Source organism: Pelecanus crispus, chromosome Z, assembly GCF_030463565.1.
Source record: "Pelecanus crispus isolate bPelCri1 chromosome Z, bPelCri1.pri, whole genome shotgun sequence".
In the NCBI taxonomy this organism is placed as follows: domain Eukaryota; kingdom Metazoa; phylum Chordata; class Aves; order Pelecaniformes; family Pelecanidae; genus Pelecanus; species Pelecanus crispus.
In genome coordinates, this window is record NC_134676.1 from 49,896,480 (window position 1) to 50,184,837 (window position 288,358).

At 39.3% G+C, this 288,358-nt stretch overlaps 2 protein-coding genes across 2 annotated transcripts; both read right to left on the reverse strand.

Moving 5' to 3' along the window:
- Window positions 1–44,002: 44,002 nt before the first annotated feature.
- AUH (AU RNA binding methylglutaconyl-CoA hydratase) lies at window positions 44,003–159,737 on the reverse strand. Its single transcript, XM_075726626.1, has 10 exons — window positions 159,488–159,737; window positions 151,674–151,741; window positions 151,490–151,577; window positions 121,566–121,652; window positions 104,124–104,216; window positions 103,132–103,188; window positions 49,225–49,412; window positions 47,491–47,541; window positions 44,935–44,982; window positions 44,003–44,080 (listed from the first exon to the last, which is right to left on the reverse strand). The coding sequence occupies exons 1-10, from the start codon at window positions 159,729–159,731 to the stop codon at window positions 44,003–44,005; spliced, it is 1,002 nt and encodes a 333-aa protein (XP_075582741.1). The 5' UTR covers window positions 159,732–159,737.
- Window positions 159,738–190,400: 30,663 nt separating this feature from the next.
- Window positions 190,401–205,245, reverse strand: NFIL3 (nuclear factor, interleukin 3 regulated). Its single transcript, XM_075726274.1, has 2 exons — window positions 205,221–205,245; window positions 190,401–194,373 (listed from the first exon to the last, which is right to left on the reverse strand). Exon 2 carries the CDS (start codon window positions 194,182–194,184, stop codon window positions 192,808–192,810), a length of 1,377 nt encoding a protein of 458 aa, XP_075582389.1. The 5' UTR covers window positions 194,185–194,373; window positions 205,221–205,245; the 3' UTR covers window positions 190,401–192,807.
- Window positions 205,246–288,358: the final 83,113 nt, after the last annotated feature.

The window sequence follows — 288,358 nt, forward strand, 5'->3', positions numbered from 1 at the left end:
ATGGATGAAGTAGAATTTAGCCTCAGGTTTTCTATTTAAAGATCTGTTACAGCATCTTTTCCTGCAGCTACGATGAGAACACAACAAAGTATAATGCTTCTGATTAAATGTTTAATCATTACTCTTTACTCTTCTGATTGTTTCTGCCATGGCACAGATTTACTGAGCACACTATTTGCAGCTTTCCTAGCCCCTTTTAAACTGACATTAAAATAGTCAAGATTTTTAATTCCTAAGTTGTAAAACCTAAGAGGTGGTTTTTAAAAAACATGGATAAAAATCTTGCAGAGCTGTTTACTTACCATACTTAGAGAGACAGACTGTCACTTACTGGAACTGGAAATTAATCTCTATGCAATTATCCTACTACTGTGTCCACTGGAAGAATCACTGCATCACTGGGAACTATATGAATACCAAGTATATATCCATGCATAAGCACATGTGGGTCTATAGGAACTTTTATGTATTTATGATTTTATTTGTGGCTACTTTTTGGGAAATTATCTAATTAACCTAATTAACACATACTTTTAAAGGTACTCATTAGTGCACTAGGCTATCTTAGGTCATTAGCGACTGGCATTATGATTGCTAGACAGAGTACAATATAAGCCCTACCAAGACATGCTTGTGATATCAGGGTAATACAAATGGTGCCATTATTAGCAGTTTTAGAAGAGAGCTCAAAAGGAAATAAAGACAAAACTCCTAATTTGGGGGGTTTCATATGCATAGAACTTGCCCTTGACCTGTTCAGAATATGACCAAGGTCTGCTGGCTGCAGCCTGTGTACAACACTGTTGTGTCATCATCTGCATAAATGAAACTAACGCAGGACTTTGCTGTCGGGGTTTTCAATATGATATCTCTCATGTCTGTTAAAATCGATAAAGTCTAATTTAAATAACCTTGAGAAATATGGGAGGGGAAAAGAAAGAGCATCTGCCCAATGGAAAAGATGAAGTCGACAGTCTTCTGCCTTTTCAAGTGAAAAAATGATGGGGGAGAAAGACTGAAAAATATAGTACATGACAATGTCACATAAGACACATAACTTCCTACAAATGATGGACACGTGAATGCCACCCTATAGCAGTCATATTCTGTGCTTCCTTGTGCCAGCCTAGTAAGTGGGTTGTTGCTGGGTAAGTTTTGTAAGGGGTGGAAACTCCCTGTGCATTTCCGTTCCAAATTGGTGTGCCCAGTCTTTATTACTTGAGAAAGCATCATTATACACTGTAGTTCAAAGTCTACATCTAGCTTTTTCCAGCTATGTACCTCTTTTTCAATTAAAAACCTAGGCTGGGGCAGGGTGGAGAGTATGTAATACGTCTGGAATAGACAACACATCTGAAACTTCTTCTTTTCAAGGAAGAATCTTTATGAGCAGAATGTAAATGAGTTTAATTTATCAGTGGTGCTTAGTACTGCAGTCTGCTTGGATCTCAAGCTAATCAGCTTTCTCTTTTGCTCAGGGCCTCAGAGAAAAAGCCAGCCAGGGAGCCAGCTTGTAGGTGCCTATCTGGCTCATGGAGTTGGACATCTGGCGAGATGGGGATGCTTTGATGCCACATAAATTTCTGACCACCTCAGCTGAAGGCTGTCTGTCATAACATCTGCTGTCTTACTGTGCTATGACCGTGCTTTTTTCCTATGCATTGAGCATATCTGATACTACACAATGTAAATCTTGGGATTTCAGTTTTGACTGGCCTAACAAGGAGTGGGAGAAAAGCACCTTTTCTGCCCTCTAGCTGTCCTCCTTGGCTCATCTTAGCATTAACATCCATTCTGTTCATTTGTTTACTAACAGAGTTACCTCATAATCTACTAATAACTATGTGCTCAAGGCAAAACTGGCCAAAGATGCCAGAATGTAACAAGAGTTTGCTTACTTTGTGACATTGCATCTCTATATCCATCTAAGGAAATAAACACAACGCCCTCTATTGTTAAACAGAATACCTGAACCCTTTTCAATGGAGTAAGGCCACATATTTTCCCTAGGTCCAAAAAGTTCGTTTAACTCAGAACAGAAAAGAAGAATAACATTTGCAGGAGAAATTGTGTTATCCTGGTCACTTTTTCTGGCAGTAGCTCTGATTTAAAGTTAGACCTATTACTGAATATTTCTTTCTTTACAGCTATGCTTTTGTTACTAAATAAAGTGAGGAATAATTGGAAAGAGATCAAATAACATTTTTATGAGCTCTAGTCCTATTCACCAGGTACCAAAGCAACTAGTAGTTGTATATCATCTTGCTTGCCCACACATGGTTGCTATACATTATGTTCCAAAACACAAACGCACAAACCTACTGACAAGAATCAGTAAGAAGAGGAAAATTGTGGTTACTCATCTTCTTAGATGAGAGGACCTGCTTCTTTTAGGCCTCCTTGTCTATGTCAGAAGAGTTGTACCATCCTATCTGTGTCTTCTTGGAAGGGCAACGTGTCCTATTTCCACGTAAAGGTTGAGGGTTTGGCAAAGAATGTTCTGATCTTCCAAGAGTGAACAAATGTTGTGCAAGATCTCATTACAGAGATCCCGGTTTGCTAGCCTAAAAATCTTCACCAGGCAATAACTGTTTCTTGGGTATGCTTATGAACCGAGAGGAGCTTTTTACTTATGCAGCATGCAGTACACTTTCCAGATATAAAAATTAGCTACAAGAGGGGAAAACTGTTTATAGAAGAAAGGGTCATTATACACTGCCACATTTTGATGGGTCACTAATCTAAGCAAGCCATAGCGAAGACTAACATAGGCTGACAGTACGAGGTTTGGTTTGTGGTCATGTGCTCTGAGGAATCGGCTGTGCCAGCTGTCTTTCAGAAAGCGCTGTCGTTGTTCTCCATACCCATGAACTGCACTGGAGAAGAAAACTGTGAAAAGAATAATAAGACTCACAAAATCGAGCCCTTGAACATGAGCAAATTAAGCAGCAGGATTAAGGTTTTCCACTGCCTCTTAATTGAGCCCCCGCCATGCTCCCCAAGCTCAGTTCCTGTGGCTGTGTTCAGTTACACATCTCATACCCACAGGCGGGTACATAATATAAAACATGGTCAGACATTCTTCTACTGGAACCTTGCCTTATTCCAGTGAATGGGCAGTTACTCGATACTTATGTTTATCCTACTCATTCAGCATGGGATCTCAGGTGTCATTTACTGCATGCCTTTCAAACCCTACAAGCAAAAGAGAATTTTCTTTTTCTTGGGCTTTTATCTGGCTTTTAAACCATAATATGTTCACATTGTTTGGTTTTTTTCTTTAAATAAACCTGAATACATTTACTAAAAGTGAGATGTCATTATTACCATTTTTAGATGCACAAGAAGCCACGTTTCAGCAAAAAAAAAGCAAAATTTGTCCACACTGTAAGCTAACTTGGGGGGCCAGTTGAGACACCAACTACAATTCTCAGTACTTGATAGCACTCTGTATTTGCTGAATATGGTTCTCACTGCCACCAGTTTCTGCTGTGAGGGTTTAGCATTTCTGCAAATCAGATCAACACCTCTAAACATGGATATTCCTAAATCAAGAACCTACTGTGCTTCCCCACCCATCCAGGATCCTTCTCTTCACCTGCTATTTCTCACCCTTGGCTGTATCACACCAAAGCTGCCATCTTCCTCCTCCTATGAGGGCAGTAAGATTTGGCTTGCGGGAGGGATAGCATCTCTACTTTTGGGCCTACTTTTCAGCTCCAGACAGCTGCTGAGGCCAGCAATTTCAGAGGAAATACGCAATGAAAAGTGTCTCCTTTGCTGTTTGTGTATGTGCATGCAAGTGTGTGTAGCAGAGGTGACTGAAGTAGAAAAGTATCATTTTCCCTTGCCTTTACCTAGTATCTTGTTTATAACCCTCTGATCCCATCTTCTTTTCTATCCTGCAACTTATTGCTGAAGGTATAGAAACCATTTTGGTGTGCTCCAACCTCTTTAACTTTTCTGCGGAGGTTTGGGCTGGGGTTGCCCAGCTAGGGTCAAGACCCATAACTGTGAGTGGTTTAGAAAGGTATAGTGAGACTAATGTGAATGAAACCAAGAAAAAAGAAAAATGGTCACTAAATAAAAAGGAAAAAAATATCACTGTCAGGAATTTATTAAAATCTGAACCAGACATGCAAGTGCGATGGTGGAACACCTACATTTGAGACCTTTGAAACTCAAGTGGACAAAACATCCCTTTTGCGTGTGCTCCCATGGCATGATTTGAACACATCGTACCAGACCTTTTCCAGCTAAGATTTCTAGGATTAAAACTTACTCTTGTAATGCTGCCAGCAGCCTGCATATGCTTTGCCAACTGCAGTGGTCAAGAAAGGTACATTCACAGCTATATCAAGGCCTTTCCCATTTACTTGCAATAGCAGTAATGAGTATATGAAATATTTTACATCCCTTTTCCTTCCCATATATAGCAATTATTCTGTCATTCATCAAATGTACACAAATTCCTTTTCATATGTAAATACACCATTTGCTTCACAGCTCTAGCCAAACAGTTGTGCAGTTCTTTGTCAAGAAGATAATATATTTAATCATGGAGTGACTTGTTTCCATTGTGTTGAACAGGTGTTGTTTAATGGCACAGCCATTGTAACATTATATTCATTTATTACTGTGAGTGTAACGAACATATTGTAGAGACATGAATGTGCTCGTCTCATGGTTAGGGTTAGTGGTTTCTTATGATGTGGTATGTGCAGGATAGTGGCTTAGATTCAGACTGCAGAGAAGCAGGAGTTCATTATAGCAAGTCCAAGTGATGTGGCTGGTTTTGGCCCTTGTTCACTTTTCAAAAGCAGAGAATACATGAAAGACTTCATTGAAAATGTGCAAGTTATTCAGTGTGGTTAATTCTACATTGGCTTCACTCCCACCTTCTTTCAAGACTGTGTATGTGACCATGCTTTCTGAAACAGCAAAACTAATCTGCAATAGATTCATGTTGCTTTTGGATATATACGCAATCCCTAGTATCCTATTTCATTAAGTGACCTGTCTTCAAATATGATGGAGGAAGTCAGCAGGTGATCAGCTAAAACTATGAACCAATGCTTGCTTGGTTAGTGTAGCTATGGAAGCTCTGTCCCTTCACTTACTCATTTTTACACGCGCTGTCACATTTTTAAGAGTTACTGCTGGGGGTGTTCCCTACCTAGAATTGCAGCTCAGCCAGCTGGCAAGGTAGCTACAGTTGCACAGGCAAATCAGGTGAGTAAGTGGAATAACTTAAGCACCTGATTTCTCTTATTGCATGAAATCACCCATTTAGCATCAGCCCTCAGGGGGCCAGAATTCAGAAATGCAGGTAAATGCCTGCAGTGCCCATTTGCTTTATAGAACTCAAGTGCCTACTTCAGTTTGTTTGGACACATGTCTAATCTTTTTTTTTTTTAAGTGCTTTATGCTAACTGTGATGCCCTACATTATCATTATGCAGTGCATTAGAAACTTTTTTTTTCCCTCCCTTTTGGAAACATTGCCTTTAAATTTCAAGATATGTACTTAAGTGATTGTATTAGAGAAAAAATTAGTAAATGCAACTAAATCTTCACCTCTGTACTGTACCTTCTGTTATATGACATATCTTAGCTTTTCTATTGTCTGGCAATTAAATAATCTTAATCTTGTTAATCGTTATTTCACTTCCATCCATAATGCTAACTGGCCCTTTCACAGCACTTTCTACCAGTCAACCAGAAGCACTTTGCTAGTAACGCAAATGACAGCATCCCATTCGCATTGCTGCTTTCTGGCTCTGTCAGTTCCCAGTGTTTTACTTTTAGTGGAGGACCAAGAACAGAACAAGGTAGCTAGGAAATAAAATAAAGTGTGAATATTACTAAAACATTTTCTGCACTCTTCTCTTGGCTCTTCTTTAAATTTTTACAAGAGATTGAGCAAATGCCCTCATGAAGTTGCCCAGCTTTTCTTCTTGCTTAGACTGAAAAACATATTGGCCTCATTTTCTTCTCACTAACACCAGCTTTGCAATCTTCCAACTCCAGTTTCAGCTGAATTACTTCACAGTTACAACTGGGTAAAAAATTAGGAGAAGTTGGTTCATTATCTGCTTTCCAATTTTCTCCCTTGCGGCTTGGGATCAAGGCAGGGAGCGTTCAATTCCAGTAGGAGGGGAAATCACTTCTGTGTTCATGGTCAGTCACAACTTGGGCAGAGCACAAAGGCCCCATGCACGACGATCCCTCAGCCCTGCAAGCTCAGCCTGGGTAATTGTGCTTTGACCTGCCATGGCTATAGAGGACAGGTGAAAAATCTGGACCCTTACTCGAGCCACTTCACTGATTTGCCATCTCCTGTTATGTCAGCTTCAACCATCGTGCCTTTGCTCTCAAAGCAGGCTCTATACTACACCCCAAGCCTCTTGCTGTGTTTTATCCTCTTAACTTAAGCAACAGTGTCAGTCTTCTTGTCCCTCTCACTTCACTCTCTCTTCCTTGGAGACCTGATTTCTTCTATGAAAATTGGTTTTACTGAGCTGCCTCCCAAACTTACTGCAGGTTAGAGAGAGAGCAGGGGACTCGCCATCCAAGGACACACTGGTTCATTTTGTGCTGTAACAGTGACGTCTAGCACAGATGCTCATACAGTGTTAGAGGTTCCCATCTCAGCAGAGGCCTGTGTGGACACCATACAAGCATATCCTGAAATGCAGCCTCTTCCCAAAGCAATTTGTCTGTCTAACAAGCAGGACTGACAATGGATTTGTTTTGAGTGGGGGTGGGGGCAATTTGCCTGCTGTTACAAAACAAGACTGAGAAAACTGGGAGCAAAAGCATCTTTTGGCTTCCCAGCATGATACTGTGTCTGACAAGCCACGTCAGGCTGTGTTATTTAGCTAGTTTTTAACTGAATTTATTATTAACCAGAATGAATTTTATAACCAGATGGGAACAGTAGCCAGCAGCCAGCTGTGGCAGACCACACACCCTAGCAGCCTGGCAGCTGCTCGTCCCTCGGAGGACGCAGACCACAGCTCTGAGGATCAGATGATCGATTACACAGGTTCTATCATCACCTCTTCTCTTTGTTAATACCCTGGCTTTATTACCCGCCACTGGAGACCTCAGGACAGGTTTTGAAGTATGTCTGTCAGGTAAATCAGATTAAAAAAATCACCCTCTCCAGGGTGAAACTGACAGCACAGCCAGGTTTACCTACGGGATCAGTCTGCAACCTGGACTTCAAAAGGAGCAACACCAGGGATGCCTAAATCCATGCATGGCCCTGGCTGGACTTTGCTCAGGCATCTTTGCTACACAGACTTGAAGGCTAAAATATGACAGGTTTATACCTGTGGGGAAAAGTATTTCTTCCATCTCTCCCATGGTAAAGGTAGTGTAAAACTGTTGATAGAATCCTTTAAACTAGCTTTCCTGTGAAATACAAACATAAGACATAGCAGGGCAGCTTTTTATTACATGCCAGTTAGAGATACATATGAGACATCACATTCAATATTCATTTTTTACAGATTGCCCTTCCACCCACATCAGGAGATTACACCATCATCTGCAACAAAAGCTTTTCTTTCTTGATGGAAAAATATTGGCTATGAGAAACACTACTTCACTACATATGGAAATGAAAAGAATGTATTCTTTAATGAACAAGAAGAAATTCCTGATGGATAGAAAAAGGGAAATTCTGTTCTCAGCTCTGCATCTGTCAATGGTAGTAGCCAACTTACCCTGAATTGTCAGCAATGTAGCTTAGAGCAAACTTTGGCCAGTAACTATGGTGCATTTTATCTTACTATAAACAGAATTTCTAACATGCAAACTGATACCCAATCACAGCTGCATGAAAATAGCAGAGCAGCTAGGTAGGGAAGACAGGTGATAGGAGGTTTTCCAGAAATAATTGTCCCTAAACAATAGAGGTTGTCTATGCAAAAGCTTTCTAACAGGAAGATCAATATCTTTCAACTCTTATTTCAACAACACTATTCTTCATTAGTAGAAAAAAACTATTAATATGCCCTGCATCTCTTAAGTGATAATAAAGGCAATACACCATTTTAAGAAAAAATCCTCTGTCTCCAAATTCATGTTGTTCATCCTGAAAGGAATAATGTTATTAAAAAGAATCACTACAGCGTATCCTTCAAGAAACTTTTAACTTTTTTTCTTTTTACCAAAGATTTATGAAGGCTAAAAAAGGCTCGAGCATCTCTGTAGTGAAACTAGAGCCTATACAGCTGAGGAAGATGCAGTGATCCATGACAGTATAATTCCCTTTTATAAAAATTTGACTGTGCCCGAAGTGAAGGGACATATATGGGTACAACGCAGCTGTTGTATGGTCTCAGGCAAAGTGCAAGGGAGAATTAAGTCATATGGGTGCTAAAATGATGTCACTAAACATAGCTATCATTAAATTATTTTTAAAGTTTTAACACGGAAACATGATCATACTAGTCAACAGTTACTGGACAGACCAGCTGGGAGGATCCACTAGCAGCATAATTCAGGACATAGACATTCAAGACATTGCATATGAACCTTAAAATAAGCAGAAAGAGGGGCAGGATTCCAGAATTATTTTTAAAAGCAATTTCATAACAACCCTCTCTACCATGCCAGCTACTCAGTGCTCCAGGACACTCCCTGATAACTGCTGTGGTCTTGCTATCATGATCTCATCTTGAATTATCATTATATAATGAGCTAAAGAAAAAAAAAATCTTGTCATCAGGGTGGAAAAAAACTTACATTCTAGACAGAAAGGGCGCTCACAATTTATAGATATTAGCTGCTGTGTTTTCCTCCATCAACTTCCTAAAAAACTACTTGCTATGAAAACCATGGGATTTATTCTTTCTGCTTATTTCATCTGCCTGTTGACAGCTGCCAGATGGCATACAGGTTAGAATGGGCCAGAATGGAGCAAACGGCACAGCAAGATTTTCTATGGCAGCACCATACCTGGCACATTTAGCAAGGAAACTCGGAGTGGAGGGTGTGCTGTGCCAACATGTAGGGTGAGTGTTGGTAAGTGTCAGGACTCCAGAAACAGGTCTCCAGAGCAGAAGTGTTTGTTTGCAACATCTACCATTACCTGGAGCTATTAGGATGTTGTATTGTGAGAAGGGTACTTAAGAATTAAAGCTCGCTCTTTTTTTTTTTTAAAGTGATACTAATCAGGTTTTGTTTACCCATCCTTATTCTACAGAATTCTAGCTAATGAGCTATTATGTTCCTCAAGTTATGCAACACTCCCATAAGATCTTTCAGATTACAAATGGATTTTTTCCAGGCATCATATTGCCATGTGGCCCCAAATTATCAACTGACCTGCATTAATCCAGAACTTCTGAAAAGTCATTACGCAACGTAGCAACAGAGCTACAGGAGCAGAGGTTAGTCATTACCATGGCCCTAACTGAAGTGACAGCACTAAAATCACATTAGGGAAGAATTTCAAAGGGCTACACCTACTGTGTCTAAGTAAAGAACATAGATGAAGTGTTAATTGAAAGTCAGAGAAGTAGCAAGTTACGAAAATAAGATTAGAAGAAGAGTTACAGAGGAAAGAGAGACTCAGCTGATTAGAGAGAAATTATTCATAAGACCAACTGCTGTAATTTGGAAAAAAATCTAGAAGCAGCCAATTTGATATTACCAGATTTATGTTAAATTCAACACTGTGAGAGACAATTACTGAAGATGCTAAATCCATACACTGGAGAACTCACCAGGGGATGCTGACCATGCCTGACATTTAGGGTAAAATGCCATGAGGTTGCACTGGTCCTTTTACTTGCCCTCTGTACTCCTCCATTATTGCCTGCTGTCGATATGCTCAGAAGGAAACCTGAGCTGCTCTGAACAGTAATGAAGTGCCATTGTGTTATAATGGCATGCCTAACTTATATGCTTCAGTGTTATCTTTGGCAGCCATGTGATAAAAATCAAAAACTCTGTGTGTGTGCGCACAAGCATATTACATTCAAGTCACATGAGCAGCAGGCATAATTCTGTCCCAGAAATAAATGTACTATCAAGGCTTAAGTTTTCTAAAAGTGTTTTTCCCCATCTGATGCTCATTTGGGCAAAGAGAAATCAGTTTGTCTTAGTGGAAGATGCAGCAGCAATTTGCTGTAGTACGGCTTCCCCCCCTCGCAACCTTTAGCACTTTCCCAGTGCTGCTGTATATATTCCTATATACAAACTAACCATGGTACGGGGAGCAATTCTTACTCCTTGCCTCCCCCCTCCTCAACCGCAGCACCCAGATTAGTCTATGATACAGCATCTGGCCTCAACATAGCACTTCAGTGGTGCAGCAGGGCTGAAGCAGTGCTTTCTACTGTAAGGGCAATGCCATTCCTAATGCAAATACAAGGTGTTTGTAAACCCATCTGCACCAATGCTGAGAAGCCCAAACCACCAATAAGCTTTCTCCCACGCAGTGTAGCATCTGAAGAGAAGACATGGAATGCCTCCCAGGACGACTCCTCCCCATAGTCTCCAAGCGTGCTTCACGTGATGGACAGGGCAGGAAAGAAGAGCAGTATGAAACAGCAATGACTACCAGCTGCCAAATCTAAGCCAGGTGAGCAGGTCAGGATACTATGGAAAAACCCAAGTTCACTTCAAAGAAGCTAATTCAGGTACCAGGAGTACTTTTGTCTGCACCGCCTGGAGCTCTCTGCAGGCTACTTTGTTGCTTCACAATCCTCCTTCAGAAACATCCCCTCATTTCTGGCAGAAAAGCAAAACGACCAGTGGCATTTGGAAGCTGTTTTCCTTGTCATGGCAACACATACAACAACCTTTGTGGATGTCAAGAAATTGCTGGGCTTGAACAGACAATGCTGTCCTCTTGCAATACTAGCAGATGCAGACTTAAAGAACCCAAAGAGAAACCCAAAAAGCAGGAGAGGGGAGCACTGCTGAGCTCCAGGGCCTTGAGGAAGGAGAATATTTGGGGTGGCTAGGACATGTGGTGGGTGAAGGTTTATGCAGAAAGAAGCTGTGTAAGCTGCTGGCCACACTTGGCCAGCAGGACTAGGGAAGTGATCATTCCTTTGCACTTGGCACTGGTGAGACCACACCTTGAATACTGTGTTCAGTTTTGGGCCCATTGGGCACACTGAGGTGCTGAAGCGCGTCCAAAGAAGGGCAATGAAGCTGGTGAAGGGTCTAGAGAACAAGTCTTATGAGGAGCGGCTGAGGGAACTAGGATGGTTTTGCCTGGAGAAAAGGAGGCTCAAGGGCAGAGCTTATTGCTCTCTACAACTACCTGAAAGGAGGTTGCAGTGAGGTGGTTGTCAGTCTCTTCCACCAATAACAAGCCATAGGGCAAGAGGAAATGGCCTCAAGTGGTGCCAGGGAGGTTTAGATTGGGTATTAGGAAAAATTTTTTCACTGAAAGGGTTACCAAACATTGTAACAGGCTGCACAGGGAAATGGTTGAGTCCCCATCCCTGGAGGTATTTAAAAGATGTGTAGATGTGGTGCTTAGGGACATGGCTTAGTGGTGGACTTGGCAGTGTTAGGCTTAAGGTTGTACTCGATCATTTTAGGGGTCTTTTCCAACCTAAATGTTTCCATGATTCTATGATTCTAAGCTACCTAAACATGTCTGTATGCTGTACCTGGTTGCTGCTGAGTCAGCTGGTGCCTTTGAGCAAGTCAAATCTCTGTGAAGAAAGTGTCTTGGTTTCTTCCCTTTGAAAGCAGAATAATATTTACTTAGCGGAGTAAACCTCAGAAACACCAAGAGCCTGCCCTGCACTTTGAAGCTCACACATATCGTTTTACCACACAGAGTCATTCCCTTTTCTGCTGCTGCTGTTTTCCATATGAAATGATCCCATGAACACTGAAATGAAACCTGGTTACTTATGGGGGTCAAGTCTTTGTCCCATCAGCTTTCTTTCCCCAGTTACCTCTGCCCAAACCTGCCTCCTCAGTCCCCACTGTATCCCTGGTGCATGCATGTTTTGTATGCACAAAACCATGTGCGCTGTGCTAAGGATGCCTGTGCTGACCGCTTAGCTGACACCTCTGCTTTACCTGCCTTCCCCTCCGCAGAGGCACTGCCTCTGCCTCTTTTCCTCTAGCCAGAAAGCAGTTTTCACAAATCTAGTCAAAATGTAATTATCTGTAATACCTCTTCAAATCCAGTTGAAGGCTGAACAAGCTCAGAAGCTGCTCGTGAGGGGGACTAGCAGACAGACAGATTGATGACAAAGAAAGATTGCATAAGCCTTGTTTTCTTATGAAACCAGGCTAGAGTAGAATTAGGAGATTCAACATGATGTTCTGCAAAGATTACAATTCATCCACCTTATACAACTTATTATAGAGCAACTATTCATTTTACACAGCAACACAAAATATTACACAGGAAAAAGAAGGGGTGATCCCTCATTATTGTTGGTCCAGGGGTCACGAACCTCATTAAGGGTTTTGCAAGCAAATAAAAAATTTTAACAATAGCATTGCAGAATTTTGTTTAGAGTTAAAACCTACAGAAAGTTGAATAAACAGACTCAGGATTTCTATTTATTGTCAAATCACTATAAAGCTAAGCTCCTTCTAACTAACTAAAGTACCAATTAATCACAGACACCTACTTTTATGTTACAGGAATACTAGTCACCCTTCTAAATTTCAGCAGATATAGCACAGTCTTCCTCACAAACAGTCATGTCTATACACTTAAATGTAGGTTCCACAGCTGAGCTCCATTCCGCAGCTGTTTTGCAGTGGTGTACACGCTTTACATTTCAGTAGTATGCACACTTCAGTTTATACATGTGTAAGCTTTCTGTTTAATGTAAGTTGCTCATTCCATTTGTGGTTGCCATCAAAGTACTTAACCTCATTTAAAACCCCAATTTTACATAGAACTGAAGAGTTACCTCAACAATATTGAAGCTTATGCCTTTCTGATGACCTGCATCCAGCCATTTTAAGTCAACAAACATGTCTTTTCCCTGACCCTTTTGAGCTTTTGTTCAAAAGTTTGAAGGCTGCTTACTGACAAGTGATTTGTTTCCATTAGAACATGCCTCATTCCAGCCATCCGTGACCATTTTGTACTTAGGGCTTTATAACCAGCACGTCTCAACATTCCTAAAATCCCAGAGAGGATCTGAAAATAGAATAAGAAATGAGCATTTAAATTAAAAGCAACAGCCCTTGCATGAAGCTGCCAGGTTTTTATGGTAGATAGTGTCTTTTTGCCCACCCCCACTCTCTCTACTCCCCCTTCTTCACAGGGTTGTAAGCCGCATTTTCCATAATATTTTGCAATGCCACCTAGGGTTACATTCACTCTATTTATAGGGGCCTGTTTTAAAGTGAAACAGGTGTCAGATTGAATGAGGCTGTTGTCAGCATACATGTCCTCTTGGGGAGGGGATGGGAGGTTTACTACTTTCTGTACTTGGGGGATTTACAGTTTGATCACTAATCTCTCTCTGCAGGGCTCAGTGGGAGGAGGGGGAAGAGCAGAAGAACAGTGGAAGGAAAGGTTAGCTTTCTGCTGCAGCTATGCAATGCTGCCTCTCCCCCAGCTCCATGCAACCAGACCTTTTCTTTTTCCATGTGCTGAAACTGATCTGAGTGTTTGTGAAAGGGCCCAGACAGCCTGTCCTGAGGAACGAAACCCTTCAAGTGGCCATGAAACAGGCAGAGCTCAGCTGAGGTGGGGGGAACTGAATACTCCCATCCCACCTGCATCCCACCCACCCCTTTCCATCCATCACACCAGAGACCACTTCCAGGGAACAAAGATCAGTGTAATGCCTCCATGCCTCTCCATCTTATGCCACCTTTGCTGTTATTATCTCCAAAATAGCAAAGCATTAACATCGTGTTCAGGAACTCTGGGAGGACGCAAGATATGGACCACTGTGCTATGTGATGTAGCAATAAGCAGCAGCATAAAAAGTCCCCAACCCACTAGGCTCAGAGTCAGACCAAGAAGGCACCAAGTATGTGAACAGATGAAAGGTGTGGAGGTGGCATGGGAAGATGAGGTAACACTTAAAGAGAATTTAGTGAAAAGCAGAAGTTACTGCTTGTTGCTTGCCTTCACTTTGACTTACAGGTTAGCCATGCTTATTGCCTAGGTAGTGATTCATAAGAATGAAATAGAGGTTACTAAGACATTTGACATAGACGAGTAAGAGTTCATGAATTGTTGCGATCATTAATCACTACCTATGTCAAAATAAACTTCTTAATACACTGAACTAACACTCCAGTATGTGCCAGACATGCTGCAGTGGCAAGCATAAGAGTTGCTGCTTGTCCAGGAACACATCCAAACTACAGAAGCTGACTTGAGAAAGAGAGGGAGGACAAAGGTAATGTGATAAAACTCAGACAGCTGATGAGAGGAAGGAGAATGGAACAAAAGAAATCGTGACTGAAGCTGGCTTTTCTTGCTGAGGACATTGAATGCAGAGATGAGTGCCTTTTTGGCACAGTAGAGAAAGCAGGTCTTTGGGAACCACTGGAATGAGAAGCTCACAAATGGCATCAACATGGGAGCAGTTGGGAGAGATGCACAGGGTCAATGCCAAAGGCATGGAGTGCACCACGAAGACTGGAGGCCTAGCTGTCAGGGCAAAGATAGAGTTTTGGGGAAAGACAATAACAGAGACAGTTTGATAAGTAAGGTGTTCCTAGGAAGGAAAAAAGTTTGCATGCGACATTGGCAACAATGATTTAAAGGTGTCTTGGACTAATCTGGCATCATCAGAATACCACCCTGGCTATGTGATGTATATTTTTTTAAGTATTCACAGGTACCCATCAGGGATTAGAACCTAGCAACTTCCACAATACCTGAAAGTGGGAGGGTCTTTCAAGAGATAAAATCATAATTAAAGAATAATCTGGAAGAGAGCAATATTTAAAGTGGGTTAGGCCACCATACTGATTTCCTTGGGAAGAAAGTAATCTGTAGTTCTTGGAAAGATATAAGCCACATAAAACTGTTATACTTATCCAAGGAACAAGGCGTTAAGGCAAATGGATTTACATGAGGAAAAATCCCAGTTCACCATGTGTTTGTGGATTTACTGTGATTCATCAGACATTCATGTTAATTGGCTATACAAATAACAACTTACACTTTAAATTTAGTGTTTGTACTTGGAGTTATCACTACTATATAACTCATAATGGTATTTGTGGTTTCATTTGTGCACATATTTGTGAACACTTGGGTTTTAAATATCATGAAAATCACAAAAATATGAAAAAATAATCACAAAAATATGAAAATCCCACTACACAGAAATGCAGTGGAAGTCTTGCAGAACTATTTAGTTTTGTTTTATTAAGCAAGGAAACAAACTCTGAAAATAACAATGAAAAAATATCACATAACTTCATGGAAAATGGGTTTGGGAGAAGACACACAAATATTTAAGTACAAAAGGTTACATTTTCAGAAGTGCTCACCAGTTCCCATTCCTGAAAATGAACACCAGACCCACTGGATGCTGAGTGCTGTCAAAAATCTAACCACTTCACTGAAGAGCCTAACTGGGAGCTGAACTGTCTTTGTAATCTGACCCCATTTGGGAGATGTGGCATACCAAATTCTTTGGAAAGAACTAGATCTTATCATTGCTGTTCCTGAATTAATAAAACACAGTTGAAAGAGCACTTTGTGCAATACAAATAATTTTGATAACAAATTTACATGCTGCAAAAAAAACCCCAAGCAAACAAAACCCCTGAAGACATGAAGGTTTTTTAGCAGGTTGTTCTTGCATTTGGTAGGGCACTTCAAAATAGGCAGCTGGGTAAACCCCCACCTGCTTAGAAACCTGGGGCACAACCTCACTGGACTTTGCCCTCCCCTAACCTCCAGGGTTTCTGTTTCCCCTTAGGCACAAGAGCACAGAGAGAGAGCTGGAGGCTATTACAACAGACATGGCTCTGTTGGCTGCTGCACTGTCTTCCAAAGGATGGTGTAGCCATCTCTTCCATTTTGCCACGCCTGAAGTTGTTGTGCCTAACTTCTTCGTCATGGCAGGATTCAGGTGTGTACAATATATATATGCATGTATGTATATATACATATGCATACACAAAAGTTCAGAGTTTGCAGACAGGTTACCTGCAGGAGATTGCAAAGCAGTTGCTTCCAGTGGGGAAGCCTGCATTAGACCGCTCTCTGGAAAGCGCTTGGGTCTTGAATTGAGCTGTAACTACGAAAATGCTTTCCAGGCAAGGTCTTCTACCAGTCCCCTGCAACATTTGTCAGATCTCATGCCTCTAAGCAAATGTCCGTAGCTTGGATTACAGGAAATAGAGACGACAATAGCTGTAGTCTTTCTTGCCATTTTTAGGTCCCTAACCCTAATATTCTTGGCAACTGGTCACCCACTCCAAAACGATCACTATCTCTATCAATCTAATCAAATCTGCTACCTGCTAGCTATAGTTCTTTGTTTCATTCTACTCTCCTACAGATTCAGTTAATTTTGCATTTTTTCTCAGATCACAGTTCTTAGAATTATTTCTGCAAAATGTCCTTCCTGTTTTCAGCATCCCACAAATCTGCATTATATTTTCAGTGTGTGACAGGCCTTGATTCTTGAGGGTCACCAAACTACATTTGCAACGCCCTTGCTGGCTACAGCAAGAAGACTGTACACCACTCTTTGTGCTGTACAAATAACAAAATAATAAAAGCATCCACTGTGCAGCAGGAACTTCATGTTCACCTTTCAAAGGATTTGCCACCCTTATGGAGTTAATTTACATTAACATAAATATTCCATTAGTAGAAATGTTTATAACATACTTCTCTCTCAAGAGGCATTCTGCAACATGATTCTTCAACCACTTATGTTTGACTAATGTGTATCACATTTGAATAATATAAAAAGACAACTGAGTTAAGTGATTGAATGCCTGGAGAAAACCAATGTTAATTTCCACTAAAAGCAAAGCACATTCCCTTAATTTTGCAGCTTAATTACTGCAGTATTTGGCTCACAAATAAAAAATGGTTCAAGAAAAAGTCTCCAATAATAGGTTGCTGAAGCTTATTTTTCCCCTCCCTTGTACCTCTAAAAACAATTTTTCATACGGATAATTTCAAGCCTGTTCCTGTGACCCAGTCCAAGGCTGGTAATGTTGAATACTTACTTCCCGATATGTTGTTAATGTAATCTGATACCCTTGCAGGAGCTTGGCGTGGGGTGGCTTCTACATCGCAGGCTAAATTAGTGCCAAAAACCCATGCAAAGTATATGCCTGGGGTAAACCAATGCTCTTCTCAAGTCCTTCTGATAGGAAATTCTCCACTGCACTTGGGAATTTTTCAGGAGACACTTTATAAGTAAACTTCAGAAATGAGCTGATACCCATGCTATCTATTCTGCTGCTGAGCTAACTTGTTGGCCACACGCTTCTAGTAATAGTAGTGGTGACTTGCTGAAGCTACTTGGTTAAGAAGAAGGGTATACCGTGTTTCATATGAATTTCAGCTCACTGATATCCAAAACAGATTGAGTCAGGTTTCCTACCATACAGAAGGCAATCTTTAAAAAATTCCATTAAAATGAACAGGAGGCAAAGGCAAGTCTGTAAGTAAAGAATATATTAAAATGTAAAGTTGAACAAGCCTTCTAGTTTATGCATAGAAAACATATCACTGACATAGCTCAGAACAAACTTGTGGCCATGAGCAGGATCATTCCTTTGACTTTAGTAGGAAGGGGGCAATTTACTTTATCTGGAATACAGCAGTGTCTTGATGTCTTACATTATTGCTCAGTGGAGTTGTGACCCAGATTTCTACTCCAGGCAGCTGGAAATGTCTCATAAGGGTCACTTAAAGTGTAATTATTCCTACCTTAACATGCTTATAGAAAGTTAACTTGCTTTGTGCTGAATTCCTGTGAAATTTCTAAAACCCAATTGCTAAAAATTTAGCTCTAGCGAGTGGCGCTCAAGCAGTCAGATGAGGATGCAACAGAAAACCAGAGAAAGATTAATTTGAGCCTTGTGAAGCTTTTGTTCTTTTCCTTTAATGCCCTGCCTGTTAGTTACTTTTTTTTTTCTTTCTGTAAGTCATAAAATCTTTGACTCTGCACTAAATTATGTGAAAAAATCTGCAAAATGGCAATATCAGGAAGATAACCTTTCATTTCAACTTAAGCTTAAATGACTTTTAAGAACAGAGGGTATATTTCCCTGAATAAACCATATGATCTCTTATGTGCTCAGTCCATCCCATTTCTCTAGACTCTTATCTTTGTGTCTGGAGTGCACACAAGTGTACCATTACAGGGCTATCCTTTTATGCAAGTGGACATTCACCTTCTAGTGAGACTTTTTTAATTCCTGATACACTTACAGTATGTGGTACATTGAGGTGGATGGCTTGTATTATTGACTTCTATGGACACTATATGTAATACACTTGTGCAGTGTGGACATAAAAATGGGCACAAGGATAATGTCCATTAGGGACAGAAGACTGATTAGAAATAGAGGACTTCAAGGGCTATCTCGAGGATCAGCAAATTTCAGTCATTGTATTTGAAGCACAAGAATAAATGCTAAAAAATTTGCTGTGTGATTTTATTGTCAAGAGGCTCCCATTTCTCACATCCCACATTTAAGGTCATGATTAATACAAAGGTATAGGCAACTTAGTTATTCGCCCACTCATAGAAGTGGCCATTTGACACAATCAAACCGTGGTGAGAATAACTACTATGCCCAAGCAGATATCATCCACCATCTGCAAAGGGAAAATACCTCTTTAAGGGGATTAAATATGAAGTTACTCACCTTTGTAGTTTTTTTGTGTGTGAGTAGGAAATTTTTCTTATTTGTACAGAGTTCCATAAATTCAGAGATCTTTCTTATCTCCAGATGTCACGCCAATTATTATCTGCTGAGTGAATGAGGTGCCTTATTGTCATCAGTTGCTGAATATCTATGTGCTTCCTACTCAGTATTTTTGTCTCTGGGTATGTTAATTGCCTTTACAGCCCAAATCAGTAGAGCTGCTCTTCTGAACATCAATCCAGCAAGGAATGTAAGTGTACGCCTCATTTTACACATCCAAGTACATTCATGAAAATTGCTTACATTTTTGAAGCTAGACATGTACTACAATTCCTTATGTGAATCCAATTTCTTAATAATGAATTGAAGTCTTATTCTCCTGTCTACCGTCCATTTCAGTACACTACCACAGACAATTAAAAACAGTACCTGAATGTTTGTAACCAGTTTCATGGCACTTCTGCAGACCCCAGATACTGCTAATCTGCTAATTAGGCAGTAGATGAACAGTGCCTTATCATATGACTGCAAACATCTGCACTGCATCAGACAGAAAACACAGTATCTCTATTTTAGTGATTACCGCAGTCATGAAAATGTTGCCACAAGAATGAACAAGGAAGAGGATGGACAATGCTACTTGCATAAAACATAGGATACCACTGAAATCAAATGAAAACTGTGATGTACTTTAATGGAAATCAAAATTGGGATATAGAAAAGAAGAGGCCCTGAATTTGATTTGGTAAAACACAGGGCTGTAGAGCAGAGTGGAGGGATTTCTGAGTGTGCACGGAAATAACTGGTATGAAACTGTTGCGGGGAACTTTCCATGCTGCAAGGGATTTGTAGCATGGCCAGAGAGGATGTACATCAGACCAGAAAACATGATGATACAGCAGTAACCTGGAGAGAAATGAAGTGGCAAGCCTCAGAACAGCCACAGGGGCAAGAAGAAGACCTGTGCGCACACCTCTGCACCATGAACCACACTCCTGCTTTCTGGGAAAACCAACAGTGATTCCCTGCCACAGTTACATAGCACCATCCACCAGATGTCAAGGAAAACACATCTGAAACATATAAACATAAAACAAAACAGCAAATCTAGCACATAAACCATACTGACACTTAATACCTGTAATTGCTTTCAAAACAATAAACTCCAAGCAGCCGGATGTTCACATACACACAGAGTTACGAATTAGTGTCAAAAAAGATGAGGCCTTCCAGAGGACTTCTTTGTAAGCGTGCCTGATGGAGGATGCTTGCCACCTGTGTCTGATAGCTATGTGAACAATTTAAGCCCCAATTTCTTCCAACAATGCACAGAGGTACTGTCCTGGTGTTGGTTGGGATAGAGTTAATTTTCTTACTAGTAGCTGCTCTAAAAGCTCCACTCTTCCCTAGATGGTAGGAAGCAATGCGATAAAGCAGAAGCTACAGTATGCTGAAAGGACCACACACATTTGAAACCCCTGTATAAATATATACATATATATAATCAACATTATCACGTGGAGTTACCCACAGCTCTGCCCATGAAGGGGAAACGATAGAGCTACCTGGCCTTCCCCTTACACCTCCATATACCAGCATTAACTTTGCCACTGGAGAAACAGAGCCTTAAGAGGAATCACCAAAATGTCTTCCTGGAGAACAGCATCTATAAGGAGACATCACCAAGAATCAGCTACCTGCCTAATAGGCAGATTTCTTTTTTGTTTTACAGGGAAACTATATTCTTAGCATTCACAGTAGTACTTTTTCAAAGAAAGGTTACATAAAGTGATACAACACACACACAGAGACACAGGCAAAAAAGAAATGTGAATGACTCACTGCACTTATGCAAACTAGGTTGCGTAAGCCTGTTTTTCTCAGCTCTTAAAAAAAACCAAAACAGCACATACACAACCCTAAAAAATGAGCTGAAATTCTCAGTTATGAAAGTTAAAATTGTTGAATAAAAGCAGAACTCCCTCAGCTTCTCAGGGTCCTTCACACCCACATCTGGTGTAGTGTTTACCAATGGATAAAAATAGAAAGTTGAAACTTAATAGACCCTAACATTTATCACAGTATTTAAGAATCAAAACAGAAAACATCAGAGAAGTGGAATTCATTTCAGACAAAATAACCCTGAAAACAGAGAGATCAACAGCTATGTTTTGAAGGGAATTTAGTTAATCCTCACTGAAATACTACCCTCTAGGTACTTAGCAAGGGCAGGCTAGAAAGAAAATAATCAACTGTACTTCTTCAATTCAGTAGGTAGGTAATTATAATAATGCAACCTGAAAAGAATTTAATCTTTTTAAAAAATCTGGCAGAATTTCCTCTAAACAATTACATTCATGACATATTAATTGTTGACAGATGACATCATAGGAGTTGGTTTCTTTAGACATGCACAAAATCCATCTTTCTTGCTAAAGGGCAGGGGTATTTCCTTATCCGCCAGAGCCAGCAGTTGCCAGCATGCATGCTAGAGGTGGGACATGAGCAGATGGGGAACTCCATACGTCACCATTCAGGGGGTCAAGAACTATCATCTGTCCCAGGAGCAAGGCATCACCCATCAGCCCACCAACAATACCTGTTCAACTTTGGATTTGGAAAAGACGTCAACAGTTTGGCGCACCAATCTTGAGAGCTGCCAAACCATGCCTTTGAACAGATAGGCCACAAAATTTAGATAAATTAAGCCCTGAATTAAGGAAGGTGTAACATGAAATGAACCTTCTAATGTATTCTCAGAAGCGTGATCCGCAATAATTTAAGAGAGCGTTTGCAAATAATCCTTCTTTTAATTGCAGTAGTAGCATTACTTTGGTGAATTATTCAAATCTACTGCTGATGAGATAATATCAGGCCAGAGAATTATGAGTCAGCTAACCTACTCTCACAGGATCCTCTCTCGTTCACAGCACACAGGCACACAGCACGCAAGTAGCATGCAATTGATTAGCAACTGGATCCTACGACAGCCTGAATGTCAAGTCCAGAGGGCTGGTCACAGGCTGAAGCACTACTCACCAAGAGCAAAGGAGGCGGACCTGAGTGTATCATTGCCCATGCCTGTGTCTCTGACACCAAGCAGAGCGGTAATGCCAGGGCAGCCAGGAGGACCATGGCCATGATGGGGTGGAGCAGAACAGCAGAGAAAGCTGCACTGGTAAAGGACAGCAAAGAGGGGAACAGAGGAGGGAGGCTGGGGAATGGCTCAGAAGGAACCTGAAGCAGGGTAACAAAAAATTTGAAGGATGAGGCTGTTTTACAGACGACACCAAATAGGAACTAGAATAGCACATACTATATGCAAGAAGAAAACACTGAGCATATTTTGAGTCAGAGGCTGCAACTCTATCTTGGGATTCTGGCACCTTCATTCCAGTTTTGTGACTGCAGAAGCAGCCCCTGATGGCATTCTAGCCTCACAATTCAAAGAGCTGCCTCTTTTGTTTTACATGATACATGGGACATGAGTCCTGGTCCTGTGCCCGCTGCCTGTTACTTATTCAACATGACAGACACACAGAAAACAGAAGAGAGTATATTTAGAGGAAATAAAAGCCTAGACTTTAAGACCACAAGCCACAGCTCAATGGCTCTGTAAGATATCTGTAGAAAAATACCGTTTTCTGTGTTGTGGTAAATAAATGTTTTCTATTTGAATAAAATACAAATATTTTGAGCTACAGAGTTGGTGCTACAGATGATAAAAAACAAATTATTGCTCTCTCGTCACCAGAGCAATCAAAGCGGCACTCATTTTCAGAGAGCTCATGGATAACCAGACTCCAGTTTTAAACTGTTGCCAGTACATCAGCTTTGAAATACAGGTTTAGAGCACACTGGCAACCCAACAATCTGCCTGCAGTCCTGTCTCAGACACAGAGATGGACATTCAGGCATTCAGGAACCAGTTCTGCTCTGGTAGACAGCCCAAGGCAGAATCAGCAGTCCCACCGCCTTCAAGCTAATGTCAGTTAACACTAACAACGCTAATAAAAGCTACATTCACGGACTCCAAGAAACAGTCTCCACCTTTACCTAAGCTGCTTCTGGTATTAGGGTGAAAAGTCCTTCAAAACTGAAAACTGGCCTAGGTTTGGTTTGAGAAAAGACCTCCAGCTATCACACAGTCTGCTGCTGCATGGCTCTCCCCTCCACTTCAGGACACTTTGGGTCAGTGCAGGAGACAGGGTTGAGCTGGAGGAAAGTACACCACAGCAGCAATACCGAGACGGTATCTTTGCTAAAGATCTATCAGGAAAACACTGATGAAACAGAAATTTCAGTAACAAAAACGCTGCAAAATGTTCCATTCTGGGAAACCAAATGAAGTACAGTTCATACTGCTGACTGCTTTAACATGCTTTAGAAGCAAGTTGCTGCAGGTACTAGAAACATCTAGCACTGCAACACAGAGCTTTGCGTGGGTCCTTTGTACTGTAGTGTGCCACACAGACCAGATCCAGAAATGATATAACCTTGTCAGCTAAAACAAACAGAAAACGTCTCTGTATTAATGAAACTTAAGTGCATAATCGCAGATAAATTCAGTTTGACTGGTATGAACAATATTGTGGTTGAGAAGGACACAGGAGGAGCTGAAAGAAACCATGTGACACAAATCTAAGACCTATCCTTTAATCTTAACTTTATCAACTCTGTTCTGTTAGAGGTCATATAAATTAACTTCAAGATCTGAAGATGTTTTTTATTCTGAAGAATAAAATAAAGCAGAAGAAAGTCCCAGTCCTACCAAGTTTTATGTGGGTAGTTAACTTTATTTCCACAGTTAGTCAAGTCACATAAAGTCAAACCATGTATAAGTCTTTGCATAATGCGAACTTTTCTTTGCCAGCCTTTTCAGAGGAGGAATCATTGTGAACAACTAATACAAGCCAGTATATTGTGCATGTACAATTAATACTATTTCAGTATATCTGGATTTCCATTTGACTTTTGTCATTCAATAGAGCCCCAAACACACAGACCAGTTTATTTCCTGCATTCTGGCCTTCAAACAACATGACAGAGGACAAAGACAAAATGCCTTCTTAGACGGGGCAAAACTCAGTTTTACAAGAATTCAATTTACTGAAAGCTGCCAAAAATATCTACTTGAGTTTCACAGCCTCATCCTGACCAATGTTAAGGAGCTTTGAATTCCACTGGAGATGGAGAAGATTACATGCTGGTACTCCATAGTGCTTACGCTGATAAATTAACTTTATTTTTAGGAAGTACAGACTCTACTTTCAGAAAGTACCATCACCACACCCAGCTTCTATTTTAAGGGACAGGCAAGAATCTACAAATTCAAGCCAGATTAGTTACACTGCTGATTCAAGGCTAAGGTAAGGATTTTTTCTCTGTGTTCTTCACCAATTCTCCACGACTTCCTGATCCTCCTTCCTTCCGAGCAGGAGGATAAAGAGTATCACTTAATTCATTGTGAGACTGGATGAGTGCAATGAAGCAATGATGACTGAAAAAGGAAACTGACGATGACTCTGAAATTTTGTGTTATGTATTTCCAGTGGACAAAAGCGTGCTTTCTCTAAAAATGACAGTCCAGCTGCCAGATTATGCACTGGGGTTTTGCTGAGGCTGTAATTTATAGACTTGCATCGTAGTTACAAGTGCTAAAGGTTGACTGGTTGGCTGAATTCAGAAGACAGATGTCCTAGCCCTGTGAAATGATGGTCTGAGTGAAGCCGGATAGCTGCAACTTGGTAACTCACACACACAAGCTTTCTGACCAAGAACCTGTGTGCTGAGCATATGAAACACAACTGCTGCTCTAATCCAGCCAGATCGGGTAAATCAGTTCCTGACCAAAAAGCATCACTGCTGGGCACTCTTCTCCAGCAGACAAGCCCAAGAGGATAATGATGGGAAACAAACCATTCTTCAGCCCCAAAGGCAGGGCTATGCCACCCTGGCAGAGGTGCCCAGGAAAGCTGGAATGACTGCTATGCTGCCAGCCTTGCCATTGATGGAAGGTGCTAGGCTCAGCAATTACACTAGACAAGTCACACATGACGTCCAAATTCACTTCCTGGTCCTGAGGAGATAGCTGAAAAGCCAGATACAGAGGCTGTTTTCTTTCCATAAAGACTGTTTAAAATATGCTTCATGTATGAGGGTACAATGAGCTTACTGTTATATATGTGACTGTAATAATTACATATTAATGAATATATTAATGTCTATATTTAATAGAGACATATTACAGATACATAAATATATGTAGCACATTCATGTGTATTTCACCAAATTACACATCATTCCTTCCTGGAATCATCACTTCAGCTACGCACACCGTTACTGCTCACCTGAAGAGTGCTTGTGTCAGTTCTTCTAAATTTACTTTGAAAATATTAGTGCTAAATTTAAGGTATACTGCATTTTTAATGTTAATTATGCCATTCCAGACATTAAAGCCAACAATATCTGATAAAACTACCAAACACTGTGCCCACACAATATTTACTGTTTAAACAGACCCTTTATCTAATGGGGAAGAGGTATAAACAAGGCCCAAGTGCTCTCCACAGGATACTCTTCTTCAGAGTATTGCTAACAGCTCAAGCAATGCTATGCCACCTGGAGTTGCTTCTGGTGAGGAGAGAATGCGTGCTGACTAGAGCACTGATGACAACAGAGAACCTATCTGTAGTTCAATAAAACTTTTCCATGAAACAGTGTTTGCTCTGCTTGGACTCCCAGCAATGAGCATTTGTTAATTTTAGCATACAACATGAGCACAGATGGGTCTACTTTTTGCTGTGCTAGCCTAAACCAGTAATAGAAATCTATCAGCATATAGCTACAAACTGGCACATGAACAATTTGACCCTCTTCATAATCTTTGGATTCAACTTTAGCTGTGAGTTCATTATAATTCCAATATAAAATGACTTGGAGAACAAGAGAACAGCAACAGTCTGTGCAATTTTCTCCTTTACATACTTGTTAAATAGACATAGGCATATGTGCATTGCCCTTGCAGATAGCTGGTATATGCAATTACATGACAATTTTTAGTATATACACCTCTTTTATTCTCATTTTCAAGGATGAAAACTCTGATAGTTGGCAGCAGAAGGTGTCGTCTATTTAACTATTGAAATAATTGACAAGTGCAGCCCTACAAGTCAGTTCAAAGAATACTCCAAGAGAAGCCTACTCAGAGAAATGGTAATGAAGGGGGGATGTGCTGGCACATCATATGTGCTGTAAAAGCAAGACCTCTCTCAGCTGCTGCATCTCTAACTCCCTTCAGTCACTCACAAATTAAGTCCAGCTGATTGTCAGCTGCAATTGCAAGCAAGTTCTTTATAAGAACTTCTCTATTAGTAGCTATAGGTAACCTGAACAACCTTGGAGCTCTACCTTCCTTCCTACCTCCAGAGGTACGCGTGTTTAGAGGAAGAGAAGAAAGAAAGAAAGATGCAGTACACCAGGCCTGAAAAACAAAACAGGTCAGGCATGATATACCAAGTTACCATTTTGATCCACCACTGCCAAATGAAAATACGCCTTGCATGGTCAGACAGCTGGAAGCCCCTGTCTTCTGAGTGGTCAGTCATATATTGTCTTACAGGTAGCTGAGATATGGAGGTGCCTGGAAGGGACTGCAAGAAGAAGAAGAGAGCGTGGGGACACACAAGCTAGCAATGGCTGCAGGAGATGGATCAGAGACATGGGAAATACTTGCATGGTGTTAGCTGCCACACAGTTTAAGTCTGTCAGAATCATGGAGAAATTTCAGTTGTGTGCTTCCATAACACCCCATCTTCTGATGTATTTCACAAGAAGCCTGTATGATGTGGAAACAGGTGAATGAGCACAAGCACAAACTATTTCCCAGCACTGGCCTGCAAAAGCAGTATTTACTGCCTTGCTTTGAATTAGAAAGCCCTAATATGACATACAAGAATTAAGTCTTGTCATCCCCCTGGGGTGAAGTATCAGCCTCCTTTGTATATGCAACAGAACAGCAAGCTCAGAAGCACCTTGTGTATGCTGATTGATAGTGTCACTTGCTAAGCTCTAGGACACATCTGTGTACCATAAAGACCCCTTTCTCAACAGACATAGTTCAGCTGGAGGAGAAAGATGGCAGCAGAGCACACGTTTGCTCCCAAGACCCCTTACTACACCTGCCAAGAAGGGATTTCCTGTCCTGTGAGGGGAATTCCTGCAACTAATACCGAAGTTTCCACTCCACCAAGCTAACAACCCCGTTCCAGCTCAGCAGGTAAGAACTTAGGACAGTGGAACCGTGAGAAAAAGATTGTGGACAGTCTCCCCTTGTCCATCACCCAGAGCCCGCTTTGCCCTCTGAGAACACTCCCTCCTGGTGGTGTTCCATGAGAGGGAGAGAAGGTGCTGTGGTGCCAGGTACCGCTGGTAGGGATTTTTTTTTTTTTTTTAGTTTCACTGTATTAATCTTGAATTCTGGAGAGATGAATAAAAAGCCCTAGAATGCACTTTGCAAAATTGCATTTCACACCAGATGGATGTTTTAACTTAAAAGTCTTGAGGGCCTATTGCCACAATGTGCTACATCTCCCACTGTTACACCAGACATCATCACCATCTTCTAGCGGAGTTCCGTGCACTTTGCTGACAGCCTTTTGTATCTTGTATTTCACCACCCATTAGGATACTGAGAAATAAGCCCTATTCTATAAAAGAACTAGGCTTAAGTACGTAACAAACCCAGTATTTTGCAATTCAAGCAAATTCTGATTCTTAGAGACAAATAAAGAACTATGCACCACATTACAATCCTCAGAACAAAAAACCACTCAGCTCTTGCCTGTCCATGAAGGCACCTGAACCTTACAGGATTGCATTGAATGTTGCACACCAGAATAATAAAAACTTTCTTGGTCTAGCTGGTTAGACACCTCATTCAGGCCCAGGCCCCAGTCTTAAAACATAGAAACCAGGTGTTTCTCCTATCTACCCTTGAAGGGGCTAAGTCTAACACATGTATGTCAGTGTACAGCTACTCCACTCATTGGGTCAGGCTAATACAAAAAAATAATAGCCACCACTTTCTTTTTCAGCACAGCTGGAGCTGATACGGGTTTTACTCAATGTGGGACGATCAGAAGTCACCATCTCTTTTCCTGAAGACATGTTAACTCTTCATTTCACAGGAAAACATCCTTGGTACCTCAGCCTAGAGGGGTGAATCCTCAAAATTGCTGTAATTGCACTACTGACCAGCAAATTACTGATAAGGACATGGGGCATGCATGAACACATTTCATGTGTGAAATGGCCTGTAGAGTGAGCCTCTACAGGCAGGAAACTGGGGCACCCACCTGACGGTGGGGACACCTCCATTTTCATCACCAGATGAAGTACAGAGGCAGTCATATGAGCAGGAACAAGAACCCAGGTCTTTTTCTTACCAGGCATGAAAAACAAAAGAAAACAAAACCTTACACACTGAAAAAAATCTCTAACGCAGAAGGGTGTAAACAGTAGCCCAGAAATGGTACTATTGCCTTACAAGAAGAAACAAATGTGGATTTGAACAGAGGAGACAGATAACTGAATTAATTTGTTTCAGAAGTCAGCAATCTACTTGCTGTCTAGAGAATGCAGAAGTTTAGCACCAGTGTCTGGGTTTGACTTGGAGACCCAACAATCAGCTGTCTAACAAAGCCGTCTTCTGGATGTGACCTATTCTCTGACCAGGCATATGACAGGCTTTCACACAGCCACTTCCCCTTCAAAAGAGCTGCCTTCCCCTCAAGTTAAGTGGTCCACATCACCCCAATAAGCTCATTATAATCAACTGTGCTGGTATTTTCTGCTTAGCTTCTGACATTCTTGTCTGTTGAAACTCCTCTGACCTTGGGGCTGTATCCCACGGATCCTGCTTTAATCCACCCCTACATTTTTCCATAATGAGGCTCATATACCCCTATACACCATATACAAACACACACAGAGGCAATGTTTTAAATAATTAGTAATTTTCCCTTAAGGGTAAAAGTGTTCTGTAATAGTATTTCTTTTTGTTATGAAATAATGTAAACGATCTTGGTGTGGTAATATTTTGTAATACGGCTGTGTTATGCAATTAAGGCTGTAGGGTTCAGACAGCTTACATGCACCTGGAGATACTGACACATGCTGCAGACTTGGAGGGGTTGAAAAGCACTTACATGTCCCTATGCATGTATATACACACATGCATAAATACACAAAGAAAATCACATGCCTATCATCTGCCTACATCCTTTTAGAAAAAAATACTAGGTGCAGTAAAGTCTGTGTAGTTTAATTTCTGCTTGTTTCCTGTTCTCTTCAAATGAAGATCCCTTTGTAAACCTTAAAAAAGAAAATTTGTGCCTCTTTTTAGGGAGGTAGATCTGATCTCCTGCCTTCTCTTCTGCTAACCCTGTTGACTTCAGCTAGTGTGTGTTTGGGTCAGTGCAACTCAATATCCTCAACTTTGATTTTGATTCTTTTCCTCAGCTTCCAATTTAGTTTTGATGAGGAAAATGTAGAAACTTGCCAAATGTTCGTGTTTGCAAACCAAATCATACTGCCAAGAACGTAAGAATTTATTTGTTCAGTGACTTTTCCTTCTTCTCCTTTAAGGTCATCATGGGGTTAAGGTGATGTGAATGACATAACATTCGCATGAAGAACAGTTTCTCACTTAATCTTCCTCTTTCTTTAATTCCAACAAAGACAGTGGCTGGCTTTGCATAACCAAAAGTTTATCTCAAAATCACCATGGACCATGTGGTTATGCCTAGAGAAGTTAACCATCAGTGGAGTTAAACATCAGACTGCTGGCTGCCTCAGCACAAGCATCACAGTAAATCACATGCCTGTCCTGGCAGGAGCAGGCATTTTTTCACGCTTTCCATCGTCCCACAGATTCTTTCATGTCAGGATTGTGGGATAGCAAAACTGTGTAGGAAAGGTAGGCTTTTAATACTCACCAAAAAGTTGGTCTGAGAAGGGAAGTAATCTGTTATTGCAGGGAAAAGACAACAGAAAGAACAATGTTTGGGCTATAAGGAAGATGACAAGAAGGTTAGGATCAGCCTTACTTAGAAGATAATACTGGGATAATGGGAATTGTGGTCAAAAAAAGTCAAGCCTACGCAAGGCTAGAAGGCAGAGGAAAAGGGTTTTCTTGAAACAAAAATTTATTAGTTCACCACTCTAAAAACTAAATTGTTTCAGAAATTAGACTGTTTCCATGTGGTTTCCTTTTTTCCCTCCAAATCACAGTCTGTCCCGCCTAGTCCTGGGGTTCTGTACAGGGCCAGACACGGGACAACCCACAGTGCAGTTCCACTGCATCAACAAACACACAGACGTGGTTGGCACTGACCAGTGCACAGTTATACATCTGAAACAAGGAACGACAAATTGACTGCAAAGTATCTATACGTATACCACACCAGATACGACCATTCCTTGAAATGGTCTGTAATCTACAACACTTCATGACCCTGGCACGCTTTATCCATCTCACATGCATAAAATCTACCTGTCCTTGTAGCAAGCAACATCAAGCTCCTGTAGGAGGGATCTCACACTACATTGTACACCCAGTGCTGGTCATCATGAGGTGGATCTGACAGCTAAAGCTGCAGGTCTAGGCACAGAGTTCAGGTTCTTGGGCGCACAGGAAGTACGTGCACTCTTCAGTACACTACAACAGTAGATGTATCTGAGTTTCTCCCATCTTTCCTTTACATGACAGCTTGCATGCTCTAGACCTCATCTCCAGGCATACTTCAGTCAATTTGGTTTCAAGCCCAACTGACTCTACCTCGCAGCACAACAGCTGCCAACATTACTGACAGTGTATATATAGAGAGACAGTTTTTCAAACTGAGCATTGCAAGTGAAGTTCAGGGTGTTTGAAGGAAGGTCTGCTGAGCATATACTGAACTCTCTGATAAGAAGCACCACACTGCTTTTGTTAGCATGTAACTTATGTGTGAACTGAAAGACCAAACAGCGGACTAAGTTACCTCTAGAGTCAATGCAAAGGGGTTGATGCTGCCAGCAGGCATGATTTAGCACGCTTAAATCTATGTGGGCACCTCCAGTTAGGAAGTAAGTACTCACTCCACTTAATTAGTAAAATAAAGTCTTGATTTGGGGAATTATTGATCTTGCCAATCTCAAACAAACAATGAGGATTCTTCATACTTCACAGGATTTGACCCTAAGGACCTGTACCTCAGATACACAAATGCTGCCAGACAAAATATTTTGCACTGAGATCATTAAAATGAAATCCCTACCTTAGAGATCTGTTTTTGGTTCAGCTTTCTGCATCCATCATTCTAGGATATGTCCACATGCTACAGAGATAACAAATACCATCTTCTTTTACCTGAACCATAACATTTAGTCCTTATGCTAACAGTTATGCCAAAATGATCTAATACTGAAAATACTTCTGAAAATACTGTACTGTCAGTCTGTTGTTATGTCAATCACTTGTAGGTGCACAGGGAAGCCAAAAGACTTTTTCCTTTCTCATTCAGTAACTCTGTCAAACCACACTTTTAATCCAAGAAATTATTTTAAAGCAAACATAAGAACCCTATTTGACTAAGATGCATTACTAGTGCTTTTTTTCCCGCATGAATAACTCTCACTCTCATTTTCTTTTTCATAATTACAGAAAATGGGCTGGTTTTTAATGTCTGTTCCAGCAGAGCTGAAGATGTTGATTTCAGACTCATTCAGACTTTAAAGTCTAATTCATGCAGTTGATTCACAACATTAACCGGAGTGCAGGTCTCATCAATTTGATAAAGTGTCTTTATAACAACAGATGGTAATTTGTTGATACTTAAAGCTTTAAATGGACTCTGTTACAAAACCACTTAAAATGCTTTCTTAAAAAAAAAAAAAAAAACCCAACAAAAAACCCCCACACACAAGTGTTCAGATACTTTAACCCAAAGAAATTGCTGACAGATTTGTTTTCAGCCCAGCAGAGGAAAGAGCTGACAACATATTTTTGCTGGATATGGTAACTTTGGTCTATTTTTAGGACTTTTTTTTTTTTTTAAAGTACACCAAAATAGCAGTGGGCTTAAAAATCACCATCTGCTTCTAGCAATGAAATAATTCTCTGAAGAATAGATAATAGGCATAAAAAGCCCACCCCCAACTCTTACATTCTCCACAGCAAGACTGAAAGTCACAATTATGTATTTCTTATAAGCACTGTTTATTTCATAAAATACTGCAGGGTCATAACACCCCTGTAAGTGCTCAATATACTTATCTCTCAGTTATTAATTCACCAGCGTAAGCTGTTTAGATCTCAGTCAGGAATGACTGACTGGCAAGTGCTATTGCTTTTATGACTTAGAATAGCGTAAAGCTGCTGATGTTTAGAGCACGATGCAGACTCTTCCCCTTTCTTACTTTAACTTGGATTTATTTAAGATGGGAAAGAATTCTGATTTGTAGGGATTTTTTTTTTTTTTTTTTTTTAATGCCCATTACAGCTATTCTGCAATTAGGATTTGCAAATGCATGTAAAGAAATCTGAGCTGGTTTGCATCCAGCTAGTTTGGATACTGATAACAATGAATCACTATGTCAGTTCAAGATGGCCCAGGACCTGGATGCTTGCTTGTTGGCTGAAGCCTGCCACCACAGTTTCTCAATCCTCAGCAGAGTTTATGCCTCTGACAGCTAGAATGACTGACTGCACAACAAGATAAAACCTGGCCCCAGATATCCCCTATGCTCTACCCATGCATCAATAGCCTTAGGAAACAAAGTGGTATTAGTACTATCAGTCAGTCCTCACCCTTGTATCTTTTGAACCCTTACACAATGTAAATTGTGCTTGAAAGAGGTAGGAGGATGATCCATTAGTTTTCTGTAAGTGGCTTGATGGAAGACAAAGGCTCAAACTAGTGTCCCCTTCCCACCTCCCTCCTAGAGAAAAACAATGTGTAACTTGGTCATCACAATTTCTCTTCTATGGCTCCAGCCACAAACAGCAGGCACACGTGGTTACATGGCACACACCCCCTCCCCTCAGCAGGGGATGCCATAGGCAGTAGGAGCAGGGATTGTATGGAAGGATGGGCAGAAAGTGGCAAAGGCCAAAGACGGGGAGAAAAGAGGTTTCACTAGTATGAACGCTGGTGGGACTGTGTTCGCTAGTTCTGTGATTTCAGTAAAGATGACAAATTTTGAATCGTAGTAATTTCGGTTTAAAACATTTAAAGGTTTTGAACAACAGGACAGCAGTCATCTTTTCATGTAATTTTCAAGAAAGGCACTGTGGGTTTTCTTCCTTCCTCATGATACTCCACGAAAAAAGAATTTCTTTTTCAGACATTAAGATCAAATCTTCTAAAGATAGCAAATAAGGTAAAACACAGCAAGATGCTTTAAACAACACATAAGATCTCTTATAAAAACCCCCAATTTTACAAAATGAAGACGCTTTGGAAGTAGTAGTATTTAACAAGTACCGTTTCTAACAAATTTGTCATCATGGTATTTATTTAAAATCAAAGCTCACACAGCAGCAGTTCAAAAAAGGAGATGCCCATAATTCATATTTATACTTGGTAGATCAGGATTTTTGTGAAAATTAATTGTCTAACATTTAAAAGACCTGCTAGTGGCCACTGCCGGAACAGTATTTAGCCTGACTTTCACATTTTGACAAAAAGTGAGAAAAAAAAATCACGGAGAAACATAGGTTTGTTGGTCTATCCTGTTCTGGGAAGGACAGGACTTCTTCATAGTAATGTGCAAGAATCATCTACCTCTAGTAAACGGTTATGAAATAATTTATTCATGAGGGAAATTTGTTCGTATTTTTTTCTGAGTCAGTAGTAAAGAAGTTGCCAAAGAACGGGTTAAAAAAAAAGTACTTAAAGGAAGTGATGGGTTTGACAACTTTAGTGTTCCTCTGGACCTTTTCAAATGGGACCCTTTCACTGAAGAACAGTTGCAGAAAAAAAGAAAGAACAGACTATGAATAGCCAAGATTCCTAGTGATCTCACTGGGAATTACACATTTATTTGGAAGGCATTAAAGGAATAAGGTTACAGACTTAAGACCTGATCCAAATTCCATTATGTAAATGGAAAAGAAAATTTTGTCTTAAAAGGAAATTGAATTTAGCTTTTAGTCCCCTGTTAATGAGATACTAGTAAATGTAGAGAACTGCAGGGGAAGTGATCAAGGAGAGATGCCATTTTGGGTTGGTAATTTTTTCATATTAAATACTTATCTAGGCTGCGATTTACTCAGATTTATCGTCATAAGACTCTCCATCCTACTGACTACATCTATCTAAAGTGGCATGCAGATCCAATGGAGAGGCAAGTTGCAACTGACTTAATGTCATCGTTAATGAATGAATGGAAATGGGGCATATCACAGATTCTAAATGTGTAATTAGTGTCTAAGGGTGAGCAAAGAGAGCTATGTAACCTGCACGTAATCCATTGGTTATTCCAAGCAATATATTCCTTTCTTCACAATAATGTACGGTTAATGCTGTTACTAAGGATATTGCTTGGTTTGAAACAAACACTTCATAGAGTCCTCTTTCTTTTACAGTCTGGACGCTTTTGTGATTTGTTTGATCCCACTGAAGTTGCTTTTGTTAGCGCATGGAATCACCTAAACAGGCCCCAAATCTGCAAAATTATCTCACAAGCAGGTCCTCCCACTGCTGCTAAGCAATACTTAGGTCAGCTGGGCTCGTACTGTGCACACATGTCCTAGAACCTGAATGCAACCCCAGGATAAAGGATTAACCTTTTGTGCTACAAGGTTCTGAAAACTCTCAGCTTTTGCTGGACCCAGAATGAGTTCGAGTCACTCAGCAACTGAGTTTGCACAGCAGGACCTTTCTAGCAGCCTATCACAGACATGAGATTTTTGTTTCTTCTCTCAAGTTATAGGTACACATAGGGGACTACAAATAATATGAATTTGAAGAGAGGAGTCTATTTTGATCTGCTAGTTTTATTTCAAATTAATAAATTCAGGCCATGTATAAACTACCCAGTCATATCCTGTAAAGGTTTAAACAGTGAAACCACAAGGGAAAATAAACTAACATCTCTTCCCTTTTTATCTTAAAAGTGTCTGAAATGAATTGGTTGCTAAAGAAACCTGATATAATTGTGACAGAGTGTTTTGAAACCCTTAGTGGAGTTCATCTGAAACCTCAGCATAACAAGTGGCCTCTTATCTGCGTACTATTCCAGGAAGAAATGCATGGCATTTCGTCATCACAGCTGAAAGACTAGCTGGCTCTGCACGTAGGCTAAGCGAGAATAAGAGCCCTCAGCTATAATGAGGGCACGCTGGTAGCTAATGCTTAGTCAGAGGCCATTTCCTTTAGCCTTTGCTACTGCTTGTAGGAGTTGGAATGCAAGAAAAGGGAAAAATTAAAGAGAACATACCGAAGGTCAATGTTTACGTTCTCTAGTTGCTGTCAATGAAGATTATTTCTGAAGAAATGGCACATATGCATTAACATGGTGACATCCTAAACCATTCCCCCTATTATAAGGACTTTAAGCAGCTTTATTTAATGTGACTGTTTGTTCGTGAGCAGGATTACTTACAGGAGAGAGAATCATAAAAAGCAGATGTCTTTTTTTTTTTTTAGTCTGACATTTAAAGGCAAATTAGTAAGCGGAAGTTTAATGTAGTTATTTCCTTGTGAAAACTGATCTTGAATTTCCAAACAGGCAAACCAACTTTCTCCTTAACAAAACTGTTGAAAAACAGATAACTGGTAGCAATTGACATTACTTCAAAACCAAGGATGAATCTTCATATGTGGAGGAATATGGTGAGGAACATTTCTTTTTATAGGCTTTTCCTCTTTTGTACATCCTTAAGATGGTAACATCTGTGATGCACTGTCATCATGCTTTTTAACATAAGAATCTGCAAAATGTGAACATGGAATGATCAATCAATAGAATACGAAAATGTTAAATGTGAATGTGTAGCAATGTTCAGACAGTAAGTTTGCAAGCCGCTTCATTCGGGACCACATTTTGCTTTCTTACTCTGCCTGCAGAAAAACTGTCAATTATTGGGAATTTACTCTGCTATAACCACGCTGATTTAAGCACACAACTGTTATGCACTATAATACTGAACGCACTGGACTGAGTCATTTTACACACATGCAGTTGCTGGTCTAAATAAGGGCTAGATTTGACTTGTTCTGTTTAACTCACTGGCTGAACACTGAAAATAGTTGGCACAGATTTTTCTCAGGAAATTCAAACTTACACAAGCAGAGGAAAAACACTGCAAATGAGATGCTGCTGTGTGCAAAAATTCATCTTGGGTAAAACTTTAAACCCTAAAAATAAATCTTGTTTTCAGTTCTCACAAATAGGCTTTTCTATTCAACTCCAAAGGTTTAAAACAGTTGTTAATCATGTACTGCACACAGTACTAAGCAGGAAAGTGTTCAGTTATTTCTGAAACACGTTATTTTGAGGCTATATTTGAATCTTCCATATTTATGTGATGAGAGTTATGTCACAAAGTTAATCATTCCCAGGATGCTAGCATTCAGGGTAATGAAAAACTTCTTGTGCAAGCAGCCATTAATCAGTGAGTATAACATTGCATAATGCTTTCTGAAGCATGTGTTATGTGATCAGAGTACAAGGCTGCATAATACAGCAAAGTGTTTATGCCATATGCTGACCTTTTCTAAAGCAGAAATGGAGCCATGTGATGCGCTGCTCCTGCCAGCAGTTGCTTATTGCCAATAATTAAGTTTGATGATATGAAGAAACACAAACTTGTATTGCTTTAGAGTTCTAAAAGGAAGAAGCTTTGAAGTTTTTGGCACTGTACAGCACAAAGATGGCCAACTTGGCTTGGATACACTACCGTTGTCCATTATAGGCACCGCCCATCAAAACTGGAATCAAGTGCCCTGCTCAAGTGGTTACTGGCATTTGTGTAAAGGAAAACATGTGCATCGTTACAGGACTGCTATATTATCCAGAGGAGCATAAAGGTCACAGGAACGAAGCAGCCAAAAGCATGCTTGGTACCTCAAATCTCAGAACATCACAATAACATTTGATGTTCTTGTGCAATAGTGCTAGTAAGCAGCTATTACTTAATCTCCTACCAGTATTACACAAAAGTATACTTGCGAAATACTTCAGATAAATATGCTGTAATTATACGAAATATAAAAACATGTATAGGACAAAATGTTTTTGTAACTCTAAACACACATACCTGTGGAGATGTGGTTTTAATGAGCTATTTTAACAATGGAAACAATGCTTTAAAAGCTTCTATGAACAACCTAAAAACTATGTGCTGGAAGCAGAGTGGACATACGGACATACATTTTATATATTATGCATATACACACACAGAGCGTGATCAAAAGTTCATCAAAGTGTACGCAGATGCTTTGTGCTTTTCTGTTGGCAGAATCAGGCTGCAGAGCTGGAATAACCAGCTTCATACAACTGCTTTAGCACAGCCAGCGATCCTGGTAGCATAGCTATGCCACTGCTGCTTCTACACCACCTCCTCCCTGACTTGCTAGGGTTTCCTTCTGCCTCACTGATGAAAGCCTGACTACTTTGGGGAGCCGGTACAGAATGGGTAGCCAGGCTCCATAACTATTACCACCTGTTAACAGCAACTAGGTTCCGTCATGGGATCTATGATATGTTACCAGTGGCTGAAGTGATTTCTGATATCCTTCACTTACTTCAAGGAAGTATTTCGAAGCTTAACTAATAATCCTAAACAGTAAAGCAGCCTAGAAGCACAATCACAAACACACACAACTAAGACTGTATCTATGCAGGCACTTAGGTGCACAAGTCCAAAATTTAGATTCTCAAAATTCCTGCTGAGATTTTGCTTCACGTAACAGTCCTGATGATATTAGGCAATGGCAATTAAACAGTGCTGTATCTAAGGCCTTTCAGGATTTATGAATTAAACCTTCCACACCTAAGGAATCTGACTCAGTAGGCATCTTCACACTTGGCAGACAGGACTCCATACAGTACAAAGGAGATGCTGGGGATGAGAGGAAAGTGAGCAGGATTCTTGTCCTTGCTACAGCATCTATTAAAAAAACCAGTGTGATACTTGCTGCATGAGGGACTGCAAGACAGGTCTTCCCTCTCTAAACTAATGTAACAGGCAAATGGTCATTATCTCTACATCTCAATAAATTAACTTGAAGAGTAAGTAATAAAAGCAGAAAAGTTTCATCAGGAGTGACTGAGAGCATCCAGTGACCAGGTCACTCCTGTAGGAGGGTTCAGTTCAGGTCAATTAAGTGAAAGGGGAGAGCAGAAACTGAGCTGCTCTGGTGTTTCATGAGTCCTTCAACTACTGAGCAATTAGATAGATCGAGGGGCTGCAGAATATACTCTTTTTCAAAAAAGGACTGATTTCAGCTAAGATTTGGAAAAAAGGGTGAGAATCCAAAATGAAGAAAAGAATTCTGCTCTGCACAAACTGGAAAAACCCCATGTCCACGTGTTCATTTACAAACTGATAACTTAGGCAGAACCCTTCTCATTATGCCATTTTTGGGTCTCCTAACCTCCTTTTGTATGTTATATGGATGGTCTAGGAATCATGTTTGGATGTTATGATCTCTACTAGTCATTAGGGTATAGAACTCAGGTGCTGTAACCAACCAATATAGAAAAATCCACTTTGTGGAGCTGCTCATTGAAGGTATTAGAAATGACTGTGCTGAAGTAGACTGTGACTTAAACATGCAGCCTGAACACACCCTACAAACCATCCCTCCTACTCACCCTCCCTACACCCACTGCTTCTTAGAAGCGTGCTCCCTGGTGCTCTCCTCCTTTCACCACTACTTGGAAGAGGAGGCTGTCCAAAAGATGACAACTACAGGACAACATGAACCACAGACTAAACCCTGAGTGGTCACTCGCTGGGGATACTTACATATATTTACAGTTCAGCTACAGACCAGCTTTGAAGACAATAGTCCCAGCAGTATAGACTTACTACACAAAAGATGCAGAGTCAAACTCTTTCCACACAAGCATACAGACATATAATTAACATTTATATATAATGAAAACACAACCTTCGCAACTCTATCCTCACACACAAAATTTTAAACTTTGCCTTTCTAAGCTGCATGAAAGAGACACATTTTTTAAGAATTTGTACAACTGGCATCAGATTTTTTTTAACATGCTAGAAAGAATTGAGCCAAAGATGATATCACAAAATCCCTTATGCTTAAGGGAAAATGTTAAATCAATTAGCAGTTGCTAGAATAAAGAAGCAACAATTTGATGTGTAAGTTCCTTAAAAAAATAACAAACTTTTCATGTTCTTCTGAAAGTGGTTATATTATGCAACAAGAGAACTGCAACATATTCTCATCTCTTTAATGTTACAAAAACTTTATTAGCATATGCTTCAGAAATTATAATCAGAGTAGTAGTCACTAGCCAGAACTTTGAAGAGTTTATAAACGTACATGTACAGACTATGCCTCAGAGGGTTAATGTACTATTTTGAACTCAAGTATTGCAATAGGACTTAGCTTTGACAGAGAACGTTCACACCCTCTGTAATAAATTCTTTTAACATACTTCATATTTCTTCCCATGTGAATGAGTGTCCTTGGAAGAATTATCTACTAGATAAAATTTGAAGATGAAATCTAAGTCTAGACGTATTTAAGGGGGGTGGAGACTGATCTTATAATCTATGACAGTTGTTGATTAATGAGCTGCTCATGATTGCTGTAGGCCTGTCCAAACTGCAGAAGCAAACGATACTATAGGACTGGGAGGAATGTGCTATCTGGATGCCACACCTTTATTGAAACTCAGAACTCACTTTGACTTCTGCTACGTTTATTCTAGCCTTGAACTACCAGATGTGCACGACCAGATACATGGTAACATGTGTCCCCCCCGCCCACTACTTGACTGCTGCTTCTGCCACAGAATTTCTGTTACCGAACTTCCACCCTGTAAGCATGGCCACTTGTAGCAGTCACGGTACATGCTGTGTGGGGTTCAAGGGTTTTGCTGGTAGTGCTCTTGCACAAATAAATTCAAAACTTCCTGGAGTAGAATAGTACTATCACACCCTGAGGGGATTTGGTCTCGTCTGACGGTCTGAAGAATTTTATTTATATGTACACATATGCATATGCACATACACATACATATGCATGCATATGACATGTCAGTATACACACACATATATTATAATGCATAATGAATACACTGCATAAACACTGTACATTCTGCATAACTAAGGAAACTTCTATTCAACTCTGTTCCAAGGTTGATACTGAACATGAATTAAATCTATAATAAAAAAGGTATGTTATCTAATCTTCAGTGATAACATGATCATTTCTGATTACAACTTTCAAAAACCTTTTAGGAAATCTTAAAACTTTCCTAACTTTGCTTATAATATATCCATGTTCTTAAGGTGGAAACAACCCATACAAATTCTTAAGTGTTCCCTGCACCCTTGTGTCCAAGCTCCAGAGTCAGAGAAAACAAAAGCCAACAAAAAAAAAGGCACAAACAGAAAAACTAGTCTTTGTAATCCCTCAAAATAAACAAGAGGAATTTCATTACCTTTAGCTGAACATATCTCTCCTTTTGGTTTATCTGTTTGTAATTATTCTCCTTTTTCTCACTTTTGGAGACAGTTGTCTTTCTAAAAGTGTATAGAAAAAGAACGTCTTAAAATAACCACATCATCATGATCCTCATCACACCTTGAGGACACTGACTGTATCAGCCTTACTAGACAATGAAGCCCTATGGCTTTTCAGCAGTGTCTTTGGATGCAAGAACAAGGCTAAAATCCCACAAAGGAGACATGAAAGCACATCTTGTTCAGTGTACACCACACAAAATACCAATGGTTTTAAATTTTATTTTTTTTAATTGTAAATAAATCTTTTCTCTAATCTCAGTAGACACCTTTTCAGGGATTTGCTTGCATGGAAAAGCAACAAAACAAAATCTAAGTTGGTGATAAATTAAGATGTTTCAATTACTCTTTTCACTTTGCATCTGTGACTTGGTTTTGGTATGTGAAGTGATACTAGTACCAAACCCCTTATTTTACACCCTAACTCTCCCCAAACCAGATTCCAAGTAGCATGATATTCTGCCCTCTCCTGTGTTGGAAAGACCTGTTATTTTTTGTTCTGTTCAACAAATCTGATTATGGTTAAATGCATCAAAGAGCAATGACTGAGGAAAATATGAAACAGCTGCAAATGATACATCCTGATGTTTGCTATTGTGAATGCAGCTGGTTAAAAGAGGTTCTAGAAAGGCATTGATATGAACCTTGGTGTAGGACTATGAGTAATTGCCATATAGACTGACAGAATTTCAACAATTTGGCACAAATGGCTCTGCAAATCTCATGGAAATGTTCCATAGAACAACATCCTCCAATTGCTCTTAACTGTATCATTACACAACCTTAGAATAAATAAAACACCACATTTCTTCATAGCAGGTGAAATACTCAAAAGCACTGAACTGACTGAAGTCATTCAGACAATCTGAAAACTTTATCCAGAAATTTAGTAAAACTAGTAAAAATGTGAGTTACTTCAATAATGTTGAAAACACAAATGCTTTCATAGATTAAAGGCTAAAATGATGTGCGTTATATAAAGTCACACAGTCATTTCTGCATGAAACTTAAAATATCAAGGCAATTTAGGAAGTTGAACTTGCACTTACACCGTTGAGCGGTAATCAGCTGAAGGTAAAGACCTACCTGTATTATAACTTTTCAATATCCAACTCAGTGGAGAAATGCAGAAGAACTCACTATCCACTTGAGCTCAGCAGGAGCCGGAGAAAAAGCTGCTTATGCCTAGGGACCATGAGATAACCTTTCAGGAAATCAGTGGGGACCAGGGCTCACTCACTCATGAGGTATTGTGAAGAAAAGCATGCCTTTACCAGGAACTGAACGAGCTAAGCCTAAGCACTTGAAGGAGATCATAACTTTCATAAGGAAAAGTCAGCCTTTATACAAGCATTTCTGTTACAAATCACCCTCTTGTGGAAGCAGAATTCTAATATTGCTATTAATCACAAGCACTGCAGCCATCATAACACGTCACTTAATAACAGAGACTGACTTAATAGCAGAGATAGTAAGTGATTAACACATCTTTTGCTAAAATATTGTTCCTTTAGAACTATTTCAACATGACTAGAAAGTACCTTTAAAAATTGACCTAGTGGTACTCACTTTGTAATAATATTCAAACTGTTGACTTCAAAGAAGGGACTCAAAATTGCTAAGATATGACAGGATCTTCTCCTGAGAAAAGGAACGGAGAGACCACTGTGACAGCAAAATTATTTTCTGAGATCAAAACTACTAGTTAAAGGCACAAATCTACACAGTCTTATGCCACAGTATTTAGTATTGTTAGATTTTTTAAAACAGACATTCACAGAAGCTACTTAATCAGTACTTGTTAGAAAAACAGAGGCAGCTCAATAACCAGACTGTATATCAAAGTTATGAAACAGAAACCCATCAGCATAGACTTAATATTTTTTCCTCCTATTAACATAATTATTTCCTACTCAGTAAAAATGAAAATGACATGTTAGCATTTCAAAAACACGAGAAAATGACCCTCTAGGCTTTATATGACTATCAAAACAAGCACTGGTACTTTATTTGCAAATTATCGTGCAAGAAATGATCAACTCAGCAAGTTTACCAGTCAACAAAGTGTGTGCTCTACCAATTATAAACAATTTATATGTAATGATATGTCTAAATATGAATTTCAATGCATTCTTGTCATTTCATGTTTATCAGCTGCTTTATCATCATAGATATGGACAGTGACCATAGTTAATGTTGCAGAAACAGCAGAGCATACACAAGTTCGTGAGGCAATGGTAACCAAACACAAAGAAATTTGTTTTCAAATAAAAAGACAGCCTCTGACTGCTAAGCCATGTTTATTTTCCAGTCAAGTTAACAAAAATACTAAGAGGTTATTTCCAGGCATTTTCTGTATACGCCATGTCCACAGCAAATATACAGTATGAATCACAACAGTTTTCTCACCTCATAACCTACTGGATTTCTCTTTCAATGTATGAAAAGAACCCTGAGGCTGCCACAGAATAAAGAACATTTCATTATCATCCCCATTGTATATAAATATACATTATTAGGACCTGAAAAAGGAATATTGTGGAGATTAAGAGAATTCTAGTTTCTTTAACAGCGCATTAGTCACATCCCTGCATAGCAATCTTTAATACAATCGTCAAAAATTCAAAATAACTGGGGCAAGTGAAAGAAAGTTTCTTCACAGCAGACAGTGCTGATCAGATGGTATGTTGGAAGAACGCAAGACAAAGCCAGGTTTAACATACAAGAATGCATAATTAAAGGCTGGCCTCGAAAATGTCTTCATTTAATACAATTAAATGAATATAACGGTAATGACTTCATCAAAAGGATGCCATTATGTACTAAAGTTAATTTCATTTTACTGAGAATAGTGTAAGTCACATAAATAAAGCTTAACATTTTCCAAACAATAATCCTTTTCGTTTCCCTTAGCTTTATTAATAATGTACATTATTCAGGTAGAATACTGAAATACAATTTTACTGAAATACAGAATCATTTTAATGCATATTTGGTACAGTTTCTTATTTTTGGTGTTTAGTAGTCACTTTTGTTTTGATAAAATGATAAAGCAGATTTATACGTAACATCACATATAGGTTTTGTCTATATAAAGGATTTACAGAACTTTTTCAATTGTGGAATGGTACATTTTATACATATGAAATTTTAAAAATGCTGCATGAACCTGTGATCTTGCCAGTACACAGATCAGCCTTCAGAAACTGTAATGAGCATGAGTTGACACACATTTCTACCTGGGCCCAGTAACAAGTATGGTCACATTCAAAATGTAACATCAGTATGATTTGCTTTTACTTTGGTGGTTGTGATATTCCAGGTGCGGATGCAAAGTGCACCTTAATGGTCCTCATAGGAGTACTTTTACCCCACTGTATTTTAAAGGCATCAGCTTCTTTTATTCTCCCTTATAGCGAGGAGGTCTCTTCTCCTTAAATGCAAGAAGACCTTCAATTCTATCTTTTGTTGGAATAGTCTGCAATGAGCAGAGTAACAATTCATTATTCACACCAAAAACAATACCAATAAAAATATTTTCATACAAATCCTAGTTCTTCAATGCATCCAACATGCAACATACAACAGAAAAATGAAAACTAAAATGTCTAGTCAGATACAGGAAAGTACCAGACACTTCAAAGGCACAATACAAAGGCACAATATAAAGGTGAGAAACAATTTGGGAGAAGAAGAAGTATCTTTTCTCCAAACAGATGATTGTGATAAACTCTTCAGGGTTTATCTTTTGAGTTTTTGGTGGGGTTTTTTTGGGGGGTGGGGAGGGTGGGTAGGTTATTAATCAGATCACCATATGTTTTAAATAAGCATCTAATGCTGATGCTTCTATTTCCATGATCAAAAACTTGTCTCAAAGTCCAAGAACATACAAACTCAAATATATCATTTACACGTTTCTCTGACAAAGAGGTTTGTCTTGATTTTCTGTTGGTTAGCACATATGCCATTAGTGGCACATGTTAGCGAAGTGCCCTTCATGTTATTTCATGTTAAACCAAAGCAAAGCAAAAGCAAGGCAGTTCTTGGACTACATGCACGGCAGTGTATGACTAGCTAGGTATATGGCTGGTAGTGCTTTGCTACCTTCACCCTAACAGTCTTGGCAGGGAGATGTTTTTGTCCTAAACTACACCTCCTTCCTTAAATTCCTTACAAAAACAGAGTAAGCAGAAGGACAGTCTAAATACAATGCCAAAATATTTGTAGAAGAAATCATAGAGCTATTTCTAGTTGAATTTCTGCATGCTTCATAACAGGCACCAACAAAGCCTGTTTTCTGTTCTTTTTCCTGTAATAATCATAGTTACATACCTGAGCGTAACAAGCTTCTTCAATTGCTAAACCTGTTACTAAGTCGACCTGAGGAAAAGAATACAATGTTTTTTAAAAGCATATTTTTGTATATTTATTAGATATTATTTCCTGACAGCTAATTTAAATACTGTGTTTCTATATGCCACATGCTAAAACACTTCTGCAAAGTTCTTCTACACTACTTTATCATAGAAAGGCTACACTGCCATGTGGTGAGAGTGGTTAGTATTTCTGTAAACAGTTTCCTTATTTGGCGACACAATTTTTATGTAATACACTGTCAAAACAATGTATGTTTTTTACTACAAATCATCTCTGGACTAAAAACCATTAGCTACTTGAACATTTGTAATTGCTTCATTTAGTACAGGGGAAAAGATTTAACGTACTGCATGATTATTTAAAAATGGTTCTGAAACAAGTTATCTTCAAAATGTCATATAAGAACATGATGCCATACCACAAAATAAACATAAATTCAAGTTTAAAGGGATCTAAAATAAAAAAAAGAGGCCAAAGGCCATCCTGTGTCATCACCTAGTTTTAATAACATTTTTTTCTTTGTGAACTGGTCTGAACAACTGAAAAAGGTGAATTTTCCCCTCACTACTACTCTGCCTGTCTTAAGTATCAGCTGCTGCAGAACTTACCAGCTCTCCACATGGCCACTGAAAGGACTGTGGTTATGCAGCACAAGTGATTTGTCAAGGGGAGATAAGCTATAGGATAGATTACCAAAGGAAGCTGTGAAATCTCTGTCATGGAAGGTTTGTAACAGCTTGAATGAACATTTGGCTTTATTGGTTTTGATATGGTAGATCTTGTCTTGGGGCCTCAAGACTGAACTAGATGATCAGAGTCCTTCTAACCATATTGTCCCTAATACTGCCCCTGTACTCGGAACTGGTAAGGCTGCACCTGGAATACTGAGTCCAGTTTTGGGCCCCTCCATACAAGAAAGACATTGAGGTGCTGGAGCGTGTCCAGAGAAGGGCAACAAGGCTGGTGAAGGGCCTGGAGCACAGGCCTTATGAGGAGCAGCTGAGGGAACTGGGACTGTTTAGCCTGGGGAAGAGAAGGCTGAGGGGAGACCTTATCGCTCTCTACAACTACCTGAAAGGAGGTTGTAGTGAGGTGGGTGTTGGTCTCTTCTCCCAAGTAGTTAGTGATAGCACAAGGAAATGGGCTCAAGCTGTGTCAGGGGAGGTTTAGATTGGATAGTAGGAAAAATTTCTTCAGGGAAAGGGTGGTCAAGCATTGGAACAGGCTGCCCAGAGAGGTGGTGGAGTCACCATCCCTGGAAGTGTTCAAAAAACGGGTAGACGTGGCACTCTGGGACATGGTTTAGTGGGCATGGTGGTGATGATCTTAGAGATCCTTTCCGACCTTAATGATTCCTAGTTTTTACTTTCATTAAAAAATAATGCAGCCACCAAGCCAGGAAATATGAAATTATTACTCTGCCCTTAATCGGTTTAGTGGTGGACTTGGTAGTGTCAGGTTAATGGTTGGACTGGATGGTCTCAAAGGTCTTTTCCAACCTAAACAATTCTATGATTCTATGATTCTAATTCTATAAACATCATGATTTTGACCTTTCAGTCCACTATACCTGGTAGCTAGATAATTTACCTTGTAGCATTTTGAACCTTAGGTACCACTGAAATAAATCTTGAATTCCATCATTACTTGCTGTGGAAACCTAACAAACATAGTCTTTGCACAACAGCATCTGAGTTTGGTTCTCAGGCCAAAACTTACTGGTGGTACACTTTGCTGAACACAATTATATCAGTGGTTGCTTTTGAGACTTTAATTAAAAAAAGGACCATTCTTAAATTCATCTTCTTGGATTCAGGTGTTGTGTGTGGTGTGATCCCCTTTCCCTTGTCCCAGGTTGAGCTATAAGGTGTCCTGGTGCAGAACTTACAGATGTGCTTAACTTTAAATATGAACAGTCCTGCTGAGCTCAGCAAGATGATTCACAAGCCTAAAGTAAAACACATGTCCAGATGTGTTCAGGACTGGATTTTAATGAGCTTTAGAGCTAGATCAATAGTGTTCAAGAACGAGTGGCAATCAGAATCAAATATGGAATCAAACTCCAGATATAATTTTAACAATAACCATTATTAAACTATTAAAAATAAATAACATGCCTTTTAGCCTTTAACTTTATTAGTTACTAAACACTGAGAGCATTGACAGACTTGACAGAGTACGACTTTGAGATTTTGTTCCGCCCAGTGTTTGAAATACAACTTGTTCATAGTAGTTTATGTTTACTTTCTAGTATTAATAATTAGCAGAGTGCATTACTCCTGGACTGACATGAGGTTACTAAGCCTCGTTACAGAAATCAGCATCAAGTCTAGTCTCAGGAGTCTGAGACATAAAAAAAATTGCATTTCATCTTTTAAAAAGTTTTGACCAAATACATTTTGAAAGACTATACAGTGAGAAACTAAAAACAGTTCTAGAAAAAAAATTACCACGGTAGACCTGTCGCCAGCCTGACTTCTGCATAATCTTCTGGAAAGTACAGAACCTTACCTCCATTCCCTGATTGATGGCCAGTTTGGCAACTCTCATTGCTACTGGTCCCTAAAATAAAAGAAAAAGCTTATTACATATCATAAAAATCTACTAGATCATGCAGTGAAGAGTCTGCATAACAATGTTCTTATATTGGGACCTTTTAGACTTTGGACTTTTATTAAATTTATAGTAAATAGGTCAACTATCCTAAATTACATCACTTTTGCCTCCTAACTGATAGTTTTAATACTGAGAAAAGGTGAAAGTATACTGTTTTCAAAAGAACTTAATGAAAGCAGTGTGTTTGGTTTACATTTCAAAGATGCTGAGCATATTCACTTTTGTCAAGCTTGCTCAATTCCCTTCAAAACAAGGCTCAGAATGGCCACCTTACGAGACATTATTATAGGCCTTCATAAGGTCAATCTTACATCCCTATTATCACACAACGGAAACACATGAAAAGATGTGATAATGAAATAACATGAACTGATGCAGCTCTAAACCTTAAATACACTACTGCAAAGCCTGCACTGGTCAAGTGATGACACTCTTCCATGAGCGACTGAGGTCCCACACAAGAAAAGCGATTTTCACTCTCCTCCAATGTGCCACAGAACAGCGAGACATCTTTGGGAATTGTCTCGGTTCTGTACCTATCCATCAGCACCAGTTTCTAGATGTTCAGATTTTGCTTAAGAGAAGTGGCCTGCTGCTTTGGGAAAAATCAAATGCTTTTGAGCTGGTTCCAATGCAAAGTTGTAACTAGGAATCAACCTTCCAGAATCACTGTATGTTAAAATTTTTACTGTATTTTTCATGTTTGTCTTTCTATGAGGATGTTCAAGACATAAAAATCCCATGTTAAATGCCATATCTAATCTGTAACATTTTCCATTTTCAATGAGAAATTTTAGCTGTGACACTTGTGATCCAATAAAATGGTTTACTAATTATTTTCTTCTTCTGCCTCCTATGAATTTGCTACGTGGGACCCTTCACTTGAAAAGCAGGTTTATCAAAAGCTTCAAACTCACACTCCTACTCTGAACAAACAGCTTGCAGTCTATGGCAACAGGGGAACAGGTAGCAATCAGCTAACACAAAGACTCCTGTAAGGGTCATACTTAAACTTATTAAAACCTTCAAGTTCTAAAGCACAGGAATTCAGCAAATCCCATTTCAATTCCTTTATGAGACAGAGATAGGATGTCACTTAGAATGAATGATAATAAGAGCATGATTCTTTCATCAAGCTTATACACAAAGGACAGAAAACAAACTTTCCACTAGTAAATGGGTTTTGTTTTTATACTGAAATTAGATTTAGCTTTATGTTTTCAAAATAGGAGTTACACTGAGATAAGCCCACTTTCATATTGACCTTTCTGCCTCTCTTCTGAAGTGTTCAACAGCAACAGAATAACCTATTGAGATAACCGCCTTACTGAAAAAAAAAACCCAAAACAAAACCTTACACTATTTTTTTGGTTTAAAACTTGAAAACCAAAATACGCAATACACAGACCATATCATGATAATATGAGGATTGAGAGAGTTTTTTGCTTCACTATGAAATAATTACCAAATAACAGCACTCAATACATGAGAGAGAAAACTTCTGATTGCTCTCCACATAACTAGAATGGCTTTTTAATGCATAACTTCGTGACAGTTTTTCTTAATACAGCTGGTTCTTTCTCAGTTTTAATGTTTGGTAAAAACTAAAATCAAAATAATTTGTTTTACCTGAGGTAAAAATTCTCTTGCCAGAGCTAATGCTCTTCTGTATGCAGCATCCCCTGCTTCATTTTGTTCTACCACATGGCTAATCAATCCTATTGATTTTGCTTCCTCACCATCTACAATACGTGCAGAGAAGATTAGTTCTTTTGCCAAAGACACTCCAATTGTGCGAGGTAATCTCTGTGTCCCCCCTAAAGTTTGGAAAAAGAGAAAACGCAACTATCAGTTTCCCATCCATTTATACCACAAATGTATATTTTCATTTCATTTTCATTTTTAATTCCATAAACAATTACATGAACATACAGAAATTAAGCTATCATACATATTCATAGTTTTGAAACTACATCTAAAATGAAATCAATTGCTCTGCTTCTTAGAAAGACATGTAAATAACTGAAAAGAGGTAATATTAATAGAGATTCAGTTCTATTACAAGTTACCTTATTCTTATCAGCCAAAAGCTGAAGGAAAACTACCTGCCAGTAATTACAATACCCAAAAACTCTGCTTCTTTTAAACAACCTGTTTATTTTTATAATATTAATCACCACAATATGAACACTTTTCAAGAACTATACTCAAAACCAATATATACTCTAACAAGACTGTAGTCCATGCTGGAATTTGCATATGTTAGGGACAATAAGATTTATACATAAACTAAACTAAAACCACTAGGCCAGGTCTTTAAAAAGACATGGTTTTGTGTCTTCTTGCTTCTGTATTACTGTTGAAATCTTAAAGCTTGATTACAAAAACCAGGGAAGGACAACAGCAAGTGTGGATCGGCACAGAAAGGCACCTAACTTCAGTTAGCTTTTCTTACTATGTTAAAAACTTCTTTGGCAGATCAGCATTTTCAGATGGTCACTATGCAGTAACTACATTAACCAGACATGTGAAGATTGCTTAGTTGGACTAACAGTTAACTTTCCAGAACTGACAAATGATGAGGATGTGGGAATAATCATTATCAAAACTGAAGAACTAGACTCGAATCACAGAAGCAGATGTTTGTATGAATTAAAACAGTGGAAATGGCCTTTATCCAGGAGAAAGGACTTTGAAACTATACAAAGTCTACCGTTTTGACATGGATCTGAAACAAATATTCAATTTATGTAGACAGCCTGTAAGTAAAAATTTATTTCCAAAGAGCTATTTCTGCAAGAGCTAATATATTCAAATATAAACATACATATATATGCAAGAGGAGTATTTATAGGAGGTGTTCAAAGGGAGGTGGTACAACACTGGATAAATGTGTGTTCAACTAATACAGAATAGATTAATTTCTACTAGATAATGGTGGGCTAAGCCAGTATTTTACTGAAACCATTCAGTTCTCTTACTGATGTTTCCTGAAAATACTTTAAATACATCTCTGAGACAAATAAACTGACTGGAAACAAAAAAAAGTTTTTGTGATTCAATGATTCAGCTTTCAACCATTGTTTTTTATGAATCACAAGCTTCAGTACTACTGTATTCCTTTCCATAAAAACAGACCTGCCTTTGAACACATTACATCATACAAAAATGCAGAAAGTTTGGGAGATTTCTGCCTTATGCCTTTCTAGAATATTACAAAATCATGATCTATAACAAAACCTGAGATATTTTCTGGGCTGAAACTGGAGGAATTAAAAAAATGCTTATACTCATAACAATTAAAATAAAATTTCTAGAACAACAACATCAGTAAATACAAATAATGTGATATTCTTTACGGTCCTACCATTCTGAGAGGATTTTTACAGGACTGTGCTAATGGTCAAGGGCAGCAGGCAACAGCAAGAGGAACTCCTGTTCAATAAATTCTGCTAGTTGTACAGCTAAGTCAGTGATAGTGTTAGCAGGATTTGCTAACAGCATAATTTAGAGAAAGCCCCTACTCCAGGGCATTTTTATGAAAGGGGCAGGGGAGACAAAAACTAAACCCCTTGTAAAATTCTACAAACCCTGAAGCCTGTCTTCCTATTAGCCTTGGCTGTCTCACTGGCGAGATTCACAGAGAATTACTACAGCTGTAGCTATCAACCTTTATACTGGGACTACATGCCATAAAAATGTGAGCTGTGTTTTCATGAAGCTTGCTGCTTCTGATGCTGAGCTGTACCACCACCACCACAAACACCTACTGGCTTTTTTGTTTTAAATAATGAACATGTCTTTTAATTTCTCACCCAAAAAAGCTGCCACACCCTAATCAACTTCTATCCTTATACATATTTTAAGTGTATATCAAAACATAGCAAATGTGTACCCTTCTCTTTAAGAACAGTTTAGTCATAAATGATGCTTTTCACCATTGTAATGGAATTTAGAAAAGCATCAGGTTTGCCTTTTGATTTAAGAAAACTATTTGTCTAAATCATAAGAGCTGAAACCATATGAGGCTGAATTTACCAACTCCACATCTTCTGCTTCTTCCTTGCTTGCTATGCCCAGTACTTTTTTCTGCTTAATTATCTCCCCTTCCTCTACTGTTTTATCTCTTCTATTACTGCTTTTACCAGGAAATGTTGAAAACAAAATTTAATTGAGCAACAAAATTTCATAACTTTGACCAAACAATGGATATGTTTAAGCATGAAATAGTGTTTATAGATGAAAAAAAATGTTCTTGCCAGTGTCTTACACAATAATGATTAAAGAGCAAAAAAAGCACGCTATAGTCTATGTTGTTCGGCTGCCTCCTACACTGCAGAGCCATCAAGCAGAGGAACATATTCTTTGATTAATATTCACGGAACAGGAGCCAACAGTTCCGTGCATCAATCATATCTATTCAGTAGTAGGAATAAGATATATGCACACACAAAAGCAGTAAGACCCAATTAATCAAATGCAAACAACACAACAAAATATGTTGAACACACCAAAGTTACATCCATTTATGAAGAAAAGACAGAGTATGCTGCAGATAGATGTTCTGTTTTGGTAATACACAAAGAACATATAATGCCTGCCAACTACAATCAGAGCTAAAGGAAGTAACACCCAGTCTTCAAAGACATTACTTAACCAAGGCATTTCATCTAAATGTAGAGCAGAATTTGATGGAAGAATAGTTGTTTCATCTTCACAAATTTAATGACATGTTATTTCAAGGACTAGTGATCTGGTATTACTCACTGTGTTGACAAAAGTATTTGACATACAGTTGTAATGTAAATGCATTCTTATCTGAGATGGTATATATTCAGTGTTGTAATAATTGTAAACAGCAGTTTTAGATGACACTAGTTCATGTGAAAAGACACAGTAAATACAAGACAGCTAAGTTCTGGTAAGAAAATTGTTAAACAGTATTTTTTTTTCTTTAACAAATAGTTGATTTTGTATGAATATTTATTTACTGTCAGTAATTCATCAATTACAAAATATGTACACAACTGGTTTGGATTAAGGGAATTACGTGATAAATTCCCAAGAGTATATCCAACAAGATGAAGCAACTAGCTTACTGGAAATAGATTCATCATTCTGGCAGAGAATATCTACAGTCAGTAGTTTCTCATAGCTGAAGGCTCTGTCAAAACATATTGGAAAAAAATCCTGTTCTGACAAAAATTCCAAACTTTAATTCAGTAATAATCCTGTTTATTAAGTCAAGTAAAAATGAGTCTTTCTATCCTATCCTTTCTATCACAAGCTTTGCTTGATTCTCATTAGATTGATTTAACTGACAGGTTTCTAGCTTTCTTTTTTTAAAGACTACTGTGCATTTCTAATGTTTTATTAATAATCAATGGTGAAACCAAAGTCTGTCGGCCACAAACTTTCTAATTATTCAAGTCAGTCAAGAAATGCCTCAAATGTATCCTTGTCATTCTTTTGCAGAAAGCTGTAAGGGGTAGATTTTTCTCCTTTCTATTGAAACTCATAGAAATATGGAATGCAGAAATATGCTGTTTGTAATACCAAATCCTTAACAATATGAACCCATAAACTAACATGGATAAAATTATTTTAATATAATACTTTTCAGTCACGTAAGTCATATTTTAGAAGTCTGTGTAACAAACATTACCTTCCACTTTTAAAGTACCTGCCATCCATTGCTAAGTTAAGCAATTTTCAAAATATGAAACACTCTAAAAGCCTAAACACTCCACCAAGACAATATTTAACACCAAGTTTCCAACAGATTATTTCCCAGATTAGGTCTTGATCCTGCAGCGTTGTAGATGTTTTAGCTAACTTAAATCCAGGTATAAATCTTTATGGGCTCAGACACCCCAAACTCTTTCACAGAAGAAAACATGAAGAGCCCTTCACCGGGACAAACTGGATAACTGACTAACAACCAAAACCATCTTAGACCAGGAAAGTCATCAACAAAGATGCAAGTGACAGGGTGAAAATGGGATGGAGAAGAAAAGAAACAAAACATTATCTCTGCAAGGGGAAAAAAAAAAAACACTGAGCTGACAAGGAGCAGGAGTTAGGCAAGGCTGCTCTCATGTCTGGCCATATAAGTAGTTGTTTGGAAGAGCACTGGAGACCTAAGCAAAGCCTGAGACAGTGGCCTGAGGCTGACTCAGGGGTTGCCACGGGGCCTGTGATGACTGATAAGAGAAGTTGTTTGAGTGAGATTTCACAGTAGGCTGCCAAAAGGGCTCACAGAAGTCTGGCTTGCCAGTCAAGCCAAAGGAAGCCCTGCACGAATGTGAGACACAACCCTACTCGAGGTCAGAGGCAGGACGACCTGATACCTATGCCAGCCTGTCAGTGGCAAACCCCAGCTCCAAAAATGTCAACTTAATTTGCAAATCAGTCCTTAATTTTCACAATCTGTTTTATTCATCTGCATCTGTGGATTGGTTTATTTAAAAACCTATCTGAAAAACACCTAGAACATACCAAACCACCACGTGTGGGTAGCTTGAAGGTGGCAGCCTGAATCAGAAGAATGTTGTATTTGGCCTGAAGATGTACAAACACTTATGATCCATGAGAGGAAGTGTAAATACACTTTCAGAATTCACTAGCAGTTAAATAATCACAGCTTTTATACAGAAAGATGAAATCGTCAGGTAATTTAGAAAAACTAATTTATTTTCAAAATAAGTAATCCTCTTGTAGATTGAGAAAGATAGAAGATGGTTTCCCAGCAGACAACTGCATACGTGAAACGAATGGAAGCAAAAAAATGCATCTGGAAGCTGATTTTTATAAAATGGACTCCACTTCAAAAGGGATTCTGCATCTGTGTAAGGAGCTTACTCCACATTTCCCTCACAAGCATGGTACAACCAACTGCATGGACTCCACTGTCAGACAACACCACTTGACAAGCACAGATCTGCAACTACCACCCGTGGATTCCCAGGACTCATGGTATTAGCAATGCACACACTGACAATCTGCCTTATTTTTTTTAAACTGCAATTATTTGAGGAAGAAAAGAGAAATGCCTAAGGCCATTAATCTACTTATTAACTTTTACTTAAATGTAAACAAATGCAACAAGCACGAGCACACAAAGATATTCCATAAGGCCACATGCCTTCTTATTACTCCAGATAGGAACTTGACCTTACTGTCATTTGGGAATGCAATGACAGAAAGTGAACTTAAACAAAATTCAAAAGTACATACACATTAAAATGTAACTCATCATGCTGCAGATAGAAATTAATGGCCCAAGAGAAGGCATTTTCCAGTTTCAAGATTACACCCACACATTTATGAAGTCATTACTCAGCTGTAACAACAGGTAGGAGGTTTAGACAAGTGTTGCTCCGTATGACCATACTTTACAAATCATGTATGCTTTATGAGTAATATTAGGTAAAAACTTTTATTTAACTTGTATATAATAAATAAATAATTATATTTATTTTTAATATATCTAAAAAGAAATAATTTTATAGGCCATGTTCTTACAGTTTTGGATTGACAATGACAGTTAAAGTTCGATTCATGTGAAAATCAGGATCAAAAAGACACACATGAGAAAACCTATCATCATTACTTAGGGTGAGAGAAATACAGAAGAATTATTTGCCACAGTAGTATCCTATTTTTATTTACATTTTGAATGAGATCAGAGTCCCAAATTTGGGCAATTACTTCAGTTTTTAATAATTGAAATTGAATTGGAATACAGAAACAGCAAGCAAAGCAAAGACCAGAGTATTAAATCTGAAGTCTTCACTGCTTATGAGCAAGTGACTTGAATGTTTTCCTCACTTCAGTGCTCTCCTTATGGAAATCTACCATTTTATTCTTCCACACAGCAAAGAAATCCATCACTCTGCTAACCCCTGAAACCAATTCCTACTCCTAACCTTATTCTTTCTCCCAGCCTCAGTACTATCAAATTAATCTGCTTTCAACTGTTCCAAAGTAATGGGTTTTTAAGAATTTACGTCTGAAATTATTCATCCCTGAAATTCTCTGACTTGAGCAGCACTAAAGAAGGGAGAATCGGTGGCTAACAGAATTGGGAGCTCAGGGAAAACAGCAAAGCCAACAAGATTGTAGGAGGACGCAACCCCACCTGTTTCAGCTGTTAAATCCCAAAAAGGCAGAGCACTCTCTCTACTGTTTAATATATCTACAATGAATGCGTATATATGAAGCATATTTTTCATCTTGAGTAGGATGTCCTCCCAGATGAGGCAGCCATAGACTACAGCTACACTGCACTTAGCCTAGTACCTAGGCCATAGCATAATGAAACGTTTTACAGTGCTTTGAAAACAGACTCTACCAAAATCCTGGCCAAATCATTCAAAGCTGGCATACATTATTCTAACAAACTGCAATGCAAAATTGGAACTTAATTTTGAGATAGCAAGTCTGATACTCAGAAATATTCCTAACTTCTTCAGCTTGATCTGTTACATTTTGTAGCATTATCCAGGAATGCCAGAATGGCATTCTGTTCTTTTTACTTCCCAGACTGATCCTTCTATTTGTTATTTTACAGTAACAGTTGATACGTGAAGAAATAATCACTGCTGTTATTAACAATTCTGTAAGTAAAATGAATAATTGAAATGTTATTTTTATTTGTGCATGTTAATTTGTATTCTGAATTTTATATTATCTGCTATTCCTTTTAAGTATATTACCTATCTGCAAGAATAAATAAAACTTATATTAGAAATTAACCATTAAAATAAATTCATCACAACTGTAAATATAAACATGCATTCAGCCTTATTTACAGGATATTCTGCATGTGCTAATTTTGATCACATGGGTATTTGCATGCCTAGCTTGAAACAATGAAAGACTCGTTTTTTTCAGATACGCAAGCAGGCTTAGTGACTTCAGCTTCAGGTTTTCATGCTCAATACCTCCAGACTGGCTATCAAAATACTAAAATCACTGAACTGACACCTAAGAAACTGCAGCTTAAGTGATCTGAACATATCAGGTTAGAAGCCTATGACATGGGCTGTGAGACAAGGTACTTTCCCAAAGACAGAATCATCCTTTACAGGCTCCACAGAAATCTTTATTCACTATACAAATACAATTCAGTCACTACTCAGCTATACTGAAAGCAGCAGACACCCTCCAGACTATACAAAAGACCAGGTATTCAAAGACTGAAAGGTTACAAATTCAACATAAACAAAAGCAATAGGAAGAAGATCCAAATTGCTTATTTGTTCATGTCCTTATCAGGAAATCACACCTCTTTACTGCTTTCAACTGACCCTTGGTTCCATATATGGCTGTTCAGGAACAACTGAGAGAGGTTAGGTAGGACTAGCACACTGTTTTGAGTTACGCTACTATTAAAAGGCCAGACAACAGATGGTATATTTAAAACGACCCTTCCTCGCTGATAAAGACTATTTAGTTTAATTCACATTGTTAACATTTTGAGAACCAAAGTTTTCAAAGACATTACAGTCCAAATGCATTAAAAAATTTCACTATAATATGCATATAATTTTGAGTAAAGATATGTAACAACTTTAAATGTATATGAGATAGATTTTCTACTAGGGCAGTTCCTGTGCCACAGTGGACCTACCCCAACAGGTGGAAAACAGTATTTTAACATTTTATTGTTTGGGATAACTCAGATGTTTTTCCTTAACAGAAAACTATGGTTCCTCCATCACCTTCTAGTCAATTCATAATTCCTCAAAAACCCAAAAGCCAATAACTGACAGGAAATCAACAAAGAAAGAGATTAAATAAGTGATTATTCCCAGGCTGTAGCTATCAGACTGTTACAACACTAAGGAAAGGAATTACATTAAGAAAAAAACCTTTTATATTCCTCTCACCTGCTGCTGTGACATAGCAATACAGAAGAGAAGCCATTGTTTACAGCATGCAATGCAAAACGGCTGTACGCAATGGCAAGTCTTTATAGATGGTGAAGCTAGTGCTAATTAGATTCTTCTGTCACCTAATCATGCACAGATGAGTTGGCTTTCACGGACCTTTATAGTTTTTAAGGATCAAAGAAATTAGATACTAATTTTATTTTCCTTACAGCCTACATCCAAATTCCAGGAAGAGAGACATTTGGGGCTATATATGCAGGAGGTAATGAAGAAATGAATCTATATCAGCAGCAAGAGCTAGGATAGTAACTTACTAAAAAGTTTATTAAAAATCTTTTAATTAACATAAGTCATTAAGAATAGTTTGTAACAAACCCTAAGGATCAACAAGATAGGGAGCACCACATACTTCTCACTAGCTGGCCTCATCCTGCTCTCCAGGCAGGACCATTCTGATGTAAGCAGACCTAGCTGCAGAACCCTTTGTGCTTCTAGGTGTGGCTAGAGCTTGGTTGCTGCTCCTGGTTCTGGATCTCTCAAGGCACACCTACATGCAGATCTTTTGACCCTTCTCTGGCAGCAATCCACCTGCTTGATTAAAGAGACAGTGCTAGAGCTCTCCCAAATCTACAGCAGCTTAGGAACATTTTACTGGGGCCCGGAGACCAAAAGCTCTATTTTTGCTTAAGTCCTTCAGAGAATACATAGCATATGAGTAAGAAACTAAAAGAAAATAATTTCTTTAATAAAGGACCTTTTATCCTTGAAATCTAAATACAATCAAGGAATCTTTAGAAAAAGAGTTGATATGCTGAATGAAACCCCTTGTGGACTCCATTTGCCTGCAAGGCTAGGAATTTGATGAGCAAGCATAAACCCACGTCACCCTCTTGGCCTCAGTCTCTTTTTTCTTTCTCAGAAAAATGCTATTTTTTAACAGAACCCCCATCTCTCTCTCATTTTAAGCCTGAGATGTGTTTCATCCTAAGAACTGGCAGCACTACTCCCCAACCAGCCTCTGTTGTAGCATTTGTTCTTGCAAGTGGACCACTGAAACAGCTCCAAAATTGAAAGCCTTTATCACACCTCCATTGTTAACCCTAACCAAACAGGGCTGTATCTTACCATGCACATATAATTTAAGGCCACACAGCAAGCTGTGGGTGTTCTGTGGAGATATCCAATGGAATACCAAAAGCAGGATAAGCTTGCAAGTGTTAGCATGGCCTTTATGGTTTTTATGTTATAAAACCTAAATATGATTTGAGACAGTCTACACTGCTGTCTCAGTCTGTCTCATGTGGTTGCTTGTTCAGGCATCTCCATTTCCTTGGGGGGGTTTTAAGAGCCTAAAACATCATTCCTGGTGAAACAGAATATTGTATTTAATCTGAAACAAAACATTTGGTTTTTACTACTTGATTTTGATTGATAATTTAGTTCAGCTACTGAACTGAACCTTCAATTTTTTTAATATTGCTACCTACACCTAAAAATGTCTTATTAAAGAAAATAATTTATCTTTCTTCCAGCAGTCTGCTGCTTGTACTCAAGCCATGTACTATTTCATACCAGTGAGAATTCGTTGCAAAGAAACACCTGCTTGTTTGAACTGATAAAAATAAAATACAATCAATAAAAATGAGACCATTAATGTGATGATGATCTTATATGCTACTTGCACTGTACATGTGCAGTATCGTTAAGCAGCAGCAAGTTTAATTGTTTTGCACTGATAAACCCCCAGCCCCAGTAATTCGTACATCCTCTCCTTACTGGTTCATAATGGGACAGAGGGCTAGATGCACACCTGTGAGCTCAAGCTGGTAGATTCAAATCCCACAGACAACCTCCGTCTGCTGATTAGACTAAACACAGTCATGATTCCCCACAATATGCTGTGTTAGATCATTTTAGCTCCCTAAATATGAGAGCAATGGTGGTTTCATGCAAACATACTGGATGGGAAAGGGACAACTACTTCCTCCCCAAAGAATAAAGAAATATTTTCTCCAAGTGTAAACTACATATACCTGATGCTCAAGGCACACATAAAGGAAGACTGGGTATGGGGAGAAAGAACTCTTTTAAGGAAAAATCACTGGGAAATCGAGTATAGGGAATAAGCCTACAGTTGCAGGGAGCTGTAACAGATGACTGTAATTGGAAGCAGAGTTTCCAGTGCCCCTGTGCAAAGCTCCTGAATTTCTTCTCTTTGTGGCAAGATCATCACTGTATTTCCTAGAAACAGGGCAAATGAGGGCTTTCTTTAGCTTGGTTCTTTTCTAGAAGCACCACGAAAAAATTCTGAGGACCATCCAAATTCTGTCAAGCCAATAAATATGTTTTATCGTTCTGCGCCATCATGAAAGCCAAGAAGCTTATTATGAGGACCTCATAGTCCCAAGCTAAAAGGAGAATTTCACTCTATTCATAATGAACTAACAAATAGCCATTCTTTTTGGCAGGCATTAATCATATTAGCATATTGAGCTAAAAGGTCAAAATTAAGTGAACTTCATTCATCCTCTCTTAGTTTGGATAATTTGAATTTCAGCATAGTCACTCATATTTCTTGATGCCCAGATGCAAATTAATGCTTAAAAAATGCATCAGGGTAGGCCTCTGAGAGACTGAATTCTGTGTTTTTTTGCTTAAAACACTCATGTCTATATCAAGTACATTGCACCCCGTCTTCCTATTTTCTTTACAATTTCACAAAACTTCTACAGTAAGAATTAGCTGTCAAGAGAAAACTCAGATTAATTCAGTCATCTGATTAACACTGGTTTCTCAGATCTCAAATTCATATTAAAATACAAGGACAAGTAATATAGAGTTGTTAGTATAAAGCTACAAAGGATTAATAGCTTTTGGGGCAATTTTTCCTATAAGCTTGTTTTCAGTTGTGTCTGAGAATCAGGGCAAAAAAAGTATTCTTGGTCATAAACTGAAAATACATGATGAAAAATGGAGGTAAAGAAGGAAGGACAGGAATCTACTATTTCTGAAATTCAGAGATTTGTAATAGTTGGCTCAAATAAGTCTCCAGAGCCAGAGAGGTTCTGTGAAATAATTAAGGAAACAGTACTTCATAAATCATTTTGTCCAACTTGTTTTGTGGTGAACTAACTTGTGCAGCTGTTCTTTTAAGGCAGACTACACAATTGCCATTTCATTTCTTGAAGTTTCTGGAAACTGAAGAAAAACACCAGACATAGAGTGAATTCATTATGAGTTTGGAAGCTGTTTTTCTTTCTTACATAATACAGCCATAAATGAATACAAAATAGAAATAATTAGACGCTGTACTACTATTTAGTAATGATGGACCCCAAAATAGGTAAACTATTCAATCAAAAACTGAGTTACACTATTCATACCCATATGAAGGATTTATGTTTTGTTTCCTTCAAATTTAATGTTGACCGTAAGGAGAATGGATTTGGCTTTTTGTATTGCGTTGGCCTGATACATAGATCCTACTTACTTCAAGGTCCTCAAGCCTGCGGCAGCAGTAAATTAGAAACTGTGCTTCAGTTTCAGAGGTGTGTCAGATGTTTCATTCATCCTTTACACTATCCTTATTGAGAGTTCAGGAGTTGGGTTAGTTGTGTTTTCCAAGAAACCCATCAGTGTTCTATAGTGCCATTATGGCAACCATACAATGTAATGCAGATATTAAACTTTGCCTTTTATACATTACAGTATAAATGATCCATGGCTTTATATTACATGAGTATCCAAAATTCAGTTACTGAACCTCTGGAAGAAATAAGTTTGATTATATTTTTGTCATAATCAATTGGTTTTGCTTATTCTTTTTAGTAGAAACAAAAGACTAATATTTTTGATCTTATGTGCCTCAAAACCCTTGAGTAATTACATTTAATTATTTAGTAGAAACAAAAGCCAAGTCTAATATTTTTGATCTCCTACGCCTCAAAATGCTTGAGTAACAATACTTCTTAAACACAGAAAGTGTCCGTTTGTAATATTCATAACTAAGTAGTTGGGGAGTTTGCTGTTTTAATTTACTTACTGACACAAAAAAAGCAAAAATTTGTATGCGCTAACAAAAGCATTCCTTCTACTCGTTTCCTCCCCCTTAATAACAGCTAATGCTCTTACAGCTTCCCACATGCAAAGACAGGGATTTCTTTTGATCAAACATTAACATTATCGAATTCAAACCAACAGCTCTAGCAGTACGAAATAGGTTTAAGATTTTCAGTTAGCTCTAACAGATTATATGCACATCTGAGAACAAGGGAAGTGAGATACATTAGAAACTGTTTTGCAACTTCTGTGGTCATTACTAGTCCAAGTCTGGCAACCACTATGTAACAGGCTAAATTGGCTTTTCTAATAGCAGCGGGGTGGAACCTAAGATGATGTGTTACAGCAGATGTGGAAGTTTCTAAATTTATAAACCTGATTACACCTGTTACAATTTACAAACTACACAGGAAAAGTATCTCAGTGTATCACAACCAGACCAATGTGATTTTGTTTAAAAAAGGAAAAAAGGGAAAGGTAGAGATTAATATTTTTGTTAACCACTTAAGATTTTCTCAAAAAATGAAGGACAATCAGGAGATGAAGGAAGCTACTGTTTGCTGGATTTTTAGCTTGTTGATAAAACAAAGCTATTTATACTCTTTCACTTCACAGGAGGTTTGGAAAAAAAATTTAACAACACCAGAGCATGGGTGTCTTACAGATACTACTGAAATTTATTTCTGTAACACTCCTGCAAGATGAAGTATTATCACCTTCATGTACTTTTATATGGAAAAATGAATAATCATGTCCCCAGAACAAGACTGAAAAATGTAAAGAAAATATGGAATGATGTTCATTTTACACAATGGGGAAACAAAATATACAAAATGTTGAGTACCAGTTAATTAAAGAAGAACCATCAATTCTATGGAGGAGGGTATCCATGAAAAAATGTGATTATGCAATTTATTATGTTTCATAAGACATATGTACAGAGGAGACAATTTCAGTCATGGGGCATTATAGTAACAGGCTTATTACAGTTTGTCTGATAATCATTGGAAAATGTGAATTCATCAGTAAGTGAAGTATTCAGTATAAACATACTTGTTTTCACTGAGTGGAACACAGGTGGGTTTCCTCTGAAAGCAGCTCTGTTTCCTGTTGGTTAACATGCGTAACTCATTTAAGTCCACCAGACTCTTCAGTCTGAGGAAGCTTAGCCATAAGGACTGTCCAGTCCCACAGACTGCAGGATTGGCAAGCTTATAGCTCTGTGGTAGACTGACCAAGCAAAATATGTTAGGTCTAGGGCTTAAGGCTACCTGGCCAGTTGGCTGAAGTATACCAAGCTCTGGCCAAAGTGGATGCCCAAGGCCAGCAGCCAGAGGAAAAAGCTGACCAAGGAGCCTGGCAGCTCTTCAAGGTTCTCCCAACAGACGCCCCAGGATTGCTGACTGCTAGATCAGAAGCTCCAAGGCCCCATTTAAGATGACTCCTAGGCTTTAGATGTGGAGTGGGAAACTTAGGTAAGAGGTAGGCAGGTTGGGTAAACAGCTGGCCAAGAGTCTAGAAACTCACAGACTTTATACAATAGATTTATTTTCATTTTTCTTCATTTGTGTCTTACTAATTTCTGCCTTGGCTTTATGTGTCAAAAAACTTCCTATTCTTTTCAGCCATACCAGCTACCATTAAGCTCTTCGGTTTTTCAGTTGCCTTTATCGATCACCACAAAACAAAATGGGTTCAGTATATTACATACAGCTTTGTTTCCCTCCTGAAATTATTGTCCATTTTGTCTCCCCAATCTGATTTCATTATGAGATTAAGCTTCCCTTGTAGGTTCAGCAGTTTAAGTTGAAGGTTAATAACTTTCCTGAGTTCTGGTGATTTCTTAGGAACGGGCTGAGGCAGCATTTCACACCATACCGCTCAAACTCTAGGAGTCAATACGAAACCTGTATATGGGGATCAGGTAACACTAAGAGAGTCTGCAAAAGAGTAGATGTTAATTATCTCATGGCAGGAGGAGAAATAGCTAAATGCTACTTGGTTCTATTTTCTAGTACCCCCTGCAGGTTAATACAAAGGAGTAGCATTTGGCTTCAAAGTGAATGGCATATATATCCTGCCTAATTAAAATGAAAATAAGACCAAAGGTCTTTTATGTTGTTATTAATATTCAATAAAATATTTCTAAGCTTCTGTGTGAAGAGAATACCAAAGGGAGTTCTGACTTTATTTCACCCATCTCCTCAATTTCAGGAAATGATAATATCTTGTTCACATTACTATAGTACCTATTATTATTGTTGGGATTATATTTAATAGTCTTCGTTGTTTTCATGCTTCCTCACATCCACATCAGGTTATCCTGACCACTCACACTCCTCTGGTTAAGAAGATAAAATGGACTGTTCATCTAATTTAGCTACTTCAAGTACAAAGTAATCTTTTTAATGTAAATTAAGGATTCAAAAACAAATAAAACAAAAAAAAAGTTAAAGGATTCAAAAACAAAAAAAGTTAAAATCCATCTAAAAATTAATCCTTAATTTAAAGGATCTTAGCAATATGATGCATTTATATTTCTATTTATAGGAAGTGCTTGTAGTATCACCTGTATTAATATCACATAAAATTTCCCAATATAAAGTGTTACTTTTAATTTAGTACAATCACTCAAATTTTTTAATTGCTCTTCCCTGTATAAGTATTGCCCGGCAATTAGTTCATATTACTAGGCTATTCGTATGGTGTTTTTTTAAGTCAGCCAAAACAGTTCAGCTGTACCTAAGAATGAAACTCATAGAAAAATGTGGTTTGCTCATATTAAAAAGAAAAAAAAAGGCCTTATTTTGAGCCTGTCTAATATCTCTGCTTTGGAATACAGAGTTAAATTTGGCTTGACATTTGTAGCAATGTCTGTGGAACATGTCATTTACAATCCACACAACATATTTGGGCAAGCTTCAGTCTTTAAAAAAATCTCATTATGAACAGCACCAGTTACATGCCCATGAAATGAAAGAATATATGGAATAATATATAAAGAGCTGGCTTAAAACTTTGCAAGCTATACTGTGCATTTTTGTGCAAGATTGCATATGACAGTAGCTAATTTTTGAGTGCTTCACTTTTCAATCACGTTCTTCCAAAATACATTTTACGTACATCTGCATAACCTCCCAGGTGTTGCCCCTGCTCCTTTTTTTTGAGGGTCCATATAAGGAACCATATAAGGTATATTAACTTCAGCTGCAAGGTACTGGATTTCTGTGCTGCTGAAAGATAACAGTAGAATTTTCCTACAGTAACATTGAATACCATGTATAGTGAAGTGCATGCTGCAGCTGGGACTGCTGATGACAGAACAGTAATGCGACTTGCAGGATGCCTGTACGGGAGCATTCTGAAATATTAGACCGATTTATATTGAAGTAAGAAAGTTCAATTTCAAACGGAATTAAAATAAATCAAGTTAAGTCCATTTTAACTTAGAACTATTTGTGTCCACACTGGAATTAACACAGCTTAAGTAATACTTTAAACGAATAAATTTTAAAATTACCCCCTCTTCCACCATAGATAGGCCTTTAAAAAACATTGGCTCAGTTCCCAACTCTGTAAAACACAACTGTGTTTTACTGAGCACAGTCATTTCTGGTATGTCCCCGTCCAAACATAATTTTTTATGCACCATCTGTCCATTTGGACACTCAAACTGTGCCCTGCCCTTTTTCCCATTTGCTCATTGACTGGTCAGCCCCAGTCCCCTCCCCAGCGTTATGGCTCTTCAGCAGGCTTTTCTCACTTCCTCCTTAGCTACTGGCTCCTTAACACCTTGTCCTCTCAGTTCCAGGATCACCTACCAATTTTTTCCACCTAAAAAACTAATGCAGCTCCTCCCAAATCCCCATTTCTTCTCCAGTTCTGCTTCCTTCTGAAGTCCAGTGTCCTGCTAAACAAGTCCAGAGCTGTGTCTTCCTCCTCATGTTCCATACGAGCTGTATCCACAAGGTGCTGGGGTGCTCTGCAGCCAGCCATACGCTGTGATGTGGTGGGCACTGCAGCAGGGTCGCTGAAAGCACAGGAAAAGGCCTAAGATTTCTGCCCTGGAGCCTGACTTCAGCCTCTCAATACAGGAAAATACTGCTCAGGCCTGAACAGAAACAAACAAATGTCATTAGGAAGCTCCAGAAAAGTCTACAAACAGCTCGTGGAAGACTCAACAACTTTTTTGCCTCCGTCTTCACTGGCAACCTCTCTTCCCACACCTCTCCAGTGGATGGACCTCAAGACAGGGAGTGGGGGAGCAAAGTCCCTCCCACTGTAAGGGACGATCAGGTTCGTGACCACCTGAGGAACCTGAACACACATAAGTCCATGGGACCTGACAAGATGCACCCCAGAGTCCTGAAGGAATTGCCTGATATAGTTGCCAGGCCACTCTCCATGACATTTGAAAAGCCATGGCAGTCAGGTGAAGTCCCTGCTGACTGGAAAAAGGGAAACATTGCACCCATTTTAAAAAGGGTAGAAAGGAGGATCCTGGGAACTATCAGCCTGCCAGCCTCACCTCTGTGCCTGGGAAGATCACAGAACAGATCCTCCTAGAAGCTATGCTCAAGCACATGGAGGACAGGGGTGTGATTCAAGACAGCCAGCACGGCTTCATCAAGGGCAAGTCTTGCCTCACCAACCTAGTAGCCTTCTATGATGGAGCAACTACATCAGTGGACAAGGGAAGAGCTATGGATGTCATCTATCTAGACTTCTGTAAGGCTTTGGCACGGTCCCCCAAAACATCCTTCTCTCTAAATTGGAGAGATACGGATTTGATGGATGGACAGTTTAGTGGATGAGAAATTGGTTGGATGGTCACACCCAGAGGGTAGTGGTCAATGGCTCAATATCCAGATGGACACTGGTGACAAGTGGTGTCCCTCAGGGGTCCATAGTGGGACCAGTACTGTTTAATATCTTCATCAATGACACAGACAGCGGGATCGAGTACACCCTCAGCCAGTTTGCAGATGTCACCAAGCTGACTGGTGTGCTTAACACGCCTGAGGGACACGATGGCATCCAGAGGGACCTGGACAAACTCAAGAAGTAGGCCATGTGAACCTCATGAGGTTCAACAAGGCCAAGTGCAAGGTCCTACACCTGGGATGGGGCAACCTCTGGTATCAATACAGGCTGCAGGATGAAGGGATTGAGAGCAGCCCTGTGGAGAAGGACTTGGGGGTACTGGTGGATGAAAAGCTGGACACGAAAAGCTGGACATAAGCTGACAACGTGTGCTTACAGCCCAGAAGGCCAAATGTATCCTGGGCTGCATCAAAAGAAGCGTGGCCAGCAGGTCGAGGGAGGTGATTCTGCCCCCCTGTTCTGCTCTGGTGAGACCTCACCTGCAGTACTGCATGAAGCTCTGGAGTCCTCACGGCAGGAAAGACATGGACCTGTTGGAGTGGGTCCAGAGGAAGGCCACAAAAATAATCAGACAGATGGAACACCTCTCCTGTGAGGACAGGCTGAGGGACTTGGGATTGTTCAGCCTGGAGAAGAGAAGGCTCTGGGGAGACCCTATAGTGGCCTTTCAGTACTTAAAGGGGGCTTATAAGAAAGACGGGGACAAACGTTTTAGTAGGGCCTGTTGTGACAGGACAAGGGGTAATGGTTTTAAACTGAAAGAGGGTAGATTTAGGCTAGATTTAGTTCAAGGTCAGGTTGGATGGGGCTCTGAGCAACGTGATCTAGTTGAAGATGTCCCTGCTCTTTGCAGGGGTTTGGGCTAGATGACCTTTAAGGGTCCCTTCCAACCCAAACTATTCTATAATTCTATGATTCCAAGGATAATGCTTAGTCAAATTTTGGATACCAAAAAATACCTCCTTAAACATAGGGTCCTCTGTAAGTCCTGCAACCTTCCCAGACCAGAAAGTTGGTAGGTTGTTTGTTTGTTGTTTTGTTTGTTTTTTTTTTTTTAAAAATAGCTTACATTTCCACTCAAATTGCTAGTAATATTATCCTGAGAAAATCACTTAGCATTAAAAATTTCAGCCCAAGTGACTGGAACTTGTCAGTTGTACAAATGCATCCTGAGACCCTTGACTAAGGAATTCTTACACAATGTGCATCTTCTTGGGAAGCCTCAGAGAAACAAGAGCTTTCACAAGCAGATACTAGCACTATGTGCTGCATGGAGATAGTCATAAATATATATGTATGCATAGAGATGTGTAAGTATGTATAGACACTCACAGCACCGGATCTTTGCGTTTACTAAACAGAAATACTAATCATCATGGGTTTTCCTTTACTGTTATTTACAACCTTCCAGGCCTAAACACGTAACAACCTGCACAACATACACTACTTAGGAATACCACTTCATGTTTTTAAAAGTGTTAAAGTGATTGAAGACAAGATGACTAATTCAGTACCATTTTTTTCTTTAATACTATTCACTAGATGTTATAAACACAGCAAACAGGTACAACTTTCAGATGAACAGAAGGGGTAGAAACAGACAGAGATCTAAGAGCACATCTTTCATTAAGAATAAAAAGCAGTCACCTAGCAGTTCAGTAGGCAACATGAAATCTGCCTCACTGCAGAGGACCTGCTGCAGGGATTCTTTACCCATTAAACTGCACTTAAGCCCTTAAGCCATTTTTAAGCACCATATTAAATGAAGCCCCAGATACATGTAGCCCTGGCAGATTTTAAGTGCTGAAATCTATGATAATCCTGGTCAGATGAATCATACATGTACAGTTTTGCACATGTGCAGCAAAGCCAGTGCCTCAGAATCAGTGCACTTTCACAGCAGAGTTAGTTTGGTCATGTCCAATGAATCCAGCACACCTGTTGCTGGACCAAATATTCATGTACAATTTAGCCACATGTACTCAGTAGCCACTTTTCTAGAAGTTGAACAACCTGTGTTATCAAGCTTCTGAAAACTATTCAGATGCCAGAAAGCCACAGGAAAAGTCATGCTCCATACGCTTTTGTGTAAGGTCAGGTTCTACATCCTGTAATACACAACATTATGTAGAGAAAATACCTGTTAACCCTATCTGTACTACAATAAAAGCCACTCCAGAGCTTCAAGCAATGCCAAAACACACACACCATCACTTGTGCTGAAGTGAAGCTCACTCCAGCTGAATTTCACTGTACATGTTAGTCAAAGAGGTATTCTGAACAGCCCACTGTCTCACCTGGACTCTGGGTGTTTTTCCCTCAAATCAGCTTACACATGCTAACTTGTAAGGACACAGAAACACAAAACACAACACAAAAGAAATTTGACATAAACAAATTCAGAAGAGGATGTTTAAAAGTTAAGATCTTTACACTTACATCATTGATTACTGCACCATATGAACTGCAATGCAAGTTTACCTTGAAAACCACATTTTCTGCTGGAGTTTAATTTTATTTAACTAAAACGCATTTGAAATGATAGAACATAAACCCGAAACTGCATAGGAGAAATATAATGTTTACATTAAATGGTGTGTGAAATATGATCATATAGTTTTCCTTCTAACTCAGAATAGCTCCCAAATGTTTTTATTCCTAAACAGATAGTAATCACCTAACTTTTTTAAACAATAACCAGTAAAACAATGCCCTCATCTCTTGTATCTTGCATCTCAAGACAGACAGCAAAAACCAGACTTTATTTCAATGAAACCACAACAATGAAATCTGGATGAAATGAACTGAGAGCTTATTAACTCAGAGTGCTCTGCTAAAACTTAGCAATTCTTCTCAGCAATTTATTCTGGTTTGTTGGTTATTGCTTTTTTTACATTATTATTTCTTTTTTTTCTGTGGGTTTTTTTTTACCTTTGTATTTGCTGCATGTTATGATGTGGCATGATATGATTGTGAACAAGTCCTGCCTGAAGACTTTTTTTTAGGCTTACTACCCAAATTCTTAAAACACTCTATCAGATTGCTGCTTTCTTCTGGAACTTTTTAATTAAAATGCTAAGTTTTATTTGTATTGATCACAGAGTTATAATAAGATTATTTCATATTTATTTTTAGTAAAAAAAAAAAAGTGCTTAGGCAGAGACCCTAACCTACAAATGCTTAGTTCTGAATGGAAGCTATATTAAATATTTAAAAGAACGGCATTGATTCCCAGTAGATGGGCTTACACTGATTAAAAGTCTCTACAGTGATGTTATCAGCCTCATTACCTGGAATAAATTTTGTCATCATTTCCGTTACAATCTGGTACTTTCAAGGGTATAGGAAATAAGCTGTAAATACTTACACTACGTTCTGATGTAACACCTTAAACCAGTTTCTAAATCTGCTGCAGATTTTTTAAATAACATAGCTAATTTTCTCAATATACATTGGAATAAAATACATCCCACCTTATTTCTCAAAAATGACATCTGACAAGTAATCATAACATGCTTGATCACTTTTAAGATTTTTTGGGGAAAAACTAACTGAGGCCTCTTCTCCTTTAGGAACAGAAATTGCAGGATGGGAAAATTCTGGAGGATAGAAAGTGACACAGAAGGCTCTGAATGACATTAACGTGTAGTTGAAGACAAGCAAGTGCAAAGCTTCCCAAGCAATCTCATGTCCTCCTCTGAAGATCTTAAAACATCCAGAGAGAGGCAAAGTCCACTCAAACTGCTCTTTGTGTTTTTCCTTCCTTATACAGTGGTCCCCTGTCATGCTGTTACCCACAGTATTGCTTTGTGCAATAATCTACCTTCCTTTTCATAGGGGAGAAACTGAACCACACCATTCTGTCTTCATCACACACAGTATTGCAACCAGAATCAGTGTCATGGCTTATTCTGTGAAACACCTCAACTCAAACATAATCATTTCATTATATTAATGATTTCATATAAAGTTAAAAGAGTGAATAACAACTATTTCTTTAATTGATTAAAAGTTAAACAGAAGATTATTTCACTTGCAGTGTACTTTTCAAAATGTATTTTGAAACAACAGTGCAATCTAAACATTAGAAAATCTACTTTGTTTTCTAACTATATGAAGTTGTATTACCGAACTTAGAAAACCACAGCTGCAACAAATATATAATATATACACACATTATGCATATACACATTTGAGTAAACTTAACATAGCATTAATGACTAGGTTTGTACAGAGCTCTTTCTGGCTTTCTGAAGTTCTTTGTGCCAAGAGGAAATTACCATTTTTGTTGTTACTCATACACAAACAATAGCTTGTGTTTAAAGCAAATTAGTGAACATTACACAGAGAAATGTAACATCATGTTTGGACTTGTTAAGGGCTACTACCCCTTGAATAGGCAAAGTACATCAGTGTATGACATGCGATGTAAGAGATGTATGGGTCTACATCTCAAGGAAATCAGTTGGTACCTTATATTCAAAACAATTACTGGCCTTAGCAACTTGCTGAATTGAAGCTTTACATTACAACAATAAAGACCAACTTTTCATCATGCCCTCTCCTTGACAGCACCATGTGTCTTATTCAAAGAATACTGACAGTTGCTTCAAAATGTGAACTTTATACATCACAAATAAAAAGTCCTCAAATGGAAAATAAGGAAATTCCAACTAAAAACATGTCAACAAATCCTGACTGTAATAGGCTACCCCTTCTCCTGAGCAGAGTAGTCCCTTAGAGAGTCTCCTCAAAAACTTTAACGTAGAAAGGTTTGCACTTTAACATATATAGATTTGTGTCCATCTAAGCGTTTCACTTTCACTTCTGAAGCTGAGATGTAACAATACACTCCAAAACTTTGCACTCTGATTCAAGACAAAAATAACATATGCTAATGTTACACTTAAATATATCAAGCCACTAGTACAATCTTGCCATATATTTATGTTAAAAACACATATCTACTGGTTATGATGACCTTTCATGCTTAAATTCTGTATTGTGTCATAGAATTTGTCAGCACTGGGGGCTTTCCAGTTATTTTATTATTAAAGTGAATGGAAACGGAAACTTAAAAGGGCAAGCTCAAGATAACTTTGGGCATAGTGATACATGATAGCAGGAGATACTAAATAACTTCCAGAACAAGTTATACGAAGCGCGTTTTCCTATTCAGTACAATCTGCAGTAGCACAGTTTGATGATAAAATGTCATCCATCTGCATGCTTCTAAACGCTCCAATACCCTCCTGCATGTCAAACACCTTCTCTTCAAACTTTTAGCTTTGGTTGACACTTCATTAGAGAACATTTTGAAAATTCCTCTGTTTTGAAATATATGCATTTTGAAACACAGAGTCTCTGGAACGCTTTTTGCAATTCTCTCATGGTTTTGGATATGAAGTTTCTCTTACATCTTCTAAGTCTAGTTTCATACACTCAAGTAACACAAAAGCCCCCAACGACAATTCAGTGAGTGCCCTGGAGCCTTCCTAGTCTCCTATCAAGTCATATAACGATGACAGGGCTGAACTAAGAACTTTAGGGTCTCCAAAATCCATTCCTCTGCAAAGCCTTGGCATACGATTTTTAGGCTTGTCATGGCTGAGGTGCCAAATTCATCCAAACACCCTGCTGCAGAGCTAAGAAATCTCACAGGCTCTACTATGAATTTCAGAAGCATGTGGTCTTTAGAAGGAAAAGTCTTAGTCAAGCAGCTAGGGCACCTAAACAAATAATAGTGGGTATTAGCTCTCATCAGGAAAAAAAAAAAAGAAGAAATAAAAAAGGAAAATAAGAAAGGAAAAAAAAAATCTCTGGACGAGCATCTTTGACGGTATGATACATTTCTATCCAATTCCGCTTAGGACTTCATTACTTTTACTCGCAGCAGCCTTCTATGTTATTGCTTATCTCAGAGGTCAGTGCTGGTTGCACAGGAGGGAGTCGCTCAGAGGCACAGCATAGGTCAGGATGCTCAAGCCGCACAACTGAGAGCCTGTTTGGGCTGATGTGTGGGTCAGGAGCCTTGAGAATCCAGAAGTCAAGAGTCGTGCCGAGAAGTCTAAAAGCTTGATGCATCTGACCCAGTACCAGTTTTCAATTCTCTGATAAACTTGCTTTTTCCATTCCCATAGGTAACTTCTGAAATCCTAATTTTAATTCTGAAACATGGTGACTTTCCCCACAATCATCCCACTTTGAGAGTCTTTCACTGAAGAAATACTCTTTTGACTTGTGCTACTTAAGAAATCAGTTCTCCTAGTAGCTGGTTATACAGCACCTTCTACTCTTCATAATGCTATCTCACAGTATATTGAATTAGGTAATTTTGATTAAAATATGTCAAACTCATTTAAGAACTTGCAAAAATTTTTATAATGTAACTGCAATGACTTCTTTTAAATACCAACAATACCAATTTCATCAGAGATACTACACATATCTGTAAGATTTATGATAGACATACTGCATACATTCATCTACTACATATGTAAAAGTAGTTTCTACAGAAAATAAAAAAAAACTAAGAGGATGTTTTAGATATCTGTATCCTATTTGTACCCTCTACCTGTCCAAGATTTTTCCCCTTGTCATTACAATCCTTGCTGCAGTATATTTTATATCTCTGATTGTGAATTCTAAAATTATTCTTATAACTCACATGAAAATGAATTAAAAATTGATAGGTTTTCAAAAGTGTCAGGACTGCTAATGCTGAAATACCAACTGGAATTTCATAGAGGCACATGTCAGTATTTTATTATTCATTTACCTCCTAATTCAGAAGTCACCAACAGGAGAACTGAATGGTACAATTTTGGCCACCAGTTTTTGTTATTTCATCTCTAAAGTTAACTTGCCAAAAAGAGATTGTTGTAGTACTTCAATAAAATCTACTAAAAGAGGCTTTTGACTGGCTTACGAATAATTACATTTTAGGTTCAATCAGAAGCTGCAGAATGACAATAGTACACTGAGGTTGTTCTTTTTTTCTTGTTACATGTCAAATGCAATTTGCTATAATAATTATACTGTGACTATGTTTCATTCCTTTACTACCTAAAGACCATCAGGAAGGGATTTCAATAATTAGTCTAACATACATATGCTTTAACTAGATTACAGAAAGAATGTATATTTTAAAAGCCTCAAAACATAATGCAGTTGCTTTTAATAAAAATTATAGTATTTGTCAATTTGGGCTGATTATAAGGGTAAGGATAGTAATGAAAACATGAATTACCTGAACTGCAGCTACAACACAAAAGTTGTTTCACTTATTCCTACAGACTTCACAACATGTAGCACTATCCAACAACAAGTTACTAAAACCGTCATACTCTGAACCACAACTGAGTCATCACACGTCTTAAGTTCCGTCCCTGAAGATCAAAGCTAAAATTTCACTTTGTTCAACATGAAGTCATCACAGTTTAAAACTCATTTTACTTCATCACATAAAGCCTGAAACTGTCACTGAACGTCCTACGTGTCTGTAAACTATCATATAAAATCGTTTGAAAGCTAATATCTGTGCCTTCTAAACTACTTTACACCAAGAAGCTATTTGTCTTTTCAGACACGTCATCATCTCAGAAGACAATATTAGGAAAAGAGTTCTTTTTAGGAATGGTATGATTAAATGGCTTTGGATGCACTTAAACTCCTCATTTAAAAATCACTGGAGTTGCCTAATTTAAGACACTGGCAAAAAAAAAAAAAAAAAAGCTCTGTACTTTTTCATACACCATATAAAATGAAAAATACAGAATTATTGTATATGATAAGTGATGCAAACACAATAACATTATGAGAGAATTTTGATCAGCCCATTAAACTGGTTAGTGAGGCCTGAACTGTGTTAAACACATATCCATTACATCTACAGACTGCTGTAATTAAGCTTTCTGCATTTTATTGCCATAAAATAACTCTTCATGAACACTGCAACATTTTATAAATTTCTTTCAATGAAATAAAATTAAATATACATTTGCTAATAAAGGCACTATAACAAGGATATTAACTGCAACCTTCATAATTCTCTGAATTGCTGTTAAAAATAAATTTACTCATCACAGAAAGATTGACTGATTGAAAAAAAAAAGTTAGCTATAAGCCAGGTATTCAGAGCTGCCTATTTTTAATGGAATGTCTCAAATCCCCCCCTAAAAAAAGAGAAGGAAAACTGCTTAAATACACACTTGAATGCCACTCATTCTACTTGAACAATGAGACTTGTCTTAACAATTGCCTTTGTGCATTTTATGAACAGACTAAACAGGAACAATCACTCTAAAACCTGAAAAAGGTTAATCTCATTTACTGTACACTCTTCTATATAAACTGATAATTATTATAAGGTTTTGGATTGCACTCTAACTCTAGTATTTTAAAATATAAGAGGTAAAATACATTTCTAGTACCACATTCCCATTTGAGATAGTGGGAGCTGCAATTATGGAACACATTCAATTACTCATGAGCAGAGACTTGAGGTTATTGAATTATTCGCTTAAAGCCAGGTATTTCTCCAACTAAAAGCAGATGAAATTCTGGCAGCAGTCATTGAGGAAAAAAACTGGGCATGCAGAAAGCCTCATGATAAATTCCCTCTGCAAATATGAAGGCAGTAAATTCAACACCTCAATGGAAAATGAGAAAAAAACCAGAATGTTAGAAAGTATATGTAAGGTGGAAGTAGGGAGAGGTTACTTAAGAGGAATGCATAAACATCACCTGCATGAGCACAAATGGAAGTAGGAGCTGGAGTTGCAGGGGAACAAGAGCTTCTGTAAGACTATTAGCATCAAAAATCGACCAAGGTAAGTGTGTGGGTCCCTGGTGAATAAGCCATGAGACCAAGCAACAAATGACATTGAATAGGTATGACAAAGGACATAGGAAAGGCTGAAATAGCATTCAATGCCTACTTTGCCTTGCTCTGTATTGTCAAGGTCGGCTCTCAGGCCCACCAGGGTTCCTGAGCTTTATGGTAGTGTCTGCAGGACTGAAATACTGCCCACAGTAACGAATGACTGGGTCAGGGACCAAATTAGCAAACTGGACATTGGCAAGTCTCAAGGGACAAGATGGGATGTATCTGAGGGTGCTAAGGAAGCTGGTTAATGCCACTGTGATACAGGTCTCTTCTTTGGAAGGTCACAGCAATCAAGTAAATTACCTGATGTGAAGACTAGAAAAAGGCAAATGTCATACCTTTCTTGAAGAAAGAGGATCCAGGGAACTACAAGTCATCCAGCCTAACCTAAGTCTACGGGAAGACTACTGTGCAAATCTCCCTAGAAGTCATTTGTATTTACATGAGAGACAGTGCCTGACCAACCTGATGGCAAGATGGTTGACTCAATAGATGAGGGTAGAGCAAAGACTGTACTTTACCACAAATGTAGTTGGTTTTGACAGTCTACCACAATGTTCTTATTGTTATTCTCAACTAGTTAAAGGGTAGTTACAGAAAAGATAGAGACCAACTCATCACAGAGATGCACAGCAGAAGACTCAGAAGCAAAAGGTGCAAGTTGCAGCAAATGAAATTCTAATAAAATACAAGGAAACAGTCTTCACAAAGAGGGTGGTCAAACCACAGAACAGGTTGGTCAGAGAGTCTGAGGAATAACTAACCTTGAAGGCATACAAAACTTGGCAGGACAAAGCCCTGAGCAACCTGATCTAACATCAACAGGAGATTGAAGCATTTGACCTCAAAAGTGCCTGTCCGACCTAAAGTTATTCTATCATTCTAGAATACAAAAGGGAAGTTCATCTTGTATGATATTAGCTTTAGTCAGTTCCAGTAAAAGATGTTATTGCTTCACTTTAAACACCAGTGAGTTTGCTTCTACAACTGATCCCTGAACTCAGAATCAGATTCCCTGAGTCTGCTTTTGTCAAAAAATCAACCTGGATGGCTTAAATTGTAGGTCTTTGCTAGCCCTTTTATTTTGACTAAAGTAAAGAAGAGTTTGCACAAGCTGTTCTGCAAGCAGATCTAAATGAGTGATGACTTCTGGCAGGAGGGCAGGACAGGCACTAAGCAGTAATCTCTTCTCTCAGCACAGCTGCTTGTAATATGCTGACACCCTTCCAAGTAACTATTTAAATTGTTTAACCAACCACATCAGGAAAAAGTGCATCATGGCTAGGTCACTAGAACTTGCATTCAATGAATCAACTGTTCTTTGTCAGGTAACACAGAGACTCAAATTAGCTAGTGTGAGTGAGGTAAGGAGCAAGGACTGAGGGAGCAGAAAATCAAGAAAATACATGAGTTTTGTCAGCACTTCCACTTCCCCTACTGCTCAGAGAATCCACAGTTGCAGACACTGGTAATGATGTAATGGTCATTTTTTAAAAATGGTACTTCGATCATGCAAACATCACTTACCTATCAGGGCACTGTTACATTAGAATCTACAGATCCCTCTGTGCAAAATCAACTCAGTGGTACAAGTACTGAACAAAGCTTGTAACAAAGCAGGGGCTTAAGGGGAGGAAAGATCAGACAAATTCATGGAAGGAAAATCCACTGAGAGTTATTAAAAATATATAAACTACATTCAGCTCAGAAAAATCCCTAATCAAAAAAACAGAGACTGGGAAAGTAATACAGTGAGGTATCATTTATATACATTTGACCTGTAGGAGACAAGACACGGGCCTAGACAGACCTTTGGGGTAGGCAATACAAGCTCTTTGGTTCTAAAGCCTCACTTGCTCAAATAAGCCCCACCTGTAAGGTGGAGAATCATACATGGAAAACTATAGCCTCTATTCACCCTTGTACTTGAAAGTTTAAATTTGAGCTTATAGACTTCAACCAATTCTTAAACTTGTCTGTGGTCCAATCAACTGTTTAAGATTTTTAGGCTGTGTGAACATTGGGAGATGAAATAATTAACAAACTCACAAAAGTTTAGCCTATTTTTGTTCAATAACAATGCATTTTTTATTTTGTTTGGTGTAAAATTTTCTTCTTGTTTCAATATGGAGAAAACAAGACCAGCCTATAAAATTGTGAACCTAAGACTGGTGTCAGGAACAAAAGAGTTCTAATAACACCTCTGCCTGTGGCTTAAGGGAATCATTAAGGGATCAGAGAGAAAAACAAGGAGGCCAGGAAATGGTTTGTACAATCACCTCAACCAGTGGAAAGTATACATGAGAGATCCACAGTTCAAGCTGTATTTACTCAGTCAAGTGTACTCTTATTTCCTCTACAAGCTTCCTATAATTCCTTTGTCAGTTCAAAACCTTGTTTATTTCCACAGTGCATCCCCACTCAGCTTCATTTGCAGCTTCAATCAACTATTCTTCAAATCAAACCATGTTTGTCACAAGATCAGAAGCAAAGTGTGAGAGTACTGAAGAAACTTTATTTTTTCTCCATCTAGAATATGTTGGGAATGCCAACAGCAGTCTTTGTTACTCCTGCTGAAAGATACAACAGGTATAGATTATGGTGTATACGATTAGCCTTCACACATTTGTTGATCAGAGTACAAGGATGAAACTCCAGCAAAGACTTTATTCCCTAAACGTCAAAGACCGTGTCTCTACTCTGCGATTCTGATCTTGCCACCTCTCTCTCTGCATCCTTCCTTGACTCCACTCTGCTTCTACTGAGTTAACAGTATCAGTGTAATGCTTTTAGTTTTTCGTTTCATCCTACCCATGAAGTCTCATTCACTACTGAAAGACTGAATCTGGTTTTTGAATTATAGCAGTAATGCCAGCCTCCACCATTCACTTCTCATGTTGTGAAATAAGCACCTTTGAACCTTCTTCCCTGATATACCCTCATGCTAGAAAGCAGTCTTCTGGAGACATGAAGACACTTGTATCCTCTTCAAATCCAGTTTTAAATTCTCCTTTATTCTGATGCCTAACAAAAACTGGAAAGACTACATCATGAGTATACTAAAACCTTTACCTATCACACCAAATAACATGGTCTCACGGCTTCCTTTTATTTTGAAACCATATATTCCATCTTTTCTACATTTATACTTACACTTATATTGTAAGTATTTTCTATCAGGGACAATCACTTTGCTTGTATTTGCACCTTGCCTTAAACAAGAGGCTTCTCATCTGCAACTAAAGTATTTACATGTTACAACAGTACAAATGAATGATATCAAATATTTGTAAAAAGACCTTTTTCTTATTGCAGATTCTAGCAAATCCTCTCAATTACTTAGTTCTGTACTTAGTGTGTTAGCTTTGCAGTTATCAGAAGAAAGCCTCTCTTTTTTTAAAAATGTAAAAACTATTGGAAACTTCCTTTAAATCACTTTGTTAAATATTATAAAGTAGGACATACAAATAATTTGGGTTTGGAGTGGTTTGGGGGTTTTTTGAAAAATCACATTAAAAATTGGAGTAAGTTAACGAACTTTCAAGTAAATGGCAACTTAACAGAGTGCCTTCCATTACATCATTGCAGACCAATTGTCCAGGTACAAATACATAATTTTTTTCCAACATTTAACATAACAGCCTAATTCTACCGCACTAGCTTCATGGTATGAATAATATAATACCCAAACACTGATTCATATGACTATAAAACAAGAGGCTGATGTGGACCACAGTTCAACCAGTTTTATTCCACTGAGACAATGTGATTCATATAATAGACATTTTCTAAATGTCTGAGAAACTATTCCACATGAACTCCTCCATAAAAGGAGGATTAAACTATGATATAAACCCTTAACTGGCCAGAAGGCTTGACATACAGAGGAATGTTAGGGTCAAAGAAGAAGTGCTCTAACACAGAAGATATTTAGTAGAAATCTAAACAGAAGTCCAGAAATGACCACCTTATTTGTACACTTAAGTGCTGAAGTAGTTTCCTAAAAGATATTTGATAAATTATATTGGTATGATACATTGTCATTTCACAGTTTATTAATTCAGCTGTTTTCTAGCCACAGAGCATTTTGCGTCTGTATTTCTGTTTAAATTCAACGTTTCATGGTGCAAAACAAAACCAGTTTGGCTATTTGTACCCTACTCCAGCTTTCATAAAAAGCTTCCAGTCATCCTGGATTGTCAGATGTTCGAAAATAACACATCGTCCCATTACAACCTAAAAATTGCTCATTGCTTTGTGTAACCCCCACAGTGGATGCAAGACTGCCAGAATGGCTGGATCCTCCATGGAGACACCAAACTCAAAAGAAGAAAGGTTACTTTCACATTCCTCTCTTCACATTTGTGTACACATGGCTTCTGATAATATAGTCTGGCCTTCTCTGCAGATAAAACTCATGCTACAGTTGAGTAATGTTGTGCATAAGTGAATGCAAAACTAATTGCAACATTTAAAATATTTTAATATATATATTCTCTTTCTGATTTATACTATTCTTAATTATTTATATTATAGTAACAGTTAATCCTTCTCAATTTTCTAAAGATTAACAATTGCAAACAACCCAACACAATCTATGCCCATGGTGGTTTTCTTCCCTGATCTCTCCTACAGCTCTTTACTTCTGGGTTAATAAACATATATATGCAAAATTAAATGTACCCAGAAGGATATCCCAGCATGGTAATTAATCACATCTTCATACTGCTTTAGTACATACAATACTGAAGACCATCTCACTATCATACAAGTTTCTCTCACCAACTACAGTCTGTGTTTTCACTTCTCATTCTGCCACAGTTATTAAAAGACCTTTGCCTTTTTTTGAATGTGAAGATAAAAAGAAATTGGGCTTAAAGTAAGAGCTATTCAGGTTACCCAAGCACATTGGCTGTGTTCCACTGATGACCACGACGCTGACGTTTCATTTTTCAGAAGCTTTACAGTAATTTTTCAGCTTCTCCACTCCATTTCAAAAAAGGTTTTACCTGTTAGATCTTCTGGAATGTGAGAAAACACTTTCTGTTGTTTCCAAGATAGCTATAAATCCCTTTGAGCTTCTTCACTGATGCTCTTCAAAGTTCGTATTTTACCATTTCAATGTGATAACTGTTGTGAGCTAACTGGTGCTACCTGTTGAGACCAGTCAACTGTTTCTCCCTCATATCCTCAGACACTGAATAAAACTTCTCAATCCTGAAGTTAGTGTGAAATAGTAACATCACCAGCTTAGAGTAGTGATCAGCAGCATGAACATTTATTACAGCTCAAATGAAAACTAACAACCTGCGTGCCACACCAATGGGAAATACCACTATTAACACCCTGCATGCAATGAGAGCAAATACTTTTATTATAATTGGTAGTCCTAAACAAAGGAAAAGGAAAAAAGATATAGAATTATGTTTAACAAACATCAGTAACACTTTTGCATCTATTTTTGTCCGCATCTATATTGTTTTGAAATTTTAACAGGTAAACATTTAAAGAAATACAAATACCACTCAGCACCAGTCAAAATATAGACACTTCGCTAATCTTTTAGAATGGCTAATTGTCAAGAATTGAAAAAAAAAATCATTATTTCAACTTCTTCATAGTCAAACAGAAGCTGGCTCTGGTGGCTACAGGTCTTTGTTCACTAAATTCTACTTTCTTTCTTAGCAACCAGATACTTCATGTAACTTACTGTTTTCCAAAACACTTTATAAGAATTTTGGTGTCATCATCTTTCAGTTTTTTCAAAACACAGTTTCACAAACTGTTTCTAAAATAAAAAATTCAAGTCAGAATTATGTTAAATTCATCCAGAAAAATACAAGTTAAAAAATAAAATAGAAAAACAAAATTGCTCTTAAAGCACCTAGTGAATTACCATTCACATAAAAACATGAGTGTATGCATGCATGCACATGTATACAACACTCTGCACAAGCTGAAAATAAGAGTTATTGTAAAGCATTAATTCTTACAATTAATAAAAATGTTTTGGGTATAGTACCAATTCCTTCAACCCCATCCTTTTTTCACACTTAGAATATTAGATGAGCTGTTGCAGAATACCAAGTACAAGGGAGTAGCAAGACCTAATTTTGTCCAGAGGCATTGCAAATTTAAACTTTTACATACCAAAGAAAAATATCCAGATATCTGTCCTTAAAAGAGAGTAGCATCTCTAACTAAATCACAATCTATTATATTTTATTTTCTACACAAAACACCTGTATACAGTTCAAGTAATTTTCTCTCTCCTATGCTTTCACTAAGCATTTACTGAACTACTGTTTCATCATCTCTACTTAAAGTAATTCAAAAGAGCAAGTACAGTAAGCAACAGTCTGTAGAAAGAGCCATGCATCTTAGGGCATGACCCTAAGTTAGGGGACAGTTGAAGTTGGTATCAAACCATTAAAATTATTTAGATTCACCATAATACGTTTTCTAAATTATCTCATGTGTCTAAATTTGGTTGTATTCATGAAAATATTCAAAACAACTATGGTATCACCTTCTACAAATTTAATCTAGGTTACATAGGTCATTAAAATCTCAGTTCCACGTAAATGGTAGAGTTCTTAGCTGTGTGAAATGCCATTCTAATTATTTGGAATCATTCATACTTGCCTACCGTCACAGGGCAAGTTTAAGCAATCAAAATTTCAGTGATACCAAGCACAGATAAACAATATGGACTTTATATTAGGGATATTTATCCTTGATTATCCTATCTGTAAAGTTCTATTGACAAATTATAATGAAGCTTAAGATGTCTGCTTTCTAAGAAGACTGAAAGTAGAAGACTAAAAGTTCATTTCTCTGTTTCTTAATACTGTGAACACGAACTTGAGCTACAATAATTAAATAAGCAGAGGGCTTCTAACAAGCTTGTGCATTTTCCCCAAGGTGCAGGATTTTCAAACTGATGTAGTATTTCATTGGTTACTTTCTGCTTCTATACTGATAAACTACAGGTACATTGGCAGAGCATTATGAAATAGCCTTTGCAACAACACTACATGAAGTTTACCAACTGTATCAAGCCAGATTCCACCTAGTTTTGTATTCAACATCCGATTTCCCCGCAAAAGATACACAGAGGAGAGTGTGATGCATTATTGAATCAATCTGGATTTTCCTTAACCACACGTTGCAAAAGATCGACTTTACTTAAGTAGAGAGGTTTGTATATTTTTCAAATTATTCTGAGTCTTTAATACAATAAATCAGTCATTTAAAAAAAAAAAAACTTCCTAACACCTTAAGAAAATTATTTTGTAGAAATGGATACCTTGGTCTGATCTGTGTTTAAAAGTAGTAATTTTAAGGTTTTCCTTTTGATTTAGTTTTCATATTAAATCAGCCACATACTTGATAAGGATGCAAAGAAATGTGCAAACCAGCCCTTTCCACCATTTAAAGAGCTTAGTAAATCACAGTGAAAGATAATGTAGAGAAAAGTGCCAGATTGACCATGAAAATAACTGACAATCAAGTGCTGAAAATACTTGACCTATCATAGGATATCATGAAAAGCAGAATAAGGCATATTATTTTTAATTTTTTGTGTTAGAAATAAAACTTAGCAGGCCAATGTTCAAAAGACAGAATCACAAGCAGCTTCTGACAAAGAATGTCAATGACTACTAAAAATGAAAATATCAGTCATATGGAGGTGTGTTCTATTTAGATGAAATGATATTCAAATATAGTTAGTTCTTGGAAAACATTTTCTTCCTACACACATTCTTAAAGTTGACTTTTTCATTATGGAAATTATTACTACTATTACACCACTTCCATATTTCTACATTGCCACCCAGTGATTGATGTAATTTACTTTAATCAGATACTCAAAAATCAATGAGCTACACTGCAGATAGTTTATGTCTCAACATCCCACTTCTGCAGTAGTGCAGATTAGTCTGGAGTTATTTTATATTTGCAAAATAGGCAAAAATAGCCCTACTCATACTGTACTTCATGCATATCTGAAGACTGAAAAATAAATCAATAACACCTTCTATGCAAGATAAATTTTCAAATTCTTTAACAGTACAACTCACTTTTCATAACCTATAATTATTTCAGAAAATAACTATGTCACTATACTTCGCTAAAGCTGACTTCTCATGGCTGAAATCCTTCAAAGATACAATGTTTGCTTACTTAAATCTCTAAATATCAGGAAAGTACCAGGAAGTAAAATCAACATTATCTCAACTTTTCCCCAGAAATTACTTCAATTTTAGTGGGCATCACTATTTTGCAGCTGAAAAGGACAGTAAAGGCCATGTATACAACCAAGGAAACTGCCAGACCTCTCTTCCAATAAAAGTCAAGTCATGTTTCGTCATGTAAAGTCAGCCAACCAAACTCTACACTTGGTCTGTCCTTGATGATTCTATTATCTAATCTGCTAAAAATATATCATTAGTGTCAAACTTTACCATCTATTGGCTGTGCACTAAAGATTCCCTGTAAAATATTATCTACATTTACCCTTTCAGAAACCTGTAATCTGATGAAGATGCCATAGGAATACTAGAAATGCTTATTATAGTAATAAGCATTCATTTCTCTCTGAGAAAAATCCACATAACCAAACAGAGAAACGATGATCTATGATTTCGCAAATGCACTTCCCCTAAGCTAAGTGCTTATTGATGTGTTTATATAAATCCCTAACAGTAACACTGTCCCTGACAGAATTAGACTATGTGCATATAAATAAGAGAACACAATTCCTTTACGCAAAGAAAATTTGACACTTGCATTAGGGTTTTTTGGTATCTGTTTACTTAGGCATTCTGAATGGACTTCAGTTAGAATTGTTCAGCAAACGCAGAACCTTACCTCTGTCAACAGCTGCTTCAGAGAATGATGAAAACTGCAACACGTAAACTACACCCTCTACAAGAATGAACAAATAAAACCAAAAGAGCCTCCAAATTTTTGTGTGAATCTCCAAACAAAGCAATTGTCTCAATATTATTTTCAAAAGATAACCTTTTAGTCAAGATCATTCCATATATTCTTTGCATCTGTAGAGACACTAGCCATATGCATAAGACTGCTGAAAGCAAGATTTCTACTCAGTGTTTGGTCTTATTTAGGAACAAAACCTAGAATAAACAACCCAATGTGACCAAGCAAAACCTGGAACAAGGACCCTAATGCAACCCAGTCACTGACATCAGACATGCTAGAGTATACTAATGCTCAGCTCAGATAAACGCTTCCTCAGCCACATACAAAAGCTATGACTCTAGAAATACACCACCAATCTCAGAATGCTTTTTAGCATTTAGTCTCTCTAAAGTTTGGTGATACACTTCGAAACTAACTACTGGAACAACCCGATCCTTAAATATATATCCTCACACACCCACAAATCAGAACTGGATATGGTACTAGGGCATCTCACCATTCCTTTTATATCTTCTGCCCTGCCACCCTCTGGGTCAAGAATCACTGTACCTTGAGAAATCTTGCTCCCTAAATGTGACTGTTCACAATAATCCCATTTTGAATAAGAAACAGCCACTTTTAAGATAATCTCAGAACACATTTTGCTTTTAGAGCATGGAAAAAAACTGCAACTGAACAGGCGAATTCACCTCAACCTTAACCACAGTAGTACTATCATTTCACTATTATTCTACACTTATTTGTAAGGATAATGCAACTTTCCTTTTCTGTTAGTCAGGTTGGCTTCCTGATGTGACAACCTAAGGCAAACTCCCTTTGGCACCAACCTGGTAACTACACACTTACCTTACATACCTTATCCTTGGTTAAGCAGGAGTACAACTGAAGTTCTGAACTAAGCCCATTACCATCAATAAAAGAATATGAAAGTGAGTTTACCATCCACACCACACAAAGTAAGAAGAAAGAAGGTAAAAATCATAAAACACCCTTGTTTAAAAGGCTAAACCACCTTTCTTTAAAAGACTAAACTACAATTCATACATGTAATGAAACTTGTGAAGCAGAGGTTTTGTCAGAGGTGGTAATCTGAAGTCCTATAACATCAGGAAACAAGAGAATAAAAAAGGTAACAAATTAGAAAAACAGCATGAGACTACAATAATATTTTGTTCTACAAACAGTGCTTTCAGGAAAGTCAATGATTTTTCCATTGACCCATCATACTTCACCAGCTGTCATTTTGCTGGTGTACTTTGAAAGTACTACTTCCTTTTTCTACACAGGGGGCAGGGGGGAAGGAAAAAAAAACCCCACCAAACCAGATTTAGACTCACACACATTTAACATGTTTCTTTATGTTGTGTTAGTGTTTGTGCTTACAACATGCAAGCTCATTTTACCCTGATTCTAAGAAGTAAAAAACCCCATGATTTTCACTGTATGACTGAGGTTGGAAGGGACTTCTGGAATTCATCTTGTCCAACATGCCTGCTCAAGAAGCACCACCTAGAAAAGGTTGTCCAGGACCATGTCCAGATCAAGGAATTCTGAAGAACAGATTTTTCTTATACAGTAGCTGGCTCCTGGATGACAGGATGAGCGTATGGACTTCTACACAAACCTCCTAAAATATATGTCACCTTACAAACTTGAAACAGATAAAAGCCTAACAATTATTTTATTCTGCCCACCAGAAAGAGAAATGTCTCTTCCACTGCAAAACATAGCTTTCACTGATTTTCCTTTCTCTCTTCTTGTTTTTAAACAAATATGTATTGTCCTGGGGGAAGATATTTTTGGTTTGCGTTTTGGGTTGGTTTTTTTTCTTTTTTTTTTTTTTTTTGGGGGGGGGGGGGGGGGGGGGGAGGGGCGGGGGAGATTAAAAGGACACAATAGAGAATTTTTGTGACTATCATTGGTTCCACTATCTATAATCACCTCTTCTCTAGGAGCAGAAAAGCATATAAAACATTGCCTTTGCAGACATTGAAGCATACCAAACTAAATTTAGGTTTCCAACAAGAAAGGCATTGTAAAGATAAACTTATAGTAAAGGCTAAAGAAAATAGTAGAGTTATCTCACCAGGAACAAAAGAAAACAGTCTTGCCTAGAGACACTATATATGTATTGCAGGGAATTCAAGAGAAACAGAAAATCCGTAGTTACAGTATGTTACACTCTATTCTCGAATTTAGGACACATCTTTTACAGAACATAGAAAGAATTTACTTGGGTTTTAACTCATTTTAAAATGGCGAAGTGTGATGAGCTCAGAACAGACAACTTACCAGCCTTTTCTACTGTTTGGACCTTCAACACTTTCAAGACTACAGTAAGTGCTTCTTAATTCACAGGGGCTTCTTTTTTCCATATGATCAATGAGTAAGGACAATAGTTGCTTCCTATGCTGCATGTACTATTATTTTTGTACTCCCACTGTTACTTTCTTCCTCTCTCTTTCTCACTTCAAGATTTAAGAAAGTAAAGTTTTTTATGGTCACAGTGCTATGCTCTGAGTGACCTCCTATTCTGTTGAAGAGATGATATCGAGAAAGCTGGCATTTCTGTGTTCAGCATGAAGACTTTTGATCACCTCCAGTAGTTATAAAGCTGGCTAGGCATGAAATCCTTATGAACAACTAAAATATCAAAATTCAGTCACTCTATTTCTGCCTCTAATAGCAAATCTTGAAGAAGCAGTGAGAAATCTTTCACTACTATGGGTCCAGTCCCATAGGAAATGACAGCCCAATATATGTGCATTAAAACAGTCTATTAATTCCCTCAGTTGAAAGAAATTTAACATACAAGCTATATATTGCCTTGCTCATTGTCAAATTCATGGCAATTAGTACCTGAATTTAGTGCCAAACCAGGAATTTCAATAAAAGATCAATAGCTACCAGCTACTTTTCAAGCAGAATTATTACAGCAAAGAGCATTTAGTCTTCAAATTACCACATTGCTGTTCCATACTGACAGCAGTCAACTCTAGATGAACTTTTTTTCTTTTAACTTTTTTTAATTTCATGTAAAATGAAGACTGAGCTGGAAAGCAAAGTTTATACTAAAAAAATAAGAATAAAAATATGGACATTTATTCTGATTTTGTGACTTATGACTTATAGAAGAGTTGCTCTTTTATGTGAGCTTTTATATCTCAAAATTTAATGGAAATTACTGGGCTTTGCCCATACAACTTACACTTACTAAATTTTATTTCTGAAGCGTACTTTCTTCTCTCAGATTTTCTTTGCCATATTTATGATGGCTCTGTACAGAGCTATGTTGTACCTCTGTACATTTCTGTCACATTATAGTGTTTCATATTGTTAGAAGTCTGTGAAGTTTTGGTATTGTCTACACAAACAGCCACATAATCATTTGCTATATTTGTTCACAGTTGTTACATTTGCATGATTTTGTTACCAGCACAAATTACATGTATATAATTGTAAATTGCCTGTCCCTTCTAAGTAAAAAAAAAAAAAAAAAAGATAAGTTCTGGTTCAAAACAAAAAAACCAGCCAAACAAAAAAGCAGACAGACCCATCTGAAAGAACATAAAATCAGCAACCTCTACTATGCTCTTACTTTCTGTACTTTACAAAAAATCGCCCTTAAAACTTCCCATGCCTGAAGCCTCGTAACACTCACATTATGCATAGGATTCAACTTAGTACACCTAGGCATCAAAAGCATTTTGGACATCACAGTGTATCTACAATTCCTGCACTGAGAGCGAGAACACAGAAGTAACCAGAGCCCTGGCCAGACACTCCAGGGCACAGGACACCATGTTTAAGGAACTGAATCCCACATGCTGCCTTCTGCTTGCAAGAATAGCCTTCTAGGAACTGTCTGAAGAGAAAGGCTGGCTCCTGCTTCAAGATACGACAACTCAGAAATACTTGTGTCCTTGTGCTACTGTGTGCCTCCATTTTGACAACTGAAGATGAATACCTACTGCCTGGATACCTGTATTCAGAATTGTCCTACCAGTTCACAGGGTAGACAGAAGAAGTGCTATGCTAGAAGAAGTGACTTGACAGATGCTTCAATTTTTCCTTCTGTTTAACAGACATGTGAATTCACTGAAATTTTAGCTGTATTTGAGATTAAGGCACTTGACAATGGCTTGATGATTTTGGAGGCAAGACTTATAAAAACAAAGTCCTACAGTGTACAGTGAAAATTCCACACATAAAACATTCAAAGCTATGAACACTTTCAAGATTTTTAATTGGTTATCGTTCACCTACTTTCTACAAGACCTACTTTTATTCCAGCTCTGCTGGGAGGAGTATCACCTGCTGACCCTTTACAAGAAAACATAGAGCCAAGAGAGATATTTTCCAAAGAACTTTCCTGAGTAAAAATGGGAAAAAAGTGACTTAATGACAGAAGAGGAAAATTGCACTTAGCTTATGTTCTTGCTAAGTGCAAACCTTTGGCAGAAGTGTCATAGAAATTCATTTGAAACAGTCAATAAAGCAGATGTTAGGCTCAGCAAAATGAAAAAAAAACCTGCCACAGTAATGCCAAAAACCAGTGAACCCCTAAAACACTGAAATTTTTAAGAACAACATTCATATGAATGTTTAGATTATTAAACTGGTCTATTTTATGCTTCCTACAACATAGGTGAACTAGTGATTCAGGCTGAGGGATTTTCCACACATGTCAGTTTCAACGTCCCAAAACAACTATGAGTTTAGAAAGCCAACATTAACACAATTCTTTATTTCATGCTGAAACATAAAAACAGGACAAAAAAAAACCCCACCAAGAAAACAACTATCTGAATAATGATCACACTATGTACTAATAATAGAATAGCATAAGAACACTATAAAATATTAATGGGATTTCCTTATAAGTAATTTAGAAATAAATACAACTAAAAAGTCTTCACTAGTATGTTTTAAATAAAAACACTCTTGTGTCTGAAACACTGGAAGATGTATCCAAATCATTTTCATTTGGTTTGCCTGGCTTGAAAAACCAAGTAAGTCTGTTCTGCTTCTATGTAATTTACTAGATCAGAATGTTGTTCTACACTGTTTATCCCCAGTTTTGGTCTTCTGTTCTATCACATATTAGAAAATTACTCACCAGGAATTGCTTTGTTTTTATTCTCTTTTTTATTACAAAGACTTTGGGGGACAGTCAGCAAGATGTAGTGAACAGACAACAGCTTCATTTACTGTGTCACTTGGAAGAATTTGAAAACAAAGGAGACATCAAAAGATGGAATGGGCCAGGTCATCAAAATTTGCTAGTATTCCATATGCTGAAAGACTGGATATTCTACAAAGCAGCCAGACCTTTTCTTGTTCCATAGAGGGGAATCATATAGCTGTCAGTCTGATAAGATAAATATCACCAAACAGAAGAGTATGCAGTAGCAACTGCCCTTTATACAAATCTCCATTAGAAAAATACCAGTTTTAGCAAGAGTCAATGAGAAAGCTGCTATTTTCTGTCCTATTTTGTCTTTCTTTGATTCAGAAAATGCACTTTCCTATTACATTTTAAACCAAGAAAACCCAACAAGCCTTAGAATTGATGCTAGCACTGAAGATGTGTAGGATCATACTTCTATGGACACCACAGCTTCACCCCAAAATAGTGTTTGGCCCCTCTAAAGAATTCAGACACACCGTATAAAGCTGGAATTTTCAAAAATACTCAGTCTCAACCTACAAGTTACCACTAAAAAGATTTCTAGTGTTTTTCCACCCTCAAATACTGGAAAACATCTAAGCAAGACTCCCAAAAAATCAGATTAGAAATAAATGTAGCCATTCACTTACACTGACTTCCCAAACCATTATGAAGAAGAGACATGTTTTCAACTGCCATTGCTCAGCCATGGAAGTCCAGGCCACAAGTTGACTTCTGAAGCTAAAGTTTCAAGAAAAACACTACTGATCATGAAACCTGAGACCAAAAAAAGTGGCAATTCTTTCCATGATTGCAATGGCAATGATAGTAGATCAGCACTGAGATCTGCTGAAAGTTCCATCAGAAATTTTAATATCTTTAATATCATATGAAGTACCCTAAGTCAGAAGCTCCTGAACTGTATTAAATTAGACCCCAAAACCCCCCTAAACCACCAAACAAAAAACCCCCCCTTCCTCATTATTAAGCTTTAATCTGTGCCCAAAGATCAGTTTTGTACAAGCCTAGAAAAGCCTTTTCCCCTATATACCCAAGAGTAGGGTTTACTACATGCAGTGATGGTGCCTGATGCTTTAATCAGAGCAAGCTTACTGCTATAGGCAAAATTTAATTTTTCTAGACAGTGGATTAAGATCCAGGGTGCTGTGCAGCTTGTACCATGAGGAATGGTAAACAAGGAAAAGAAAAAACATTCAGGTCTGAAGTAAGGTAAAAGGCTCAAAGCTAGGATGGAGAACAGGGGAGGGATCGCTTTAGAGCTAGGTTTGCTGCTTTTTCTACAGCAGAAACATTGAAAAATAAGCAGCATTGCTAGGAACAGCCAGTTGTGACACTGCGCAGCAAGAACTGTTTTCTGACCCCTGAACCCTTCCCCCTCAATGGCAGCAGCAAGCTTGACTCTCCAGGGCTCCGGCACATGTGAAGTAGAAAACGGCTAACAGCTATTTTGCTATCCAGAGCAATCTACTGCCCCGAGCGACTGCCTGCCATGCCTGTAGCAAAAGACAATCCTGATTTTAACAAAAACATTGGGGTGAGGGAGAGGGTGAGGGAGGTGGGGAGAGGGAGAGACAAACCTGGAATACCAGTAACTTTGAATTACTAGTTTTCCTTTTATGTAACAGTAATAACATAATATGCTTTTTCAAACAGTTATGTATCATCTACACATGCTGAATTCCTATACTTTTTCAAAGGTAAACAGAATGTTTCTCAGATATATTACAGTATAATGTGGTGCAAAACAACCACTTCAAATCAGTTATCTCTCTCCAATATTTACTAATTACAAGTATTTTCCTTTTGATTAAGTTGCTGGTTTGTTTTCATTAACAGTCAGACTATTCTACATGATCAAAACCAAAATATGTTACATTGAACAGAAATCCTGTAACTAATCACCTGGTAGGGTGACCATGACTATTTCCAGACACTTCCTCTGCCTCTGTAAGCCAGTGACAGATTGCAGTTATTAACAGGTCAGTGAATAAATTAATTCCAGGGCACTGGAAATTATGTTCATGAAATGAAAAGTGGCCTTGCTGACATTGCATCACTATTTCTAGACAGTGTGCTTGAACACCAAATAAATCTTACAACTTGGATGAGTGCCAAAAACTAGTGACCTAGTTTCATTAGGGTGGGAAAAGACTAGCAATTGGTCCTATGAGAGCAGATTACCAAAATAACTTCACGCAAAAACATACCATAGAGAATTCTCTTTAAATCAGACATTTTCCAATCTAACACGTCACTGAAAATCCTCTCTCCCCCAAAAACGCCCGTCTGAGATCCATTAAAGTTAAAATGCACTTACATTACTCACGCTGACATTCCCATAGAACATTCCGATTAAACGGAATAAATATTATCTTCTTTCCATCTCATTATCTCTTTCCATCTCATTCATAATAATTTAATACTGTTTTAAATCAAAACAGCTTTTGCATTTTCAGTGAAAAATGTAACACTTCAGGCTTAAACAAAAGAGTTTTTACTAATAAAAGTAAGTCTATTTTTAAATATTCAGCACACAGTAATCTGCTCAGTAATCTTCCTTGATTAAAAATTCCTTGGCTCCTGTTCAAAAAACACACTGAGTATGGATGAGCTTAACATCTGTCGACATAATTTTTAGGAACTTACTAAGCATTGTTGCGTCTATACTAGCCCCCATTTATACACTCCAGCTGGTACTCCAGAGCCCCACTCCCAATTCTTCGCCCCCAGTAACATCTATATTGAGATGGAGACGTATTGAAGAGGGGAATCTTAATAACAATACACAGTAGAAGATACTTCGCCGTCTTCTTTCCATCTTTCCAAAGCCTCTTGCTTCCCGTAAATTGCTTTCCATTCACTAACCAAGCAAAGTGCAGAAGGTAAACTGAAATACTATAAGAAAACTATTCTTGCACTGATAAAAGAACGTTGTGGGATTTTTAGAAGCCAGACTTGAATATGACAAAAGTAATGTAATGCGTTAATTTCACCCAGTTCACCCAGACTTGCTTACACAAGTCCTTACTAACACATGCCAATGACTAAACTCCAACTTTTCTCTGTGTGCTATGCGCAGAAAGGGTCACTTGCGCAATGACTTACACAAAAGGTCTAGAATTTAAAAGACAGAAACATACTGCTCATTTAATCCCCTCAAAGTTTTGGGTTTTCTTTTTTCCTCCAGATTCCCTCTGGATTCATTACTACTGAAACAAATCCTAAAGGATGATCGCAGTTTTTGTACTCTTTACTGTGGCAAACACTGATGTCAATGGAAATTTTGACCAAATAATGACATAAAGACTTGTAACTAAGTTTTGGAAGGACATACCCATCATTTAAATTTCAAAAATGCTGTGGGAATATCTGGGAAAAAACAAACAGAACAAAAAAATAGATACATGGATATGTTTCTAAACCCCATAGTAATTATTTTCTTCTTAATAAACCATTTCTTGAAGCGAATCAATAAGGAAGTTTTAGCATCTTATTTCTCTCTTGTCATTTATTAAAAACTTCTTAAGTCCTCAGGTTTATACTTCCAACCTGTCTTGTTTCTCTGTCAGTAAGCTCCTGAACAGCATATATATGTTTTCTCCCCTTTCTCTCTTGCACCTTCTGTCTCTGCTTCTTTGCACAATCTCTTTGTACAGATATAAGGTTTCTTGCAGACTCCATCCCAAATATATGTACAGACTGTGGCAGTATCATAGCTAGGTTCTGTCAAACCGTAGACTTAAAAAAAGTAAGGGCAAGGGCAGACAGGGGAGATACACCACAGAAACTGAGTCACTTAAAACCACTTAAAAAATGGTTTATGACTTGTTTAATTCCTATGTATGAATCTTGCTTTTCTCACCTGTGAGTATCATGCAGATCTTCTACACATACTTTTTATCTCAGCTTCTGCAACTGAAAAACACATTTGGTCATCACTTCTAAAGAAGTACTGAAAACTACCAAGTGATACGTAATATGATCAGCTACACACGTTAGTGACCAATGTCTCATCTTCATCATCTTGTATTAAACTGTGTCTATCACCATACAGATTAACAAGCTTCTTAACACTACAAAGAGTATTTTCATTACCCTTTTACACATCTTATTTAGGGACAAACCAAGAACTAAAATAAGGAGTTTATGTTTCCTGGGCTGTCCATGCAGAGAGACAGGAGTGATGTACAGCAATTAAGACTTCCAAAATTGCCTCTATGGTATGAATAATCTTCACTCCTTTTATTTTTCTGTCTTCCACTGCCCTGGTACGTTTTTCATATACACATACTGATAGTTGGTAATGATACATTTCTGCTTGATTCTGTCACTAAAAGATAAAATTTTATTTTTCCCTCACCACTTCAAGAAATTAGAAAATAAATTCCCAACCCAGACTGACTGGCTCATGCATTTTCATCTTCATTTTCCACTGATTCTTTAAGGTTAATAATTTTCTGTACTAAACTCTTAACTTTCACCTGCCTATTTTCTCTGCCTTTCCTAACACTCCCTAAGGAGTTCGTTCTCCTTACCACTTGTGTTACCATAGAGATAGGAAGAGTAGAGAAAAAGTTGTATTAGTTTACCAAATAGAGAGCATAAGTGAAGCTACAGGAAGAAAGGACACTACTGAGACAATACCTAATCTCTGACAATAGAGAAAAAGTAGCAAAGAGTCTCCTCAACAGAGGAATGTGGAAAGGTAATCAGGCAAGAAGATGGAGAACCTTAAAATTCAGAGATGCTGACTATGGAAGAAACTGAGCCTAGAGCTTTGAAGCTCAGGATTTTTGTTTTAGCTCCTAGTACACCAGAATAGGTAAGACAAGTCAGCAGATACTGAGTTTAATTTGTCTAATACTTTTTTCCAAAATGCAATTTTTTTTAATTTAAAAAAAAAACCAACAGAACTTCAGTAAGCCAATTTTTAGAAGAAAATTTTATGTAACTATATTTTCCATATCCAGCAAATTTTTATTTTCCTCATGCCCCATCTTTCCCCAGAAATATCAGTTATTATTACTTAGTCTTCTTTTTGGTTTTGCCTAAGCTTAAAAATGATAACTTGAAGTAAAATAAAATAAGATAAACCTTTACACCAAAGTGTGCAATTGGAAATTTTTATAATGATTTTGAGTGGACAAGAGAGCTTGAGACAGACACCAGGTTCTGGTTTCAGGACACGTTTGGGGATGAACAGGGTGGTCTTTAACAAAGTAAAAAAGGGTGGTCTTGTACAAAATACATTAGGCTTCATTCAACTTTTAAAATAAATTCCGAACTTTGTGCAAGGGGAACATAATTTCATCAAAGGCATTCATGAACTCTGATGGATCCTTATGAGTGAATACAAAAGTCATTTACCTGATCAGTTGCAAGTGTGTATACAGAGAACTTTAAATTTTAACTGGCTTTGGAAAAATAAAGGGTTCTTTATCTAGCAGCATTTTAGATTCATTCTTTTCTCCATTTACTTGATTCTCTCCATGCCCTTTTCACCTGAGAACCCCAAGTGAATATATCCTATTTTGCACCTATGCTATGAAACCTACTGTGAATTCCATTCATATTGTTATAGTCTGCCTAAACTGTAGTTTCTGTTCAGTGTCATACTATTCTATATATGGTGAGAAAATCAAATCGCAAAAGCAAAGTTCAGGTTTGCTTTCTTTTCAAAGCTTTGCTCCTTAGTTACCAACAGCACAGAAATGGTCTGGAAAAGATACCAATATGACAGTACAATCCACACTCACTGGAACAGTACCTGAAAGGGGCTTAAATCCACATGATTTAACATACCGTGTCCAGTTTTGGGCCCCTCAATACAAGAAAGACATTGAGGTGCTGGAGCGTGTCCAGAGAAGGGCAACAAAGCTGGTGAAGGGTCTGGAGCACAGGCCTTATGAGGAGCGGCTGAGGGAACTGGGGTTGTTTAGCCTGGAGAAGAGGAGGCTGAGGGGAGACCTTATCGCTCTCTACAACTACCTGAGAGGAGGTTGTAGTGAGGTGGGTGTTGGGCTCTTCTCCCAAGTAGTTAGCGACAGCACAAGGAAATGGGCTCAAGCTGCACCAGGGGACGTTTAGATTGGATAGTAGGAAAAATTTCTTCACAGAAAGGGTAGTCAAGCATTGGAACAGGCTGCCCAGAGAGGTGGTGGAGTCACCATCCCTGGAAGCGTTCAAAAAACGGGTAGACGTGGCACTTGAGGACATGGTTTAGTGGGCATGCTAGTGTTGGGTTGATGATAGGACTGATGATCTTAGAGGTCCTTTCCAACCTTAATGATTCCTAGTTTTTATTTTCATTAAAAAATAATGCAGCCACCAAGCCAGGAAACATGAAATTATTACTCTACCCTTAATTGGTTTAGTGGTGGACTTCGTAGTGTTAGGTTAATGGTTGGACTGGACGATCTTAAAGGTCTTTTCCAACTTAAACAATTCTATGATTCTATGATTTAAGGAGGATGGAAGAAACCAAACCATTTGTTACATTTTTTCATTTTTCTGGCCATCATTCAAAAATGAGCAATCCATCAATCTCACAAAACAATTTTCAAACTGATGAAAGCAAATGTACTTATATACCCATGAGAATGAGGAAAACAATTGATAACATTGCTTAGGTTGTAAGAATGAATTTTAATAAAAACAGTACTCCAAAATTCAATCTGGATATAAAGAACAATGTTTATATACCCCCCCAGAGATGACAAAGGTCTAAAGAACATTCAATCATTGTTTGTTGCTAAGGTTTGATTTCTCTATAGGGATATTATACTAATCTGAGACCTTCCATACTTTGCTTTCCAAGATCAAGAAAACTCCTGTTCTCTCCTTTTACACTTCCTCTAATGCTCAACTCAGCTTCTGAGGCTTTCTTTTGTCCTTGTTTTATTTCCTCCTTCCTCTGCAGCATCGAAGGACTGACTTTAACTAGACACAGTATGTTGGGGATGCAGTGCTGCTCCTTATGATACTGAAATTTCTCAAACGTTTCATTGTTAATTCTGATTTGTAAGCACAACATCTCCAAATTTAGGTCAGGAAGAAATGTTCTGCAATCTCTGCTAGCAGAAACAACTAGAATGTCAGAAGTGGCCAATTTCTTAGACTGAGCTTCACATTTCAAATAACATTCTATACAACTGCAGTCACTTGGGACACTGATGATAGCCCTGGATACCTCCTTTTTCTGTAGCAAGTACTGGTTGTGGTCTTAATATGGTTTTGGAAAGTGTTTTATGGCTAGCATGCAAAGGGAAAAACACACATTGTTCTGTGGATCACTCTGCAAAGGTAAGTACTGTATGCTTCATGCAGATATAGGGAATAGTCTCCTATCATCTTCTCTTCTGCTGTATGTTGCCACTACTTGCAAAGTATTCTTTTTATATGGCAAGACTGTAAATAAAATTTGCAAAACATTAGTTTTTTGCATGGAGCTTTTGCAGTGTTAGTATCGCATGACATTTTGAAGTTTTGCCTCAACATCATCACCATTACAACTAATCATAAAGCCAGGGAGAAAATGAGTCATTTGATGAAAATCAGCTCATTTTTATTTAAGAAAAGGAAAATGTACGAACTACAATTCTCCCTAACTTACAGAAGCAGAACCAATTTACCTCCCTCTAGTAACATTCTATATATTCTGTTTAATTACTTTGAGAAAAGAGTGGATGTTCAAACATCTGTTTTCTACACTATTAGCAATTTTTTACTTCAGGCCATTTATTTAACATGACGCATAAAATAAACATTACAAAATACGAAAATGCAAATAAAGCTATATAGACTACAGATGATTGAAGAAAAAGTAGATAAATGTTCTTAGAGTAACTAATCTAGGGTTTTTACTGTATCAAATCATGATATGGTTATAAATGCTCACCAGTCACTGTTAGACCTCAGTAAAAAAAAAAAAAAAATTCAGAAGTTTTTCTTAATTGTACGGGAAGAAGAAGAAAGTGCTGCTTCTTGATTATTCCATAGTAAATAAATTTTTTAAGAACAATATTGATGAAATGCTGAAGATGTTGATTCAGGTGCTTATCTGAAACTGTCTTCTACCAGTATTTAATTTGGGAACTTTACAATATTAAAATCTGACATGACACTGGGATAAGGAAACAAGACGAAGGGGGGGGGGGGGGGGGGGGGAAATGCGGGTGAAGGAAAAAACCTCAAAGCTAACTGTTTCACTTTGGGGTTTTTTCCCAATCAGTTGTCACAGGACTAAGAGCTGAACTTTAAAAAGAGGACTCAATTGGTGTCCTTATGTAATGAGGAAAAAAATTGTGTATGTAAGAACTAGGGAAACCTTAGGGAAAAAGTAAAGGAGAAGACAAGAGTAGGCTAGTGAGGGCAGGAATAAAGATGGGATGGAGAGGTATAATGACATACTATCAAGTAGCACCTACATACAGAAAAATTACACTAAATGTGCAGAACCCTTTAAGTCCTATATCAGACACCGATGGTGACAGTTCAATTTTTTCAGTATTTGACAAATGCAGCTATTCCTATTATTGTTGAAACTAGCTAACAACGTATTGTAAGGTACACCAGATTTCAACTTGAAATGTCTGACGTTTTATTTAACCTTTACACTTGGCTGAATTGTGCAACTACTGCTGCTAGCAAGATCACATTCTGTATGAGTTTTTCACATCTGGAAATTCCCTTTACATCTTTCTTATCCAAAATAGAACATTTTTTTCAGCTTTAAAATAAATTCTGTTACAGAGACCTTCATGTCATTTTTAAAAAGCGAACAACGAATACTTTAAGAGATAAGGAAAATACACAATGATCACCTAAATCTGGTTTTCATTCTTATGCTTCTTTTTTTCCTATGCAAAGAAAACTAATTTTTCAGTGTGTTCCTCTGTCATCTTTTATAATCTTAAAATCTAGAAGTACCATAACTTCCCCAAACACATTTTAAAGTTTAGAAAAAGTCAAAACGATACTGTTACCAAAGTGGAAAGAGAAGAACACAGAAATGCTGCCATTAAATCCCTCCCTTGCTATTTATTTTAAAGACAAAAAATAGTCCAGCCTGCTAAGTAACAAAGCTGCAGCTTCACCTTTGGGAAAAAGGGTTCAAAGTAACTTTAAGATGCAGAAAGAAGATATAGCTTATTTACAAAGACTTTTTAAAAAATTTAACAGAGTTTGATTTGGGGTTTTGGGGGTTTTTTTTGGTTAAAACCTTCTTGGTAAAATATGCTTTTAAACTGAATGCTACCGAGGAAAGCATGATCCCAGAGATTATGTGCTGGGTTTTTATTTTACCTTCAAACAGTGGAAGACAGCTCTGTAATGAAGTAGTGGGGTTTTTGGGAGGAACAGGGAAGAACAAAGGCAAAATTCATTTTTTGATGAGTTGAATGAACCCTTGCTAATTAAAATATCTTCATAATCAAAACAAAAAAAAAAGGAGTGACAGCTGTAAGTATGCAGGCCAGTAGCTCCAGTTTTAATCTAGCTGGGTCAAATTATCTGCTGACACAAGTGTATTAATTTCAATGAAGTGGGTTTTTTTTTTGGTCTTTTTTGTGGAAGCATAATTGCTGATGTGTATCAATACCTCAGCTTTACACATGAAACTTTCATAGAAAATAACTGCAAACCCAAATTATTTTTTTTATATATACACCTGTCTTCCTGCTTTTTGTTATCACAGAATATTTTCCCTTGTCCAACCAATCATATCTCATTCTATTAACAAAGTAAGAAAGTTTATGTAATGTATGTTGTTTACAAGCATTTTTATCTTCCCATAACAGATCTATTACTGAGTGATATACAAATAAGATACTAACAAACAAAAGCAGATCTGCCAGCAAGGCATCACCTGTCAACTGCAGGCCCAGTATGACATTGTGAAAGTCTAGAGATAAACGACAGAAACTCAACATGGATGGAGATAGCTTTAAAAGAAGTTACAAAGCAGAAAAACAAAGGACTTAAGATACTAATGCTCCAAAAGACAATTTTCAGTTAAGGAGAAACTTGTCACTGTGAAACAGTTCCTTTGCAAGTTGAGAGACACCAGAAACTACATTCAATTAATGAAAGAGGTTTGCTTTCTTTTTACTTCAGTTTGGGAAATAACAAAGACAAGGAACATGATTTTTGTGTGAAAAAGACACTTCCTACATTATGTTGAGTTCTGTACAGACTACAGCGTTACACAGAAAATAAGCTGTTTAAACAGCTTTTTGACTAAGAGATCCAAAAAATCAACTCATTTTAGCAATGAACAGCTTTGAGAAAAGCCACAATGGCTGATAACAAGCATCTCCTTAAACCGCAGAGCTAATAAACTCTGGTTTCCCATCAAATCCTGTCTCATACGAGCTCACTGCTGTCCAGTGAGAAGAGTATTCTGACTGAAGCATTTTCCACAGCTAGGATATCCCTAACGCCTCCTCCTGTGCCCATTCTTTCATGCCCAAAGTTAGTCATGCTGAAACTTTTCATCTGAGGACAATAAAATTTTCCCTTCATCTGGCCACCTACTTTTAATAAAATTCTAGAAACTATCTTTTTTTGCAACCACTGCCCTGTAGTCAAATTAGACCACAACTGGCCAAGAGACCCCAAGTTCATAGGGAAGAAAAGTGAGGAAGAGAGGGGATGAACAAACAGTCTGATATATACGCCTGTTGTGGTGGCATAAGACCACTTGCGCAATAAACAGTGATTGGCAGGCTTTCTTTAGAAAACAAAAATCATCAATATTCATTCTAGGTAACTTTCCCTGCACCAAGTTACCAAGCCATTTCCTCTAGTTCTCTGAATTTTGACTTACTTACTAGACAGTGGGATGTACTGAACAGGAGAAATGGAAATTATTCCTGCTTCCCCTAGCTCACAGTCTGGCAGCTAAAGATTTTTTTAATAGTAGAGAGAACCAGATTTATATTTCCAGAGGCAGAAGCAGCAGTCCTTCTCCCTCAGAACCTGAGCAGCTGGTCTGTGCACAAAGCTACTGTATAAAAGGAGGCACTGCTGTCACCCCACTAGGTCTTGCACTGTTGTCTGCCATGGATGAATTGTCTGAGGAGACTCAACCTGCTACCACAGGTAATGCATGCTCTACAAATGCCTACTTGGTTGAGACCCTCAGCAGACTTAGAAGGAACTATTCATTTTGGTATATTAACCAGGATTCAGCTAACTGCTGCTCAACCTTAGCTTTTAGAAGGTTGCAGTACTTCCGTGCATATTCAAAAGCAAAATTTCTTTCACCTGGGAAATTTATATTAGAACTGGTTGGTCACTAGGCAGCAGCTGACTCTGATAACCACATTTCAAAATAGGATGGAATAAAATATAACATACAACAAAATCCAAAATGTCATAGCTGATTTGCCCTGAATCTGTATTTTAATACTATTAAATTCTAGTAGCATTCTTCTAACATAGCTTTTTCAGTGTAACTTCCTGGGGTTTTTAAAAAAGCAAACATAAAATAAAGTTTTTCATACAGCCTCAAAACACCCACATTAATTATAACCCAAGTTAAAATCTTTACATCTATCACATACTCATGGCAGCTGATGGAGCATAATAAAAACGGTAATAGCTTGCCATGCTGTAGGGACCTACTTCAAAGCAGCAACACAATTTTTCAGCATGTTTCAGATGTACTAGATGGCAGCAGAAACCTATTGAGGCCTCTTAATGGCTACATCTCTCTCTTCAGCTCCACTGCGCAGTCCTGCTTTGGCTCAGAGCAGGTTGAAGTAAGCACCATAAGAAAATACTCCATTAATCCATGAAGCCTATGGTTCAAGTGGGCATATCTGGCTTCTCTACCTAAATCATACATGCAAAAATCCTTTACTCATTCTTCACTTTCTGATGACACAAAGCATGATCAGTTACTATTTGGATGACAAGAGCCAAGAAGGGCTGAAACATTGTTTGTCATTGCTCAACAGGATTGGTGCAAGTACAGGTTGATCAGGAAAAAGTTGTGATAAGCTTGAATACACTCAGCAAAAATAGCCTTCAGAAAGGCTGATAGGAATAGGGAAAAAATTCATCACTGAACATACCCCAAAAAGTTTTAAGTTTAAAAGGCATTGTAACATGGTGAAATCTGCCATATTTTCAAGGAGCTGAAGACATATGCCCAAGTCATTATTTTAGGATGAGGGAAAAAAAAAGATTTTTCAAGTGTCATTCTTTGCATAGCAATAAAACACTCTGAATGAAATTCATGAGTCAGTCACCTAGCATTTTAAGGTGAAAGTGTTAGAAGTCTGAAACATCTATAATTAACTGAAGACAAGGAAACATGAGACAACCTAGGTTAGTTGAATACTGAGAATACATGGAGAACTTGACCTGAATTTGAACTGGAGAGTATGTCTCCAATACTGTCCTGCAGAATTCCTTAGGAGAGAGTGGAGTGGAAGGACAAAGGGGAAAAAACTGCCAACAAAGATAAACATAACTTTCTGTCTTTTTCTTCACTACGACTTATCGTCAAGGCACATTATTTCACGACAATACCACCAGAAGGAAATATGTCCTTAAAATCATTTACATTATTATCTTAATCTACCGCTAAAAAGAGCCTGGTCATCATAACTCAGTTTTCCTTATGTAAAATGTAGCTCTGACCACAGAGGAAAAGAGACGGGGAGAAAGTATTGACTGAAATCACAACTGAACAATAACCATAATAATAGAGCATTTAAATGGTACAATAATTGTCTCGATTAGTGATAGGATGGGATAGTTTCTTACACAAAGTTCATACCAGAGCTCCCATTATGGTAGTTTTTACTGCCCTCTCTAAATGAGCTGCAATGGTAGCCATTGAAACTGGATACAAAATAGGTTCCACCCATTAGAAAGAAAATAGGGGCAAAGAAAGGGTTTAAAGTTCCTCAGAACTTCCAGAAATGAAGGCCAAAGCTAGGTGGGGGTCACAGGCATGCAAGTGTTTTCAAGTTATTGCCCTTTCCCCAGAAAGGCAGATATCTTAATTCAAGTGACAATGATTTATCCACAAAATAAAAACAAAAGGTTTCATAACACAAAGACCTCCTCGAACATTGTTCATTATATAGCTTTCATTCACCTTGAATCCAGGAAAAGCCAGCCAACTGGCTTTCCAAATAGAAAAGAGGTTTTTGACTTGAAAAATCTCAAAAAACGTAGGTAGGACAAACGATCTATTCACAGCTATACTTTCAATTTCTAAACTCTTTACAACCAATTTACAAGCAGCACAAAACCAGAATTTGAACACTAAAGCACAAGACATTATGTAAAAGTGGGTCATTATTTAAATTACAATTTTTGTACACTGATAGTTAACTTTTTTCCTAGTCTGATCCTCAGCAAAATTATTCAGCCTTCAGATCAAGATACCAAGTGTCATTTACAGAATCACTCAATACTGACTCAGTTAATGAAGACTTTGATTAAAAACCACAATATACAAGTGCCACTCCCCCAAAATGAGAAACACACTTTTTTATTAATTGTTGGTCATTTGCGCAATAAGCTTTAAAACATGTCATGATCCTTAATAGAATATAAAAATAAGCAGAGATTCATAAACAACAATCCAAAATCAAATATCAAGAGCACGTATTATTTAGTTAACCACGGCAACAAAAGCAAAACATTCATACCTGCACCTGGAATGATGGCCAACTTTGTTTCAACTAGGCCCATTTTAGCAGAAGCAGCTAAAAAACAGAATGTAAATGAGTTCTTACTATAATCTATAGGAAAAAAAACTTTGCAAAATATGTAATAATGACCTACAAGATTGTTAATTTATTACATTTCCATTATAAAGAACAATAAATCACTTAAAAAGCATTTGTTTACGAAAATCTTTAAATAGACTCAACTGATCTGCCTTTAGTAAAGGATGCAACTACTCCCATCAAGGCAAGTTCTGTACCTTATTAATTTTCACATAGCAAGTAAGCAATTACAGTGAGTAACAGAGACTTATTTGCAAAATGTAAAATACTAAAAGAAAAAGACTGTTATTACTTAGTATCTTAAAATGGGGTAGAATTCTGTATCTGATTATTATGAATACTCTAAGGGTCAAACAGCTTTATATACCCTAAGTTACAGGCAACTGTTCAGGACCAAGTTTCCATTTACTTTCCAACAAATGGCTTTACAGCTCTGACAGCTGGATAGGTCAAGGTTCCTCTTTTCAAGTGCTGCTGTCACTTTTTTTTTTTTAATAACAGCTTAATTGCTTGTGTAATAATACTCTCACTAACAAGTTTTGCTTTTTCCCTGCGAACTGTTTAGATAAAAAATGAATCTCCATCTACAACATTTCAAATACAGAAGAGAATACTTGAACTACTAAATAAAATATTAAAACAACTACATAACCCTTCTGGCAATACTGATAAAATGAAGGTCATAAGAATAAAACATGTAACAAAAACAATCCAGCTATCAATGGTAAGTTATTTGAAATTAAACATTAGCAAGTACTTAACCAGGTTTCTGCTAAATCCCTTCAAAATAATTGGTTATAAACAACATCAAATACAAAACAAGTTTTGTAAGATTGTTGCCAAAACAAGGATTAGTCAAGCCATCTGCAACACTTATAATCCTATGTTCTATAAACAGGATTCAGACCTACCTGCCACTCTTATATCACAGGCTAACGCAAGTTCTAGGCCACCCCCTAACGCAGTTCCATCTATTGCAGCAATAGTAGGTACAGGAAGATTGGCTGAAAAAGAAAGTACCAGTTAACACTGGCCTCATAAAGAACATCTCTGGAACACCATTTCATTACATTTTGTTCAAAGTACAGTCATACTATGGGAAAAAAGTTTCATAAAACAAAGTGGGTCTAAAAATTGATTGCTCAGCATCACTTTGGCAAAAAAATTGACCCTCCTTCTAGTCACTCTGTGGCTGTTCTTATCAAGATTCATATTATGGCTAACGAGGGGAATGAGAACAAACAGCTACCCCTGACAGCCTTGAAACAGGGTGGTGTCATCGCTGCTGGAATTCCAACAAGGCAATCCGAATTGTGGCTCGGATGGTAATTTACTGGTGATTAAAGTCAATCATCTCACAATCCTATAAACAGCAGTCCTAAGTGAGGCCCTTTGAGCTCTCCTGGACTGCCACGGGCCGCACCAGCATCTCCCTCTGATCGAAATGTCTCTCAGAGTCAGTGAAAACTAGCAGATTCTGAAAGTCTGCTGCCACCAGAACTCCACTGCCGGACATCGACAACGGAGCCTGGGCTGCTGATATTCTTCACTCCTCGAGACTCTGCTCTCGCCTGTTGACAAGTGCCAAGGCATTAGACGTATTTCACTGAACTCGAGGGGAATTTTCATATACGCATTTATATTTGTGAGTGTGCATGCATGAATCAATTTAAGTAGTTTTTAGATGTATGATTTAATTTTAAAGGGAGTTTTATATTGCTGTACTATTCTTATAGCATTACTCTCATAAACCGTTGACCAAGTCTGAGACTAAGAGTGGGCCCAGCCGCACCTTGGCTCCTCTCTGAGAAGGAGTTTAGAAAGCAAGGGGGTCCATTCTGAACCTCGTGACTCAACAGGAGGGTTTCCGTATCCCCTACATACGATTTCTCTCTCTCTCTCATATAATCCAATTTCCTTTATATACTTTTCCTATGTACTAGATATACATATATGCATATATATACATTATTCCTTATCCATATAAACCGTTGACCAAGTCTGAGACTAAGACTAGACCTAGCTGCACCTAGACTCCTTTCTGAGAAGGAGTTTAGAAAGCAAGGGGGTCCATTCTGAACCTCATAACTCAACAGGAGGGTCCACCTTATTCCATATATACGCAATCCCTTTATGACTCATTCTAACTCAGTGTGATTTAATTTTCTTTTATGCGCTTCCATGTAGTAATAGAGTGAACCTTGCCATCTTCGAATCTGTAACTAAGTCACTGTTTTGATCAATTTTGTCTAATCACTTTATTAATCACTGATGATTGAGTGCTATTAAAAATATTATAATCAAATTATGCGATTTGCTACAAGTAAATTCTAACTGTTACTAAATCAAACTGTGTAAAGTCACTCATTCATAGTGAATTGACATAATCAGCAGGATTCACAAACCTACATTTGTGACAGGTTTGTATTCAATTTATCATCAGTGTTCTGAGACAGGGAAGTCATTTAAGCATTCAGCTTAAAGTACACCTCTTCATCTCCAACAAGTTTAACTTCTCTTCTTCTTTAACTTCTCTTCACCACGAACTCAAAGAAGTTTGATGAAAAATTTATTTTTTACTTGAATAATAAATTCCTATATTACAGCTTTAATTATATTTAACATAACATTTACCACAAGCTATCAATAATTTTAAACTATACTCAAACAATATTTGAGTAGTACATTTCTGCTACTAAAGTTTCAAAGATAGTCAAAAGCAATTCATTAGCTGAATACTTGGGTCCATAGCTTGTTGAAATGTTAAACCAACTCTTGACAGCAATAGTTTTTTCTGCAGATGTTAAAAAAATATTTTCTTTCTTTTAATGTTTTAGCTACTTGAATTCAATGACCAGTTCATTCAGTCTCAGGTGGAAATTGAAAAAGAAAAAAAGCTGCTGCCAAAATATAAATGAAAATGAGGTGTGAAAGAATGTTCTCCCCTTTTAAAAACTAGAAGGGTAATGTGACCAAAAATTATTAATTTAATGTATTAATTACAAATAATGCTTCCTTTCTTTAGTGAACTAGTTAGTTCTAAGTTTAGAAGTTGTGCTACCTAGCTCACCTTTTTCCTTTCTGACAGATACACTTCAGATAATTAAAAAAAAAACAACCTCAATTAAATGTTAATGGATATCAGCATGAATAAATCTGTATACAAACAAGTAGTCTCTCACTGGGTAACAAAGCAAAATATCAAATTAAATGAAAGTCTATTTTTAGCTGAAAATCAACATCCCTTTATGATTAACAACTAACAAAAATCCAACTGTCTTTAAGTAAAGAACAAAAATTTATGAATGCTTTTCAAGAATATAACAGATGCTTTAAATCAAAGTCTCTTGGTTGCTGGTTTAGATCATCATTAAAAGTGGTTATCTGAATCAATTCCAATGTCAAAAGAGACTACTGATTACTGTCTGCAATATCAAGCACTTGCAGTCACTTAAAAGAGACCAAGATATCCATTACATTTGCCATCTACTACAGAAGGCACAGGAGACAGAGGAACAGGAGTAAAATCTGCTCATTTACTATTTACTTTTTCTTAAGCTATATGGGAAGGCAAGAAGAGAAGGCAACTCTCATTTCCAGCAGGGCCAGGTTGCTGACCCAAACTCATGACCCCGTCACCATAACCAATTTGCCAAACACTCCTGCAATCCAAGGTCAAGGCTGATACAGCTAGCATTCCTCTTAAAGGAATCTGCCTTTGCCATAGGTAAATGAGAAATAATTTGCCTGAACATGAAGACATGGTCATTATTAACCATGGCTGCGAGCAGTTACTGCCTGCATGTATGTTCCATCTCTCAGAGAGTAGCAAGCGGTATCTAGAGCACTCTTTACTCAACTTTCGCACTAGTCCAAGGCAGACTACTTTCTCTATGATAAGTAACTTCCAGATTTAGCTATGGTACAATTCAAGTAGACTATTACACACAGAAATGAAACTTATAGAAGGAGTATTATAGAACAGCTTGGTTTCAAGAATTACAGACAGCATTCCTATCAATAAATACTAAACCTGATAATTCAAAGCAAGAAAAAGTAGTTTGATACCATATGTTAGAAACATCCCAAGGATATTCATTTTAAAGGATCACCTGACATGGAAGCTGACAATGAATGAGAGGCAAAATACAAATTCTTTACAATAGCTCTGTGCATACCTATCAAAAGAATTGGAGAAATTAATCCTTTTAACTTGTTCTTGTGAAGCATCAGAAATAAATTAGCAATTGTTCTGGATTGTAAACTGAGTTTTAAAGTTACTAGAACTAATTACCAAGGGTAAAGCTTCTTGGAATGTTCATATTTTGTAGCACAAGAGGCACTTGTTCATGTTTATCTGCATAATTTTAATACACAACTGCCAAAACTGTTCAGAGATGATGTTGACAAATCAGGCCTTGTAGACTTAACTGAGTTCTATGCACTCAAATTTTAAGAACAATAAATTATGTAAATAAGGCAGGTCAACCTCCACAATGATTGTAGATGGCAAGGCTCATTTGCTCTGAGTGATAGAAAAAAAACTATTCAAAGCTTTGCCAAGAAGCCCAGTGGTTTTATTCTCTAACATTCCAAATTTTTGTCATGCTGTAAATAACAGATATAAACTTCAGGCAATTGTTGTACTACTAATCATTAGTGCTAGTCTTGAGATCTGATACAGGTTTATCAATGTGCATTCATGAGCTGCATAGTAAAGTCCACAAAAGGAATTAGAAATATATATGAAAGAAACAAAGTAATTAAACTAAATTAGAGTGTACAACACACAGACAAGAGTAGACCATGTATATACACAGATTAATGTTGTTAGAAGTAGTTAAAAGAAGACTAAGTAATAAGCAGCATTAAACTGTAGTCAGAGAATTGCACTGAACTACTTTAGTACATCAAAGTGTGGAATATGAAGGACAGTAAATAATAAGCCAGTTCGTACAATTAATTCAGAAAGGATTACTTCACACATCTATTGTATTGTAATTCATGCTGCATATTCTGTATATACACTTCCATTCCGCATATAAAACAAGTGTCCCAAGCAAAAGCCAATACTTATGTCCTAACATAACATCAATGCTTAATGATATTACAGAAAAGGAAAGTCCTAAGTACAGTAAAGAAAAAGAAGGGCCCATTTCAGTATATGTTAATGCTAAGTCAGCAACATTGCCAGATACAAGACAAAAACACATTTCTATATTGGAGCTCCCAGGAGTAGAAACAGAGTTTGGACTAGCTGAAAAGGAGACAAACATGAACAAGCAGATCAAAACAAATTTTACATATTAAGTTACTTGAGGAATAATCTGTATAATAATATATAATAATAACCTGTATAAAAGGGTGTTTATTAGCTATTCAAGACATGATACAGGTGGAGTGACCAACAGGTAAACTGAAGAGCTAAGAAATTAATGGCATGCAAAAAAAACTTCAATAAGAGAAACTAAACATAATAATGTGATACAGCTAGTTAAGTCCAATAAACCATAAAAAGCTCAAATCAAAAGTTACAAAAGATCATATAGCGCAATATAAAGAAATGGGCCTGTTTCCTACTCTGTAGTAACTGTGGATCTTCAGCTCAACTTCAGGAATGCATTCCTGGTAAATATATATGTTACATGTAGTTTTAGATTAGGCTGACCAGCAGTATCTTGTAGTCTTGGGATGCCTCCTGCTTTCTTATGACTCTCCATTATTGAAAGACACAAAGAGTAGAGAGTAAGCTAAACTCTCACACAATTTTGTCACCAGTACAGAATGTCACAGGAGGAGGACTTTGCTTCTCACACATTAGATGTGTTTCTATGTGCTTAAAAGCAATCTCGAAGAATCACAACTGTTTTGCAGCAGGTAATTGTTACTTCATCTTTAAGTGACTTTCCACATGATGTCCGCTGCTGGTGACTAAGAGGGGGTTTCCTTTCTGCTTAGAGATGATTATATGAGGAATGAAAGACCAGCACATGAATACAGGCAGGTCCAGAGTAGTTAACCAAGAAAGTTTCTCCGATGTGTGTCACAAAGCCCACACAGCTGATTCATATGTTGCGGACACTGACATTCCCCAAATGGAAAGTAGAAGTTGCCTGGATTCTACTGACCTGAATCATATGTGACTATTTAGTCCTCTGAATAATTCATTAAAAAATTTCTTATAAAATTACAGATATCTAAAATAGTATCTGAGAGAAAACTGAATTACACTTGATACTTTCTTAGTAACTATCAAGCAGCCTTTTTCTATTCTTGCACAACCTCCCTTTCTCACTATCAACAGACAATGAAATGGTCTGATCAACTAGAAGAAAATCTGCTTTCGAGGGAGGGAGGGAAGGGAGGAAAGGAAGGGAGGAAAGGGAAGGAAGGAGGGGGGGAGGGAGGGAGGGAGGGAGGGAGGGAGGGAGGGAGGGAGGACAAATAAATGCAGTAAAAACAAAATTATAACAATTTATACATGAAAGTAGTCTTGCCTTTATGAAACATTACATACAGTAGATTTTACAAAACAGGCAATAAACATATTCTTTAGACAGTGTCCAAGGGCTCAAAGGAAGACTTATCACTATTACTAGTCCCATATTGATGACTTCCTGAAATGGGCAGGGAAAGAATAATATGGTTATCCAGAATTCCAGAGTTTGTGATTTGTGTTCCTGGTCAACCTATATCAACTTGTCCAGACTGATTAACTTAAAATACATGATGCCCAGAAAAAAGTTACTGATTTAGAATGTATCAAATTCAAAGAGACTGACCTCCTAAAAGTGGTTTCCTTGCTTGCTAAGTAAATTTATACCTGTAGTATTTTCTGATAGCAACTGTACCACATATTGATACAGAAAAAAAGAAACATTCTCAAGCTAGGCACAGACTTGTGAGATCTAGGCTGTTCACATGCCAATGAGCTATGAGAACCATACATTTGCAGCTTGGCAGCAGTTTCAATCAACCTTAAGAACACCTGTAGTATTCCTTCCTACAGCTAGCATCTGGGAGCCATCATTAAAGAACTGGAAGTCCAGCAGACTTAGAATTCAGTTTCTCTTAAGGTAAAAGGTCTGCACTGTTACCACAGCAACAGTTGCAGTTCATGATTTCCATGAATCAGAAAAGAAAACTCCATGGAAGCCCATTCAATCCCTAACAATGCATAAATTATATATGGTCCCTTAGATATAATTAACTTCCATTTTTCAAGTACTTTTTTACAGATTAGGACAAGTATTTTCAATTCAATAATCACAGCAGTCAGAATTTGGTATTTAGGAACATTCAAATGGAGTCCCACTTTGAAGCATACCTTTTCAAGCATTTCATATGAAACACAAAAATGAAAGACAGTCACTGTAACTCCCCTCACTATTTCTCTGTTGTCCTCCTGTGTCTGGACAATGTTGAAAAAAGTCCTTACTGTTCACCTCTCTTCTTAATTCAGTGACCTTACTTCAGTGAGGAAAGAACAGTTATTCAGATGTAAATCAGAAGCTGGTAGCTAACTCTATCACCTACTGAACCAGATTCATAAGCCTGACTTGTCTTTAATTATCAACAGACAGCCAATGGTCTAAGAAGAATTCTTGTTTGCCAGTACTGACTGATAAGAAAGTAGTGGGAGTACTCTATTTCCCTCAGAAACTGTGAGTCTCCAGCTAAGAATTAGCAAGAGAATTTACATGACAGCACAACTGAGTTCTCACAGAATGGAGAAATAGATTGTCCAAGCTACTCATTCCGCATGCGCATTTCTGATTATTCAACAAATAATGTTGATTAGTGCACCGCTTACTAGGACAAGCAACTTCAGGGGGCATTTCTGGCAGGTCATTTTTCCTTTTGAATAATGGATTTCATAAAACATGAAGCAAAGAAGACAAATTGTCTAAAAATATCCCACATACTGTGAGTATTACAAGGATTACTGGAGGAAACTATGCTATAAATTGAAGGATACATAAAAAGTTCCACAATTCAGTATCTAACTCAAGCAGATTAAGAAAGTGTGGCAAGTATCTGCCTACATACACCTGCAGCACGTGAGAAACCTCTAAAATCACAGAATGGTTGAGGTTCCAAGAGATCTCTGGAGGTCACCTTGTCCAACCCCCCTGTGCTCCATGTCACCTGGAGCTCAAGTTCACGTCCAGATGGCTTTTGAAGATCTCGAAGGAGGGAGACTCCACAACCTCCTTGGGTAACTTGTGCCAGTGCTTGGTCACCCTCACAGTAAATGTGTTTCCTGATGTTCAGGAGGAACCTTCTGTGTTCCAGTTTGTGCCCACTGCCTCTGGTCCTGTCACTGGACACCACTGGAGATAGCCTAGCTTCATCTTCTTAACACCCTCCCCTTTAGATATTTATATATATTGATGAGATCACCTCCAGAGCCTTCTCTTCTCCAAGCTGAACAGTCCTAGCTTGCTCAGCCTTTCCTCATAGCTGAGATGCTCCAGTCCATTTACCATCTTCATGGCCCTTCACTGGACTCTTCCCAGTAGCTCCATCTCTCTCTTGTACTGAGGAGCCCGGAACTGGGCACAGTACTCCAGCAGTAGTCTCACCAATGCTGAGGAGAGGGGAAGGATCACCTCCCTGTACCTACTGGCAACACTCCTCCTAATGCAGACCAGGATACCATTAGCATTCATTGCCACAACGGCACAGTGCTGTCTCATGTCCAACTTGGTGTCTACCAGGACCCACAAGGCCTTTTCTGCAAAACTGCTTTCCAGACCGTTAGCCCCCAGCACGTACTGGTGCATGGGGTTATTTCTCCCCAGGTGCAGGACTTTGCACTTTCCCTTGTTGAACTTAATGAGGTTCCTGTCAGCCCATTTCTCCAGCTTGCTGAGGTCCCTCTGAATGATGACACAACCCTCTGATGCATCGGTCACTCTTTCCACTTTTATATCATCAGCAAATTTGCTGAGGGTACACTCTGTCCCATCCTCCAGGTCATTCACATTGTAGAACAAGACTGAACCCAGTATTGCACCTGGGGTACAGACCACTGGCGAGTGTCCTCCAAGTAGACTTCATGCTGCTGATGACCAGCCTCTCGGCCCATCTGTTCAGACAATTTTCAATCCACTTCACTGTCTACTCATCCAGTCCATACTCATCAGTTACTCTATGAGACTCTCAAAGACAGTGTCAAAAGCCTTACTGATGTCAAGGTAGACAATATCCACTTCTGTTCCCTCACCTACCAAACCAGTCATTTCATCATAGGTTATAAGGCTGGTCAAGCATGACTCCCCTCTTGTGAATCCATGCTGCCTACACCTGATGACTTTCTTGTCCTTCATGTGCCCAGAAGTCATTTCCAGGATTAGTTGTTCAGCACCTTCCGAAGGACAAATTTTAATTTACAGATAAGGAAGCCCCCTCTCTGTTTCTTAGTATATTTATTTAAAAGTAGTAACAATAATGGAGCCTTCAAATTGATAAAAAGAATGGTCACATGCCCCCAAAATGTCTAAATACAACTAAACACATATTTGTAGATCCACAATTGACGGGTCAGCCATTAGGAAAGCAAGAAAGAAGAAAAAGAAGTCACATCATATAGTGAAAATGTCAAATAAAGAATTATAAATTTGGGGTTTATTATTACAAAACACTTGCATCCTATTTCTCTTCAGTGAATATTTCAACTAACAATAACTTAAAACCACATAATACTGCAAGTCTATGGGCTGATTCCTACACCAAAAAAGTTGAAAGAAAAGTTTGAGATCTATTACAGAGTTTCTTTACCAACCCAAAATCTGCAAGTTTTCTGGTTAGAAGTTAGGAAAGAGTTTTCAAAAGGCCACAGATGTAAATAGGAATTCTGAATCATCATTAGTGATTATTTAAAACTACATACTAGCTTGCAACAGTAACTGGGAAAAGATTTTTAATTTGGTTTTGAAATAATTAAGTTTATACCTAAATATTCATAACTTCTAACACAGAATAGACTTCTCTTCCACCTGTTCACTACCCAGATTTTTTATTTCTCTTGGGGATGTTGCTCTTGAGCATAAAATTAAGATTTTTCCTTTCAAAAAATGAAAGGGCATAAACTATGCACCTTGAGTGGCAAGTAGAGGCAGTCCCTGGGCAACTACGATAACTGAAATATTCTTTATATTAGGAACATTTTAATCACACAATTACACTTTCACATAAGTTAATTTATGTCATAGGAAATGAGAAAAATAATTGCAACACAATACTATATCTTGATATCATCTTTTGGGATCTTTTCCTGAAGAACAATAATGACATTAAGATGGCATACCAGCTTTGCACTTAAGAGAGCCATGTCAGTTGTGTTTCAGGCATTTACCTTGCCTTGTAAAATCTGTTATCAAGTCAGTGACCACAACAGTTTGCTTGCATTTTCAATTGTAAGCACCACCATCAAGCAGAAAACCACACACTTCAGCAAGCACTTTCATCCATTCTATAACACTATGAAAATCAACCAATGTATGTAGCTAAGAGAGACTGTCAAATCTTCCTATATGAACTTGAAGGCAAACAAGATTGGTCAAACCATTTTTGTGCAAGGCAAGTAATGCTACAAAGCTTTACCTGTCATAATTGCAAAAAGAATGAAGAAGTGGTTACTCAAAGCAACTTACATATGTAAATATGTTTTAAAAATATCTCCATCTGCAAAAACATGATCACACTTTTAAGTCTGAACAGTCTACATGTGCATTTGGATACAGACAATTCTCTTCCATACATTTGCTAGTACAACTGCAAAAGGCTTTTAGCTACCCTCTAATTCCTGTGCTTCAGATAAGAAGCTTAATAGACTGCTACTGTTAATAAATTTATTTGAACATTATTATCTTTAATACCTTCAAAGTTCAGGCAGACAATCAGTAGCAAGAAAGAGATGCATAAAAAAAATACTATTTTTTAGTACTTGTAAAGAAATTTTGCTTTTTCATGAAAATGGTTACTGAACATTGCTTACAGTTGATTATTAAGCAAAAGATACTGGTAAAGTTCATCTTCCCTTTATTATGACAGTAGCTGAAGGGTTTTCTTAAGGCATCTCCCTCAATCCCATTAATTCCCCGGTTTCCTCCAGTGATCACTCAGTCTTAATAAATGACCTAGAAAAAAAATTTTTGAATTGCCAAAAAAATACTTAATATAAGAATATTATATTCTTAATTTTAAATTTTTCTATTCAGTACTTCATTATTGACAGGTAATAGGGACAGTGTGTTTGATATTCTTGATAATGGGAGCAAAAGCCGGGAAACTAATGGGAATGAAAGAGGTGCCTTAATCAAACTCTTTAGCTGCAGTCTTCTGTAGCCACCTCTCCCATAATTCTCTTTTTGTACTATATAAAATAGTTTGGATATTTCATTCATCTTCAGTGATACAATTCAGTTTGATGATCGGTTTCTTCATACTTACTAATGTTTCTTCTTGCAGTCTTATTCTGCCCTCAGTAAAACAATAAAGAAGTAAACCCTAGATGACAGAATCTACTTTCTGTTCAAATGAAGAAAAGCTTTGGATATAAGAAAAATGAAAATTATTTACTATATCTCTGATCCTTACTAAGTACATTTAAGAACTTATTACTTACTCAAATAGCATAGCACTTTCAAGCACTGAATTTACAAAATACAAGGATAATGCCAAGGATAAATTATTTCAGTTACATTTCTACATTCTACTTCTATGTAAGTTTTTTTCTTTCTTAGAGAGCACACAAAATAAAATTCAAACAACAGCACAACTATAATCTCTAATAGTTACAAGAATCCAATGGGACAAGTTTTTCATTTTTTTTATTGTCTACTTGTTTGATTTACGTGACGATAACACATACTCTAGTACCAGTAGCATTCTTGTTTGACACAATACAAAGAAAATCCCAGACTGTGACCATTTTAGCTGAACATTTCTAGAATTCTTTTCCTGTATCTGTTTTCAGCAGTATTCCATATAGCTACATTCCCCAGCCTAGTGCTAAAATATCTATTTCTAAATTAGCTTAATATATTAAGTAATGGTTTCAGTGAGCTCATTCACTGAACACTACAGAGGAAACACTCCCTAATATTTCACAGTAATTTTTTTTTTATAAACTAGCTTGGTAATATCATCAAAGGAACACATGCCTAGGCAAAAGCTGTGTTCAATACAAGACTTTGGCCATGCTATTCTGAAGTCAAAGCCTAATGCTGGGGCCAAGCAATGAACTTAGGATTTCTCGATAGAAGAGCAGCATAACACTTTCGGTACCATGCCAGGTTGCTGCCCTTTGAATACCAACTGGTTCTAGGAACAGAGCCAGAGACTGAGACAGAAAAAGCAAAAAGAGCTAACAAACTATTCCTTCTCATTCAGGGATTGAAACATGCCATTTCAAACCTGAATAGGGCGAGGAAAGGGTAGAGTTTCCCAATACACCAAACATACACAATGTGGCTCCCTAGAGAGGGAACAGAAGCCTTGGACAGCAAATCATACTGGAGGCCTGTTTTACCAGTCAGTGTGCAAACTGACTCTGTTGATCTCAATAAACCATTTGAGCAAGTAGCACCCTTCTTTTGGTACAGTTACTTTTTGTGGGAGGAAAATTAAAGAGCCATGTGCAGAGCACAGTCTCTTTCCTCACAGAACAGCATTTGGAATTACTACCAGAAGGAGAACCAAACTACAGCTGAGGCAATGTTAATTTTTCTCAAGGCTGCACAGCAGTGCCAGGGATCAAAGCAATGAATAAGCAATGCAAAGCTACCTCCTTCCCTAATCTTCAGATCTAGAAGGAAGAACGATCAGCTCATCCTAATATTCAGGTCCTCCATTTGTGCATCTTTTTTATAACAGTTTTTAGAAATGTATTATTATGGGGGAAAAAAGTGTATTAGCAATTGTAGAAGCAATGCTGTCATATAAATAGCTAATAAACTTCTTGGTAGAGAAGTTTAATGCTGCATTCATTGCCTCTATAATGGTACAGAGTTTAGCATTGTGTTTTTTAATTAAAAACAATCCGATGCTATTGGACAAAGCCCATGATTTCAGCTCTGCAAGGACTGTACTGTCTATTTAGGAAACAGACAATACTTAGTCAAAGGGTATCTTAAATTAATTCAATGTTAAGAGAAGCAGTAAATCTACTACTGGAAAACAACCAAGAGCTCAGCAATGCGTTCAGAATGCTAGCAGTCTTGGACTGTATTAGCTATGCTCTACACTTAACTGAACAGGCAACAACATAACACAAGAGAAATACTGTGCCAAAATCTCTTTCACAGTGTCAGCAACACAGGGAGACCATGAGGCCTAAGGATGGCTGCTAAGCATGGGACTGGTAGCTGTAAATTTCACGTTTTTCAAATTTGATGGCTACCTGCAATCTTTCATTCAGCTTCCCAATGAATGCTTTTTCAAGTTACAGCCTGTATCTGCTCTTCCCTAAGAGAGAAACCCACAGTTGTTCTCACTGGATTTCCAAACTAGAGCACTCCATCTTTGCTGCCCAGATAGACCTCCAGCAAACACTTACGGATTTGGTCAATGTTACATAAGCAGTGACTTCTCGGAGTCATAATCAGGTCTGGAGTGTTCATTACTAAACCAGGATTTTTAATGTTAATCAAAGCTCCACAGAAGCCCCAGAAATTCAAAGAGTAAAATCAGGCACTGCACTGACCTGTTCAATGATCATTCTTGCCTATTTTTGAGACTTGACAATGGCAAGAGGGGGTGGCAGTTAGCAGACCAGAAGTCAAGTGGATCTTACATAATCCTGATCCCACTCTTGGGATCTCTGAGACCAAGTGTTGACAGCTTGCATCCAAACCCAAAATGTAGCATATAATGTGGCACAACCTAAGAATTTCCAAGGATGTATGATCTTCAATCATCAAAAAAGGAACTTTTTGGAGAAGAGACTGTTCTCCTGAAGGATGAACAAGAGCACTCTTTTAGGTAAATTAAAAGTTTGGTGATGACTGAGAGAAGGCAGAATAACAGAAAATTGCTAGGGAGGAAAAAAAAATAAATCTGTAAATTTAGAGTTGTATCTGCTTTGAATAAAACAAAAAGCACCCAAAAAAACCCAAATGCAAGCAACTGACAGCAAGGTGCTTTCATTCAGGATGATCTCATTCAAATTGGACAATGTCAAAACTAATCACGTCTGTCAAAATTATGTCTAAACAAAGATACTAAATATCACTACTTATTAAAGTTATATCACAACTTATGCATCAAAACTAATCAGATGTTTTAAACAAAGCACTGTAAGGTTTGTTAGAATGGAACATGTCCAACAAAAAACAAGTAAAATTAGTATTTTATTAAAAATTTCTTCCTTAGCTTAGTTCAGATCTAGCTTCCAGCAGGCCACAAGTAAAGGTGTTTTGCCTCCAAATGTGACATAAAAATCAAGCCTGACTACACTTTAATTTTGACTTTAAAAAGTAACCAAGAAAGTCAGTCTCCAATTTCCACCCCCCCACCCCCCCCCCCCCCCCCATTTGTGGGATTTATGTACTTAGACCTACATTCTTTGGAAGAGCTTTGCTAACCAATGGTGTTTATCACTTATTAGAGGTTGGGGCCAAACATCACTCTAAGCAATTACAAGTATTTGCCAAGTTCAAATTCTTTCTGCAGCTTCACTTTTTCTTTCTGTTAAACAAGGTGTTTTTCTGGAGGAAAGTGGTTATTGTGTTCAGCTCCATATGCAGCTTCAGTTTGTTTTGCAACTGAAATCCCAACAGATAACATATATACAATGGTAATATCACAGCCCAGACTTCATAGATAGTATAAAGAACAACACAGACTTAATGGGAGTCATACCATAAAATACATGCTGAAGATCTGTCCCACAATGATGGCTTTTTTTTTTCCCCCCAAACCGTCAAAAAACAAGGTTTCTGGGAGCCAGTAACATTTGATTTCATTTAGTCAGGCCTGTTTTGTTGTGCATGGCTGCAAGAGATCTATTAATGCTTTTCTCTGCTAGTTTTTTGAGGGTAAATCCAGCCTTACGTCAGTAACAAAGAGCCTCAAGGCAGAATATAGTAATGGACAAGTAGTCTTATAATTCCTACTATTAAAAAAAACCAACCAAACAAACAAAAAAACCACCCAAACAAACAAAAAAAACCTCAAATAAATCCCCACAATTCTCGTGTAATTTTAGCAAAAGCAACCACTGCTAAAAATAGAGGCTGTTTTGATTTTTCTCCCCCCTCAACTTAAAGCTCTAAGAACTGCAACAAACGGCTCAGTACAATTTTTTCAGCTCTTTTTTTAAGTGCTTATTTTTATACCAAGTGATATTTACTGCAGTCTTAATACTTCACCCAAATTTAGCAAGAAGTTATAAATTAATCCCATAAAAACAAGTGCAGTATGCTTTTAATTTCCAGAAAATTCTCTTCTGTAGCTGTATTCCAAAATGATACTACAGCTTTTTACAAAACCACTAGCGTAAGGATTTTAAATGCAATTAAATTGACAGGCACTAAAGAAAGCCAAAGCATGTCAATTCGAAAAAGCAAAGTTTATCCAGTTGTTCAAGAGGTAATTAACCTTTTGTGTATTTTGTCTACAAAGATAACTTAATGGTTTTCTTTCTGGAAATATTGTTAAAAAGAAGCATCTCCTTACTAGGTCACAGATCTGAACACAAACGCAATTATCAAAACATGACCTATTTCTGAAAAGCAAAAAGTAGAACACATTTTAAATGAGATTACAGCATTAAACTTGGATAGAAAAAGAACAAAGTGGGAGACTGGAAATATTGTTCCCTGACTATATAGCATTCTGCAGTGGCAAATAATAATTTGAAAATTGTTTCCCCTTTTTAACCATCTCAAAACATTCTGGTTGTTGCTGGGCAGGAAAAATACCATTATTATTTTCAATATACAAATTCATTGCAGTAATCAAATGCAAATACAATGTCCCACTAGTTCTACAAAAATTACATTCTATAATGCCAGATCATTTCTTCAGAAGAAAAAAAAGAAGAACTGAGAACCTCTGACTTGTTACAAAATCAACGTTCACTTCTATTCATAAAGGCACCCCACAACATGATGCCTTGTGCACCCATCTAACCTAATCTCATTTATAAAATCCACTTTTTTATATTCTGTACCAGTTCCTGATGCAGGCAACCACATTTTAAATTGCTCTGCAAAGACCCTTCAGAAAATGTTAGATCCATCCTATAAATACATCTACTGTTGGCATAATGTGTTCAAAACCAATAGTGCCTCAAATATGTATATAGTGGGAATACATCATGTGACTGAAAAATAAAAACTAATTGTATAGTATGCATCTCCAAACATATATGATATGAAAATCGACCAATAACATTAGAAGCGTTATCTCAATATTCTTCTCTAATCCTGTAAAAAAGCCTTCCAAAAAATGAACTGGGAGATGGCCAAATATCACGTAACCATTAAAGAACCTTCTAGTGACTGTTTTGTTTAGTGTTTTAAAGCAGAAATGGCAGAATGGAGGGAAGGAGTAATGAGTGAGGGAGAAGGGGAAGAAAGAGGGTAAGAAGGGGGAGGAGAGACAGACAACCAACCAACCTAAGCAAAAGTTTTGCTACAATATCAGGTAAGGGCTATGTTCAAATTCTTTCTCTTTTCCAACCTGCAGCTTGTCTAATTGCTGTTACTACATATCCTCACAAACTTTCCTATCTAGGTACTTCAGTGACCTAGATTCTCAAATATTAATTTCACTTACTCATAACTTCATGCTTCTTTCTTGAGAAAGAGACTAGAGATCAATGAATGAAAGCACTCATACTGGTTTCCTAAACTTCAAATAATTCACTGTTAGCATAATGATCCACTGTAAACCTTTTAGATAACACTGAAAATTTGCTTACATATTCAGTAGTTAAACACTCTCACAGGAACCTTAATGAAGTCGAAGACAATCAAACATTTGTCTTAAAGTCTTTTCAACTCTGAAGCAAAACAAAGAATCAAATCACTGTGTATATTTTCCAGTCATTCAGTGCAGAATGCCTAATCCAAATATTTTTTTAGACTTTAGGAATTTTCTCACTTAAAAAATTAAAAATAAACAAATTTTAAAAAGTATTTCCTGATCACAGGAAAATCTTAAAGCCAGTTGCCCCTATTTAAACATTAATAGCAAATCAGAAAATACTTCCAGCAACTTCAGTCCAAGAAAGGCTGAAAAATTATTACTTGGAGCTAAGGAAGCCTCCCAAAAATCTTACACAGTAACTAAATGGAACAACTTGTTGCCTCTTTCTTGGCATTCCAATAAAAGGACAAACGCCAGCATGAAATAAAGGATCAGCTCATAGATCAGTGATCTATTCACTTCTAGACATTTTACTGGTTTTATTTATTTAAAGAGCCTTGAGGATCTGCTTCACTTCAAAGACAAGACATTAATTCAAGGACACAAGTATCTCCATGAAACACCTAATCAAAGACTCATTCTTCAGTAGTCTGTCATTTACCTGCAAAAACATACTGGTTTCCATTCATAACGTTCTGCCAAACCAAGATCTGACCCTATGTTATTAAGGAAATGCATCTAAAACCATTCTCTGAGAAAGGATTTATTCATCAGAGTTTTGTGCCAAAATAGGTTGCACATATAAATCAAATGTATAAAATTAATTGCTTCAAACTTGGTGCGCTTGACTTCTCTTTGACAAAACGTATCGGCAATGAGCTGTTGAAAAACAAGTATATTAAAACTGATCAGCAGAGATGTAGAAACATAACAATTTGGTGGTGAATTCATAATGCAAAATTTACAGAGAATTTACTATCCTTAAAAACTAGTACAAGTCCATTAAAACCCTCAACGATTAACAGGTTTTACTACACCAGAACAAGTGCATATCAAACAAAATTTTAGAAGGCCTTGGTAGCTAACTTTCTATCAACAGCTGATGCTTAACATGTTTCTAAAAGGTATTAAAGACTATATTAATTATACCAACCACAATAATACAATAGTAATAATTGAATTGTAAAGTACTTGGATGTCACAGAACAATCCACCCTTTATGAAGACAGCAGGGCAAATCACCTTTATTTCAGCTGAGATTTAGCTTTTTCTAGCATTCTAAAAAAGACGTCCAACTTGATTAGGAACATTTTAAAAGAAATAATGCACCATGATTTGTACCTATCAATATAAATAGTTGTGGATATCCTACTACCTGTTAAGAATTAACCATGCACATTTATGCCATTCCTCTGATCTAACCCTTCTCAGGTTACAGTTAAAATAATATTGTTCAAGGAAAGGTTACATACCCATTTCATTAACAGTTGCTCTTGCTTTTGAGACAAAAGAACTAACTTCACTTGAGTGCATTTTTGCTCTTTCTTTAAGGTCAGCACCTGTAAGTGACATTTCACACACATGTTAGCAAGCTGTATACAGTACTGTAAATAGAATTTCAAAAGTAAAATATTCCTGTATTCCAAGAAAATTTAAATTTACTTTGAGACAAGGATAGTTCAAATTGGTCACATTCAATTTCCACAGATTTCAAGGAAAACACGGACTGTTTATCAAGGAAAAACAAACCAACCAACAAACAAAAAAAAACCCCAACCAAACCAAAAAAATCAAATTACCCACCACCAGATTTTTCACTAAGTATATTCTTCTCAGTGATGTTTCTTCTTCTCATATTAAAATAGTTTATGAACAATAGCATTTATGCTAGTATTTCATCTGACATACACTTTTATTTTCCCAACTGTGTCACAAAGTCTGATAAATATGTGTTTTTCATATTGTGCTTTTGTCATTCTTTTATTAGTAGGTCATGAAATACCTAGGGTACATGCTTTTGCATTAACAGACTACATTTATCTAAATAAAAAATGCTACAGTGGACCTAGTACCATTTTTCAACTCACTTTACTGAAATGTATTTTTGAACAAGTTACATACCATTTTTTTTGTTGTTCCAAAAAATGGTAAAACTTGAAATTTTTAATCTATTTCTTAATGAATAAATGAAAATAATTCTGTTTAAAAAGCACTCTGTAACTAAGGATGTTTACAAAAAATGTGTTTTTAAAAATTCACTGATATGCAAACCCAACATTTTCTCTCATGAATGTGTAAAGAAAAAGAGAAACAGACAGTAATAATAATACCTAAATACAGAGTAGGACACGAAGTCCATCTTATAGAGGAAGAATACATGAAAAAGACAAAATCTGCATATACACATATAGTCTCCAAACAAGCACAACATTCCCACTGCAATTTAGTGTGTATTTTTTTTCCATTTGGTGAAAATGAACCTATTAAGTTAGTCTCTCGACATAAGTCTGAAAAGACTAAACAAGGCATATAACCAATGCAAAACCAGTTTTATGTTTCTCTGCCCTAAGAATCAAAACACTGTCCATTCAGGAAAACGCATAGGACTCAGATTAAACTAAGACTGCAATTCTGAATTTTAAATTAAGCAGTCATAGGCTCCCCCTTTTAACTTTCTGGACTTAACTCATGCTAGCTCCTCTTGACCCTCTTCATCAAACACAGTTTTACGTATGCTTTTGTTGTTCACAACTGGAGTCTAGCTCTGTGAAAATCAGTATCCCAATTTCCTGATAGACATCCAGCTGCTGTTTTAAGGTAACATGCCCAATAAAGCAGCTCTACATCTCCCCTTCTACTTCCATCATAGCAAAGCTCCTCACTTCACTAAGACTTTTATTCTGCTTCTACGCATGTCAATACAAAAACAATGAAGCGTCAGTCCTGACTGCATTTGCATGTTTCCTGCTAAATAATGTAAAGTTTAATTTACACTGTCAGACACCTTGCCAAAAGCTTCCAAACAACCTTCGAGCATATGCCCCAACTGAAGACAGTATGACAGGCCAGTTGAGCAGGCAGTATAAAACAGGAATTATTGTGGCCAAGTCTGCACTGCAGCAAAATTGCAATTGCTACCTTAGTAATTCACAAACAATGCTTACAGAAATCTTGCCAGGAATCTGAAAGGCAAACAAAATTTGCATCTGTAAATCTGGATAGAACTCTAAATCATATAAAACTGCAAACAACTTTCACAATGCATTTATGCATAGGGTTCTCTAGCTAAAAGGAGCTTTATAAAACGTGATGACAAAATCTGCTTTAAAAGTCGTATCAGCAAGTGTGCAAATGAAAAAATATCACTTCTGTGATATCAGTTAATGTCTTGGTCTAGCTTCTACAACTCTGTCCAAATCACTGCCTATATAAGAACAAGAAACTGTGTGCTTTAGGAACAAGAAAACTGCATAGCTGTGCAATCTGACCCAAAACTTCCACACATTGAAATCCCGCTCACTGGGCAAACCCTTGAAAAGCACATAAAGAAAACTTCAAAAACAGGCACTGAACCTAAAAAATACCTCTAGTATTACTGTTTAGAAAATCTACTGTCAAGATAAGACTAAGGAAATTTTTAGGTTTTGACTTATTCAGACTCATTAAAAAAATGGACTCAACCCAAAAAAACCCAACCCTTCTAAAACAAAACATACACAAACTGCAGACTTCTTCCTTCATTTAGAATATACATTTCCTTTAAGATATTTACAGAAATCTATTAAATTTTCAACAACAACTTTTGTAGGAATGGATTAAAAGGTAGCTACCAATTTAAAATTAATTGAGTACTGTAAAAAAAGTTCTAGTATAATAGCTAGTCTTAGTGCCTTAACCAACTTCTATAATCTTACATTTCCCTTTTTAAGTATTTCTCCCTCATAACTGTCAAGCAAATGGAAAAAGTTCTTTTCCTAACCCTTTCCTATTTTAGCCCTCCAAAGCACAATAATAGTAACTGAAGCTTTTTCAGAGAGAGAGGACTTTTAGGCAGAAACCATTCACTGCACTCCAACAGAACACGTGCCTTGGCATCCTCTGTTTCACAGGAGATGGAACTGCCACTGACTTAGTACTTTTGTTCCTGTTATAAGATTCAACCATTGATCAAAGAATTCTTGAAGAATTCCTTGACCCATATGGCAGAGAACTATTCACATGTTTCTTCGAAATCTTTTCTCAAGTCAGAAGTAGGAAAGGTTAAGTTTCTGTAGACAGCCATCAAAGAGACTGCAGGTTCAACCAGAGACAACTTCTCTCTCAGCTACTGAAATCAAAGATCCCTCCTCTCACCCCAAGTTTACTACTTTAAAGTATCTGAAAATAGTATTTGCTCAACTGCTGAGAGCAACAAAGTAGCTAAGCTTTTCAAACCACAAAAACTCTCTCAAAACGAACCTCTGCAACTTTCCCATGGGCCACAGCTGAAATCTGCGGACACGTTTGGCCTATCTGTTTCCCCACATCCACTCCCAACAGACTCCAGGGGCTGCACTGTGGGTCCATGACTCTACACCACACTGAACACAGGGCCCTCTAAGCCCTTCTACCCAGACATGTAAGAAAGGGGGAACCTGAGCTACCAGTGAGCTGAGGCAAGCTAACTGTTGCAGATTTGATTGTACACTGTAATTACGTCCCCACATCCATCCGGTTTGTACTGAAGCATGAATCATTGTTTTCTCTGTATTACACTTTCTGGCATCTCAATGCTTTGTCCCACTGACTGAATCTCATCCGCTCAGGAACGTAGCAAAAGCTAGTCAAAAGTAACTGTGATACTAGGGGTCATGCTCCCCAGTTCTCACCTCTCTGCTCCCAGCACTTCATGAGTTCCCTTTTAAAGACACTGCAGTGCAGTTTTCATATTAGTAGCTGTTAGTATAGGACAAAAGAGAAGTGCAACAGTGAAAGATTACATTGACTGCAAATCAGCCCCTCCCTCCTACAGCTACATTACGATTCAGACAGGTACTCTCCACTTGTTAGGAAACTCTTCTTGAAACAACTTAATTCACAGAAGCATCACTTCCAAATTTATGAAGCAAACCAGTAGAAGAGAACTCCCCTGCAGACTTCCAATGAACAGTCCTGTTTGCAAAATACTAGCACAAACAGCAGTCTTTTGGAGGTCTGCTGAGCAGCAAGTACTTAAACTGGCATTCGCAGATGAACTCTTGAAACTATTGAGGAAGAGGTATGCTGTTTTAAATACTACCTACACTTCTACTGAGCTTTGTCAATCCAGAAGAAAATCTCTGTTTGATTTTGATTCATCACTTTCTTATTTCCCTCCTCCAATACCAAAATAACATAGAAAGGTTAGTTATTTTTTACCTTACTTCCCATAGGTATAAAAACCCTCAGGTAATCAATTAACTCTGTATGTTTTTAAACATTTTGCTACGCAACGGTTGCCTGGTTTACACCATCAGTCTAGAGAGTTTTAGCAGCATGTGCCTGACTTGCATTTCACGATGCCAGAGAAAATGTTTACTTGAGAAAGCCAACAGCAGTCCAGCAAGATAGGCATATTGCTGTCATTCACCAGAATTTTTCCGCCTACACTTCTATATGACAAGGATGGCTATTTAACTTAGAGAATACACCAAAAGAAACCAAGTTTTACAGTGATTACTCTGACCCCATGCCTCTTGCCTTATTTGGATATTTTCACACACTTTCTAAACAGAATTTATATACTGTTGAAAAGGTAAGTGTTGCGTTTGAAAAATCTGTTCCAACATCTTTGTATAAGCACACCAGAATTTCAATAAGGAAGTGACATCCGAGGGTATCAGAAGATACTCTTTTGCATGCTCTATCCAATTCCTCTGTACCTTGTTGGCAAGAACTAGGAACACTGAAAACTGCAAAGCACAGAAGCACCACCTGTAATGTGTTTAATAACCCAAGGGAACAGGTTAAGGAATTTATGAAGAAAACTTACAATGATTTCAACTAGGAATACAAAAAATGCACTGCCTCACCAGTTAAAAGGTTAAGAACAGCTATGTACCCAGAGCTTGTTTCCACACAAAGCACAAGAAGGACATGGACCCGTTGGAGCGCATCCAGAAGAGGGCCACAAAAATGATCCGAGGGCTGGAGCACCTCTCCTATGAGGCCAGGCTGAGAGAGTTGGGGTTGTTCAGCCTGGAGAAGAGAAGGCTGCGAGGAGACCTTAGTGCAGCCTTTCAGTACTTAAAGGGGGCCTACAGGAAGGATGGGGACAATCTTTTTAGCAAGGCCTGTTGTGACAGGACAAGGAATAATGGATTTAAGCTAAAGAAGAGTAGATTTAGACTAGACATAAGGAAGAAATGTTTTACAATGAGGGTGGTGAAACACTGGAACAGGTTGCCCAGAGAGGTAGGGGAGGCTCCATGCCTGGCAACATTCAAGGCAGGTTGGCTGGGGCTCTGAGCAACCCGATGTAGTTAAAGCTGTCCCTGCTCACTACAGGGGGGTTAGATGACCTCTAAAGGTCCCTTCCAACCCAAAGCATTCTATGATTCTATGATAATTAAGCAGAGTGTGAATTAATACGCCTCCTTCTCCACACAGAAAAATATATACTTAAGATACTGAACTAAAATACTGAGGCAAATGGCCAACTTTGACATACCTTATAGATTAACTTATAACTACAGCAAAAAAAAAAAAACCCCACCCATTAGGGTACATGTGAATATCTTTCCTCAAAGGCAGATGTGTGCATCTCCTAGAGAAGCCACAGCAAGAAATGAAAGTGCAGCTGAAACCATTAGCAGAACCCAAATCAGCTTTTATGCAGTTAGCAATACCCCAAGAGGGAGCTGTACATACATATTTGAGGAGAACACTATAGACAACTTACATTCAAACTTAGAAAGGTTTACCAACAATTTTTTCTCCAAATTTCCAATACTTTCAGCAATAAAGCTTTTACATCCTGAAATCTATTCAGGACAACTTAATTCCCAATTTTGAACAGAAACTGCAATACCTCATGAAACAAATATATTTATTTAGAGACAGAGTTAAGTCTAAGGTGAGCAAAACTTTATTTAAATAGAATTACTGTTTGTTAAATATATACACCACAGTAATAAATCAGTTATGAATATTATTCTGCCAATGGATACACACTAATATCCTTAAAAATCCTTTTAAAAAACCCACAAAAGCATAATTTAAATTTGATGTCCCACGTAGATTAATAATTTTTATTTTGCTTTCAACTACCATTTTTCTGTGTGTAAAGCTATACACTCGACAAATCACAGTACAAAACACAGTCAACCACTACTGAAATCTCTTGCCTGTGTGAAAGAAAAAACATTTTATGCTTTGCAGACGAAATACACATACATTCCAGTAAGAATTTTTATGCTTTGCAGACGAAATACACATACATTCCAGTAAGAATTCCATTGCACCTCCCAGCCCAGGCAGACCCAATACTCAGCCAATCAATCACTACCCATTAGAGCTACTACTGATTGTATTCTTGAATAAAAATTAGTCCAGTCTGATCAATTAAGAACAGACAGAATGCTTCATAAATATTAATTAACTATTCTGGACCATCTTTTGTAAAGTAACAAAAAAGATTATCACCTATTTGGTAGAATAACAGAAAAATCTAGACTGGAAGAAATCTGTGGAGATTACCAGTCCAACCTTCCATCAAAGGCACAGCCCTAGATTATGTTATCCAGGGTCCTTTCAAGTCTTTAATACTGCTGGCAAGGGAGATTCCACCACTTCTCTGGGAAAACCATTCCCATGTTTAACTCTTAATTAATCTTCTCACAATGAAGAATTTATTTATTTTATCTGGATGGAATTCTCCTAAAGCAACTTGTGCCCACTGCCTCTTCTGTCACCGTATACATCCTCACAAATAGGGTACTTTTCTCTGTATCTACCAGGCACAGGAAGACCAGTTATCTCCCCCGCTCAGCAAAATCTCCAACCTGCTAATCACCTTCGGCTGGCCTACTAAGTGCCAAATAGAATAAGCACGTATTGACTCCAGAATAATGCCTTGATCTGCTGATGGTTCTCTTCCTGATGCAGTCCAGGACACCATTTGCCGCCTTTACTGCCATGGTACACTGCTAGCTCATGTTAAGCTTGCTGTCCCCCAGAACCCCTGGGTCCTTTGCAGCAGAGCTACAGCCCAGCCCAGCCTGTTATATCACTTAAGATTATTCCATTCCAGGTGCAGGACTACGTATTTATTTTTGTTAAACGTCATGCAATTCTTGTTGGCCCAATTTTCCAGCCTGTTGAAATGTCTTTGAATGGTGGTTCCCCCTTCCCACATACCTACCTCTCCTTCCACCCTGAAGTCAGCTGCAAACTCAGTGCGGTTTCAATCCTACCATTAGAACATTTACAAAGATATTGAATAGTACTAGCAGAGCCAGGATCGACCCTCAAGGAACTCCACTTGTGCCAGCTGGCAGTTTGACTTTAAGCAATTAACGTTACATCATCCTTTGATCTTGGCAGTTGAGCCACCTTTCACAGTCTCTGTGTCCAGACTGTATCTTACCAACTTGTCTACAGGGATGCTAGCAGAAAACATGTCAAATGCCTTGTTAAAGTCAAGGTAGATAGCATCCATAACTCTTCTCTCATCCACAGAGCAAGTGGTTTCAGCACAGAAGGCAATCAGGTTGGTCAAGCACAATTTACCCTTACTAAATCTGAGTTGGGTTTTCCCAGCCACTTTCCTGTCTTTCAGGAAACAACTTCCACAAACACTTCTTCCATAATTTTCCCAGAGACTGAAGTGAGACTGACTTGTCCGTAGTTTCCCAAATTTTCGTTTTTGCAGATGGGTGTAATATTTGCCCTTTTCCAATCACTTAGGTCTTCAACAACCTTTCAAATATGATAGATGGTGGCTCTGCAACTTCCACAAACACTTGTTCCATAATTTTCCCAGAGACTGAAGTGAGACTGACTTGTCCGTAGTTTCCCAAATTTTTGTTTTTGCAGATGGGTCTAATATTTGCCCTTTTCCAATCACTTAGGTCTTCAATGACCTTTCAAATATGATAGATGGTGGCTCTGCAGTGCACCAACTCAGATGCATCCCATCAGATCCTGTTCATATGTACATGTCCAACTGGTAGAGATAGACCTTAACTCAGTCCTCCTCTACTGTCAGTGGTTTGTTGTTTACTTCATTGTCACTTCTTGGCACAGAGACTTGGGAGCTGACCTTTCCCACTGCAGACCAAGGCAAAGAGAAAATGGAGTACTTCCACCTCTTCTGTGTCATGCATTATCAAGCTGCCAGTCCCATGCAGCAGTGGACCTCCATTTTCCTTGAACTTCTGCTTGGTACTAACTTACCTACAGGAGTTTTTCTTGTTTTTCTCGATGCATTTTGCTAATTCGAGCTCCAGCTGAGCTTCTTCCATCCTAGACATATCTCAGCAATATTTCTGTACTACTCTTTGGGAGTCTGTCTCATTTTCCAAGGGTAAGACGAATACACATCTCATCCAAAAATATATAATGGATATTTGAGAGATTAAAAGACAGGAAGAAAGCTTTTTTTCCTTTCTTTTTATAAGAATAAAAAGGAATATTCAAATCTAAATGTTTAAAAGCTACAGAACACAGAAAATAAAATATGCTGAATATGCTCCAGTGTATTCATAAATATTTTCAAGATTTTATATTCAAATTGACTCTATCAATACTCGTAACTCAGTTACTAATTCAGAACATTAAGAAATGACACATCATTTCATCAAGAATCATGGGTTTTAGTTGTGAGGTATGAGAGATCTGAAAGTTAAGGATAAAGAGAAAGGGAAAAAATATTACTGAAATACCTACTAAACAAAGAACTGCTAGCTATTTGCTTCTGAGGATCAGCTTCCTTTATCACTACTACTGAAAAGATAGATCTTACTCACAGAGCAATACAACTTACCCTCTGCCTTTTCTGTCCTCTGAGATTTCGTATTTTAAAGTTTAAATCAAATATGTGCATGTAACAGGTAAAATTTAAATTAAAAGATCATTTCCTCAAAGATTAATCTCTAAGAGAACAAGGTATTATTGGCAAAACATAGCTTTTCATAACCCTTTTGTTTTGTTTTCTTATTCCTTAAGGATAGATAAAAATCTATGATTCACATTAACTTAACCTATGCTATAGAGTACCTCAAAACTTTTCAATGACGAAGGAATCCCATGACATTTAGCCTCAGTCTCCACACAGTTTTATCCAAACTCTTATATCTTCTCACACTTAAATGCTTCCTTTATATTTATTTTTTAATTTAAAATTAAACTGACAGGATCACCACTTTTACGTGGCAAGTATGACTTGGATCTTTGCATTTTACTGCATTTCATACTGGGATTAAAAAAAAAAAACAACCCTGCACTTTAGCGATTTAAACAAATTAGGTAGGAAACAAAAACCACAATGGTAAAGAAGTCAGTAACATAGCACAAAATATTAAGCAAGTGCCAAATATCCTCTCATATGAAAGGGAATAGAGAACTCCAAAAGTTATATGCAAGTATTCAGAACTGAATTTTTCAGATGCAGAAAATTCTTAGAAAATCAGCACACTATAAAGATCTAGAACGATGTGAAATGAATATAAGTAAGGGTACATATGCTCATGATCATTAGGAAGAAATTTTAATACATAATGTATAAAGAACCAAAAAAATAAAACCAGTACATTACCATGGGACCCAGCCTTAAGAGTGAATTAATATACTTAAGAGCTGGCTCTGAAGCCCCAAAGAGCTATAAACAGTCACTGGCTAAAAACACAGTTTGGCATGAAGGATGCTATGTATGTTTCCTATGTAGGAAAGTAATTGAAATGAATAAAATTATTTTTATGCAGGACTTAATACTGCTGAAGTTCTCTAAATGTGGATATATGATTTTTAAGTCAAAACTGATATTGATGTTCTTCTATATAAGATTTGTTGTCATAATTTATTAGCGTGACTTGGATATCTGCACTTTTTGCATATATCCCCTCTGTGTCACAGAAAAAGTTCCTGAGAATCATCAAACTGTGAAGAACAAACAAAATGTCTGCAATTCCTGTATATTTGAGCTTTTGGCAGGATGCCAGTCCTGCGCATTCCCTCTGCTAAGATGGCAGTCTTGTAGCTCCACTGCTATAGGTTATCTCATATCTTGCAATAATTTACACTCAGATCAGCATATTTAAAGCACTAGCTGCTAAATCAGTTCCCATAAATGGGATATTTCAGAAAGTACAACTTCGGGGGTTTTTTTTTACTTTTTTTTTTTCTTTTCCTTTTAAGCTTTTGAATCCCAAGCCTTTCTTAAACGTCAAGGTGCTAATTCAGACAGGTTTCCTCCTCAAATCCAGGAATCCTGAATATAAACGACCCTAACTTTATATACAAAAGTTCTACAATCCCTTTTCAATGCCTATGCAAATTCAGACCAGATATAGATTGAAGTCAGCTGGCTCTTTTTCCATCCCGTCTGTCCAGCTCTAAATTTAGAAGCACCCAGTAATATTCCTCCTGTTAACCTTTTCTGCCATGAAAAAGGCAACTTATATCTCACATGCCTTTCCTAAATTCATCTTCACTTGCAGAAGGTGAAAAATAAATAATAATAATAAAAAAAATTATAAGGACCCTAATCTCACCTCTTAAAAACAAAGCCAATTTTTTCCCAAACACCAGCCAGTTTTCTTTGTGACACTTCCATGACCAAAGAACTGCCTCAGACACTCCCTAGTATCCTTGTATGGAGCCAAAATATTGCCTAACTATCACAACAGGGCTTCCTGCAGTTTCCTCCACAGCGCATGAAAGAGACCAGTACTGGTGGAAAGGGTCAAGAACAGGACAGTTACCTATTTCCAAACAGTAAGTTAAGACACTATTAACTGATTCTGTCCTATGCCTCACTTCTAGTGACCTCTGTCAGCCTAACAAATCAGGACTAGCAGAAGACAGGCAGGGAGGCTGCACCATCCTTGACTCTCAGATATAGAATCAGTGGAGAAGATCCAGGAGGAGAAGACAGTGGTGGCAGCAGTGAAGGTCACCTAATAAGTGGCTAGGAACCACAAATACAGCCCTCTAGAGCGATCAAATCACAACAAACCTGTTTGTCCCAATCTTCAAATAATCCCTTATACAACAGGCTGGGTACTTAAACACAGCAAGACCATGAGCCTACACCTCACATCACAGTCATGATAAATATCAGCATTTAATAAAAAGCAATGTATGTTACAATTACTATTCAACACAGAACTACTTTTTTTTACAACAATAAATAAAAGTAAAGCTCCTTCCTACAGTACTTGTATTTCTATGTTATTTCCACAATAAGCATTACAGAAGTACTTCTTTAACCCAGTCATTCTGGTAGTCTGAACACCCAACTTCCTCAAACCACTTTTCATTTTCAAATTCAACCTTCAGTAAGAGAACTTCTACATCATGCCTATAACATGATGTGCACTTACTTTCTGGTAATGAAACACAACTGAATTTTTAGACAGAATAACATAGTTCAAATTAGACAACCATGAAAGCTGCATTTTTTCCCCTACTATTTAGCTTCAAACTAATGGTGAAATCATTAATTGTGATTTCTACTTATTCTACAACTTCCATAAGAAAAACCTCTGAAGAGATCAGCATCAGAGTTCTTGGGTTTTAAGCAAGGAACTAAAAGTAATTAACTCAATAGAATAAGAATGTATGGATATTTTAACACCACTATTACCAAAAAAAATAGCATTAATGTAGCACTGCACCTCATTTGTATCAATTGCAATAGCTTTACAGTGAGTCTGCTAATATCTAATCTCTATAATGACAAGTGACACACAGTTTTCTATCTTCTGATTAATAAGCACGCATTCCTAAAACTTGCTAGGGGTGAGATTCTTCATCTTTCTTCTTTAAGCTTAAATGAATAGTGATATTCAGACAATACTATATGCTAAGTATGTTCAAAGCCTTTCAACTCAAAGAAATATGAACATACACAAATTTTGAGCAACCTGCTGTTTGTTCCACTTTGATTTCTAGTAAATTAAGTAATCGGAAAAAAAAAAAAAAGACATCTTTCATTGCAGTATTACAGATGACTGACTCAAATCTTTTGCATATACCATATATCTGACCACTGCACACATGTTTTTTTTATATGTTAAAAGGAATTGATACTGCTGGGTTTATCTATTTTGATTAGCAATAATTACAAAAATAGTTAACTAACAGCACACCCAGTTTTATAAGCTGTAAATAGAAAAGGAGGAAGTGTGTTATGTGGTAAAAAAGAGAAAGTCAGAATCTCTTCTAAAGAAGTACTGAAGTCAGTATTCGCGCATAAATCCTATTAAAGAAAGGAGGAGTTCTTCCTGAGAAAAACCACAATTTGAACTGTTATATCACCTGAATGTGGATGAAGGTATGGGTGAAAGCTTTTTTCTTCTTTTTCATTACCCTGCATCCCAACCGTTGATTTTAAAGGCATCACTCAGTGCCTCTTTAGCTGCCTTTCCCCCCAGCCCCGCAATGATCAGTAGTAGTCATATTGGTATATTAGCTGGAAACTTCCAGCAGGTCAAGACTGAGTGACACTGGATTCTGTGCTGCTACGCAGCAAGCGATACTTTTAGTGGAACAGTTAAAGAGGAAGGCAAATACTACATGTAGTATATGAAAATAAACACACTTTGAGAAGAATATCTGTAACAATAATCATGACTTGTTGCCTCCCAATTACAAGATCATTCTCTACGTACAGCAGACCACAAACAAACTTGAGGAAAGATTTGAAGTAATGGCCTTAGAAAGATTAGGTGAGGTGACTACTGAGTTGGACTGGGAATCTTTTCAAGCTATAGCAGGTGAGAAGAACAAGGACGTTTGTGGGAAAACTCAAACAGGAGAAGAAAAGCCTTCAAGGTTAAAGATACGGAGCTCAGCTTTGGCCACTTAAGTCTATTCAGAAAGCTTAAATCTTGAACTCCAAAAAAAAAAAAAAAAAAAGCATTAAAATGGCTGGCATTCCTGCACAAACATCTCTGGCTCATGTTAATACTGGGCCAGCACTCAAGGCCAAAGTCTTGCCATTCCACACAGTACTGTGTGAAAGTAAGGACTAGTAAGCATTTGAGCCATGAGCAGGAACATCTCTTAATTATGCTTTGTTCACACAAAAGTAGACAGGAAAACAGCAGCTGCAATTCTATTTCTCATAAGCACCAAGTTCATAAGCAGCTCACAAACAGTACTTCCCCTTACTCCCAGTGTTCCCAAAGGCTTCAAACTGACTCAGAAAAATAAATGAAAATGCTTGCAAATTGCAAAATTTCCCATCCATTGAAGGTATTTTCAGCACCAGTGTTGCAAACTCAATTCTATTTTCTAAGGACTTGTTATTTTAAAATACTTCAGAGATATTTGATCTCTTCTATTTTTAAAAGACCATCCAATAGTCTTGTCAGCAAATTACTTCAGAGAAAGAAAGTAAAGGAAAGGAGATCCAACACTGGAATATTACCTGCCATCTGGAGGAGCTTAACAAATTATACAGATTGGTGGTATTTGAGCCCAGAGCTCCATCACTTAAAAACCGTGTCCATCCACATGTAGTCAGTAAGTTCCAGCTGGTCACAGGAACACCACAAAGAAATGTTAAAATATCAACAAGAGACTATTTTAGACCTAAGTTTCTTATATCCTACAGAACCCTACTGTTTCACTATTAACATAAAGTACTAACATTAAGGTGGAAAATACTGAGGGACATTGTAGATAACTATATATCTGCACCTTTTTATCATTAAATAGCTGTTTGGGGACTGTATTTTGTCTAAAACAGGCAGGATCTGACAAAGTCACAGCATTTCTTTCATTTATCTTTTTAATTTCTTTCTGTGTAAGACAATAAAAGAGTTGCCTGATCTGTATAAATAGAAGCACATGTATATTTCTTCTTACTAAAACATACATATGGGATTGGCACTTAAATACGAAAAAAGTAAAAATTTTACAAGAAGAAAATGATCTACAAATTTCAGAATTTATTCATTTTCATATTACCTATATTACTTTTAAAAAGGAAAACATTTTGAAAGGTACCAAAAAATTGTCCACCGATTGCATATAAAAAAATTAAACTACATACAAGACTCCTACCATTTTCACTATGGCCAGGTCTCCACCTTTTCCTACGTCACTGCATGAACATAGTATAACTGTGAATATATAAGCAACTCCATGCTACATTTCAGTGGCTTCAGTTCGTTCTCCTCTAGCTTTCAAGAGCTGCACATTCAATCTAGATGCTGAAAAAAAAAAATCTTTTACTGCAGTAAACCTACAACAAAGGTGTCCTTAAAGGAAAATAGTGTAAGCGGCAGGCAAAGACAAGAGAAGAGAAAGTAAAATTTTTTAATTATTGGAAGGTTTTTTTCATACTTGTGGCAATTAGCACATATAAACATAGCTGCACTGTGTGTTATTCTATGCCATTTATGGAAGGAAGCAGATATGAAGCTAACTGTTGTAAATGTCTTAAGATGAAAATGCCATAGATTCAGATATGCCTAAATACCTCTGCTACATGATCATTTTATTCTTTTCAAGAGCAAGTGAAAAATAATTCTTTACCATGCAATAACTATTTTTGCCATGTGTTGCGCACATGTATTCTATTTCCAGCACACATTACCACCAAGCACATGAGATCAGATTATTTTTGCCAGTAGGTTTTCTCAGCTAAGGATATAAATGGCAAAGCAGGCTCAGTTCCCTCACCAAGAAAGAAACCAGGTGCCACAGGCACATAGTACACCAGTGTAAGGGGTTAGTTAGCTCATACTGTGCACTGTGACAACCTGCCTCAGAGAACTGTGAAGAAAACCACTGGTCTTTCTTCACAAATCAAGATACCAAATACCCACAGACATGACAGGAGTATTTCAAATGGAGGTGACTACTCAATTTGACTTAATACTTATGGAAGAGATCTGGACCTTAGACACCACAGGGAAAGTCAAAAGTTCAAAAGTATGTAATAGAAGTTAAAAGAATTAAGTTCCTGTCATAGTTTAGCCCCAGCCAGCAACTAAGCACCACGCAGCCACTTGCTCACTCCCCCTACCCCAATGGGATAGGGGAGAGAATCGGAGGAGTAAGAGTGAGAAACACCCCTGGGTTGAGATAAAGAACAGTTTAATAATTGAAATAAAGTTAAATAGTAATGATAATAATAACAATATAGTAATGATAATAACAATAATAATATACAAAGCAAGTGATGCACAATGCAATCGCTCACCACCCATCGACCGATACCCAGACAGTTCCCAAGCAGCGATCGCTGCTCCCCGGCCAAGCCCCCCCCCAGTTTATATACTGAGCATGACGTCATATGGTATGGAATAGCCCTTTGGTCAGTTTGGATCAACTATTCTGGCTGTGCCCCCTCCCAATTTCTTGTGTACCTGGCAGAGCATGGGAAGTCCTTGACTAGCATAAGCAGTACTTAGCAACAACTAAAAACATGAGCGTGTTATCAACATTCTTCCCATACTAAATCCAAAGCACAGCACTATGCCTGCTACTAGGAAGAAAATTAACTCTATCCCAGCCGAAACCAGGACAGTTCCTCATCTAAGCATAAATGCATTTGCCAGCAGTGTCCTGGGTAATAGAGGCCTAGCCAAAAATTATCCTTATCAATTTAGTATTAACAGGCCTAATCGATAATCTGTATCTTTCCATTAAAGTGATCTTCACCTGGTGTTAGCCACTTTAAAACCACAGAGTGTTTAACCATTTTATATAGAGCTTAGATGAGTGACTGTAACTTCTGACAAAAAATTGATCCATACGTATGCCCGGAAACTGTAGCAAAAGCTCTAGCCAACATCTGAAACTAAGCTTGCAGCTTTTGAGAAGATGTAGGAGAGTCTATGACAGACATGAAATTTACACATAATAAAGATTTGATTGCTTTCTTTTAACCAGGATTTGAAGAATGTGAAAAGAGTGAGAATTACGTGAACTAAAATAGCCACCCTCCTGCATAATCATGTTAAAATGGGTCTGGTATCATGTTGGAGTCAACCAAACTGCTCAACACCCCTACTGGCCTGTTATCATCACCAAAACACGAACAACTTGATATTACTAAAAGACAGAATTCTGTCTAATAAAGTCCTCTGTGTTTTCTGTGCAGAAAGTAAAATTCCATTTCAAAATATGTAAAGCTGTTTTGGGAATCTAAAATGTATTTATTACAGAGATGTACAAGCAGCTTGGAAAGACAGTTGAAGTTCCTGAATTGTCTTTATGCAGGTTAGGTACTAATGCAACTTTCAAGAGATTTGAAAAAAAGAAATTAAATATCTTCACTCTTACATACAGAGAACTTTTTCTCCATCTGAAGCTTTGAAATATAAGACTTATAGCAAAAGCACATTGCTGACACAGACCTATAAAGGCTGCCAGCCAAACAACACTTTGTAATTTAGGAATGTATCTCAAACTGGTAACCTAATACCTATTACTCTAAGGTGCTGCAATTCCAGACTCCAGTAAAAAACAGCAACTGTCCACAAGTAAAGCAGTGAGAATAACAATCCCCATAAGGCATCTCTCAAAGTTTGCACAAACTGCCAACCATGAAGGGCTAGAAGTACAGAAAGAATCTTTCTCCAAAACCTGTATTTCTACCTAAATAGCACTAAAAATACTTTTGGATTAAAAATAGCTAAAGAGCACCTCACTAAGTACTGAGTTCTTAGTTAGAGTTCACCACTGCACTCTGAAAATAGAATGGGAAAAAAAGAATAACCCTCCAGGGCTGCAACACCTGTTGGAACAGGCTTAACATGACTTCAAGCATCCCACTAGCAAAGTCAAAAAAGAGTACAGTAATATTATAGTAATGTTGGTATTCATTACTATAGAGGACATTTTTGGAGCTATCCCAGCTAACAACTCAAGATTTAATTGCTGTTGTCATACAAAACCATAGCTTTGTACTAGGTTTGACACTGGCTGGCAGGTCAGCCCCCACCTCAGTTCCTTGCTCACTCCCCACCAGCAGGATGGAGAAGAGAAATGGAACAGCAAAAGTGAGGGGTGGGGTGGGGCAAGAAAAACCTCATGGGCTGAGGTAAAGGCATTTTAATAAGTACAGGGGAGGGGGGCAGGGAAAGAAGAAAACAAATGATGCAAAAGCAGTCATCCACCACCAGCAGACTGATGCCTCGTCAGTCCCAAGCAAGGTCTACTTCGGAAAAACTCCCCAGTTTTACTACTGAGCACAACATCATATGTTATGGAGTATTCCCTTGCTCAATTCAAGTCAGCTGTGCCAGCGGTGTCCCCTCCCAGCATTTTGCCCACCCTCAGCTGACTCACTGGCAGAGTGAGAAGCAGAGGGCACCTGGATGCTGTACAAGCACTGTTCAGTGACATCCAAAACACTGGTATCTTTATCAACACTGGTTTGGTCACCATTCTAACACACAGCACCATAAAGGCTGCCTTCAAGAAAATCAACTCCATCCCAGCCATACCCAGCACAAGTTGTTAAAGTAAGACCACTTGTACTCAAAGCATTTGTTAGCACATAGGTCAACCACAGGTGAAACAATCCAAATACTTCAAAATATGTACAATGAGCTACAGAAAACTGATACACACAAGGATATCAGAGAACTGACCTGCCCTGTGACTTCAAAGAGCCTAAAGATACCAGTGAAGACTGCACAGATATTCCTGTAGCTTTAGATATTAAACCAACAGTTACCTAGCTCTAGTACACCTGCAGGAATCTACACAGACTATAGTTTGCTTAAAGATGACAAATTATGCCATATTAAGGATTTTCCTGCACAGGAGAATCTCAAGCATACCGAGACGACTTTGGTCACTTCCATGGAAACAAAGACTTTAGATACAGCATCCTCTCCACGAGTCTACCCTACCAAATCAAAGATTTCAGCAGCACTGAATCTTGCAGTCCTCAGATTTCAATACACACACAGAGACACCAGAACTGGTCCCGTGATGGTTATGCAAGTTTCCAGCTAAGTCTTTTTTACCATAGTGAAGTTCATCTGCACATCTCTGTATTACACACGTCGGTAATTATAAAAATTTCTTACATGGTGTCATGTATACCGACAGTCATCTAATTACAAGCTTCAATGATACAAGATACAAAATGGGAAAAAAAAAAAGGCTGATGCATTTAAGCAAGTAGCTGTACACGAAGTTCAGCACAACTCCTAAGCAATCCTAAGCAGTACCACAAGGACTATATTCCAAAAGTCAAATCCAACTGTAACAAGCATATGAAATGTGGGAATTCATCTACACAGGTAACCCAGAAAAAGTGGTTTTGTATAAACCTGATAGAAATACATAGAATATATTGTTAAAACCACAATTAACTGCATTGCAGTTGTAGTAGATACATAATATAGCTATTGAAGATGTATTTCCAAACCATACAAGCTCCAATAAGCCAGTTACATCACCAAAGATATTTGTGGATGAAACCTTAAAGAAGTGTATTAAAAAAGATGACAAATACAGAGCAAAACTATTTCTGATTATTCTCTAAATATTGAAATAAAAATTTGGATATGTTTTATATCCAGAAAGCAGAATCTCTTTATAAGAGGAACTAGGAAAACAAATTGTCTGACTACCTAAGCATATCCACTGCAGAACACAGTTTTCCCAATATAAATGTTTGGCATCCATCTGGTATCCTTTCCATTTTAATTTAGCCTGTTCTGGTAAAATCCACTCCAGGAAAGACTCCACTATTTGAAAATTCATTATAGCACTTTAAGTAAGGTCTGCATGCACATTTCACTATTCTAGGTCTTCAAGCAAGGTGTCTTTCACTGCTTCACAATCATCTTGACAAGATGTCACTTTCATTAAAAATTCTGGGACACACCTGAAGACATTTCTCCACAGCTCCTGCTTGTGTCAAGTTTGCATACCATGTCACTACAAATTTCTACTCAGGAGACTTCTGGATCATTTCTGTAACCATCCAAAAGATCTTGAGCATTGTGTCAGTTTCAAATATCTCACAAAACTGCAGAACTTCTCCAGCTGCTCAGGATCCTATTTAATTTGCTTATGTGCAAGCTATATGGTTATATTTACACTCATTAACGAATTGACATTCAGTCATTTGGTTATAAAAGTCTTAGCTCTAAAGTTAGGCTCAAGCCCTCTATTTTCCATTAAAAAAAAGCAAGCTGCACTTCCAAAATTTTCACTCAACTTAATATAAACTAGAAGTAGGTAGGGAACTCGAAAAGGCCAAGTGTATCCCTCAGACATTTGTCTCCCTAGGTTTTCTGCACAGCTACTCAAAAGAGAGCACACCCTGGAGAACAACTCTGACTCCCATGCATGGAATCCAAAGAAATAAATTTCTCTTTTCACCAGCATATTTACGCTTTGTGACTACTTCTCCAGAATGTAATAACAAATCATTTTGTACCTAATATTTCAACTTAATAATTTTAGACATTCAATTTGATCAATTTTCCCCATGCTTTTATGATAAATTTTTTTAAGAGCTTTGGGAAAGTCATTGTTGTTTCCTCCTCTGGTTATACTAAAGAACTAACCAAATTCCACTCTCTCAGAAATATATCTTTTACCTACAATTTAATATTTTAGGTGGTTTTCACTGAAAAAATAATTTCCAGAAAATATCACATTCATTGTGCGCATTTGTTCTAACAGATTAAAAGCCAAAGACAATTCTTTAAACTGTGTAAATAGAATAATTTTAAAAATTAGATTTTTTAATCAGTAATTAAAACTTACTGTGTTCTCCAATAGCCAAAAATACACACTTTGATTCTGCTTTTATACTTCCCACACACATAAGCCAGCTGAATGACATCAAGTATTGTATAGCCCTCTGTTGCTCAAAATTAGTTCGAAAGACAGATATCCACCACGTAAAGCAATTCCATACTTCAAGTAACTGAAGTAGGTGTTGGTTTGTAGTTCCATGTGATTGTATTACAGAGTCCAGCCTTAGCTAAGAGCTCTGTCTTACACTAGTAAAGCACCAGATTGATCATTCCTGTTAAGTCACTGTCCACAAAAACATTGATTCTGCTTGGCAGGAATCACCACATAACTACAGGAGGAGGACTAATTCAGACAGATTTGGGGTTTTAGGTAAATCTTAAGTAATAGCATGGATCTCAAGTCCAAGATTACTTCAGTTCTAATGGGGAAGGAGAAAGATGAATGCTTTTATTATTGGGATAAATGAACCTTTTACATTTCCATTTTTGAATCAGATGTCACAAGCCACACTAGAAGGAATGGTCAGACGTTCTGTTTCATGAGCTTTAAAAGGCAAATCTGAAAATTACATCGATCAAGGAAAAATACTGCTAAAGAGATGGCTCTCTAGCTGGCTTTCATAATTTATCTTCCACTAATGGCCTGATCTTAAATTGGTTATTTACCAGCTTTATGCTCACAAATCACAGTGAGCTATGGTCTACAGCTCCTTCAAGACCAAAAAAGGAAGAAAAATTGCATGGAAATATCCACTACTAGCATCACAGCTGAATACAACTAATTACCGGAAACTTTTTTTAAGTTTTATGCTGTAGCAATATTAGCTATGAATAAAGTTGTCTCTACTTCCACTACAGTGTATGAAAAGCTTCAATACAGGAGAAAATACACTGTGGTTGAAAGTACTGTCAATTCAAATAGTGTTCAATCAATGGAAGAATGGAGTCTCTCTTAGAAATATACTGTTTTTATAAATTGCTCCTGGCACTAAAGGAGTTACTAAATGAAAGTTGTCATTAGAAAACTTAAAAACTAGAGGAGAGGTACACACAATAGTTCATAGACAAGTGTTTAGAGCACACGATGTAGGAATGCTTGCCAATGTGACGTCCATCTACAAGAAGGGCTGGAAGGAGGACCCGGCAAACTACAGGCCTGTCAGCCTGACCTCAGTGCCAGGAAACATTATGGAGCGGTTCATATTGAGTGAACTCAACAGGCAAGTGCAGATCAGCCAGGGGATCAGGACCAGCCAGCATGGGTTCATGAAAGGCAGGTCCTGCTTGACCAACCTCATCTCCTTTTATGACCTGGTGACCCGCTTGGTAGATGATGGAAAGGCTGTGGATGTCATTTACCTGGACTTCAGCAAAGCTTTTGACACCGTCTCCCATAATATTCTCCTTGGGAAGCTGGCAGCTCATGGCTTGGATGGGCGTAGTCTTCACTGGTTAAAAAAATGGTTGGGTGGCCGAGCCCAGAGGATTGTGGTAAATGGAGTTAAGTCCAGTTGGCAGCTGGTCATGAGCAGTGTTCCCCAGGGCTCTGTTTTGGGGCCAGCCTTGTTTAATATCTTTATCAATGATCTAGATGAGGGGATTGAGTGCACCCTCAGTAAGTTTGCAGATAACACCAAGTTGGGTGGGAGTGTCGATCTGCTGGAGGGTAGGAAGGTCCTGCAGAGGGACCTGGACAGGCTGGACTGATGGGCTGAGGCCAACTGTATGAGGTTTAACAAGGCCAAGTGTCGGGTCCTACACTTCGGTCACAACAACCCCTGCAATGCTACAGGCTTGGGGAAGAGTGGCTGGAAAGCTGCCTGGTGGAAAAGGACCTGGGGGTGTTGGTTGACAGCTGGCTGAACATCAGCCAGCAGTGTGCCCAGGTGGCCAAGAAGGCCAACAGCATCCTGGCTTGTATCACAAAGAGTGTGGCCAGCAGGAGCAAGGAGGTGATTGTCCCCCTGTACTCGGCGCTGGCGAGGCCACACCTGCAATACTGAGTCCAGTTTTGGGCCCCTCCATACAGGAAAGACACTGAGGTGCTGGAGCGTGTTCAGAGAAGGGCAACAAGGCTGGTGAAGGGTCTGGAGCACAGGCCTTATGAGGAGCAGCTGAGGGAACTGGGGTTGTTTAGCCTGGAGAAGAGGAGGCTGAGGGGAGACCTTATCACTCTCTACAACTCCCTGAAAGGAGGTTGTAGTGAGGTGGGTGTTGGGCTCTTCTCCCAAGTAGTTAGCGATAGCACAAGAGGAAATGGGCTCAAGCTGCACCAGGGGACGTTTAGATTGGATATTAGGAAAAATTTCTTCAGTGAAAGGGTAGTCAAGCATTGGAACAGACTGCCCAGAGAGGTGGTGGAGTCACCATTCCTTGAAGTGTTCAAAAAACGGGCAGACGTCACACTTCAGGACATGGTTTAGTTTAGTCTACCCTTGACTGGTTTAGTGTGGACTTGGTAGTGTAGGTTAATGGTTGGACTGGATGATCTTAAAGGTCTTTTCCAACCTAAATGATTCTATGATTTTATGATTCTAAGAGAGAGACATCTGAACAGATGTCCTGCACAAGTCTGATGAAAAGAATCTTGCATCTCAAGTAAGGCATGGAAGAAAGAACCAAGCAGCTACAGATTTAGTTTCTTCTGTTGAAGTTAATCAACTTTAGCTTCTGCACAGTACTAATTACACAGTACTGGTCACTACTCACTCAACTGGAGAGTAAGCTCCTGACTACTTTTATTTGAATTATTTATTTTGATTATATGCAAGTTCCTCTGACAGTTTAGATAAGTACATCCTCAATTTCATAGTTCCTCAAGAATAAAGGTCTTGCCTCAGTGTTATTTTGGGAAATCCATGGTAACTGGATGTGATGGGTTAACTTTGGCTGGCTGTCAGGTACCCACCAAGCCCCTCTCTCACTTCCCCTGCTCAGTAAGATGGGGGAAAAAATACAATGAAAAGCTTGTGGACCAAGATAAGGACAGGGATATCACTCACTAGTTACCATCATGGGCAGAAGAGACTCGACTTAGGAAAGATAAGATTTGGCAATTAAAAATAAGAGTTGGATAGTGAGAAACAAAAACAAAACTAAAAACATCTTCCCCCATGCTCCCTTCTTTTCTGGCTCAACTTCACTACTAACTCTTCTACCTCTTTCCTTGCTGCTGAGCAGCACAGGGAGGATGGGGAATGGGGGCTGCAGTAAGACCATAACACTTCGTCTCTGCCACTCCTTCCTCCTCACACTTTTCCCCTGCTCCAGCACAGGGTCCCTCCCATGGGATACAGTCCTTCACAAACTGCTCTAACGTGGGTCCCTCCCATGGGCAGCAGTTCTTCAAGAACTGTTTCAGCATGGGTCCCTTCTATGGGGTACAGTCCTTCAGAAACAGACTGCTCTAGTGCAGGTCCCCCATGAGCCTCACCTGCCAGAAAACCTGCTCCTGCATAGGCTACTCTCCATAGGCCACAACCCTTGCCAGGAACCCGCTCCTGAGAGGGCTCTTCATGGGCTGCACCCTCCTTCAGAGCATGTCCATCTGCTCCAGCGTGGGCTTCTCCATGAGCTGCAGTGTAGATAACTGCTCCAGAGTAGTCTTCCATGGGCTGCAGGGGGACAATCTGCTTCACCATGGTCTTCTCCATGGGCTGCAGGGGAATCTCTGCTCTGGCACTTGGAGCACCTATTCCCCTTTCTTCTTACTTGCCTTAGTGTCTACAGGGCTGTTTCTCTCACATTTTTTCTCACTCCTCTCTCTCACAGCTGCTGTACATGGTTTTTTACCCTTTCTAAAATATGCTATCACAGAGATGCCCACCAGCATCACTGACAGGTTCAGCTTTGAGCAGCCATGGGTCCATTTTGGAGCTGGCTGGAGGTTGCTGTGTCCAACACACAGACAGCTCCTGGTCTCTTCTCACAGAGGCCAGCCCCTGCTACCAAAACCTTGCCAAGTAAACCAAATACACTGGTTTAAAAACTCTATTCCCAACTACAGAATAACTTTAAGAAAGCTGAATCCATAAAAATAATTTAAAAAAAAACAACCCTTTCCTAGAATTTTCTCAAGTCAGGCATTGTAATCACCAATAAGAAGGCAGACAAGTGACTGTTAGCTGAAAGTTTCATAGCTGATTAGAGCTGATTTAAAGACTGCACTGCTGTTGACAGTCCCACCTAACTTTCTACCCCATTTGTTGTGCCTGCCTCCTCAACAGGAATGGATCACTCTTTTGGAGAAAAAGAAAATTAACATGGTTATATTCTCATATTCTTATTGAAAAACTTCCTGGAAACCTCCCATTTGTATTTTTTCTGCAGCTAAAAGTTGTATGTATATGTATCTATTTTTGCTGCATAAACTAAGCATGCAGCTATTTACTGTGCCACCACATGTGCTGCATTAACTGCAAGTAATTTTATTTGCTAATTTCCCAGTACCTTGTTCTACAATTAGCCACAAGGTTAAAGTAAACATGGGCAGAATAATATGCATCAAATAACATGCTGAATTCATCTGAACTGCATTCCAATACTAGAATCATGTAAGTGATCAATTAGGAACACAGCAGCTCTGCCGTACTTAAGTCCAAGAACAAACTTTTGTTTAAGATCTCAAAAATCCACGGTCATTCTAATTTATTCTGAAATTCAGTAAGCCTCCTCAGGGTAGAAGACAGAGGAACATCTGGAGCTATCTGACTGAGGTACCTCCAAAAGAAAGACATTTAAACCAGTTTTTCTTATTGGGATTTTTTTTCTGTATAGGCTAGGGGATCAAACCACAATCCTAACTACACTCTTTATTGGCTCAGTCGTTCAACATGTGCTCTAGAAAATCATGACAGCTATTAGTTCTTCCACAGAAACAACATCAGAAACAAAATTAAGAAGTAAAATAACCAATGTCAGACAAATGCAAGCTGTAGACTCCAAACTCAGATTACTATGCACACACTCACAAGACATAGCTGTCACATGGCTGACCAACCTGCCGGTTTTCACATAGCTCATGTTGCTTTAGGGGAAATGCAACTGTCATTGAGCCTAGTAGTCTACAAGCAGCTGGCATCAGTTTGAATCTGAACCTTGGTGAAAGCCTGGAATGAAAAGAGAGGAAAGAAGCTGGCTACAGTCTATCTCTGAAGGCATTTATTTTGGGGAATGAAATGTGTGTACAGCAACAAAAATATTCAGAAGACACTAAAATGTTTTCATGTATGACCTAAATCCTCAGAAGGGAACTCAGAAGTAGAGTAATACATGAACTCTTTTCTCAGTGCCTGTGGAAGAGCTGGAATCTGGAGGACAAAAATATGCTCTGGGAAAATAAACCCTCTCTCCTTGCTTGTTTAACAGAGACTGGAGGGAAAAAGGAGACTGTATCCACCATCCACAGTAATACTTCCCTAATACTCTTCCTAGTTCTACAAAAATAAGAGTAGGTCAAGTATTTGAGAGCTATTATGGAACTCTTTTCCTCCTTTTTTCAATTCAATCCACATCAAAACCTCATAAATGAAGAAGTCATCAAGGATCTGCTCTACCAGGTTTGTCTGCTTCATAAACTTCTGCCAGAAAAAACTACACCAGCTGGAAATGGCAGCCGGGAACCACACAACATACAGCCAATTCAGCTGTGCTGGAAACAAAACTCTGATGTAGACAAGTTATGCCAACAGGAAAAGCATTTGTGTTGGCTTTACTCACACCACAGACCCAAATGATGAATTTTTGCTTGCAGAAAGATTACTTCTGCTTTTCCAAGAGGGGGCTTTATTGGCCAAGCTACAGTGACTTTTAGGTCAAAGTGGTTTGAAGAGCTCCAATACCCAAATTTTTCCGATTGTCTTGAAAGCCGGTTACAACAAAATATAAGTATCCATATTCTACTATGTCTCAAAGACTTCTGAAATAAGGTCTCCAAAGAACAACATTTTTTCAAATCTGTCAACTGAAAATTGCCCCAAAGTGCTCTTTCTTTGTGTGCACACATACACAAAGCAAATAACTCATCGATCTCACAACCTCTATTTCAATTAGTGCAGTCCACTTTGGCGAAGCAATACTGAAAAGCCTGTTCGTAACAATTGTACTTGAAACACGGTCGCCAAAAAAATCTCAAGAAGTTAGAGGTTCTTGACCCTGGAAGCTCTCCTTCTAACTCTCCCATGCAAACAGAAATCCAAAAGCGGTCTGCTCCTCTAGGGAATCATAGAATTTCATTCTCCTCCCATATGAGATGGCAGAATTTTTTCTGCTCATCAACAGAGGGTGGATGGATGCAGGGAAACTGACAACAACTCATTTGTGGACTTTCAGGAAAAAAACAATCTCTGATTGGACTGGGACAGTCAGAGTTAAGCAACTGACCTGGCTGGCCAGGCACCAGAGGAAGGAAAATAAAACAGTGACTACTCTCAACTATAAAACAGTAGCATGGGGTTTTATTTATTAGTGTGAGCTGTAAACTGAACCAACGGACTATGGGATAATAAGTTACTGCCCGAGACAAACACATGAGGAATAACTTTTTTTTTTAAAATACATACAAGTGCCTTTTTGACAGGACATGAGAAGAGGGTTGGAGGAACATGACAGTCCTAAGGGAAACAACAGTACAAGGAACAGCAGGTGGAAAGAAGGAAAGAAAAGAATATAAAAGGAGTCTGTTTAATTACTGTTACCATCAACAAATAAAACTGTTTAAAAAGAAAAGAATATTACCTGATCTCAAATACCAATGGTTTGTAATTGCAAAACATAACATAATCCCCATTTCACAAAACACATAGACAAGGGGGCGGTGGGAGGGCAGGAAAAAAAGGAAAGGAGAAGACTTGGAATCATGCAGCAAGCTTCAACTTGCCAAAACAACATTTCCAAATGCAAAATTCTGTAATAACTGAAAGTTCTATAAATATTATTTTGCCTTTTATTCAAAGCCTTAGGAAACTGAACAACAAAAGCTTTAAGGTGCAGTATTAGGTTGTTCAACTCTTCAAACCACAAACATTATCAAACACCATCTGAAAACCAAAAAAAAATAGCTCTCGGGGAATGGATTTTATTTTAACTTCTTTCAGACCTCACGTAGTTTTAAGATCAGAAGAAGCTGTAAGATTGTCTGCCAGAATACAGTGCCACTCCAAAATAAGGTTTTGCAACGACTTGCGGACAGTCCTTCCTCCCTTCCTCACAATACTGCATCTCCCAACAGTACTATGCACACACACTTCCAGAAATTTTTTGAAGATGAAAAATCCTGAAAATCTGCTCACAAAACTACCTGAGCAATATCACCAATATACATGTTAAAATTACATTAATAATGAAAAATTAAGCTATTCAAACTGCCTATGTAAATGTAATTCAGCCCCTTGTGTGAACACAGCATAGCTCTCAATTACTTGATCACAGACTTTTTACCCATGGGACACCTGCCTTATCCCAAGCACAGACTGTGCCTTCCTCCAGGATGGAACGCTGCCAGGAAATAAAGATTCCTGCACACTCACCTGCCCTGGTTGCAGAACTGGGCAGGCACACAGTGTAGGCTTACATACCTTACATACCAAGGACTGGTCATACATGTTCCCTCCAGAAAGGCCAATATTTTATTTATTTGGTTTTAGACAGAAAGAAAGGGCCCAAGAAGTGACTCAGAGCCAGAGCACTTCTGATGGAAGCACAGCAAGGCCTCACAGACATAATGCATCCTTAACCCCAGCCAAGCTCTTCTTTGACATCTAGGTGCCCTTTTGATCAGCGCTAGAGCATTAGAGAAGAACTTTCCATACCCATGGATGTATAGAGCATAAGAAGGAAGACAAAAAGAAAACAGTAGTAAAAGATTCAAAGCGAATCTTTATGCAGATATGAAAGGAGATGATTGCTTGCACATCTCTATATTTTTTTGTACAATTCCTTTTTTTATTTTCCCCTCCCATTTCACCATGTGAATATTCCATAATTTGGAATCATACTCAAATCCACATCAGTCATCAACAGACTTTAAATCCTTCAATCACCCACACTGTCATTTTGTGAAAAAAAGTCATGTTTTGTGGACTAGCCCTTAGAAGGAAATAAGACACTTGACTTGTGGCTTTCACAGATTTTTGTTGATAGCTGAGGAATGTCAAGATTTAAGGATCTTGGATTTCATTCCACACATAAAAGGGAATTACATTCTAGGACAAAGTTTCTCAATCTGCGGTCAGTAAAACATCAGATGTCCAAAAAATCATCATAAAAGTGTATTTTTAAAAACATACATTCCCACACATGCAAGTAAGAAAACATAACTGAGGAAATACAAAAAGTAAAACAAATGTTCAAAGTTTAGCCTAACTGAATTGCACTGTAACGCATAAGAAAATGTGACAACGTTTCACAAGATGATCCTTGCATTTTTTAAGGAAACTAAGTGTTCTTGAAACAACACACTGCCCTTTACGATTTAAGTTTGAAACCACTTTCTTCTGTTCTACTGAGTTTCCTGAGTAAGTCCTCTCCAGAAAATGCCTTGTTACATGCAGTATGTTCCTCCCTTCATCCTACTTCCCTAAGCCATTACCTGTTTTCTCCATATCCTGCTATGCTTTCTCTAGTTTCATACCCCTCAAAGTCATCTATAGAAGCAACCCATCCAGCCACTGAGCTCTTTCTGCCTATTTTCGTTGACAAACTCTGCCTCAAGTCTTCTGGTTATCCTGAATTTCAGTTACCACCCTTGGAACATCCTGTATTTCACTGGGTCAGCTGCAGGAGTTTCCTTTCTTGGGACCCTTCTCTTACCTGTCACTTTCTTTAAAAATTACAGACACCTGGTCCACACCCTATCTCTCTCTGCTCCCTGGTTTGAGATCTGGATATAGCTATCTGGCCCTAGCCCTTCACACTCCTCTCTTCAATGCTAGTTTCCCTTCCTAATGTCCACACATAAACATCCCTGCAGCTTGTCTACAGTCAGCTGTCTGTACAAACTCTAAGTTGCCTTTCTTTAGCCAGACAAACAGGCAACAATGCCTACTTTAAATCTTAATACCAAAACAGCTCTGCAAAGTCAGCCAACAAAGAATACTGGAGAAGTACCTGGAGGATCATAAATACAATACTAATAGCACACCCGAGATCCTCTCCCCCCAGATCAGTATTTCTGCTCTCATATTTCCTATGTAACACTACCATAAAATTCATGAACATTAAATAAAAAAATTAGTTTAAAAAAAAGTTGATAACAAATCTCAAGTAACGGCCACCTTTTTACATGAAATACATAACATTTAACTTGAAAACCCATTTGCATGTGTTGCTCTGATGTTGCATTCTTCATCAGTTTAAAAGCCACTTTTTTCCTCTGAAGATTATTAGTTACTGATCTTTAAAACTTGTTGGTTTAGAACAAGATACAACCTTTAAATTAAATATGCAGATTAACACACACATATTTAACCTATTGATACATATTAGTAAATGATGACTTGATTACTCCCTTTTTTCAAGGCAATTCTTTTCCCAAGTCTTATAAGTGACAAACTGTATCTACGTGAAAAGATTTATTTAAAATTCTTTTTTGTTGCTTTTAACTCAACTAAAAGTACTTAGCTATGTCACATGTAAAAATTGGAAAAAATAATTTTCTTTTAACACTGAATTAATTATGTTACATGTGGCTAGAAAGCTTAATGACTACACAAATGATCAGAAAAGAAAGATTTTAGAACTGATCTCCTCTTTGCCGACAGTTTAATTCATATACCAGAAAGAAACTGACTGACTTCTGTTTTCAAACAGATTTAAATTAAATTTGAACAAAGTAAGAACTGGATGTGACATCTGAAAATGAGGAGACTATTCACTTGATATCACAAAAGACATGGTTGCTTCAGTTGATTTTGACATGTTGACAAATTCTGTTTCCCAGTGTTCAGTAGTTGAGAGCTTTTGTTTTCCTGAGCACTTCAGCAGGACACATGTACTGCTTAATATGTGGGTTGGAGAGTGTGCTTTTTGTTTTGGTTTGTTTTAATTTGAGAATACATTCAGTCCGCAGTAACAGTCACGTTCATAACAAATTTTAAGTATGCTTCTTTAATTAAAAGTTAATTTTAATGCGTTTAAAATATGGTTTTGATACAGCTTTCTACACAGCCTCCTTATATGGCCTTTAGTATCATTTGGTCCTCATTCAGAAGCACATACAAGACTTTCTAGGAGCTCAATTAAATAATTTTCCACCACCATGAATAAACTATTATATACTTTGAAATACTTTATGACACAGAAAGAATAAAACTGATATTTCGTTCTTGTTAGCAATTGAGGGAAATCATACAAAAATATTTTGTTTGCTACTGAGATGAATATATGCAAAAGACATGTTTCCTTGGAATCTGGGCTTTTTTTGTGCAATATTAGATACAGATTTCCAGCTTCTCAGGAAAATTAAGTTTGCATACCAGCACAGAATATCCCTGGAACTTCACTCCGGAATATAACAGTTCGTACTTTCTTATCAGATTTCAAAGCATCCACAGCTTTTGCAATCTACAGAGAAAAGGAGGAAGGGGAATAACCAAATACTTTTTTAACGTACTTAATTCCAATACTTCATCTTTATACTAAAAACTACTTTTCACTCACCATTTTTAAAAGATTTTTGTTAAGTGCATTCTTGGCATGAGATCTGTTTAATCCAAGCACCACAATTCCTGGAGGGGAAGAAAAATTGTGTCATTGTTACAATGCAGTAAAATATATATGCTCTATGTAGATTACTATTTTGAAATTATAGAAAAAGCATCATTGAGGACTGGAAAAAAAATGCTAGTGTAATCACTTAACTACTGAATTTTTGAAAGAAAATAAATTGACTTACATTTTCCAATGTTAAACATTTAAATGTTCAACAGAAATTACATTTATTTTAAGAATAAAAATATGGCCCTAACACCTTCACATGGAAACAGTGCTTAACAAAGGCTGAATGTATAATTACACAATTGCATGCACAAATGTCATGTTTGTGTGTGAAGTGTTGACATGCAATCAGGGAAGATACTTAATTGTAAAGCATATGTTTCCGTATTTAGACAGCCTGCCTTCAGAGACTTCTTGAAGCAAGCAACACTGATACAGGTAAAAGGAAGTCACAAACACAGAAAGAATGCTACCAACGGGAAATGCGAACTTTTGTTTACAAAGAAAGAAATCATATAAAAATTCTCTGCCAAGACACAAAAACTGTGCCCACTGCTTGGTACACAGCTCCAATCACACATTCACAGCTGCCTTAAGTCCAGTTAGAGATCAGTCAGTTGTCTGACTGACTGATGACGTGCATTCGTTTGAATGTTGCAGCAGAAACACCATTTGTTTGTCCTTATTCGTCCCCCTCAGTTTGACAGGCATGATTATCAAACAGGAAAATTCTGAAAAGTTTATCTTGGTAATGTCTAAGTTTACCAAGCCTACAGCAATCTTTTAGACAATTACTTCCTGAACACACTAGAACTCCCTGAATTCTAAACACCAGCACACAGTCCTATTAAATTGATCCAGCCCTGGTAAGGTCTTATCAATCAGGACTTTTTTTTTTTTTTTTTTTTTTTTTTTACTTGGAGAATGCAGGGGTAAGGGGAGAAAGACAAAGGACTAGGAAAGGGACCAGAAATGAAAGCCAAAAAGGGAGCTCTCCTGATCTCAAACAAAAATGCCCACAGTATTGCCATCAGGCTACAAGACGAAAAAAGAAATTCCAGAAACTCAGTATTTGCCTGAGTATTTACTACTTCACCATTCAGCTCTGCATGTATAATCTATGTGCAATCTATATATAATCTGGCGCTCATACCTGCCACAGGGTGCCTGTCTTGTCATCTCAGCTTCATACTTCTTTTACTTCAGGGAAACCTGTCCTCCCAAAGGACTGACCTATCAGTGCCTGAGCCCACTCCCCTTCATCTTCCTCCTCCTGCATGTATGTGCACATGCATGTACACAAGCCAAGATTAAAGAGAGCTCCTGCTCCTTCTGCAGCTACTGATTTGAAACCAAAGTCCTCCATTCACCAGCTACCACTCTCAAGACTCAAATAAAAATGGTTAAACCCAAGTAGGAGGGCATACATGCCTCTTGCTCGTTCCCAAGGTACAATCCATTGCCATGTATAGATACCCCCTAAAAGGGGAGAGGAGCCTGGCTAACCCAAACGACCTTCAATCCCTTGCTCTGTAAGCCTAAATTCCCACCTGCTCATCCCCTTGGTTGGAGGTATTTGTCTAGGACCTCCTGCAAGGGTCCTTATTTAGCACTTACACAAGAATCTGTTTATGTTCTGTTAAGCAAATGGGACAACGGTCAAATAGTGCTTCTGACTGTAGCACTTTTCTTCTACTGTCACAACTTATTCTTCAGGATTACTCCAAATTCAAATACTCCACACGTTCAATTAGGCAAAAGCAGCACCACACGTTAAAGCAACAAAAAGACACTTGACCTGGCTTTGATTTTAAACTCTAAGGCACACTGCAAATCCAATGTTTGAATAAACTAGAGATGCCATCATCCCAAAGTGTTCTTCAGTTAGGAAATAAAGTCCTTTCCAGAAGCATGTTTTTTTCAACAGCAATAATGCTTTTTTTTATTACACTTGTAGTTTTCTTCTTCTTCTCAGAGCCCAAAAACTGATGCTCCATCACCAGTACTAGCATATTCAGAAAGAAGTTCCAATTAACATTAAAGCACATTTAATATTTTTTCCTACAAAGGGATGATCCTTGAAGACAAATCACACAAGTTGATTCTTCTTAGCAGTGTGGTATCAAGTCACAAATCTACCACTTCTGCCTCCCTCTCCAGAAAAATAAACAAGTAAATACAGATTGACACCCACACAGCCATTCTATTTCTTAAATAGGAAAAAAGTATGAAGCAAGAACTGCAACACCAAAAGCATAAAAGGTTTACAAGAGAAAACTATATACTGGAGTGATGCATACAAAAAGACATTCCCTGAATTCCCATTTGAGTCAGTTTTGTTCTAATATGCCATTACTATATTACCTGGGCATCCTTAAAACAAATTCTTAGGTATTTTTAATACTTCAGTAAGATTTGGGAATTATTGCCAATGTATTAATCAGTGACCCAACTACTTAAGTACTCACTCAAAGTCACAAAACAGAAATTGAAAAATAGACTTCTTGCTTTCCAGTTGAGAATTTAAATATTTCTCCCTTCCCCAGCCCACCCCACCCCAAGAATCTCCTAGTAAAAACTGTTTAAGGTAAGTCTTCCCTGTTTTGTACATTCAACAAGATTTAAATCGCTGGTTACATGAGTGTATCAATTTTAGACGGGACAAACTTCCCTTGCCAGGGCAAAAAAGAATAACCAGGCTCCAGATAATACTGCAGAGCCCCACCAACACAATCATAAAGAAAAGAAAAAGACAAAAAAACCAGCAAAATGTTCAGACAATACTGCCACACAGGCAACCTTTCTGACAAATATTGTTAGCCATACAGAAAACCTGATTATTTTTATGCATTTTAAAATACCTTTTACACCATCATCTGAAGCATTTAATCATGGTTCATTCTTCCTAAAGCACCTTCATATAGGTGTGCTTTCCAAAATCTTTAAAAAAAAAATTGTTTGAAAAATCTATTTGTAAAAGAAAAAACAATTAAAAACTCGTCATCACATCCATCATCAAATATCAGTAGAAATAACAATAATAAAAAAATTTCAGTATCTGTATGGTATCAAAGAAGTGGCAGATATACTGAGAAGGAATAAGCATTCACATAATGCTAAACTCAGTATTAATTTCATAGTTTTTCCCAGAGTCATCTCCACATTATTTCAGAACACTCTTCAGCGAATAATGTGCATCTATTAAAAATTACATCCACATATTAAAAACTAACTTTCACCCCATTAGCTAGGCTCTCCAAGGGACTAGGATGACTCCCAGTGCTGTCTAACACAAGCAGTCATATCCCTGTGTACTGCTTGCCTAGCCAACCATCACAGGAAAAGCATATGCAAACGTACAATATGTTCTCTGCTTAGAAGTTACCTTTGTCAAAAGAGAAAGCTGCCTGTGACATAATTCTTAGCGTTTAAGAGAAAACTATATGAAAGTCATATATCATAAAAACTAAAAATGTCTTTTAGTGAGATAAAGATACATACATATATGAAAGATAGCTTAAAAATACCTGTAAATTCCCAGAAACGTCCTCATTTCACTGTGTACATTAAATTTGGGATTTGCATATAAGTAGTTCATATTGAAAGGTTCTTGTATTTTAAGAGTGATAGCAAAAATATATGATGTTATCATTATTAAAACTGCTGAGAAAGAAGATCGCAATTTTTTCTATACTGTACAAAACAGGGTGGACCAATTTAAGTGAAGTGATTAGATCACGGTTTAACAACACTTTGTATAAGCACACACGAAATCTTACTTTAAATAATTATTTTAATCTGTTTTATCTTGTACTTTTTAGTTTTCAAAAAATATTAATCCTCAATGTTTGGTAGAAGCACATTTAAACAGTTACTTACAAATAAATCCTGTCACATTAGTAATTTTGTCTGAGTTAGAACGATTCACTACATCTATATAGAAAGCACTTATGGAAATACATTCATTTCTATTAAGTATACACACTCACACAAATCATCTACCCAAATGTACTTTTTCATAACCAAAAAATCCGAATTATGCACTGAAAAATGGGGGGAGGATCAAAGAGAGCTAAGTTATTTTTAAGCTTGTCTCATTTAACTACTCAGATAAACCAAGGTAGGCAAGTTGACTTAGATATTCATTATTCTAGAATAGTTTCTTAACCAAAACAAGAATCTATGGTGAGCGTATCATGCACAATTCTGGTAGTTTCCATTGACTGCCTTACCAAAAAGTATTTATGTGCAAAATCATGCGGATGTATCCTAGGCAGTATTTTTACAAAAACAGCAATAACACTTTTCAAAATCCCTTATCTGCACCTTTTTTATCTCTAAACACCACCTAAAAATCCTTCCTACACTTCTTAAATTAGTAGATCTCATCTGCTCAGCCCTGCTTTATTTAAAGAGAGCAAACGACGGGAAAGCTTTTCCAATTTATCAGCTAGCTATCAGTTTCCAACCTCTGAACAAACAACTTCAACTGAGACCGTATTTGTGCTGCCCATGCTACATATGTTAAAATTCTAACTGATGAGGACAAAAAGCTGTCTTACATACCCTAACTGAACTAAAACCAGCTGAAAAATATAAGCACGAAGAGTCGTTCTAGTGTAAAATCTAAATTTCACAAATATTTTCATCCCATTCCAGCAAGTGACACTGCAGCACCTGAGTCAAGACTACAGAGGTATTTCTCCTAATTACATCTACAGCCTAAAAAGCAAAAGCCCTAAGTTCATTAAAATTTGTAATGAGATCACTAATGCAACTTGGCTAAACGTTCTGAAATGCCAACAGTTGTAATATATTTCAGCCCTAGTGATAATAAAATAGAATCTCACATAAAGTAAAAGGTATGTATTTAATTAAAAAATACTAATGCACTGACATTCACCTATACCCATAGAAAACCAATACTAAAAGCTTCACAAGTTGCAACATGTTGTTCAGAATACCCAGGCATTTTACAGTCACATTCTTCAAAAATCTCACATCTTCTGTATTCTAGTTCAGTTCAAATTTGGAAGGTGGAAAGTCTTGAATTAAAATTTCAATAACTAGCCCTTTCAAATACACTGTCATTTCAGTTTATGTTTAACAACTTCCCAAAAACTGTGGTATACAGAGTCACATGAAAGTGTTAGGAAGCAGGACAATTTGCTGCTTTGCCCACAGGAACAGATTTGTCCAGAGCTACAAGATACATGCCTCTACATGAGGCAGTTTCTGTCAGTTTTCCTGCCTCCCCAGCATCCTCAGCTGTAAAAGCCCCTGGACAATACATCCTTCTCCAAGTAGCACTGAATGACTAGGCGTGGACAAGAGCGTAACAACAGCATAAACGAGCACGTGTGCTATAAAAGGTAGTCCGAGGGACAGGGTCTGTCCCTGTGTGTAGTCAAGAAGCACGTAATGGAAGAATATGATGCGGCAATGGCACCAGGGTCCCACTTGGGAAGGTCTAGAACACGAACTAGTGGAAGACGGAATAGTAGGTTAGAGAGGAGCAAGAAAGACCACAGGGGCTTATATGGAGTTAGTGTCCTAACACAGCAGGGGTGTTACGTGCTGTAAGCAGATAAAGATAGATGAACTTGACACACAAGGTGAGGAGGAGGGTGTGCAGTAGCAGCACAAGGAGGAAGCAGAGACATCTTTCTTTCACAGAAACATGGTCTGCACTTCATGCTGCTGAAGGAGGCACATGAAACTTATGACTCCTTCTGGCTTACTTCCAGACCCTTGTTCTTATCCTTTATTAACAAACAGTATTTGTTTCTATGTCCTTCCAAAAGGCAAAGCCAAAGAAAATCTCTTCTCCTGAAGTGAATTCATGAATTAGAAATACATTGATTGAATCGTCCCTTATGGTAGCCACAGTTGATTTAACACTCCAAATGCTATCTCCATGTTTCGGGGGCATTTTTAATGCCACATTTAACAAAGATGTATATTCTGAGAAGGAAAGAAAAAACAACTTCAAAAAGATTTTTTTCAACAGAAAAAATAAAAACAGGTGGGCTACTGACATGCAAAACTTTAGCTATCTTTGCACCTTTTCTTCAAAAGCCTCCTTTGATTCTCTGCACAATCAAACTTACAGTATCTGCATCAAAAACATTCAGCAACAAACCTAGGATAGATACAGAGTACAAAACACCTTCATAACATCACAAAAGCAATGATTCCTAGCTCATTCAACAGCCGGAACACCATACCTAATTCTATTGCTCATTGTGTAATAGAAGAAATAAAAATCATGATCTTCAGTAGTACTAAAGTGTTTTCTACCACTCGTTGGAAAAGCACAAAACAAACAAGCAGAAACACTCCTCCAACATTTCACAAACTCTTCTTTGCTCCTGCCTTGCCTCTTTCTCAATTTAAAATAACCTTAAAAAAAAAATCAAAATAGATGTTTAAAACTAATTCCGAGTTCCACAGTTGGTTGAGAAAACAGAACTAAAGAAGTGCATCTTAAAGGAACCACAAAGAGTTGGGAACAGAACCATCGCTAAAACAAAAGTGGATTTCAGGATAAGATTACATCATCAGCTTTACTGACCCTTAACAGTGACAGAAAAACCTGCCCTCAGATGAAAGCAGAGCCTGTTTTCCTTTGAACAAGAATCATCTTCTAAGCCTCATGATAAAATATGAAGTTTTAAAGTTACCTCTCTGTATATGTATACAAATCTGTATATATGCATACTCAACTCATAGGCGTTTGCCTGAATTTGCAGCAAGTCTGAAATAACTGAGTTAACACGCTGAAAGACATAACCTGAACTGTGCATCTCAACATATGGTTATTCCAAGACACACTATCCACATAAAGAGATTCATGTGCTGCAGATGAATAGAGCTCCACTCTACGGCCCTCCCCATAAAAGTAGGTATAACAACATGGCTGTAAAAGTAAATCCTCAGGAACAGAGCTTGCCCTTACTGTTTCTCCACCATTCCTAGCCCTGGTGCACCCGAATGGGAAGGCAATGAGAAATACCAAAGGAGGTGAAAGACCTCCAAAGGAAGAACACCCCCAAAATCTGCTCAGCCCAAACCACAAGAGGAAGTACAGAGTGTCCATGCAGTGGTGCATTGGCTCCAGATCACTCTGGATCACGGATTCTCTTTATTTGTCTAACCAGGTGGATTAAAACAAGACTCTTGGTATAGTTGAATAGAACAAGGTCAGCAACAGCCGACAGCACTAAAAGCAAGGAGGAGGGTGAGATGGTTACTTAGGAAAGCAGCATGAGGGGAGCAACAGCGCTGAAGCCACACTTTCCAGAACAGCAAACGTCCATACAATTTCAGTGTCCTTGTCTGCCCCTGCACACAAGCACAGAACAGGTGTGGGAAGCAGCACAAGTGTAGCAGTTTGCTGCTAAACTTCATTTTCTCCCGTTAAAGCGGCCAACAGATGTCAACTAAGAAAGGCGTGCCTCGCACACATGGTACGTACGGCGTAATATTCTGAAAAAGAAAAGCCAAGGGAGACCCAGCCGACGCAGCCCTGCAGCTGCCATGTTCCCGGCACCCTGCGACGAGGCCGCCGGTGAGGTGCTGAGGAGGAGGAGCCGCCGCTCTCTTCCCGCCCCTCGCCGCCGGGTCGCTCCCCCCGGGACTCCCCCGCCCTGCCCGGCCCGGCCGTGGCGGCGGCGCCCAGGGTCACCCCGGCCCGGGCGCTGCCGGAGCCGGGGCAGCGGGGGAGGGCCGCCCGGCCGCTGCCTTCCCCTCGTTACCTTTGTGCTCGTCATCCAGGTACCGGACCCGCAGCTCCTCCTCTTCCTTCGCCTCGGAACCGTAGCTCCTCCCGGCCAAGGGGAGAGCAGCAGCAGCAGCAGCAGCAGCGGCGGCGGCGGCGGCGGCGCCTCCCCGCACCGGCGCTCGGCGGCCGGGCCGGCTGAGGGAGGAGGTCGCGGCGGCCGCCGCTGCCAGCCTGACTCGGCCTTGCAGGAGGCCCAGGCCGCCCAGCGCCGCCGCCATGCTGCTGCCTGCGCCGCCTCAGCCTCTGGCGGCCCCGCTCCCGCCGCCCACGTGACCGGCTGCGGCACGCACGGGGCGCCGCCGGCCCCCCCGCCCCCCTCCCGCGCCGCCGCCGCCGCCGGGGCGCGAGGACCTGCACGCTGCCGGCGCGCCCCAACGGCTGCCCGGGAACCGTTGGGGCGTCGCCGGCCGCAGGCTGAGCCGTGGGAGCCCGTGGGGAGGGGGCGGCCGGGGCAGCGCCGCGCCGCGACGGGACGGGACGGGACGGGCCGGGACGGGACGGGACGGGCCTGGCAGCGGCGGCGGCAAGCCGGCCGGCCCCAGCTCTGGCTGATGCCGGTGGTGAGAGGGGGGCTTATGAGCCGGAAGAGGGCCTGAGATTTTCCACACGCAGCAGCTTGAAACAGGGTGGTACATGGAAAAGTTTCTCGTCGGTGAAAACCGCTCTTTACTTTTATACTGAGAGTTCTTGGTAGCGGTGGAAGTTACGCGGCACGTTTATTTGTGGTGAACTCGTCTAGATCCCATCTTAAAGGCAACACGCTCAGGCTTGGTTGCGCTGTATCAGGTGGTACCAGAATGAATGCACATGAACTCTTCTCCTCTTGCTTCTTTTCCGGTATCACAGCCGTGCCCAGGCCCGATGGTGGCGTCAGCGCTGACCAAATCAACTACTCTCAATAACGTAAACCAGGTAGCGCCTGGTTCTGCGTGCTGAGATAAAAGCCTGCTTGCATTGGTTTCACCTCTCGTTCTTCACCCACCCTCTTTTTGGGCACTCTGAATTACTGTTGCTTTGCAAAAGTAAGGATCAAATTAATACGACTTGGTATTCAGAGCCAGGTTTAGTTGTGTAAGCAACACTGCTGTGTCGTCTGCCTGCCCTCCAGGCACACTGACAGGCCCACCAGCATGAAGCGAGTCAAAGGATATAAGCCATAAGGGTGGAGGTAGGAGATAGTTGCCATCTTTACTTGCAAATTCACATGTTACAAGACCAGTATGACCTGTTTCAAAAAGACGGTAGAATTTCACTCATCCATGTGTCAATACCATACCATTTACTTGGGCCAGAGTATATGTACGTATTAGATACAAGTAAGGAGGTTCACTCCTTACACAGGACTTGGGAAAGGTTGCTCTAGCTGCAATTAATCCAGGACAGTAATGAGGCTCCTAAAGCTGTGAAGTTTGTCTTCTTCACGTTTATTTACTTCAAAGAATTAGGCCTTAAGAATTGAAAACATACCTTTGAGCCACCCCCTGTCATTTTCAAAACTCAGTGTTACTTAATCAGAGCGTTAAAGCTGTGCCGCTTCTGGGCAGTGGCTCAGCTGCAGCCATTTTGGTTGTCGTTTGGGAAAACTAGCTACTGCATTCCTCTCCTTCATGCGGTTGCTCAGCAGCTCCTCCACTGCCTTCCTTCTGGAGAAATGAAAGTCTAAAAATAATGTCCTGTTTGTTCTTGTAGAGCACCATGAAGGGCAAATGTGGGGGGGAGGAACAAGCAGACTATCGCCTTGCATTTATTATGTTTTACTATTTAAACAGGACTATAGCTTGTGATTAACAGCCTGTTCCAGTAGTGCCCACAGTATGCTAAAGACTTTTCCAGCAGAAGGGAATAAAGAATGCCTATCCTGGAAATTTTGTTCCCAGTTGAAGGACATTTTATTTTATGAGAACAAATTTTGAAAGATCATACCCAGTTATGTCAATAGAAACAGAGAGACTGCAGTATTCTAAAAGACAGAGGATAAGGTAGCAGGACATTAAAAACAGAACTAGATTCACTACAGTACCATAATGTTGCCTTGAAGCTGAAGGCAGACCTGTTGTCCCTGTACAGCTGTCATCTGCAATAGTTCCCAGACTCAAGGACTAGCAAACACTTTCCCGAGCAGAGGTCAGTGTATGGAGTCAAGCCCAATAGCCTTGTATCTGTTGTACAAACACCCACAATCATGGTTAAAGCTAGAAGAATTTTAGGAGTACAATTTTCTTTTACACCATCACTGTTTGATTTTACTCTCTTAGCATAAGAAGTGAAAACAAAATTTGATTTCTGTTCACTTTTTCTGCAGTTTCCCACATCTACATTGCCAAGGTGTGTTTACACCTAGATAAAAAGTTTTATTTCCCATGACCACTTTAGTGGTTTTTTTTGAAAACAGAATGGTGGTGAAGAGTGGTCATATAGTTATCATTGTAACATAACAAAGTTAAGCTCTTGAAGATTTTTTGCAGTCTACAGAGTAAATGTTTTTTAAAAAATTAAATTTTAAATTTTAAATTAAAGAGACATAAAGATGCCTGCTATAGTGGGTCATTCTGTTCTTTGAACTGTGTCTCTCTGTATTAATGCTTAAAACTGCATGATACTCATATAAGTGTCTTTTATTTTGGTAATTTAATACTGCAGTGCATTTTGTAACACTGTATATTCAGTTCCTCCCATTGCCTGACATTCAAGTATGAATCAGGACTCTTGGATGAAAGCAAAGTTTTCCATATTCTCTTGTTCCCTGTTTTATTCACTGTGGTTTAGTTCTAACAGCACAGTTTTAAAGTCACAGTAGTACATGGAAAGCACATTTAGTTACAGAGGGAAAGTATATTGAAATGCAGATTATTATTTAAACATATATCCTAATAAGAAAAAAAAATTGAGCAACTGGAACAAAACTGTTAAGTAACTACCTAACTAACACATGACATTGCTTGGTAACCTGATTGCTGCTACACACAGAAATCCAAATATTGATACTTGGTGGTGATGGGTAAAATAAATTCATTTAGCACAACTGTATAAATCTTGACTCAGCCTCCCTTATGCCCAGATAAGCAATGTTAGTGTGAATGAAAATAGAACCAGTGTAGATGGAGAATAGCTCAGCAATTCTCTGCACTCAGCTGTTACTTTTAATATGGTCACTCAATCTAATCCAAGTGAAAAAGCTTGAAAGTCCTTCACCCTAATTAATTTTACATTTGGAATTACCCTGGAAAGCCCATTCGCATCAGGTTGCAGGTTCTCACAGTGTACAGGACTAAGACTGAAAAGGGAAATGTGCAGCCCCTTTTTTAGCTTTGCTCACAGCTTTTGCTTGAAAATACAGTCTGAAGGGAGGGGGATTTGGGGCTTGGGGGCTGGGTGTCTTTTTTTTCCTGTGTTTTTGATGCAGTGCTGTTGCAACTTAGGCAGCACAGTGTGTAGGTGCAGAAACTGGGAGACTGCCTACATCGTTAGAGGAGACAAGTTTCTTCAGAACATTATTCAGCCTGCTTCAGTGCAGGGCACCTGCCATGATGCACTTTCTAGAGGAACAATCGCACTCTTAATTAAGTATAATGGAGGAGTATGGCCGCTAAACTTAAGATCTAAATTAAGTACCTAAAATCAAGGAGTGTGAAAGTACTTGTGGATGTTCAGTTAGGCATTTAGTGTTATTAAAAATACTAATAAAACATTTTAAATGAGACAGAAAAATAATTGCATGTGTATTTATACTAATATGCAACTTTACAGGTAACAATGAAAAGGTGCAGACAGTGTGTACAATGAAGCAGGAAGAAGGACAAGAAGGAATCTCACCTAGTTCTAAATTGCTTTGATTTTCTTACATTGTGCATGTAGATGAGCTGTAATGAATAGTTTCATTTTTCCTGGATGAGCACATCAGTGGCAGTATGTAACTAAGTGAAAAGGGAACATGTTTTAGGGGAAAAATGGAGCACCCAATTTTGGCTTTTCAAGCTAAATCACTTGTCCTTCTTGCAAGTTGGAAATTAATTGTCTCTATAAAGTGACTGTTGATATTTGAGAGTGAGATCCATTAGCTACCTGTTCTTGTAAGTTGGTTTATAAAGGTTGTTTCAGTTTCACACTGAACACAAACCACCCTCCAGGAGCTTTTGTCTCTTCTAATTTTCACATAGTTGCTTTTTATTAATGGCAGAATTTTACTGGTTATTATGTTATCCAGTTAGCACACTTGTGTTTCCAATCTTGATTTTTAACTTTTTTTAAAGCCTTTTTGATCTTCTTTTAACACTGATACTGCTGAAGAAAAGCCCTTCATTGTTATGTATTATTAATAAGCATGTAGCACACGCAGCATGTTCTTTTTCTGGCACCATGCCTATTCAATATGTTTTGCAGGCAGCTGTTTCCTTAGATTGTCTATTTTCTTTCTGCTCAGTGCAGCTTTGAGATTATAATGCTAAGATATATGATGTTTTTACAGCTTACTTTTTCTCTTCAGAAATTATTCTTGCTAAACTCAGTCTACTTAGGTATGCTTACAAGTTTGCTTACATGGCACTTTTTACCTGGTTCCAACACGTATTGTTGAAAAATGTTCCTATGTGTCACTCATGCCTCAGAGCACAGGGCAGATTTTGTCTTTGCATTCGTGTCAACCCCATTTATTTGTGCTTATACTCTTACAGCTTGAAAATGGAGACAACTGCATTGGATTGATTTAGTGGACAAGTGACTGGCATATGTGAGCAAATTACTCGAGGGACTTCTTAAAATCCTACTTCCCAAACACAGAAGGTAGAAACAACCAAATTGTCTGCCCATTCTCTGCAGATCACAAACAAGGCAGAATGCTAAAACAATTACAGGAACATAAACGTGCTGAGTGAGGCCTCTTGCACGGGTACATTGGCAGTAGTTGCCACAGAGCTACAACCATGTAATATTGGAAGATCAGAGCCTAAGGAAAGGCACAGGCACTTATAACAGGAATTGGGCAGGTATTTAATAAAGAAAATATATAGAATGTTTTCTTTTAGAGCAGGGCACACAGTTTATCCCAAAAGGTCATGAAATAAAGGTATTTATTTCAATGGGGCTAGATGTAAGCAAAGATAGTCAAAACAGAGAATTGACCAACAGTTCAGATTCCTAAAAATTGAGATGTTTGTATCTAATTGCAACTCCAAGTCTTTGAATCCTGATATGCACCCTTTGCCAGAGCTTTTAAAAAGCTTTCTTGTGTTTTTAAAGTAGCTCAGCAGAACAGACATTCACCAACTCAGTTAAATAACTATGCGGTCAAGCAAACTGGAGCATCACTGAATACTTTTCTTCCAGTGAAAGTGCCCTGTTCAGCTATTTATAAATATTGTTAAAATCATTTATTTTCTTCATGATCAGGCTTTGTATGAAGCCTGACAAGCCTTTTGACAAGGCTTTGTATGAAGAAATACTCCTCTTCCATCTTTGTATCCTTTCAAAGAACTCCAGAGCCAATATTACTGTTAACTGTATCTTAGAGGATCTTTGCTTTGGCAACGGAGAAGGCAAGCTTTCACATAGTATAGGGGGGTCAGTGAAAGCTGCACAGGAAGCACAGAAACCAGGTAGGACACTACTGATGTAAATGGCATTTGGATAGTTGATATGAAATTCTAGTAGAAAATGGATTTCCCAATTTTATCAGGGTGCCTTTATGTGTGGTGAAAAGCTATCTGGGGTGCTGCTAAGGAGGCAGTAAAACAATCCTGTCAAATCTATGCTATCCAGAAGAATAAAACAGAGCTAGGTGTTAGCCCAGAGAAGGAAGCATTTTTGAACAAAGAATTGCTACATTAATAAAAACAATATCTAAATGCAAAGAGTGGGGTTTCCATCCAAACAAGCATTTGGTGAAATAAAGGGGCAATTCATATGAATAACATTTTGTTTAAAAGTTTTTTAATTAAAGTAATAAAAAGGACATTTCAGTAGATCTCTCAATGAAAGAAATTAAAAATTACTGCCATCATTACAATCAGGAGATGAAAAATATTTTGATGTTTCTGTCGTGATGTAATGTGATTTCTAATGGAAAGAACAAGAAACTTGGTACTGTTTAAAGGCAATACATGTGTCATGAAATCCAGGTCCCTACTAGGAACTAAGAGAAACCTGGTCTTTTATGCTCATGTTATAAAATGTTATAGAAGAATCAACAGGACTTCATAGACTGTTTTTTGTCAGATGTAATTCTTTATTACTGTTCATGAGCAAGCCAGGAGTTAAGATGTATATTACATTTCTGAATGGCATAATTATGTTTGCCTTCTGTTCAGCTAATTTCTTTCTCTTTTTTTTTTTTTTTTTAGGTGGTTTATGTCTAAACACAATAACTGAGCTTACAGTGGATGTACTGTAGATAATATGTGAAGTTTAAGATATTGCTTACCTTTTTGCTAAAAGCTGCAGCATTTTTGAAGAAAATCAGTTGTATAGTTACTGCTTGAAAAATATGACGCATTATGCACAAATCACTCTGAAGATAAATTTTAAGCTGTTGTGATGTCCCTCAATACAAGAAGGACATTGAGGTGCTGGAGCATGTCCAGAGAAGGGCAGCAAAGCTGGTGAAGGGTCTGGAGCACAGGCCTTATGAGGAGCGGCTGAGGGAACTGGGGTTGTTTAGTCTGGAGAAGAGGAGGCTGAGAGGAGATCTTATCGCTCTCTACAGCTACCCAAAAGGAGGTTGTAGTGAGGTGGGTGTTGGTCTCTTCTCCCAAGTAGTTGGTGATAGGACAAGAGGAAATGTGCTCAAGCTGTGCCAGGGGAGGTTTAGATTGGATATTAGGAAAAATTTCTTTACGGAAAGGGTAGTCAAGCATTGGAACAGGCTGCCCAGAGAGGTAGTGGAGTCACCATCCCTGGAAGTGTTCAAAAAACAGGTAGACGTGGCACTCTGGGACATGGTTTAGTCTAGTCTACCCTTGACTGGTTTAGTGTGGACTTGGTAATATTAGGTTAATGGTTGGACTGGATGATCTTAAAGGTCTTTTCCAACCTAAATGATTCTATGATTCTATGATGTAGAATGTATTTATGTTCATTGCTTTTCCTTTTTAGTCTTTTATGATTAACAGTATGTCATGGAGAGATCTACTGAATATATTTCATTCTTTCTAAGAAATGCCTCACATTCATTTTCATGCCATATGGGGAAAACACTGGGGGCTTTTTTGATCTTCTATTCAGTTTCATTACTCTAGGCTATGTTTTACATTCTAACCTTAACTGTATTTTCCTGTGTTCTTTGCTCTGTACATACTGATGCCATTAAGACAGTCTGATAAGCTGAATAAGCATTTTCAGTGAAAGCTTATTATGTCATGTATAAGAACTCTTCTAATGTCAAAGAATCAGTATGACCTTATGACCCAAATTTTCAGGACAGAGCAAAAGGTTAAATAATCAGTCTTTATGTCTCACATGGATACAAGAATAGATGAATCAGGATCTACATAAGCTAAGGACTCTGTTTTGTCAAAATGGTTTCATCATAACCTTGTTTCTCCTTAAACACCCCAGTGTAAGTCATTTGTCTATGTAAGAAAGTAAGATCCTTAAGATCAAGAACAACAAACGTAGCAATTGCTATGTGAAAACAAAAGAAAAATATATACCAAATGGCTAGTATTTTATGTGCCTAGGCACAGACTGAATACAGAGTTATTCACTAACACCAGTAAACAGCTGTTTCCAACACAGCAATTCTCACTTTTCTGATTTCTTAACATTCTTTAAAGACATGTTTTTGTAGATCTTCAAAATGAGGATCTCATCTAGGAATCGGTTTTTGCAATTTGTGAAAATTAAGCATCAATTAAAGAAAAATTATCTACAAAAATTAACCTGTCTTCAGAGTCATAGTTAACATTTTCTTTCCAGATAGTATCTTTTTGTGCCTGTCACTTTATATCTGGAAGGTGAAACTATATTCCAGTTGCCTTATGCAAAGTATGTCTTATCCGCAAAGCAGAACACAATATACTGTGTATTCTCAGCCCTGGTGGCAGCTAGCAAAAAAAAAAAAGGTTTATGTATCTAAGTACCTCAATAAAGTGTGGAAGACTTAAAAAAACCCTAAACCAGGTTTCCAAGACTAAGCCAGAATATTAGGCTAATATTGCCCACAGTCTTCTAGTTCAGAAATGGCCCATAACTTTCAGCAATTTTGTAGCATTTGTGCTGTTTCAACACTATACCTGAAAAGAAGTTAAGAATATGGTTTCCTTCTTCATTGAAGTCTTTCAAACATGCCATTTTCCTGTGATATAAGCAGTCTAACAATAGGTGGAAGAAGTAAAAATATGAACAAGAAAGGGATGTTTCCATGTTGTGAAACAGGATTTTAAAACTGCTTAGTGAAAGAAATACCCAAGGTGTTCAGAAGAGCTAGTAAACTGTGAGCACTGGAATACATATTTAATACAATTAGGTATATTGGGACAGTTCTTGGTGTTATTCTTAATCCATTTATTAATCAGACTCTAATTATGACCTCAAGATTGATATTTCTTGAAACAGAGTTATGGAGTGTCCTTGGTATCTTTCTCCTCCCTCATCTTGCACCCTGTGCCAGTGAAGCTTAAAGGAGGCATACCATACTTCTTTGGATTCATGCATCTCGGGCAGAGCAGGACTAAAATTGACAGTCCTTCCAGTAGCCACTGCACAGAAATGTGGAATGCCATAGCTTCTTTAGCTACAGAATAAAGCTTTAATAGTTTTGTTTGCAGTTTTGATATCACCACAGCATCTGATTCCTCAGTGACTGTATGAGCCTTGTCAGCATAGCTTCAGTTGAGCTACATAGTATAGGATGAGGTGGGAACAAGACGGAACCTCTGAGGAGATGTCAGTGCTTACCAGGGTCTGCTTTGAGCCTGGAATGGGATTTTTAGCAAAATTTCTAATGTAACCGGTAGCCCTTTAGCCTGAAAAATGTGGAACAAGAATTTGACCCAACAGAAATCCATATCCATGTGTATGTCTGCATTATACTCAAGCCACTTCATAATAACAGAACTCAGCTAAAAGGAATGTCATTTGCAGAAAACGGAATATTTTTTTCATTACATAAATTAGATTGTGCTGAACTAAAAATATTTTTAAAAAGAAGTGGTTTTATGACTCTTAGTATATTAAACCTATGGCATTTCTTAACATAAACTAAGACAAATTAATGTACAGCCATGTTTCACAATGGTTGCCTGTGTTCCAGTTTTTCAGAGTTCATCCTAAAATGTTATGCATGGTTTTTCAGAGGTGATGAGAGGCTACTACCTCTACGGAGCTTATTTACAACTGCAAGTAGTCATGAAAACCCACCGTGTCTTACATCAGATATGTAAGAACAAGACTAATGAATATGTCTGAAACTTTTGGCAACGTCTGAGTGCCACAGATGTTACATCAAATATTATGAACATCTGAAATAAGTAACCACAATGTGTGGACCGTCACACAGAACTGTCATGTTAAAAACTGGAAGTGTATTCAGCATTTATATTCCTTTCTCCACCCTTTTAGCAGAACACCGTTGTGCTCTAATAAAATCTTGCTTGCTCATAGTCTTGTTTCCCTTTTACTCAATCCTGCGTTGAATTCATCATAATCCTGTTTATAGCATCAGTCTGTTGCCATGGAAAAGACTGATGTCACAAATTCAGTTAGAACTTCATGACAGGATCAAATGTAAAAAGAAAATGGGACTAGAGAAGAAGAAAACCATTGTTCGAAAGGCAAAGCTTAGGTAACAAGCTAAAAGGAAAAAGTACACAGGGATATACAAAGAGTAAGGCTATTTATTATTTAAGTCTGTTGGAGGAAAATCATCCTTTAAATTTTTCTCTTTCAAATACAGAGTGATGTTTTTAGAGTTATATGTAAAAAACATATACAAGTGTATCATAAAACCAAGCTTTTTAAACTTTTACACCTTGAACTACCGCATATACCAAAACAGAAGTACACAAAATAGCCAGAATAGTGAATAAGAAGTGAAGATAGGTGGGTTTTCTTAATGAAAAGAGTAGAAAAATAAGTTTTAATTAAGAGATGGTATATACACTCTTTATTCATTACTAGAAAAATCAGTTGAAGTATCATTTAATGATTTATTCAAGTTAATTTTGGCATGTTCACAACATGCCACTAAGATCAGATTTTGCATCTTTTTAGTCATTTTTACTGTATCTGAGACTTCATGGGCTGGCTGAAAACTGGCTGTATTATATGGTCTGTCAGACTTGTCAGATACAGTATGTCTAGGAGAAAAATGCAGACAAGATGCTCAGTGGCACCTAGTGAGCTACTTTTCCATTCCCAGTATAGAATGTAACCAGATGTTACACTGTTATTAATAGAAAACTAGCAACAAAGGTAAGAAACAGATCAATGATAACAATTTGAAGTCACAGCAATTTTTGGAAAAAGATGTAAAGAGGTGCTGCAACCTTCCAAATGTATTGTAAAAATCCCAGTAAGTGTCAAAGAGATTTCTTTCATAATTATAGGTCTAAGGAACCTTATGAATAAGATAAAATTTTAAAAATTTATTGTTTTCCTCTGTATTTCCCTGTTGGCTAGCTTAGATTGTTTGCTGCTTATGTTGCTTTTTGGATATACCACTCTCAAGTGTCTACCTTTTCTCATGGGCAGGTAGGTTCCAAAAGCCTATAGAACCCAGCAGGGCAGCTAGGTGTCTTGCAACCCAAGCCAGCAAGTTGGGTGTTGAAATGCTCTGTATCATGATGTCCAGCTCACTTTTTGAAGAATTTAGCAATAATACTCACTTTTTATGCCTGAGAAAACTGACAAATATACTGTTTGTACAGAGTAACAGAGGCCACAGTGCTTATATTAAAGATACATCATACAGGTGGACCTCATAAAAGATGCAGATGAAGCATACTGTAGACCCTTTCTATTCTGTCCACTTTCTAGTGGAGGGACAAATATGCCCATATCTTGCCTAAACTTGGAGCCAGGAGATAGCTGGAATGTGCAACTACACCTGAATAGGTGGAGAACCGCCATTTATGTATGACCTAGGAGATCTAAGAAAAAGGAGTAGATACCCTCTTGTCCTCCGTTGTACTTTCTGGGTTACATGATTGTACAAGATGAATTTGCAAACCACTTCCTTTTGTGCAGTATTTGAATATTTACCCTGTATTAGCAACAGCTGCACATCTAAGACCCCAATCCAGAACCCATTGGAATCAGCAGGGAGGTCACACTGACTTCAAAAAAAGAAGTTAATTGAGCCAAGATGTTAAAAGGAAAAGCTTGTTCTGTACAAAAAAAAGAAAAAAGGGTCTTGGCAATGTTATAAAGTTGGGCACTGAGGGGTTGCTTATAGCTAACATACCCCGTCTTCATAATAAGAAAGAGTTTATGCTACCTAAGGTTAGCTTATTAGTATCTAATTGGAAGTCTGGCATAAACTTCTTTCAGGCAGCACTTCATTAAACTTACAAGCATTCCCACACACAAGTGTGTGTGGGATGCAGAATAGATTAAAGACATTTAACTACTTGGAGGCTGGCTTTGGCACGGAACTATTCATCCAGACTCACTGGGTTTTTTTCTGTATGTGAAGGGCAAAAGAAGAAAACTATGTTGTATTCTAGTCAGATGCTGCCTACATTTGTCCACCTGCCCACATCATAAACTGGTGTACAATTGTAATAAATGTAGCCATTCACACTAAGATTTGCCATGCTGAATGCCTGCCTCAGGCTTTGGCTAAGTTTAGAGTGGCCCAGTCATTTCTCAGATTGGCCTTGGAGGAAGTTAATGGTCTTGAAAGATGCCAGCTAGCCTCATGTGTCATCTCCACGTCTTGTTACGGAGAGCTACACTTCATCAGTGACATCACTGAAATGCCAAGGATGTGCCTTTTGCTAACTTTTCACCTTTCTGTCAAAAGCCATGCAAACTGGCTAAGTTGCAGTATTTCAATCTTGGAGGGCCTACAGTTTAGAAATGAGCCATATGAAAAGACAGGTATGTTCTGGATAGAAGTGGTGCCATGTGGTAATATTGAAGCAGTGCCACAGCAGGAGTTAAATCCATGCAAATATCTGTTAATTTTTGTTCTACTCTGTTTGAAACCACTTTTAAAGCTACATTTTGTATATGGTGACTGTAATAACCAAAACAAAGTACTGTCTCTATACATTGCTCCTTTTTTTCCCCTTAGTGGACCAATGAACTGCCCTAAAGTAACTAGATACTCATATAGCTGTGCAAGATTCTTGAACATAATATGAGTAACATCATGTGACCTATTAGTGTCAGTTCAGGTCATGTCCTCACGTGAAAAGTTTGCAAGAGCTTGAAGACAAATGCGAAAAAAATCTTTTGCTTTGAGGTGGCATAGCTATCCATATGAGAGACATGAAGGATGGAGGGAAGAGCATTAGGAAACTCACTCAGACTCTTTGATTTGTGTTGTCAAACCTATGTCATAAAAGTTTTCAATCAATAAGGTGCAAGATCAATTAATTCTTTGCAATGCTGGGCTTGTCAGTCATAAATGACCTGTAAAATTTCTCAGGGAATTTGTAGGTAACCTTGTTGCCTCCTGCCTGCCTCTCCAAGAAAACCTTGTGTACAGGAATCACAGGTAACAGGGCTTCCGTGAGGTCAAATGGAAAGAAGTGAATGCTGTCTGATCTCAACAACTCCAATACCCCTGCAAGACTTTATTACAAAGGAGTGGATACTTTTTCACCCTCTCCCAGGAAAATTCCAAAGGAGATTGTAAGACCTGCAATTTTCCCTTCTAATATGTGCTAAAAATAGAGGAAAGGACTTTTTGTAAAATTAAACTTTCACCTCTGACCTACATATTTATTTTTCTCTTCTTAATGACAAATTACACAAGCAAAATGACATGCATTTGCTAATGCTTTTTTCCCTTAAATGGTTTCCTAGCATGCTCAGATTCAATTCCCCAGTTATGTCTTAACATTGCTGGATATATTTTTTGTTATGCTATAATGCTACTGAATTATTTTATTTTATACACTTAGGAGTTTCCAAAGATTTCCAAAGAAAGTAACTCTTTTTACAAGACTTGGCAGATGAAAAACAAAACAATTTTTGTGAAAATAGCTGTCTTTTAACAGACTAAACAGTAAATATATATTCAGTTTTCACGTACATTGGAGATTTTTACTACATTTTTGCTACTGTAAATTTATTAATTTGGGGTTTTAAATTAAAGCAGACAACTGAAATGGGATTATTGTTGGACAATTCATACCAGAAAATGCTTTTATTCATTCAGCTCTTTGACAAAGTAGTAGACCTCCACTGTGTCTTCAGATGAAATTAACTTTAAAAGTATTGAATATGTTTCAAGATAAACATAGTAAAATCCCGGTACCACTGAACTCAATGGCTATATTCCTTTTAACTACATCAGGGCCAGGATTTCACTTTATTTTGTCCTGAAAAAAGTGTTTCCTTAGGTTTCTGTGTATCCTCTTAATCCGAATTCTGAATATTTCTTCTGCCTCCTCTGCCTTTCTGCTGAACTAGATGTATTTTCTCATAAACAATGTTACTAGAAAGACACAATGCAATTCCAGTCCCTTGCATTTGAAAGCAACGATGGATTTTAACTGCTCTAATCTGAGTACACAAAACGGTCTTGTTTTCAGAAAATCTCAGTTCCTCACTCTGAGGTAGTCATGCTCCTTAAAAGGTAAGGTAACTGAAAAGTAAGGTAACTGACAAGTGTGTAAGTGGCAAGGAAAGTAAAGATACTGAATCTAGACAGATCTATGTTTACAGTGGTACATGGTACAGTTAGAAGGGGAAAAGTTGTATTTAAACTGGATCAGGAAAAACAGTTGATGCGTATCAATGAGAACAAGTAAGGGAATTACTACAGTATGAACTGAAAATCCAATAATTTGACAATTTTTAGATTAGCCTGGAAAAACAGTGAGGAATATGTTCTTTTGCATTGATGGCAGATGTGACTTAAATGGATTTTTCCAACTGTAGCATCTGTGATTCATTGTCTGAAATCAAAGTAAGGAAAAAGCTCAGAAAATATTCATGTAACGTCATAGGAATTACAAATTTCTTTTCTTAAGAATGACATTTTATGAAAGTAATTCATATGTTTTTTACTACTACAGCCTAGCTAATAAGTTTCAAAACCATCTTTGTTGGACTGTACAGCTTTTTCAGTTTATAAATGTGAAATATCACAGTTTTCTGTTTTTCTGCATTTTTTAACTAAATCAAGTTCCTAGTTAGATCTGTACACAAATTTTGATCCAATGAGCTAAAGCTTTTTCAAGAGATAATTGGGTCTTCTTACCAATACAATTCTTATTGCTATGCGATAAAATAATAGTAGCAATTCAACATTTCAAAAAGGAATTGATGAGGTGATAAAATGTTTAATTAGGTAGGAATTGGATACAGGTCAAGATGTGATAGGAACTCTAAAAGGTAATGAAAATAAGTTAAATAATCCCTTCAAAAAGTATGATTATAATAGACACATATGTCTTAAATAGAACCATAATTCAAAAAGCACTCAGGGAGCAGAGATAACTAAACCACTACCTGACATTTTCATGTGTTATTAGGGAACAGTAAGTTTTCAATAGTGGCTGAAGTCAGATCCAGAGCAAATCATAATGGCTGTGTATGCATTTTTACATATTATACAAAGAAAATGTCATCCAATTATATTAAACTTCACTCTGTAAGCTGTTATTTGTAATGGTAGTGATAAGCTGCAATAAATAAAAGATTTTATGAAATGGAGATGGGGAGAAGAGTAAAACACTAACATCTAATGAAAGCCAGACTGGAAATAACACAAACCATTTTGCCCCCTCTAAGTAAGGACTGGGAATATAGAATCATAGAAGAATCATAGAATCATTTAGGTTGGAAAAGACCTTTAAGATCATCCAGTCCAACCATTAACCTAACACTACCAAGTCCACACTAAACCAGTTAAGGGTAGACTAAACTAAACCGTGTCCCAGAGTGCCACGTCTACCCGTTTTTTGAACACTTCCAGGGATGGTGACTCCACCACCTCTCTGGGCAGCCTGTTCCAATGCTTGACTACCCTTTCCGTAAAGAAATTTTTCCTAATATCCAATCTAAACCTCCCCTGGTGCAGCTCGAGCCTATTTCCTCTTGTCCTGTCATTATCTACTTGGGAGAAGAGCCCAACACCCACCTCACTACAACCTCCTTTCAGGGAGTTGTAGAGAGCGATAAGGTCTCCCCTCAGCATCCTCTTCTCCAGGCTAAACAACCCCAGTTCCCTCAGCCACTCCTCATAAGACCTGTGCTCCAGACCCTTCACCAGCTTTGTTGCCCGCCTCTGAACACGCTCCAGCACCTCAATGTCTTTCTTGTATTGAGGGGCCCAAAACTGGACACAGTATTCCAGGTGCAGCCTCACCAGTTGCGAGTACAGGGGCACAATCACCTCCCTGCTCCTGCTGGCCACAGCATTCCTGATACAAGCCAGGATGCTGTTGGCCTTCTTGGCCACCTGAGCACACTGCTGGCTCATGTTCAGCCGGCTGTCAACGAGCACCCCCAGGTCCTTTTTGGCCAGGCAGCTTTCCAGCCACTCTTCCCCACGCCTGCAGCATTGCATGGGGTTGTTGTGACGCAAGTGCAGGACCCAACACTTGGCCTTGTTGAACCTCATACAGTTGGCCTTGGCCCATCGGTCCAGCCTGTCCAGATCCCTCTGCTGGGGCCATCCTACCCTCGAGCAGATGGTAGATATGATTCCTTACTCTACATACCAGTGACTCCTGCAGCACCTCCACTATTATATATATTTTAGTCATATGATTTAGTTTTCTATAGTCCTGCGAGGAGCAGGGAGTTGGACTCAGTGATCCTTATGGCTCCCTTCCTACTTGAGATATTCTGTGATTCTACGATTCTATGATATTTCTGGCAATGGTAAATCCACATGCAGCTGAGCCTATGTTCCTAAGTAGGGACACATGTGGTTTGTATAGTTCTAGATAAGCACATGAGTTCCTTGACAATTATCTAAACATTGATTCTTTGATTGTACTCATAAGACAGCAATCTGATCAGCACTATTCCCAAGTAAGTTGCAAATATTGATTAACTTTTATGCATAATGCTTTCTGAGGCAGAGAAAGTTTGTTAAGGAGATAAGCAACTAGGGCCAACATAGATTACAGAACTGCACAAAGGTAGGGCTAAAGGAGCTTCAAGGACTAGACCTGTTTATCCCCTTTCCCAAAAAAATAGCATCCTGACAGATCCTTATCTATGGTGCTCTTAAAAATTTCGAGCAATGAAGACTTCACAGCCTTCACAAGTGACCTGGTCCAGTGCTTCTCAACACTTTCTGTGAGTTTTCCTCAATGTCCAGTTCTAATTTTTCTTGCTGTTGTTGAAGCCTATTACTTCTCATCTTATCCCTCTTGAATAGACAGTAAATAATTACCTTGTTCTTTGCAGCAACATTCTATGTACATGAAGATTCTTATCTGTATTATTCCTTAATCTTTTTTGGTTTTTTAGGTTGATTAACCTCAATTTTCCCCGTCTGTCTTGTAGGTCCTGCATTTGATGAGCTCCTTCTCATGGTCCTATTCTAGATTCTGTGCCATTGGTTGTATTTTGCTTCATGTTCTTCTTGAACGTAGTGTCCAAAACTGAAAATACGCAAAGCCTTAATAATGCAGAATTTCTATCTGCATCTTGTAAGCTGTTCTCCTGTTTATATGTCCTAATATGCTTTTTTCCAACAGCATGATCTTGTTAACTCATGATCAACTGGTAATCCATTACAAGTCAGAGCTCAAGTCCATGGAGGCCTGTCATGAGCCAGTTGCTGCTTATCGTGCAATTGTGCAATTGAACATTCTTGTCTGAATATAGTATCCTGCATTTACTGTTGAGTATCATCCATTCACTTGCATATCCTTTCTCCAATTTTGAATCTTAAACCTGTCTTCCACTTTACAGACAGTCTCTTTCAGCTCCAAATTGCCTTCAAATTTAATAAACACATTATCACTGTTTCATAGTTTTAATGGAAATATTTAACAGACGAAGCTAGGCTCAGGCTACTGCAAAATCCCGCTTAGTCTAGCTTTTGTTTAGCGATGAAAAACTGTCAACTCACCACGAGGTATTGTGATACTACTGCTTTCGCATCCCCATTTTCATCTTGATCACACTTCCCTAGCCTACTATGAGTCTGTCATGTGAGACAGAAGACCCTTACAGTAGTCAAGGTACATACTATCTATTTATTCTTTCCCTGCTCCATGGCCTGTTCCGCTGTGGTAGAGTAAGATAGCTTAGCGTGTTCATTATGAACTCCTGTTTGTTCTCACCTGTTTCCTCACTAACTTTCAAGTGTTTACAAATAGATTGATCCATAATTTTTCAGTTTGTCTCCCATTTTTGAAAGAAGAAATATATTTCTTTTTTCCCAGAGCATCACCCCATTTCTCAAGAACAGCTACTGCAATATCTGAGGTAGCTTTGGATGATTGTTTACACAAGAATCTCACAAATCCTTACTTTGGGTTTGTAAGAATCCGAAGTTGAAATTCTTTGGTCTCTGCCAATTTGAAAGCATCCAGCTCACTGAAATATTCTTACACTGTCCTGTACAGGTATTGGCCACATGCTTGCACTAACTTTGTTAGAGAAAGCTAATAAAAAAATATTAAACCTTTAAATTTTGTCTGCATTATCTATCATTAGTTCCTCCTTTTTGTCCTGTAGCAGAGCAGCAATTCCCTTCTCTTATAGTGCTGACGTGCATGTATGCTTCTTGTTCCTATTGATGTATCTACCTCATTTTCTACCTCAGACGTTCATATGTTCTTTACATAACTGAACCTAGTTTCCACCTTCTGTACGTTTTGCTTATGCTTCATGTCAGTGAAACCCAAATTGCTCCCTTCCTACATTCCCCATCTCCTACTTTGTGTCCTTAGTATCACTTCTTTGCCAGTTCACCTAAACCTTCTACTTCTTTGACTTGTCTTCCTGATTTTTGCATTTTTTTCAGTCTGCTGATTTCATTTTACGTTGCTCCATCTCTTTTTAAAAGTGATCATCTTTCATGTCATGCTCACTCTGATCCACTTTGCACTCTCAACATTCTCAAACTCATTGGTTAGAATCCAACTTTAAAGACTCTCACTATTTGCATACTTTGCTGTCTGCATCAAAACTTTATTACTAACTCATTCCAAGAACTTGCTGAGCAGTCTGCATACTGTCCTGTACCTTCCCCAAAGTCACACCAAACTTCTGCATAATTTAGTTGAAGTTACCTGTTAACCACAGAACATCTTTCTCCTGTGAAAACCCAAATAAAGATAATCATGCACTCCTTGATCTAACATGTACCACCACCCCCCATACAGTTTATTTGGAGGGTTAGCGGTAGAAATATTCTTCCCATGTTTGGAACTATTTTTGCTTGTTCCATACTCTCAGCCCTTCAAGCTGGATAGTAAGGGAACATAAGCTTTTGCCGTGCCTAAAAGACATAGGCATTGTTCGGGCTTATTTCCTTCCTGCGGCATTTTGGATACAAAAGGGAGAGTCCAGCGCAAAGTTTGCCAGACAAAACCCTTAGATCTCGGTGCGTATCATAGCCTTGGCAACAGCAGCACGAGACAGAATATTTTGTACATTGTACATTCGTAGGTCTGATCCATGTGCTTTAGTAATGGCGTAGGAAACTAAACCAGTTGGTTTTCCTAACAGCTGGAATATGCCTTACTTTGTAATTTACAGAATGAAAATAATGAGATGATAGACCCTATGATTATTTTCTTAACTATACATCATATTTTATTCAGTAAATCATGACTTTAACCTGGGGTCTGAAAGACTAATCAGTGAGCAAAACCCTCTAATTAAAATGTACTTTTATTTATAATGTACTCTTAATGTTCCCTAAATCTCTAGCTGATGATTGAAATGCTTTTTTGATAATAATATATGCTATTTTATCTAGTTTTCTTTTTCTCTAGAAACATCTGTGAAACAGAAGGGATGAGACTTTCTCTTAAAAATTGTGGGAACACATAAAATATACAGTACACTTCCTGTTATAGAAGGCTATTTATTAGTCTAAATACTTGTGCAATATTTGGCAAATGATCAAAACTAGTTTCTCCTGATGTGTTTACAATGTTCTAAATTAAAAGCAAAGCCCATTTTCAAGTGACATTTGTCATACAAACTGAAATGTTTCTCTCATGCTGCATGTGGTTGTACTTTCTGCTTGACAGGATAAACTCCAAATGTTGAGTACAAAGTTTGCAACAAAGTTCTTGTGAGAATTAGACTTGCCATCTAGCAATTCTTCTTACAATAAGAACCAAAGGAGTCTTTCCCCCAGTGTAGGATTTTTTTTCTATGACTGTGTGTTTACTTAACTTTCTGCCTGATGCTGTACTTAATCAGCTACACTGAGAGAAATTCTTTTGATTTCATAGCATATTCTGTTCCTCTTTACCCCATTTTAATGTTCTTTCCCATAACCTTTGAGTGGTAAAATGGTCACAGACAAGAACAGAAGAGCTCCAATTTCTCTAGTGAATGCTTCAGAAATATACTAAGGCATAAATTTAGCAGAAGTTTTGAACAGACACTGTCTTCTGCATCAAACTGTGAAAAAATAGCTTGGAGTGCTGCAGAAATGCACTTTCAGCGTTACAAAAATTACTCAGCACTATATGCAAAACATTTTCTTTTCAACTCAGGTTCAAAACCTATTATACAAACCTGTTTATTAATTATTATTGTTTCCTAAGGGGTTTTGATGAGTTTTGAGAGAAAACTGGGTCAGTTCATAATAGCAGCTTTTGAGTGTATTTCACCATTACATATGTATTCAAAACCCATGCAACACTTAACATGTTGCACAGGAAAAATGTGCTTGGGTCATGTTTCATGTTATAAATAGACAGATAGGCAAACACTTCATTTCCAAGAAAAACACTTCATATTCTGGTAACCTGTCCCTTTTTTCATATCTCAGATTTAGTAATCCTTTTTACGGAGTTGCAGACTGCCCTCAGACTTATAGTCACCCTTGAATTTAAATAAAAATTATTGGCATCTGTAGTTTTATTTCTTTTTTCCTTTACCTAAATGCTTTAATAACCATGAATGGTCCTGATTGAAATTCCAATGAAAGAATCTGCTGCAGTTCAGGAAAAGCACCATTTGCCATATGCAGGCAACTGCCCTGTGGATATTTTAGGACTGTAGCTTCAGCTGAATCAGGAATACTTCGAAAGACAGTGAGTAAAAAAAGTGCGTGTGTGCAGTCTTCAAAAAAAAAAAAAAAGATTGCCTTGTGTCCCAACCCTTGAGTGTCCCTACTCTAAGGAGTACCTCTCCGAGGAGCACATTTTGCTTCCCGTTCTAAAGGATTCAAACAAAAAGGGTTTTTTTCCTATGAAGTAACTACAACATAATTAACTACAGTTTTTAGAGCCAAGGGTTTTTGGAGATGGTGCAGAAAATATTTAACAGAGCTGAAGCAGACAATCCCAGAAAATAATACTGAAAGCTAGTTATTACACCACATTCTGTAAAGAAAGACTTGTATAATACATAACAAATATGGCCCAAGCTATCAAACCACAGTCACATGATGAAGAATACGCTGTTGCTGCTTTGCCTTTTTACATCCTCCCCATTGCCAGCCCCCCTATTATATTGCACAAAAAAGTTCTACTATAACAAAATGAGATCCGTGTTGAATGCTGGATCAGGTTTCCTTCATCTGATATAAGTATCGAGTAATACAATGTCGCCAGAAAATTTATGCCAAATTAAAGCCACAGTAAAGTAGTAGAATTGAGATTATCTCACTACACTGGAGTCAGGAAAAAATTTAGATGGAAAGTATTCTGTGTATACAAGAACACACCATAATATCCAAATTGATATTGAGAGATATAGTCTGGAAGGCAGGAGTAAACAAGGAGGTCAAGTTTCTTTAGGCTCAGCTCTAAATATCTTAATCTTTTAAATTTAATTAGGATTACTCATTTATGCTTACATACCCATAAATGCTTTTTGAGGAGATACAGATAAACACAATAAAGGGGCAGGTAACTGAAGAAAGAAACATTTCAAACTGAGCAATGATGCTGAATTCAGGAGAACTGGCCCTGGCTAATTTGAGATTTTAGTCAAGGGTTGCTCATAGGACTGAACTGATGACCTTGTGATTTCCTTATTTTAGGAAACAGCTTCAGCAACTTGCGGAAATTTTGAGCATCTGGAATCTGAACTAACTGCAGTGGATGGGAAAATGAAACAGCTTCAACTAGATTGCTACGGGTACTGAGGGAAACTTTCTGAGATCTGCCCATGGGAATCGACAGGGCAAAAAACCCATCTTACTCAACAACTGGGGGACATGTAGTAGTTACTCTAGAGCAGCAGCAGCATATTTTACGTCATTGTTACCCTGATATATGCCAATGCCCTTTTAGGAAAAAAGTCCGCTTCCAGCCACATTATAAAGGCATGGTGTAGAGAGAGGAGACTCTGACATGGAGCCTCTGGAGTCTCTCTGTAATCTCTTGAGGCCACACATGAACAGAAAGAGAGTATCTTCCTTAAGGAGCATTACCGCCCCAGTTTTATGTGAGCAGGATTATCAGAAGAAAAATTAACATCAAAAACACTGCAGATTCATATGAAACCAAGCTAGTGAGTGAAAGCATCAGATTAGCAAGTGTCACATGGGCAGATTGTAACAGATAATAATAAAAAGGCTCCAGGAGGCTCTCGGGCTTTTCTTACTACTCACATTCATTACATCGCATCCTACTTATAAAGTAATCTTCTGAGAGCCAGCTGACTTTTTGTACAATCTGACATGCTACTTAGCCATTAAGTATGATCTCATCAAGCATGATCATAATACGTAAAAGTGAGGAGTTTGTAGCATTTTTTTAAGGTAGAGAAGTCAGTTTCCGTCTCAGCCATAGTCCTGCACTTGTTAAGAAAATAAGAGACTTCTGACAAAACAGAGCAGTTTATAAAGAATTCAGACTGCAGATGAGTTATTGTTTCCTCTGCATGTCATCTACAGGCCACACTTTCATTTTTTCCATGCCTGAAGAGACTAGTGCACAGATATTACATAAACCACATACCAGGGCCTCAGTATAGACATTGAAAGTTTCATAGTGGGCTCTCAGATGTAAAGCATTCTTTCTAATTTCCATATATCTCTCACTCTGTTACTAGGATTTACAGTGAAATTTGTTGTTGATCTACAAATTGGTGTAGATTAATGCATAAACCAAAAGGCTGTACTTCCCTTCCATACCTGTTAACACTAGCACTCATGAGTTATTCTGTAGGCAATTGGGAGAAATCTCTGGATTGGTAACCCTTGTCCTTATGGGAGATTTCAACTTCCCAGACGTCAACTGGGAATACCATACTGCTGTGACAAGCAATTCTGGGAAATTCCTGGAGTTGGTTGAAGATAATTTCTTGTCACAAGCACTCAGTGAGCCAACTAGGAAAGGTGCCCGCCTAGACTTGTTGCTTGTGAATAGAGAAGGACTCATGGGAGATGTGATGGTAGGTGGCTGTCTTGGCCACAGTGATCACAAAATGGTTGAGTTTAAAAGTTTCAGTGTAATGAGAAAAAAGTTATCCGTATTTCAAGAGAGCAAATTTTAACCTACTCAGAGAGTTACTTCACAGTGTCCCCTGGGAATCTGCTTTTCAGGGTTTAGGGGTTCATGAGTGCTGGTCAGTTTTGAAGAACCACCATTTAAAAGCACAGGAGCAGGCCATCCAGCTTGACTGAACAGGGAACTCTTCTTGGAACTCAGGAAGAAAGAGAGATTGGATGATCTCTAGAAGCAAGGTCAGGCTTCACAGGAAGACCACATTGCTGTGGTTCACAAATGCAGGGAGATGACACGAAAGGCCAAAGCTCAGTTAGAGTTGAGACTGGACAGTGTTGTGCCCCACAACAAGAAAGGATTTTTAAAGTGTGTTAATAGCCAGAGGATGTTCAAGCAAAATATAGGACCCATACTTGTTGAAGATGGTCCCCTGGCAAATAGGAGTGCAGAAGAAGTGGAGGCATACAGTGCTTTTTTTCCTCAGTCTTTAATACTTATGATAGACCTTGGTCTGTCTGGTCTTCTGAGTTGAAGGACCACAACTGTGGGAACACTGACTTTCTATTTGTGGGCTCAGAAATTGTAAGGGGCCAGCTGTATAAGCTGAATGTTCGTAAGTCCATGGGACCTGGTAGGACTCATACCAGAGCGCTGAACGAGCTAGTGGATGTGATGGCAAGACCCCTCTCAGTCATCTACTAGAGGTCTTGGGAGTCTGGGGAGGTCCCCGCTGACTGGAAGCTAGCCAAAGTTATTCCAGTTTACAAGAAGAGCATGAGGGAAGACGCAGGAGACTACAGACCTAGCAGTCTAACCTCAGTACCTGGAAAAATGATGGAGAAGATCCTAGTGGTGCTACTGAAAGGCATTTGAAGGCCAATGCCCTCATCAGACACACCCAGCATGGGTTCACAAAGGGAAAGCCCTGTCTCACTAACCCGAGCCCCTTCTGCGATAAGGCCACCAACCTAGTGGGTGAAGGGAAGGCGGTGGATGTGGCTTTTCCAGATTTTAGCAAGGCTTTTGATACTGTCCCTCACAGCATCCTTCTGGAGAAGTTGTCCAGCTGTGAGATGAGCAGGTGCACACTGCGCTGGGTGAAGAACAGGCCTTTCGACATTAGGAAGCCTTTCTTTACTGAGAGGGTGGTCAAACACTGGAGCAGGTGTCCTAGAGAGGTGGTCGGGGCCCCATGCCTGTCAGTACCTTAAAAAAAGACATTTGGACAATGCCATTCATAACAGGCTTTAACTTTTGGTCAGCCCCGGAGTGGTCAGCGAGTTGGACTAGATGATCGCTCTAGGTCCCTTCCAACTGGAACTATTCTATCCTAAAGAAATGTTTGTGAAAGCTGCTGAACCAAATGAAACCAGAAAGGTGAAACCTCCAGGAAGCTGTTGCACCTTTGGAAACCTTTGCTGTGTTTCCCACTGCCAATGCTTGCTGTTCCAGGACTTCAGCAAGCACCCATCCCTTCACGGGCTTGTGACAGTTGCGCTCTGGGTTGTGGCCACTCAGGTCTTGAAGACCTCCAGGCTCAGGGATCCCACAACCTCTCTGGGCAACCCACTCCAGTGCTTCATGATCTTCTCCAGGATTTTGCTTCTGATTCCTTATCTCCAACCTGAACCTGTCTGGTTTCAGGAGATGCCACCATCTCTCACCCTCCCACCAGGCAGTGCTGGGAAGAGCCTGTCCCCATCCCCTTGGTGCCTTCCCCATTGGCACCGGGCTGTGCTGTGAGGAGCCCCGAGGCCTTCTCTGCCCCATGCTGAACCAGCCCCAGCCCCACAGACCCTCCTTGCCTCCCCTGCACCCCCTGCTTTGTCAGCCTGTCTCTGGGACCGCAGAGAGGACTCCAAGACCCCAGATGAGGCCTGATGGATGCTGAGCAGATGTGATCACCCTTGCAGCCTCAGGCTAGGGGAGAAAGATTGGCGAAAACCTGCGATAGCAAGCCAAGTGCTGCCTGTGACCCACGTGGGAGGAAGCAGGGGAGCCCCGAGGGCTGGCCAGCAGGGCTGGGGCACGGGGACAGCCTGTGGGATGGAATGTGATGTCACCTAGCAATGGACTGTGATGTCCTCGAGCGATGGATTGTGACCAGGCGTCCCTCGCTGCTTATATTTGGGCACCAAGCCTCACCCAGCTGGCTTGTGCCCACACTTCAGCTGAGCAGTTGGCGAGGTTTGGAGTGTTGAGCGAGGCCTTTGGTGCTGGTGTCGTGCTCGGGGGCTTGCTTGTTGCAGCTCCCAGTGCCCGACCCCAGAGCCGTTGCAGGATTTTCCCCGGCCCTGCCAGCCTCCGGCAGCCGGGGCACGCCGGAGGCGCGCTCGCAGCAGCAGAGGTGAGCTGTGCGGGGACACCTCAGCCTGGGCAGCTGGGAGGGTTGCCTTCCTGGAGGGACGTGGGCATTTCTTCCAGCCCTCCCCAGGCCAGCCAGTGACCGTGGCCTCTCTTCCTTTTCCAGCGTGACACCAGCTGCTGCAGTGCCGGCGAGCGGGAGCGGCTCGACACCCCCAGCTCCCCCCAGCCCACTGCAGCAAGCGCAGAGCATGGCCATGGAGCTGGAGGAGCGCTGCCCCATCTGCCTGGACAGCTGGGAGGAGGCCAGCTACGTGATGCCGTGCCTCCACCAGTTCTGCTACCCGTGCATCCTGCGGTGGGCCGAGAGCAAGCCCGAGTGTCCCCTCTGCAAGAGGAGGATGCTCTCCATCTTGCACTCAGTGCGGGCGGACGATGACTACGTGGAGCACGTCCTCACACCATCCGTGGCACCACCAGTCGCCGTCCGCCAGGCCGGAGGAGCTCCCAGGCACCCAGCCGCCCACCACCTCCACCACCCTGGAGCACCCCAACGGTGGGCTGCACAAGGGGTTGTGCCCAGGCGTCCTGTGGCCGTCCTCCAGCCCCCAAACTGGATGAACCTTCTCCGCAACGCCCCGGTGCTCCACCAGACCCTGCGGCACTGGGTCCGTCAGGAGATGGAGGACATCTTTGGCAGCAGGGGCATGGAGGCAGGCATGCTGGAGGACACCGTCACAGGCATGCCGAGCAACCACGGGACGGGCACAGAGCTGCCGGGCCGCACACTGGGGGCCTCCCTCCAAAACGGCACGGCGACGTTCGTGCACCAGCGTGCACGTGTCGCCGTGCAACGGCGCAGCAGAGAGGCCCACCGTCTGCTGGGCCGGCACGACACCCGTGCTGCCGGGGGGCGGGAGGGCAGCCCCGCGGCTGCCCCGAGCCCCGCAGCCTCCCGAGGAGGGTCTCTCGCCCCCGGCCCAGCCCCCGCCGGCAGCCCTGAGAGATCCGGGGTGGACGAGCTCCCCGGCTCCTCACCCGCTGCCCTCGGTGGGGGTCCCGCCAGCCACCCCTCTGCTCCCGCTGCCGCCCCTGTGGAGCAAGAAGAGCCCCAGCACGAGCCCGGGGAGTCTGTGCCTGGGCCCCCCACTTCCAGCCGCGTCAGGGAACGCTTCCCACGGCGACCCCCAAAGAGGAGGACCGGCAGCTCCGAGGCCTCTCCGGCCAACAAGAGGCCAGCACCGCAGCGGTGACCCTGCAGGGTGCCTCGGGGCATGCCCAAACCAGCACGGGGCCATCAGCTGGGGCATGCGCCAGCCCTCAAGGGCTCCCAGCCCTTTATTCTCCAAATAAAAGAAATGCATAAAAACTACAGAAAGCGTCTCAGTGTTACTAACGGCACAGGTGGCGTGTCTATCCTCGCCCTTTTGGGCTTTTTTGCCAGGAGGGGTGGGAGCTTAACGCTGAGGGGTCCTTCTGCACGTACCAGGCACTATTTTCTTGTTCCCCCAAAGGCAAGTGCTGCCCAGCTCCGCGCCTGCATCTCTGCAGCTGGTCCCGGGGCAGATGTTCCCAGCCGGGGGTCTCCAGGGCCAGCCCGTGCCCCACCGCTCATCAGCCCAGCCCTGGCCTCCTCCCCACCGCACCCTCTGCCCCCACGTCCCGCGCTCTGCTCTCCTACCAGCCCGCACTGCTGGCTGCAGCCTTGCACCCAAATCCCTCCTCCTGCGCGGAGTCACCAGTTGCTGCTGCTCTCTGCATCAGCCTGGGGTCGTACCCTGCCAGGGCAGGAGCCCCGGGAAGTTCAGCAAGGGCAAGCGCAAAGTCCGGCACCTGGGGAGGGACAAGCCCAGGCACCAGCACATGCGGCGGGCTGCCCGCCTGGGAAGCAGCCAGGGAGACGTGACACCGTGCCCTCGAGCACAGGCTTTCTTCCCGCTCTTCCACATCCAGCCTGGGCACTGGCATTTCTTCTCCTCTGCTTGGAAAGGACCCAACTTTGGCAGATGGATGCCAAGCGGCTGAGGACACTGGGCTTGTCTAGTTTGGAGACAAGGAGCCTGATTGAGTGACCTCATCGCTCTCTACAGCTTCCTGAGGAAGGGAAGTGCAGAGGGGGGTGCTGATCTCTTCTCCCTGGGATCCAGCAACACATTAGAATGGTTCAAAGCTGTGTCAGGGGAGGTTTAGACTGGGCATTAGAAACCATTTCTTTACCGAGAGGGTGGTCAGACGCTGGAACAGGCTTCCTAGAGAGGTGGTCAATGCCCCATGCCTGTCAGGGCCTTACAAGGAGGCATTTGGGCAATGCCCTTCGCAACCGGCTTTAACTTTTGGTCAGCCCTGGAGCCATCAGCCACTTGGACTGGACAATCGCTCGAGGTCCCTGCCAACTGGAACTGTTCTATTTGACTACCTTTCAAAACCGTCAAATCAGCACTGCTTGCCTTTCTCCAAGGTTTGTAGTTTTCAATGCCATAAACATTATCTGATGAAAGAAGCTAAAAATCTTTTTTTAAAGTAATCTCATTATTCTTACAGAAAATGAGAAAATATAAACAATTCCTTCCACTTCCATACAATATTTATAGGCTATGTATGTTGTCAAACTGTTATTGTCTCTTGTCCAATACAGTTTTGCTTACATAAATATTTTTGACATTTGCTTGTTCACATTTTAAACTACCAGGCTTTTAAAAACACGTGTCACCAAGACTTTTTTTGAGGATGGGAACTAAATACTTTGTGCACATATGTTGGCTATTGATGTGTATAGTGTGGACTTACAGTTTAATGTGTATTTCCAATTCATGGATCAGCCCCTGCGAGTTTATTATTTCACTTTTGTTCTCCTCTAAACTCCCTCTAGTATTTCTAAATCCTTAAAGGGAACAAGGCCCAATGAAGGGAACACTCTGTTCTGCTACAATAGCTCTCATTGCATTTAACCGTTTTTTCAGCTATTTTATATGATATAGTATTATGCTTTGGTATTTTCTGATTGTTATACAGACCATTAATATCCTGGCTTTCAGGGCTGCATAACGCAAATCCCATGGAAATCAATGCAATATGTCCTCAATATAATTATATACAAAACTTAAGAGAATATTTAGAGGTCCAAACTGTTTAGAAAGAAGCATGTTTTGTATCAGGGTCTGAAATGTAGACATAATGCATGCCAACTCTGGCACATACTGATGGCAGGGTAGACAGATCTTTTTACATATATGAGTTATTAACTTAGATGGCCGTTCAGGCATTTGCACATCCAAGAATCTGAATAGCATGGAAAAGTGTGACAACTGCATGACATTTTAAGTTGTGCACCCATTTGTAGGGGGAACAAAGGATAGTGGAAGAAAAATTGACCATGTTATCTGAATGTTGATAGTATTAGGTGGCCATTTATCTTTCCAAGAACGTTTGGACTGATGCAGGCTTGCTCAGATCAGATCTCTTTCAGATGCAGTACAAGCAGGAAGGATGTTTGTGTGCAGGAGATTAAAACCCACGTAAAATCATGGCAGAGTTGTGTGGGCCCTGCATTTGGTACTCCTGAGCACTTCTGTTTGTAATCATGTGGAGCTCCATAGTGTTTAAGGAGGAGGAATTACCATAACTCTGGTCACGCCATTTGGATTGACACACAGGTAATAGCTGGTCAAACCATAAAAAGCATAGATGCATTCCTGCTATTTTTTGAAGTCCTAAAACTGAATGTCTTCTGATGCTTTCTCTTTCAAGCAAATAAACACTACACCTCTACTCTGAGCTTTTGCTCATAATTCATTGAGCCCTTTCAGAGCTGTCATTGAATAAATAGTAGTTGAATATCTGGCTGCCTTCTTTCTCATACTTGAGCAAGTTCCCTATAACTCCAGTGATACGAATGAAGTGACATATATCAACGTTGTGTCACAAGGCAGTTAGCCTTAGAGACAGGAAAATCGGTAGGAGTCTATGCCATGAGTGATCTGTAAAGATTATGTCTTGGTAATGCTGCTCATCTTGAGTAAGTCCCTTGTTGCGCGCATAAACAAGTCTGCTTCATTAAGGTAAGTAGAATCTAACACTGAGTTAAAAGCCTTGGATTTGGCCTGGTATTTTTAACTTTTAATTTGGCACTGTAGCGGAACAGTATGTGCTACTCATTCTTATGCAATAAATACCAAAAATTTTTTTGTTGTATTCTTGTAGTTACCAAGCTCGTATTGTGCAATAAACTGTAAAAGTATTTTTAAAACAATATGTTGTTAATAAAGGCCATATTAATTGGATTATCTGTGAGTTTTTTGCTAAATTCATTGTACACTGCCAATTTTCAACAGTATATTTATGTACTAGCAAGTAGAAAAGATTTTTAGAAGTCCATATTTTAATAAAACTTCAGAAATGTGTTTATGGTGCAATTTTACACTTCTGTTAAGTTCTACAAAAAATAAGCGGTGTTATTCTCATAAACTGCTCACATGGACATAAGGGCTGTAATGAAAACATCCAAAATAATAAGGGAATATTGACCAGGAATTGCCAGTTACCTGTCTCCTATTCAGGAACAAGGGGCTATTTGGCTATACAGAATATTAATCAAATTTAAACATATCCCACGGAATTTTTACTGAAGGCAGAAAGTTGAGGGGATTCAGAAAAGCATAATGTATGGGCTCAGTATATGTATGGGCATATCCACATTCAATCTTTGTACCTACTAAAATATAGGTGTTGATAGAACATGAGGGTATATTACTGTGTTTATACATAATTAAGTTAGACAGATTTAACAGAGGCCCTGATACCCACACTTCACCGTGTTGATTAGCCACCAGCTGATGTCACTAGCAAAAAACTTACCTTGCTAATCAACAGTTATTTGCCATGGACTTTTCCTAAAACTTTCCATGAAGACCTTCATACTAATGATTATCACAGGCAAAGTTCAGGACTAGCCAAACTAATCTAGCATGGTAATTCATGTGTTCCCATGAAAAATTACAATTTGTATTGATAAGTCTCTGGAGTTCCCAGTTTCTGTATGTGGTCTTCCTTAACACTGCCATTTGAAGGCACACTCTACAGTAATTTTTCAGTTACTTTGTAGTCATTCATGCTTCTTCACACAAGAAAGATTCCACTTTCAGCATGTTCTGTTTTGTCAGTTAATCACTGAGCTTACAAGAGTTTTTATAATTTAATACCAGTTTATCTCCATTTATGTAAAGGCCATTTTGCGCTCAGGCCAACCTCCCGATCTCCCATGGAGAGGCTGGTAGACCAGCCAAAGATGTTCTTTTCACGGAGGCGGATTCTGTTTCCTGCCGTATGGGGAAGGCAGCCTAGAAGGGCACAGCTATCCAATTCCCCAGCTCCTCCGGTCACACAGGTGTGTCACCACGTACCGGCTGAGAGTTGTAGCCAGGGAGCAGAGTCCCACCATGTTCCCTCCCTCCTGCCAGTCAGCGTGACTCTCTGTCTTTCCCGGTAGCATGTCCTGAAGGAAAGCAGGCTAAAGAAAGATGGGTCAAAAGGGTGAGGGTCTCTGGGTGAGGAGGCCATCTACACCACACCTGCTGCAGCAGAGCAGCTGAGAGTTTCGTCTGGCCAATTTGCAACTGTAGCCAAGAAGGGGGCTTTGCGTGCACCACCCACACTCCTGCATTGTGCAGCTTTACAACGGCTGTGGAAGGCACTCCAAATACTAGCTGCAGAAATAGTAACTTCAGCACAGGAAGGTTTGTCATCAGCTGCAGCTCTGTGTTGGGCTAGGACGATGAACGTAACAGAAAATCATGTTGTAATTAGATCTGGTTTTGAACAAAAGACAAATTATTTATTTCTTTCTTCAAATGAAGCATAACACTAAGGTATAAAGGGAGTATAAATAACATCTGATTGTGCTCCTAAGCTCCATGCTATAACTTTCTTGCAATGACATCCTTCAACAAATTAACTACATCATTACTGTTAAGTATTAATTGCACAAAACAGATACACAAAATATATAATGAGCTAGAAAGAGGACAACATTCTTCCATTATGACAAACAATTGTAACAAGAAGTGGAAAAAAACCCAATAGATCTAGGCTTACACAGATGGCAACACTGAGAGTTTTAAGTCCTCTCCTCGAACACATTACATGTGATAAATAATATGCAAAATATTTAAAGAATTTTATTGTTGCTTACAGAAGATACTTAGCAAGCAAAGAGACAGTAGCAATCACTGCCTCATGTCTCATATCCCCATCATTCAATGCAAATTTTTACATTTCATGCAAGAATCCTGAGCTTATTTTCAGTAACATTGAAATGTCATCTATATTAATTACCAAATACATACAGAGCCCAGCTATGGGGTCTATTGTATTATTAAGGCATGAAAAAAGAATAACAGTTTATTAACTCTGAATGCCACAAATACAGCACAGCAGTTAGAAGGCTCAAAAAAGCTCAGAAAGTACCAGTGATTTCTGTGCCAAGGTCCTCCCAGAACATGACTGTGAATCATCAGCTCCTGAAAAGGTACAGAATCAAATCCTGGCCTTGCTGACATCAGGGAGTTTTGCCATTGCCTTGACTGCTGGACCAAGCTTCAGAGCTGTCAGGAGTGACGCAGACTCCTCTTCATATCCCCAAAAAACTGACAAACTTCCTCTCACTCAAGTCAAGTATGAATTTAAAAAACAATACCTACATATTGTTTTCTTAATTAGTATTATAAGCCTATGAAAAGGTTCCATTCATTATACATTATGGCAATTAATAAAAAGCCTTTTCAGAAAAAGCTTATTTGTTAGTCTGATTTATTAGTACGTTAAAAGAAGGGGAAAGCATCATGAAAAGAACCTCTGCCAAGTCTCCACTGTATTTATAAATTATTTTTAATTTTAAAATGAAAGACTTTGGTAAGCCAAACCAAGGATAAGTGACACAGTTCTAGTCTCCATGGTTTAATGGCCCTTCTCAAAGACAAAGAGCACCGCAGCCCTGTCCAGTCATCAAGTGAAGAACTTATCATCTGCATAAATTGTAAGGGGCTAGTAGTATCAGGACTGTGCAGTTCCTTACATAGTCTCCATCTTACGTTTAAGAAGTTCTTGCAAAGTGCCCTGTAGTGAGCCAGGGTATATTCCAGTTCAGTTAACTAAGCCGTTGCAACCAAGGCCAAATTGGTGGCAAGACTTGCTTCATATTTGCAATTGCGTTACGTCCCACACTGGGAACTAAAATAGCAGATGATCTCATCCAACTCTGCTACTACTATTGCCTGCCCCTTACATAGATACTTGCCTAGTTGAGCTCAGAGTTTACAGATCCAGTAGCCTTATCCTTCATCTGCAGGTGGCCCACGGTCTGTCGTGGAAAGAGCCATGGTACGCAAGAGGGACAGACTCTTTCAGGCAGCCTTTGTGCATACCTCTTTCCATGCCTGGCCCCCTTGCGCACGCAAGCCACCCCTTGACAAAGATGGTGTTATCCAATTCTGTCACTGCAAGGCTCCGACAACTTTGCAGATGCACAAATCCAACTTAACTAATTTCATCTAAAACACCAAGCTATAATATTGAAAAAAAATGGTTTGTCACAATAAACTATTCAGAAAACTCATTACTGTCTCATTGAGATAGAAGGAGGAAAAAAAAGGTTGTTGATATTAGTTTCTGGGTTAGAATTTGCGTGGTTTTTGGTTAACTTCGACTAAGAAATAAGTTAAAGAAGGCTAAGGCTATAAATTGGTACTGTTTCATTTATAAATACTCACTTTATTTCTATTCTCTTCTAAAAAAATGTGTTAAGGAAAAAGGTGGCCAGAAGGATAACACATGTTGTAAATTGTAATTTGGTTGTTAGGCTGTAAAAACCAAACACGTAAGTGAAGTTGAGCACAGTGTAAGAAAAAGCCAGTTTTTAATTAACAACTTATTTACAAGTTCATAAAATCAACTGAACTGGAGTAGATGTTCTGTGTTTGTCACCAATATTTTATTGTAACTGGTAACTTGCACTCTTTAGAGTAGAAGAACAAAAAGAAAATAAAGTTCACTATATACAGCCTTTGTACAGGCTACTTGACTATACACAAGGCATAGTGATCATAACACAACCTAGTCTTCATAATAATTTGTGCACAAAAAGACACCAATCAGACATTATGTGAACATTACAGTGAAATGACATCACAAGTCCAGTGAAAATTCAGCATAATACAAAACATATTGATCTACTGCAAATGACATCCTTTAAAACAATAAGCCTTTGTTCAGTAGTAACTTAACCAGAGTCTGATGCAGAGATTTGTTGTGTAGTTATAAGTCTTTTGAGTGAAGCAACCTCTGCAGATAAGTTTGCTATGCCCTGCTTCAAATACAGGTTCTCTGACTCAGAGACATTGTAGATATTGTCTTTTATTTCAACAACTCCAGTTTTGCAACCACTCTGAATTTTTACATTGAGTTCCTTCTGATGCCAGAGTTCTGGTTTAAGTGACCAGTCTTGGATGTTGGTCACTTGAACCGAGAAAGGAGTGTGAGAAGAATGCACCAAGTTTTGTGCACCATGTTTTTCAAGCTCAAAATGCCTTTTTGAGGACATGTCAATGGGTGATGATAATTTCTGTGTTGCGTCATAGTCATTATCCATTGCTTCCACTTTAACTTGCATGGCTTTGGCTTTAATTCGAAGCTTGTGAGGCAAAGCTGAAGAATTCACTTCTGGAACTTTAACTGTTGCATGAACATTTTTATGTTCAACTGGGGAATGGATTGGACCCTTAGGAACCTGCTGTTCATCTTCTCCATCAGATGACTTTCCAACTACACCATCATCAGTTTCTGACGTTCTGGGGGAATTACTGGAGGACCTATTAACTTGCAAGAGAGGAGGAGAATGTGAATACACGTTAAAGGCAGCTCCCATGTAGTTTGGATATATGGATGCTTTATATGAACCTCTGTCATCTCTTGGCTCCCTCTCTAATTCCATGGGCTCCTGTTTTATAATCTGGAACTTATTTTCGGGACTTCTGCAGTTGCTTTGTATACGACTTGGTTGAGTATGCTCTACGGATGATATTTCAGACACATCGGACATTGAGCTTTGTGGAGAATGTTTAATGACAGAAATACAACTGCTACCAACCATAGATGGTTCATGTTCATCTACAAATGAGTTAATATTTGATTTGGAGTTCTGATAGTCTTGGAAGTACACAGTTGTTGAGCTACTGAGCTTCTGTATCTCTTGGGCATAGGCTGCAGAACTGATTAAACCAAACTTTAGCTTCAATGAAAGCAGCTCCGCCTTCAAAGTGGCATTCTCCTCTCCCAGTGCAATTAGTTTGTTCTCTAAGACAAGGTCATTTAGTCGTCGTTTTTCACGAGATCTTTTGGCAGCTTCATTATTTTTCCGCCTTTTCTCCCAATACATAGCATCTTTCTTTTCATCTGGAATGAATTCTCGCTTTCTCCGGCAAGCTGAAGATTTGCTTTTTCCACTACTTGCTTCAGTAAGTAGTATATCTTCATTTGTAGACAACTCTTCAGACACTTCTGCTAAAGTAGACTTAAGTACCATGATTTTGTCCACATTGCTACTTGTGTCAACAGGTCCGTGTTCCTTTTTAAGGGTCTGCATTTTTCTCAGCTGCATCAGAAACAATTTGTAGTAGATCTACAGTGAGCAACAGAGCAAGCTATTTCCCCAGTACGTCTCACTCCACAACTTGATAAATACAGTAATTTTAAATCCACGCACATTCTTCCTCTTCTTTCATCTTCTCAGACAGAAGTGTCTAGAACCAACTTTCTTGGCAGAGGCAATGGGAATCCTCTTAAAAACCTGAAATAAATAGAGAATTTGATTACTATTTAGGAATTGCTGGCTCAGGACATGCAACAGTAGCTTTTGATAAAAAGCTTAGACTAGCATTTGGTTCATTAAACCTGCTGTAATATGAAGATAGTTCAATACTGAAACAAGTGATATTCTAAGCTTTATGATACCTAGGTAGCAGATTTGCTTCCAAAACAAATGCAATATGATCCAAGGAAAAAACAATTAAAAAAAATATTTGAGTTTTGATCCTACAGTAATGTTGTCACAGAACACAGAACTTTCCATGATATCACTGACCAGCCTAAACCTCCAACACTTAACACTGCAGGACACTAAGCATGTTGATCAGCAGCACTGGAAAGTATCTTGTTCTTCCACATTAAAGCATCTCTTCTGAAAACAGCTGTGGTGTGCAACTTAGAAATGCTATATATTTGGGTCCTTCATGGATTAAAAATAACATAAGCTGATTTAGAGAAGCTGGAGTGCTTTCTATTGTCTTAAAATAACACCACTATCCATTAAAGCTATTAAAGATTTAATTATTGGTTTTGCATCCTATTAAAAAAAATATACACATATATATCTCTATATACAAACATTTATACACACACACACTTGGAATTTTAAAATGCCTTTTTGATCAATCATATCAATTCAAGCTAGTAAATGAGCATACACAGTTTGGGCAAATACCTAACTATTAAAAAAATATTGACAAGGAAAAAAAATGTATCACTATTTCTTTTTCCTTGTCTTTTACAAAGAAAACTTTAAAATCCGTATTGAAGAATACATTAGAGAAATAAAATGTAATTAATAATTTGCATTTGAAAATAGTCTTACTACATCAAAGTTTAATACCATTGAGGCATACGCAACTTTAGAAAACAGTGTTTGCATTGAAGTGGAAGTTTAGATCTAAAAGTCTTACCACTAACAAAGGAAAACTAGCTTAACCTTAACTTCAGGCATTTTAATGATTAAATTTGAACTTAGCATTTAAATTGGCCTTTGTTTTATTTAGTTCCTCTTAATGCAAAAATACTTTATTTTTATAAGGTCATTTGGCCGTGATCTGAGATATAGCTTCTCAATATCTCATTTTCCACAGTCAGTCATGTTCCTGGTAACATAAACGTAGTGTGCCAAGTGCTTTTACAGAACTGACTATTGAGTCAGCAATGATTCTTGCCTGTACAACAACAACAACAAAAAAAAAAAAAAAAAAAAAAAAGACAACCCCCCCCCAACCCTGCCACTTCAGATTAATGTCACTATTTATTGGGAATGTTTTTACAATGACTAATGAAACTAATTTTAATATTATCAGTTGGGAAAGTTATAAAAGAATTAATGAATTGTATTCTGGCAGTTTCTCTTGTCTCTTCCAGAAGGCAAAGAGGAGTGAGTGATGTAATAACAATTAAGCAGGGTCATAAAGACTCAGGTTTCAAGCTGGGTTCTGTTCCATCAAACCATGCCAACTCTTCTGTCATGAAAAATTAACACATTTAATAGAACAGCTAAGTAGAATTTCCTAAAATCCGTGGTTAATTACTGACATGTAACTATTTGTCTTCGATAATACAGCCTTAATGGAAAATAGAGTTAGAAGCCAGCCACACCAAAGACAGCATCTAACTTTTTAGTGTGAAAGCAGCACCACAAATTGCCATGTTTGTGAAGGAGAAATGTATCTCTAATATACAAGCAATTACATAGTTAGATCCTGATCCAAAATTCAAACTGGAGCCAAAGGGAGTTTTCTGTCAAGTTAAATAGGAGCTGGATCAGGTTTAAAAACAAAAATAAGTCCCACAACAAAGCAACATCAGTTTGTCCAAACATTCAGTATAATTTGATTTGCTGAAAAAGCTGCACAGGTTTTCTGTCCATTTCACTGCTACATGTAATCAATGGTTTAATTCATATGCATACCATTTTAAATCTAGTGCAACCCAATACTTAAAAAAAAAAAAAAAACCAACCAAAGACAAAAGAAATTGTTGTTGAACACACAGAATATAAAAATAAAAAGACAAGACAAGGCCACCTGATTTTTTGTGGCATTTGTAGAATATTCAGTCTCTGTAACATGACTTTACATTAAAAGAAGAAAAATACTGGGAACTTTATTTCATTCTCCTGTAGCACTGGGAATGCACAGCTATTGATCCATAATTGTCTTGATATACTATGATCACTGTATTCACTAGTATTATTAACAACTTCTGTGTTTCTGAGGAAATGCATCCACCTTCTATGGCACACAGCAGGAAGCAACATAACATGTACTGAATAGCTATGATATCATCACTTGTCTCTTAGTACGCATCTCAGCCAACTCTCGCTGAAGTCAAAAAGGTTCAAAACACCTTTTGTGAAATATCAGGGCCTTACCAATACACAGGTCTTACTGAATTTAACAGTACTAGAGAGCTACACCCAAACCCAATTAAAAATATTTATTCTCTTAAAAAGGGATACTGATATACATACATCATTACTTTCTGTATGTTTGTCTGTCATATACCCTGGAATGTCTACACTTACTTGAAACAGTAGCAACAGCAAGGAAGTACTTATAAACATAGGATTTGTGCATATTTTAGAAGAATGAAACTATACCTACGTAGATGTAATACAACTTTTTTTCCCTCATATCCCAATCTTCCATTTCTACAGGATACAGAAGCAATATGTTTAGTCTTGAACAGGACTGTTTCAGGATAAGAACTATGACTTTGGGTCTATCTGTATGGTCTCCAGATCAAAGTGATCCCACTTTGGTGTTTGTCCAACACTGCAATCTAGGAAAAATACTAATAATGATAATAATACTAATGCTGCTGCTACTAATAATAATAATAAGCAAAAAGTTGTTGGTTTGTGGGTTTTTTTCCTAAATGAATGTAGACTAATGGCATAGTTCATCAGTATGACCATCTACATATCAGTAAAAACCCAACTGCATGTCCAAACATAATCTCCTGCAGCCTAACACTGGCACTGAGCCACACTTGACAACCCAACAGCCTGCAGAGTTCACGTCCCTTGTTCCACGGGGCTTCTGCAGTTTGGGCCATTTCAGTGTACGATCTGCACGCTGTAGCACTGATAACTCCCATTTTGGCCAGTCTCTCTCCCGCACACATTGCTCCTGGCACAAATAGACAGAATGTAAGTAGCATGCAAGTCTACAGCAAATATTAAGCATGCATCAAAACGACCATGTTTTTGCAGGCAGTATTCAACCTTGCTCTCTGCCAGAGTCCATCAGTAAAGCTGCCAGGACAGACATGTAGCCCACTGGCATAGTCTTACTGGTTTGCTATTTATGTAATTAGTTCTAATGCCATTGCTTTAGTGAACTAATAAAACAACAATAAATCTTTGGCTCTTTCCACGTCTTCCTTGAGCACTTTTATCATGGTAACTGGAATTGCTTCTTTACAAACAGGAGTCAAAGCCCTTGTTTATTAATACTTCTCCATGTGGATCAGCTCAGTGCTGAGTCTGTAAACAAATTAAATTCCATCTGATGATAGTGGCAAAATGCCTTCAATGAAACCAGCCATTTCGCTTCACTTGCATTTTATAATTCCACTGGAAAACATCAGTATTTACACATAAATTAATGAAGTGTAATGATTCCTCTGACTATATTTCAAATTCCAATGTTTTCCCTTATGATTAATTTTTCAGTTGCTTTATCACTCCCTCATAAAGTGTTATAAACCCAACATTTAATACTGCCTTACATTAGTCTCTGTTAAAGATTTTTTTTTTTTGGTTGGTTGATGTTAATGACATTGAGTGCCAGTTCAACAATGTAATAACACTCGACCCTATTAACTTAATTACAGACCCAGTCTTGCCCCCACAGCAATTTTGCCATTGGCTTCAATAGAAGCAGGGTACAATCCCAGGTCCAAGTATTAATGAGACTGTTGTATAGAACTTGCGCTATTGAATCAAGGAATTATGTATGCAGAAATCATGAAAAGTTAATTTATCCATGGACTTCAAAAATACTTAAGTGATCTGATTGTGTCAAAATAGTACATTAAGGATCTGATCCTAGGGATTTGCATATTCACACTGTAATAATTGAAATGTTTCAAAAGGTTGAAGGACAGGGCCACAATCCTTCCTCTCTCTCTTCTGTGTAATTTAATTACATAAGTCATTTCTGATTTAGAGAATGCACGTGGGCCTCCCCACGTACATATGTTTCCCCACAGAGTAACTATGTATTATTGTTTGTATTTAGCAAAACAGTTCATGCTATCTCCAAGCGCAACTTTTTAAACATATCCTAGAATGAGATAACTAATTGTTTAATTCTATTGTTCTGACAAGTTGATAGCGATTCTATGAAACTAAATGAAATCCCATTTCTAGCAGTTGGATGCTCAAACACAATTCACTTTTGTATCACCATGCATCCAAAAGATTTCTCTCTCAGTCCTTAAAAAATGGAAGAAGATAACAGCTAGGTACAACTTCTTGTTTTAAAAAAGAACCATGCCTCTGTCACCATCACCACTATATGGCAAACTGCAGAAGAACAATAAAATATTGATGTGTGGCGTATTTTTAGTTGTTGGTGTCCATGTCCTGCATAGGTATCATTAATTATATTACTGCTATTATAACCTGTCACAGGTTATCTATTTTGCAAATCTGTCTACATAGCAGAAGAGCTGGTGCAGAACCTGATCATAGATACGAAAATGACCAGTGTGCATTCCAGCCTTTTAAAAACTGAAGAATATAGTTTTGCACTTCATCTTCAAGTGTTTTAAAAACAGTTGCTGTCTGTCTCAAGACTTTTATGAAGTACAGAAAAAATATCATCCTCATAGCACATGCAGGACAGGAGGCTGAGTTTAAGATTAGGTGAATACGTGGCCTGCCTAAACACTGCTTTGGAGCCCCTGTACATCTACTGCTTTTCACAGACAAAAGTTACATCATGAAATTCTGCACCTTTCAGGTCTATCGTAAGTCAGAAATCCTCTCCAGCAGAGGATGTGTCCCCATTCCAACCTCCACTGAAATCCTTCAGCATACTTTTTCTTGCCTTTTATCTAGCACCGTTAGTAAAATTATGTTACTCTTGAAGAAAAGCTTTAATGCTGGCTCCACTGGAAGAGTGATATTATCCCTAGGATAGATTTGCAGGCAAGAAGGTCTAGGCAATGAAAGAGCAAATGAAGTTCAAACTTTCTGGAAAAAAACTAGGTGACTGCATTTTGTGCTATGATGGACAGGTTATCCAGTCACAAAGGGGAAAAGCATTTACAATACAAATGTTGCCACCACTTACTGCCATTATATAGTTGCACTCACAGAGACCATGAACCCATTACAACAGCATGGAGCAATGCAGAACTATTGACCCTGTAACATGGTTCCCTTTTCCTACAGCTTCACGGGCATCTTAAGTGCTTACGATTTCAGGATCAACGTGAAATTAGGTCAGTGGAACACTGATGATGATAGCTTTGTACAAGATGACCCATTTTTGCTAAAATGTCAATCATCTTATTGAAGGGGAAAAAAAAATGGGAGCTGTCTACACAATACAGTCCACTGGTAACATCAAAAACCATTTATTATGACACTTTTCAATTAAACGTATAAAAAAAATAATAAGATCATCATGGAACTTGGAACACTATTGCACTTTCATATTACCCACCTCCAAGCTGTACCCAGAAAGTTGATGTCATATGTACTTTTTACAAAAGGCTTTCATTGTTAGGAAAATTACTTAAGCTACTGTTTATCTTAATAACTACAAATTAACTCATTAAAGTACAGCCTGCTTCCCAAAGGTAAATTACACAAATTATGCAAATAAAATTATTATTTGGAGAGCATGAAACATATGATAAAAGTAGCTGTTGCTCAAAAAGGTCAGTCAGGGTTAATAGGTGCAAAATTGACCTATATTTTCTTCCATTTCCTTAGGAAGACAGTATGTTTCTCTCAGATCTGTTCAATTTTTCCCAAAACAAGCTGTTTATTGCTCTGATTTAAAGGGGGGGGCGGGGGGTGGGGGGGGAAGGGCAGAACAAAATCTAAGGATGTTACTCAAAGTGCCAGGAAAAACTGTAAAACTGAGAAGCAAAGGAAATGTATATATAACTTGCATAAATATTTAATTACATATATATAATATATATAGTATGTGTATACAAATCGTGCCATTTTAAATATCACATCACTTTCCAGTATTTTTAATAAAACCTCAGCAGAAACAACAGTTACTGAAGTTACAGTACTATGACAGTATGCTTCCCCTCATTTCAATAGCTACTTGACAGCAGGATAAACTAGATGGCAAAAAGCTATAACTTAATAGTAACAATGTTCTGGAAATACAATCTCAGCTTTCCCCTAGTTAAGAACCATTAAAAAAAAAAATCAAATGCTAATTATTCTAAAAACAAATGGCTTTCTATTATTGAACGGTGTTCTTAAAATGCCAAGCATGGACCAGACCTTCAGCTGACCTAAATTTACATAGCACTATTTAAAGGCAGCAGAATTATGTCAATTAATCCCAGCTGATGCTCTAAACATGCATCTTGTTATATAACAACTGAAGTACAAATATGTAAGACAAACACCAACTGTAAAATGTTGGTATCTACCACTAACTGCAAATGGGACAGAGAAATAGCAATCTTTAGAGCTCCGATTCTGTGAGATGGTCCAGGCAGGAAAACCACCACCCATGCTGAGCACCATTCTCTTTATCGGGTTGCATCCCACTCGTAAGAGGAGGTCTTGCAGCACTGGCACCTATACTGGTGTGCAGCCACCTCTGTGGCAAAAGCTAGTCAATTATTCAAATACTTCAGGACAGACTGAAAATTACACCAAGATGGAGCAACTCAAGAGAGGGAACCACACACACACACACCTCCCCACCCCACCCCCCGTCTTAAGGCATTCTTTCTGATAGACGACAGATTTGTGTAGTATCTGTCACCAGATTCAGACTGATAGTACACTAATTTGGACAGGGATCAATTCAACATGTGAATTAGGAAAAAACCAGGATATCTAAGGAAGTCTTAATAATCATTCATTTCAGATCTACCTTTTAATACAAGTTCTTAAGAACATTGCTTCTGTCACATTTTGAGTCAAGTCCAGCTATGCCCTTGCTTACACAACCTTATTTTTGACAGTCATGCTTAGCATCAGTATTAGACAGTTACATATAACCTAGGTTTAAAAAAAAAAAAAAGTCAGATTTTTTTTTTCCCAAACACTGTAAAATACGGTAACACAGAAATCAACCATCATTTTCTTTCAGAACGGACTGCAGAAATTGGCCATCTATTTGCATTTTTTTTCTATTACGTATCCTAAGCACATTTATATCTCATAACTGGCTGTAATGATCATGGCAAGGTCACCTAGAAGAGTCAATTAAGCTGATGAGTCAGATACATTGCTTAACAGTGTGTAATAAGACTCAAACAGAGGATTTTATTGTTCATATTATTGCATCATAGTGATGTTATAACAGCAGCGAGATTGCTGTCTGGAAAAAACTGTTGCATAAGGACAGTTTGCATAACTATTTGTTAAAATAAGTCAATTTAAAATGAGCTAAAGGTTTATTTTATTTATGAGTTTGACTTCAAGATAAAGGATTGAAAAAAGCAACTTGGTACTGATATCTTTCACAGACTCTGTTTCAACTTTATTGCAATAGGAAGAATGTCTGTATGTTCTACAAATTCTGGCCAAAGCATAGCAAATACCGTTCCTTCTTAGGATGAGATAAGCTGTGAGGAGGTCATGTAAGTTCATATTGCTCATGGGAAGACTCTAAGCTTTTTGACACCTTTCATATCAATTCCTTTAAAAAACAAAACAAAACAAAAAAACCCACACCACAGCAGAAACTTGAGGCTTTGAAGTCAAATCCAGGAAGCTGGATATTTTAAAAGCTAGTTAAGAGTCCTTTGGAGAGTAAGAGGAGTTAAAAATATAAAGTAAATAAAACCAGAAAGTAGAGGCAGATCATTCTAAAGACTGTTAGCACTTCAACAGTCAAAGAAATCTGTAACATGAGAACTTTTATAACAATAACTATTAGTGCCAATGATATTAAGGATCTTTATTCGGTAATCCTTGAACTTGTTGGCTTAAATCAGGTCTTTGGGCCAAAACCTGAATCCTTATTCATTCAAGGTTCCCATCAAAGTCAACACTTTGATTGAATAAGGACCGTAAAAGTGATGCACATAGCAATATTTTAAATGAGGCTCTGGATTGAATTACTGAGGAGGGCAAAGATGACTCAAAGTAGGTTACATACACAGGAGTGAATGCAATGAAACTGAGTGCAATCATTGAAGTTACAAGGACAAGGAAAAAAAAAGGGGGGTTGTTTTTAACACAACAGTAACTCCAAGACAGCTTCAGGATCAAAGCTGTACTTGACCCCAACAATCAAGTAACAGAAAAGTTTATGCATGTTATCAAGAATATCACATTTTTAAAATACTTTGCTGCTACTACCTACAGCAGGTATACTGAACATAAAGACAGTGGCTGGGGGTACTCAGTTTGGAGATTTTGGTCACAAGCATGGTGACGTTGGTTGCGTCTACTTAGAGGACCGTTTTAGTCACCCACAAAAATCACCTCTTCTCGAAAGACAAGTTATCACCAGCAACTTTCAAGCTATGCTCCCGTCGAAGGCAGAGCACAAGCTGACCTGGGAGGATGGGACGACCAGCCACGGCTTTTGCCGCCGCAACGCCGAAGTGACTTGGCAAAATAACAGAATTGGGCAATGGCCATTTTTTGTTGTTGTTTTTGTTGTCTGTTATGTAAGGAGAAAGCCGAAAATACTCGGGTCGCGGGACTTTTGGGGGGGGGGGGGGAGGAGATGGGGGATGCTGGGCTATCTCATGCCTACCTGCCAGCCGTACCCCTCCCGCGAAGTGGGGAGACAGAAGGGGGGGGGGTGGGGAGGGCCTTTGTCTGGCGCTCCCTGCCCGCAGGCGACGGTGGGACGAGGGGGTAGAGGGGCTGAGGGGTGGGGACGCTCGGCGGAGCGCGGTGCGGGGCCGAGCTGCGGGGAGGCGGCGTCCGCCGCCTCCCCGCAGCTCGGCCCCGCACCGCGCCCGCCACAAAGGCTCGGCCCGGCGGCCCCCTACGTGACCGGCGGCGCATGGCGCCCGGCCCGCTCCCCCCTCAGCACGGCCCCGTGCTATCAGCCCGCCGCCGCCGCCGCACCCCCCCCCGCCCGCCCGCCGCCGCCGCCCCAGCCCAGAACAAAGGGCTGAGGGGGAGCGCCAGCGCCCCCAGCCCTCGCTCGCCCGCCGCCGCGCGGCCGCCGCGCCCCAACGGCCACCAACGGCTCCCAACGGCCGCTGGGGAGGCGGCGACCCCCGGCGCGGCGCAAGCCCCGAGCCGGGGAAAGTGGGCGCCGGATCGGGCTCCCCGTACGGGCTCCGCTGCCCGCCGGGTCTGTCACACTGACCTACTTGCCGTGCTGGCGGCTGCCCCCGGGGCCCGGCTCCGCTGCCCCCGGGGCCCGGCGGCACCTGGCCCCCCGCCCGCCGCGGCCGTCAGGGAGCGGGCGGGACGGCTCTCTGCTCCGGCGCGGCTGACATCTCCCAAACGCCTTCCTCCCTTAATTTAGACGTTCCTTTTTTTTTTTTTTTTTAAAAAAAAAAAAAAAAAAAAAGAAACGGCAAGTGAAAGCCCGTACTGGAGCGATGTCTCAGCGTCTGGGCGAAATGCCTTCCTAAAAATACAGCCTTATCAAAACGTCTCTGAAGGCGTGGAGTTAAAAAATCCGAGCAAATGGCCTCGAACGTCTACACGCACAGCTCTGGAGAAAAGACCAGAAATAGCACATGAAGCCACAATTGCTAAAATGCGATGGGGCTAAATATAGACCGACACAAATCTCGTTTTAAGGCACCCGGCAGGCAGCCGGCGAGCGCGCCTCGCCTCCCCGCTTACCCAGTTGTCTACTTCCCTTATTAAACGCACTTTAACAAAATCTGTAACAGTTACGGGCTTGGGGGGGCTTTTTCTCAGGGCGAGGTTGTCCTAGTTTCTTTGTAGCGAGATTATAAAATGGCATAATTAGCTCCCTCTTCCCAGCCCGGCTGCCAGCAAATTCTGTGGTTACATAATGCAACATTTCCAGGAACTATTATGCGATCGGTCCCGCAGCGCCTGAAAAACAGCGACAAAAGTGACGAAGAGGGCCGAGGCAAGCGCAGCCCCGCACGGCGCGGGGAGAGGGGCCGGGCCGCTGCCATTACTCCCGCATGCCCGCGGGCAACATCCCCCAGCGCCGCCCGAAAGCGGGGGGGGGGGGGGGTCCGGCAGCCCGGCGGCACGCAACTCCCGGCGCTTTCGGGGCCGAGGCGCGGCCGGCGCCCGGGACCCAGCCCCCCGCCCCGCACGCCGGCCGCCCGCTCCCCGCCGGCACATTATGCAACGCGGGAGAGGGGCTCCGGCGGCGCTGCCCCGGGCTCGCTGTGGGGGAGAAGCCGGGGGTAGCGCGGCACGCCGGGAACGAGCGCACGCCGCACCACACCCCCCCGGCAGGGAAAGCCTTCGGCGGGCATCGCCCGGGCTGCCCCCCGCGCCGCCACCCCTCCGCCGAGCCGCCCGCCAGCGCGCAGAGCCGGCCCGCTCGGCGGACCCCTCCCCGCCCGGCGGCGGCCGGAGCCGGCTGGGCTCGCCTTATGTAAGAGCCGCCGCCAGCCGAGGCGAGGCGAAGCGAAGCGGGGCGGGCGCCGCAGCCCGGGCGGGCGCCCTCGCTTTACACCCGTGCGCCTGCCTACCTGCAGCGCACCGCGGGGCGCCGAGCATCCCCCGCCCCGCCCCGCTACGGGCCGCGGGCGAGGCGAGGCGCGGCGAGGCGAGGCGAGGCCAGGCGGGCGGTGGTGTGATGGTGCGGTGCGGTGCCGCGCTGTGCTGTGCGGGCAGCAGCGGAGCGGCCGGGCGGGAGCGTGCGGCGGCGGCGGCGGCGCGGAGGGATGTGTGTTAGTAGGTCAGGGCTGCGCGGCGCGGGGCTCATAGCCCGCATGCCAGCCGCGCCGCGCCGTGACTGGCGGCGACGCCGCCCCAATCGGCGCCGGGCGCTGCCGGAGGACGGCCAATGGGAGCGGCCGGGGGCGGGGCGGGGCGGGGCGCGGGGCGGTGTGTGGTACAGTAGGTCTGTGTGCTGGCGATTGCATAACCGCCGGCGGGGCGGGGGGGGCGGCGCGGGGGGGGTGGGGTGGGGGGGGGCGGGGGGAGCGGCGCGGGGGGCGCCGGCGCTTACGTAACCGCCGCGGCGCCCCGCGGCAGCGCGCGCAGGGGGGCGCTCGCCCCGCGCAGGCTCCGCAGGGGCGCAGCGCCGCGCGGCACCGCGCCCCGGCGGCAACGGCGGCAACGGCGGCAACGGCAGCAACGGCGGCGGCTGCGCGAGGGCTGAGCGGCGCCGCCGCCCGCGCTGCCGGGGGAAGGGGAGCGCGGCGGGGCCCTGGCGGCCTTACCGCCGCCGTGCTGCGTGGCGTCATCAGATTGTGTCGGTGCGGCGGGTAGAAGTCAAACCCTCCGCCCCGCGGGGAGCGCGGTCGCCCGGGAGCGATTGCACGAGCCCCGGGAGCCCCGCTGCTGGGGTGCGTACCGGTGAGCCGCCGGTGGATCGCGCTTCGGCTTCGACCGGCGGAAAATAGTAACAGCGATCGCCGCTGGCCGGGAAGGAGCCCGCTGGGGGCGGCCGGGCTTCGCGCCGAGGGCGCTCCCCGCCGCTTGGCCGCTGGGCGCCCCGAACCGCGGTCTGCAGGGCTGACCCTGCGCGGCGCGGCCGCTGCCGGCCCTCACGGATCGTCAGGGGTGACGGGGTTTGGCCGCCGGCATCACCCCTGCCCTGAAATGCCGCTCGATAGCGGGGCCACGTTTTGGAAGAGCTGGCCTGCGCCGCCCCCTCGCCCTCTCGGGGCCATCCCCCCCGGGCCTGCAGGCCCCTCTCCCGCGGCTTCCAGCCCTGCTTCGCTCCGCAGGGCACGGCAGCGAGCGGAGGTTCAGTAAGAGACCTCGGCGCTGCTCTGACCCATGCTTAGAATCATAGAATCGTTTAGGTTGGAAAAGACCTTTAAGATCATCCAGTCCAACCATTAACCTACACTACCAAGTCTACTCTAAGCCAATCAAGGGTAGACTAGACTAAAAATCAAGGGTAGACTAGACTGCTTAACCTCTGTTTTAGAAAATGACCAGCAAGAAACCCAGTTCTCCTCTCGGAACGTGTTTGAATGTATACACGTTTGATAAAGTGAGCGATAGGTATCTTCTTCACTTTTTTTCCTCACGGAAGGTTTGTCACTCCCACTCGTTTTTTTTTCCTTCACAAAATTTACGGAGACGACAGGAAATTTTCTTTATTAAATCCTAGTTCCAGAACATAAATGATTCCCACTTTCACTCTGTTAAACACTCTTACCAAAATAGCGCAGTCCTCACTAACATAGCCTTGTTACGTTACTGTGTCATCCCGTATTTATATGTCAGCGGAGACAGCCCTCTGGAGCAAAGCAAACCTAGCAGAAGGCAAACTCACATGCCAGAAGAGTTCACTGAATATCTTTTGGTTTATCTCAGCCCTCAATCTTTTATCACACTTACCCACACCATCCCTCCACAATAAATCTAAGTGCCTTGAATTAATTTCTCTATATCTCCCCAGATTATTTATTATGCAAGTCTAACAACCTTTACTCACATTGATTTTCCCCTCTTCCCTCCTCATTTCTAATATTCTCGGATATGGAGCCTCATTAATGGCAAGAGCCTACAGAGCCCACCATGACTAGAAAAGGGACTCAAAAGCAGCCCGAGTCCAAGAGATCAACCCATCTGTGGGCTGCACAGCCAATTTTTTTGCCATGTTTCTGTTTGCCGGTGGATGCACATACGTACCAAGACAGTTAGACATACTGCTGGAAACATCAGGCATGAGCTCTAGCAATGAGCTTGAAGACCTGCTTCCTCATAAATATTGGTGGTCTTAAGCGCACTGGAGAACTTATGCGAGGTAACTTGTGCAGCGCACATTATGTCCCGTACTATGCATGTTGTACTGATACAGTGCACTGAGAGTCCCCAGGACTGTCAAAAAATAAAGTAAATCCCAAAACTTCAGGCAATTTTTTCAATGGCAAGGTATCTGCCTTTTTCACAGTGGAAAATATTTGTGATGAATCCTGGGCATATAGTTTTAACATCTTTAAGTCTTGTATCTAGAAAAAATAAATGCAGTAACTCAAATCTGCCTTCATAACTTAGATTCTTGAAATATAGAAAGAAATCTCCAAGGCAATAATATCCTTCCTACGTGGGTGGACAGTCCTGGAAATAATATTCCAGATGGAGTTTGGTTGTCTATTTGCTTAAATGTTTGTCACTAACTATAATCAGCCACAAACCCAGACCTGATCTTTCTCCCAGATTTGTAACGAAGGTAATTTCTACATTTCACGTTACTTCTACTCTCTGGAGGTCGGGAGACTCAAAACCTTCTACGGCAAAATCTGTTCTTATTCTCCAAACCTTATGGTGGGTGCTTGGTAAATCCAACAATAAGGTGAGATAGAGGGCTGAATGCTGATGTGGCTGAAGGAACATACTCGTGATTTTTCCTCCTCTCCTGAGGTACAGAAAAAATAGCATGGATGAAAGCCATAGCTAGCATTCTGCACAAAGGGAGTCCAAGGCTTTCGGGAAAACTCTCTAAAAAGAGAATCTTTCTATGATTATCTACCTCTGCTGATTTTCCTACTGGAGGGATGAAGTAGGTCACGAAGATCTTTAGCTAAATTCTCAGCTGACTCTGGCATGGTAGGATTTATACTTGCTTTTGGACGGCACATGTTAAATTCAACTCCTTTAGATTCATCGGTATTTATTACTGCATGACTTAAACCCTCTTAACACTACCTCTGGTTTTGGCTTAATGAGTTTTGCTGAGCCTATACTGAGTCATAGTACTATATGGAGGGTCTAAAAGGGGCATTTGAGAAGTAATTAACAAAAATATAACAGAATGTAATGTCTGTCATCTCTAACATTGACTCCTTTGCATTCACTTGTGCTCATGCCTCTTGGGCTTTCTGTAATATAAGCTTTGAGTATGACCCAGCCTGAAATTCAGAATCAGTTGAGGTCGACAGTAAGAGTCCCAGAGCCTCCAGAAAGGAAAGGCTTTAATTCCTCACCTTTATTATAGTCCACATACAGTACAACATAATAATTGAAATAACACATAGTTTGAAGCAAAATAAGAATAAAATACTTTTTAATATTATAATCTATTAAACATATTATGTGGGGGGCGTATACACACACATATACACACAGAGGAATTAACTGAAGATAACGGCAACTTCAGCTATAATCCTTGGTTTCCTTGCATTACATTCTTTATATCTGTAGGAGGTTTACTACATAGCAATGCAATCACAGAAAACTATATTCACCAATCTTTTTATATATTTAATGTGATCAGTGCTCAAAAATGTTTAATACTAACCAAGTCCTCAAGGGCTTCCTGCTCAAGATGAGTAGTAGTGAAAGTTCCATAAAATAGATGATATTGTGATTTTATAAAGATCAAAGCCAGAAATAAAATACATTAAAGAAAAAGGCAAGTCATTTGACTACAGTTCAAAGTATTAATCAAAATATTTCCATGTGTCTGGTAACATTTGCGGAAACTGTACTGGAAAAATATTTGTGCTGTAATGTACTCTTGCTAAAAGCAAACCCAAGAGAAATAGATGTTCACATTGTAACTTAGGCAGACATAAGTGAGGCAATGTTTACTGGAGCTGTTAAATGTGAAGAAACACCAAAAATTGCACAATAAGTGCACAGACTAAATAAAGAAAATTTACATGATACTTTTGCACTGTAACAGCCAACCTAAGATTGATGGGTCATTCGTAATCTCCACATGACACGAAAGTGCAAAAGCAAACTCGATGACTATGAATGGCTTTAATATTATCAAGCAGAACGACAATGTAAAACACAAAATTGAGGAGGTTATGATGTTCAATTATTTTAGACGAGTAAAAGCAAACAAAAGTGTCCTGTTTCTTAGGACACAGATAGCAATTCTGACCACAGAGCCACTACCACGTTACCCTACTTAGATTCAGAGACAATCTATAGAACAGCAATATCTTCAGGACTGAAGGAAGTATCTGATTTCACCTGAATATTTTAAAGACAAAGAGGATAAGTATTTTCAAAAAGGTTTTTTTAATTAATGAACACGTATGCCGCTAATGCGTATAACACTGCCGTTACTGAAACTCTGAGGTAGCGTTGCCAATACTGTGGAAAGTAAAAACATGTATCGCCATTCATTTTCAAGATTAGACTGAAAAAAAAATCACTGGAAAGCCCTCAAGAATGTGAAAATATGCCATTTTATGAAGTGTATAGTAAGTATATAGCAAGTGGGAAATGCTATGAATATCCCTGAAAAAAAAAAAAAAAGGATGAGTCCTAGCTTCCCTCTACATATGACTGAGCAGCAGACATGATGAGTAGGAAATCTGGAGCGCATCATATAAAACTACTGGAGAAGGAAAGCAGCAGGTACCCTGCAGTCGCTGAGAAGGCAGGGCACACCTTACTCCCACACAGGTTTAAGAGGAAGGGGGAGGTGACACACAGGTAGAGAGATCAGCAGTTTGTCATGGCCAACAGCACAGGAGGGGGGCAAGTGACATTGCGATGCCACTGGGAACAGCTGTTTTCAGCCTGTGGTGAAACGAGCTCACCAGGCAGCATGCTAAGTTCCAGCTTCATGGCACTTTGCTCAGAGGTTGCTAAGGACCAGGGAGGTTTGAAATGCATAGTTACTCAGAGCTGCCTTGCTGCTGACATTTGAATCATTCCAATTAAATGAGACAGACCAATAATTTGCAGGATTTCTGACAGGAAGTGAGAATAAGTAAGACCATTTCTACCAGAGAGGGCCTGAAAGTCCCTCACGTCCAGAGGCTCTCCTGGTCTGCAGCAACTGAAGCAACTGCTGACACGTTCTAGTCTAAAGCCCCAGCAAATGAAGCTTTCTGACACAGAAGCAAAGAACACCCACCACACAAGCAAACACCCCCGCCCCCCCCCGCCCCACGTTTTCATATTTTCCCTTTAAGACAGTTTTCTGTCTACATGGATATGAGCAATCTTATCTCCAAAACAATATAAAATTGTCTTGCATAAAAGTTACCCAAATGACAGAGTTAACACAAGCCTGATTCAGTTAGTCATCTAAATAAGATTACCTAAAAATGATGATACAAGTCAAAACTTCACTGCGTGGTCTCCAGCAGAGTCAAGACAAGGGAAAGTCAAAACTCTGAGGCAAAATTTTTTAGATATGACCTGACACTATTCACCACTACTTTTCCAGTCATCTACTTTTCTACTTCATTTGTCATACTCCAAGGTGAGAGATGTGTAAAGAAACCAGTGGGATGGTTTTTTGCAGTCATTTCTTATATACATTTGAGACTTGGTCTTGCCATTTAATCCTTGTTCACATTAGTCATCCCACCGACTTTGATGATTTACACTTGTGAGTAATCCTTACTTAAGTGACAGCCCTAAATCTGTAAGAAATGTACCTCACTCGGTGTTCACCAGAATGTTTGGAAGTCTAGTGTGCATGACCACTGAAGGCAGACAGACACCAAGGACAGACATTTTTCTATGACGTTGTGCTTTGAGGAATGATGCTGAGAGCAATCATCGCATGATGGATTTTTACAGCCACCGTAACAACTAAGAATAGTAAAATGCATATTAAAATACTGAGCAGTTGGCTCTCCTATGACAGTAATTATCAGTGAGTCATTTGTTGAAGCCACTATGCTTTGCAAAATAGTTGGAAATGTGTTCTATTGAAGTGAAAATTGAGTAGTAAACTTTAAAGACATCAAGAGCTATAAAAAGTTTGTCACACAGCAATGATTAGCAGAAAGACAAGAAGAAGCCTTTGTTCTGTGCAGGGGATGTCTGTGCTACTGTTTTATGGTTATTGTACGTTAAAGCTGTGCAAGCACTGGGCAGGCTAATTATAGCCTTGTGAGAGAATGGAGAATGGAGTCTTAGACCCTCGCTTTTAAGGACTGTAGAGAGTCTGGCAAGCACCCCTAGCAGGGATCACTGAAAAGCACGCTCCTGGTTGTTCAACAGCCGTTGTTGCATGGATTTCATCATTTAAAGTCAGGCAGATGGCTTAATTCAAACTTTTGCTCCTGAAATTCTCTGCTCAGCTACTTGGTAACCTTGGAGGACTAGAAATAACGTTGCCATCATTCCTTTTCACCCTTAACTGCTCAGATGACTAAAGTTTTTCCTTCCGTGCATGCAGCAGGGAGGTGCCCTTCTTGCAGATGAGTCCAGCTGGGACCTGGAGATGTGGGAGACTGGGACCTCTTCTACTCAAGTCCAGAGCAGGGCTTTGTCTGATTGACATTTGGAAAAATCTCTATCAACCACTGCTAGTATAAACCCCCGTTGCACTGGTGGCTTCCTAACTCCTGGACCACAGAGTTCTAAAATTTGCATCCAGAAGAGTGGGTAGAAAGTGGCCTAAAATGCAGAAAAAGAGTTAAAAACTCACCAAAGCAGACACAGAGAGCAAAAGTGAGCTTGTCTTTTATAGCATAGGCATCAGGACATTCACCACGGGAGAAGAGTATCTGTGTTTCACTACTTTCTTCAAGGACAGTTTACACATTGAGCGGGCTGGACCCAACCCTGAAGAACATCCTGTGTTACCTGGGATAAATAGATAGTCATTGTGGATTTGCACAAACATGTTGTATTAATGCTGTCCTTAACCACCCTGATTCCCTCATAGAGCACCATATGCAAAAAACTACTTATTAGCTAGCTCAAAAATAGTTCTCTAAAAATAAGTGTGATAGAGACTTACACAATATTGTATACATAGTTTTCTTCATTGTGTTTCATGCAAGAAACAGATGGCAAATGCAAAAAAGATCTGAATGTAGTAAGAGAGTAGGGTTGGAGAATATGTAGTCCAATGAAGCCAGTAAGGCTCAGCAGACTGTGAACGGAGCTATTTCAGAGGTACCTTATCGGTTAATGCCTGTGCCTTTCCTTTAGATAGGAGATGGAAGTCTAGTGTGTTAATCTATTTCGACTACAATACTCTTGTTCTTCATGCGTAAACACCAATCCCTCAACAATATGCAGCACAAATCTCTTATGTTAGAACCGGTAGACATGGATAAACTCTATTGTGAAATTAAACTGGAACTAGAGAAAAGGAAATCCTGATTTAGTGTTCCATATACCTATGTGGTTGCAACACTTAAAGAGGTGCAAGTATCTTCTCTCCAGAAGAATTAATTCATTTATGACTTCAGAGCTGCTGCTAACACAAGTCATAGCAACACAGGAAAACACTAAGCTTGACTGTAATCCTGATTTTACATTTAGCTGTCTGAGACACAGGGCAAAGGTTTGAAATAGTGCAGTAAGACAAGTAATGGTTTAAAAAGCCTGCAATGTTAGTGGCAAGCTAGCTTTACATAGTATTGCTAGCCATCCAGTATTCCAGTGAAATACTTTTATGTTAGACCAGCTAGAGAAATTATTGAAATAACTCTAAAAGCTGAGCTGTGGCAGGCCAAGAAGGAATGGGGCAACAAACAAAAGGGATGGAGGTTTTTCCCCTTCCATCCCATTATTATTGACTGCACATGGCACACACCCTTGCAAGCCACCCAACCTCCCTTCGGAACATGTAGGAATCTGTCTTTTATGTCTGCTAGTGATGACATATCCTATAGGAAAATTTTCTCCAGGCTTGTTAAGTTAGCTTCTGAGGTGCTTCTGAGGTGAGGCGTTCAAACAGAGAAGGATACACCAGACAAGGAGAAGGACAGAGGTGAGAAGAGTTGGTGTTTTCCCAGGGGCAAAACCTGACGTAGCTGCATGGGTTTGTGTTTGAGGTGTGAAACACTAGGTGTGAACTAGGTGTGAGTGGTGAGGAAACCATGGTCCAGAATTACATCAAGGAGACCAGGCTTCCGTTGCTGGTGATGAGGAGTACAAAAACATCTGGAAACTAAATATTGTCTCAATTGTCCCCAGAAGAAGTCTGAGGAAAATAAGGGATCAATGAAGCAATACTTCCTGAGGGTATTTAATAGTGAGTAATCATGGAAAGAGTAAGAGATTGTTTCTTTTTCTAGGCCAAATCCCAAATGCTTTCCATGCAATTGGTGAAAATGAGCCTAGAATTTGTCTCCATAGTCCCTGTAAGTTCTAAGGACAAGGCCATGTTTTTAATTTGATTTTACTTGTGTTTGGCTCAAAACATGTGTGAGAAGAAAAATGTTATTTCCTTGGTAAAAATTACTCTTCTTAAACACGAACCTTTTCCATTTTAACCTGACTATATTTCTAGAAGGCAGAACACACACTGTCTTGAGCTATATGAGCTTAAGAAGACAGTTTTGATACAAAAGTCAGCTAAGTGGTAGTTGATGTAGCTGTAGTCCTGCCTAGTGTCCCTAAGCTAAACTCTGCTTGGGCTAATTATCTGTAAACGAATGTCGTCAGGTCTTAGAAGAATAAGCATGGACAATTCCTTCCAGACTGACATAATATTCCCTAACAAAAAGCTGGTTTAGTTTTCTGTCAACAATTCTCACGGAGATGAACCAGTGTTAGTTCCAGTGGCCAGTAACGGGAATGCAGTAAAATGGTCAAGAACACTTTTCTTCCAAATCCCCAATTTGCCATTTTTGTTTGTTGTTCCTCAGATATTATTCTTGGAATAAAATCTGTTCCCTCACAGAATAGAAAGAAAACAATAAAACCTACTAAAAAGAAAGGTTAAAGAAGTTTTCTCAGCCACAAGTTCTCAGCCCTCTTTCCTCACCCAGGCCATGGATGACCTGCTCATACAATTTGTGAAATGGTTTCCCGGGGAAAACTTGGGATCAAACAGACAGCAGGCAATGGGCAGCTCAAACTGCTCAGCTTGAGAGCTGACAGAAGCCCACAACTACCCACCAGCTTTTGTGGAGATCCTTCATGTTCTCTTCCATTACATGACAACAGCACATCCTTTAAAGGTAAATAAGGTCCCAAAGTTGCAAATAAAGATAGACTACCACTTCCAGAATGCCTCACCCAATATATGTCCTATTGCCTTTTATGTTCCTGAATTGTTCTTGAGAAAAAAAAAAAAAAAAAAAAAGACTGGTAGGGACAGGTTGGTTGTATTGCCACTAACACTTGGGATGTTTCTTGGGGCAATCACAGACCTGTGCAGCATAGCAGGCACATGGTGAGTCCTCTGCTGCTGGGAAGAACTTGGTCTACTATCCACATGCAATGCAGCCACTCTGCAGTACACATCAGTAAGCTGGGCTTGGTACAAGCCCACCGTATGACAAAAAAGGGGCTCTGCAGCTCTGTTCTCCCCAGCACAGAAAGAAGTTAAACTGAACCTAGAGGAAAAAAAGGTTGCAACTCTTCTTTGCATACACAGACACTTTGATTGATAGGAGTCTTCAGGTAATTGAGACAACTTAGTGCTCCCCTCCTCAGTGGGTATCACATCCACAACTGGAACTTCCTCAAAATAGGGTCAGTTGCAGGACTAACCAGGGCAGAAGGAAATGGATATTTTGCCATCCTTCTTGCAGCCTTACTCCTCCTCACACCTCATTTACCACTCCTGTTATGGAAGTCCCAGGCAAACACCTTTCTTGCCCTTCTCAGGGCAGGCAGCCCTGGTCTTGCCTACCTTTAAGGCTGATAACCAGTCTAGCTTTATGATGGACAGCCTGCAAGCGCAGGGTCCCCCAGTGCTGAGGTGCTTTGTTCAACAGGCTGCCCTAGCACTGGGAAGTCTGAAGGTCTGGCATTTTGTCTCCTCAGCAGACTTCTGGGCAGACTGCTAAGGAGCTGAGTTGGCAAGCTGACATGAAACCGGGCAGGCTTTTGACTGAAACCTGCCTGGCAGGCAAGTTTGGAAGCATGCCTGTGTTTTGTCAGAAGATTTGTTAGACACATTCCCACAGAATGTTCTGATTTTGATTAACCAGCATTTCAGGGTGGGTATCATGTACCCCTGGAACATTTCTGACCATCTTCACTGATGATAAGCTGCACGTTTGCAGCACACCCCATCACAATGATCCTTCAGTGCTTCCCACTCAAAGTGCTCACGCCGACAAGAGACTGAGTGCTACCCTGCAGGAATACTAAGCTCCACCGTGACCGTCATGAATAAGGGCAGGGTACAACATGGGCAAAGACTCCAGGGCTGCCTGGGCTGTTTAACGTTAGAGGAATACTTTGCAGGCAGAGAGAGAGAAAAAGCCCTTCCCATGCATTAAAGTACCTCACAAATATTCATAATTATGAGTCGTGTTGCTCAAGTTAGTTCATCTCATACTAACCTGCTCTCAGTTTGTGATTTAATATTATGAATTACGGGCACTAGAAGTGCTGAACTAGGAAAATAAGGACATGGAAAACATTATGCAGGTTAAAGAAAAGAAACTCCTATCATTCTCTGCTTTGCTTTCTCTGCTCTTGCGTCTCATTACTGTCCTCCTCTCCCCCTCCTGATGTGTCTGGTATACATTTTAAAAGCCAATGTTTTATGTTTTCATCCTTGTCTTTTCGAGAATAACAACAAGGTTCTGCTTGCTCTGACAAACTGAACTTATTCTCAGGCCCCGTATTTCAAAGCAGGGTTTGACACACAGGAAATCCAGAAGAGAATAAGCCTGTCACACTTGTTTTTCTTTTTGGTTTAACTGATTAATTTATTTTCTTTTAAGATATTGTAGGGCATGTAATGATTCTCCTGCACTTTCTTGCGTCTGTGACTCATGAGGTAGGCTGCATCTAAGAGAGGGGCCAAGCCACAAAGTTCACATACAGGTTCTTGTTTTTCCAAGGTCTGAGGAAGTTCAGATCTGAGGTTTTGGGTTTGGACCATCTCAGGAATGTACAAGGATTCAGTTCCTAGCTAAGTAATTTGACACATTTCTCTCTCCTTTCCCTTCCACTCTTACCACTTTGGATTTTATCTCACTGATTGTGTCAGCCATGATTGGAAACATGAATGAAAAAGTCATCACTATTACATTGTCTTTCTGCTGTTGGGGTGGAAGGGAGAAGGAACAGAAATCTCACACTGGATGACAATAATATTTCCCACACTTTGCAGCTAACTAGTTGCTGATATTGCTACTTATCAATAGTATCTGAGTGTCTTACACATAACATCAGTGGCAATGACAAAATCCCTAATGGACTGCAGGACCAAGGATTTTCAGGCTCTTCTTCAGGTCACATATCTCTTTTGTTGGAGACTGAGGCAGCTATTAGAGTTTGGCAATGAAAAGATATATCTGAAAGGAAACATTTATGACAAAAAGGCTGTGTCAATGTAAAGAGTTGTTCTTGTTTCTGAAGACTGCCAGTCTCAATGCTTTCTCATCTTCCATACTGAGGTAACTTAACAGATGGCATTTTGTTCCTAGTTCTTAAGTGCTTATCTTGGACTTTGAGATCAGTATTGTCCAGGGATGCACAGCTGTGTCAATGCATGAACTGATTTTGGTACTACTATGAGACACAGTGGAAGCAGATAGCCCTATGCTAGAATTGCTCCAATGTTTTCTATCCAACAAGACTGGGAGAGCAGCAAGTGTAACTTTTCCCTCTTGAATCGCCCCTCATTTTGAAGTTCTACAGAGATCTATACCATCTCACAATATCCATGTGAGTATCATGGACTTAGTGCCCACCTGTAAATCTTTGACTTAAACCTAACCACACGTAGAGTGTTAACCTGCCTACAGGAAATCAGGCTTTGGATAAAGACCAGCTGGTGTGAGCTGAGATCAGGCAGGAGGGCTACTTTGAAAAGGTTCATATGAAAGACACACAGGTCTCAATCAAAACAGAGAGAGACCCTGGCATTTGTATACCATGCAAGGACGCCCAAATGCCCTCTTCCAAGTTCTGTGTGCTAAAAAACAGTCATGCCTCTTTGCTCATGAGGAACTTGTCCATCAGGAGATTCATACTGTGGTCATTTCTAGGATGGATGACTGTAATATAGAATATAGTGTGTGGGCTCTAACACTTATCATGGCTGCCTGCCCTCTCTCTGACTCAGGCCAGCATAATCAAATTAATCTAGCATTCAAGTTTTTCTATGGTTCCCACTCAGCTTTTAATGCCAATTTAAGCATTTGGTTAATTTGTGGGTCCAACTTCAACTTCATCAAAGATGGATTTTTGAGGTAGGGCTAATTTTACTCTGGTTCTCTCTAGTTTTTGTTGTTTTCTGCAGCAAGTGATTAGAATCCTAATTGACCATAAATTATACAAGTGCTGCAAACTCTTCAACCTTTTTATTTCATTTTCTGAATGCTACTATGTAATACCCTCTGCAATCTTTTCTCTCAAAAATCACACATCTTCATGTACACTTCTGAAATATGTAATGAATTTCTAAAGGCATATTTGCTTTTTCACAAGCTGGTGGAAAAAATATTTTATAGCAATATAAGATTGGCCCTAGTACCTAAAAAGGGAAATAGTGATAACTGGAAGTTTAAGAGGAAAGGAGTGGAGCTGTGTGGAATCAATGTCTTGAAACACATCTTGGATGTTAAAATCAAGAAAGCAGTTGATCCTGGTAACTCAAATAAGCCAAGCTTAATTTAGGAAAGAGCTAAAGACCATGTTATTTTTGCCATTTAGCGTTAATAGAGAAGGAGCACCTAGTTTTTATTGGCTAGAGGTAGCATCAGTAACGTGGCTAGGGAGATGAGGAACTATGAAAAGTATAAAGACTAGTGTCTGTAGTAAATGCATTATGTAGATCTGCAGATTGTGACTCAAAAAGAAACATAACCTCTTTGAAGTAAAAGATCACACTATGGACTGTTATGGTCAGTGTGTTGATGGCCCACATTGGCAAAAGAATCTAATGGGAAAAGGAAGCAGGAACTCCTTCTCACAGATGACATGGCCAAAAGGTAATCTTAAAAAAAAAAAAAAAAAAAATAAAAAGGAGGAAGTAGCAAATTGATGGTAGTAAAACAGGGAAACAGGCATAGGAGGAGCATGAGTAAACAGAGGTTATGGAGGTCAGTAGAGATGCCAGAAGGAAACTGGATGCACAGATTAACGGGGCTGGACTAAATGAGACTGACTAATGCCATTACTTTGGGCAAGTTACAGAAGGCAGAGAACTTGACCGTGAGAACCAGTCCAGTCTTTGGAGCACAGGAAGAGCCTGGAGTAAAAATTTCGAAGACATGGTATAAGAGAACCATATGCCACCAACTGGTGGGCAAGCAAACAATGAGGGTACTTACTGTACAACCTGACCACGGATGATGGAACACAATCATCTAGTTTATCTAGTTTTCAGTTAATTTTTTTCAGTATGGAACTGGGATATTCTTTCCATGTTCACTTTTCACAGCTGTGCTTCATAACTCAAATTCACTCAGTTTATTCCAACCATAAATCTTTCCCATATCCTTCTGTAATTTGAAAATAATTAACCATAGGCATTCCGGGGGGGCAGGGGGGAAATGCCCTAGTAATAAACCATATCACTGGGTGTAGAAATACCATTTGTTGTATTATTCTATTTCAACTTACAGATTAACACCAACATAAAAGGGTTTTTTTTCCTTCCATTCTGTTCCATCTCCTTCCTTCTTTATCTATTTGCAAAAAATAAAAATAAATCTATTTCAATCAATAAAATATGAATGTTTGTCACACAACAGTTTTCTGCAACAAACTAAGGAAACCATCAATGTCAACACTTGTGTCCTGACTGACTCTACCAACCAAGCCAATGTTTAACTGGCTGTTCATACGGAGTCTTTTTTATGAACCTTGTGCTATACAGGGTGCAGCAGCAAGAAAGAAAGAGGGTCATGCTTTATTCTTTGCAGAATTCAGTGGCACAGGATTACACATCAGGGAAAACTTCATTATTACAACAGGTACAAATTTTTTGACAAAGATATGCTCTGATACCCAAGTGACTGGCTTGTCACCTGTTATCCAGGAACATGCTCTGCTACTCTTTTTTGCACAACCACCCTCTGAGTCCAGCAGAATAGCCCTCATACTTGTCAGTAGTTTCTATTTAATTCCTGGCCTGTACAGAGCACCGGCCACACCTCCTCAGTTGAAGAAATGAGATCAGTCTCCTCTGCATCACAGAATATGTCAAGGTTTAAGTCCAAGGACACCTCATGGCTAAAGAGCAAAAATAAGCTTTTCGAGATTTGCACAGCTCTCTGTAGGTCATGCCCAAATAAACCCCCTGAAAGCTAACTTCATGTAGGTCAGATGGGGTTTTAGCTGCCCTCTGTGTGGCTACCTGTGACCATCACGTCTGTTTAATACTGCCAGTTTTCCTACTTCTACTGCTCACAGGGATTTATGCAGTGAACACTGCATAAACACAGTGTGTTTTCTACTCCTCTGAACTGTGCTAGATGCAAGCTGCAGTGTATGTTACTGTTCAAAATGGTCACACTCTGCACATAGGACTGGACCTCACCCAGTTTAGTGTTGACTGTGGGCTGAGCCAGTAGGTATTTCACATCCGAGCAGAGGGACCTCCATTTTCCCATTGTAAAGCACCAAAGCTTTTATTATAGGCTCATTAGAGCAGATGCTCTGTGGGTTGTGCAGTCATAAACTAGTTCTTGATTACTGTTACCTTGCTGCTGGTTAAGTTGTTGGTGTTATTACTCACTGCAGGCTGAACCTTGGAGCCAAGCCAATTTGGCATTGGTACTTTCTTCTTAAGAAGCAAGTTTCCATCTTTCTGTTTCTGATATCCCTCACCACAGATTCAATGCCTGCTCATCTCTTTGACGCATCTGAAAGTGATCTATGGTTATTGTCATGGCTCACCAGCAGGGCTTTCAGGGAAAGGGACTGTCAGAGACATGAAACTTGTCCAGTTATCACCTAAACAGAGACTTGTCCAGTTATCTGTATGCTGCTCCAGACCAGAGGCAGTCACTAGTATCCAGCTTCCTAGCAGGTTCACAGCAAACTTTGCAATGGCTGGAAGCTGCGAGTCCCTCCTTGACTTCAGGAGTGAAGCAGATTAACCTCCAACTTATAGCTAGAAAAATCTCCATACCACCTGAGGCCAGCAACACAGGCTCCCTGGCAGCTTCTTTTTCTGACATATTTCTACATCCTGTCCTTTTGTACAATATGTGCACAGCTGTGAATAACATGGGTTTAAGCTTCTGAATTTAAAAATTTTATTTGATTTCTGGAGTAATATCAGGTGAGTATTTCCATTTCTGGGCTCCATTTAAGTATCTGATCATCACCCATTCATGGATGCCAGCAGTTTCTATTTCCTTTTGCAAAATGCTCAAATAAATCTAGGCATTACCAGCCGTCTGTGTTTGTTTCTGAAGCTGCAGTGCTATACACGATCGGACATTCCAGGCAAAAAAGTCTCCAAGAAACAGGTTCCTCTTTGTCAAGGACTGGCATGTGTTTCCTAAAATCATACAAGATTCACTTTAAAAGTGATTTGCTGCTGTTAGACAGCAGGTATCAGAGCTCCTACTGAACAGACAAAACTCAGTGTTGTCCTGGGCACAATTTTATGAGGATGCCCATGCTGTTTGGCATGTGCAAGGATAGCTAGCCAGAAGATTTTTATTTTCTGAAGCCTGAGCTACTTACAGAGCCTGAGTGGTGTGCAGGGCTGGGGTCAGGTGACTTCTTTCCCAGTGCCACACTGTGTCTGGGATGTGGCACATCAGGCGCCCAGCGAGATGGGATGCCACCAAGCAGTAGCCTCATCATGGCTTTGTTTTTTAATAAGGCACGTCCTAGGTGGTATTAAGCACTGGAAGGAGATGCTCAGCTACAAAAGCTGGCACATGGACCTTACCACCGGGCTGGAGATACTGAATCCTGAAGGGTCACTTATGCCACTGTCTCCATTTCACTACTTCATCAGCGTGCTCAGTTTCTTCACTCATCCAGTCATCTTTCTTCCTGACTCTCAGCTAAGTATTTGAAAAATAAGGATCATTACACTGGTTTTACATTATAAACTTTATTTGGCATTGCAATAGTTCTGGGTTTGATAGAAATTTAAATAGAGAGGCTAAATAGATTGGTGAAAAACTGAAGAGCAGTAACATGATAAGAGAAGATGGAGGAAGGTGGATTCAAGAAACAGCTGGGATGGTGGAAAGAGTTCCCTACATCTGGCTGTGTAGATGACACACCTTGCCCAAACCATGCCTTGCTTGCGTCATATACATATGCTTTTATATATATACAAACTCCACTGGTTCTATTCACCATTCAGCCTGCAGCAAACTTGCAAAGTAGTTGATAACAATACAGAGGAGCTTTGAATGTACACAGTGTGCTTAAGTTGAGCGCATTTTCTGCAAACCTAACGTCATGCCAATGAGCAATATTCTAGAGCCAGTTTCAGTGGGAGGACACTGATATAGCGGCATGCATGATTCAGGAACCCCCTGCAATGATAAACTGCCATTTTTATACACTGCTGTGACAACTGTAATGGGGGAAAGCACCATGAGATGACAGAGGTGAAGACTGAAACTTAAAAAAGGATTGTAAAAAGTTTTGTTTCGTGATAGCACGATATCGCAGCATACCAGGCACAGCATGTTCTCCCATCTCCACAACAAGGAGCATTTAGCAATTTTGACCTTCACACCATGAGCTGCTTAATATTTCTAGAGGTCTGTGTTTCTTAAACATAGCCATATTGCTGATCCTGATTTCCTGTGAACCATGTGTTATTAGTATTAGTGCTGCAGCTAGATGTGCAGAGCTGTTGAAGCTGTTTAAGACAGTGACAGGAAAGCAAGTAAGTCCTACTCACCTCCTTAGACCAAACAAAAGCTTCAAGTAGTCTTGCAAGTTCTCTAGTTTTAAAGACGTGCATGAAGTGCAGTCCTCAGAAATGTCTTCAAAATAGAGGTAAATTTAAAGAAATAAATTGGATTTTCCTTTACTATTTTCTGTGTTCATAAAAATGAAATTGCCATAATATGAACAGCAGGGGGAAAATAAGCAGTGAAAGAAAATCATCATTAAAGCGCTAATCGTGAAGCTGACAAATGTATTTTCATAGTATTATTTGAGTTCCAAAGATAGCTCTGAAAAAGGAGGTCAGCCTGGAATTGGGGCATTAAAAAAATGTTGGTTAAAGACAGGAAAGGTCACGACTGTTTGCACAGTGCTCTACTTTCTCCATTAAAAAAAAAAATACAGTTAAGGAGAGATGATGATTCAGTGCTGGAGGAAAAAAAGCAATGTGTGTGATTGGTGAGCACCCTCGCCCCATCTATGAAATCATCTACATGCGTGGCTAGATGAACATCTGCTGCATAAAGTCAGCATTGGTTTCAGTATGCCACAAAACAATTTGGCTTTTGCTTATTTTCTGAGGAATGGTACAGGAAGAATATATGCTATACCCGAGTAGCTAATAATGTAGCATTTAATAATGACACCAGTGAGCAAGCAATGCTAATAAAATTCAGTATCTTTGTCTCAAATGTGTTGTTAATCCAACATGATTCAGAAATGGATGAACGGGGGTGGGAAAGTAATCAAGCATACTTGTTTACGCTATTTCCTCTATTCTTTATCAAGAAAACTAAATGCCAGCATGTGATCAGCTCTGACTCTAGCACACAGTGCATTTGCAACAACTGTTTTGATGGACTGCTCGAACTGATAGCAGAATGAGAAAGATCATCCAATAAATTCAGCGTATACATACAATATAAATCTGGCCTGTATTTATCAGTGATTAAGTATGACAGGGAGTAGTAGCTTATCCAGGAAATTCCATATGCTACGTGGGCCAGATCCTCAGCTGGTATAAACCAGTTTAGCTCCAGTGAAGTACTAGGACTACAGTAGGGACGATCGTAGCTGCCAAGTTTGATGCTGCACCATGTGTGATATTCTATACCAATTATTTAACAAGCTTATTAGGTATTTGCATCTAATTTGCATATAACCAAGTTCCTCTTGGGAAGCCTGCACTACTGCTGTGGGGGTGGAAAGCAGCCCTGCTGAACAAAACCCTCAGCTTAACTACTGAGCAGTCACCAGTGGAAGTTTTCATAGACACTCACATTTCTGTAGTCCCTTCCCTGTGACCAACAGACTTATACTGCATCTTCTAGTAACTGAAAATGATGGCAAGGCGTCTAGGGGCTGAAACTGTGAGTCCTTGCCTCTTCCATTCTGCTCCCTGTCCCCAGCCCCAAAAATCCTGTGTCTTATAGCAGCCACAAAACATCAATTGCATGTAAGCAGGTTTAACTCTACAGATCCAGGTGAGATTTATGCTGATAAACTACAGCCAAAAGATTATAATCAAGAGTGCTCCCAGGCATTTAGTTTACTAATAGAGTGCTAGTAACCTTCACAAGAGAGGTATCAGGGGTTCTTGGGAAGGTTCCTGTGTGCAAGTGATGGCTGAGATTTGGGAGCCACCACTCTGCAGGCACACCTTATTTCAGTCAACTCTACCCCACCCAGTTCCTAAAGAGTCAGCTCTCATCAACGCAAATATCAACAGCAGAAGACTGTCTGTGCAAATTCACCTCTCTAATGCAATATTTACATCACACAAGTGTATGTTAGGATGCTGACATTTACACATTTTTTTCTTTGACGTGGCTTTGGAATGACAACCTAGGAAGGCATTGCACAGTCCTCCCATATTCTGCCAGCAGAGGAAGTGGTGGAGAAAGTCATGCTGTTATCTGCTGGAGAGCAGCCCTCCGAGTGCAACACCCTTTGGGAGTGCAAATGTTGGGTTTCATGATTTCCTGGGTTCTTTTCTTGCTTTGGGAGTAGATTGTAATTTAGTGGTCAGAGATGCTTTCGGGTTTGGGTTGACTGCAGGAAACTAAATTCAGGAAAATTCTTTTCAACCCATAGATCTTATCACTTGAGATAAAAGATCATGCACATTAAAATGGAGACTTATAAACCACTATGTATTGTCTAACCAGCGCAAGGATAAAGACCTATGCTGCATCATGAGCTCGGCACCTTACTCTGAGATGCAGCATTGAAAAGTAGGGGAGAATGAAGCCTACAGTGCTTGGGAAATAACTGTAATCTGACTGTGAAATAGATGAACAGTTGCTGGTTTCCTGATTTGGAGCAGGATCCATTGATTAGCAAGATCATGAAGCTCTCAGGAACACTAGAGGTTGTCTTTAAAACATGGTTTTTTGGCTTGTGTCTCATTACACTTTTTCCCTATGTTATAGAAAGTATAGGAAGAGCCCTCTGTCAGCAAAAAGTGAGTGGCTGAGTACCACTTGCAGAAGACCTAAGGTACACTAGTAAAATGTGAAGGTCATACAGGGCCCACAACCCCTAGCAGGTCTGATGAGGGACCAGGCTTTGGTATACTCCTCAGTGAGGAAGGGCGTCACAATCTGACCTAGATGGGAGGCTTGTCCAGGAGGATACCAGAGTGGCAATAACATCCCAGTATGAATGGTTACAGCCAGCATGAACTGAATGTCATACAACACATTCTCTAGAATAACAAACTATAATAAGGTGGATGCAGCAGAGATTTTCTTCAGCTGGTGCTGAGACTGTCTGCTGCCTCAGTTTCTCCCTTTGGAGCTCTCTAGAAGTATTCCACAAAGCCTAGGTCACAGGCAGTGTTCCTCCTTGTCATCTCATTTAATCTTTTTTTCCTTTGCTATGTTAATTTTCACTGTGTCCCTTCTTCTGGGCACTTCATTCATCCAAAAGGCCAATATCAACACATTTGGGCACTTGCTGTGCAAATACGTGCCCAAGGCGTGCTCAGCATGGCATTAGCAATTCCATTCCCAGTGCTGCCATTAGCTCTCTCAGTGCAGACATCCAATTGAAATACATAATGTTAACGCAAAGCTGTCAACCGGTTACTTCATTATACCTACTGTATAGTATTCCCAGGCCAAGACTGTATTAACAATAGAGTTAAGTCAGAGAGCATAGATTAAAAATGTAGACAAAATCAGCATTACAAGAATATTGCAATTATCCTCAAAACAAATATTAGAAACCCTTAAGATTCAAAGTTCAAGCTATACTGATAGAAATTCACAGTAAGGTCATCAAAACAAACTCAGCTGCAACAAGTAGTGACAGCCCACAATAAACAAGCAAATTAGTCTTATAACACCAACAGCTGCAGTGGCATGAAATATTTCTACAGATTTAAAGTAATTCTTTCTTCCTCATATGCTCTCTTTATAGTTAACTTATATATGAACAGTAAATACATGTAGTTTTGTTTAGCAGTGTATGTGGTATGGCTTTCTTCTAAAATAGAGTGGAAATACAGTAAAAATCATTGTTATATTGGACATACAAGCACCTTTGAACAAAACCCATACATCTTAATGGAAAGAGACTCCAAAAAAGTTTAGTCTTAGCTATGGTATAAATCAGATCACCCACTTCTATAATGTATATTTTGTCTTGCATTCACAGAGTTCATGACAATAAAATAACATGCATCCTTAGCATGTAATTACATGTTCAACTGCTTACAGTATAAATAGTGTGCCCTTTAAAAACAGTTACTGGCATATAACTAATTAATGAAATTATTCAGGGTTATTGCCCTCATACCAGCAATATTCGTTACAGAACAGTCTACATTCAGGTTTAACCAGTTTGCAACCCCGCTGCCTTGCCACATATTTTCCATGATAATGCTTTTATCTGGTTTAAGAAAACCACATTTTAAGGAAAAAAAGCTATGGTACAGAATAAGGCTGGAAATAAACAACACTGAGGGCAAAATCCAGTCTTGGTGTCACGAAGCCATGTGCAGCTACAAGGGAAGAGCCTGTAGCCCATCAGGCTGCAGGCAGAAACGGTGAGAGCAGCTGCTTGAGGAAGAGGGGGACTAGGGGGGCACGCATGCTTGGCAACATGCTTTGAGAAGTTGCATATGATCTCCCTTCTGGGTCCTGTTGGGAAAGGAAACATCAGCTGAAATGAAGCAGGAGCTTCCTCCATAACCTGGCACTTGGGGGAGTCCTTGGCTGGAAAAGGACCCCGTTCCTGTGCGTGTTGCTCTGCCCTTTCTCTCTCTTTCTGAGTTCAGACTGGCAATTTTTTTATCCCTTAACACCCAAGCCCCAGCAATGTGAGCTGAGGTTATGCCGTTGGCCCTAGAACTGAATTTCCTTTGTTTGCATTGGTTTAACTAAATTCCTCTTAATCACTTAATGTAATTTAAACATATAGTTGTGGGCCACATGGGTGTAAACAGGTAGGTACAGCACCAGAAGTGTTCACAGAACTGCCTTTACTTACACCAAGAGATGAATTTGGTCCAGTGTTTTTGCACAGAAAAGCAATGTGTAATGTTACTGCAACACATTTTCTCTGGCACTGTCTCACTGCTGTTGGCACAGACACAACTCTTTGATATTGAGTAGGTGAGTGATTTTTCTTGCCAGCTTTCTATCTGTAACTTTGACTCCCAGTAATATTTACTAGCTGCCATCGGTATGGCAGCTTTTATGTTTCATTTCAGTCATAGGCCAGCCGTTAAAACAAAGCTAGAGGCGGTGCCTGTCCAGACAAGTCATGATATTCTGTGGTGATGCACTTCTGCGTCATCTTACAATGACAGTATGTGCCATGAGGAAGAAAGGGAAGGGGGAGCAGTCTTATATCTGTATTTAGCAGAAAGAGCAAACACACATTTCTGTCTTTATTCCTGTGAACAAAATGCATCCACAGCTCTCCAGAAAAGAACAGACTGCAACGCTGTAAACCAGTCAATAAAATTAGTTGGGAAAGGCTGTTTTTTGGGATGGGAAAGGAAAAAGGTGAACTGTGATGAAATACCAAATTTTAAAGGAAGATAGTTTCATACCGACAGCTACCCATAAGCTGCAGGAACCAACTTGTACTTTAACTGCAGCTTGTCAACTGCAAGGTATTTTCTATCAAAACATCAACAAATGTGATTCAGCCTGTAGGGCTGACTGTACAAATCCTACGTAATTTATTGCCTCCCTTCTTCTCTATGCTGACGTATTAGTCTACTGATTTACAATAGAGTACTGCAAATACAATGCCTCCCTGAGTGCCTAATAATAGAAATAATATTCTAATAGTATTAGAAAGAATATTCTAACCAAAACATGGGAGCTGAATTAGAAAAATGCAGTGTTTCCCACCTATGGAGTGTGCCTCATGAATTGGAAAGGGTTGGTGCGGGAGAAACAGGGTGGATTTTTGGCTCCACATGTACACATACTTTGCTTGATGTGCAGTTTCACACCACAGCCAGCTGAACGCAAGCGGGAGATTTGTTCAAAGGAGCTCCTGCTCCTTGTTCTCCCTCCCCCATTTGTTCGCTTGCTCCTGCTCATATCCCATCTCGCTCTCAGAAGTTGCAGGGCTGGCCAGTGGGCAGCTTGGACAGATGGTGGATTAGCCCCTGCGTTGGTTCAGTGAATGGATCCAATACACTCTTTGGCAGAAAAATCGCTGGATCTGGTGCACTTCTTATGCCTGCGTGTGTGCCAGAGCTGCATCCATTTCTGGCGCCACCTCAGGGACCTGACAGATGAAGCGCCTTGCAATCCTGTTCCACCCCAGGCAGCCGCATGGCTCAGCTGGTTCCTTACAAAATGCTTTGAAGATACATGGAGCCACAGAAACACTACTAAGTGTTGTAAGTACGAAACGTAACTTTCACCTTCTCAAAAGTAGCACAAAGGGACCTAGGCTCACCCACCAGCTAGACGCTGAAGGAGAACAGTGCCAAGCCCAGGCTGAAAGGCAGTGGCAGAGCATGCTGAGGAGCCATGGGACAGCTTCAGTCACCCTGAACCTACCTAAAGCCAGAGAGCTGACTTGAATCTGTGGGGCTGACAATCAAGCAGCTATTCCCAGCCGCTGCTAAATTAAGTTAAACAAAGACAGCTAATTTTGTAATTTAAAGTGACGGTGTTGATGTTACACCCAGTGCGGCTTTTCTTTGAATGCTGCCCGTCAGCCTGCCCTACTTTCTGAAGGTTGTGGGGATGCTGTAATGAAAGGGATGCAAATATTTCATAATACTAGCACATCTTCATAAAGGCACTATTTCTGAAAATTGCCAATCGTCAGTCGGGGCTTGTTATTGCGAGCAGCACTCGGGTCTTGCAGCCCGAGGAATGCCACTGCTGCTTTGCTCCTTCGTACAACTTGTTTGTCCTGTATCCTCCACGTCCAGAATGTTCTTCGCAGGTCAGATTGCAATCTTGGGTGAATTGTAAGCAGCACCGTGTACCTGGAAATGTCTGTGGAGATACATGATTATGCATGCTGAGTGCCCGAGATTAGAGCTTGGCCCAGCACCAGCAGTTAGGAAACCAGACCCTACCCAGGAGTTAAGAAACTTGCTTACATTTGTTGTGTACTATTTTAAACATAAGAACAAAGAGGAAAACACTCTGCACTGATCCTTGCTGATGTGGAAAGTCAGACTAAGACACCTATTTATGTTTCACAATGTTGAGGAATATCTATTACTTCAGGACGACAGTCGTGCTGAGCCTGTTGTGCAATAGGGATTTACAAGAACTTCTGCAAACTTACCCTCTTAGGTACTAAATGAACTTAAGCCTCCCCATGTTTACTACACAAAGTTCATTTTAGCACTAAAATAGTTCGTGGCACTGTTTGTCCCATACTTGCTTCACACCCTTCAGCAAGTGGCTCACCACGCGGGGCTGGAGGCTGATCCCTGCTGACACAAAGGGGACGGTCTGGAGCCAAGAGCGGGGTCTCTTTCCACAGAACTTTTCCACAGGTTTGGTTGTTTGTTTTTTGTTTGTTTTTTTTTTTAAATTCTTTTCCAAAGGGAACAGAATAAAGCCAACAAACCTCAGAGTTTCCAGGAGTACTGTTTAAATGTGGCAAACACTTTGAAACATCCCCTCTCTCATGTCAGAGGCTCGGGAAGACCTGGGGGCGGTGTCTGCTGGTCCCAGGTCACTCCGAGGCAGTAGATGGGGTCCAGGGAGGTGGCCTGGGAGCGGGTGGCTCTCAGTACAGTCGCTTGGTGGGGCCACTGCCTCCAAAACACAGAGAGCAGCAGTGCACCCAGAGCCCCAGTGCGGGTGCCTTACCAAGGCATCTTAAAAAGATAGATGGGGTAAACCCCAGCCTGCTGGAGGGATTTTCCCAGGATGCAAACAGCAGTCAGGGCCTCCACTTGGGTCAGCAGTGAGTGCAAGCCAGATGCCCGGCTTTGAAAGGTTTCTGGGCAAAGCGACGTCAAGCCCTTGTAAAACTAGGTGCTGAAGTTGGGCTCTTACAGCAACAATTAGTTGCTTACATAAGTGACCTGATTTTTCAAATGCGCTGAACATCCAACAGTTCCCATGGACTCCAATTAGGGCTGCTGGCTGCTCAGCAGTTTTGGAAATCAGACCATTTCTTTGGATGCCTAAATATGGGCTTGGGGACGCTGGCACTAGCCACTCCAACTTACAAATTCTGGTCATGCTGTTTCTGCAGCAGAGACAACCCCAAATTAAGGTAAGCAGAATTAGAAGTCATTGTAGAAAAGGAACCTGGCTGCACTTTGAAAATCTCTCTGGTCTGCTGACATTGTTAAGAAATTAAACAGAAATTCGTGTACTATTTATTGATAATCGTCTATAAGATAAAACAAGAGTGCACAAATACTTCATTCTCTGGTATTTGCCATTCTGCTTGCACTTGGAGAGAAGCTGCAGAAGACCAGAAACTGATTTTGAAAAACTGTCCATTTAGTACACGTTCCAGTTGCCCATCACAAAACACAATGTACTTTACCACGGGGAAAGACTTGGACTTCCTTTCATAACAAAGAAAAGAGAACAGTGACAAATAAAAGGATTAGCAGGCAGTGGTCAGTGTTGAAACTTGTTCTCAGGTTGTTCTGCAAGACTTCCTTCCCCCTGCCCCATCCTCCTTGCCCTCCATGGGGGGAAATGCTCAGGGTGACAGGGAGTAACAGGCTTCAGAAACATTCTGACAGTTACAAAAAATTTTGCATTCCCCTTCAAACTTCAGACGATCCAAAGGAAGCTGTTGTTTGCCATCAATAACATTTAATAGTCATCTAACAGCCAGATTAGCCAGGTGTGAAAGTGTGCAGTGCAATCTGAGTTTGCTTAGGTTCCTTGTAGCACTGGTGTGTGTTAGCCAGGCTCTGAAGTTTATTAGAGATATTTGTACCTCTGTTCTTTTAGCAAATCTTTTCTAAATACTTTTTGACTTCCCAGCCGCTCTGCCAGCTCTCTCACCACTGTCTGTTTAATGTGCCTCCATGCTATGCTGGAAATGTGAAAATGAGGTTGTGAGCCAATACAAGTTGTCTGAACAGTGACGGAAAAGTGCTCTTGCTAGAGTACTTGGCTTAAGCTTCTGTTTTTAGGCCCCCAAAATAGGCATGCTTGGCAGGTTTGATGTTAAATGAATTACTAATACTGGCTTTCAGCAAATTTCCTGTAAGGCTTTTACACTGATTTATTCTCCTGGCAAGATTTTTCTAAGTTCTGAAAACATATTTAGATATTATCACTAACTTATGTAACACTTACAGAGAGCATGGCAAGTAGCATGGAAAAGGAGCTAATTTTCATTTGTATAGCTGATAGAATCACGTAACTATATGTTTGCCCATGGCCTGTTTGCATGCTGATTCCTGTCCCCGTAATTTTAATGTAATTATGTAGAATCTTCACCATGACTCACATAGGAAACTTCAAAGACAATGAAGTTCATTCATTTGTGTGCTATGTATTTCCCAAATTTAAGCAGGAAAGTTATCATCACAGCAACCCCCAAGGGGAGCCCAAGTGATAACAGTTGCCTTCCCTTTCCCTGTAAGTACTGCTCAGAGTATTAAGTAACTTTCTCATGGACATTCCAGAGAGGGTAATGTATAACCTATGCCTTCACAGATGGCAAAGAAATCCCTTCTCGCCTCCTATAATGGATCTCTGCTGAATAAAGGCAATTCATTCTTAAACATATTTACTTTGAGGTGACAGGGGCATTTCATAGCCTGTAATAGCAGTTTCATATAAATATCCGTTTGCTCAGGAGAGCTTTCCCTGCAGTAGTGGATGTAATGCTGCTTGTAACACTATTTATCTCTCTCTTCTGTTTTTGTTCCCCCTAAATGTCTAAACACAGATTCCCCATCTTCTGGCAGGTATTTCTTCTAAATAAATAGAAGAAGGAATAGTATCCTGGGGTTGGCTGGCATAAAGCTCTCTTCTTTGAGAAAAACCCTGTTGTTCATCTTTTTGATCCTCCGGCTGAAGGGACCTGGGCATACTGCAGAAGAATTAGCCGTATGGGCTGCCCAGGATCTCCAGTGCAAGAGGTTCAAAGGAAACTCTGTCTGTACCCTCTGGAAAAAGGAAAGATTTTTGTTGCAGTGCTGAGTGGGTCTTACTATTCAGAATAGGAGAATTTCTGTGTTTTTTGCTTTTAGCCCCTGTCCCATCAGTGCACTTGAGTTACATTTAGAATTTGAATTATTGTTCCTCATTACTGATGGGAAGGGGAATTTTTAGTTTTTAATCAGAAAAAAGAGAGAATGCCCACTTTCACAAGACATCAAAAAATCACGTCACAGATCCAGAAGATCCCAGTGTTGCTACATGTATACCTATAACTCATTGGTGACATGGTGCTCTCAGACAGGTGGCAAACTTTAGAGACTGAGCTGCTGACACCTGAATTTAAAGGGCACCTTCACTCCCTGAACAACCCTCACCTCTTTCTCATCTGTCCCTGCCTCCACTCTGAATCCCACTGCTGTGCTGGTAGTTCAAACGAGGCCATAGCTGGTGCAAATTTAAGGCAAGCGGGAAATAGAGAGGTGTTGGGGCTAAGTATGGGCTATGCTTTTGTACAAGAAAGGTCTTATCTCAGCTTTGATTGGAGACCTTGAAAATATATTAATGGCAAAATTATTGCTTCTCCAACTCCTGCACAGATCAATGCACTTAACTTTAATAAACATATTAATTAAATATAATTCCAGTTACTGACTATAGAAATAACAAGGTCAACAAAACTCATCCCAATAAGATCTTTCTGTCAAACGTTTGGCATATATTTTCCCTGTAGATTATATGTGTATTACCCACAGAAAGCCCACCTTAATACTGTTCTTCTAAAAGACAACAAAGTTAAGCATTCAGGATTTAGGAAATCCCAGCATTAAGGCTCCCTGCACAACCTTAATTCAACCTCTGTCATACATAGGTATTGTCATCATGTATGGCGACACAGTGACAAAGATGTTTCTTCTCACAAGACCTCTGCCTCATTCAATTACTTGGGAAGGACGGTGCCCTGTAGGTGTTTAATATTTTATTCTTTCCTAGTTCAATACACTCTTGCCTAATGTGTTATTCATTGAACACTATTCAAGCCTGCTCTGAAAAAAAGAATATAAAATTCCCTCAAGGGTTTTTCTGTGGTGCTTACCATAATAGTGCTGGAGTGATACACAAATGTTAATGAATCATTTCACAGATTGAGAAGAGAGGCAGAGATATTCAAAGTTGGTAAGCAATTTCAAATGTCTGCAACCTGTTTCTTATGTTTATTTAGCATTGTATTTTCAAAGCTCAGCTTCCACTAACTACAGCTGCAGCTGTGAGCATTCAGCATTTCTGCAACATGGTCCTACAGCTTCAAGTCAGAAAACCAGGAAATATGGGGAAATAAAACGGTGGCCAGGCCTGGTAAGTCACCTGGAAGTCGCCTAGTTAGGGCTACCTCCTGGAAAAAGCCAGGTTTACAAAACTGGCCTGAACCAGCCCTAAATTGAATCTCTTATCATGAAGATTCCAGTCTGGACTTGAGAAAAGTTTGTCTAAACTGGAATGTGTGCATGAGTGTCTTGATTTTGATAGATTGTCATTTTGTGACAAAAACATTGTATAGAAAAATTCCCAAATATCAAATATCTTCAGTTGCAGCAAAGACACACCAGAAAACCAAATTAAGGTTGCCCCAGCAACGTTCATTTTTTGCTATTTCTTAGCTTTTTGAGTGCTTTAGAGTGCATCCTTAATAATAATCTTTTACAAGTGTATGTGTGTGCAATCTAGTTCCATATCAGTGAATGCAGACATATTCATATTTACATTTGCGCAGACATAGATGTGCTTAGACATGGTACTACATAGACTATCACTATTCTTACTTTCATTCACATCCTATGATTAAGCAAGATAGAAATAGTATATAAACGAGCAGATAATCTGCTACTTCTGGCATTTTTTTAAAACTTTAACATGAAACTGCCTCAGGCTTTAGCTTACACTGGAGGATCTGGTTGTTGGTGATTTTCACAGCTATAAGCAAGTCTATAAAGACAATAAATAGATTTCAAAAATATTTCTGTATTCATTGCTCTTGCTGTATTATTTACATCTCTAGACAGGTTTCTAACTCATTCAGGAAGGATATTATATAGGGGGTTAGGAGATGGGGAGGGAATAGGCTATACTTTTACCATAGATGTTATTCAGAAAGAATTTTAATAAACCCACCAATTGTATTACATCAGTGCATCCTCTTAAATCCCATGGAGATTTTCCTAAACAGAGCTAAGCCATTTGCCTCAAACATCTTATCTATTTCTGTCACTACACAAATCCCCTAAATATTTCAGTCACTGCAAGGCCAACTGAAATGGTAAATTACCTCGTATACTAAAGGGAAAACTGTTGAATAGTGCTAGGTTCAGATCCTGCTGAAAATGAGGCTGCTGGGATTGAAGACAACTGCAGAAAAATCAGAATTATTAGCAGTATCATCCCCATCCAACAATTACACTGTTGCCTATTGGTAACATTGCTTTATACTTCTCCTTGCTTTTCTTTTGTCTGATGAGACATTCTGCTATTTTCCTAAGCACATGTCGAAAGAGAACTGACAAAAGATGGCCTCACCTATTATTCTTTGTAATGGAAGTGTTTGCAGACAGGTCACCAGAGGCTACGGCAACTTTTGGAAAAGCTGACGATAATACAATGAAAGCATTTCTGAAACCTAAAGCTGCCACTACTGTACTTTTGCTTCTCCATTTTACAGTGTCAAATGCTTTTTTTAGTGCCCCTTAGCTAATTCTGGAAGCAGGGACTTTTATTAGCTGGATGGTTTAACCTGGGAATAAAGCTAGCAGCACCAGGGGACAAACCCAAGTGGCTCACATAAGGTTCAAATTCACTTACAAACTTATTCATAAAATTCTACAATGAAGGACAAATCCAAAGAACAATTAGCTTCTGCCACTACACGAATTATCTTTCTAACAAAACCACCAGAGCGTTAGCTGTGATCCCAGGGACTGACAATTCATAATGATGACATCAGCCTACAAAGGGAAAACAGAAAGAAATGCATAGCAAGGATTATTATCCTCCCTTATTCTCTAGGATTATTATTTGTGGTTTGTGGTACCATCATGCTTGTGACACAGACATTCATTTGTAAGCTTTGCCACTGGCTTTTTTAAGACGTCCTTATCGGACAAAGACATAAGGGTTCTATTTTCAGAAAAAAATCTGAGTTTTGTGGCTTTTCCACAACCTTTGTAGGTGATTCTGAAGTTTAAGGGCAAGTCAGGAAGAAAATGACATCTTTACTAATGGAGAGCAGACTCCAGAACACATACCTGTAATTCTCATGTACTTTTAAAGCACCTATGGTTGCATATTATTAAATACAATAGGGACAACTCAGCCACAAAAGGCTGACTGATCTTGCCAAGTTTGATCTTATTTACACTAGTAAAGAGCTTGCTGGCCACTCCAGTGTAAAACGGGCTCTGCTCTCAAATCATGCAAGATACCTTCAGGAAAAGGCTGGGCGTGCACCTTGCTATATGCTGGCAGATACACATGATCAGTGCAACCCCATCCCAAGGCCTTGGAGCAGGTCCCAATGCTCTGGACTCTTAAGAAATCAAACCCACCTTGATACCACACTAGTTGTGGCATGGACATTTCTTGCCCATCTCTTGCCCCCGACCACCTTCGGGACAACTCCAAGGCACAGCGGCACCTGTATCACATTAAACACCTCATGCTGCCCTTCTCATTTCTCTGCCTTGCCCCACCAGTGCTGGCTTCTGCACTCCCCTGCTCCTCAATAACGCAGGGAATTTGGGGCCTTCCCCTCATGTCAGGGTGCCATCTCCTCCTGACCCAAACAGCCCCACACCCAGCTTGCTGCAATGCCCCTCCTCATGCCTCAGGGCCATTCTGCTAGCTGCTGTTATAACAAAATTGCTCACTGTTTTCCAGGGACTGGCCTCAAGAGCTTGGAGTGTTGCCATCCTGCCGTCAAACACGCCCCCACTGCCACCCCTGTATTTGTTTTCATTGATGTCTAGTACTTGAAAGCATTAAGTCTGCCTGGATATGGTTTGATGTCAAGTGGGATGATGGTGTGGCAGTGCTGTCACAGAGGAAAATTAACAGTGTATTTCTATTCGGCAGAACCCAATTGCTCATCTGGGACTGGAATCTCATTGACTTGCGACTTGCACTGTTCGCACCTTAAGAACAAGCAGCATGGACAAGATGCCTGGTTGAACACACGTGTCTGCTTAGCGTCTAGATTTTAAGATACGGCTACAGCTGCACTAGCAGAAATGCATATTTTCCTGTGAACTGACTGTGGTGTGTGGATTCAGAAAATTCCCTGCTGGGCTTTTTTAAAGAGGCTGTTGTATTTACATGCCTCCGAGAAGGAAGTTCAAAAAATTAAAAATAGTTCTCTCTCATACAATGATGACATGATAATACCAGGGTTTTTTTCCTGTTCTGAATCTAAACTTGTGCTCAGGAAGAAGGGGAAGGGAGCCTTCATCACTCTTTTTTTGGAACTCTGTTGAAGGCTGACACCAAATTGTAGTTATATGGGTTGGGCACATTTTTTTCCTGAAAGAGGTCAGAGGGGTGAAATCCGAATATCCTCTGCCTTCCCTGTGGAAAGAGGCCACAACATATTTCTGCTGAGCAGCACTCAGAATGTTTATACTTTTCTTGGGAAATTTCTTTCTTTTTCTTCTTTAAACAACTTACGACATTTTCTGGAAAGCAAGAGCGACACCAGTATATTCAGACCGACTTAAAAAGCCAGAGATTCATACACACTGCTTGATAAAGTTTTTCCAATTGACGGTTTTGAACCAAAGTCAAAGAGGGAGGTCTAACCCCAAGTTTGGCTTTGTATGGTTTATAACTGTTTGGAAAATAGTGGCAGCATCTCCTCAAGTGGAACCTGAGTAAAAGATGAGGATGAGGAAAGGATGTAATTTCCATATACTCTGTGTGCACCTGCAAGCATGCACGCACACACTATGTTTTACAGACATGTGGCTCCAGCTGTAGCATCCCAGGCACAGCACCCAAGGACGGGTCTCGATCTGTGCAGGTCAAGAGAGGGAAAGAGGCAGGTTTGGTGTTACAATGAACACACACTGTCCCAGCGGGCGAGGGTTGCCCGATGACCTCCACTCTCCTTCTGGCATGACTGGACTCTGCAACCTTCCTGCCATGGGGCTCTTTCTCAGTGCTGTAGCTGAGCCACAGGACTGGAAAGCAATGCTGGAACTATTAGAAAAGGCAAGAGTGTTGTTGCCAGGTAGTGCTCAAAGCCACTTCAATCCACTATAGAAAACATTGATGTCTGTTTGAAAGAAAAAGCACACTGTACCTGTATGTAAAGAGCTAACTGAAGTCAGCAATAAAAGAAGGATTAGCTGATCTGTGAAGTATTTACTGAACTGCCCCAGATACATTATACAGTTTCTTTGAATTTAATATCTTAATTGCATCCACAGTTTCTTTGGGCACAAAATGAAAATGCAAGACTGCCGTATCCCCTGGCATGCAGGCTGCCGTCAGCTGTGAGTCAGCGCCTTCCATCTCTTCATCTAACCCTCATAGTACAGAACAGTTCTTAGATATGGGAGAAATTAAGAAAGATGTAATTAATACTTGAAGCTGTTCACTAGTTTCCGTCCTCTTGGCAGAGGCTGTAACAGCAATGATCAGATAGGTGCCATCCTTCCTATATTGCAGTTTGTGCAACCAAAATCCCTAAAGGTTTGGTGCAATCTACAAAAATCCTGGAAGGATGCATTTGGACCAATGATTTCTAATGTTGTCAATTTCTGATGTTGCCTTTGGCTAATCTGTTTTAAAATGAAAGCATTCAGTTTTGGTTTTATTTTCAATAGGATTGTTAGGAGTTAATACAACTGTTCTCTCAGTATGGGCTGTGCAAACACTAGAACCAAAACTCAACCTGAATAGTTTTCATTCTAGTGCTGCCTTTTAGTCAAAGATTTCAAACCACTTTGCAAAGCACTAATGAAATAGCCAAGACTCACAACATTCCTTTGAGGACAATAGGATTCACTTTTACTTTTTCTGATGCTTCCTTTCCTCATGAAGAAGAAGAAACACCACAGTTGTAAGTAATTTGCCCAGATTTTGCAGCCTAGGACAGTGGAATGTCTGTGAAGAAACATTGCCTAAAATGGCAATAGAGCCTTATGCTCCAGATACCATAATTCACACTCACTTGTCCATGAACTAATTTTAACTTATTCCTGATAATTATCACTTGCACACAGCTTCTAAACTACAGACCTATAGAACTAGGTATGACTCCACCTCGATTTAGCCATTCTGGGTTCCTCTCTGCTTCGGAATAAAGTCCATACTGTTATTTTTAGACAAAGAGCAACAACATGCTTCAAATATTCTATCACCACCCAGGTATCATTAAAAACCATTCTTCAACTACTTGATTAGTGACTGATGGATCTAAAAAAAAAGAAAAAAAAAAAACCTAAACCAGAGCAAAACTGTTCAGCAACATCACAAAATAATGAAAGCAAGTCTCTCATCTAACTCACAGAGAGAGATTTCTTTGGAAAAATAATAAAGCAGACTTGACAGTTTACAAAGAAACAATTGCAGTTAAGAATTCTAAAATTCAGCAACAATAACAAAGCAGCACAAGTCAGCTAATATCAAGGCCATCAGACTAAACTTACACATTGCACAAAGATCATATTTTTTCCTTTGAGAGAAATACCTCTCTGCATCACTCTTGATGGGGAAAATCCCTCCCAAGTTAGATGTAGCATCTTAGACAGGAGACAGAAATTCTGCATCAGGAAATTAGCCAGATAATTAAGTGTTTGTCAACAGGAAAAAAAAGCTACAGGAACAGATGGATTCCCAACTGAGATTTTTAAGCTTTTGGAAGTAATATCTTCTCCTAAGCTGTTTAGAATCTTTAATGATGTTTTTAAGTCAAGGGCAGTTAAAAAATGAATTAATCTGGTGGAAATATTGTCACCTTTAATGAAGACAAACCAGTAAGTCCGTTGCCATTTGCCATGCCATTTCAATATCAAAAATACCTTCAAATAATTTGGCAAACAGATTGGAAAACTGCATAAAGCTCTCGATTAGCAGAGATCAGGTTGGTGTCAGTACTGACAGGTGGGTAACATCTGGCAGCTTGTGGATTGAGTCAGTAAAGGAATGGAAGTGACATCATTAAATGCCATAAAAGTTTTTGCTACAGTCAATGGGGATAATTATTATAAGCATGACAGATAATGGAGGAGGAGCAGATCTGAACAGCTAGAGCAGTGAGATCAGGCAAACCATTTTGCATGAAGGAAGAGTTTGTACACTTTGGAAGGAATGTGCAGGCAATAGTGACCTCTCCCTTCCACCTCTGCTTTTCAGCCTATTAGGAAAGGACAAGTGTAGCAGATCCAGATACCCATAAATGAGGAAACAGCAATAATTAGCTAAGCCAGAGGAATGGCTAACTGCACCAATGCAGGCATAACAGGTAGGTTAATTAAAGGTTTGAAAAACCTACTGACAGATATCTACTGATAGCTGACAGAAAGGTTAACACCGAAGAATAAGCAAGCTGCCTTTTTTAGAGTGCTAGCAAGGGACATGAGTATGTCTATAACCCAAACACCTGACATGGTTAAACTGCTCCAAATTGTTTGAGGCTGATGTTATCCAAGATACAAAACCACACTGGTGACTAACTTACTGAGAATCTGTCAAGTACATCTTGGCTGGATACAGCCAGTATTGTCTCTATGACCATATCTTTTGCCTGTTCATATTCCCAAATATTTATAAGAGACAAAAATAATTTTTGGAGTGCAGAATTGGTTCAACATTTGCTAAGATACCGAGGACTTTTTGATTACCTTGCTTTAACAAGCAAGGGAATCCACCTGTGGGATTTTCAACATGTCCCCAGGTGGGCAATAATGCTGAGATACCAACCTCTACTTATGCCGTGGTTTAGCCCCAGCCAGCAACTAAGCATCACACAGCCGCTTGCCCACTCCCCCTACCCCAATGGGAAGGAGGAGAGAATCGGAGGAGTAAGAGTGAGAAACACTCCTGGGTTGAGATAAGAACAGTTTAATAATTGAAATAAAGTAGAATAGTAATGATAGTAATAACAATATAATAATAATAACAGTAATAATAATATACAAAGCAAGTGATGCACAATGCAATTGCTCACCACCCGCCGACCGATACCCAGACAGTTCCCAAGCAGCGATCGCTCCCCCCGGCCAACCCCCCCCTTTATATACTGAGCATGACATCATAAGGTATGGAATAGCCCTTTGGTCAGTTTGGATCAACTCTTCTGGCTGTGCCCCCTCCCAGTTTCTTGTGTACCTGGCAGAGCACGGGAAGCTGAAAAGTCCTTGACTAGCATAAGCAGTACTTAGCAACAACTAAAACATCAGTGTGTTATCAAAATTCTCCTCCTACTAAATCCAAACCACAGCACTATGCCAGATACTAGGAAGAAAATTAACTCTATCCCAGCCAAAACCAGGACAACTTACCTCAGACACATCTCTGCAGGTGACATGAGTGATACAGTTCACCACTAAGATTACACACCACATACCATTATAGAGACCCCAACTTCAGTTCTTCTGAACTCCTATCAGGCCAGATACAGATAGTGCACCTCTGCTATTCTGGTACAGAGAGTCCCTGAAATATTTTATGTAGAACAGACAGTATTAACTGGCGCTTTCAGAGAGTCCCAATGGAGTTAAGTGTCCAGATCCCATGAACTTTTCTGCTTAACTCAAATGAGTTAAATTTCCAGCAAAATGTACAGAGAGATGAAAATTATTCTGTTTTTCTAGCTTCATTTAGAATTACATTGCATTTCAAACCCTTCAGCTGCAATTCCCCTCAAAATTTAAGAAATTTACAGTCATTCTTTCAGCATTTAATTTTCAACAAGTTTTAACATTAAAACACAAATATTACATTAGCTATGGTTAAATTCAGTCCTTTCCTAAAGGAAAATATCAGCAGCAATATAATGAGGATATCCAGGAATTTTTAACAAAAAACAAGGAAGGAAAAGTCTTAGAGTAAAATCTTTTACCTTCTATTTTTGGTTGTGGTTTGGCGTTTTGGTTGGGGTTTTTTTGTTTTTAAATTTGGGGGGATCAAGACATGTGAGACAAATGCAGAATTGTAATCCCATCTCTTCCATTTTATTTTGATCACAGGGTCCAACAACTTCTTCAACAGCTCCCAGTTCCCGAATGATACTAAGCCTTCTTTTTCTGTGTAAGTAGGAAAAAACAAGCCTCCAAAGCACAAGAGAATTAACTGAGGGGAGGAAAGTCATTGGACTTTGAGATGTTACAAAAGCATTTATATAAATTTAATTTGAAAAAGTTGTTATTTCAAACCTCTGAGAAAGGGTGGAATTTACAGACCACATGCAGAGGCAAAGAGGTGATAATTAATTCTATGGTCCAAGGGCATAATTTCAAAACACAGCAATGAACTTAATAAGCCTGATACAGAAGACAAAAGCTAATTATATGAGTAAGTAGGGGAAAGGCTTCTGATAAGGAAATTCCCATTGTGTTTTGGTCCCCTAAATTGAAGGAGGGTGGCTTTCTCTTCAAAATTTTTTCCTAGTGGTAAAAGAAAATAATTGAAAGTTATTAATTCAGAAGTACCACAACAATTTCTTCTTTTGAAATAATTTACAGAGATGTATCACTGGCTGCTGGAGAGAGTGTGGGCTGAAAGCTAACTTCATGCAGATATGGTAGCTCAACCAGAACATATGGACATTAATTGGATGTTTAAAATGACGTACTATTGGATAAAAGGTAAAATTACCACTTCCTGCATTAGTACTATAACAAGACTCATACGTATATGCCATAAAAAGAAATGCCTTTAGCACTAAAATGTGAGTAATAAGCCTAATTTTATTAATTCTGGTCAGTTACCGTGCATGTTTAAAACCTGGATACATAGATGGCAACTTCAAGGCATTCTTCTATAGAAGAAAAAAGATTAGAGCCATACAGACTTCCTCCAATATTTTGATGAGACAGTAGCAAGCAGAGTTTTGTTGTGGGCATATGGAATTAGTTTGCATTAACAGAAGAAATATATGCAGTACACCCAGAAGTGACTTATTCTGCCACTGGAAGAGCAGTGCCCATATACAAATGGAATATCGTGATAATACACACTACCCAAACCTCTAAGCAAGTATTAAGACATAGATTGAGCTGATTCAAAAAGAGTAGAGCAAAGATAGTAAACCAGCACTATGTTCAAGTATCCTAAACTAGATTGAAAATGGGGTGCCAAAAAGATACCAACCACCCAAGCAAAATCTTAGGATTTGATACATGTTACAAAATTTTTTTTTTTTTTTTAATGACACAAGCAGTAATATTTTGTTCTTTGGCCTCTGTGCTACTATTTTATTCAAGAGTGTTGAATATATAAGAAAGATACAGGAAAAAGAAAAAAAAAGAGGTCAAATACTGAACAAACATCCATTTAAAAAATCCATTGGTCTTGTAAGACAGTTACTGCTTTTTCCTTTGTGGTACACAGTTTTGTCTTCCAAATAAGATTTTTGTATTTGTTTCACTTCTGCCTGCCAATTTAGAGTGCACTCAAAGAATTCCAGCACATTCATCAGCCATAATGTTTATTTCAGGCATCTCTACAGCTTATACTTTCTCCACTGAAATATTTGTAAGTGCTCATAACCCTGGTCTTATTCAATGTTTTCACCCTCTTCAGCTCAAAAAATATTTTAAAATGTGGTAGAAGACAACATGAAAAGCAGAATCAGATTGGAAGGAATTTTCCTGACAATGTCATTCTGTCATCCATACAGCCTAGTATATTACCAGGGGAAGTTCAGAAATGGAGTAAATTGCTAGTAAATGTCCCTGTGATTCACAGATCAAGATTTTCATTTAACTTCTGGTTAAAATAGGATTCACAAGCCTCCTTTTGCACAGATCACACTTGAGAGTGGTGTACAAGACTTTTTTAATAGCTTTTTCTCATTTGTAGGCTCCATTAGGAAGACTGTGTTGGAAAGACAGGAGCATAACAGGCACAGCTGCATACAGGCAGCAAATGCTTCAGCTATGTAGGTTTGCTGCCTGTATGCCAGAAATGCTCATGGCCAGTTATAAACTTTGCAGACCACAATACAAAACACACCAGCTACTCTTTAAAACTTTTAAATAAGCACTGTGATGCTTTGTCACTGTAGCCCTTGGAGCACAAGAAGAGGCCCTGGAATTATCCACTAAGAACCCTCATTATCCTAATTCAGCCCTCTCCTTAAACTTTCCCTTTCCCATGCTAACACTACTCAGCTTGTAGTGCAATCCATACTCTGTATCATACTGCTCAGTGCTACCCTGAGCCCTAGCCCCAGTCCGCTGTACACACCTGCAGGCCCCAGCTGCTTTTGGGATTTCAGGTTCAGTTTCATCAGGTGATTCCCAATGGTTAGGATTACTTCTTTGGCTTGTGGCTGACTCCACAGACCAAGGCTATTTGGCCCATTTTATTTTCTCTGACTTACTACCAGTTTGTCTAAGAAGCTCCAACAAATATAGGCACATTTGATAGTGGTCTCATCTTATTAAGAAAGCTAGCACACAAATTTGTTTTTCTTCAGCTGATGAATACTGCCTACAGATTAGCAAATTATTTGACGAAGCCTGTCCTGTCCTGTCCTCTCCCCTCTCCTCCCTTTCCCTGCCCTGCCTCTTCTTTCTGCAGTGGATTCCATCCTGGTGGGCACTGCCTTCTTGCTTTCCATAAGATGTCCAGCAGAAACACATGAAAAAGTCTTTTAGCGTTCCAAGGGTAAGTTGCTTCTCCTGTCTCTAAGAGCAATGCCTGACAAATAAGTCTCTAAATAGCAAAAATCAAGCTGTTTTCCCTGGAGGGATCTGAAGGCCAAGCAGATCTGTTCTTTAGGGTTCTTGTTGTCTCTTCCCAAGCAGCTGAAACCAGTCTTGACAACGGGCACAGGCAGCAGGGCATCTGTTTTTTTCCAGGCCAGAAACATCCCAAGGAAGATCTGATTCATGAAGAGTGGTTTCCAGCAGGCGATTTGAGCACTGCAGTTTCTCTCCATGATTCTAAGTGCCAGAAGGACGTTGGCTCATTTGCCGGAGGTCAAACATACCTTTCCTCCCCTTTCCAGCACACGAAGGACATTGACAGCCATGGCACCCTGCAAAGACTGTCCCCTCCCATTCCCAATTCCTGAACTTGAATGGCAGCTGAGAAGGGAAGACATACATGTCCAGATGGATGATGAATTCCCCATAGCCTGCAGTTTGCATTTGGGTTCTTTACTAGAAAGAGACCCTCACACAAAAAAGATGGAGATGTATCCAGAAAAACAACAAAGGACCCTAAAAGAAAACCTCATTTCACATGACCCCTATCTTTTTTTCAACTTCTTTTGTTTCTTTACAGCATTTCACATGTAAACACACAGCATCTGGGATGTGAACAAGCTTGGACCTAAATTTGAACTACTTGTAGAGTTCCTTCACTATCAAGTCTCTAAAGAAATTCAGTGGGGAAACAGATAGTAACTAACCTTGAAGAGAAATTCTTCTTAGCCTCTGTGCTATTCACCACCTTTCATATTTGTTTGTAATACCCCAGAATTTATCACTAGTTGTCATAGCTACCAAGGGGGCAGATTTTCAAAGAGCATGCCAACATCTATCTAACAGAAAGATAGAGTAGGTCTTAAATCTGTAGTTCTTTTCACTGGGAGTTCGTGATGCAGCCAATTTGGGCATCACAAGGCACACAAACATTAAAAATATAATTATTTAAAGAAAATAAGTTATGACAAGGCAATTTTAAAAATGTGCTTACAATCACTAATCCAACCCAAAGCAAACAAAAACAATCATTTCACAAAACTGAAGTGTGTGCCACAAGAATGTACTGCTGGCTGGTGTTTTCAAAAGAATTCTATTGTTCAAAGTAGCTGACATTGCCAAAAGATACAATAATTTTATTACATTGGCTTAATGCACAGTAAACTTCTCTGTGTACTATAAAATGGAGGAAAAACTGCAGGATTTTGAAAAGAAGCAAAATCTGCAAACTGAAACATCTCAGCTGCATGCCTTGGCCATGAGTCAGTCCAAAGAAAATACTAATGTAGAAATAAATTACCCAAATGTTACCAAAAGCCCAACACCTAGATGTTTGTTTCTGCAATTAATTAGCTATAGACAGCTATAACAGCAGAAGTTTGGAGGTCTGTGCTTAAGGTAATTGCAAAAGGCATATAAATTAAGACAGCTAGTCAGTGGAAAAAAGGAAGACATGATTAATCAACAGGATTAGATAGAAAATTTCTTTATATATAATTGTAAGGAGCAACTGTGCTTTAATTGTAGCATTGAGAGAATATGTCTTTCAAATGCTAAATTATTCATCGTGTTAGATACTTGAATGATCTTTTCTTAAATCTTCATGTAGGAGGTAAAAATTCTACAGACAATACTTAAGGGAAGATACTGGAGGAAAATTTGTATGAAAAATTTAAAAGTCTCTCATCTGCCTAGACTGATAAATAGTAAATATGAAAAGGGGAAAAAAAATGAAAAGAAGAAGGGGGAAAAAAACCCCAAAACCTTAAGGGAGAGCCATGATTTGAGAAGTCTGTTTCTTAGAACAACAAATAGTGAGTCATCATAATAGAGAAAGAATTAGTCATTCTTTGCAGCGTTACAGTACATCCTCTGCATGAGTTATGCAGAAGATATGCAGAATATGGACTAGACTCTAAATCAGGACATAAATGGCTGATTTTTAACAAAGGTTCAGAGAACAATTAACCAAAGGCTGAAATCCCGTGCATTATAGCGTTCTGTATACTGCAGCATCAAGCCATCAACAGAATACAAACTGGATTCAGGCAGCAGCTCAGAGATGCGGTTAATCACAGAGCCTAATCCTGACAACTCATACAGGCAAAGTTACCCTGGATTATACCAAGAGATCTTGCCAGAATGAGGATGGCAAGAACATTCCTTGCAGAAACCAGTCGACTAACAATTGACGTCATCTATCAGGATTACACTAGTTATCTGGCTTCCTGACACTGTTTTTATAGGCAAATGGGGCAAGATTGAGCCAAATCATCAAATCTTTTTTATGTGGGAAGTAGTCCAGATTAAAATACATAAACTAGAATACTTTATTCTACACTAAAATATCATCACATGTGAAGCTATGCAAATATCTTTACTTTGGGAACAAATACTCCAGATTTATTCTTGAATAACTTAATGTAGAACACTTGCCAATGAAAGATGACATTTTTTTAAAGCCACTTTTAAAGGAGATTAAATTAAACTTGAATGAGACATTCTTATTATTCTCTTGAAAAAATGTTTAGAAGACATTGTATTTTAAATTTACATTTTACTTGAATTGTAGTTAACGTTCAATGTAAGTAGAAATGGTGTATTTTTACTTTTTAGCTTAACCTGCTTCCAAAGGATACTGAATAAAAACCCCCACTTTTAATGGAGGATAAGTATAGCTATATAGATATACACAGAGTAGTTAAAAGGCAATATATCATCATATTAATATATTTCTTAATTTCCACAAGCAGACGAGACTTTGGTGTCCGCAGACTGACAATGCTACCTACATTAGGTCTGTAAATAAGAACATTTGTACTCATTTATAATAACAGTATCATAAAAGTATGTCAGCAAAACACACGATCAAATGAAAAATAAAACATATTCAAGAGAGAAACAATTCCCTGCTCTGTAAGTGAACAAAAACTGGTTTGTCTGGCTGTGGAACACACGTTACATCTTGCACTGCAGGCATGAACTTGGTAAAATACAATTAAAGAATTAGAGAATAGTTGTAGATCCATAATGGACAAAGGACACCTCAGAGCCCCCAGTCTTCTCAGTGGATGTAGGAATGTGTTGAAAGCCTCTTGCCTTACTGCACTTTTACTGCCTCTAAAAGGCCCAGATTATTTCTTCGCATCACTCTCTGTTAAAGTGCCAGTGTTTTCCGTTTGTTTCCACTAGAACTAACACACAGAACAAACTAAAATACAGCTGACTCAGTCTGACCAGGAGTGCTTTTCTAAATTACGTTTATATTTATGGCATGCTCAGGTTTATGCTGTGCTGGTATCTCTTCCAAAATATTTCGGTTGTTAAAGAAGAGCCAAGTTAGCCAAACGAACAGTTTATCTACATAAAGAAGTGATACCTAGAAATCCTGCCAAGTGAGAAAAAGGTCAGCTATTTAAGCAAGCGGTGAAGTTAACAAGTAGCCCCCCCCAACCCCCAAGCCTGTTCAGATCTATCATGTGTGAACTGTAAGCCTGAAGAGGGACAAACCAGCATGACTTGTGTCTTGTTTAACCCGGCAATTTCACAGCTGACTTTTTCTGGGTTTTTTTAATGAGAGCTCTTTGTATGGTGGGCACATTTTATTCTTATTTCCCGAGGTGTTTCATATTCTAACTTAGCTTTTTCTACAAGGAAAATGGTTTGAATCTAAGGGGGGTGAAGTGCCCTTCTTTAAAAAAAGTGTTTCCTTGAATGAATTTATAATCACACAATTTTAAGAAGGGTTACAGCTAGATCCGCTGGACAACTGCCACTTCTACATCAGGATTTAGGCAGAACACCCGAGACACTGCTGTTTGGGTTTGGGGCTTCAGCTCAGAACCTCCCAAGCTCAGCTGCCAGCAAAGCCTGGAGCTGCCCAGCACCTTGTCTGATTCCCACATTGCCAGGTTCCTACAGCAGCAACCCTGCAGATAGCCAGAACCATCCATCTTTTTGGTGCCAAACTTAGCTGCTGAACAAAGTGACAAGGATTCAAGAACAAGCTGTGTTTCTGCCCGAGCCCGCTAGGAGATGCACATTACAGTGGGCACTCTTAGAGCTCACCTAACCTTTGGCAACAAGTCACATTACAGTATCCTCTTACAGTATTTCTCTTGTTCCTAATGCTTCCTGTATTTCTTGTTTTGCAGGAGAAAAGCTTACACAGGAAGGGTGGGGATTGCTTCCAGCCAGCTTCACAGCTAGCCTGGTGCTGACAGCACTTTCCTAGGAGAGAGACAGGAGATAAAGGTTTTTGTCAGCCTCAGGCTGAGGAGAGCAAGTAACTCCTTTCTCCTGTTTCCTAGGTGAACACTCCAACCACTTGGCTATTTTGCTTAAGGCAAGCCAGCTACCATCTTCTTCCTTCTCCAGCCCAGTTTTGAGTCACTTCTCTCTTGACTACAGGGACAGCCCCAAACAGCAAATCTGAGGGGAACAGAAGAACTAGGCGCTTGAATAACATGCCTTGGCTCCCTGCATGGGCAGGATTTCCAGTATCTTGCTTTTCGTGAACATTTGTGATAGTTCTAAGAAGCAATTTGCTCAGCAGTAAGGCTGTGATTTTCTCCATGTGGCTCTTCCAAATGCCTGCTTCTTAGCACGCACCACATGGAGAGCTTATATGCGTTATGTATGGTCATGGGTTGTTTTTCCCAGGCCACCCAGGCTCCACTGCTGGGTAGATAAGGAGGTCACCATCCCATGTCTCTTCCCTATCCACCCATTTGCCTGGCTACTACTGTGCATTTTTTCAGACCATGCCATGCAATTGCAATTGTGCATCCTTCTCCATTAGAACTGAGGTTGTGTCAATGTCTATGTTGCTCAGCTAAAATGAGAGGTGCTACAGGAGCTATTCTCAAGGCATTTGTGGTCTTTTTTTGGATCTCATGATTAGGAAAGTTCAAAATATGTTTCTGAGCTCAAAGCCAAAAATGACATACAGAAAGAATCCTTTACAAATTAAACTTCTCCTCAGCCTGAATTTGATATAGCATGCAACTAAAAACACCAACCCCAAAACAGTGATTAGGCCAGATTGCAGTGATTTGATGGACTTCTGTGGACTCAATACTCATAAATACTGGTTCAGGTTTTCCCCTAGAGAGCATGAAAATATTAGTCAGAGCACTTTGTTGGAAACCAGTTATACTTTTTGTGTGTGTGCATGAAATAGGAAACACTAATAAGATTTTGAGATATTGGAGAATTAGATTAAATTAAATCCCTCATAGAAATGTCAGTGCCTGCTATGGTCAGGGTTGTGTTCCAAATTCATTATCAAATTCAGTATTATATACTTGCTCCCAAAAGAAGATGTCTGATAGCTGAAATCAAAGTAATAATAAAGGAGCTATTCGTTTGCTGGTTGATTGGACTCCAAATTCTCATCAAATCAGGAGCAAATACAAAAAGTGAATCTGATCACTTCTATTTTAGGGTTTTTTTGATTTGTATTCAACATGCAGATATGTAAAGATGTTGTTTTCTTTTTCAAAAACATGACTCGATTTTGTTGATTGTTGAAAATTAGCTTCATGAATATTTCAGTAAGGAAAAAGCATTTCATCAAGTATTCACCAACTTCAGAGAGCTAATACACAATTGACTTAAAATAACTTATGTTTACAAGGCTGTATTACGTGGAAAAAGAGCAGCTTGGTTGGTCCAAAGCTGGGTATTATTAATCCCAGATATCAAAGCAAAAAGTCTCTGAGCCTTTTGGAGGCAGTCAGAATGAAAAATACTGCAAAGGGCATTCTTTACCAGGCTACATATCTTTAAGAGTAATGGGCCTGGGTCAGGTCCAGAACTTCTGAGCTGTGTGCCTCTATTTTGCCTCCTGAATCCATTTCAGCATTTCAGTGAATGGACTAGACAAATTCAGATAAAATGCTGAGAATTTTTATGGATTTAACAATATTGAAAATCAAAATCACATTAATATTTCTGATGATGCATAGCCTGTAGCAAAAGCATGCCCCTGTACTTGGCACTGGTGAGGCTGCACCTGGAATACTGAGTCCAGTTTTGGGCCCCTCAATACAAGAAAGACATTGAGGTGCTGGAGAAGGGCAACAAAGCTGGTGAAGTGTCTGGAGCACAGGCCTTATGAGGAGCGGCTGAGGGAACTGGGGTTGTTTAGTGTGGAGAAGAGGAGGCTGAGGGGAGACCTTATCGCTCTCTACAACTCCCTGAAAGGAGGTTGTAGTGAGGTGGGTGTTGGTCTCTTCTCCCATGTAGTTAGCGATAGCACAAGAGGAAATGGGCTCAAGCTGTGCCAGGGGAGGTTTAGATTGGATATTAGGAAAAATTTCTTTACGGAAAGGGTAGTCAAGCATTGGAACAGGCTGCCCAGAGAGGTGGTGGAATCACCATCCCTTGAAGTGTTCAAAAAACGGGTAGACGTGGCACTCTGGGACATGGTTTAGTGGGCATGGTGGTGTTGGGTTGATGATTGGAATGATGATCTTAGAGGTCCTTTCCAACCTTAATGATTCCTAGTTTTTACTTTCATGAAAAATGATCCAGCCACCAAGCCAGGAGGCATGGGGTTGTTACTCTACCCTTAATTTGTTTAGTGGTGGACTTGGTAATGTTAGGTTAATGGTTGGACTGGATGATCTTAAAGGTCTTTTCCAACCTAAATGATTCTATGATTCTATGATTAAAATTTCCTTGGGAAATCACAACTTTGTGACTGAGAACCAGAACAAATTTGTCTACCAGATATGATAAGTAAGTACATTTGACAAACTGTCTTGAAGCCCATTTACTAAAAGCGGTCACCATCTTTATGTTGATTTGCCAAACACAAGGTTACAAAGATTCTGTTGGGTAGGTTTGAGTTCATACATCAAGTCTAGAAGACATACAGATTTCAAACACAAAGTGCTCTTGTCATATACTTACTGCTATTCTGAAGACACATTTATTAAAAGTCATCAGTAACATGCATTTGCTAGACTTTTAACAAAAGCAAGCCACCATCAAATCTACTGGGGAATTTGTGCTATAGTGAGATTACTTTGAGTCTTGTTATAAAAGGTAAGACTCAAAAAAAGTGACTTAATCCTATGTGTAGTTTCTTAATAACAAATCTAACATTCCCCATTTATACTCTGCATTTTCTGAGTGGTAATAAACAACAGTTTCTATGAACATCGACAACAGTGATTTTAACTGCTGTGCTTACAAGTTTAACACTTTGGCTTGTACCTCTTAGATTTCATAGAAGGGAGGGTGCCCAAGAAACATTTTGCTTATGTACAACACACCATGGAAGGTCAGGGCAGACTCCAGAGATCTGAAGAACCAGTGTAGAGGTGGTATTTAGGCTCGTGTTTTTGGAATGATGCTGCTGAAACTAAATGGAAATATACATAATTACATTTTTATCATGTAAATCATATCACCCAGAAGTGTGGCCATCTCAGGAAAGCAGCTGATCTTACAATTTTTGCCATCTTTTAAAAAAGATCCATCTAGACAGATATTCCGCTGCTGTAGATAAGTACATGTATGCCAGTTCTCACCTGAATCTGCACTAGCTTGAGTGGACAGCAAAAAAAAAACTCCTGTTGGATGTACAACCCGAACTCTTTGGATAAACGAATTCAGCCTAAAACCAAGAATTATTTTAGTTCTATGACACTAGTTCTATAATCATAGAATCATTTAGGTTGGAAAAGACCTTTAAGATCATCCAGTCCAACCATTAACCTAACATTACCAAGTCCACCACTAAACCAATTAAGGGTAGACTAAACTAAACCATGTCCCCAAGTGCCACGTCTACCCGTTTTTTGAACACTTCCAGGGATGGTGACTCCACCACCTCTCTGGGCAGCCTGTTCCAATGCTTGACTACCCTTTCCATGAAGAAATTTTTCCTAATATCCAATCTAAACCTCCCCTGGCACAGCTTGAGCCCATTTCCTCTTGTGCTATCGCTAACTACTTGGGAGAAGAGACCAACACCCACCTCATTACAACCTCCTTTCAGGGAGTTGTAGAGAGCGATAAGGTCTCCCCTCAGCCTCCTCTTCTCCAGGCTAAACAATCCCAGCTCCCTCAGCTGCTCCTCATAAGACCTGTGCTCCAGACACTTCACCAGCTTCGTTGTCCTCCTCTGAACACACTCCAGCACCTCAGTGTCTTTCCTGTATTAAGGGGCCCAAAACTGGACACAGTATTCCAGATGTGGCCTCACCAGCGCTGAGTACAGGGGGACAATCACCTCCCTGCTCCTGCTGGCCACACCATTCCTGATACAAGCCAGGATGCTGTTGGCCTTCTTGGCCACCTGGGCACACTGCTGGCTCATGTTCAGCCAGCTGTCTACCAACACCCCCAGGTCCTTTTCAGCCAGGCAGCTTTCCAGCCACTCTTCCCCAAGCCTGTAGCGCTGCATGGGGTTGTTGTGACCGAAGTGCAGGACCCAGCACTTGGCCTTGTTGAATCTCATACAGTTGGCCTTGGCCCATCGGTCCAGCCTGTCCAGGTCCCTCTGCAGGGCCATCCTACCCTTGAGCAGATTGACACTCCCACCCAGCTTGGTGTCATCTGCAAACTTGCTGAGGGTGCACTCAATCCCCTCATCCAGATCATCGATAAAGATATTAAACAAGGCTGGCCCCAGTACGGAGCCCTGGGGAACACTGCTCATGACCAGCTGCCAACTGGACTTAACTCCATTCACCACAACTGTCTTTGCTCAGCCACCCAACCAGTTTTTTACCCAGTGAAGAGTACGCCCGTCCAAGCCATGAGCTGCCAGCTTCCCTAGGAGAATGCTGTGGGAGATGGTGTCAAAAGCTTTACTGAAGTCCAGGTAGATGACATCCACAGCCTTTCCTTCATCCACTAGGTGGGTCACAAGGTCATAGAATGAGATCATGTTGGTCAAGGAGGACCTGCCTTTCATGAACCCATGCTGGCTGGGCCTGATCCCCTGGTTGATCTGCACTTGCCTGTTGAGTTCACTCAATATGAACTGCTCCATAACCTTTCCCGGCACCGAGGTCAGGCTGACAGGCCTGTAGTTCCCCAGATCCTCCTTCTGGCCCTTCTTGTAGATGGGTGTCACATTGGCAAGCCTCCAGTCATCAGGGACCTCCCCTGTTAACCAGGACTGCTGATAGATGATGGAAAGTGACTTGGTGAGCTCCTCTGCCAGCTCCCTCAGTACTCTCGGGTGGATGCCATCTGGCCCCATAGACTTGTGAGTGTCCAGGTGGCATAGCAGGTCATTAACTGCTTCCTCCTGGATTATGAGGGCTCCATTCTGCTCCCCGTCCCTGTCTTGCAGCTCAGGGGCCTGAGTACCCTGGGGATGACTGGTCTGGCTATTAAAGACAGAGGCAAAGAAGGCATTAAGTACCTCAGCCTTTTCCTTGTCCTTGGTGACAATGTTCCCCCCACATCCAGCAAAGGATGGAGATTCTCCTTGGCTCTCCTTTTATTCTTGATGTACTTATAAAAACATTTTTTATTATCTTTTACAACAGTGGCCAGATTGAGTTCTAGCTGGGCTTTTGCTTTTCTAATTTCCTCCCTGCATGACCTAACAAGATCCCTGTACTCTTCCTGAGTTGCCCGCCCCTTCTTCCAAAGGCAGTAGACTCTCCTTTTTTCCCTGAGTCCCAGCAAAAGCTCCCTGTTCAGCCATGCCAGTCGTCTTCCCCGTCTTACGGCACGCGGGGACAGCCCGCTCCTGCGCCCTTAAGACTTCCTTCTTGAAGAAGACCCAGCCTTCCTGGACCCCTTTGCCCATCAGGACTGCCTCCCAAGGGACTTTCCCAACCACCGTCCTGAACAGGCCAGAGTCTGCCCTCCAGAAGCCCATGGTAACATTTTTGCTGCCCCTCCTCTTTACATCGCCAAGAATCGAGAACTCTATTATATCATGGTCACTAAGCCCAAGATAGCCACCAACCATGACATCTGCCACGAATCCTTCTCTGTTTGTAAACAGCAGGTCAAGTTAAGGCACCTCCCCTGGTAGGCTCACTTACCAGCTGTGTCAGGAAGTTATCCTCCGCACACTCTAGGAACTTCCGAGACTGTTGCCTCTCTGCTGTGTTGTATTTCCAGCAGATTTCTGGCAAGTTGAAGTCCGCCACAAGAACAAGGGCTAGTGATTGTAAGACTTCTGCCAGCTGCTTGTAGAACGCTTCATCTATCTCTACATCCTGGTTGGGTAACCTGGTTCTAGGACAACTTTAAGCTACAGAAAAATGTCAGTTGTTAATTAGAAGGTTATATTGATATCTATATTACATGTCATGTTTGTGTGATACTTACAAAGACACTCACTAAAATGAAGGCCAACTGACAAATTACTAATGTTTCATGCAGTGTATCTGCAGTACTAACTTTGCCCAATGGAGGCTGATTCTACAACTTTTTTTAAGAGTACATCCTACAGACATTTACATATACTTCTAAGGAAACATGTTACCCCAGTTGATTTTATCTGCTGAAGTTTTAAATGTTTTCCATATTGAAGCTCTGCAAAGGTCTACTGATTGATTATCATTGGTGTGCCTGCCAATTAATATATGTAAAAATAATGTAAAAATCTTATATTTCTGAGATTATATTGTGCCATAATTTTTCAATTTTCATCTTTGACTAAAGCATACGAATTTTTCTTTTTCTAATTGAATTTGAGAATGAATTTGGAGAACTATCATTATTCCCAGTGCATATTTGGCAGAATGACAAACACAAACAATGTAGGGCTCCAATACACTTCATGCCTGGTATTAAATTGTATAACATGAGCTCAGCTGGACTCAATAGCAGAGACAAGCAATTATCTTCCTCCTTCCCCCACTACTTCCCCAAAATGAGGGAAAGTTCATGCAATCAGCAGTGACAATATAGAACAAAGTCCCAGATATACACACATGCTACCTGAGAAGATCAGATCGCTGCTATATGTCAGCATAGATTTGCAATTAATGCTAACGTGGAGGTTTTTTGTACCAAAAGAATGCAATTAACACTGAAACTGTGCTGAATTCTGATACCATTGACTAGTTTGTGTCGCAGAACTCCTTAATGAAAATCAGTTTCTTTCATAGTGAGCCCTAAATGTTATCAGTCAAAACCCAGTTGCCTATGGATGTGGACACCCTTTGAAATAATATGCTATCAGGATAAATAAGGACACTTCCATTTCTCAGCATCAATGGAAAAGCACTCAAAGCTTTTGGCTGACTGTTTATGAATTTTAATGAGGCCTGGATTTGTCTCAGAAGAAGGCAGCCTTAGTTTTCAAAGTGATTCAGACAAGTCAGTACAATATTAAAAAACAGTACAAAAGGATGAGCGATAGTATAATAAAGCACTTTGATGAAGCTACGTTGAGGAGGGGAAGCCACCTTATAAAATCACCCCCACTGCTTTGCCTCCTAAACTACAAAATTACCAACTTTGGATCTCAGTTTCCAATGTCATTTTCACCTTTTGTTGCTAAATAGTTTGTCGTATGGAATGAACAGTAAAAATAGAGGATGGTTGTTATATTTTAGTCTCAGACAGAGGATGATGTGACACTTCTCAGCCATCAGACAATTACAGAGCAGACTCAAGTTAATTTTGGCTTTAGAAAATGTTTGCTTACTTGACTTACTTCGGTAGGGTATTTAAATGCAGAATATGATTTAGCTTTAGCGGAACCTAATCCATTAGGAAGACCTTCAAGTTTTCCAGTCTAACCTCTGCTTTTCAAGTCACCCAGACATATGCACACATCTATGTACTGCTGCAGCCCTGCAATGCTGCTGTCCCAACTACGGCCACAAAAGAGGGAAAAGCTACCCTGGCTGGGCCCAGGATCCTATTCCAGCCTCTTTCCTTGCTGTATTTCTTACATTTCCTATATTTCCTAGCTGTGGGCAGGCCTATGTATTGTTTTCTTATCTGCAAAATGGAGAACATCACTGCCCACTGTCACAATACTGGCACAAGACTAGTTTTTGCAGATCCTTGATTTCTTCCACAAGCCTGCCTTCAGAGCTCTGTGAAAACCTGGGCTCTGCTGGTGTGGGCTCATGAAGAAACAATAGGTGAAAAAAAAGTCAATATTTGTTGAACAGAAAAGGCCAGCTCCCACATAAGGTTTCCACGACCTAGTGAGTCATGTGGAGTGAGAAAGGTCATGAACACTGGATTCATTAAAGTCTGGTTGCTTTAGGTGAATGCTGTGGTGATTACAGAAGACCAATGCTTAGAACAAAAAGCCAGCTCACAAGTGGTTGCCCTCTGAGTACTGGATGAACTACCAAAGACCCGGGAGCTGGGAGGAGGAAGGGTATCTCTCCAGTTGCTGTAAGAAAAAGCCAGCCCGAAACCCCCACAAGTTGGGAGAACGAGCTGATTTCTCCCACTCCCCCAGCTCCATCACCTCATTTCTCAGCACGAGCGGCTCCCCTCCATGCTGCCTTGTCCCTGCCTCTCCTGCTGCAAAAACATGGGGTGGGACAGTCCCTCATTCAGCCTCCCTTCTGCAGTTCTTCCTGATGGAAGGATGACACTTCTCTAAGATCTAGCAGGTGAGCAGAAATGAAATGACATGACAATTCCTGTCTTGATGATAGAGATCAGAGTATGGGGTTGTTAAAATCTGTCAGGGAAGACCTTCATTTGCTCTCTCATCTGAGTTACTTAGAACTTGCTGTGCTTATCTTCAGGATCTCCACTTTGCTTTCTGAAGGCAGACCCTTAAATGTAACAGCAGATGGAAATCCCAGGCTTGTTGGGAGCCTATGTGAGTTTTCACAGTTTCAAACAAAGCTCTCTCAGTTCCTCCTTTGACCTTACTGCCAGGAACTTCTAAAAACACTCACCATTCTGCAGAAATTAATTAGAACCACATAAACTAGATGCTGCTGTTCTCATCTTCTTTTCATGTCGGTATGCTCATTTTCTTCTACTTCCTTGTCTTATTCTCATCTTTACCTACTGGACTGTTTTATTCTCCAACCTTATTCCACGTTCTCATATTCCTTGTTCATGCCTCTTTCTTATGTTGCTGTTCAAAATCATATCTGTTCTTCCAATTTCTTTTACCTTTCATGTTCATTCTGCTCCCTTTTCTTTCAAGCTGCTTACTTATACTGAGGTCCAGCTTTCAAATTCTTTTTAATTCGCCTGCACTTATGCTTAGTGCCACCCCCCCAGCTGATCTTTTTCATCTTTGTTGCATTTCCCTCATCTCTCCCATACTCCTGATTGTTGTGGAAGACAGAGGAGACAGTATTCTTAGCATGGCAAAGACATAAACAGAACAACTGCGCATTTGAAAAAATCAGTTTGTTATAGCCAGCAATGGCAGACTCTAAGCCAAGTTAAGTATAGTCATAGTATCCTTCAAAAAAGGTTGGAAGCAGGTGGGAAAAATTCAGTTCTAATTTCGGTTCTAAATTCACTCCTATACTTATTGCTGGTTACTACTGTATGACAGACAGCACATGATATATTCATCACACTCAGTTCATGTGATCAGTTGATGGTGTAAAGCACATTTAGGAAGTAGTAAATTCATGTGATATATAAAATGCTTTATTCTGTCATTTAAACACTGCCACACCCAGAGAAAAAGTTTTTCTGCCTTGCAATACGTTAACCATTAGCCCAACACCAGAGTAGTTGTTAGCTGACTCTGTTTACTGGCTGGGCAAGTGATAGCCACACCTATCCATGAGAAGTCATTAACATTTTCCTGGAAGGGGCATAAAATAGTTTGGAAGTCTGAAACTTGTACCTGATTAAGGGCTAGGGCATTGTTACAGGCACATAGCATATATTTGGATCATTACCAGAAAAGCATGACCTCCCAAATCCCTTCTACTGTCTGTAAATGGAAAATAGATATATAAGGACTGACCTCAGAACCATAGACTAAGTCATGCAGGTGTGAAGCATTATAACCAGTTATCGTCCGGACAATATCAACTAACAGACACTTTTGGATGTAGTCAAGTAGGTAGGTAGATTTTATTGTTTTTTCATTGCTGTACACTTGTTTGTCATGACCTTTGGCTTCTCATGACCTTTGGCATCTCATGACCTACATTTGGATTCTGTCAGAGAAATTAGTTTATATTCTTTTAACTTAGCTTTTCTTAGAGCTGTTGTAGGGTAACTGGCAAATGTGAAGGTCTTTGCAGGTGTTGCAACAGTGAGCCTTTAAACACACAGTAGTGCACCAGTTTTTCAGAGAGTCCACAACCCTAGCCCATTGCTTCAGGACATCTAAAGAGTAAGCCTGAATTTCTTGAATTTGAGGTGTTCAGACTGTAGATAATAGCCACATCTCTTCCACATTCTTAATTCCCATTACTTTTTGCATTATCCTCATGCCTGGGAGTCACAGTCATGGATTTGGGTCCCCTATGTGCTGGCTTGGGAAGCATCCTGTAAGATAACCACAATCAATGCCTCTGTAAAGTGAGTATAAGAAAAAGTGTCCTGACCCCAGCCTCCCAGTGACACTTTTTGTTGTCCAGGAATGCATACTACAAAGCCTTCATCTGCCAACAAGAGTATATATATTAGGTCAGAAGATACCCTCCCTAAATAAGTCAGACTGTGGAAATCACCCAGCTAAGCCACATGAAAAGGCTGCAAACTGGTCCAGGGGACAATTAAGAGAATTTCTGTTTATATGAGAGCCTTTTGCTCAGGATTACCAATCTCCTGACAAAAGGGCTGCTTAAGAATGCAGTAAAGATTATGAAACCAGATAAGAACGAACAAAGACTTTAAACAGGGTTGTAAAGATAGTAGTATTTATTAAAAACCATGTCTTCATGCATCTCAGGGCACCCCATCCACAAGCATGTGAATTTGGAGCTCAGGTCCTCCCTCAGAGGTCTGGTGCTATCTTAACATAAAAGTGACATTTACTGCCCAGTAGATTAACAAAACATTTTATATCCAAAATGGAAAATCAGTTCATTGAAATGCAATGCCTGCTTTGCTAAGAAGGAAATAGGGGTGTAGAATTTATGTAATGACATGACCTTCCATGCCCAAGCCATGGATAACATTTGTGGCACCTGGGATTAAAGGTTAGGCATTCCTGGGTCCCAGTCCCACAATAAGATTTGGAAACTTGTTTCCACTCACCATGGAGTAAGAAGTGACAATAAACCTTTGCCAGAAAGAAATTCTTGAATATCAAAACAACTGTCAAGCTTTAACCTCATCAGGTGGGAATGAACTTCAAAACAGGAAAGTATAAAATAGTATAAGCCCTAAAGCCACATTCTGTGTCTTGAGATGGAAGTTATGAACCACAGAAATCCTGTGTCAGCAGATCTGAGATCATGGCAGGCATGCAGGGAATAAAGAGATTATCAAAACTGGGATGAGCTAAGCCCATGACGTACAACCCTGCAAATGATCTGCTATTCAACAGATGCCAGCACAGAGCTTTCAACACTAGGGACAGATGTTTGAAATGCTTAATGGGAGCAAGAAGCCCTGCCTCTGCACGTTGAACCTGCTCCTGGAGCGTCCGCAAGCATTTGGCCAGGCAAGCACGGCAGCAGTTTAATTTTCTGCTCCCAGAATTATGACTTCCTGCACAGGCTATTAGAGACCCTGCTGCTGATCTAGGTGAAATGCTCAGGTTTTATGTTTTGAAATAACAACTGCATGAGATTTGTTTGGTTTTTTGTACATACAAACACAGCAATTCTAAACATTGCAGCTAAAAAGGAACATGAATATTTGTTACAGAGGATGTGAATTCACAGGCTACTAGGTACTCATAAATCCAGTCTTATAGTATATTAGAAGAAAATAACTTGTTTAGTCAAGTGATCTATATCTTAATAAAAATACAGTGATTCATGTTTCCAGCCACTGCAAACAAGTAATCTTAAAAACACCCTCTTAAGTATTGGGGAATGGTACTCTTGTCATTGTCCCATTTTACTGATGAGAAAATCAAGACTGCAGCCCCTTACAAGAGGAATTTGTCATAATTTACACCTGGTCTCTGGCACTGAGAGGAATCCTGTATGAGCCCCTTTCCAGCTGTAACTAGAATTAGCTTTACTCCTGCTTTGGGTACATTACATGATTCTCTCAGGACCTCAAACTGGGAGCAGGACTATTTGAGCTAAGGCTTAAATGAATAACTAGCATAAATAAGTATACCTTTCTCTGTTTGACTAGAACAATGGAAATACAAGCAATTATATGATCCTCCTTTTTTTATTTTATGGGAATTTGAAAATATTAAGCACTTCAGACCTTCTCTTTCTTAATAAATATCATTAGGAGAACTTGTTTAAATGGATGACAACATCAAAACAACAAACAACTTTAGTGGCCTATATAGTCTGTCTTTACTGCCAGCTGATTTGTTTTTCTTTTTTATATGCATTGCTGAGATTTTTTTTTAAGGATTAATTTTTCCTCAGATACATATAATTATTCTAGATAAAGTCATGGGTTGAGGTTTTGTTCTTTGCTTCATAAGCTCTGACCCCACAGATTTTTTTCTCTTAATTTGCAAAGGCTTATGGCCTGAAATTGGAAATGCAAACCATACAAGCATTGCCCTTCTCTGCAGATTAGATATTGTACTGTCTGTTCAGCCGCCCTGTGGACATTTTAGTTTACGGTACAGATGCTTGTAGGAGAACAGAGAAACCAGGAAAAATATTTTCCTTTTCAGAAGATTTGTACTCTGTACTCATAAAAGCCAAATTCTCCATCAATGGAATCTTTGGTCACCTTTTTCCCCTCATGATGAGTCCCAAATGAAAAGGGAGCAGCATGAAAGAAAAATGGACAGATTGATATTCTCCGTACCTTTGTACTGAACTTCACATACAGAAAAGTTGTAATAGTGGTTAGGAAGAGAGGACATTAGATCTTTTGGGGGATTGTCTCCAAAAAAATAGGGCTGGATGAAAAGTGCTGGATTTTTCCTGCAGAACTTTCTATGGCATGTCTGGTTTCTAATGTCACTGAAGCTACAAACTGCCTTGGATATTCACAGGAAAGTCTAGAAAACCCTCCTCTGGATATATGAATAGAGGTGCCAGGGGCTCTTGGAATTTGTTTAGAGATGATAATATCTGCACAATGAAAATAATTTTTCAGGCTTTCAAAAATTTTTTCTAGCTGCCCACATTTCTCCAGACTTGTGATTCCAAACTACAGTCATATTTTTTCCCCCACCCCTTTGTCCTGGTTTTGGTTGGGATAGAGTTAATTTTCTTCCTAGTGTCTGGCATAGTGCTGTGGTTTGGATTTAGTATGGGAAGAATGTTGATAACACGCTGATGTTCTAGTTGTTGCTAAGTACTGCTTATGCTAGTCAAGGACTTTTCAGCTTCCCATGCTCTGCCAGGTACACAAGAAACTGGGAGGGGGCACAGCCAGAAGAGTTGATCCAAACTGACCAAAGGGCTATTCCATACCATATGACGTCATGCTCAGTATATAAACTGGGGGGAGTTGGCCAGAGGGCAGCAATCCCTGCTCAAGGGTGGGCTGGGTATCGGTCAGCAGGTGGTGAGCAATTGTATTGTGCATCACTTGCTTTGTATATTCTTTTATCATTATTATTATTATTATTAGTTTCTCTCCCTCTGCTGTCCTATTAAACTGCCTTTATCTCAACCCACAGGTTTTATTTGGTTTTTTTTGTTCTCTCCCCCATCCCACTGGGGTGGGGGCGGTGAGCGAGTGGCTATGTGGTGCTTAATTGCCAACTGGGGTTAAACCATGACACCCTTAAAAATTGATGTACTGGCTTCTTCACATTCTTTATTCTCCATTACAGAAAAAATAGATACAATTGTTACTGCCTGAAACATTCTTTTTCCCAGTAAGCCACTCCTTTCCCATGTCTAACACTGCAATATTTACATTTGATAAACATGGTGAAGAATCTTAGATTTTGTGGGATCCCAAGGCATTAGGGAATTAGCAAGAGCTCTTCTTGTATTTTACAGCAGTGCTAATAAAATACATAATTGCCAGAAGATAACTTTTTTCTTCTTTGTAATCAAAGGCAATTGAACATTATTTACTGTGTGGTCAGTATGAGCCTGAATAATACGAGTTATAATCACAAAAGAGCTTTTAGGTGAGCGGGAAATAACAGCCAGGGGTTTTTTCCCCCTTAAAAAAAACAACAGCCAAACCCAGGAACACAACAAACACAATGCCATTTTAGTGCATTTCTGGGAATACTTAATTAGAACTACACAGCACAAGTCAATATTAAAGCTCCATAACAAATTTATACCTTTTAAAAATTCACTGGGATTCAAATCCAAACAAAGGCTGCTAAGTGACAGAGAAAAAAATAGAATTACTGCTGTATGCTAGGATACTGGCTATTACAAATAATCACGCCATTCTCTGTCATCAGTTCTACAGAGGTCCCAGTAGAAATGATTTCTCTTGTGCTCCAAAAGAGAAAAATAAAAATATCCCCAAACTTTTCCCTCTATAGAGGTGTTAAATACTTCCTAAAAGGATTGACAGTCAGACAATTAAGAGGAGCAAATCCTCGGCAGAAGATCAGTGCTTAGAACAAATTTCTCAATATTTTTAAAATATGGGACTGTCATACAGGATACAAATGGCAAATAACATGCTGAAGTGCACATTAAAACTGTTAACAAACAACATTTTTAAGAATTCCATGAGCTTTTCCACCACATAGCTTCATCAGCAGCAATACACCTTCTATAGACAACTTTCATTTTCCTAATCATTGTTCCATTTCATTTCAGTGCAGAAATATACTCAAATTCTGCCAGTTTCATGCGGAGACAATCTAACATTTGTATAACAAAGTAAGCTGACCTGCCAGAAATTTGGTTCCAATCAGTAAGATCTACAGTTTGGCTTCAGGTTTTTTTCTACCAGATAGTATTATTATGTAGAAATATTTTTCTCCTTCTACTCATCCACACTCTTAAAAGATATGTCCAGACTCTTTTTTTACAGCTCAGCCACTGACAGATCTTCTTCTCAGCCCTTGACAAATGCCACAACACATGTTCCACGTTCATTGACAGCCTTTCCTTCTGACCTGCCCATTTTTCTCGCTGACTCTTCACATCTGCTGCGGCTTTCCTTCCTCCCACACATCACCCTAAGCTGTTCTTGCCTCTTTGGGTCACCCACGGTCCATCCTCCCCCCATCCCTTCCTGGGGCTGACTCCTGCCTCCATGCAGCCAGCTACACGAGCCATCACTTTTCCAGCCAGAGTGATCCAGCTTTTCCAGGCACTGCTCTGAGACATGGAAGGAGTGCCTAGGGAAGGGGCAGGAGCCACCTCCTGTGTGAGGCTGCATGGTGAAATATTCAGGGTGGTTGTGTCTGTGTCCCTGCCACGCTGGTCAATATATTCTCATTGTTATTTTCTTTTCCAGAGACTGCTGACTTTCAAGAAAGACTTAGTGTTTGATGTTGCAGTACCTTGCAAAATGACCTCTGTTTTGCATTGGTGCAGTGACTTTTGGGTGGTGGATGTCCCAAGCCCCTTGGGACCCATGACGTTGGCATTACTGCATTAACAAAGAATCCAGAGCAGGGGTAGCAGCAATCTGTGGAGTTCAGATCTGACTTTTTAAAAATTCCACCTTTTTATTTCCTTTGGTCTTATTAACTTTTTAGCATCAAATAAAGCTGGTTTTTAAACCTGGTGGCATTACAGGGCCGTGAGAGAGAACTTATGAAAGTCACTATTGGCATGTTACATGCTGTACAAAGTAATCTAAGCTTTGTATTTGCATAGGTCTTCTGCAGTGACAGGATGAGCAAAGACATGATGCAGAGTCTATGCTTATAAAATGTCACGTAACCAAAAATTTTGTTCAAGGAGTTACATGGTGGAAGCATGAAACAGTTATAATTCAAAACAGAAAACATGACTTTGATTAGTACTTAGAAGTGAGAACTATCCCGAGGCAACCTCTTTGACACACAAGCATCAGGAGACCCGAACAGCATCTTGTTAGAGGGAGACTAGGCAATGAAGGTGCTAAATGAGAAAAAGCATCTTTACAGACCCTTAGCATCTGGAACTTACTAGAAACCCAGTAATTGTCTCAATCAGCATACTTCCACAGACAAACAGCATTTCATAGTCTGATGTTAATTATCCCTTACTTTATATTAACTTCTACCTCAGTGACCTTGCTGCTCTTCAAAGGAAATGTGAATAAGAAAAGGTTTTACATTCCTGCTAGCATTCATATTTCATACACAGACTAAAGTCTGAACACATTTTTAAAAATTCAAGTATAACTAAGATGTGGCAAAGCAGATCATACATATTAAAGTGCAGTGTGGATTGCATATACCAAGGTCCTTGTATCTATCTAGGCACATAGCTAGAAACCAGCCTCTTGTCAGAGATGCTTCAACTAAGCACATGCATTCTAGGTGTTTTAATATTTCGTGATGTAGGTTTTCACCCTCTAGGTTTTGGTGTGTGAATTTCATTTTCAAAATAAATGTTTGTGGATTAGTTTCGGTCTGCAGACTATAATTTAGCGCATGGATGAAAATGAGACAGACTCAAATCTAATTCACACTATAAAATGCAGCTGGATGTACTGAAGTGCAGCTGGGATGCACAGGCATGGAGTTCATTGATGGTTACAAATATGCTGAACTATCTGAGCATTTCCAAAAGCAGAAAATATAACACATATTAACTTTTCCTTTATGAAATCACATTTTATTTTTCCAACATTCCATGTTGAAGAACCAAAACTAGAAAAATCTCTTTTAAAATGCAGTCTGTTTTGCCTTGCCCAGCAAAACATTTCTTCCCTTTTCTAAACAATTCACATTGAAAAGAAATGATCACCCTGATTGGATTTACTTTTTTATACACACCGTATATCAAGGCAATCCTGAGCTGAATTTTATGTTCCATAATCCTGTCCAGAAATGTTTTTATCATAAAATAATAATCACAACCTTGAAATTCAAATCTATAGCAGATAACTGACACATTAACTCTAGAATGGTAAGAGGATATGTGGAACTATTTTCAGCTGCTATCAATTGTACATGGCTGTGCTTCTGAAGCACTTAGTGCACATGGATTGCTGATACATTTTCTGAAGAGGATAGGCTTTGCAGAATTATTATTTCTGTAAAGAGATATATCATAGGTTTTTGCCTTCACTTTCCATAATGCACACAGTAATGTCAGGGAAAGTTAAACACATTGTAAAGAAAGCAGACCATACAAAAAAATATTGAAACTATATTTTCATCCCATTTTACACCAGCAGTGGCATATCAAGAACACAGGATGCACAAATATTTTCTCATTTGGCTCCTGAGTTGAAGACTACATGACTGGAAAAAATTGCTTATTCAACAAAAATTTCATCTGAATAGTTGTGTGTGTGATTCATGCCATTCTATTCAAAGTGTAATTTTAGTCTACTTTCACTTGCCCTTGAAAAGCTTTTCAAGAGAGTCTTGAGAAAGTCTAAAAGGGTGGGAAAAGATAGGAGGTAGAAAAATATGATCATCTTTGTCCTCACTATATTTAAAGAAGCACCAAAATAGCTTATTGAGGTTATAGGCTGTATCCAGTAAAAGATGGGCTACAAAGGAATTTAGCTAGAAATCAGGTGTCTAAATAGTGATCCCGACACCCTTTGCTGTCCAACTCCGTTATGTCTTCCTTAACTGAGCTTGTTACGGTGAGCAAGAGTGCCCCGGTACAAGATGCAACCTGGCCACAGCAGCAGGGGCCATGCTTAGGGTGGTGCCAGGCTTGGTGGCTCCTCTCCCAGGGGCAGACAGCCCTCTGCTGCTTGTAGCACCACCAGACTCCCACAGCCCTGGTCTGGGCTTGAGCTAGGCCCCAAAAGTCCTCTTCAAAAAGGAGACCAGAGCTCAGTTTTCTCACAGATTGAAAGAGTGGGTGTAGCCCCAAAAGAATATACTAAAACACACAGAGCCTGCCCCAGAGTGTGGTCACAAAAGGAAAAGAGTTTTTATGGTGTGATGAGAGAAAGCCCCATCTTTCAGTGCAGCTGTGCCTTGTCTCCTCTAGGACACATACCTGACACCACCAGTCAGAAGACCAAGGAGGTACCTGTCATGTCACTGGCTCATCAAATTCTCTTGCACATGTATGCACATCTCTCCTCAGTTGAGCCAGTGACCATTTCAACATATTTCCTTGTCATCCTGATTTATTAAGAAGGGAAAGTTGAGTATTTCCAGCTTCTCTTATGTTGAAAACTAAGGCCTAATCCTAAGAAGTGTAAACTTATCAGCTGGTCATCTTTATTCACGGTGAGCTGCACCCATGCTCTGGGTAAAAGCCTGCCTGCCTTTCACATAGCATCAGTCCAGTCTCCAAGGAAAGGAGTCACTGGTGTTTGTACTCATGCTCTGGATGGTGTGTCTACATTAAAACAGATCTTCTGCTAGCAAAAAATGTTTTTAAGGCTATCACTCTGCAAATTACATATTAGAGATTTCATATACATTCAATGTATTGTTGCAGCTGAGTTTTGTAAACTTACTTTGTTGAGCAACTGAAATCTGTGTGATGTGGTTTGATGTTTACAAAACTCACACCTTTGATTTTGTAAAAATACTTACAAAGTCTGTAGCATGTGCACATAGAGCATATGGAAACAAAAACACCCTCATTATCTTCCCTTAAGCAAATGTTACTGTTGAGATGCTCCACCAGAACTCTCCTACAGGCTTTCCTACATACATCTTTCGGGCCTTGGCTCCTCTGCTGATGGCTCTTAAGCAGAAAGGTAGATATGCTGTTAATGTTAGTGGCAGATTTGTATGGTGAGCTGTCTTGTGTGTAGTAGGGTAGGATTGCCTGCTCTGCTCTACACCTCCTCTGTTGATGAGTTTAGCAGGGGATTATCATCTTCTAGCTACCGTTACCTTTTACCTTGTTGCCTCAACCATGGGACCCCATTCATGAACAGGTTCGAAACAGACTTTTCAAAATGCGGCATGTTTTCAAATCCTGGATATTTAAAATACTTGCAGTATGGAAAAAAGTTACATCATACACCTAAATCTCTCAAAGTTCTCTCAAAGTCAGTTCTGAATAAACCAAGATATACTAGAACATGTGGATGACCAGCCTGTGACCTTGAGCTTCCAGTTCCTCTCCAGATAGATACACAGGTATGGAAAAATGCTCCCAAAACATTAAAAATAAGTATATGAAGTAGAAAGTGCCTATTCCAAGCCATTATATGGATTGAAAGAGGTCCATTTAGAAAGAAAGTGTCTTCCATCCATGCAGAAATTAAGCTGCTGTGAATAACCCTGTATTAAAAGGATGACAGGTTCATCATTTTAGGAGATCATTTGAAATCCCATTTCTTAGTAGACTCAGAATATTTTTTGCCTTTTTTTTTTTTAACCTTTCTCCACATTTCTTCTTCTTTCCATGCCTCGCTATGATTTTTAGACCATCAAGCAAGGCTATTTGGCCTTTAAGCTCTTTAAGCAGTAGAAGGAATGAAGTCCAGCTTGCCATAGCCAGCTAAACTTTGTACCTATTACAGACTTTTCTTCCACACTGCTCTTCTGAGTCTTTCCTAACAGGACAGAGACAGGACATATCATAACTGCTCATCTGGAGCTAAGTGTACACTTACGGTACCAGCCAGTCTACACATGCACGTTGATTGACTGGATCATTTCTGCCAAACACACTGTATCTTTGCAGAGAAAACTCATCTATTACAGTGACTCAAGTCTCTCTCTCTTCCCACCCTCCCTATCTCCTGTTTAGACACTGATTTCAACAGACGTTATAGGAAAACATCTTTGAGACTTCTATTCCCCCAAAGTTGGCAAAAATTGGCCAACAGATTCAAAGTTCTTAAGCAAAAAGGAAGACAGACAGACAAGTAAAGATTGCATAATCATAATTTCCTCAGGAAACCATGTTAAAAACAGATTCCTGAGTCCTTAGATGTAATAATTACAGTCATTACCACATAATATACATTTCCATCAGCATTAACTCACTGAATACAGATAACCTTTGGAATTTAAAGTGGATAACGCCCTTTTTTGGTCATTTAAAAAAGAATTAAATCTGAGGCAATTAAGCATCATTAAAGTAAATGATTCATGGAGACCCACTTTTCAAATCTGAATGCCTAAGCTAGAAAGATTTCTACATTTAGGTGTTGAACCAATATGCTAGATGATATTTGTCACATACCCAGGTATTCCACTGGAAATTTCAAAAGCCAGATATGCTCTTGGTCTCCTTACTCTACACAAAAAAAAGTTTGAACAGCAAACTTGTAGCACATCTGTATTGGTTTTTCTTACTACACAAATTCTCAACTTGAGGGTCTTATATTTGTCCAGGTAGGAATAACTATACTGCCTGCTTATGACAAGGCACATTACAGATCAGAGAGGGCATATCATAATCTTTACATGATCACAAGCAGTGGAGATGTATTGAGTAATTATTCCCTGTTCAAAAACTGGTGAACACCATATGGAGTTAGTAGGTGGCAATTTCAAGCAAACAGGAGAAGATACTTCTTCATACAACATGTACGAGTTCAGTGGTTGAATTTCTTGCCACAGGAGGTTGAAGATGCTATCAGACAAACTGACTGTGGGACACAAAAACACCAGTGATCTGCACACCAAAATTCACTGGAAGCCAAAGAATTATTCTGGAAAAGTATCTCTCTATATCTTGGACTTCTGCTGCTGGCCACCATTTTTTCTGTTTCTTTGTTTTGTGGAGAAACAGGATTTTATTCAGGCAAGTATCCATGCAGTATCATATATCTTTCAAATATCCTGAACCCCTACACACAGCACCAAAGTCCCCTCTCTGCTATCATGTCCTGTGGTTGAGAACCAGGAGATCACACCCAGGTGTTTGGTTACTCTTCATTACAGCATCAAAAACATTCAGACCCTTGCTGTTGTCCAAATGTCAAATTTTAGCAAGCAAGCAGAGTTGGGGGAAAAGGGACTTTTAGGCTCAAAACAGTTCTTTCTTTCTTTCAAGCTGAGTTCTCAGTCTATGAAAGAGAGTTCCCAGTCTTCCTGCCACGCTGGGACCTGGTACATAAAATGCTGAGAACAAACCACAGTATATTTCAATATCACTTCTAATTAGCTCTTTTATAAGAAAGGAATATTTTATCTTGTTATTTATTTTCATACTATTTTTTTTTTGTATAATTTCTGTTGTTCTCCAGCAGTCTTGCCTCATAAGGTGTTACATATATTTCCTCTTAAAAATTAGAATGTTTATAATTGTCAAACACACAGTGGTCAGAAGGCATCAAAAGCACTTTTTCATCAGAACATATTTCATTCCTTAAATATAGCTTCACACAGCCCTTTCATAGTAATGTGTTATAAATTAATCATCAGGAATGGATGCCAAGTAGGTTATACGTTCTCTTGGTGAAGAGGAAATGCAAAAGGCCAACCTCCTATTTGCTCTAAAAGAGAGGCCTCCTGTTTATATCTTGTTGCCTACTTAATAGAAAAAGTTATATTTATATTTTCAAGGAAGTTCCCATGCTGCATCTATGTACCTAATATGAGACACTTTCCTAAATTAAATACACTTACATTGTCCTTATTTTGAAGCATGTTAGTTAAGAGTGCATTTATAAATATGAAGAACATCCTATGCGTATTGTTTGCACAAAGTAAATTATGTTCAAGCAAATCAAGGCAGCATAATACAATGCACTTCACAGGAAGAAGCAGGGAACATTTTTCAGATGAACTGCTCTGAAAAATGCCATTTCAGATTGATGATGAGTGTGCAAGTGACCTCAAACATAAGAAATACCAAATACAACAGATTTTGAAAATTTAAAGTGAATGTAGTATTTCAGTGTTTTATCTTGAAAGAAAGCTTTTATAATTTCAATTCATTTAGTTTAAAATGAAATTTCAAGCCAAAGAGAAGATTTAAGTTGAGTAAGAATTAATTTTATTTTATTGCCAGACACAAAATTGACACATTCATTATCTGCAGAGCTCTGCTTTTAGGTAAAGTCAAAAGGTGACATTTGCATAAAATTACATAGAACTTATTTCATTAAAACCTGAATATTACCAAGATAAACTTCTAAGGCCACACTTAGATAAAATTACTTAGAATTTACTTGCTTAAAAGCCTAAATCTTATCTAAGGTTCACTGATTTACCTAAAAATTGGCCTACATAGTAAGTATGCCTAGGGAAGGTACTTACACTTGTCGAGAAATGTAAGCAACTTCATGATTTCCTCGTGTCTCTCTAATTTTGGTGATTCATACATGCATGAAATTCAGACATATGAAATAATGTTAAACTTTATCTAATACAAATTACTCCCAAGTCTACACCAGACCAAACGCAATTAATTTCTTTCATCTCTACATTTGGAAAGGCTGCTTTTATACATTGTGAAAGCAAAACAATATCAAGAGGATATCAGAATTGTGAGGAGACTGCGCAGAGAATTGCAAATTAAAACACAAAGCCTTTAAGCTCACTAAATTCCCTTTTTCAAGAAAGAAATAATACCTGTTCGCTGCGAAAGTTTTAAAGACCAAATTGTGGAACCAGGCAGCTCTCCTAATCAGACTGCGATGGTGAAAAACTCTTCTAACAGAGAGAAAACACATTCTTCAGTTTATTCAACTAGCTCAGTCCAATGCATGAAACTACTGATTGCCTGATTGAGATAAAAAAAAAATACCCAGCACCAAAACCTAGAACACTTTCTGTTCCTATGCAACTAGACTGAAGAACCTCAGATCTACAAGCTGTAGAAAAGCTTCGTGATCAGAAACAATCCTTTCATTTCCATTTCTGCAGATAACTTTTTCTTGCTTGACTAGATACATTCATTTAGTGTCTAAGTCTTACTTTAACTTTAGAAAATAGATTACATATCCAATATACTTATGATAGTGCTACTGGTTAATAGAAATACTTTTTAAATGCCATATGTGCTCTTTTTAATTGAATTCCAGCTCTATTCAAAAACAATTTGACATCAACCATAAAGAAAAGAGTAATCACCACGTAAATTAGAATTGCACCATTGACTATTTTTAACATAATAAGCTACAAACTTCTTAAATAAACATGCACAGGTATATTATAAACTCTTTGTTAGCCTTACATATAAATCTCAATGCCAAGTTCATTAATTTGCTGATCAAAATGTTTTGGTTCTTACCAAACAACAACAATCTAATGTTCTTTAAGAAACTGAAATTGCTGTTACAAAAAAAATGCCATTTATATCAAGTTTGCTTGCTTGTTGTTGCAAATCATCTACCTGGGAAAAAAAAATGCCTTGGACTACCTTAAAGTCTTGTGGGATGATCCTTTTCTTTCTGCAAAGGAAGATACTAATTTTCAGAGAAGCCAGCACCACACAGATTTGTTGTTCTGTAGGTGCAACAAAATTATGCTGAATCTCCTGTGTCAGACTGGTCTAAAATAGGGCTGTTATTTGGTAGGTTTTCCGATAACTGACTCTTTATAGATGAATCATAACATGATGCTGGAAACTTGGCAATTACATCAATGACTCTGCACCATGCATTGTACATGACCTGCATACTAAGGGAGAAGAGTACAAATAGAAAGGATTGCTTTTTGCAGTTGCTGAAACTCACCTCGTCTCATTATATCCATTGTGTGCACAGTCTGACTCGCTTAGAAGACAGATGTAAAACCAGCAGCGCCCTACAATCCACACATTACTTGCTGTTACTGCTTGAGTTCCCATGAAATGCCAAATATCCTGAGATCTGCAGCTGAAGACTCCTCCAAAAAAAATATTGTGTGAGAAAATGCAAGAGAAGTACCTAAGCAAAATTGGCCTGATTTTCAGAAACACTCAGCAGTTTGAGCTCCCATTTAGTTCACCTCTAAGATTATACAAAATAGTCTGTTTGTATAATCTACAGCCTTGAAAGAAAAGTCTCCTGTGATCTCTCATAAAAGAGTCTTGGCAGATAAATGTGAGCAACACAAAAGACATTGTCTCTCTTTCCTGAAACTAAGTGCCATAAGCCCAATAGGTTTTCCAAACACATTGTTATAAGTATTTTGTTCTAAGAGGATGAAACTGTCTACAACACTTTTAATGTTCCTTTTTCCTTAAAGTATGTTTCTGTTTGGTGGCTTTCATCCAAGTTGTTCCAAATTGCTTTTTGAAGAGATGAGGAATACTTGATGGAAATAGGAATAGCAAATACTACACAGAAAAGACAACAATGTCTGGGAACAGAGAAAAGAAGTCCAATCTGTTCCAAAGTGGATTTTTTTTTTCTTTCTAGCTAAAGAGAGAAATGTCCTGCTTCAACATGCTTTGCCTGAAAAGGACCCAACACTTCTATTTCTATTATCTGCCTGAAACACACACTGTAGAAGTACATATATATAAACATGCATACAGATGTAAAAACACACACACACACACACACACATATACGTACAGTATATTAGTGTATATATATCCATTTCCCACTGAATATAGTTTATGGTTTACTGCTTCAAAAATTTTTATTTTCACTCTTACTTCTGCATTGTCATTTAAGAAACAGAAGTCACAGCCCTTGCAGCGCAGTCCATTACAGACTCTGAAACTCAAGAGTTTGTTTCCTCTTGCCATCATTAAAAGAAGTGTCATTAATTCAAAAGGCTAGGAAATTAAGACAATGTCTACTGACTACACAGACCCTAGATAGGCGTTCATTTCCCCACCTTCAAATGCTCTCCCCTTGGACCTTTTCCTGTAAAGGGGAACTGCAGATTGCAAATGGAAGTGCGCAATGTCTCACCAAGGGAAGACCATGTGTAGATAGAAAAGATGGGACTTGGGAAGGAGAGGCATTACTTTTTTTCCCCTCCTCCCCTGGCACTGCATGACTCTGCAGGGCTCCTGGAGAGGCTGAGGATCTGCCACACAGACAGTGCTCAGGGTGCCAAGGCTGTGGCATGGGTGCCAGAGATTATGGGCTAACGTGTGTAAAACCTCTTCCCACACAATGCCTCGGGCTATGAGTTTACCTCTGTCTTGTGATGTGACACGGAGATTAAAGACAGAGGGTGTTAGAGAGTCATCTGGGCAGAAATCAGGTCAGCCCGCAACTTGCTACCACCACAATTAAGATTCCCTTCTTATAGGATGGGCCAACACTCAAATCGGAGCTGTTCCCAAAGATGTAATCTTCATTTTACCAGCTGATAAAACTAAAAAAGAAGTGTTAAGTGACCTGCCTAACAGATTTTAAATGTGCTTTAACACAAAGAGCCCATGAATATTTAACTATTGATTGGTACCTTTCCTGAAGTAGATGAAGAAAAATTCAGTTCAGAACAGACTTCAGGTTAGAATTCCCCAGTGCTCTACGGAGACAGCTATCAGTCTCTGGGTCACAACAAGCAGGGGAGTAACTTGATCCTGGGTGGAGCAGGTCTCAGTACTGCTGTCCTTCATAGCAGAAAGTGAAAGAGCACAAGGGAATTCATTTTTGTCGCAACACAGAGGGGAAAGGCCTGTGGAGAGCAAACCCTTGCTTCTCTCCATCCTGCCAATGACATTCTCATTAGTGCAAGCGCTACCACCCAGCACTGCTCTCAGACCTTGGTATATAATATGTGTAACTGATTTCATATTAATCCGTATTGGAACACAGTAGAATGCTACAGCCTTATTTACTTTTTATAAACCCTTAATAAGGGCAGATAGAGAGACTGGATGACAGGTTAATGTTCAGAATTGCCTTGAGCCCAGGATGTACTGTACCCAGCCAAAACACACCCAGCTTGCACGATCTACGGCTGTGAAATACAGATGGAATTAATACAGCTAGTATGTGCTTATTCATATAGTCACTTCAGAAGAAAATACTTCTAATGGAATGAATCCTGAGTACTAGATAAGACAAGTAAGATTTCCCCAATGACTACTTTCAATCTTTGTTTACAACATCAAAAAAAATCTGACACTCAATTATTTATCTATCCATTATTTATTCATTCACCTAGTAGTATCTCAGTAAACTAGCATGTGGTTTGGCTGCTCAGGTTTCCCCTAAGGATTCTGGCCAAACACTCCTGCACAAAGGAAAGCTGAGGAGTATCTTCATTTGAAAACACAAAGAAAGCAGCCATATCTTTTCAAATCTCTTTCATTACAGCTTTAACTGGTGACAGACATATTCCAGTCAGTCTGGTTCAAGCTTGGTTAAAGTCTTCAAATGTTTGGAGACTTCTGAAGTACCCTCGCACTTTATTGTACCCCTGACAGTGGCTCCCAGAAAATGTCCTTATCTCTGGAATACACTGAGAAGGTGTATTTGATTACACATTCCAAATACAGAGGAGAAGAAATGAACATGGGCTTACACACACACACACACAGACAAAAAAAACCCCAAAAACCCAAACCCTGCCACTGTAAACCAAACCTGTTTATTTGAGGACATTCTTATTCTCAGAAAGTGTAACTCGCAACTCCAGAAGGCTTGCTCAGTCTCACTCTGAGTTCCCCTTTCTTGCTTTTTGCCTGAGCGTCACAGCTCCTACCCTAACTATGCAAAACCTGCTGCTTTCACTTCACATCATTTCCCCAAAATTCATTCCTCGTTATTGCTTGTTTCTCTTTACTGAAGAGAAAAAAAAAAGTCACAACAAACAAAGAAAGTGTCAGGTTTTGTATCTCATCATTGTCAAAAAATGTTAAATCTGTGGTGAAGGAAGAATTTGAACAAAATTTGGTCAGGTCCCAGTAAAGAAAAGTATTCAGAATGTGGTAAAATCATTCCATAAACCTGAGCCAATCTTCACCATTAAAGTATCTTACATCTCTAGTCTTAACCACACCATCCTGTAAACCATTTATAGCTAGAGTTCAGCATGAATGCACCAAAGCTCAGCCACCACAGTGACTACCTATTAAAATAAACAAAGAGGGGAAAAACAAACAACCCCCAAGTCGTCAAACAAAAAGAGATAGAAGCCGGTGGCTGGAGGAAACTAGCTCTTGGTATAATAAATGTAGCAGGGAGAGTCTGAGGAGCAGCAACATACCTTCCTTACTAAAGAAGAGACATGCTGAGAGGCAGGAAAATCTAAATGAACTGAGGTAGCATAGCTAAAACCGATTTGGTGGAATAATGAGATTTAGGGTGGGACTGAGTTGTACGCCACCATTTACTTAGGTAATCCATATTTTAAACACAGTTGGTATATTCTGAGGAGAACTATGGTTCACTAAGACTATATTATCCAGATATCTAGAAGCAATGAAGTGCTAGAAAACTGCATCAGTTGCTGTAGTCTGTAATAAATTTTATCTATTAAATGGGGTATAAAAATCCTGATAAAAAAGATTATAAATTGGGTTTAGAAATGGAAGCCTTCGTGATACTGAAATATACAGCAAGACAGCTTACTGTATGATAAAGCAGTTTAACTATGACTCTGTAGGGTATGGTTAAAAAAAAATCTGGTTTTTTCAAGTCATCACCTTCACAAGAGACAAAAAATGTTGTGGAAAGGCATTCAGAGAGGGTTGCTTTCATTTACAGCAAGACAAATTAATTCATCTCCATTTATTGTGACCACTGTCACTTCAATTCCTGATCCCAAGGATTATTTGTAAAGTTATTCGAGACCCCAGGAGGTAGGGTAAGGCATCCAAGTCCAATGTACTACAATATTATAACACTGCAATGAGAATGAAGTTCACCCTGACTATCATTTAAATCAAAATGAAGAACTGAGTGCCATTCTTGCAGCAAGAAGATTTTGCCTTGGCTTTTTGTCCAGGGCTGAAATTTACTTCATTGTATTTATCATAACAAAAGGACTATGCTTAAAGAATTCAAAGAATTTCAGGTTTTGTAATAAAGCAAAACCTCTCTAATGACTCTGTAATTAATGTACTGTAATTCAGGAATCCAAAAGATCCAGAGATTTCAATAAACTGAAACACTTCATTGCATTTGCTTTGGTTCAGGCATGTCTTGCATTTACTTTCTCAGTAATCCTCTTTAGACAGGCAATTTACCTAAAACTAGCATAATTGAGCACATTTGTAATAATGCATGGAGTAATGTGTCTCTCTAAAAGAGTTGTATATAACCTAAATTTTCTCATGGCAAAAAAGGGACAATAAATGAATTATGGGACTTCAAGACTCTAAGCCTTTATATCATACTCATCCACCTCACAGTATGACAGCATAGTGGTCAAACATAAGCCATGACAAATTCCTAGAGCGACAGACACACTTTTGCTATGAGCTGACTTACTTCTGGAAGAACCTCTATCAGTCCTAGGAGTATCGATGATGTCAATGACACTTAGATGGCTCAGTATGCAAAACACTTTTAAAACTGGAATATCTGGCTTCTGGAAAAACAAAAAATCTTATTCCTCCCACCCACCTATGTTCTTGTGCTTGCACTACACTTAGCCCTGCAAAGCAAGCTGATAAAAACTTCTGTCATGCCATTGCCCAGTCTTGCTACAGTTGCTCTGGAGTGGAACTAAATAAACCACTGTAAAGCACAAGAACTCTAAACCACAAACCATGAACTACACCTTAAGGGCTCGTGTCCCATTCGGACTCTGCAATCAGACCAGCAATACCAGCAGGACTGGGAAAGAAGAAAATAACTTGCTACTGGATCTCATCTAGGCATAGGACAAAAGGGAGGTTGATTTCCTCCATTGGCAGCGTGGCCATTTTAAATAGGAAGAACAAATGCAATAAAAATATTCACGTTATAGTCTTTTCTATAGGAGAAGAAAGTCCTTTCACAATCTTTAAAATGCAGAGGTACCACCAACATGCAAGGTACTGATGGCTGCAAATAGCCCAGTGATGAAATTAATTATTATTCTACCCTTAACTGGTTTAGTAGTGGACTTGGTAGTGTTAGGTTAATGGTTGGACTTGATGATCTTAAAGGTCTTTTCCAACCTAAACAATTCTATGATTCGATGATTCTCTGATGAGACAAGCCTCAGACTGGCTGCTTCAGAAAGACTAGAGAAAGCTTGATCAAAAACCACTGTTATTTCTCATGGATGCCCTTTAGGCCATGCTTACATGTTTACCTGTTGTAATCTGTACTTTTATCATACTTACTATTACTTCTTCGAACAATTCCTAATTGACAAGATAGATTGTGACATTTCATGGTATCCAGTTATGAAGGTATATTTCAGTGGAATTTGCAAAAAAATTCAGATTGAAACTGCCACTGCCTATCCTTTTCCTGTTTTTTTTTTCCCCCATAAGCTCGTTATGCTTAATATTTCAGTGGGCTCGACCAGGGATTTATTATAAATTTTATTATCTTAGCCACACGAAGAGGGATTGGGTTGAGAGGGTTTTTTTAGACGTTGTTTTCCAATTGAGCATTAAGTGCCCATTGTAGCACTAAGTCCCTCATGGTGTAACAGATGCCTTTGTAATTTAATTCATGTGAGTTCCATGAATATTTATGTATATTAGTTAAACACAATTCAGCTACAGTAATACTGTTCTGCGTCCCCTAGTCAACAAATAAGAAGTGTCCCCCTTGCCACACGCTTATCTCTCAGTTATTAATGACAATAACAAACTCCAAACTCTCAGCTAGGAACATTATATTGTAATTGCTTAGCAGGCTATTAGGGCATACCTGTCTGTCAGAATCAAAATACAGAAAATAGCACTGATGTTATGGGAAGAGAATGATTGATTTCTTGTGCCATCTCGTGGAAAAATTATTAATTGCAAGACAATCTCTATTTCACATGGTTCTCTATAAGCAGAAATGTCAGGAACATGGCTCAAGACACTTTGCGTCCTACATGAAAAATCTGTTGTCTATAAAGTAGCAACCTAGTTTGTTAACATCTTATAGTCAAATATTTTTGATCAGTCAGTCTATACTCAGTGGCCTATCTTTCTGTATGCTTTGTGGATTGTGCAGTCTCCATCATAAAACTGATTTATTTTCCTTGCTATAAACTATTTTTAGATCTTCCTTCATGTTCAGATTTATACAGAAGGATAAGATGCTTCTTTTAAAATTCATTGCACAACAGAAGCATTTATTCTTACCTGGACTGGTGGCTGGAATCAATTTTTTTTTTCAGTACTTTTTTTGAAAATTGCAAGCTAACTGTTCTAACAATAAATATTCACTGATTGTTTAATTAAACTTATAAAAATGCAAATTAAATCCCAAACCAATGACAATAATTAAAAAAGAACACATTACAAAAATTATGAAAGATCAGATTTAACTTTCCACTATCCAATATAATGTCAATTAAGTATAATTGGAAAATGAACAAGCACAAAAAAATTATGAAACCAGATTTTGCCACAGAAACTTAAACAGGACTGTGTTACCTCACACAGTGCTCAGAAGAAGACTGCAGAGTATTATTTTGCAAGAGGTTTAGGTCATCTTTGTGTTCTAAGTCCACTTGCAGTCCATCAGAATTTGAAACACAAGCTGAATCTTTTTTCTGACCTCTTCCCTCCAGCCATATGATATTCCATCTGTAGGAAACCTAAACACTTATCTAAATCCCATATATTTAATCTATAGACACTTGTTAAACTGCATTCACAGAAGAACATAGATGATAAGCTCTACAAAACTCCAGGGAGAGTGTGGTGGAATAACAGTAGTACTTGAGGATTTAACCATGCAGCTCTTTTTAGCATTAATGTGAGTCAATAAAGTTAATCTCTATATTCCACTTTGAAACTACATCTGTGAGGGCTTGAATTATTTCCTTTTATTTATGGTTATCCTGTGATAATGCTTCAGCATATGAATACTACCAAACAAGATGACAATGCAGTTCAGCACCATTTACTCGTTGTAAAATGAATTAGAATTGCCTGGGTGCAGTCTAATCCAGCAAACATTTCAGGGATGGCTCCATCCAGCTCCCTCCTCCCGATCTCTCACTTCGGGAGTAACGTGCCCTTTTGCCATATTTCTGCTTCTTTCTAGAGCAGATTTTGCTGCCTTATGCTTCTTCATGATGTATTTCAGTTGGTCAAGAATCCTCCATGGACAATGTCGAGACCAACAAATTGAGCAATTATTTAAATAAAAGGCACTTGACATGGCAAGCAACTGTGCTAACTTATTGCTGCACTGACCTCCTTCAGATTGTACTATTTAAATTCCTCTGACCTATTAAATGCCCTTCCTGCTTCACTGTTACTGCAATACCTTTGTGCTATAAAGCATGCTGAACCTGTCAGGGGGACGTCAGTGCTTGCAGAGGAGGGCGGTTATTCTTTTGGCTGTGTCAAGATCTCATTACATGTGGGTCAATCACAACACAAAGACACACAGAAGCATCTATTGTTTGTGGAAAAACTATAGCTCCACGCAGCTCTTTGCTACAGCACTGAGCCCTGAATCAGTGGCATAGGGTCCTTGCACGTCCTTCTTGGCCATTTTTCTTAACTCACTGCTGTGAGTGGACTCAGACAAGAAACAAGATGTGGCCTCAGCCCCTGTATCACCCGGGTCTCCAACACGCGTTACAGTAGGAGACTGTATACAGACTTAAGCTCCTGGCTGGCTGCCCTCACCACCTTTGCTGCATGCCCTTGTTTCCAGAGGCTTTGCAACCTCAATAGCACACTTGCAAATAGCAAGGTGTTGAATTACGAACTCTCCTTACAGGGCTAGCCCACGTCACACTGATGTGAGAGCTGCCATGAGCCAGTTTTACTCTGGCACAATATTTTGCTTCTTAATGTGAGACATAGCTTATATACTGTTCTTCATAATGTAAGACTATGGAAAGATTTGCTCCAATACCATCTTTCACATCATTACCAAAACCAGACCTGTTGTAGGTGGTTATTGTTGACATTTTTTCAATAGGAGCAGAACTGAAGTCACATTTCAGTCATATACAAATTAATGAGGCTATAAAACTAAAGTGCTGACAAAGTACAAAAGATTATGTTTCCCCTTCAGAAATACTTGCTACTTTTGTAGCGTGAATTCACGTAAGTGCACTTTCCCATTTGTTTTTTGCTGCTACTGTATATCTGCTGCAAATAGCATTGTTTTCTGGTCAAAAATCTTCCACTCAGTATTGAATTACAATAGTATAAACTGATATAAAAACTTTATCCCTGATACCTTCTCATGTAACTTTCCTGCCTTTCCTCAGACCCAGTCACCAGATCTGTACATTCTGAGGATCCCTATGACACCTCTTCCACTTCAGCATCGCTTCCAGACCCCAGATCCATTCTCCTGACCATGTGAGCTTGGCCTGGGTAAGACAACTGAACATCTGGAGTTTCTTGTGTTACCAGCGTGCAAAAACACTAACCACTGAAAATTACAAGATTTGAACAAATGAAGTTGAGTCAAAGGAACTTTTATCTTGGTTTTGAGACTTGAAAGTCCTGTTGAATCTTGTTGTCCAAGTTGTCTTTGAAAGATAAAGTACAGATACAGTTTCTTGCCTCCAGGTGTGGGATTTCAGAATTCTTCCAGATATTATGTGTGAGACATTGTAATGCCGCAGCTCCTGCAACCCATTAAAAATTAAATCTAAGTACCCTTGTCATAGAGAAGTCAATAAAGATTTCTGAGGTCATCCCAAGTCATAGGACAATTTGGTAGCTATGCTAATGGATCCATATTCAAGGAACTGAAGCACATCATCAGCAGTAATAACAATTCTGCAAGACAAATTAGGCGGTTAATAACATGTAAACAGACCCACAGTTTTCAGATTATGTCATTAGTAATAGCTGTGCAACTCCAGTGCCATCAGAGGGAACACACATACAGACCTAAATGGAAATTGCCAAACTGTCTTGTTGATAGGGAAGAAAGGGAGGAGAGCTGGGTCACGCCCTCCCAGCTATGTTGGCTCTGCAAGGTTAACAGGAGTGGTAGGTAGCACAAAGTTAATTCCGCCATTGGAAAACCTACCATTTTTCCATATTCACATTTCACAGGATAGCTAATACTTAACTTTTCTTCTCTACTCTCTTACTTGCTGTCAGGCCTTTTCTTCTCAATATATTCCTGCACTGCTTCTTGACATGCTTTGTGTCTCCTATTTAATCTCCTTGTACATAAAGCAGCGGTGGTGTGCAAAGTGTCATCACTCACCTCAGGGAGGACATGTAGGTGACTTTAGTTTCTCTAGTCCTCCCACAACTCACTTTGGTCCTTTGTATCTAAGCTGTGTGCGTAAAGCAGAGAATATGACCATCTATGCCCCCATGGATATGACGGTGGCCACAACACCCTTATCTGTTGCAGTGGAAATAGTGTCAGCTTCAATGTTAAAGATTCTTGTTAATATAAGTCTGTGCAATGACAGGACAGCAATGCATATTTACAAAGTGTTTTGGTGATTCTTTCTCAGACAGTTATAAATGATTTCTTAGATGAGAGCTTTTTACACTTGATGAATAGCAATGATTGTCACTACTTTACTGTTTAATTTTTAAATTAATTTGAAGTATAATTCTCCAACTATAAAGTGCTCTGAGACTACTAAGAAATGAATCACATTAAATGAACTTCATTATAAATCATCATCTTTACATGACACTCAAAAGTATGCACTGGAAGAACTTACACATCAAAGCAGCATTGTCAATGTTTCATTTAAACAGAAAATACATTTCAGAATTAATTAAAATGAGAAAACACTAGGTGAGTATTGAAATTGTTTGTGTGGAACTCCTATACCAGAGTTTCATAAAAACCAAGCTTATACTTAGTAAGAGCATACAAATATGTGACCCCTGTGAAATTTTACACTTATGCATTAGTTTCAGCTTCATGTTATTAAAAAATTTAAAAGAGGGTTACAAATCTGAGCAGTGATCTACAGTCTTATACCACAGATGAACTTTCATTAATTACTTTTAAGAACAAGAAAAGCTAGTAATGCAGGAAGGAAAGCAAACAGAAAGTTTGTGTTATACTTTCTACATAAACCCATGAAATCTTCATATTGAAAAGAACAACACCAAACACACAAAACATAAATACTAAACTTACTTCCAAATGGTCATTAAACTACACTTCTTGGGAAAAATAGTGCAAAATTAAAGGGACACTGTCAGGTAAAATATGAAGTACATATTGGAAGCTGTATTTTGTAATCATGGTTTGGTCTCCTGGCAAAATCCAGTCCTTTGGAACAAGAAAGGAAAAGAAACAAACTAGCTCTGAACTAATATGGAAGCTGCCAATTTTCTATAAACATATGGATATTTGCAAGTCTTCAGAGCAATGACAGTAACCAAAGGCAATGGGTTGAATATCCAATCTATTCAGCTGAGGCAGCCATGCAGAATATTTCTACTGAAACAGAAAACTACAAATTAAGAAAACATAAATTTTTAGACTGGCATTCAAATAAAGTTTTAAATTATTTCAAAACAAAGTACAGAGAGTTTGAAAGCCAGTAAGACGCTTCTTGTGTTAGACTTTCTGCTAAAAGCTCAACCATTTAGAGGTACTATCTATTTACCACAGCGGCCTACATTAAACTGTGGAGACCACTGTTATCATTAGTTTATGAACTTATCTTGCTCTACTATCCATTTTTTCTAGCACCTGCTACTTTTTCACAGCACAGAATAAAAATGGAAAATGTAAGTCTGAAAGGTTAAGTTTGTCAAAATTTTTCAAAAATTTTTCAAAACAACAAACGTGCTAAGAACAAAATGCTACAGTGAAATGTTGGAAATGAGCACAGCTTAAATTTTAGACATCACTGACCCCTTCAGAATTATTATAAAGAAACAGATATACATTATGCAGATTTGAAGCTGTAATTGCAAATGTAGTATTAAAGCATTTTTTACACGGAGCTTCAGTGTTTTATTAATAAAAAGGCTTGCTAAGGTTAGCCATGTGGAAGGGAATGCTACTTTCTGCACATCTACCAAACAAACAGGAAAGAGAATGCAAAATAAAATTGCCTAGAGCCATACTAACTAGATTTAAACTTAATATGCAAGCTAATTCTTTGACTTCAATAAGTTTTTGGTAGAGAGTTTAAAATTTTCATCCAGCTATTTTTTAAAATTTCAGGGAAGTCTTAGAATTATTGACAAAGACTTTCTACTTTCTATAACAAAACGAATGAGCTTTCTCAGTTGGAGTCGACTCACTAATGTATCCTCATTGTAAAAAGGTTTAGGGAAGAGGGGAGTTTATTCTCCCACGCACTTATTTTGCTACACATGAGCAGACATTTCATGGTCAACAACTGAGAGCACGAAATATTAATGTACAGGGTCCAAACAGCACAGTCTTAAATGGTGTGTTTTTCTTAGCTCTTTTACATTTACTTGATGAGGCAAAGGTCTACAAAATGAGTATTTTACGACCCGAGACCAAAAACCGAAAAAGGCAACATAGCTGCCCCTGACTCTACACACCAAAAAAAAAACCCCCCCAAAAAACAAAAGAAGAAAAGAAAGTGTGGTTGAGGGACTGCCTTTATTTTGCTCCAAAATAAATATTTACTTGCTTTTTCAAAGAAGACAGGGAGAAGGGAAGGAAAACACTGACTTAATGGAGCCTAAAAGAAAAGCAAGTTTGTTATGTTCCTACATTCGTCCTTCCCAAGAGAATTATCTCATTTAAATGCAAGACCCAGTCAAGGAAAATGGGAAAAATGAAAGCTTTGTGAATGTAGGCATGAAAAATACTTATACTTGCAGTAAACAGTGATGAGTCAATATCTACTTATTTGGAAGATTGGTTTGGTGCAATATAAACATGCATACTTATTAAAGCCTGAATCTCTGGAATTTGACAAGCACCACACCTTTACTGTTTCTGTCCATGATAATCCTGAAGGGAAACATTTCTGTGCAACAGTTAGTGTGACCAAGGTCATTACATGGTATTTAATTATTAAGTTGGAAAAATGGAGCATCATACTCTTATCTCTGATGTAAATGTAATTCAGTAACCTAGAGTTATGAGTGACCTTTTCTAAAACTAAAATGTATGTGAATATGTAAGAAGCAGCAGCATATTCCACTTATTCTACAGTATTTCAGCAACGAGTCACATCTAAACCAAGATAGAATCATAGAATCATAGAATCATCTAGGTTGGAAAAGACCTTTAAGATCATCCAGTCCAACCATTAACCTACACTACCAAGCCCACTCTAGACTAATCAAGGGTAGACCAGACTAAACCATATCCCGAAGTGCCACATCTACCCGTTTTTTAAACGCCTCCAGGGATGGTGACTCCACCACCTCTCTGGGCAGCCTGTTCCAATGCCTGACCACCCTTTCCGTAAAGAAATTTTTCCTAATTTCCAGTCTAAACCTCCCCTGGCGCAGCTTAAGCCCATTTCCTCTTGTCCTATCGCTAGCTACTTGGCAGAAGAGACCAACACCCACCTCACTACAACCTCCTTTCAGGGAGTTGTAGAGAGCGATAAGGTCTCCCCTCAGCCTCCTCTTTTCCAGGCTAAACAACCCCAGTTCCCTCAGCCGCTCTTCATAAGACTTGTTCTCCAGACCCTTCACCAGCTTTGTTGCCCGCCTCTGAACACGCTCCAGCACCTCAATGTCTTTCTTGTATTGAGGGGCCCAAAACTGGACACAGTATTCCAGGTGCGGCCTCACCAGCGCCGAGTACAGGGGGACAGTCACCTCCCTGCTCCTGCTGGCCACAGCATTCAGATGTACAAGTGAACCTGATAATGCTGTAAATGTACTACAGTTTATAAATAATAAAAACTACAGACATAAGCTGTATAGGCATACAGCTATTGTTTTCTCTGTATATTCCTTTGGATTATGTTTTCCTTGTCTTCTAGTTATATTTGCCATCTGTACTGAAACTGCTTAACAGAACAGTCCTTTGTCACTAAAGAAAAAATGGATCATCAAGTTGCAGAAACACAAATTCTTTACTTAAACAGAAGTAAATGATGAAAACAATGCTTTATAAGTAAATCTACTGGAGATACAAGAAAAACTGCAGAAGAAACATCAGACATAATGGATTATATGTGGATTACAAAATACATGCATAGCTGCAAATGAAATTTATGGGAATAGGAAAAAAGGCAAACATACCAAAGTGACATCTGCAATAACAGGATCACTGTCACTAACATGAGAGACAAGGCGCAAAGGTGGAAACTTGGAAGACTAGTGTCTTGGTAAATCAAAATTACTGCTCAAATAAATGTATTACGTAAGTACAGAGCTCCATTTTACAGGAGATGAACTAGGCAGTAAACGACCAACTCAATTACCTAGTTTTCCATAAGGTTGTCAACACAAGATGTTTTGTTGCATAACAAAGCATTCCAAATAAACTCGTAGCTACAGTGCCATCATGGGTAACACATTTTAATACTCTGCTATTGGCAATGCTATGCTCATACAACACTTTAACCAAATCAATAAAAACCTTTGAGGAAGTGTGAAGTGAAGCATATGGGCAAATCTGTCTGACTATCACAACTCTCTGGGATATTCCAAAAAGCATCTGCCTCATTCAGTGCCCTTTATTTTATTAAAACCTACAGGTCTCAAGTAGCCTTTTTTTTAAGATTGTGAAATTAATTGACAACTTTTTTTTTTTTTTTTTAACAACGGTGCCTAGTTTTAGGACTACTGGTAATAGACTCATGCTTCTGAGTAAAACGCATGAAATTTGGCCTATTAGAAAATTTATTGAGGGCCTATTGGTAAATCAAGGCATGCTGATGCACAATTGTATTAGCGATTTTATCCTGTTGTTGAACAAAATACAGCACAAGTTTATAAGTTCTCAATCACATGAAAGCACATACGTAAACTGAATTTCAAAAGTACAACAATGAAACATCTCATTGCGCACCTCTCCTGTCCCATCTCACACTGTGAAAAGAGCTGACATACTTCTTAGAAGTCTTTCTGTGATTTATGATTTTTGTAATCACATTTTCATTGTTTCTACAGTTACTTAAAGCTGTCGTATTGCAAGTACACTTGCAAAACTCTGCCTGTTGCAGACATATAACAATATTCAAAGCATCTCTGTATTTCAATGGAAAATAGTTTCAGTGAACCTTTTCCCTTGGTTCCTCAGCTGCATCTCCGTGTTTCAGAAGTAATTATTCAAAGACACACACCCCCTTACTTCATTTGATAGGCAAAATGCCTACCCTCTCCACCTAGAAATCACAGGTCAAAGCTACACTTATGGCTGAGATACATCTTGTTCACATCCTCTAGTGGTTGCAGCAGAAAAATAAAGAGGCTGTTGCTGTCTCTAACTGCACATCTCTGTTTCCCCCAGTCTGCCTATGTGACCAACGGTCTGTGCTGCCACCTATGGCACAATGAGCAGTGAAGTCCAAGAGAGCATGGCCATTACCTTTAATGACACATAGTTTCTGCACTGGCAGCAATATTCAGTAATACATACTCAGTAATACTCCAAGGTAATGCAGAAAATGAATTTTTTAAACACAACTCTTAGGACATTGTACTCTCTCATTACAGCTCTCATTTTTGAGGTCTATGTTCTGCAATAATTGTAATAGCCCCAAGAATTATTTTTGTGCCTTATGTTAAACATATATTTACAAGTCTTACCAGATCTGGGCTTATACAGAAAAGAATAGCAATGAGTAAATGTCAAACATAAAAAGGAATTTCCTTCTTCCATATCCCTTTTCTTGTGAAGTGAGACCTACACATGGGTTTGGTGGTATAGTAAGGTTAACTCATTAAATAGAAAACCCCACTCTTTTGAAAGAGTGTTCTATCACATCTTTCAGTGTTATTTTGTTTCTGATTTGCCAACTCTTTTCTGGTTTAGCATAAATTGAAAATCTCAGTTCTTTTACCTAACAAGACTTTCATACAACCTGGACATGTGTAGGCCTGAAATGTAAGATGTCTTAACAATTGTGGGCCCTTAGAAAAGATATATTTTGAAGCACTGCTGTTCAAATCCCTTAGATCTTCCCCTTTTTTAATATGATAAGTGAAAGTCAAGTCAAAGAAAAGACCAAGGTCAGTGACCAAGAGCAAGCCAGCTTTACACTGACTTTTTTATTTGATTTTCACTCCTAGCTGGAACTTGAATTGCACTAAAGTCAATCAGCCTAGTTTCTCTTTACTATGTTCTATTCTAAAGAAAAGACAGCTTTCAAAAGTGGAAGATTTTCAAATTATATCTAGAACAACCAGAAATGCCAAACCTTGTGACAGTCAAGATTCACTCCCAAGAACTGGTGACATGGCATCTCTCCCTGAGCTCAGCAAAACCAGGATAGGTATGACAGAGCTTATCAGCTCTGTTCACTGCTGCTTCTCACTTGCTCTTTCAAACGGGGTTGGGATCTCCTTGTGGGGATGGGACCATGGCATAACCAAAACAATGTTATAGAAAAGAAAAATATTTTTGAGGTTGGTTCTTAAATGAGCTGGGTGAATTTGTACCTTGTAATCAACATCAGTGCAGAAAAAAGAGAGGTTATGATATATAAAAGACCAAGTCCGCAGTTTACAATTTCCTTCATTTATAAAAATTTATAATGCCAGGTGAAATGACACCCTGCTTCCCAAAACACAAGGAATTCTTTGCCAGTAGCTCGCTGGATTCCACCCCTGAAACAGTGGGACTTACTGCTCGCTCTCTGTTCCTTGAACCTTTTTCTGGGACATTGCTTTATTTTAAAATAAATTTTTAAAAGCATTATCTTTAAAATCGCTTTTAAAAAATGCTGAAAGCGCACCCTTTGCCAAAACAAAATTGTATTTGACTGTGTTATGTGAGAAGGATGTTCAGATTGTTTAGTACAGCTTCTAAAACGCTGGGAAATATTGGCCAGTTTTGCAAGTATGTATTCATTCAATAGTCTGCTCAGCCTCTGTGAGAGTACAAAGGTATGCACATGCATGTGTGTACAGCAGGAATCTAAACAAATAAGAATTTAAAGTATGTGCAAGTCACTTCAAGGTCAAGTTTAAAATCAGTGGAATTTCTGTGAAAAACTCTTGAAGAATCAGGTCTAGCATTTCCTCAGAACAATGCGAACTAAGCACTTTCTTAGGAAAATATCGCACCCTAATTATTTTGACATGACATTGCAGTGTTTAGCAAAAATATAAAATCTTGACTTGCAACACAGTATTCACAGAAAAACTACTCAGAGAGAAATACTATGTGAAAGTATGTACACAAAAACACACACTGATAACAGTGCCTTGAAATACTGCGAGTGAAAGCAAAACAACTAGATAAATGTGGAAGTTACATTACCAAATTGCTACAGTAAGGACTAGTATAATAAACCTGGTGTATTAAACCCACATAAAGAACACATAAATTGATTTTTATTAAAAAATCTGCTAATCTAAATTGTGCACTGGACTTGCACAAAATGCC

Bases quoted from the DNA above. Each gene is read 5' to 3' on its own strand.
- NFIL3 (XM_075726274.1), bottom strand. From the start codon at position 194,184: ATGCAGCTGAGAAAAATGCAGACCCTTAAAAAGGAACACGGACCTGTT.
- AUH (XM_075726626.1), bottom strand. From the start codon at position 159,731: ATGGCGGCGGCGCTGGGCGGCCTGGGCCTCCTGCAAGGCCGAGTCAGG. The intron at 151,578-151,673 runs GTGAGTGAAAAG...TTTTCTCTGTAG, and splicing joins ACAAAAATCTTTTAAAAATG to ATTGCAAAAGCTGTGGATGC. The intron at 103,189-104,123 runs GTAGGTCTGAAT...TCTGTTTTTTAG, and splicing joins CTGTGATATAAGAGTGGCAG to CTGCTTCTGCTAAAATGGGC.